Below are 288,358 nucleotides of genomic sequence, written 5' to 3'. Positions count from 1 at the left end.
ATATTGCTGTGAATAACAAAACTTTGTTCTTTTTTGTGACACCGTGTACATATACCACATTTTCTTCATCCATTCTTCAGTGGATGAACACTTAGCTCGTTTCTGTTTTTTGACTAATATGGTTAGTACTTCAATAAATGTTGGAGTACATATATCTCTCTACAGACTGATTTTTTTTTTTTTGCCTTGGATATCAATCTAGTTGTGAGATTGCAGGATCATATGGTAGCTCTATTTTTTGTTTTCTAAGAAAATTTCCTGATGTTTTCTATATTGGCTGGCTACCTGCTTTATATTCCCACTAACAGTGTGAAGTTTCCCTTTTCTCCATAATTTCACCAGCATTTGTTACTTTTTGACACTTTGGGAAGAGATGAATATAATCCTTTCCATTTACTACTGGACATCATGTTGAGTGAAATAAGCCAGACCCAGAAAGAAAAATACAGCATGTTTTCCTTTATATGTGGGAACTAAATTAAAAAAAAAAAAGAAGAGAGAGAAAAGAAAAAAATAAACCAAGCTCCTTGAACCTCATCATGAGTCTTAAATAATGCATAACAAACAGCATATTATAGGTTTTTAGCACAATCATGATGAGTGCTAGCTATGATATTATTAGGATGAAATGATGGTCCTTTGTATTATTTTCCACATATGCTATTTTAACACAATATGCCCTGGAGCAAAGATAGATAAAGGAACAGGGTAATAAGCAAGAAAGGGTTGCACAGAAATTGAAATGTATTGTCATGATTTGATAATGGCAACTTGTTTTCAGTGTTCTCTAGATCTACATTGTGGGTATGAGGATACAATTTAGTATATAACTTAGATATATTGCAACAGACTTCTGTATGTGGGGAGATCTTCATGGATCCCTTTTCCAGCTTCTAAATTTTGTTTATGAGTTAACTGAGACACCAAGAGTGAATGAGTTGTGTCATATTACTGGAAAGAATTAATCTACCAATTAATATCTTTTGAATTCACAGTATGCTGGAGCAGTTTGTCTTCTTTATTCTTTCATGTTATATAAAATATTTATGTGTGCACATTAGTCAAATTGTAGAATTAATCTCAATTTTTAAAAATTATTTTCTTATGTTTTGGTTTTATTTTTCCCAATTACCAAATTTATGTTATGTGTTTCTAGCAAAAATAACACATTAGCAACATTGTTTCTTTGTCAAGGACTCACATCTACAGATACACTATATCTCCCATTACTGGTAAAGTTAATTTTTATCACCTGTTTAAGAGGGCATTTTTTACTCTAAGGTAGTGCACATAAAAATGCAAAAGCCATATGTAATCTCCAAATTTCAAATGGCTATAACTTTTAATATCCTTAAGGTTTGCAATTTTCCTCAGTTACAAAATTCTGCAAATTCCTTCAAGTCCAAAAGTCTCCAGATACATAGTTTTGTATTTGAAAACTCTAAAACAGAAGAATCCAGAGAGGCGGCAAGATGGCGGAATAGGCAGGAAGCACACTTAGTCCGGGGGGAGAGAAAGTTTAATATAAGTGGAGATACTGCAGGGTCAAGGAAGAGTAGCGGATGAAACAGCAGAGGAAACTCTTCCGGAACTAGTGATTCACAGTGGACCTGCGTGGAGAGCATGGGAGCCCAAGTTCGGGACACCAGCGGCAGACTCAACGCACCAGCGCTGGAACGCGAGGTGAGCCGAACCTCCATAGCCCGAGATACCAGCAGGCAAGCGGAAAGAGGAGGCTAGAGGGAACGAGGCTTGAAACTCCGTGGGGAAAAGTTCACCAGGCTAACTAGAAGAGAGAGAAAAAAAAATAAAAAAAGTGACTGATACGGACACAAGTTTCTCTCTCTCCGCTCACCTCTCACAGGCGAGCAAGACAGAGCAGGCGCCATTTTGGACATACGTCATAAGCAGGGCGACCTCAGGTCTGCACCAGCCCTGAGCCTAGCAGAAAAACCTGACTCTGTGGGGAGGGGTGAAATAACAGGAGATTAGCATCTAACTTGGCAACCCAGTGGGAGACTGCAGGAGAATTGGAGCCCACACTGAGGGCAGCAGAGATTCCCTGTGTGGTCCTTGGGAAAGAGCTTCCGATCTCTGGCTCCTGTGGGTATATCATTTGCCTGCTAACTACCTCCAATTACATTCAGCTGTGCGGAATTACTTCCCTTTTAAATCAAAAAAAGAAAGATTTACCACACCTAACCTGGGAGTGTCATCCTTGACACACCCTCAACCCTGAGGAACCAAACACAGCTCTCAGGCCACACTCATCTCAAGCCTCTAAGGCTCCACTGAAAGCAGACAGTCCACTTAATATAGAGCCATAGTGTAACAAGAAAAAACACCACAGTGAAGAAACCAAATATCTCCAACATGCCAAACAACAAACGCAAAAACCAAGCTAACAAGAACAAGGAAGAAACTATGACGCCCCCAAATGAAAAAGACACCCCAATTCAAGATTATGAAGATGATGAGATCGAAGAAATGCAAGAAGCAGATCTCAAAAAATTGATAAGAACATTAAGAAGTTCTCAAAAACAAATTCTTGAACTACAGAAATCCTTCATGGACAAGATAGAAAATCTCTCTCGTGAAAGTGAAATATTAAGGAGGAATCAAAATGAAATGAAACAACTAGTGGAACAAGAAACTCTGATAGTGACTAGAAATCATAATGAAATGAAGAGTTCAATAGATCAAATGACAAACACATTAGAGAGCCTTAAAAACAGAATGGGCGAAGCAGAAGAGAGAATATCAGACTCAGAAGACAGAGAACAGGAAAGGAAACAGGCAAACCAAAGAAAAGAAGAAGAAATTAGAAATCTAAAAAATATTGTCAGGAATTTACAGGATACTATTAAAAAACCCAACATTCGGGTTCTAGGAGTTCCTGAAGGCATGGAGAGGGAGAAAGGATTAGAAGGCATTTTCAGTGAGATACTAGCAGAAAATTTCCCAGGTTTGGAGAAGGACAGAGGCATCTTAGTACAGGAAGCTTATAGAACCCCTAATAAACATGACCAAAAGAGATCCTCACCACGACATGTTGTAATCAAACTCACCACAGTGAAACATAAAGAAAAGATCCTAAAAGGTGCAAGAGAGAAACGTCGGATCACTCTTAGAGGATCTCCAATTAGACTCACAGCAGACTTCTCATCAGAAACCCTACAAGCTAGAAGGGAATGGCGAGACATAGCCCAGGTACTAAGAGAGAAAAACTGCCAGCCCAGAATACTATATCCTGCAAAGCTCTCATTTGTGAATGAAGGTGAAATTAAGACTTTTCACAGCAAACAGAAACTGAAAGAATTTGTTGCCACTCATCCTGCCCTGCAAAAGATGCTTAAAGATGTGTTACACACAGAAACACAGAAACATGGTCACCAATATGAAAGAAGGTAAAGGAAGGAAACCTCACAGCAAAAGATCACAGGAAGCTCAATTTCTCTTTGACATAGAATTAAACTCTGATGCTCTGTTAAAGCAATGTGTTAAAGTAATCTATTATGTTCTCTTGATGTCTGTTAAATTCTAATTGTTCAAAAACAGCTGAATTTTTATTAAGAGCTATGGGTTATTTAAATATGTGCTTTTTTCAAAAATTTGAATATCTGCTGCTCATAAAACTAAAGCGTTGTTGGTTCTGTGTTTAGCTGTCCTCCTATAGGTTCCTATGGACTTTTTCCAGCCACTTTTATTGTATTCAGTACTTTGAGATGGCTCTGTAAACAGATGAAGCCAATAATGTATTAACAGTACCAACTGAGAGAAAGTATGGTTAACTGAGGTTACTAAAAAGAAAAAGCAATTCAAATCAATTGGCAATCTACAAAAAGAGTTAAAGATTTTAAAAGCTATTATTAAAATTGATGTATTGGTCTATTATGCTATATTATATGTGTGTACATATTGTATGTCCACATGGGGAAATTTTATTAAGAGTTTTATTTTAAATGGCTTATAGATAAGATTGTCCATAAATTTAAGCTGCTAAAATCAATCAAAGATACATTTTAATTTGTGGGACCTGAATCTGTGTATCATATGTTTTAGACTTGTTGGTAGAAAGAAACTAAAAACATTTTAGATGGTTGTGCTTAAGTTTACTGGCTAAACAAACTCCACCATGTTAGATATTTAAGAGGTGTTTTCAAATACATGATTCTTAAAATTTATAGAAGGCATTGGACCTTCTGGTAAATGTTTTCTTAAGTTGTTATCTAATGGTTGAAACGGTTTGCTAAGTATTCATGTGATATTGCTATTGTCAGCAAGCGATCTAGGACTTGCTCCCTCATTTCTCTATTCTAAGCCCAACTTGTTCTTTCATTTCTCTATTCTCTTCAAGGTAGGAAACTAATTCTATTATGAAGGAATCTGTAGGATGCACAATTTAATCTTTAGACCTTATAAAAGAGATGGCTAACATTTTTCTGCAATAGCATAGCCAAAATAAGAACTCAAATAATAATCTCATAGCTAGATTCACTTCGCCATCAGCGAAGTATACAGTAAGTAGAAAAAACCTCCCTTTCAGACCAAAGGGAAAGAAAGTTTTAAAGTGAGAATATAATTTTCCTCATGGGCATTGTCTACCTTAGAAAAACTACTACAGAACATGCCTGTGACTATAGACTTGTAGTTCAGGCCACCGAAGATTAGAGATGGGAAACGGGCACTCCCTTGACTTGCATCCTCTGGTCTGCTTTAACACAAACCAGGAGGAAAAGAAAGCTCGGCATCAGAAGCAATGGGTGGCAGGCCTATTAATGGCTGATCTGTACAGTGATCTGCCCTCAAGGAGACCCAACAGGCCAGTCCACTGCAGTGGCTTTCAATGTGGTAAGCCTGGGCTTCAGCAGAAGTCAGCTTGTGAAGAGCCCTGGCAGCTCTGCCAAGAGTTGGATCACTGGTAATGGACCTGCCCTGGAGTCGAAGGATGCCCAGGTCAGAGCCACAGATCTTATTGGCTCTAAGCTGAAAAGCCCTTCACTCAGCCCAACTTCCAAAGTGACCACTGCAGCTGAGGGGATGGTCAAGTAGGGTCAGCAACATTGCAGGCAGAACTGTAAATTTCTTGTTAGAGATGCCACCTGCCTTTACCTGGCCAGCTCTCCTCCCAGGCCAGCCAAGTAATGAAAGTCAACAGAGTGCCTTCCCCTAGGAGGTTCACACCTCCCTTAGGATATACCCCATGTGAAGAGATAGATAGGTCTGGGCCTCTGAATTTACAAGGCCTAAAGCCCACCAGATTATTATCAAGCCCCTTCTATCAGGTTCTATTTGCCTCTCAATCAGAAAACTTAATTGTAGCTTAGACAGCACCTTTCTTAGCTCCTCTAATAATGACTCTGTCCTTTGTTCTAGGCCCTGTCTAGTGCACTTGGGCCTCATTCCTTTGTAATCATAACCTCTACTCTACCACCAATGGCTCTACTCCCAACATGTGTGTACTGATGGTCCTCTTCCCCACTTAATGCTGTATAATTGTTCAAACCTGGTAAATGCCACTCTTAGGATCATTGGTTACTATCCTCACTCTGTCTTTTATGACCTTGTCTAAATATGATCAGAGTTGGCAAACTTGGAAGGCTTACATAGCCTTGGCAACTCATGACGACAGCCTAGGATGGTTACTGGCGCCATAAACTAGAGTGTCAATTTGTTGGGTCAACAACAGGAGCCACTGTGCACTTGCTCCTCATGTGGGATCTCTGTCCTTAATGTGCTGTACATTGTGATTTAATGCTATAACTAGTACTCAAACAGTATGTTTCACTTTGTGTTTCTATGTGGGTGCAAACTGTTGAAATCTTTATACTAAATTGATCTTCTGTATATAAAGAGAATTGAAAATGAATCTTGATGCAAATGGAAGGGGAGAGGGAGCGGGAGGGGGGAGGGTTGCGGGTGGGAGGGAAGTTATTGGGGGGGGGGAAGCCATTGTAATCCATAAGCTGTACACTGGAAATTTATATTCATTAAATAAAAGTTTAAAAAAAAAAAAATAAAACAGAAGAATCCAAGAACTGATCAACCAGCAAAGAAGCTATAGACTTTTATGAGGAGACAGAAAAATAAGGACATGAATATAACTCAAAGTCAAGGAAATGAGCTAAAATGTCATTCTTCCTTTGAAGCTATGAAATTATTCATGTAACATTAAAAATGTTGTTTAAGGGGTGGGCGTTTTAACTAGCAGTTGATGACACTGACACCAACATCCCACACAGAGTATCTGGGTTTGATATGTGATTCCAGCTCCTGACTCCAGTTTCCTGTTAATGCAGACCTTGGGAGACACTGGTGCTTCCTGTCACCCATATGGGACACCTAGATCGAATCCCCAGCTCATGGTCTTGACTTACCCACTCCAGGCCATTGCAGGCATGGAAGGAGTGAACCACTGGACCAGGCTCTCATTCCCTCTCTTTGTCTCTCTCTTGTACTGCATGTGTGTGCGCACATGTGTGTGTGTTCCTCTCAAATAAACAAATACAGCCTTTAAATATGCTATAAAGAAAATAACAGAATATGTAAATTGAATCTGAATTTAAAGCACAGATACAATCCATACTTTTTTTACTAACCTTTGTGTTTCACCTGCATCATAACCTTCATTATCCAAGGAATACTAAGTGAAAATGTCAGAGTCCGTGATGACTGCATGGATTTGTGGGATTAACAGCCTTATGGTATGGCAATGTCAGCAGCAGGAAGACCTTCTTCCCTACTCTTTATGATTTCCACCTCCCTCAAGAGCTCCTTGCTACAGTAGTAGTAAGCAAGACCAACTGTAGAAAACATATATAATTTAATGCACAACGTATACAAATAAATGTATAGGTTTTATCTATATAAAGAAGGAATTTGATGAGGGAATCAGCAATTCCGTAATCAATTCACACTACATCTCTGTAGTGGGGAGATAAAGTGATTCAAGAAATTGGGGTATAACAAATATCTTTTTTTCCTTGAACTGTCTGTAGTGATGCACCCTTGTGAAGTCTATTTGAAGTCAGTTGATTTATGCGTACTAAGTGCATTCTCTTCCCCTTTTGTGTCCCCAGATGCATCCTTTAGATTTGATGAACGCTACAATGTCTCTTCTCTCCTGCTGATGTCCAGGTATGTTTCCAGTCCCTAAAGCATGAAATTCCCATCTCTTTTTGAGATTCCAAACACTCTCCACTGCTGATCACAGAAATTTCTTTTGGAAGCGTAGAGGAGGGTCTTAACTTGTACTCAAAAAGACTTAACAGTCTGTTATTTTGATGTTTTAAGGGACAGGGCTGGGAACACTCAGTCTCCACAGAGTTATTAACACTCCAGTATTTCCTTTCTGCAGTGCAGCCTTTTAAAAAAGATTTATTTATGGCCGGCGCCGTGGCTCAGTAGGCTAATCCTCCGCCTTGCGGCGCCGGCACACCGGGTTCCAGTCCCGGTCGGGGCACCGATCCTGTCCCGGTTGCCCCTCTTCCAGGCCAGCTCTCTGCTGTGGCCAGGGAGTGCAGTGGAGGATGGCCCAAGTGCTTGGGCCCTGCACCCCATGGGAGACCAGGATAAGCACCTGGCTCCTGCCTTTGGATCAGCGCTGTGCGCCGGTCTCAGCGTGCCAACCGCGGCGGCCATTGGAGGGTGAACCAACGGCAAAAGGAAGACCTTTCTCTCTGTCTTTCTCTCTCTCACTGTCCACTCTGCCTGTAAAAAATAAAAAAAGAAAAAAAAAAGAAAGAAAGAACTTCTCTTAAAAAAAAGATTTACTTATTTAAGAGTTACAGTTAGAGAGAGATAGAGATAGAGAGAGAGAGAGAGAGAGAGAGAGAAGTCACCCTTTGGCTGACTTCTCAGGTAGCCACAGCAGCTAAGGCTGGACCAGTAGCTTCATCTGGGTCTCCTAAGTGGGTGGCAGGAGCACAAGCACTTGGGCCACCTTCCACTGCTTTTCCCAGGCCATTAGCAGGGAGATGTATTGGAAATGGAGCAGCCGAGACATGAACCAACACCCATATGGGATGCCAGCATTGAGGTGGCACCTTACCCACTACACCATACCCAATGCAGTTGTTTTAAATGTCTAAGTCTTAAATGCTGAATAAACTTGTTTTTTATTTCCAACCAACAATATTAATGGGGCTGTTTATTCATGTGTATAGTATGTCAAACTAAAACACAAGGAATGTCAAGATGCATGCAATAGTAACAAGATTCTATAAAGGCAGAATATATTGATGACAACTTTCACGTACTCAGTTCTCAAAGAACTTTGGTGAATATCAGTTGTAGGTGGAACTGTTGAGGAGTGATGTGAAGAGGCTCCAGCTGGGAAGTGGGGGGAACACAGGACCAGAAGCATCAGCATCACCTGGAAATGAATTGTAAATGTACATTCTTGGGTTGTTAACTAGGTCTATTGATTCAGATAAACTAGGGAAAAGATGTCACATCTGCTTATCAAGCCTTCCTGATGATTCTGATGTGTGTTCAAGTGTGAAAACCACAACTCTAAGCCAATTGTTCTAAATGAGCAGTGAGTTTGCCTCCAGGGGCTTTTGTCAAAATCTGGAGACATTTTTCAGTTATCAAAACTAGGATGGCAGGTGCTACTGACATCTAGAGGTAGAGTCCAGATCTTGGTAGAATCCCACAATGCACAGAACCACAACACAACCAAGAATTATCTAGTTAAAAAAAAGTCCATGTCATCATATGAACCAGCCACCCCACTCCTGGGAATTTACCCAAGGGAAATGAAATCAGTACACAAAAGAGCTGTCTGCACCTCCATGGTTATTGCAGCTCAATTCATAGTAGCTAAGACATGGAATCAACCTAAATACTCATCAACCAATGACTGGATAAAGAAATTATGAGATATGTACACTATGGAATACTACACAGCAGTATAAAAAAATCTGGTCATTTGCAACAAAATGGATCAATCTGGAAAACTTCATACTTAGTGAAATAAGCCAGTCCCAAAGAGACAAATACTATATGTTCTCCCTGATCTGTGAGAACTAATAGCACACCTAAAATGAAAGCTGTAGAAGTGAAATTGACACTTTGAAGTAATGGCTTGAAGAGCCCTCAACTGTCACGGAACAGTTTTTTATTTTTATTTATGTTTTTCTCTTCTTCATACTATATGTTGAACTCTACTTAACATAGCATTAATCATGTGTATATATAAGTTAATTGAAAATAGATCTCAGTAAAAAATAAAAGGGGAAATAACAGAGGGAGGATGGAATTTTTATAACTGTAAAGCTGTATGGTTCTGCATACAGTTCTATGAACTTATTTCTAAGAGTACAGTTCAAAAACTTTTCATGGGACTCCAAATCCCATTAAAATTGGTGGTAAAAATGCCATGTTAATTGTTAAAGTGATCATATTAAGTGTTAAGTGAGCATATAGATAGGATTAAGTGTTAAACAGCATCAAGTGCCTGGTAATAATAAGACAGAATTAAAAAGCAGGGAATGTCCAACATGGGAAGCAATCCACACAGCAGACTCATAGAATGACAATCACTTCAAGTAACACTCTGATCTCAGGATCAGTCCTTAAGGCTTTGGGATGTGGATGAAAAGTCCACGAGAACATTTCAGGCATGGAAACCCAAGACACTGTGGCAAAAAATATCCTACATGAAGGATCTCTGTGAGTGAGACCCCAGTGGAAAGAAGGGGCCATCAAAGAAGGATGTACTTTCCTCTAAAGGGAGGAGAGAACTTCCACTTTGTTTATGGCCTTGTCTAAATACTGATGGAGTTTGTGGTCACAAAAGACTTCCATAGCCTTGGCAGCTCATGGCAAGAGCCTCGGGTGATCACTGGGGTCATAAATAAGAGTGTTGATTGTTAAATTGTTAAATTAACGACAGAAGTCATTGTGCACTTACTCCCCATGTAGGACATCTGTCCTTAATAAGTTGTACTATGAGATTTAACTGCAAAACTTGTTCTCAAACAGTACTTTATACTTTGTGTGTCAGTGCAAATTGTTGAAACCTTTACTAAGTATAGAGTTGGACTTCTATATATAAATTTAATTAAAATGAATCTTAAATAAAAATGGGATGGAAGAGGAAGTAGGAGGTGGGACAGGAGTAGGAGATGGATGGTGGGTATGGGGGGAAGAATCAATATATTCCTAAAGTTGTACCTATGAAAATTGCATTCATTAAATAAAAGCTTTAAAAAAAAAAGTCCATGGTTCCAAAATGAGGAATTCTGATCTAAACTGAGCCTCCAATATTTTGAGTGTCCAAGAAATTAAATGTCAGCAATTATTGTTTGTAGTGGTGGTGTATGTGTGGAGGGGATGGTTCATCTCCAATTCTAGTTTCAGGTGGGCCAGAAGGAAACAGACTTAGATTTAAAGTGATCACTTTCATTTAAAAACTCTCTTTGTTGGTGGCAAGTGCTATTTCTTTTGAAGTGCTGTGTCAGGTAACACTCCTGGCTAACCTATCTCAAACTAAAAGAATGCCTGTTCTGAAATTCCAAACACCAGTTGACTATCTCATGAGCCAACTATCAACATTATAATGAGCTCAGTATCTTAAAGCAATGTGCCCAAGGTCAAGTGTAGTATTAGGTATCCATGGCATATCCCCCTCTTCCTCAAATCCTACCTCATCTCAGTATAAGTCCACCACCCTGAGTCTGAGCACTCCCACTTTCCCCCTACATACTTTCATCCCATGTTCTTTCCATAATGAGCCACTTAACTTAAACTTATACAAACAAAGCAAAACAAAACAAAACTCCTCTATTTTTTGGTTTTTGTGATGGGTTTAGGAATCTTAGAGTTTAAAAGCAGTATTGGATCATTTTCCTTGGAATGAGAGGTGGAGAGGACAGACTAATGGAAGTTAGTATTTTTCTTAATAACTTTCTTTGCTATTTCACATATATTGTGTTTAATCTAATATCACTTATAATTTGTGCATAGTACGTTTAATGTATCTATAACAAAACAATTATAATAGAAGACACACTCTAAAGTCCTGTGTGTACTACAGACTTCCTGATAACTAAGGGAGAGGTCATAGGAAGAAAGGGGAGAAAGTCACAATGTCCAGAATGTATCACCTCCCCTGCCCCAGCAAGAGACTGTCCCAACCCAACCTGTGCACTCAGAGTCCCAGGAGAAGCATTTTGGAGCAATATGTATCTGATAAATGAGTATCCCAAAGATTCAGGAAGTGTGAGAAACTAAAGTCCCTGGATCCAACCCAGGAGGACCTGGGCCTGCTTTACATCAAGAAATCTAAGGGAAGTCCATGGCAGTCCTGTTGACAATTCATACCTTTTCATGAGAACCCAAACAGCACTCACTCCATTTACTGATTGCTATGATTTATTTATTCTTTTCACTGCCTATCCACTCTTCCAGTTGAATGTTTAGAACTACCCAAATCTTGAATTCAGGGCTGACTTCACACAGGCATGCAGATCCACTGGTTCCAGTCACAGGGCATTTGGAGATGGTGCAGAGTGTCACTCATTCTTTGCATAGCTATGTTAGTCTTGTCTGTGTGAGAATAGACGGGAAAGCCAAGTTTCTCCATAGTCACCTCCTGAGCATGGACAACATAGGAGACGAGGCCTTGGCACCGGTACTCAGGTAGGGTGCCTGCCATTCGTGTTTCTCCAGTCTGGTCCATCAGGTTCCAGGACACAAGGTTTCCCTCAGGCCCCAGTAGACCACTGGTGGGGAAGGTCCGGATGCAGCGCTCAATGAATCTTTGGCTCCTCTCATTACCACCATAATACCAGAATTTGTTCACCAAGGAAGCATGGGCAACATCCAAGGATAAGGGTTTGAACTTCTCTTGGTTGCTATGGAGAGTCAAGAAAGAAAGCATAACCCATGAGTATGAGGATTTATATTTGTTCTGACCTCTATTATCTTGAGAGACAGAGTACACAGTCAGGAAACAGCAAACACAAAGTCCTCAAGGATGGGTAGGCTTTGAGGATAGAGCAAAGAAAGACTAGTATTGATGGAGGAAGGGGTCAAGAAGAGCCAGAAATGTTGAAATGGCAGACCGAGGCTGGATCTATTCCAGGTGCAATGGGAGATGGTGGTAGTTTTTAAAGCAAGGGATAAGCATGGGTTGAATTACTTTTTTTTTGAAAAAAAAAATTTCTTGACTACTTTTTAGAGCATTGACTGTGAGAGCCAGAAAGAAATCAGGGAGAGAAATTGGGAAGCTACTTTAGCAATGAGAGGTGTGAGTAGTACAGAGTGACTTTTATCAAACTCACATGGCCTTGGGCTTGCCACCACTGGGTGATAAATTCTTTCCTTCTAGCAGGGAAGGAATCAGTTTCTTGATAGTCCCAGATGTCATATACAGAAAGCTTTCTGAACGCTTGATTTTGAAAGATTTAATGGATGAAAGATTTTGTATCACCTCATTCAGGCTGGCCTGTGAGCCTAGAGTGATAAAAGGACATGGGTAATGGTCTACGTACATTCTAGAGAGATGTTTTCCAGAAGAGTAGAAAGCACTGAGATTTAGAATCAGGAAACCTTGGAGCTGGTGCTGTGGTACAGTAAGTTAAGCATCTGCCTATGGGGTTGACATCCCATATGGGCACCAGTTCAAGTCCAGGCTGCTCTACTTCTGATCCAGATCCCTACTGAAGGCCTGGGAAAGCAGTGGAAGATGACCCAAGTGCTTGGAATCCTGCACCCACATAGGAGACCCAGAAGAAGTTCCTGGCTCCTGGCTTTGGATCAGCCCAGCTCTGGGTCGGCTTTTGCAGCCAGTTTGGGAGTGAATCAGCGGACAGAAGACCTCTCTCTCTGTCTTTCCTTCTCTCTGTCTGTAACACTGCCTCTCAAGTAAATAAATAAATATTTAAAAAACAATCAGGAGGCTGGCGCCGCGGCTCACTTGGCTAATCCTCCACCTGTGGCGCCAGTACCCCAGGTTCTAGTCCTGGTTGGGGTGCTGGATTCTATCCTGGTTGCTCCTCTTCCAGTCTAGCTCTCTGCTGTGGCCCGGGAAGGCAGTGGAGGATGGCCCAAGTGCTTGGGCCCTGCACCTGCATGGGAAACCAGGAGGAAGCACCTGGCTCCTGGCTTCAGATTGGCACAGCGCCAGCCAAGGCGGCCATTTGGTGAGTGAACCAACGGAAGGAAGACCTTTCTCTCTGTCTCTCTCTCTCTCACTGTCTAACTCTGCCTGTCAAAAAAATAAATTAAAAAAAAATCAGGAAAACTTTTGCTCTGACATTAGTACTACTAGGGAGTTAAGTTTTGTGCAATTTTTCCTGTTCTGCATAACTGAAAACATGTCCAGAGATGGATTTAGCTATGGTCAAGTTACTAGTGGCAATAGTGAGACTGGAACTGCATGTTCTGGGTTACATAATCATGTCATTTTGATAACCAAAGATGATTTATTTTGTTTTATTTATTTATTTATTTTTGACAGGCAGAGTGGAAGTGAGAGAGACAGAGAGAAAGGTCTTCCTTTTTTCCATTGGTTCACCCCCCTAATGGCCGCTGCAGCCGGCGCACCACGCTGATCCGAAGCCAGGAGCCAGGTGCTTATCCTGGTCTCCCATGTGGGTGCAGGGCCCACGCACTTGGGCCATCCTCCACTGCACTCCCGGGCCACAGCAGAGAGCTGGCCTGGAAGAGGGGCAACCGGGACAGAATCCGGCTCTCCAACTGGGACTAGAACCCGGGGTACCGGCGCTGCAGGCGGAGGATTAGCCAAGTGAGCCGCGGCAAAGCCTAACCTAAATTGTTGGTTCACAGCATCGTGAGGTTTGCCATGAAGTAAAAGTTAACTGACACCTCCTGATATTGTTTTAAGTTCTTCCTAACTCCAAATTTTTAAAAATCTTTTTAGTGTTCCATGCTCTAGGGTCTATTATTATTCTCAGGTCTATATATGAATAACATGATTTCAGAGATGGTAGTTCAACTGGCAAAAATCACAAAAGCAACTGACAGACAGATATTATTCCTGGGAGTCTGATAACAAGAGTGTATGCTCAAAATCACAGTAGTCTTAAGTGACCTTGGAGGTGTTCTAAGGCACAATGAACTCCCCCTATTCTGGTAATGGAAGGTCAGAGATAAACTCTGCTGTGACATCCAATCATCCTAAGGGTCATGGATACAGCTACAAAACATGCATTAAAACCTTGGTAGCAAGAATTATATTGTGGTTGTCTATATATAGTCCATTTTTCCAAAATTTTGATATAGTTCCACTTCTGTGGATAAAGAAACAGCTGAGTTAAAAAGTCAGCCACAGGCTGAGGATCTGGAGCTTGAAGGAAGGAGAGTTGAGTCCTATGGTGACTTGCTTAGCAAACAGAAATAATTCCCCACACATAACATTGCTCTTGCTTACTTTGAATCTGCAGGTGCTGTTTCCAGTTGATGACATCTGGAGAATCAAGGAGTTCTTGACAGTTTTTGGGGTCCCTGGTGTAGATGTGGTATGTATTGGTATAGTGGTCAAGGTCATCTCTCATATTCTGTTATCATTGAGAAAGGGACAATGAGACACATTCCTTATGGTTCATGATTGCAATGCTATTTTTTCAAAATACCACTATACTTCACTATTTTTAAGCAAAAAAGAATAATGTTCTAATTGGGGCATTATAATTATTTCTGACTAAATGAAACCAAGAACAAAGATTAAAATATTCAATTCATGACCTAAAATTCCAGAATAATACTGTTCTCTACCTCTGAATCACATTAAAACTTCAAATTAAACAGACACAATGATTTAGAGAGCATTCTTTTATATCTCCATTCTCCTCAACAAGAAGAGGAAAAGCAACTGACAAATGAAATCTTCCATTGCAAAAAAAACTTTCCTCAGTTACAATATTTGCACATGATGAACATGACCATGTTAAAATGGACATGGTGAGGTGTTGAGTGCAGTGGTTAATACTGCTAGGATGCCTGAGTGCTTGAGGCCCCATTCCTACATTCCCGAATCTGACTTACAGATAATGAGCACCCAGGAAGGCAGTTTGAATGGCTGAAGTGCTTGGATCCCCACCACTCACATAGGGGAACTGGATTAATTTTTGGCTCCCAGTTTATGCATGGCCCAGCCTCAGCTCTTGAGGGTGTTTGGGGAGTGAACAGCAGATGTGGATTCTCTCTCTCTCTCTCTCTCTCTCTCTCTCTCCTACTTCCCTGTATTTCAAATAAATGAATTTTTTAAAAAATTTGAGGGACCAGCATTGTGATTCTAAGGGTTAAGCCACCTCCTGCTACACTGACATCTCATATGGTCACTGAATCAAGTCCTGTCTGCTCTACTTCAGATCCAGCTCCCTGCTAATAGACCTAGGAAAACAGCAGAAGATGGCCTAAATCCTTGGGCCCTCATATGCAAGGGTGAACTGGATGGAGTTCTTGGCTCCTGACTTCAGCTTGTCCCAGCCCTGGCCATTGCAGTCTTTTGGGAATGAACAAACAAATTGAAAATCAATCTCTGTCTGTCTGTCTTTCTCTCTCTTTCAAGTAAGTAAATAATTCTTCAAAAAAATGATAATGATAATGCTGGATTAAAATCTCCATCTCTGTGTAATGAAACCAAAGAGGACAAAAAATAAATTACTTTTTAAAATTACTATGATAAAATAAATTATTATTCAGAAAAACAAACAAAAACAAAAACCCCACATATTCTCAAGATGAAATTATTTGGAACAAGGAGGCAGAAGAAAAGATTGCCACAACTAGTGCAGAATTAGAAAACTGTTTTATAAATACTTGAATATTACACAAAAATGCACATTCAAATCAGCAATATGCTATTGACATATTTTGTGGCTTAGGATCACATAAAAAAATCTATAACAATTGTAAAATATCTAATAATTGTATGGCTGCTCAATTTTTATTATTATTGCAAATTTCTTGATTTTTATATAATGTTTAGTAATTTTAAAATAACTTTATAGTTATACTGGTATTTTTGATACTTTATTAATTTGTATGTACTTTTCAATTTTTAAATTGACTTTTACATTGTATTTACTTATTTGAAAGATAAGAACAGAGAGACAGACAGAAAGGCAGAGTGGCATCTCATATCTGCTGGTTCACTTCCCAAATGCCTGCAATAGCCAAGTCTTGGATAGGCCAAAGCAACAAGCATGGAACTCGATTCCATTCTCCCATCACTCACTGCCTCCCAAGGGTAGTAATTAGCAGAAGCAGAACTGGGACTTGGATCCAGGCACTCCAGTACGGAATGCAACCATCCCAAGCAGTGTCTTGACCACTGTGCCAAACAGCCACCTTTTAACAGACTTATATTCCAATTTTAAATGACAATTGAATTTCAATTACAGCATGATTTTTTGACAGGCAGAGTGGACAGTGAGAGAGAGAGACAGAGAGAAAGGTCTTCCTTTTGCCGTTGGTTCACCCTCCAATGGCCGCCGCGGTTGGCGCACAGCGCTGATCAGATGGCAGGAGCCAGGGGCTTATCCTGGTCTCCCATGGGGTGCAGGGCCCAAGCACTTGGGCCATCCTCCACTGCCTTCCCGGGCCACAGCAGAGAGCTGGCCTGGAAGAGGGGCAACCGGGACAGAATCCGGTGCCCCGACCGGGACTAGAACCTGGTGTGCTGGCGCCGCAAGGCGGAGGATTAGCCTAGTGAGCCGCGGCGCCGGCCCATGATTTTTTTAAAGATTTATTTATTTTACTTGAAAGCCACAGTTACACAGAGAGAGAAGGAGATGCAGATAGAGAGAGGGGTCATCAACCTCTGGTTCACTCCCCAATTAGCCACAATGACTGGAGCTGTGCTGATGCAAAGCCAGAAGCCAGGAGTTTCCTCTGGGTCTCCCACGTGGGTGCAGGGGCCCGAGCACCTGGGCCATCTTCTACTGCTTTCCTAGACCGTAGCAGAGAGCTGGATCAGAAGTGGAGCAGCTGGGACTTGAACTGGTGCCCATAAGGGATGCCAGCTCTGCAGGCAGCGGCTTTACCCACTACACCATAGTGTCAGCCCCACAACATGATATCTTGAAGCATGAGAGTATTTCAAAAAGTTTGTAGAAAATTAAAAGGTATGTTTATTTTGATGCCAAAAAAAAAAAAGAAATTTGGGGACTAGTGTTGTGACACTGTGGATTATGCTGCTGCCAGCGATGCTGCCATCCCATACGGTCTCTGATTCTTGTATCAGCTGCTCCATTTCCAATCCAGCTCCTTGCTAGTGACCTGGGAAAAGTATAGAAGGATGATCCAAGGGCTTGTTCCCCAGGCACCCACATAGGAGTCCTGCATGAAGCTCCTGGCTCCCGGCTTCAGCCTGGCCTAGTCCTGGCCGTTGTGGCCATTTGGTGAGTGAAAATGCAGATGGAAGACTTCTCTCTCACCTATCTCTCCCTCTTTCTGTTACCCTGCCTTTCAAATGAATAAATAAATCTTTTAAAACAAATGAAATCCATATATATGAGGGATCTTCAAAAAATCATGGAAAATGTATTTTACAAAAGAAAAAGCTGGATGAGATCACAAAGACTCAGATGACCTCTATGTTAACATCGCAGTGCTGGCCTCTATAATCAGAGCTTCACACAAACTTGCTGGCACTGATCTAGCAAAGTTTAGCATCCAAATTGCCCACAGGCTAGACAGAGAGGTACCCACCTTTCTCCACTATCATTGACCAATTAAAGGAAGGTCATCAACACTGTAGCCTATCCAGAGGCCCACAGAGGAGCTGACAACTCACTGCTCAAGCCCCAATTTAATCTGGTAAATTCACTGCCTGTAATCCCTTGAGGAGTCAAAAGAGTGACCAGTAGCTTTGTGACTCCTTGCTCTGTGCATTGCAAGTAAACTGCTACTTTCTTCCACCCAAAGAAACACAGTCAAACAAAATTATGCATGGATTTCAAAAATTTTTCAATTCTTTCAAGTATTTTTCCATGAAGCATCCTTGTATATATACATTGTGGAGTGACTAAATGTAGCTAATCAATATTTGCATTACTTCAGATGGATTTTTGTGGTGAGAACACTTTATATACACTCTCAGCAGTTTTCAAAATATGATGTATTATTATAAATCCTAGTAACTATATAGTCAAAAAGATCTCTTGAACTTATTTTTTCCATGTAATGGAAATTTTGTGTCCAACATATTTTACCAACATCTCCCCAAACACCCAAAATATTTTTTTTACATACTACTGCTGGCCATCTCTGTATCTTCTTTGGAAAGCACTTATTTAAGTCCTTTGACATTCTAAAATCAGGCGATTCATTTTCATGCCTTTAGTTGAGTTTCTCATATATTTTTGATATTAGTCTATTATCAGATGCATAATTGGAAATTTATTCCCTCAATCTGTAAATTTCTGTGCTACAAGAGTTACCGTGAGCTTGTAAAGGTTTTTTTCTTCAAGAGTAGTTGTTCAAACAGATATCTCTATGGGAGAACAATTCCCAGAGAATTCTGTTCTGTCATCTTGCTTGGGCCTTCTGCTTTGTTTTTTAATCGTTGAAAATAAACTCATCTTTGAATTGTATTATCTATTTAGCTTCACTAGCTTATAAGTTGTTCTCCAAATTGCATATGGAAATTCTAACAATGTAATTTTAGTCTTTATAGTCATCCTAACTTATTACACACTTTCATATCTTTGTTCTTGCTATTTACTCTAGCTATAATTTCCACTTTTCCTTATCAGCTTGACAAAAATATATTGAACTGCAAAATCCAGTTCCAATGAAATCTCCATCAGGCAGTGTCCCTAACCACATCTTGTAAACTCCACCCCTGAACTGCATAGTTAATCCATCAGCTTTTACTTGGACTAGTTCTGAACCTCATGTGTGTGTCCTCGTATACTTGTGACCAAGTTTAATTTATCTGTCTTTCTTTTCCTTCAGTCTGTGAGCTTCTTGAAGACAAACACTTATTCACCATCACTTTGATTCATTTCATGATCTATGGGGTTTACCACATTGCCTGGTGCATGGTAGGCACACAGCCAATATGAACATAGGAGTTTCTCTGTATCTCCAACTAACAACTTACCTCCTCCTGAGGACGGACAACCACTGTATTAAAATCAGGCCACTTGTCCACCAGGGCCTTAAGGTTGAATGGGTTTCCATGATTTATGTGGAAGACAGTCCCAAAAACCTGCAAAATCCCAAGATAGGAAGGTCAGCTTTTTGGAAAGGGAGAGACAAATGCCTTATTCATCAGGACAAATATTATTTCTGTAAAATTATGACAAGATTTTAAATTATCTTTTTTGCAGATTCTCTTCTAGTCATGCACATACACAAACAATATACTCAGCTTTCCTCAAGTTATTATCATTGTCATGAATCCTTCACTTTGTGATATTAACCTCACTTTTCCCAAGAAAAAAGTAGTCTTTATGTGCATGTATATAATATCTATATATGAAGTGCAAGTGGGAAAATGTCAAAAATTACATCTTAAAAATTAAAACATTTTTCTAGAAATGTAAGCATAAAGATGTTCAATTTTTAAAAAAGATTTATTTATATATTTGAAAGGCAGAGTTACAGAGAGGCAGAGGCAGAGAGAGAGTGAGAGAGGTCTTCCATCTGCTGATTCACTCCCGAGATGACCATAATGGCCGGAGCTGCGCAGATCCGAAGCCAGGAGCCAGGAGCTTCTTCTGGGTCTCCCATGTGAGTGCAGGGGCCCAATGACTTGGGCCATCTTCTGCTGCTTTCCCAGGCCATAGCAAAGAGCTGGCTTGGAAGCAGAGCATCTGGGATACCATCCGGCACCCATATGGGATGCCGGCACTACAGGCTTTACCCTCTCCACCACAGCGCCAGCCCCTTAATTTTTTTTTTTTTTTTTTTGACAGGCAGTGTTAGACAGTGAGAGAGAGAGAGACAGAGAGAAAGATCTTCCTTTTCCGTTGGTTCACACCCCCTGCCCCCAAATGGCCACTATGGCCGGTGCGCTGCGCCAATCCAAAGTTAGGAGCCAGGTGCTTCCTCCCGGTCTCCCATGCGGGTTCAGGGACCCAAGCACTTGGGCCATCCTCCACTTCCTTCCTGGGCCACAGCAGAGAGCTGGACTGGAAGAGGAGCAACCGGTACAGAATCTGGCACCCCAACAGAAACTAGAACCCGGTGTGCCGGTGCCACAGGCGGAGTGAGCCGGCAGTCCCCTTAATTATTTTTAATAGCTGAGTAATATTCCATTAGATTAATGAATCACAGGAAACATATTAATTTACTAGTTTATGATCCTTTCAGTTTGGTAATCTTCCACAAATAATTCTTCCTAAAATATGCCTACAAGTTGACATGAATGTGAAACTGTTTTGAAGGATGTTCAGAAAGGAAATTACTGTGTATGTTCAAACCTCTTTAACATAAATTCCCACTCTACCCTGTTGGGCATTGCCTAAAATCTCCATTACAACATGGCGCCTGGCGGATGTTCGAGGGGTGTGTCTGTGGCTGCTGCGGTTAAGCTACGTAAGATCAGACCACCGGCAGGGATAGGTCCACTTTAGTTCCGGACACGTGGACAGTGCATGATCCCTATACTTTGCTTAAGATGCCCCTGTGCGTGATCCACCCACGCCTGCATGACCTTTTCACTGATTGGCTCCCCTACTGCCCACGTCTTTTGTAAGCTTTATAAACCTGCATACTTCTTCAATAAAGCTGTTCCTGCTTCGACAGAACTCACAGGTGCTTGTGGTGTGTTCATCACCCGTCGACCTTACCTCTCCCATTCACCTTGTTGGGGAGTGTCTGTTCTGGCCCCTGCTGGTCAGGGGCCAGCCTAGGGCTTGAGACCCTGACACTACCCTTTGGAGAATTTAAAGAAGTTTGACAAACCAAAAGTGCCTATTGCCTAGGGCTCAAGAGAATGTGCTTTGGAGTACCATAGTCTGTACAAAGCCCTGGATCCCCATATCTGCCATGTTGGACAAGCTGGTGAAAAACAGGGGTGGAAGGGAGAAGGTGAGGATCTAAGAAAGAAAACCTGTTGACAAGAGATAGTCTTATGATTTTGGAGTAGGTAATGTAGTAGTAGATATGCCCATAGACCTTATGACACTTGTGACCATGAAGCCTCAAAAGATACTGACTGGGAAATACAATGACCAGAAATCAAAACAATGGCACATACATACAAATGATGATCAAACACTCTACCAGTATCCTTCTCTCCTGCATCCTCTAACCCTACATGAACAATTGATGTTAGATGGGGGGAAGAGAAAAGAATAAAATCTTTTTAAGTTGACTGACTTTAACAATTTATTCTGTGTTCAGTCATCAGTGGAGGTTGGATACAGTTTCAGTACAGACTGGGAAAAATATAGAATCTGTCTTTTCACAAATCTGTCTTGGGAGTGTCTATAAAATGTATTTACACTATTATATCATCAAAATATGAAAATATGGGGCCTTCACTGTGTCATAGTGGGTAAAGCCACCTCCTGTGGTGCCAACATCCCATATGGGCACCAGTTCAATTCCTGACTGCTCCACTTCGATCCAGCTCTCTGCCAATGTGTCTGGGAAAGCAGTGGAGGAAAGCTCAAGTCCTTGGGCCTCTGCACCTACGTGGGAGATGTGGAAGAAGACCCTGGATCCTGGCTTCAGAGAGGCCCAGCTCCAGCCATTGCAGCCATTTGGGGAGTGAACCAGTGGAAGATTCTCTGTCTGTCTGTCTGTCTCTCTCTCTCTCTCTCTCTCTCTCTGACTCTCCCTCTGACTCTCTATAACTCTGCCTTTCAAATAAATCTTTAATGAATGTGAAAATATATGAAACTATTATTCTTTCTTGTCGTGGCCTAATTACTTAAAACTCTGTTACTCCTGTTGAACTCAGAACATACCAAACAGAAATAAAAGTCAACTACTGTACATTGAACCAACTGAAGTTGATACCGGCAATTAACTGTATTTAAAATCTAATGTTTAGTTAGAACGGTTGGTGAACATTTTCTCAACTGGTCCTCAAGTAAGTGTTCAGTAACAGTGAGTTCCAGCTTATACATCCATTAAAATTACCTGGCTACAATTATTCTAGATTTCTATCAGAGGAAAATATGGATCTTACTGCATAACCAGAGAAGAGAGTCTATTCCTTTTTGAAAGCTGAGAAGCCAAGAGTGCTGCTTTACTTCTACACCGAAAGGCTCCAAGAAAGGACCATTTGGAAATACCAAAAGTTTTATTTAAATGTTCAAATCCACTGAACACAAGGAATAAAGGGAATTTTTAATCACAAAATTCTTCACAAATATAGGAAAATTTTAAGCATGAAGAACTTTTAAAAAGAGTCACCACAGTGGGGCTGGTGCTGTGGTGCCGTGGGTTAAAGCCCCAGCCTGCAGTGCCAGCATCCCATATGAGTGCAGGTTCGAGTCCCAGCTGCTCTTCTTCAGACCCAGCTCTCTGCTATGGCCTGGGAAAGCAGTAGAAGATGGCCCAAGTCCCTGGGCCCCTGCACTGGCATGGGAGACCTGGAAGAAGCTCCTGGCTTCGGATCGGCTCAGCTCTGGCCGTTGCGGTCATTTGGGGAGTGAACCAGCGTAATGAAAGACCTCTCTCTCTCTGGCTCTACCTTTCTCTGTAACTCTTTCAAATGAATAAAATAATTCCTTAAAAAAAAAATAAAAAGGAGTCACCACAAGGGTATCTCAGACAAGTTTCCAGACAGTGTCTTACTGAAAGAACCACAAAAAAGGCCGGCGCCGCGGCTCAGTAGGCTAATCCTCCGCCTTGCGGCGCCGGCACACCGGGTTCTAGTCCCGGTCGGGGCACCGATCCTGTCCCGGTTGCCCCTCTTCCAGGCCAGCTCTCTGCTGTGGCCAGGGAGTGCAGTGGAGGATGGCCCAAGTGCTTGGGCCCTGCACCCCATGGGAGCCCAGGAGAAGCACCTGGCTCCTGACATCGGAGCAGCGCGGTGCGCCGGCCGCAGCGCGCCTACCGCGGCGGCCATTGGAGGGTGAACCAACAGCAAAAGGAAGACCTTTCTCTCTGTCTCTCTCTCACTGTCCACTCTGCCTGTCAAAAAAAAAAAAAATAAATAAAGAACCCTTTTAGGCAGGCTGCCTGCATGTTGAGGCATGTCCAGTGAAGTATTAGGTACTATTTATTAATGTTACTTGGCTGGCGCTGAGGCTCACTAGGCTAATCCTCCGCCAGCGGTGCCGGCACCCTGGATTCTAGTCCCTGTTGGGGCACTGGATTCTGTCCCAGTTGCTCCTCTTCCAGTCCAGCTCTCTGCTGTGGCCCGGGAAGGCAGTGGAGGATGGCCCAAGTGCTTGGGCCCTGCACCCGCATGGGAGACCAGAGAAGCACCTGGCTCCTGGCTTCGGATCAGCACAGCGCGCCAGCCATAGCCGCCATCTGGGGGGTGAACCAACGGAAGGAAGACCTTTCTCTCTGTCTCTCTCTCTCTCACTGTCTAATTCTGCCTGTCAGAAAAAATGTTACTGGGATTTATCAAAGTGACTAATTTTAATTTTATCTTTCTTATTTTAATATTAGATTAGTTGATTTTAAGTACTTTTGTTTTGGTAGTGATTAAAGATTATGGTCAATTGTCTCAATTCTAATAAATAAAAATGAAGCCACATGATCTACAAACAACAGAATGCTAATATTCTTACCCTTTATACAGAATCAAGGAAAAACAATCTGTTGTGGTGGAGCAGAGTTGTGGTACAGCGGGACAAGCACAGCTTGCAATGCTTGCATCCTTCAGTGTAACTCAGATTCAACTTCCGGCTGCTCTGCTTCCAATCTACCTCCCTGCAAATACCCCTGTGAAAGCAGCAGGTGGTGGCCTAGTGGTTGGACTCCTGCCATCCATTTAGAAGACCTGGAGAGAGCTCCAATCTCCTGGCATTGTTGCTGCCATTCAGAAAATGAGCCAGCCCATAGAAGGGGTGTGTGTATGTGTGTGTGTGTGTGTGTGTCGCCCTCACTGTCATTCTGCTTTTTAAATAAAGAAATAAATCTTTTTAAAAACTCTGTTACGAGTGAGGAAACTAAATGTACTAATCAAGTGTATGAATTTTATAGAAAGAAAAATAAAACAATACAAATCTAGAAAAGATTGTTCATCAGAGAGGACCACATTCTTTTCATTATTAAAGAAAAAATATAAACAAGATCTGAATCTAGAGCTGCTTTGGCTAGTTCTGGGTTTAAGCATTCATATGTGTATGTTTTATTTAATCCTGAGAGTTTAGTTATTCTAGGTCAAGGAAGATATTAGAGTTATCCCTGAATAGCTGATATTTATTAGGTTCAGAGCAATTGGGAAGTAGAAATTGATCTGCTGCTAATTTCAAAGGTTTGTGACAGTAAAGCTCTCACCTGGAAAATGTTCTTTTAGAGTGAACAAATAAACATTAATATGTAGTCTTAGCCAAATTTGGAGGGGAAATCTGGGAAAATTTTAAGTGCTACCCTCAAACGCTTTTTGGAAAGGAGCAAGGGACTAATTTTTGCAGTCAGAACAAAGACAGCGTTTGGACAAATATTATTTGTCTAATTGTAAATAGATATTTATGGGAGAGTAGACAAACCTATTAATCTAGTCATGTGAGTGATAAGGACATGATAGCAAATATTTTGCAGGGACAGAATGAAAACAAATTGAGAGAAAACATGAAGCAGCACGTGGTCTAAAATAAATATTGCAAGAATGTTCGTCTCCTTTCCTCCAGTTTCAGAGCATGTTTCTCTTCCTTACTCTCCTCAGAAGTCACCTTTAAGGATTCCGGGAGGCTCTTCCTCAAGGAGTTCTCCAGCATCTGCAGCATCTGTGCGCCTTGTAGTAAGAACATTGCTCAGGAGGCCTCCACCTGGAGAGACAGCCCAGGGACACCCAGGAATGAGAGGAGTTGCAGGAGATTCAGACAAAAGAATAGCAAGTTCTGCGCTAATATGCAGGACAGGCATCAGTGTCTCTCCACTGAAGTCCTCACAACTCCAAGGGAAAACAAGACTGACAAAAGGACAGGAGTCTTTTTCTGAGTTTTTTGTTTGTTTGTTTGTTCTCTTTATTATCTTTTGATGAAATAAGCCATTAGTTGCACTTTAGGTGAACAAGCACATTTAAAAATAAATATAACATTTTAAAATTTCAGTTGCTATCAGTAATTCTTGTGGGTCTCCTAGTAACAGGCCGTGTAATCTTGGAGAAATTACTTAGGTTCATTGTGCCTGAATTTCCTCAAATGTAGATGAGCTAACGATACGGTTTAAGTCACAGCAATTTTTTTAGGATTAAATAAGTAAATACCTACAGTGTGCATTGAAGAGTCCTGGTCATATGTATGTTATTTATTTATTTCTCATGTTCCTACCACCTCTTCCCTCTTCCCTACATGAATGACAGTGCTGTGTAGCACATGATGTTTTTATCTACTGTTTTTAACACGGGGCATTTTGACAAGGTCTAAAAATAAACAGTTGGCTTTTAAAGAGTCTCATTGCCACATCATATTCAAGGCTGATACTGTCACCCTATGACTGACCTCACTCAAGTTTTAGTTTAACTCCATCTGTAATCCTTACCTTTGGATCTGTGATACACATTGTAGAAATGACTAGGTAACAAAAAACACCATTTTTACATATTTGACTTTGCATCAAATTGAGATTACTTAAGCATTCCTTAATATCCCAACTACACGCAAAAGGAAGAAAAGAGGATGTGTCACTGAATTTGTTTTCAAACTGTGACATTTGGAGTAGAGAAAAGTAACTTCTAAGTAAAGGCACCAAGGAAGTGCTCTTTGAGGATATTGCATTAAACTGTCTGTGTGTGAGCTGTCACACTACAGACCAGAACTGGGTACCACATGATGTCAGAAAAGAAAGGAGACTTCCACTTTTCACCAGGGTAGACCTGCATTTATCTTCACACCTGCAACAATGGCAATTTTTACATAATGAATATCAGATCACACAGCTATGATCCACAAGAAAAGAGAGACAAATAAGATGGGTCCTAGGATTGCATCAGATTATTATCAAAGGGACTTTCCAAGATACAGTTCAGGAACATGGAGTCTAAGAGAGCATAGTGCCTCACTGACTTGAGCATACAGAGACTGGAGGAGGTCTAGGTGGAACTTCAGAAAGAGCGGTAAGTCAGAGTCAGTGAGAGAGAGAGGGCGAGAGAGAGAGAGAGAGAGAGAGAGAGAGAATGTAGAAGAGAGAGAGGAAATGGCTAATGGAGAGTGAGGGGGAGGGGAAGAGGGAAAAGTGAAAGGGAAAGAAGGAGGAGGAGGAGAAGCAGGCGGAGAATTTCTGAAGATTTGAAAGTGTCCCCTAGAGTCTTTGGTTACTTACTGATCTGAGTATGTACAAAAAGAAACTGCCTTAGCCTGAGAAAGAACCACTGGAAAAAAACAAGGAAAAAAACTTCCTACAGCTCACATGGGCTGAGAACAGTTTATGTTCTCACAGCCTGGAGCAGAAAGATAGCGTAATACAAGAGCAGGCTTTGTCTATTCTAGATCCAACCTAACAACTAATTAAAAGCAAGCCTTGAAATGATTCAACAGATTCTGACACCTTAACTGCATGTGAGAACAAAATACAACATGATAAGTAAGTGCTACAAAATCTATAAGCCAACAATGAGTAAGTCATATTGTCCAACATCCAACAAAAATGTTACGCATAAAAAAAAAGTTTGAAACCTTAATCCAAAGTCAGTAGGCAAAATATGGAAAGCATAGACTGAAAAAAGATGCTTGTAGTTGTGTTCAAAATGTTTTTTATATTACAGCAGTGCCTAACCAAAAGATCCTGTTCCCCATCATCTTGCAAATGAAATTTTTTATTATCCAAAAAATAAAAATTATGATAAAACGAACAAACTCAGAGATGTTGGAACTAGCAAACAAGCATATTGACTGCCTGTAATAATTTTTCTCCTCATGATTAGGACACAGAACACATGCTAATGTTGAGAAAACAATGGAAAGTAATAAATGACCAAGATGAAACTGACAGAAATGGAAAATAAAACATCTAATCAGTGAGAATACATCCAGGAAAAATATATGAGATGTGATTAACAGCAGATTACATGTTATGGAAGACAAGAGCAGTGAAGCTAAAGACACAGCATTTAAAAGTTTTCATAATGATACCCAGCGGGGGAAGAATCATTACAGATCTGTTCATTCAAATAAGTCACAAAACACCTCAGGTTTTACCTGTAGAGTGACAAAGTGATTACAAAATTTATGTGATAGTTAGGACTTACTAGAAAGCTACAGTAATCAAGATGGAGTGGTATTGGCATTTGTACAAATACATGAAAACCAATGGAGGTAATAGAAAGCCAAAGAATTGGTTTCCCACGAAGATGTCTTAGATAATTCAATGGGAGATAGACTAAAAGTTGTGTGAAAAAATGGTATTGATTTTTATTTTTAAGCAGTCAAGATGACTTGTTGGTAGACTCAAGGAATTGCAAATTAGAAGAAATTCACAGATTGTGTTCATTTGCCTCTCATCTGCTTTCTGTTTCCCAAGTCACTTTTCCAAAATAACTCTGTATTCCATTTTAGGTCCTTTTTGAACCTGAGTAAATAAAAACAATAGCATTTAAAGCATAGTATTTTTTTAAAAAAGATTTATTTATTTATTTGAAAGAGTTGCAGAGAGAGAGAGAGAGAGAGAGAGGTCTTCCATCTGCTGGTTCACTCCCCAAATGGCTGCAATGACCAGAGCTGTGCCAATCCAAAGCCAGGGGCTAGGAGCTTCTTCTGGGTGCAGGGGCCCAAGGACTTGGGCCATCTTCCACTGCTTTCCCAGGCTATAATAGAGAGTTGAATTGGAAGTGGAGCAGCCGAGACTCGAACTGGCGCCCTATGGGATGCCAGCACTGCAGGCGGCAGCTTCACCCCCTACACCACAGCATCAGCCCCTGATCTGCTTTCTAAGTACAGATTCCACTCATCTTTCAAAGTCTATCTTTAAGGGTCTGCCATCTTTAGTGACTTCTGTTATCTTTAATTTCTGGCAGAATAAATAAAACCTTTTTGTATGTTTCCATAAGTGTTTACTCATGTCTCAATTACAAAAATTGTTACATTGGGTTAATGTTTTCTTTTTTTTACTTGACAAAATACCTATTGCATGCATGCGCAACATGTTTTTAAATTGGCTTATAGCTTTCTTTTATAGACTGATTTTCTCTGAGTCAGTCAAGCGACCCATTTTATTTATTCACCTATTATTAATGCTTATCACAGTATTTGGCACATATCAGGTGCTCAATAAGTGTGTGATGAATGATTGAACATATGAAATGCCTGCATTAATTTGTGTGTCTAATTACTCCACTTTCCAAAGGTATAAACATGTTAATTGATTCTTTCAAATTACAAATATGTATTAAGTATATAATATATATGATAAAGGGTTTTCAGCTGCTTTATTCTGTCTTGTATCTAAGGGTCTTAGAATGGTAAAAGTATAATATTCTGGAAGACTAATATTATCTTTTATCTAGAAATAGCACACAAGGAAGTTACATGAATATAAAATGCAATATAGAGGGCCGGCACCGCGGCTCTGCCTGCGACGCTGGCATACCAGGTTCTAGTCCCGGTTGGGGCACCAGATTCTGTCCCGGTTGCTCCTCTTCCAGTCCAGCTCTCTGCTGTGGCCCAGGAAGGCAGTGGAGGATGGCCCACGTGCTTGGGCCCTGCACCCACATGGGAGACCAGAAGGAAGCACCTGGCTCCTGGGCTGGCCGTAGCGGCCATTTGGGGGGGTGACCCAACAGAAGGAAGACCTTTCTCTGTCTCTCTCACTGTCTAATTCTGCCTGTAAAAAAAAAAAAAAAAAAAGATGCAATATAGAGTTTCACGTCAAATTTGTGGGGTATAATAATACTGTACTTCCTGATATGTTGAGTTTGGAACCACCCCTGAGGATCTACACAGAAACTGACAACCAAGCATGACATCCAATAAATAATGTACACTAAAATGCACTAATACTGAGAGATCCCAGAAAATCCCAAACACTCACTGTACCTGGCAGTGTTGGGCAATGGGCAATGTCCTTGTGTGTGAACTTCAGAATCTTTGAACTTGACATTTCAGAAGTGGAAATTAATCCAAAGAAAACAATTAGAAGGAAGAAACAGCTCTCAAAAGAATTCTTTAAAACCACACAAACATAAGCAAGCACTGAACAAACTCTCAGTGTCCAGCAACAGAGGGAAGTAATGTAAAATATGACCAAAATATGACCCAGCAGTGTGATAAAACTCTAAGGCATTAACAAAATACATAACAAATGTAGACATATGGGAGGGTGTTCAAATAGAATGAGAAATTTAGAATATACAACAGCTCATATGCAATGAATATAACCAAAAATTTAAGACAGAACACCAAAATAAAAGACTTTGTATTAGTTGCATTAAAAGCAAAAATCTTTAAAATTTGTTCTCCAAATGATTTAAATAAATAGCAAATCTGATCTGTATTCCCATCCTTATTAACCTGCTTAATCTCTGACTTTGAGTGCAGCGAGCTTCTTATCAGCCATGCAAGGAAAACACTCCACTCCCTGGCTGATGACATGAACAAGGTTAAATACAGTAACGCTTGCAGTGTCTCTATGGAATAAGTGTTCTATTCAGAACCCACTTCCAGAAGGGAAACCAAATTGCCTCTGGTTCATTTACTACATTAGGGCAAAAGCCTCTAAGAATTTTTCATGATACTTGACAAAATGCCCTTTACAGAGTAGATATCAGATATATGCTTCTTATGTTGAAATTACTCCTCTCCTTGGACATACTTGCCTGCATATATTCTAAGCATAACCTAACATCAGTATTTTAGTCAGATTTGCTTAAGTGTAGGAGCTGTCACAAAGCAAGGCTTACCTTCTTTATAAATAATTTTGGTTCCTATATTTAGGATATATAGTATATTATGGGGCACATATAGACCATACAAACGTAATCATAGTAAAACAAGTTAACGTGTCCATCATCTCCCAGAGTTACCCGTTTTTTGTTTTGTGGCAAGAATAGTTAAAATCTACCCATGTAGCATGAATCCCATATACAGAACCATTTGTTATTTATAGTACTCATGTTGCACATTATGTCTATAGACTCTATCTACTACTTTGAAATGAGGCCTCACCTTAAAAGCCGTCTTCACGTCACCCTTCACAGGTGTCCCTAGGGACAACTGGCGAGCAGCAGATTCGACTGCAATCTCTCTGATGCAGTCAGCTCAGCGGCCTTGCCTGTCCTGTGATTATGCCTCCTCCGGAAACTGCTGAGCTGAGGCTTGTAATTTGAACCTTGCACTAAACCGGTGAATAATTCTGAGTGCCAGCCCTTGCGGAATCCAACCCCACCCTCGTGGTCTCATGGTAGAGGAGCTGGCTCTGCAAGGCTGCCAGGCTGGCACTGTGCCCTCTGATCTGCTCCTTCTAATATGCTACACTATCATTTGTTCCTATCAGCCCTGCCAGCACTGTGTAAACCAGAGCTATGTGAAACCCATAGGCCAGACACTGAATGGAGCAGCTCATTCTTAAGCATCTGCAGCAGAAGCATAACACTGGGAGAGATGGGTGAAATTTGATGTGCAGAATTCATTCTCACACATATGCAGAAGAGAAAAAGACTTTTTTTTTTTTTAAGATTTTTACTTATTTATTTGACAGGTAGAGTTACAGACAGCGAGAGAGAGATACAGAGAGAAAGGTCTTCCCTCTGTTGGTTCACCCCCCCAAAATGGCCGCTACAGCCGGCGCTGTGCCAATCCGAAGCCAGGAGCCAGGTGCTTCTCCCGGTCTCCCATGTGGATGCAGGGTCCAAGCACTTGGGCCATCCTCCACTGCCCTCCCGGGCCACAGCAGAGAGCTGGACTGGAAGAGGAGCAGTTGGGACTAGAACCCGGCACCCATATGGGATGCCGGCGCCACAGGCAGAGGATTAACCAAGTGAGCCACGGCGCCGGGCCCTGAGAAAAGGACTTGTACAGAACAAATTAAGCTAGTGGGGTCCTCCTTTTTTCGAGTAAGTTGTGTTCTCTCCCTTGCCTCTTTTGAGGCTATATCTAAACATCTCAACAATGATTCAACATAGGAGGTTCTTAGCTGAGCCTCAGTGTGGCTGAGGTAGACAAGAGTTAAGTCCAGACTCTTTGCACTCCAAAGTGACCGCTCCACATTAGCACTTGCTCTACCATCCTCAGAAAACAAAGATGAGCTTCTTGAGAAATATATTTCCAGCTCCACAGTGTGAAGCAATAAAGGATGGGAGTTTGTCATCAGCTAGGCCTCTGTCTTCATCATTTTGTTCCCGTGTTAGCAAACAATTTTGTAATGAAGGGAAGAACAGACACTCTAATCAGAGGATTGGGGAGAAAGAGGAATGGTATCTAGAGAGAAAGTTGAAAGAGCTTTTATGGGGGACCTGTATTGTGGTGTTCAGCTGCTGTCTGCGGCACCAGCAAGCAATATGGGTGCCAGTTCAAGTCCCGGCTGCTCCACTTCCGATCCAGTTCTCTGAAATGGCCTGGGAAAGCAATAGAAGTTGTCCCAAGTGCTTAAGCCCCTGCACCCACGTGGGAGACCTGGAAGAATCTTCTGGCTCTTAGCTTTGGTCTGGTATAGCTCTGCCCATTGCAGTCATTTGGAGAGTGAACCTATGGATGGAAGACCTGTCTCTCTCTCTCTGTCTGTAACTCTGCCTCTCAAATAAGTCAGTCTTTAAAAAAAAGAGCTAATATGTCCCCTCAGTCAATTCAACAACAGAGACCTAGTTAGCTCATATTTTTCTCTGACCTCTCCAGGAGTCCTGTTTCTCCTAGAATATTAATTCTCAATCTTATTTCCTGGAGTTGAAGTCATTTTAATTATCCATTACTCTGCCCCCAGGGCCTAGTCCATTCAGACTGCTCTGTTCTCATAAACAGAGTGGAACATATCTCTGAGAGGTTGGCTGCGGCAAAGAGTAGGATCCTCCTTTACTCCCATTCCAGAAACCAGACCCTACCTTTTTGCATCCTTTAGCTACCATGCTCATTCAGTCACATACCCAACCAATTAAAAGACCAGAACTCACAGACCACTGCTGCCCTTAATTCTGGTCTGGGACTAGTCTTTTAAACTCTTTGGGTTTTTATCTCAGCTATAAAAACTATGTGCTCTTCTAGGTAACACAGTATTTTTCCTGTTCTTTAACTCTGGAGCTCTTATTCTTGCTTTGTTACATAACAGAAATAAATCTCAGTGCTTTGGGATCAGATGTAAGGGGGAGGGTTCAGGAGCACCAGCATCAGTCTTCACTGTAAGTTCTCTAAGGACCAGGTAAGGTGCTGGCAATGGTGATGGAAGAGGCATATCTTACTGGCTCACGGTGAGGATGACAGGCTCAGATTAACAGGGTTAGGTTACTGACAGTACTATTGACTTACTGTGTGACATTGGGCAAATTATTTTATCTTTCCTTGCTTCCATTTCTGAATTGATATCAGGAAATAAATAATAGTAATGCATTGATAATGATAGGAATACTTTTTAAATATTTATTTATTTATCTGAGAGCAGGATTACAGAGAGAGAGAGAGAGAGAGAGAGAGAGAGAGAGAGAGAGGAGAGATCTTTCACACACTGATTCACTTCCCAGTGCTGGGCCAGGCCGAATCCAGTAGCCAAGAGCTTCATCCGAGTCCCTTACGTGATTGGGAATGGTCCAAACACTTGTGCCATCCTCTGCTGCTTCTCCTAGCCCAACAACAGGGAGCTGGATTGGAAGTGGAGCATTTAGGACATTAACCAGTGCCCATATGGGATGCTGGTATTGCAGACAGCAGCTTAACCCACTATACCACTACGCCAGCCCCAGCAATACATTCTGAAAAATGTAATATCAGGCAATTTCATTCATGTGTGAACGTTATAGAATATACTTACATAAACCTAAATGACATAGCCCAAGACCCCTAAGCTATATGATATAGCGTATTGCTCCTAGGCTGTAAACCTGTACAGTGTATTACTATACTGAGTATTGTGGGAAATTGTAACACAATGGTAAATATTTGTGTATCCAAACATATCTAAACATAGAAAAGGATCAGTAAAAACACAGTATAGAAGATCTTTAAATGGCAAAATTGTACAGCCACTTACTATGAAGCAAGCCTGAAGAACCTGAGGCCACTCTGGGTGGGTCAGTGAGTGGTGAGTGAATGTGAATGCCTGAGACATTACTGTACTTGACTGTAATCTTTTGTTGTTGTTGTTGTTGTTTTAAAGCATTTAGTTTTTTCTTTTTTTTTTAACTTTTATTTAATAAATATAAATTTCCAAAGTACAGCTTTTGGATTACAGTGGCTTTTCCCCCACAAAACTTCCCTCCCACCCAAAACCCCCCTATCTCCCGCTCCCTCTCACATTCCATTCACATCAAGATTCATTTTCAATTCTCTTTATATACAGAAGATCAATTTAGTTTATATTAAGTAAAGATTTCAACAGTTTGCACCCACACAGAAACACAAATTGTGAAGTACTGTTTGATTACTAGTTATAGCATTAATTCGCATTGTACAACACATTAAGGACAGAGATCCTACATGGGGAGTAAGTGCACAGTGACTCCTGTTGTTGATTTAACAGTTGACATTCTTGTTTATGATGTTAGTAATCACCCGAGGCTCTTGTCATGAGCTGCCAAGGCTATGGAAGCCTTTTGAGTTCGCCAACTCCGATCTTATTTAGACAAGGTCATAGTCAAAGTAGAAGTTCTCTCCTCCCTTCAGAGAAAGGTACCTCCTTCTTTGATGGCCTGTTCTTTCCACTGGAATCTCACAGAGATCTTTCATTTAGGTTTTTGTTTTGTTTTGTTTGTTTTTCAGAGTGTCTTGGCTTTCCATGCCTAAAATACTCTCATGGGCTTTTTACCCAGATCCAAATGCCTTAAGGGCTGATTCTGAGGCCAGAGTGCTGTTTAGGACATCTGCCATTCTATGAGTTTGCTATGTATCCCGCTTCCCATGTTGGATCGTTCTCTCCTTTTGAATTCTATCAGTTAGTATTAGCAGACACTAGTCTTGTTTATGTGATCCCTTTGACTCTTAATCCTATCATTATGATCAATTCTGAACTGAAACTGATCACTTTGACTAGTGAGATGGCATTGGTACATACCACCTTGATGGGATTTAATTGGAGTCCCCAGGCATGTATGTAACTCTACCGTTTGGGACAAGTCCTATTGAGCATATGCCAAACTGTGCATTTCCTCCCTCTCTTATTCCCACTCTTATATTTAACAAGGATCACTTTTCAGTTAAATTTAAACACCTAAGAGTAATTATGTGTTAATTAAAGAGTTCAGCCAATGGTATTAAGTAGAACAAAAAAATACAAAAGGAATAAAATAGTAAGTTGTTCCTTGACAGGACAAGGGCTGATCAAGTCACTGTTTCTCATAGTGTCCATTTCACTTCAACAGGTGCTCAGTTAGTTGTCACCAATCAGGGAGAACATATGATATTTGGCCCATCTCTTAAGTGGGTTGTTTGTTTTGTTGTGGAGTTTCTTGATCTCTTTGTAGATTCTGGTTATTAATCCTTTATCTGTTGCGTAGTTTGCAAATATTTTTTCCCATTCTTTTGGTTGCCTCTTCACTTTCCTGTTTCTTTTGCAATACAGAAACTTCTCAATTTGATGCAATCCCAATAGTTAATTTTGGCTTTGACTGCCTGTCCCTCCAGGGTCTTTTCCAAGAAGTCTTTGCCAGTACCTATATCTTGCAGGGTTTCTCCAATGTTCTCTAATAATTTGATGGTGTTGGGTTGTAGATTTAGATCTTTAATCCATATTGAGTGCCTTTTTGTGTAAGTCGTAAGGTGAGGGTTGTGCTTCATGCTTCTGCACGTTTTCCCAGCACCATGTGTTGAAGACTGTCCTTGCTCCAGGAATTGGTTTTAGCTCCGTGATCAAATATAAGTTGGCTGTAGATGTTTGGATTGATTTCTGGTGTTTCTATTGTGTTCCAGTGGTCTATCCATCTGTTTCTGTACCAGTACCATGCTGTTTTGATTACAACTGCCCTGTAGTATGTCCTGAAATCTGGTATTGTGATGCCTCCGGCTTTGTTTTTGTTGTACAAGATTGCTTTAGCTATTCGAGGACGTCTGTGCCTCCAAATGAATTTCAGCATCATTTTTTCCAGATCTGAGAAAAATGTCTTTGGTATTTTGATTGGTACCACATTGAATCTATAAATTGCTTTTGGGAGAATGGACATTTTGATGATATTGATTCTTCCAATCATTGAGCAGGGAAGATTTTTCTATTTTTTGGTATCCTCTTCTATTTCTTTCTTTAAGATTTTGTAATTCTCATTGTAGAGAACTTTAACATCCTTGGTTAAGTTTATTCCAAGGTATTTGATTGTTTTTGTAGCTATTGTGAATGTGATTGATCTTAGAAGTTCTTTCTCAGCTGTGGCATTGCCTGTGTATACAAAGGCTGTTGATTTTTGTGCATTGATTTTATATCCTGTTACTTTTCCAAACTCTTCTGTGAGTTCCAATAGTCTCTTAGTAGAGTTCTTTGGATCCCCTAAATAATCATATCATCTGCAAAGAGGGATAGTTTGACTTCTTCCTTCCCAATTTGTATCCCTTTAATTTCTTTTTCTTGCCTAATAGCTCTGGCTAAAACTTCGAGAACTATATTGAATAGCAGTGGTGAGAGTGGGCATCCCTCTCAGGTACCAGATCTCAGTGGAAATGCTTCCAACTTTTCCCCATTCAACAGGATGCTGGCTGTGGGCTTTTCATAAATTTATTTGATTGTATTAAGGAATGTTCCTTCTATACCCAATTTGCTTAGAGTTTCCATCATGAAATGGTGTTGTATTTTATTGAATGCTTCCTTTGTGTCTATTGAGATAATCATATGGTTTTTCTTATGCAGTTTGCTAATGTGGTGTATCACATTGATTGATTTGCAAACATTGAACCATCCCTGCATACCAGGGATCAACCCCACTTGGTCTGGGTGGATGATTTTACTGATGTATTGTTGTGTTCTATTGGCCAGAATTTTATTGAGGATTTTTGCATCTATGTTCATCAGGGATATTGGTCTGTAATGTTCTTTTAATGCTGCATCTTTCTCTGGCTTAGGGATTAAGGTGATGCTGGCTTCATAGAAAGAATTTGGGAAGATTCCCTCTTTTTCAATTGTTCTGAATACTTTGAGAAGAATTGGAGATAGTTCTTTTTAAAATGTCTGATAGAATTCAGCAGTGAATCCATCTGGTCCTGGTCTTTCCTTTGTTGGGAGGAATTTTATTATTGATTCAATTTCAGTCTTAGTTATGTGTCTGTTAGGTTTTCTATGTCTTCATGGTTCAGTTTAGGTAGGTGCATGTGTCCAGGAATCTATCCATTTCTGATAGATTTCCCTGTTTGCTGGCATAGAACTCTTTTGTAGTAATTTCTGATGACTCGTTTTATTTCTGTGATGTCTGTTGTTACATTCCCTGTTTCATCTCTGATTTTATTGATTTGGGTCTTTTCTCTTCTATTTTTAGTTAGTTGGGCCAATGGTGTGTCAATTTTGTTTATTTTTTCAAAAAACCAGCTCTTCATTTGGCTCATCTTTTGTAATTTTTTTTGATTCAATTCTGTTTATTTCTTCTCTAATTTTAATTATTTCTCTTCTCCTACTAGTTTTGGGTCTGGTTTGCTGCAGTTTTTCTAGATCCTTGAGATGCATTTGAAAGCTCATTTATTTGGTGCCTTTCCAATTTCTTGATGTAGGCACCTATTGCTATAAAGTTTCCTCTTAACACTGCTTTTTCTGTATCCCATAAATTTTGATATGTTGAGTTGTGCGGGGGGCTCCAACTGAAAAGGAAGCAAAATTGCTAAGCCTTCTCTCAACAAGTCCTCTAAGCCTTTGCTCAAGTTTGCCGCACTTCCGCATCTCAGTGACTCAGCGTTTCCAACAATCTATGATGGCCCCCGGGGGAGGTACCTAGCCTGACAGGAGACTTCTGTATTTGTGGACAGTATGTGTCCTCAGCTGTGATAGGCCCTTGAGGGCGTGCCCAGCTTGTGTCCTGCCTTACCTTTCAGCTGGTTGGCTCAGTTCCCTTGTGCCCTGGACAGCCCCCTTTCTGTGTCTATAAAAGCTGTTCCCCTCCCAATAAAGCCGAGAACCCGGCTGTGCCCTGGGCGTTGACTGATCTCCTGGCTCTGGTGTGGTTCCTTTGCCATTGACACTCATCATCCTGCTTGGCCCCTGAGCTCCCCAGGCTGGCCCTGAGGAGCTCTATCAGACCTGCTGCCCCGTGACGAGCAGCGGTGTTGTTATCCTCATTTACTTCCAGAAAGTTTTTGATTCCTCTTTTGAGTAACTAACCAAAAAAAAAAAAAGAAAGAGTGAGAGAGAGAGAAGGTTCAAAGTAATAAAATCAAAGGTGAAAAAGGAAATGTAACAAGTGATACCACAGAATTAAAAGAATCACCAGAAATTACTACAAAGAGCTGTATTCCAACAAATTGGAAAACCTAGAAGAATTGGGTAGATTCCTAGAAATAATTTACCAAAACTGAGTCAGGAAGATATAGGAAACCTAAATAGCCAATAACCAAGATGGAAATTGAATCAGTTATAAAGGCTCTTCAAACCAAGACAAGCCCAGGTCAGACAGCTTCACCTCTGAATTCTACCAGACTCTTAAAGAAGAACTAATTCCAATTCTTCTCAAGGTATTCAAAACAATTGAAAAGGAGGGAATTCTCTCAAACTCCTTCTATTAAGCCCACATCACCTTAATACCTAAACCTGGGAAAATACAACAAAGAGAACTGTAGACCAATATTCCTGATGAACATAGATGCAAAAATTTTCAAAAAATATTAGCTAATCAAATCCAATGCCATGTCAGAAAGTTCATCCACCCAGACCAAGTGGGATTTATTCCCAGTATGTAGGGATGGTTCAACATTTGCAAATAAATAAATATGATACATCACATTCATAAACTGAAGAACAAAAACTATATGGATATCCCAATAGATGCAGAGAAAGCATTTAATAAAAATACAACATCCTTCCACTATGAAAACCTTAAGAAAATTGGTAATAGAAGGAGCATTTGTTAACACAACCAAGGAAATATATGACAAACCCACAGCCAGCATCTTATCGAATGGGGAAAAGCTGGAAACATTCCCTCTAAGATCTGAAACCAGACAAGGATGCCCACTTTCACCACTGCTAATTAATATAGTCTTAGAATTTTTAGCCAGAGCCATTAGGCAAAAACAGAAAACAAAGGAATACAAATTGGAAATTAGGAAATTAAACTATCCTTATTTGCAGATGACATGATCCTATATATAGGAAATCCAAAAGACTCCACTGAGAGACTATTAGAACTCATAAAAGTGTTTGGTAAGTGGCAGAATACAAAATCAACACAGAAAAATCAGTAGCCTTTGTATACAAAGACAATGCAATGGCTGAGAAAGAACTTTTAAGATCAATCCCATTCATAATAGCTACAAAAAGAATCAAATACTTGGAATAAATTTAACCAAAGATGTCAAAGATCTCCACATTGAAAATTACAAATTACTAAAGAAAGAAATAGAAGACATTTAAAAATGGAAAAATTTTTCACATTCATGGGTTGGAAGAATCAATATCATCAAAATGTCCATTCATCTGAAAGCAATTTACAGATTCAATGGAATACCAATCAAAATACCATGACATTCTTCACAGATCTAGAAAAAAATGATGCTAAAATTCATATGGAAACACAAGAGACCCTGAAAAGCTAAAGTAATCTTATGTGACAAAAACAAAACTGGAGCAATCACAATACCAGATTTCAAGACATGCTATTCAAGGCTGTTTCATCAAAACAGCCTGGTACTGGTACAAAAACAGACTTGTAGACCAATGGAAACGAATAGAATCTCCAGAAATCAATCCACACATCTAAAACCAACTTATCTGTGATAAAAGAGGTAAAATCAATCCCTGGAACAAGGACTGTCTCTTTAACAAATGGTGTCAGGGAAACTGGATCTCCATGTGCAGAAATATGAAACTAGGCTGGCGCTCTGGCACACTTGGCTAATCCTCCACCTGCGGCACTGGCACCCCGGGCTCTAGTCCCGGTTGGGGCACCGGATTCTGCCCTGGTTGCTCCTCTTCCAGTCCAGCTCTCTGCTGTGGCCCGGGAAGGCAGTGGAGGATGGCCCAGGTCTTGGGCTCTGCACCCGCATGGGAGACTAGGAGGAAGCACCTGGCTCCTGGCTTCAAATCGGTGCAGCGTGCCAGCCTTAGTGGCCATTTTAGGGGTGAACTAATGGAAAGAAGGCCTTTCTCCCTGTCTCTCTCTCTCACTGCCTAAATCTGGCTGTCAAAAAAATAAATAAATAAAGCATATATCAAAAAAGAAATATGAAACTAGACCCCTACCATACACTTACACAAAAATCCACTCAAAATGGATCAAATCTATGACCTAATGGCATCAAATCACTAGAGAGCATTAGGGAAACTCTACAAGATATTGGCATAGGCAAAGACTTCCCAGAAAAGACTCCTGAAGTACAGGCAATCAAAGCCAAAATTGATAATTACATGAATCTGAAAAGCTTCTGTACTGCAAAAGAAACACTCGGCAAAATGAAGAGGCAACCAACAGAATGGGATAAGATATTTTCAGACTACACATTACACAACTGATAAAGAGTTAACATCCAGAATCTATAAAGAGCACAAGAAATTCAACAACAAAACAAATAATCCAGTTAAAAGTGGACAAAGGACTTGAACAGGCATTTTTCAAGAGAGAAAATAGAAGTGGCCAACAGACAATTGAGAAAATGCTCAAGATCACTAGTCATTGGGAAACAGTATTTTGTTTTGTTTCTCTTCATACTATTTTTTGAACTTTTTTTTGCTGAGAGTAGGGTTAACTATAAGATCATTAAGTATACTAAAAATAGATCACTATAAAAATTAAGAGTGGGAATCCAAGGTAGAGGAAGGGTTGGAGTGAGGGTGTAATTGGGGGGGGCAGTGCCACTATATTACTAAATGTGTATATATGAAATATATGAAACTTATATAACTTAAATATTAAAGAAAGAAAAAGAAGACTCAAATAATTAAATCAGATGTGAAAAAGGAGATATTAAAATTGATATAATAGAAATAAAAAAAGATCTTTGGGGACTACTATGAACAACAATATCCTCAACAAGTTGGAAAACCTAGAAGAAATGGATACATTTCTGTACAAATATGACCTTCCACAATTGAACCATGAAGAAATAGAAAACCTGAACTGATCAATGAGATTGAAGCAGTAATAAGTCTCTCCCATCAAAGAAAAATCTGGGATCACATGATTCACTGTTGAATTGTATCAAACTTTTAAGAAAAAATTAATACCAATCTTTCTCAAACTATTCTAAAAATATTGAAGGGAAGGGAACTCTTCCAACTCATTCCACAAGGCCAATATTACCCTGATACCAAAAGTGGGCAAGAATACGACAGAAAAAGAAAAATGTAAATAAATTTCTCTGGTGAACATAGAAGCAAAAAAAATTCCACAAAATAATACAAGAACCTTAAAATAATCATTCACCATAATCAAATAGGATTTATCCCAGCAATGCAAGGCTGTTCCAATATATGCATTCAATAAACATAGTATACCATGTCAAAAGATGAAAGATAAAACAAAAAATTATCTCAAAAGAGGCTAAAAAGGCACTTGATAGAATTCAGTATCTATTCATACTAAAAGAAAAACCTGGGCAGAAGCTGCTGGTGCAATCTCTGAGTGCATTTGGGTAGGGCTGGCCCATCTGGGACTGGGACCGAGCTCTCCTCATCCCTCGAGAGCTCTCCCTCCCTGTGTCTCCCTCTCTTCAGGGAAGCTCCACCTGGGTGGAATTGTGTTTGTTCTGAACAGTATCAACCTCAGATTTTTTCCCCCATGGGAAACCATAAACATGACAGCTCTGTTGATTTTCTGACTTGGGTGCTTGGTAGATGTGATAGATTGAAAATGATTCAAACAGAAGAGGGAGAGGGAGAGGGAGAGGGAGAGGGAGAGTGAGAGAGAGAGAGAGAGAGAGAGAATAAAGGCGAAAACCTCAATGAGATCTATATCATCCTAGTTACATGGCTATTATCAAAAAGATAAAAAATAACAAATACTGGTGAGAATTTGGAGAAAAAGGGAACTCTCATACACTAGTGATAGCAATGCAAAGTAGTACAGTAATTAAGGAGAGCAATATGGAGGTTTCTCAAAAAAATTAAAAACAGATCTGTATGTCCAGCTATCCCACTCCTTTGTATATAACCAAAGGAAATGAAATCAGCATATCAAAGAGGTAATGGCATTCTTATATTTATTGTGGCATTATTCACAGTTGGCTAGATATGGTATCAATCTAGGTTTCTATCAATGGTTGAATAGATACATGGTATATGTACACAATAGTCTGTTATTCAGAATTAAAGATTAATGAAACTCTGATATTTGCAGCAAAATATATTTAACTACAGGATTTTTTTTTTTTTGGACAGGCAGGGTGGATAGTGAGAGAGAGACAGAGAGAAAGGTCTTCCTTTTTGCCGTTGGTTCACCCTCCAATGGCCGCTGCAGCCGGCACATCGTGCTGATCTGAATCCAGGAGCCAGGTGCTTCTCCTGGTCTCCCATGGGGTGCAGGGCCCAAGGACTTGGGCCATCCTCCACTGCCTTCCCGGGCCATAGCAGAGAGCTGGCCTGAAAGAGGGGCAACTGGGATAGAATCCGGCGCCCCAACCAGGACTAGAACCCGGTGTGCCGGCACCGCAAGGCGGAGGATTAGCCTGTTAAGCCACGGCACCGGCCAGGATGTTTTGTTAAATGAAATAAGCCATGCTCAGAAAGTCAAAAGTCACATGTTCTTTCTCATATGTGGAAGCCAAAAATCTATCTGAATTAAAATAATGATTATGGAAGTTTGAGAAGGGTTGGGGGGTTGAATAGATGGAGGTTGGATTGGGGTTCCAAAACCCAATCAGACAGAAGGAATAAGTTCTAGTGTTCCACAGCACAGTGAGGTTACTATAGTGCAAAATAAACCATTGTATCCTCACATTTTATGAAGAATTAGAAGAGAGAAGCTCAAAGTCTCCAAACATAATGAGGTTAGAGGGAGAGAAAAATATTGATTATTGTGACTTGATTGGAAGTGATTTGGGGTGGTATTGAGGGAGAGGTTGCAGCTTAAGTTATTTTATCAACTACACCAAAGGATATGTTCACCCTCTGTGGGTAGGGTCACCATTGTCATGAGTGCATGCCACTATTCATAATATGTGCACTTGGGCAGGCTTTTTACCTTAGATACTTTGCAAGGGGGAATAGTTCACTAAAGACAATGGGAAGTCCAATGCTTGAATATGGCCTGAGATATGTAACCTTCTTCTTTGATTGGCACATAAGAGACACAGTCTTACAAGTACAAAGAACAGAAACCCCTAAATATATTAATTGGCTTGAGTGGAACAGCAAGTTTATTATCTCTGGCCTTTGAAAAAAAAGAGTTATTTTTGCCCCCAAATTATAGTACCTCAATTCACAACAGCTAAGGTATGGAATCTGCCCAGATATCCATCAACTGATGACTGGATAAAGAAATCATGATACATATACACTATTGAATACTATTCAACCATTAAAAAGAATGAAATTCTATCTTTCACAACAAAATAGATACAATTGGAGACCACTATGATTAGTGAAATTTGTCCCAAAAAGACAAATATTGTATGTTTTCCCTGACTTACGGTAACTAATATGCAGAGTACAAAAAAGTAATATATATGAATGAAATTAACATCTTGAGATTTGATTATTGTTTATAGTCTTTGTCTATACTCCTGAGGAATGATGGCTTTTCAACATACTACTTGTTGAATTCTTTATTTAGTGGAGGACTAAGCTTATGATTATAAAGTAAATTAAAAGTATACCACTGCAAAAATCAAAAGTAAAATAATAGAGGAAGGAGGAGGAAAGGTTGGATGGAAGGAGGCTTGAGGGGGAAGTATCATTATGTTCTTAAAACTGCCTTGTGAAATTTCTTGTCTTCATTTACATTAAATAAAAAATTATTGTATCAGCCTTATCTTAGGTATTTATCCTTAATTATGTGGAGAATTTTTATTAGATTATCTTTAAATAAAATGTATTTAGAAACACTTAATAAGATGTTGATTATTTTTTCCTCAGTTGTCTTAGACCATAATTCTCTTTACTTTGGCTATATTAGCAATAACCTAAGATATCTAAATTGTATACTGGTCCTGCTTGGTTTATTAAAATTAGTAAGTACAACATTATAGAGGAAATCAAAATTGCATGATCTTAGACCAGTAAAAATTAAAAATAATGGAAAAGAAAAGTGGATAACAGAGAATTGGACAGTTTCTCAAGGTAATGATGTCATTCTGAAAATCTTTCAATTTCTATACAAATATCTGTGCTGTGGGTACTTTCACTGCATTAACCGTCTTTAGACTCTCTATATTCAGAGTACTAATGTTTTGTCCCCTCCGAAACTCACATTGAAGTTAGATTGCCATTGTACTGACATTAGAAGATGGGGCCTTTACATCATGGTTAGATCATGAAGAAGGATAATCTAGATTAATTCTGGAGGGATGGGGTTAGTAGCTACAAGAGCAGATTGTTATAAAGTAAGGCTGTCCCTCACGTATTGTCCTTTCTTCATGTGCTTGCCAGCCCTCTCCAGATTCACCTGATTTTGGATGTCCTAGTCTCCAGAATTGTGAGCCAACATACATATATTTCCTCTCTGTAAATTATTCAGTCTTGGGTATTCCACTAAAGCAACAGAAAATGAACGGACACAGAGGTTCCCAGGAAAACTCTTCACGATTTCTCCTGGATGTAATTTTCCAATTGCTTTCTCTTTTTTGCTTTTTAAATTTATTTTTGTTTAATCTCCTCCTTGTCTTGAATCAATAATAAGGCATATAGGAAAATTGAAGCATCCTATATCAGTTTAACTGAGAAACATGTATCTAAGGATTATTCCATTGTAGTTTAATAACTATAGTTAAAGACACAATTACCTTGATAAGTTCACTTTCACCATGGCCCAAAGGCAGTTCTTTTGTAATGCCTTTTCCCTGACACCAAATCATCTAGTTCCAGGTGATGTCAGGACTGATAAGGTAGTTAATAGAAAAAGGAATGGTTTTAGCTCATTTAAGATGCTATAATAGGCTAATCCTCCCCCTTGCGGCGCTAGCACACTGGGTTCTAGTCCTGGTCGGGGCACCAGATTCTGTCCCGGTTGCCCCTCTTCCAGTCCAGCTCTCTGCTGTGGCCCGGGAGTGCAGTGGAGGATGGCCCAAGTGCTTGGGCCCTGCACCCCATGGGAGACCAGGAGAAGCACCTGGATCCTGGCTTCGGATCAGTGCAATGCGCTGGCCGCAGTGCGCCGGCCGCAGCGGCCATTGGAAGGTGAACCAACGGTAAAGGAAGACCTTTCTCTCTGTCTCTCTCTCTCTCTCAATGTCCACTCTGCTTGTCAAAAAAAGAAAAAAAAATGCTATAACAGAATACCTGAGATGGGACAGTTTATAAACAGCAGAAATTTATTTCTCACGGTCCAGAAGGCTGAGTCCAAGATCAAGACCCTGTCAGGTTTGGTGTCTGGTGACACCTGGTATATGCTTCCAAGATCCCACCTTGAATGTTTTGTCTTCCAGAGGCAACAAATGCTGTGTTCTCACTTGGTCGAAAAATAGAAAGAGTGAAATTCCTCCATCAAGCCATGTCTAATGCCATTCCAGTGTGTGGAAATCTCACAACTCAATCACCTCCTAAAGAATAAATCTCTTAATACTGTTGCATTAGGGATTAAGATTCATTATGAGGCCAGTGCCGCGGCTCAATAGGCTAATCCTGAGGCTCCAGCACACTGGGTTCTAGTCCCGGTCCGGGCGCCGGATTCTGTCCCTGTTGCTCCCCTTCCAGGCCAGCTCTCTGTTGTGGCCCAGGAGTGCAGAAGAGGATGGCCCAAGTACTTGGGTCCTGCACCCGCATGGGAGACCAGGAGAAGCACCTGGCTCCTGGCTTCAGATCAGCGCAGTGTGCCGGCCACAGCGTGCTGGCCGCGGCGGCCATTGGAGGGTGAACTAACGGCAAAAAGAAGACCTTTCTCTCTCTCTCTCTCTCACTGTCTACTCTGCCTGTCAAAAAAAAAAAAGATTCATTATGAATTTTGGAGGTATCAAAGACATCAAACCCCACTAGGCATCTCATAACTATTGATGCTAGGACTGAGTATATTAGCCTTGTCATCTAAGCCAGATCAATTTCTGTGATGGGATTTAAGTATGATTGGAAGTATTTCTATTTAAATGAGCTGTTGGAGAGTGGCTAATAGTATGACACTATATAACTTTCTGAAGAAGAACAGTGAGGGTCCATGAGAAAGGACAGTGCTACTTTAGGCCAAGGGAGTTCACAAACCTTTGATAATTTAGTAATAAAAATTATAATACTCTAAAATTTTGAGAAATATATAGAATCCTAAGTAACACGTGGAATTATATCAAGCTATCTAACATATGCATAATTGTAGTCCCAAAATACAGAGGAGACATAGGACAAAACAGTAAAATTTGTCAAGTTTATTTAAAATATCAATGTACAGACCTTAGGATCCCAATTACCCCTAATAAAGATAAAACATAATGCTAGATTTGCTAATTAAATTTATGAAAACAAAAGATGATGGGAAAAATCTTAAAATCAATCAATAGCTACAATTTAGTGAAATAGTATGCTATGCACTGTCCCTCCTCCCAGTTTCCCAGCACAGACACATTAATTGAACAACACACAAATCAATTGCCCTGTGAGAAATCCAGAGATAAATTGAAATATTCCTGCACACCAGTTGAGGCTGAAACCTATCAAAGCCAGCAGGAAAATGCATAACACTCTCTTGTCATGACCCCTCCCCTGGAAGCTCCTAACTCTTGGCTTCTTCCTGGAAGGAGAAGGAGCAGTCTAGGCAACTTGTTCGATAGTCTGACCTTTTAGAGGTGGCCCAAGTAACTAGTATCCGTATTTCCTGAATCTGAATGTTGAAGGAAAAGGGATCCAGACAAGGGGCTGCTAAGCACAAAAGCAGTGGTGTGGAATAACGTGCATGTCCTGGCAATAGCACCTCTCCTTGTCTTAATGTAAAGGCAGTAAGCAAATCCTCAAGATCCTACTATATCCCTGGTAAGGGAAAGGCTTGGAGAGTTCATTCAGCATTTTGCCTTTTCATGTGGCCACCCAATGGACTGGATTTTTTTTTAAATTAATTTATTTTATTTGAAAGGCAGAGTTAGAGCGAGGCAGAGAGAGAGAGAGTCCTTCCATCCACCTGTTTGCTCCCCAGATGGCCACAACAGCTAGAGCTGGGCTGATCCAAAGCCAGGAGCCAGGAGTTTCTTCCAGGTCTCCCACATGGGTGCAGAGGCCCAAGGACTTGGCCACCATTTTTATTGCTTTCCCAGGCCATAACAGAGGGCTGGAACAGAAGTGGAGCAGCCAGAACTTGAACTGGCACCCATATGGGATGCCAGCACTATGGGTGGTGCCAATAACCACTATGCCAAAGAGCCAGCCCCTGCCCCCCAGGACTGGATATTTTTTTCCCTGTATCAAAGTGCTATTGGGTCTAGCAAACTCTAGATGCGTGTGGAGTAAGGGAGCTAAGAACAAAGGTGATTGCTGGGACTAGTGTACATTCAGCCACCACAGTCCCTCCACCCTGGACCAGTATGACATAATCAGGAAAACCCAAAGCTCCGGAATTCTCCCTAGAGAAAGAAGGCTGAAACTCAAGTCCAAAATTTGGACATTTGGGGAGGCTGCCTGAGATGCTAGCTTCAGTCTTTCTTGATGGCTGGGTCCTACTGACAACAGCAGCAACATAAGACATGGTCAGTGTGCTATTGCTCCAGAGGACCCATATAGTATGACAGATGGACAATAGAGTTAGCAAGAGATTACAAACTACTGGGGGAAAAGATTGGCAAGTCCTTCTAATGAGGAATTTAGATGCCTAAGTCCAGATAAAATACTTACACAGAGAATATTTGGATGGCCATCAGAAAATCTAGCCAGGGTGATTGGTGAGGGTCTCCTTCTATGTGAAGCCAATCTATAAACTGTAAGTATGCCCCCTCCTATACTGCTGATTGCAAGTGTCTGTGCACATTCATCCACGCCTGTAGCAACATGCACAGCCTGCCCAATACTCCTTGTGTTTAGAGCTGGCTTCACAGAGGCACACAGTTCCACTGGTTCCAATCACAGGGCATGGGCACGTGATGCAGGGTGTGACTCATTTTCTGTACAATTTTGTTGGCTTTGTCTGTGTGGTTGTATAAAGGAAAGCCAAGCTTGTCCAGAGCCTCGATCTGAATGCAGATGAGGTAGGAGATGAGGCCCTGGTCTCGGTACTCAGGCACAGTGCCTCCCATCCTCACCTCTCCAGTGTGGTCCATCAGGGACCAGGACACAGGGCTCCCCTCAGGTCCCAGCAGACAGAAGCTGGGGAAGTTCCGGATACAACGCTCTATGAATCTCTGGCTCCTCTCATTGCCACCAAAATGCCAGAATTTATTTACCAAGGCAGCATGGACAACACCCAGGGATGAACACTTAAACATCTCTTGATTACTGTGGAGAGAAAGAGAAAATGATAGCTTATCATGTCACATATACTGTGAAGGATTCAAGTTGTTTCCCCCAAAATTGTTTTAAGAGGAAATAGGAGCACAGATGAAAGTCTGGTCTCTGCAGCCAGATTGCCTGGATTTGAAATCTGATTGACTATGTGATCTTGAGCAGGTAATTCCAGTCTTTCTGTCTTTACTTCCTCTTGCAAAATATGAGAATATTAGCATCACTTCTGTCAAAAGACAGATATAAATATAAGCCATCGCACTACAAGTACCTAGGAAAATGTCACACCAACAATAATTCCATAATACTCAAGTTCCATTCTTCATATTGTGATGAATCATGTAAGATGGGGCAAGTGACATCATGCTAATTATATAGATGAGAAAAATGGTTAAAAATTAAAATAAACAAATGCCCCATAGTACATGCTAGCAAAAAGAAAAGTCAGAATCACTGTGTCAGAGTGTCCTTGGACCACTCTGTTGAAAAAATGGGAAAGCTGAGCGGCTGAGGGGGCAGTAATGTGGAGTGCAGATAATCTTAGTTAAGGGATGCTAAAGTTTGAAGCCTCCTACAGTGGGGTAAAGGAGCAACAGGAGGCATTTTGGAAAGAGTCCAGAATGTGGAATTAGGTCTACACTCAAGGCCCAGGTGTGCCCTTAGTCATTCATAGTGATAGAGCCAATTCAACATCAGAGCACGCTTTCCGGCAGCAAAATGAGATAATATCTCTTACCCTATCTATCTCACAAGGTTGACAAGGGAATCCAATGAGATTTAATGTGCTTTACCGTCTAAATAGAAGTCTTCTAGAATTATTAAGAGACTCTAAATATTGAGATTTCCATATAAATTCTGTCATCAGTTTTCAATTCTACTCAGTCATAGACTAAACATCAATGGGTGAGAAGAAATTAATCATTTGTTTAATTTTCTTTATTGGAAAATTTTTTCTCTGTGAGGTTAATTCATTAAATGAATATTTATTAAGCATTTACTATGTGCCCGACACTGTTGTAGATATTGAAGGTCTATTTGTGAATATTATAGACAGGCTCCAGTCTCTGTTGGGTTTCAAATATTGTGAAAAGTATTCAAGCAACAAACACATTATATCAACACACATTATCTGAAAACAGCATGTGAGAAGTGTAATAAAGTAAATAAAAATTGGGCTTCATGGTACAGAATTATGGGGAGGGGTAGTTATAGGTAAGATGTTCTGAAAAGAACCATCAAAGGAAATGAAATTTGAGAATATTCAGGGTAAAAAGAGAAAAGCATGTGGCAATGAGAGGGAAGAATATTCTATGCATAGAAAAAGCAAATGCGATGGTCCAAGATGTGTGGATCCGTGAGAACCAAATGGCACAAAGTGAGCAAGGACAACATGAAGTCCAAGAAGTCCTGTGTGCAGATTTTCTGGAGCTTTCAAGGACCCAGAGGAGTTTGGGTTTTATTCTACATGAGTGGGAAAACATTTGTGGCTTTTAAACAGTGATTGGTATAATCCACATTACACTTTGGAAATTGACAGAGATTGGGAGACTCCTTCAAGAGTGAAAGATATCAGCAGTGCATAATATCTTTATCAAACTCACATAGCCTGGGCCGGCACTATGGTTCACTTGATTAATCCTCTGCCTATGGCGCTGGCATCCCATATGGGCACCAGGTTCTAGTCCTGGTTGCTCCTCTTCCAGTCCAGCTCTCTGCTGTGGCCCAGAAAGGCAGTGGAGGATGGCCCAAGTGCTTGGGCTCCTGCACCTGCATGGGAGACCAGGAGGAAGCACCTGGCTCCTGGCTTCGGATCAGCATAGCTCTGGCTGTAGCAGCCATTTGGGGGGTGAACCAACGGGAGGAAGACCTTTGTCTCTCTCTCTCACTGTCTAACTATCTGTCAAATTTTAAAAAATGAAAAAAAAAAAAAACTCACATAGCCTTGGGTCTGACAGGTTGAGGAGAGAGGTTCATCGTCTCCAGCAGCAAAGGGACCAGTTTCTTGGCTGTGTTAGGCATCATATAAAGAAGACATTGTGTTCTCTTGACCTTGACAGACTTAGCAGCTGCAAGATTTTGTATTACTTCATCTAGGCTGCACTGTGTACCTAGAAGGGAGTAAATTAAGGAGAGAATCACCCGTTTAGTCACTACAAGTGGCCCAATGGATGTAAGCACCATTAGAGTCAGGTTATTTTGCTGCTTCTGTTGCCATCAACTGTTCGATCATGACCAAGCTGCTCCGAGTATATTTTCTCTTTGGCAAAACAAAATTGTACCAGAAATTCTAGCTATATCACTGTGAAATCCAAGAAGTAGAATTTCAAAAAAAGTAGTCAATCTTGTCTGTGCCCACACTATATGCCTAGATATCAATCTAAGATATCTCTTAATCCTTACATTAATTCTGTTTTGAATTCTTTTATTATTCTCATGTTTCTATATAAGGAAACTAAACAATATGTAAGTTAAGTCAATTTTATCAGTATTGCAAAGCAAGTTACAAGCAGAGCAAGGATGACAGCCTTTGGAGTCTGTGCCATAGTCACAGAAGGTGCTGTCTTTGGTGATCTAAGAGGCACTCTGTGCCATAGTCACAGAAGGTGCTGTCTTTGGTGATCTAAGAGGCACTCTATGGCACAACCAGCTGTCATTATTATCCCAGGAATGCATGGACACAGGGAAAGCTTTGCTTTGACACACAGTTGTCTGAAAGGGATCCTAAATATGTCTTTAAAATATATCATGAATCTTCACTAACAAGAAATTACATTTGTTGAAGTTCTTTATATGAATATCCATAGTCTGCACTATTTGAATTCTACTCCACTGAGGAGGTGATGTCAGCTGGCACAGAAATGAGTCCCAGGCTGAGAGCTTGGGGTTTGGCAGAAGGAATTCAAGGTCCCCAGGGAATGTGCTTAGGATGAAAAGTGACCAGGCAGACGTAGACAAAGGAAGTTCCAGCAGCCAGACTACATTCCATCTCCTTACTTTGGATCTGCAAATGTTGCTTCCAGTTGATTATATCTGATGTGGCAAGAAATTCTTGACATTTCTTGGGATCCTTAGAATAGATTTGGTAGGTATTGGTATAGTGATCAAAGTCATCAGTCATCTCCTGTTTGAGAAACGTGAAATAAATCAAATTGCTTGTAGCAAGTGATTGCAATATCTTTGCTTAGTATTTCATTGCACTATTTCTTTTTTTTTCTTTCTTTCTTTCTTTTTTTTTTTTTTTTTTTTTTTGACAGGCAGAGTGGACAGTGAGAGAGAGACAGGGAGAAAGGTCTTCCTTTGCCGTTGGTTCACTCTCCAATGGCTGCCGCGGCTGGCGCACTGCGGCCGGTGCACCACGCTGATCCAAAGCCAGGAACCAGGTGCTTCTCCTGGTCTCCCATGGGGTGCAGGGCCCAAGCACTTGGGCCATCCTCCACTGCACTCCCTGGCCACAGCAGAGAGCTGGCCTGGAAGAGGGGCAACCGGGAAAGAATCTGGTGCCCCGACCAGGACTAGAACCCAGGGTGCCGGCACCGCAGGCGGAGGATTAGTCTAGTGAGCCACGGCGCTGCCCTAAGTTCTTCAACACTTTTTGATATTAACTCTATCAGATATAGATTTGAAAACATTTTCCTCAATCTATAGGTTTCCATTTCATTTTATTGATTGTTTCCTTGGCTGCATGGAGGATTTTTAGTTCAGTGTAGTTCAGTGTATTTATTTGTACTTTTGTGGCCTGAAATTTTGGTGCTATATCCAAAAATATAATTGCCAAAGCTAGTGTTCAGAGTTTGTCCCATTATGATCTATCCTAGGAACATTATATTTGTAGGTCTTACAATGAAGTCTTTTGTCTATTTTGAGTTAATTTTTGCTTGTGGTACAAGGTGAGGTTCCAGGTGTATTCTTCTGTATTTGGAAATCCAATTCACCCACCACCATTTATTAAAGAGGCCACCATTTCCCCATTGTTTCCTCTTGGTACCCTTGTGAAAAATTAGTTGATCCTATACACATATATTTAGATTTATTTCTGGGTTCTCTATTGCCAGTTTGTATGCCAGTACCATAGCATTTGATTACTATATCTTTATTATAATTTTATTTAAAAAAATTTTATTAGTATGAAGAGATCAGATTTTGTGCCTTCCATAGGTACAGTTCCAAGAAAACAACCACACCTCCCTCACTCCCCTGCTCCCCTACAACTGCTTAGCTCTCTTGCCTCTCTGCATCAGTTTTTGCAAATACATATTTTTAATCCACTCTATAGTCACAGGTTTAATTCACAACCAGTCATAAATTTCAACAAGTAAAAAATAGGAAGACCATAGTTTCACATCCAAATAAAGGAAGCACATAAACTCCTTAGACCTGGATGGCTGGGCAATCACTCTGTCTGATTTCAGAGGATCAGAGCTCCCTGACTGCCTGGGGTAGGTCATTGCCAATTAACTTTGTGCAGTTAATATGCCTGCATAGGTGGGAGTTGTAACCATTGTGGGCTAACCCCAGGCATTGATGATCTTGGAAGAGAGGAGGTGAAATTTTGATTACAACAAGTGTGAACACACCTCCCTGATGCTGACAATAGAAGAGATCAACCAGGCCCAACTTGGATGTCACCGTGAATTTTCACCCCACCCTTGAACACTGGCCACACCCAACACATGCCTCTGGATATCCATTGAAAGAGCAGATACTCACTAAGCCAGAGAGGCATAGTTCAAAGATAAAATGCATAGCGGATGGGAGAGGGAGTGGGAGAAGGGATGGCTGCAGTTGGGAGGGAGGTTATGGGGGAAAAAGCCACAACAATGAAAAAGTTGTACTTTGTAAATTTACATGTATCAAAAAAATAATAAAATAAAATAGCTTACTAAGAGCTCTAAAAAAAAAAAAAAAAAGACCCAACAAGTACTTCCACAAATGCAAAAAATAAATGTGGAAATACAAGAATCAAGAACAGGGAAGACAACGTGATTCCCCAAAAGGAACACACTTCATTATTAGAATGTGAAGATGAAGATATTGATGGAATGCCTGAAAGTGAATTCAAAAGAATGATCATATAATTACTCAGAAATGCAGAGAAAAAAATTTATGAGATAAAGAAACCCATACACTAATTGGAAGAAAAATTTTGCTGAGACTGAGATATTGAATAGAACTGAAATATTAGAAATGAGGAATTAATATGCCAAATACAAAATACAGTGGAAAGCCTCAACCACAGACTTGGGAAGACAGAAAAAAGAAAACCTGAGCTAGAAGACAAATTCTTGGAAATATCTCAGTCAGACAAAAAAAAAAAAAAAAGAAAAAACTGAAAATAGTGGTCATGATTTATGGTATACTATCAAACAACCAAACATATGCGTCATAGCAGTTGCTAAAGGCATGGAAACAGAAAACGGACTAGAAGGTCTATTCAGAGAAATGATAGCAGAAAAGTTCCCTACTTTGGAGAAGGAAAAGGAAAAAATCAGAAAAGATCTTCACCCGACACATTATAGCCAACTTTCAACAGTAAAGCATAAACAAAAGATTCTAATAAGTGCGCTAGAGAAATAGTTTCTTTTGTTGTTTTGTGGTTGAGGCTTACATAAACTATCACCTCTCTTCCAGTAATTCTGCTCTATCTCAATTTCTTACAATTATCTCACAAGAACAATTTCTTAAAACAATAACATAGATGTTTTTCTATGCTTTAACATATTTTCATGCCATGTTGTAATTTATATCCTTATTTTTGTTTTCCTCCAGACTGTGAGCTTCCTGGGGCCAGAGATTATCATTAATGATCTGTCTCTGTTTCCCCTGCATTAATACTATTGATAGGGACATTATAGCACACAGAAAAAAAAAGATCACAGCATCACCTTTATTATACTTCTAGCAACTTACCTGCTCTTGAGGACAGACAATCAATGTATTAAAATCAGGCCACTTGTCCACCAAGGCCTTTAGATTGAATGGGTTTCCATGATACATGTGGAAGATAGTTCCATAAGCCTATGAAATTTAAACAAAGTGGGAGGATTAGCACATTATGCAGGGACTGTAAAACACCTTGTGTTTGACCAGGCTTACATCTGTGAAATTAGGGCAAATAGCTGATAGATCATAGAGTCCTCAAATTGTCCTCAGATTCTATTTTATTACATCAAATGGAAATAGGTTTTTGGATCAAACCACGAGAGTATTATACAAATAAATAAAGTTCATAATTCCTATAAGTGAAATGAACAAATTAAAAGCATCACATAGTACTCTATAAATATGTACAATTTAATGAATCAGTTAAAAGAAGAAAACAAACAAATGATCCACTCTTACATTGTATAACTTAGTATGTCTTCCCACTACTTCCATTTATTTACATATACACCCAATTCTGTAAACAATGAGATTATCTAAAATATGTTATTTAAAATCTACCTTTTCTCACACACACTTTGGGCATAGTTATATGTCTACATAATCATGCTTAATGATTACATAATATTAATTATGTTAACGTATTCTGACTCAATTTTCTACCTTCAATTGCCTGTCATTTCTATTTTGTCTAACATTTAGTTTAGGTTACTTTTTCAAAGAGCATTTTTGGTATACATCTTTGTAGCTATGCCTGTTGTTCCAAATTTTAGATGAAGAATTTTAGAAGAATTCTGGACCAAAGGTCAGTATGTATTTATCCAGATTACCTTCTGGAAAGGTTGAATCAGATCCTGCCTATCTAAAAACTAGAAAGAACATAGTATTAAAGCTATAAGTCTGGTGATGAAAGTCCTTTGTGGTTTGATGAAATATTTATGAAATGTTTGTTAATCTCTTATCAGGCATGTTATTATTTAGGAAGAACAAATTAAACATTAATGTGTAAGTTTAGTTAATTTTGCAACTCTGAAAAAATGTTCACTGTTATAAAACATACTTGATGGAAGGACACAGGAAATGTTTCCTAAGTTATCACACAGCAAAGAACATACTGTATTCAAATGTTAGCATTGCTACTCACTCTTGGTGTGATGCTAGTCAAGTCACATAAAAGCTTTCATTTATCCCTTAGTTGCAAGGTAATAATATACCCACCTTGCATCAAGGCAATGAAAACTAAATGCCATATGACAAAAGTGAGTGCCTGCACAGATGCCAAGTGGATGCTACCATCTCCTTTCCACTCTTCTGTGCAGCTGCTGGGCCTTTTTCTCCCCAAAATGCTGCATTCTTACCTTTAGGGACTCAGGAAGGCTCTTTCTCAAGGACTTTTCCAGCATCTGCAGCAACTGTGGTTTCTGCAAATGGATCATCTCGGCAGGTACCTTAGGTTAAAGAGAGGATCAAGATAGCAAAGAATAAGAGCAACCGGAAGACATTTGGATAGTTTGTTGTTTTAGCCACTAGCCTGGCCTCCATTTCTGGTGGTTCACTGGTTCCCCATTAACTAAATTTCCAAATTTCTCACTACTTCCAACAAAACTTAAGACTGGTTTAAGTACAAGTGCTTTCCTCTGAAATTATTTTTCGTATAATTTTTTAACTTTTTAAAATATTTCTATATTTTTATTATTTATTTATGGTTCACCTCACAGATGGCCACAAAAGCCACGACTTGGCCAAGCAGAGCCAGGAACCAAGAGTTTCATCTGTGTCTCCCATTTGGGTGGAAGAGGCCCAAGCACTTGGGCCATCTTCTGCTGCTTTTCCCAGGCCATTAGCAGGGAGCTGGTTCAGAAGTAGAGCAGCTGGGACGTGAACCAGTGCCCATATGGGATGCTGGCATCACAGGTGGCAGCCTTATCAGCTATGCCACAACGTCGGCCCCTGGAATTTCATTTTTTGTTTTTATGCCACCAAGAACTTCAATAATTAAGGATGTACTGATATTAACAATCTCTGAGCATGCATGAGCATATTTTGAGATTAATTTCTATTCTTGACAAGCCTCACTGTGCCACTTATAAGCTGACTGTCATTGGACAAGTTATTTAATATCATCACCTTGGTTTCATGATCTGTAGAGGGTAATGACTATAGTTTCTTTTCCAGAGAGTAGTTGAGACAAACAAACCAATACATGAAAGGTAGGTTTTTTTGCTGTTGTTCTATTTTTGCTTTTAAATAATTTTTAGTTGTTCAAGAGAATAGATTTCATGTATTTCATAGATATAGTACTATGAAGATAACCACAAATCCTACCCTCCCCTAAGCCTCCTTCCTTCCTTCTCTTTTTTTCCTTTAATTTCTGCAATAACATAATTTCAATTTACTTTATAATCACAGGTTTAATGCACATTTAACCATAATGTTTAACAAGTAAAAAATAGAAAAATCACTATTATAAAGGAGTGTAGATAAGGGCTATAAACAATAATCAAATCATAAGATATCAGTTTCATTCTTATATATTTTTAGTATTCTGTGTTAACTACCACATATATTTGTCTTTTGGGGACTGGCTTATTTCACTAAGTATAATGGTCTTCCATTGCATCCACTTTGTTGCCAAAAACAGGATTTCATCCTTTTTTACAGCTGAGTACTTTTCCATATCACATATATACCACATTTTCTTTATCCAGTCATCAATAGATGGATATCTGGGTTGATTCCATATCTTAGCTATGGTGAATTGAGCTGCAATAAACAGGGGGGTACAGATCACTCTTTCATATGCTGATTTGATTTCCTTTGAGTAAATTCTCAGGAGTGGGAACATTGGATCATACTGTCTATGGAAGATGTTTTGAAAGCATATGAGATGCGGTAAGCACTTAATGATTGTGATTGCTACTACTCTTTTTTTTTTTTTTTTTTTTTTTTTGACAGGCAGAGAGAGAGAGAGAAAGGTCTTCCTTCCGTTGGTTCACCCCCTAGTGGCCACTGCGGCTGGCGTGCTGCTGCCGGCACACCACACTGATCCAAAGCCAGGAGCCAGGTGCTTCTCCTGGTCTCCCATGGGGTGCAGGGCCCAAGCACTTGGGCCATCCTCCACTGCACTCCCGGGCCACAGCAGAGAGCTGGCCTGGAAGAGGGGCAACCAGGACAGAATCTGGCGCCCCAACCGGGACTAGAACCCAGGGTGCAGGCGCTGCAGGCGGAGGATTAGCCTATTGAGCCGTGGCGCTGGCCTACTCTTTTTTTTATTATTGTCATTAGCAGAAGAACTAGTCAGCCCATATTGCATTTAAAAAAAAAAAGACCCACCAAGTATCCTTTCCTATGCATTACAATGTGCTGTGGATTTGAAACAAGGTAAGAAGGATTAAATGGGAGTAATACATGTAATGTGGTATACCACAAATGAGAACTCTAAGTCTTTGGCCTAATGCCTAGCTTTAGTAGCATTCTATATATGTCAGTAATTTTTAACAATTGTCAGCATTACAAGCAAAGCATATGTTTTCTTGTTGCTAGGGCCAAAAACAAAACAAAAACAGAAAATTCTTTTCCTGTGAGTCCCCAATATTAGGAACCTAACAATGATGCAGTGCAGTATTTCCAAGCTTGATTACGTGTAATGGAAACCTGAGAAATGAAGAAAATGAGAAAAGTAAAGGAAATGCAGGCTTTATATGACTTGACCAGATGCACATCGATAGTGAGAAGCAATTGAGATATTTGAATCCTGTATGGCCTTTGATGGCAGGGACCAATCACTGAAGACATCACCTGCTGCCTCGTAAGCAGCAGGAAGCTGGATTTGAGAGTAGAGGTAGGACTCAAACACAGGCGCTCTGAAATGGGATACAGGAATCCAAACCAGGGATGTAATCACCACCAAACATCTATCCCATACATTCTTGAGACTAGTTTTCACTCAGAAGATCCATGTTATTCCTATGTGTCGTTCATTTTAATTGTTGACTATTGTTACATGGCACAGATATATCAGAGACTGTTTACCCATTGCCAGTTGAATGACACTTGGTTGTTTCTAGATTTGGTGATTATGAACAAAGTTGCCACCAAAAATCCACATACAAATCTTTGTGTGCCGGTATGCTTTTAATAATATTGAAGTGCATTTCCAGAGTCATATGCTAACTGTATGTTTAACTTTTTAAGAAATTGTCTGTTCTACATTCTCATTGTATTGTATGAGAGTTCCATTTGCTCCACATTATCTCCAACACAGCTACAGATAATTCTTCTCATGCAGCCATAGTCAAGAATCATTGAGAGAGGTAGGGCAAATTCTCCAACAGTACCTTTCCAATATGTGTGGCAAGAATATTCATAAAGCTACTTTGCAAAACAAAACAAAAGGCTAAGGACAAAGTGTTTTCCATTAGATGCAATTCTCTGAAGAATTCATGGTGCTTCTGCCTTGCGGCGCCGGCACACTGGGTTCTAGTCCCGGTCGGGGCACCGGATTCTGTCCCGGTTGCCCCTCTTCCAGGCCAGCTCTCTGCTGTGGCCAGGGAGTGCAGTGGAGGATGGCCCAAGTTCTTGGGCCCTGCACCCCATGGGAGACCAAGATAAGTACCTGGCTCCTGCCATCGGATCAGTGCGGTGCGCTGGCCGCAGCGCGCCAACCGCGGCGGCCATTGGAGGGTGAACCAACGGCAAAAGGAAGACCTTTCTCTCTGTCTCTCTCTCTCTCACTGTCCACTCTGCCTGTCAAAAAAAATAAATAAATAAATTTAAAAAATAATAAAAAATTTAAAAAAAAAAGAATTCATGGTGCTAAACTTAACTTAACTTAACCCAAGGCCTGTGACTCTGGGAAACAAAGAGGTTAGAGAAATCCCTCCAGCCCCTCTCTGAAGTGGCCTTCTGCAAGGACCACACCCTCCCCACATGACTTTGACAGGACTCACACATGTTCTTTTTTATCTATGACAAGGTCAAAGAATGAGATTCTCCAAATTCCCACTCTTTGTCTCATAGAGTAGTGGGCCCGTTAGCCCTCATGAGTAAACAAAGATGGATGGTCTCTCCTGCCCCTCCCCAAAGCTGAGTCAGCATTAATCTCTGCTCAGTAACCACTACCAGGAAAATTAAAATTTCAGGTAAAAGATTTTTTGGTCTACTATTATCAGTATCGCCATCCTGTCATCCCACCCCCTCCATACTGTGTTCTCTCCATCCCTGTTTCTTCACTAAGAATGGTTAACTACACTGTTGATCCTCACTGACCCATTGGAACAAAGTGCTTGTTAGCCAACCTGCTTAAACTTTAGTTACCTTTTCTCCTCCCCCTCAGGACTCTGAACTTTGGCTCATTTTCATCCTTGGCTAAAACTGGCATGCAGAAAGATTTTCTTTTCTATGAAGAAAAACACTGCATACACTTGCTTACCTCCCCCTATAAAAGAACAGATCTTATCTTCCCAACCTTTCAGATATCTGTCTATTAATCTAGAAATTCTCCATATTGAAATTCTCCTTCTTCCTGTTATTTTTCTAACTCTGACAAGACTTTTAAATGAAATTTGCCATGACCTAAGACTGGGTCTCCTTTATTTAAAAATAAACTGATATAGTTTCAATATTAAATTCACTTTTGTAATCAGTGTAGAAACCAAGCATCAATCCTTATTCATTCATCCATCCTGATTCTTGCATTCAGTAAATCAAGATTGAGAACTTGCTGCAGTGACTTTGTAAGGTGTCACCTTGGTTAGCCTGAACAACATTTCCTGGAATTCTTTTCCCCAAGAGTGATTGCTTTGGGAGGTTTGGGGGAGGGGAGAATTGAAACAGCAGCTATATTTGCAGTTCACCTCAGTTTCTCTTTCACCCGGCCACTTGTATTGTCCAACTTCACAATAGAGGAATGTATGAAGACACTCATTCGACCAAGGCCAGAGTCAGCAGGGATGGGCATGGTTTCAATCTATCTCTGTTTGCTCTTTCCCACTTTAATTCCATCTTCCCTTCCCCACCGTTTCCCATGTGTACTTCAATCTCCAGAATCAAACTTGAAGGAATAACCTTATAAAACTGTTGAAGTAGACTACATAGTTGCATAAGATTGAATCCCTATTACAGGTTTCTTGCTTCTGCATCTCTGTTAGGATCTCTACTGATGCACTTTCCCTGAACAACTCTCTGAGGAATTGTGAGCTCAGAATAAACTATCATCAACATGTTAATAAGGGAAATTAATCAGTCAGATAACTAGTAAACACCACACAGAAAGGACTAAATTTTTTTACATATTTGCAAAGCAGTGCTATAGATTTTATGAAATTTCAAAGGAGCCTTTTTGGTATGAAACATTTTCATGTGGTCTAAAATATATCATGGGGTGGATATTTGGTACTGTTGTTAAGATGGCTTGGGACACCACATCCTATGTCAGAATGCCTGGATACAGGTTCCAGCTCTGCTTCCAATTGTAGCTTCCTGTTATATCTCATACCCTCAGAGAGAGCAAACAATGGCCTGTGTGCTTGAGTCCCTGCCACCCACATGAGAGAAATAGATTGGCTTCCAGACTCCCAGCTTTGGCCTAGCCCAGCCCTGTTGTAGGCAGGGAGTAAACCAGTAGATACATTTATCTCTCTCTCTCTCCCTCTCCCTCTCCTTCTCCCTCTCTCTCTCCCTCCACATTTCTCTGCCTTTCCAAATGGAATGCTGACATCACAGGAGGAGGCTTGACCTACTATGCCACAATGCCAGTCCCAATAAAATTAATTTTTCTGGGGGCAATGTCTGTGATGTCCACTTCCTCATATGGGCACCTTATAAGCATGTCCTGGCTACTCCACTTCCAATTCAGCTCCCTGCTAATAGCCTGGGAAAAGCAGAGGAAGATAGCTCAAGGGCTTGAGCTCTGGATGAAGCTCCTGGCTCCCAGCTTTGACCTGGCCCAGCACTGGCCATTGTAGCCATCTGGGGAGTGTACCAGTGCATGGAGGATTCTCTCTCTCTCTCTCTCTCTCTCTCTCTCTCTCTCTCTCTCTCTCCCTCTCCCTCTCCCTCTCCCTCTCTCTCTCTGTAACTGTGACTTTCAAAATAAATATTTTTATAAAGATTGCATTTTTCACTCATTTTGTCAAATTGGAATTATCAGGAGAATTGGTGGACTAAATACAATGGCAAGAGTTCTGCCTAAGCTCTGTGAGATTTCACAAGAGGGAGGTGTTACTTCTATGTGGAAGCTTACAGAGTTCCCAAAGAAACCTGGAGTGGAACGGGTCATGGAAGAGAGAATGGTGTTAAGGGGTAGATGACCTGTCACACTCCTGGTGAACACTATCTGTCTCTGTGTTAGGAACTGTGGAGAAAAGTCATCTTGTTAGACTTGATGGGACACAAATTTTAGATTTGAAATATCCTGTCTACCTCAGGAGCAAGTCACTGTTGTCCAAACTGAATTACCTCTCTTCTACTTCCTGCTTCCCTAAGTGTTTCCTGATCATATGCTGATGATTGTTTAAATGATGCCTTGCCTATCATCAGTGTCCGTGAACTTGGTTTATCAACATTGGGGCACTAACTTCAGCAGAGTCTCTAATCACTTTGGCTTCCCAATTCTCTAGTCACTGTGTTCAGAGCCTTTTGCTCTTTAGTTTCCAACACTGATATTTTGGAATGATCATTAGACTCTGCACCTGGAGAATTTGTGCTGAAATTTATTTTTATTGGCTTGTTATAAAAAATCCCACTAGATTTTTTGCTCTTGTTGTTTTAACATGTTGAGGAATGCTTGGTCTACTAACTGCTTTGAGTTTTCCATGTGTTTACCCTGAATCAGGTTTGTTTTTGTTTTGTTTTGTTTTTGTCATCAGTCTTCAGGTAACACTATGCCTTTCATTTGACCCGTATTTTCTTTTATATTTTAAGAGGAGAAAAGTGTCAATCATAACGACTGAGGCAGTCATTGTATCCTGATGGTAGCTGCAAGGGGCAGCATCTTCACTTGTGGAGATTCACTTGGTTTCTGTAAATTGCTTTCTTTAAAAATCATCAGAGGGGCCTGTGCTATGGCATAGCAAGTAAAGCCACCACCTGCAGTGCAGGCATCCCATATGGGCACTGGTTCGAGACCCGGCTGCTCCTCTTCTGATCCAGCTCTCTGCCATGGCCTGAGAAAACAGTGGAAGATGGACCAAGTGCTTGGGCCCCTGCACCCACGTGGGAGAGCTGGGAAAAGTTCCTGACTCCTGGCTTTGGATTGGCCCAGCTTCAGCCATTGTAGCCATTTGGAGAATGAACCAGGAGATGGAAGATCTCTTTCTGCCTCTGCCTCTCTATAACTCTACCTTTCAAATAAAATAAATAAATCTTTAAAAAAAATCATCAGAGTCTGGTATATTAGTCTCAACTGTTCCTCTTCCACAGAACACCCCGTCAGCACAGGATCTGCTGTAACACCTTTGGCTTTTCTTTATTTTACACTCTACTGCTACACTATCTTCAAAATTCAGTTTTGATTGTTTCATCAAAGTTCTACTGGAATATCAGTTTTTCCTTATCTGTTCCCTCCATTGTCCCTCAATCCAAGAAAATAAGGCATTCTTTTTTCCTACACTCCCCTAGAATTATGTACATACTTCAATCATGTAATTTGCTACAGTAGATTACACTTTGCCCTCTGTGCAGGTCCTCAAGTTATATATTCATTTATTCCCACACTGTGTCACATTTAAAAACTCAATAAATGTCTGTTTAATGATTGCATGTAAGAGTTCTTTGAATTGAAATAAAGACTTAGTCATGTCACTTAAACACAACAAAGGTTTATGCATTCACACACGTCAGATATGGTCCGAATGCTGATGTCCCCCAGAATTCATATGTTGAAATCATAATCCCTGGGGTGATAATACCAAGCCTTTTGGGATCAGGTCATGAGGGCCTTTTTTTTTATAAAGAATTATTTTATTTATTTGAAAAACAGAGTTACAAAGAAAAGTAGAGCCAGAGAGAGAGAGAGAGAGAGAGAGAGAGAGAGAGAGAGGTCTTCCATTCTGCTGGTTCACTCCCCAAATGACCAATGGCCAGAGCTGAGCTGATGCAAAGCCAGGAGCCAGGAGCCAGGAGCTTCCTCCAGGTCTCCCATGAGGGTTCAGGGGCCCAAGGGCTCGGACCATTTTCCACTGCTTTCCCAGGCCATAGCAGAGAGCTGGATCGGAAGTGGAGCAGCCGGGACTCAAATTGGTGACCATATGGGATGCTGGCGTTGCAAGCTGGGACTTTAACCCACTGTGCCACAGCACCAGCCCCCATGAGGGCCTTTTCCACCAGGTGAGGTTGCAGCAGAAAATAACCATCTCTAATCAGGAGATGGGTCCTCACCAGACAACGACTCTGCCAATGTCTTCATATTGGACTTCTTAGCCCCCAAGAACTGTCAGAAATAAATTTCTGTTTTTGATAAGCCACCCAGTTTGCGGGGTTTTGTTATAGCACAGTGGATGAAAACAAAATACCTACAGAAAGTCAGCTATATATTGCATATTGCATATGGGAATTTGTATCAGATACTTCTTTAAGCATACTATTCTGTATACAGTAAGTACCTGATAAAAGTATACAGTAGGTGCCTAATAAAGAAGAGATTTCTTTTACTCAGCATAATTCTTAGCAAACATAAACTCAATAATTCTTATCCAGATCCTACAGGAACATTTTGATTCATCCCACTTTAATGGGGAAAGCAAAAGGAGATAAGAGGTCCCAGAATATAATTCTCCTCTGGTCTCACCTGCAAAGCTGTCTTCTCATTCAGTCTCTGCACAAGTCCCTAGGAAAACACAGGAGGAGGCAGCGGACTACTGCGGAAGATGAGCTACCTCAGTAGGTACAGTGATCTTGAAGGGTGTACTTTGATCCTTGATCCTTGATCCATGCTCTCCAGAAATCTCTGAACTTAGTGGAACACCTGCACTAAGCCGCTCAGCCTTTGGACAGCAGGGGGCGCGCTCAAGCCTCTCCCCTCATCCCCTCTTCAGGGAGGTGGTTCTATCAGGTTGACTGACACATTTGCCGTAGGCAGGCTCAGGCTCTTTTTCCAGAAAATTGAACCTCTCTCTGCTCTCAGTGGCCCTACCCTTACTCAGCAACTCTGATCTGTGAAACCAGCTGGCAAAGAACTAGGGGAAGGATTGGTCTTTGTAAGTAACACCCTTTTTAGCCTCTCTTTTTGCAAAATAATAATAATAATAATAATAAATTAATTAATTAAAAAAGCAGCTATATTTTAAACTTGATCTTTAGAACCAGAGCACTCTTCTTAATCATCGTAAACAAAAACCTAGTTAGAGACAAAGGACTTTGGATCCTACCTTTTTAGCGTACACTCAGCTCTTTCTCTCCATCTCCTGCTCTCTCTCCCTCTGTCTCTGTTCTCTGCATCTCTCTCTGTCGATCTCTCTCTTACGCTCTGCATCTTCTCTTTTCCTTCTTCGCCCCTTCCCTGCATTCTGTCGGGTTTTCCCCCAATAAGCCCTTTCTTTCCCTTACAACAAAAGCAACAAAAAGTACACAGTGGATTCCCAGCAGGTTGAAAAGAAAATACAGTGATCTTTAAAACAACCAGAACAAAACACATTACAGGGGCAGCAGTTCCACCTAATGGTTAAGTGGCCAGTGGGGACATTCGCATCCCATATCAGCTCAATACCTACTCCCAGCTCCCGATTCCAGCTTCCTACTAACTCGGACCCTGTGAGGCAACAGTGATAGCTCAAGAAACTAAATTCCTGCCACCCACATTGGAAACCTGATTTGCATTCCCAGCTCTGGGTATGGCCCAATCCTGAACCCGCATATGGCAGTAAATTCTTTCTCTCTGCTTGCCGACCCACCATCACCTTCAGCTCCCATCTCTCAAATGAATAAATTCAATTTTTTTTTGTTAAAAATGCTTATGTAAGGGAAACAATAATACAAATAATCAGTGACTTTCAGAATATTTATAATAAAGCCTTCCATTTCAAAATGGAAAAAAAATGTAAACATTTGCAGATAAATAAGCAGACTTGCCCTGCAATGAAAGAATTTTTGGAACTACACTTTTCTTCTATTTCTTGAAAACAACTGACCATTTCATGTAAATATAATAACTGTACTGTAAAGTTATAGTTTAATATAGAAGTAATTTATGTAATAGTAATACAGAGGGACAAGCAGAATTATATTGTTGCTAGATTCTTAAATGTTGTTTAACATTAATTTAAGGTAAAATATTATAAGTTTAGAACATGTATTGTAAAAATTAGAGTAACCACTAAATACAGAAATTAATATCTTTTAAAATTTTTTACCTATTTTCATTTTATTATAAGCAGAAAAAGACATGGATCTTCCACCTATTGGTTCACTTCCAAATGCTTACAACACTCAGTGCTGGGCCTGGCTAAAAGCAAGAATTAGGAACTCAATCCAAGTTTCCTCCATGGGTGGCAGGGATCCAAGTACTTGGGCCATAAAGTGGTGCACATCAGCAGTAAGCTGGATTCAAAAGCAGAGCCAACCAGATACCAGGCACTCTGATATAGGATGCAGGGATCCCAAACCATCTTAGCCATTTGTCCCAAGCACTCACCTCTTTTATATCAAGTATCAAAACAAACTTGCAAGGCAGGCATTCGGCACAAAGGTTAAGGTGCCTCTTGGGATACCTATATCCCATATCCGAATGCCTGGGTTCAAAACCTGACTCCCCAGTTCCAGCTTCCTGCTAGCGCACATCCTGGAAAACAGCAAGGGATAGCTCAGGTTGTTAGGGTCCCACCGCCCATGTAGGGGACCAAATTAAAGTTTCTGGCTGCTGGCTCAGTCAAAATTTCAAAGGTGGGAAGAAATGGGGAGCAACTGAGGAGTTCCTTATTACTATATCTTATCTCTTTCTTAGCTTTTTTTTTTATCATTAGAATTGATGACAAATTGTAATCATTTCAAAACAGCTTAGTATAAACAAAATATGTTTTCATATCTCTCATGGTAACAAAAAGCAAATATCTAAAATAAACTTGCTAAAAATTTTAAGAAAGAAATTAAAGGCCGGCTCCATGGCTCAATAGGCTAACCCTCCGCCTGCGGCGCCGGCACACCAGGTTCTAGTCCCTCTCTGGGAGCCAGGATTCTGTCCTGGTTGCTCCTCTTCCAGTCCAACTCTCTGCTCTGGTCCGGAAGTGCAGTGGAGGATGGGCCCTGCACCTGCATGGGAGACCAGGAGAAGCACCTGGCTCCTGGCTTCAGATCAGGTCGCAGGCTGCAGCACAGCGGCCATTGGGGGGTGAACCTGTCTCTCACTCTGCCTGTCAAAAAAAAAAAAATTCCAGGCCGGCTCTCTGCTGTGGCCAGGGAATGCAGTGGAGGATGGCCCAAGTGCTTGGGCCCTGCACCCCATGGGAGACCAGGAGAAGCACCTGGCTCCTAGCCTCAGATCAGCGCGGTGCGCCGGCAGCAGCGTGCTGGCCGCGACGGCCATTGGAGGGTGAACCAACAGCAAAGGAAGACCTTTCTCTCTGTCTCTCTCTCTCTCACTGTCCACTCGGCCTGTCAAAAAAAAAAAGAAGAAAGAAATTAAAGTACACAACTAGAGAAAAAATCACTTAAGCACAAAGGAAAATTGAGAGAGAGAAAAAAGTAAAGAACTACAAGAAAACTAGAAAACAAGTATTAACTTGACAGTAGTAAGACATTATCTTTCAATTATTGCCTTAATATTAAATAAATACAATTCTCCAATTAAAAAATTAGAATAAATGAATGGATAAAAAACAATATGCAGCTGACAAGAAACTCATCTCTGAGGATTACATTTACTGAAAGAGAAAGAATAAAATCGAGAGTTCAAGCAAATGTAACCCAAAAGAAAGCTGGTATAGCCATGATTCTATGAGATAAGTTAGATTTAAAATCAGAAACCGTAATGAGACAAAGAAAGTCATTGTAGGATGATAAATGGTTCGCTCCAGCAAGAGGAAGTAACAATTCTAAACGTGTACTTGAAGCCGGCGCTGTGGCATAGTAGGCTAAACCTCCACCTGTGACACTGGTATCCCATATGGGTGCTGGTTCATGTCCCAGCTGCTGGAAGTCCTAGCCGGAGCAATCAGGCAAGAGAAAGAAATAAAGGGCATTCAAATTGGAAGGATGAAATAAAATTGTCATTGTTTGCAGATTACATGATGTTATGCAGAAAAAAACCTCAAAAGACTGCACCAAAACCCACAATGACTGCACCAACTATTAGAAATAAATGAATTCAGTGAAGTTTGAGGACACAATGTCAATGTACAAATACAGGAGCACTGTTATACACTAATAGTGAATTATCTGAGAAAAGAAATCAAGAAAACAATTCCATTTCCAATGTTTACAGAAAAATAAAACATTTCAAAATAAATTTAACTGAAGAGATGAAATATTTCTAAAATATAGCTATAAAACATTGATTAAAGAAAGTGAAGTGGACATATTGAAATGGAAAGACATTCTGTGTTCATGAATTGAAAGACTCAACATCAACATCACTAAAATGTCAGTGCTATCTGAAGCAATTTGCAGATTCAACTCAATCCCTATCAAAAATCAATAACATTTTTCACAGAACTAGAAAAAATAGTAGACAAATCTTTGTAGAACCACAAAAGAATCCTACAGCCAAAGTAATCTTGAGCAAAGAGAACAGAACACTACCTGACTTTAAAATATATTACAAAGCTACAGAATTAAAATGGCAAGATATTGGCATAAAAATAGGCACATAGACCAATGGAACAGAATAGAACCCTAGAAGGAAACCAATGCATTTATAGCCAACTGATCATAGACAAAATTAGCTGCTACAATATCCAAGAACTCAAAATGTGGATTGTGGCAATTGCTTGAACCATGGAGCAGTGAGAAACTGTTAGTAGATAATAAGAAAAATAGAATTCTCTAACCATAACCCTCTCCAAAAGAAAAATTCTCAGCAGAAAAGTCCCTCTAGACTCATAGTTTTTTAAACTGGAAAAAGTGAGACTGTGGTAGGCAGCAGGCTTCCCCATAAGTCCAGAAAATTTTTCTTTCAGGAAGAGTTCCTGTCTGAGCCTGGAGTGGGCATGATGAATGCCTATAGGTTTAAATGCCCTGAAGTGAGTCAGAGAAAAATTCTGGTTTGGGGCTAATGTTGGCCAGCATGAAAATTCTGGCTGCTCTACAAAAGAGACACCAAATTAGAGACTTTCCAGCCATACCATATTACAGGAAGTGCCTTTCATGAGCTCTGTGATGTGAGTCCCTAATCTGCCTTCCCACATAGTCTGGGTTCCCTCCTGGAATCTGCCCCCACTCCTAGGCTAATCTGGGTGATCCAGCATGGCAAACTCAGAATCCCTGTGAGACTTGTTAAAAACCTGGGCTTTGGGCACCATCTAGTGCCAAGTAGGTAGCAGTGACTCACAAGTCAATTTACACAGGACATTTGGACAGGCACAACTTAGAAAATATCAGCATAAACTAAACTACACAAGGAAGACTGGAATAAATATCTAATTTTCAATACAAAAACATAAATGTGAATCCATAAAAATCAAGAACAAATAAGAAACCATAATCTAACCAAACATAGAAATGCATGGTCTTTCAGACCAAGAATTCAAAATGAGGGAGAGTAGGGTGGAAAGTATCATTGTGCTTTTGAAACTTTATGTATGAAATACATGAAATTTGTTCCCTTTATATAAATTTAAAAATTAAAAAATAAAAACAAAGTGACAATTTTGAGTAAACTCAGCAAACTCCAAGAGAATGCAGAAAAACTATTTCAGAAATTTATCAGAGAAATTTAACACTTTTTAAATTTTTATCTTAATTTTTATCTGGCCTTAAACAGATTCAATGTAGTTTGTGTATATAACTCTAAGAACATAGTGGTATTCCCTTCATCTTTTTCTTCCTATCTTACCCTCTTCCCCTCCTACCTTCCTTCCTTTTCCTTCTTCTTTTTTTTTTTTGTTTTTGAGATAACATATTAAATTTACATTACAGTAAAAAAGCTTAATATTTTATCAAATAAGAAGTTTAATAAGTAAAAAGCAAAAAGACCTTAGTTCAGTGGGAATATAGACAATGGCTATAAATAATAATTAAATGGAGGTGACAATTTCACCCATGCACAATAAATTTTAAAGTAATCACAGATCATTGAATCTATGGTAGTATATCATTCTTAACCATTGGTTTGACAAAGATATAAAACAAAGTTTTACAAAGCTGTAATTGTGGCAGTACTGATACACACAAACATTTCTTTCTTTTTCTCTTTGTTCTTTAAATTTTAGCTCCGGCATATAAAGGATAACATGCAATATTTGTCTTTCTGGGTCTGGCTTATTTCACTCAACATGATGTCCTCCTGTTTTGTAGATTTTGCTGAAAGTGGTAGAATTTCATTCTGTTTTATAATTGAATACTATTCATTGTGTATATGTACTGCATTATAAGATTCCTGACGCCATGAACAGGAGTGTCAAATTGTTAAGTCAGCAACAGGAGTCACTGTGTACTTACACCCCATGTGGGATCTGTCCCTAATGTGTCGTCTAAAGCCAAGTGATGCTATGACTGGTACTGAAACAGTATTTTTATACTTTGCATTTCTGTGTGGGCACAGACTGATGAGGTCTTTGCTAATTATATACTGAAGTGATCTTCTGCATATAAAGAGAATTGGAAATGGGAAAAAAAAAAAACAACAACCTGGTGTTAAAATGGAAATGGCATAGAAAATTAATTAATTTGAAAAAAAATTATGTAGGATCTCTGTCTTTAATGTGCTGTACATTGCTATTTAATGCTATAATTAGTAATCCAATGGTAGTTTTTTCACTTTATGTTGCTATATGGGCAAAATGTTGAAATCTTTACCTAATATATACTAAACTGATCTTCTGTATACAAAGAGAATTGAAAATGAATCTTTACATGAATGGAAGGGGAAAGGGAGCGGGAAAGGGGAGGGTTGCAGGCGGGAGGGAAGTTATGGGAGGGGGGAAGCCATTGTAACCCATAAGCTATACTTTGGAAATTTATATTCATTAAATAAAAGTTTAATAAAAAAAGTATATTATGAAAAAAAAAACAAAATAAATAAATAAATAATAAATAAATAAAATAAAAAAAATTCTGAAACTGAAAAGTACAGAGAATAAAAGAAAAATGCAACAGAGAGCCTCAAGAGCAAAGCTGATCAAAGAATAATTAAGTGAACTCAAGGATAGGCTAGATGATGGGGGCCAGAGCTGTGGCACAGTGGGTTAAAGCCTCAACCTGCAGTGCTGGCATCTCATATGGCCACTGGTTTGAGACTCAGCTTCTCCATTTCTAATCCAGCTCTCTGCTGTGTCCTGGGAAAGCAGTAGAGGATGGCCCAAGTCCTTGGGCCCTTGCATCCATGTAGAAGATCCAGAGGAATCTCCTGGCTCCTGGCTTCAGATTGGCTCAACTCTGGCCATTGCGGTCATTTAGGGAGTAAATCAGTGGAATGGAAGACCTCTCTCTGTCTCTCTCTGCCTCTGTCTCTGTCTCTGTCTCTCTCTCTCTCTCTGTCTGTCTCTCTGTCTCTCTGTAACTCTTTCAAATAAATTTAAAAAAAAATTAAAAAAGATAGGCTAGATGAAACATGGAGTCCAAGGAGAAGAAAAGGAACAAGAATGAAGAGAAATAAAGAAAACATGACCTATGGAACATCAAAAGCATAAATATAAGGATATTTGGAGATAAAGAAGGACGTAAAAATGACAAAGGGATAGGAAGTGTATTCAAATCATTTTATAGTAGTTATTTACATGAACTTAGAAGCACATGTAACAAAAGCAAAATAAACAAATTGGATTATATCAAACCAAAAAGTTTCTGCATAGCAAAGGAAACAACAGAGTGATGAGACAACCTACAGAATGCAAGAAAGTATTCACAAGCTATATATCTAATATTAAGCCAATGTTCTAAACATAAAAGGAACCAAGACAACTCAATAGTAAAAGCATCATCATCATCCAAACTTAAAATGAACAGAAGACCTGAATAGACTCCTCTCAAAAAGAATTCATATAAGGGGCTGATACGTATATCAAATATTGCTTAATATCACTAATCATCAAGGAGTTGCACATCAAAATCATAGTAAAATACCACCTCACACTAGTAAAAATGGCTATTTTCAAAAAGGCAAAAGATAATAAATGCTAGCAAGAACATGGAGCAAGGGAATTTTATATACTTTTGTTGATAATGTAAATACTGCAGCCACTATGAAGAAAAGTATGGAAGTTCCTCAAAATATCAAAAATGTATTATAAAACCAAATGATCCATAAATTCCACTAATGGGTACATATACAAAGAAAAGGATATCTGCATGTTAAATAAATATAATTGTCCCCATATTTATTTCAGCAGTATTCAAAATAGCCAAGATATGAAATAAACCTTTATAAACTGTTGGTGGGAGTACAAATTAATACTGTGTATCTTTTGACCTTCCCAAGAAGCCCTCAAGGTGGAGATCAGGATAGCCATGAGCCATCCTCACTGCTCAAGACTGCTCTATTCTATCGAGGAGTTATGGGGATTCTGGGAAATATTGGATGCTCTGCTGGATGTTACTAAGATACCATTCACTCTGACCAAGTTTCCAGTTACTATTCAACAACCCTGCATGGGAGACTTAGAGCAAAGACTGCTTGATACTCAGGTCAACTCTGAAAAACAAACAAGCAAAAAACCCTCAAATGAGAACCCTGAGATATAGAGATTAAAGCCCAGCCCAATTCTTCCAGCTTAATGATAAGTGTTCACCACAACCATGACCTGTATCCCCAAAACACATCTATTTATCTTTGCCTCTTTCCTTGTCTGAATAATCAAATATGTATATAGATGTAAAGATTTTCTGTGAACTGAGAAAGGATCGGCACTAGGTAAAAATTCAAAATACCATAATTTCTTTGTGGTATTCTTTTTGTTAGTCTTCTCAGAACTCACCATCTGGGAAGCCATCTTTCTTTTTCTTTCCCCTTTCTCATAAATATTTCCTTATTTTCTGGTTGTCTGAAGTTTTCACAATAACATTTCACCATAGTCCACGTGACATTTTGAATTTCCATAACTGCACCAAGTCTCTCTTTGCTCTACATGCTAGGAGTGCATGCTAATTATGTTACATAATACTGATAGACTCATAATGCCCCACTTTGATCCTACTAATTGGTTCACCTACACTGCGTTTCTTCTTCTGCTCTCACCAGCTGACAAGTCATTGGCTTTAAATGTTCTTGTAGTCAGGTTGTGTTTCTGTTTCATTTGGCTTCTACTATTGGAAGAGACAATCTATCCAACAATAAATTCAAGACATAAGTCCATTTTTATTTTCTTCCTGGAGTTTCTATAATCTCAACAGTTTTGAACCTCTGGATATTGGGCCCACCTGGACAACTTTAAAGCAAAACTACTAGTAAAGAATGCGTCAGCTGGGATGATTTTGGAGGTACCTCAACATACTTAAAAAAGACATACTTTAAATTATATGTTGTATTTATTTGCTGCAGTTTTATTTCAACAATAAACTCCACACAATGTCACTCTTTACTCTTTACCATCAATAGCATATGGCTATCCATTCACAGACAACAACTTGAAGAAACGTTGAGGATGAGATGCAAGACTCTTTTCCCAGTTACCTTGGATTTAGAAGATGTATTAGAGTTTTGCAGAGAAACTGAATACATATACTTGTGTTTGTGTGTATTTGTGTGTGTGTGTGTGGAGAGAGACTGATTGATTAGATTAAGAGGATTAAGACCCATAATATGCTATCTGCAAGCTGGGAGAAAGCTGGCAATATAAGTTACAGTTCACTTCCATAGGCCTGAGAACCAATCACTCCAATGTCCAACAGCAAAAGCAGGCAGGTTCTCCATCTCAAAATGAGAGAGAGAGAGAGAGACCTTTCCTCTGCCTGTCTGTTCTATTCTGGCCCCAAGTGGATTGAATGATGCTCACCCACACTGGTGAAGATGTATCTTCTTTATTCAGTCTATTGATTCAAAAGATCATCTATCCTGGAAACACCCTCACAGATGTATCCAGAAATAATATTATCAGTATCTGGCCACCTGTAGCCCAGTCAGGTTGAAATACAAAATTAGCTATCACAAAAGGCTTGTCCCCAGCTAATGAAACTGAAAGAATGCGTGATTTCCTACAGTTTCTGATATAGCCTGGTGAAGATGTGATAAGTGTTGGTATAATAGTCAATATTGCCTGTCATCTACTATATAGAACAGAGAAATGATAAGAGTTGTAACATAATTGCTGCTTCTCTCCATTAAATCTATGCGTCCAAGTTTATGTGTTTCCTTTTCAATCCCAAAGCCAGGATTTAAAAAAAAAATGAGATGAAAGAGATTATAGATAAAAATCTTTATCTAAAAAGACAGCAGGTGCACTCCTGTGTTCCAGAAGCTAAAACACTGCTGGTGAGTGATAGGTAGGCAACAAAGCTTTGTTAAATGAGCTTTTGCACTGGTGATAGTTTCCACTTCACGAGGCAGTGTGTTGAGCAACTCACACACCAAAAACAATTCCCAGTTCACATGTGAGAACCTTGGGGCATAGAAATGACAAAAATGCTAGCCAAAGGCTATGCAGCTGGCAAATATATTTGAATCTCACTCAAAATTCCTGTGTCCACATAGGCTCCTCTGCCCTGAAGTGAATTCTTTCTGTGATAATCATCTCTTTGCAGTTACCTCTAGCATCTTTATTTTCTCTCCATCTGCTTTGTTTTTCCATTGTAAAATATCCCTGCCTCAGGCAACAACAAAAGTCTTCCCTCAACTTTGTTGACCTTTCTATATCTCTGAAAGCCAAAATTCTTGAATGATTCTGATATGCTCTCTTTCTAATACCTCACAATTCAACTTTTTTCCTTCTTATCTCACCAAAATTTCTCTTTGGGATATAAATTACCAAAACTTTCCTCCTGTGTTCTGTGCATTGTTTCATAGTTTGCCAAGTGATCTGAGAATGGGTTACAGCTGTCATTTATTGAGTAGTCAAATTCTTAATTGGCTGTATATTTTCTCTATATTTAATTGTTTTCCCTTTCTCTTTGAAAAATGGAAGTAACAAATTTTACTGTGATATGTAATTCTTGCATATGTCAAATGATACTATCTGTATCCCTTTTGTGAAATAAACGCATTATAAACCATAGGAATTTGCAGGTGAATTTTAACTGCACAAATGCAAGATTTATTCTCTGCCATTTACAGGTAAGACTCACATAAGAAATGGCAGATACCTTTGAAATCCATTGGAAACATCTCAAATATCTCCCATCAGGCAGATAGAAACTCATAGCCTTAGGAATCTAGGTTTGCAAGACATGGCATGATCTGGGATATACCCAAATATTCCTGGCCATTCCATTTCAATTACCACACACCCAAGGGCTCAGGGAGTCTTCTTGCTAAGCACTGGTGAAGTTTTAACCCAATCTTAGTATAGCTCAAAAGAAGAATCTTGCATGGTACTTTACCAGTTTTTGCTTTTAAAAATATTTCATTGAAGATTATGATTGTACAGATTTATCACAATGTGATGAATGATTGAATAAAGTTAATTGACATGCTTATTGTAGTGAGAACATTTAAAATTATTATCTTAGGGATTTTACACTATGCAATGAATTGTTAACATCAGTCACCATACTATACAATAGATTTCAAAAATGTGTTCCAACATCTCTGAATTCCCTGAACCTCCAACCTTGGGTAGCCACTATTCTACTCTCTACTTCTATGAGTTTATTTATTTTTTTTTTTTTGACAGGCAGAGTGGATAGTGAGAGAGAGAGAGACAGAGAGAAAGGTCTTCCTTTTGCCATTGGTTCACCCTCCAATGGCCGCTGCAGCTGGCGCATCATGCCGATCCGAAGCCAGGAGCCAGGTGCTTCTCCTGGTCTTCCATGCGGGTGCAGGGCCCAAGGACTTGGGCCATCCTCCACTGCCTTCCCGAGCCATAGCAGAGAGCTGGCCTGGAAGAGGGGCAACCGGGATAGAATCCGGCGCCCCAACCGGGACTAGAACCCGGTGTGCCGGCGCTGCAAGGCGGAGGATTAGCCTGTTAAGCCACGGCGCCGGCCTATGAGTTTACCTTTTTTAGATTCCATGCATAAGTGATATTGTGAAATATTTGTCTTTCTATACTAGCTTGTTTCACTTAATATAATGTCCTCTAGGTTCATCTGTATTGTCTCAAATGACAAAAATTTTCTTCTTTTTAAAACTATGTAATAGTCCATTGTATTTATGTATGCAATGTGTGTGTATATATATAATATTTTCTTTATCCATTCATCTATTGATGAACACTTAAGTTGATTCCTTATATAGGTTATTGTAAAAACTGCTGCAATGGACACACGAGTACAGACAGCTCTTCAACATACTGACTACATTTTCTTTGTTTTTTTGTTGTGCACTGCATAAAATGTTTGGTTCAGTTATGTACCACATATATAAAATTGGGGGGGGGGATAAAATTATAATAGTGCTGAAAAAATCCTATTGCTTAGCAACATAATGGCATCATAGCATTATAATGCAACATGTTACTCACGTCTGTGCTGATGTTGGTATAAACAAATCTGTGCTACCAGTCAGAGAAAAGCATAGGACATGTAATTATAAATAATGCATAATTCTTAATAGTAAATTGCTATGATACTAACTTATGGACTTACTATACTATAATTTTTATCATTATTATAAAATGTACTCCTTCTATGTGTAAAGAAGTATATTGTGAATGAACGTGTTGTGTTCAGCAGTAGTAGTCTCATACATCTGTATCTATAGAGTCTCTTGATTGTGGCTACATAAAGTTATTGACTGATACCAGTTAGGTTTGTGAAAGTACGCTGTAAGAAATTCACACAAAGATCATCAAGTAACACAAAAATGTACAATCAGTAGTGTTATTTCTGAATATTTCTGAATCAAGTAACAGCTTTATTCTTAATGTTTTGAGGAAACTGAAAACTGTTTTCCATCATGGCTACATTAATTTACATTCCCACAAACAATGTACAAGGGTTACTATTTCTCCATATGCTCACCAACATTTGTTATGTTTCACCTTTTTCATAATTTCCCTTCTAATTAGTGTGAAGTGGTATCTAATTATGGTTTTGTTTTATATTTCTTTGATGATTAGTGATGCTGAGCATTATTTTAAAGATTTTATTTATTTATTTGAAGGCAGAGTTACAGAGAGTTAGAGGCAGAGAGAGAGAGAGAGAGGAGAGAGAAAGAGAGTCTTCCATCCACTGGTTCACACCCCAGATGGCTGAAACGGACGGAGCTGGGCCAATCCAAAGCCAGGAGCCAGAACCTTCTTCCAGGTCTCCCATGCAGGTGCAGGGTGTCAAGGATTTGAACCATCTTCTGCTGCTTTCCCTGGCCATAGCAGAGAGCTGGATCAGAAATAGAGCCGTCAGGACATGAACTGGTGCCATAAGGGATGCCGGCACTGCAGGCGGCAGCTTTAGCCGCTAAGGCACAGTGCTGGCCTCATGCTGAGCATTTTTATATAACTTTTTTTTTTTTTGACAAGCAGAGTTAGACCAGTGAGAGAGAGAGAGAGACAGAGAGAAAGGTCTTCCTTCCTTTGGTTCACCCCCCAAATGGTCGCCATGGCCGGCGTTGTGCCAGTCCAAAGCCAGGAGCCGGGTGCTTCCTCCTGGTCTCCCCATGCAGGTGCAGGGGCCCAAGCACTTGGGCCATCCTCCACTGCCTTCCCGGGCCACAGCAGAGAGCTGGACTGGAAGAGGAGCAACCGGGACAGAATCTGGCGCCCCAACCAGGACTAGAACCCGGGGTGCCAGCACCGCAGGCGGAGGATTAGCCTAGTGAGCCATGGCGCCGGCCAAATAACTTTTAGCCATATGTTTTCATTGCTGAAATGTCTATTCAGTTCAGTTTTCTATTTTTAAATCAGGTTGTTTATTTTCTTGCCATTGCGTTGCTTGAGGTGATTGTAAAATTTGAGTATTAATTCATTATCAGATATATCATTTGCAAATATTTTCTCCCACTCGGTAGGTTATCACTTCATTTTGTGAATTGTTTCTTTTGCTTTGTAGTTGCTTTTTAGTTGTGTATACAAATATAATTTTTCCACTAAAAATAATATTAATTTCAAAAGTACAATAACTGTGATCCTCCCAACTTCCTGGCTTTTGCTTGGTGTGCTCAGGCACAGAGACACAGATATTTGTGGTCTGTGTTTTTCTCTGCCTGCCACAAACAGGCATTTCAACCCATCAAAGACATTTGTACATCTGTAGTCTCCTGTAATTCAAGATGTGAAGATCTTCAAGAGCCAGTGGACGAAAGTCCTCAGGCTAGGCTGATGCAATTGCCTTGCTGAAATTTCTCACCAACTACTAGATCTTTCTCTGCCTTAGATGATGAACCCCCCTGTGTGTGTGTATGTGTGTGTGTGTGTGAGAGAGAGAGAGAGAGAGAGAGAGAGAGAGAGAGAGAGAAGGAAAGAGATTCCTGAAGCCTGTCTTTCCAGAGAAAGGAAGACAAAGACAAAGAATGGTTTTAGTCAACTTCCCATTTTCAGGTCTACCTTCTTCCTAGGGTTGATCTATATTCCTGCCTTTGGTAGTCTATATCATATTTTTTTTAATTTATCTTAACTTCCAATTTTTTGTTTTTGCTCAAAGTACCTCAAGTTGATCATTGTTACTTGAGACTAAATATTCTTAACTAACAACTTTGTAAATATTTAGCAACAAGTGATTGTTTCTGGAGTCTGGTCATGTTCTTCTCTTAATAAGTGTTAGTGTTCAAAGGCCAAAGGCAGCACAAAGCAATTTTGTGTTTCTCTTATCTTGTCTTCCAGAGAGGAGCAATGTTTGAGTCATCTAGTTTGAGCTTCATATGGAATTGTGGGTACTAAAAAAAGTGCACAGAAGCATAAATACCTGTGAAGAAATTGTATGTCTGGGTTCAACATTTGGGTTGATGTTCCCTTAAGAGAAGTCATCTAGCCAACATAACTTTAGCAAATAGCCTGGGGAATTGGGGTGAGTACCAGAGATTTGTGCAATGGTTTCTAGAGTTAATTTTTATGTCAGAATTCATTAGCTAAGAATAGATAATCTTATTGAATTGATTTCCTGAGAATTATTCTTAGAAGTAGAGAGATTTCAGTAAAGGATCACAGTCAAACAATAGAATACTAAAGTTCAAAGTTTGATGTCACTATAATTCCAGATCCAAATGAAAAGTAAACACTCTAATCTTGCAAGATGCACGGTAGTGAGCATTTTATTTGGGCTCTCTTTCCTTTCTGCAAAATAAAATAATAAAATTATTCTTACCAATTATAGCTAAGAAAACTGAGATTCATTTCAGCTCACTTGCTAATTTTTATTAGGGCTTTATCATCTATCCTTAGTTTTATAGCAGAGGTTAACAGTACAACATTAAAAACTATGTGAACTAAACCTAGTTCCTAGATTGCTCACTTACTAATTGGGTGGCCTTGTATCAAGGGTTGTACATGTTCTTTGCTGTTTTCTTTTCTCATATATATATATATATATATACATATATATTTTTTATTTTTGACAGGCAGAGTGGACAGTGAGAGAGAGAGACAGAGAGAAAGGTCTTCCTTTGCTGTTAGTTCACCCTCCAATGGCCGCTGCGGCCGGCGCACTGCGCTGATCCGAAGCCAGGAGCCAGGTGCTTCTCCTGGTCTCCCACGGGGTGCAGGGCCCAAGAACTTGGGCCATCCTCCACTGCACTCCCGGGCCACAGCAGAGAGCTGGCCTGGAAGAGGGGCAACCGGGACAGAATCCGGTGCCCTGACCGGGACTAGAACCCGGTATGCCTGCGCCGCAAGGTGGAGGATTAGCCTGTTGAGCCACGGCGCCGGCCCTTCTTTTCTCCTATATTAACCATTCCTAACTTTCAGAGTGGTTGCATTAAATAAATTAAAGTATGAGAAGCTCTTAGAATGCTGTGTGAAACTTACGAAGTATTGTCTAGTTGCAAGTTATTGTGATTATGGGGTTATTTCTCATTCACTTTATTGTGTCTCTGTGATCCTTTTAATCCCATCTTAAACCAAAGATACTATTTATGTTGTAGAGCCAAGGTGTGCCACAGCTTCCAGAGGAATCAATCACAAGAACTAAGTCCTGGGATATAAATTAGGATGTGAGAAATGGAGTCAAGAGAAGAGCCAAGTGCCTAATTTTCTGTCCATGTTCAGGCAGGGTTCCAGGGAGCTTTCCCTGTTAAGAAAATGATCATAGAGAAATAGGACTGTTTAATGCAGTGGTAAAGTCTTATAGGCTGATTATATCATCCTTTACCAGCTTACATGGGCACCTAACTGTAAGAACAAAGGGTATTTTGAAGATGAAATGTTAGCTCCTTTTTACCTAAATTTAACAATATGCCATCCATGGTGACTTGTCTTCCCAAACCCTTATATGATTGTTCTTTGATTAGCAATTGTTTTAAGATTTATTTATTTGTTTGAAAGGCAGAGTTACAGACAGAGAGGCAGAGATGGGGAGAAAAGAGGCGGGAGAGAGAGAGAATGAATTCCATCTGTAGGATCATTCCTCAAATGGCCACAACAGGTGGGGCTAGGCTAGGCTGAAGCCAGGAGCCTAGAACTACATCCAGGTCTCCCATGTGTACAGGGGCCCAAACACCTTGGTCATATTTAACTGTTTTCCCAGACACATTAGCAGGGAGCTTGATCAGAAATGGAACAGCCAGGACTTGAACCAGTGCCCATATGGGATGCCAGGATCACAGGTAGTGGCTTAATCCACTGTGCCACAATGGTATCCCTGGTTAGCAGTTTCTATATAGCTTCTTGATCATAAGGCATATTTGATAGGATTTTAGATAATTAAATTTTCAAGTTAGGATAAATTTCTCTTCCAAGAGTTTAGATCTGGAATATAGAAATACAATTCTTGGACTGAGAACATGTAAAGTCTGAGAGTATGAGTTAAGTTTGCTCATGGAAAAACCTACACTTGATATTCATATATAGTAGTCTAAATAATGACCCCCCCAAGACATCCAGATTCAGATCTGTAGATGTTTTGAATGTTGTGTTATATGGTAAAAAATGACTTTACAAATGTGATCAAGTTGAGAATCTTCGATGAGGAGAATATCCTGTATCATCTAGGTGAACCCTAAAGTATAATCCCAAGTAACTTTGTAAGAGGAGGGCAGGGGGATATTTAAATATAGAAGAGAAAAAAGTGGCATAATTATTACAGAAACAGATACAATGTGCAGCCAGAAGTCAGATCTTTGTGAAATAAAGTAGTATTGAATACAACACACATGGACTTTTGGACCTTCTTTCAGCCTTCAATGCCTTAATATATGACTGCATATATTATATGTACTGACCTCTCACATAATATTTGAAGGCATTATATAAAGCCATGGAGCTTGGTAAGATCACCAGGGAAAGAAATATAGTCAGAAATGAGGACCAAGAATTGAGCTCTGAAATGACCCAACATTAAGAAATTTGGGAGAAGGGAGGGGTCCACTGAGAATGAGTGATCAGTAAGTTTAGAGGGAAACTGGTGGTGTATTATCTTGGAAGTAAAATGAAGAAAATACATAAAAAATGATCAACTATGTCAAAGGCTTCAGAAAGATCAAGTAAGATGAGGAACAAGAATTGACCATTGTCTTTAATAACATGGAGATCACTGATGACCTTAGCAAGAGAGTTTCAGTAGAATGGTGCCAGCAAAACCCCATTAGACATTAGGAAGGATTGGATATAATGAACATAGACAATATTTTCAGTGAATTTTTATGCAAAGGGGACAAAAAGTGGGGGAGTAACTGGAATAAGAAGCTGTGAACAAGAGAATGTTTTATTTCTGTATAAAAGAAAAAGTAGCATCGTATCTACACTGCCTAGAAAAATTTGATGCAAACAAAAATGTGATACTTGCTAAAAATCATATCCTTCAGAGGACAAAAAGGAATGCAATGTAGTACTAGAATGGAGGAATTGGCTTTGGATAAGTTAATGAATTGCTCATCAATACTAACAGGATAGAAGGGAGATTTTGTGGGTTGAAGATGTGATAAATAAAAAGTCATCGCAGAGGCAGTCTAAGGAAGTTCTATTTAAATTTTCTCAATGAAATCGGAAGTAATATCATGTATAGAGAGTGAATATGAGAAAGAAATATGCGTTTAAGGAGAAAGGGGTGGTGGCATCATTGTCTAAGTCGGTAGGAGAGCAAATAGACTGAGGAAAGATAATAGGATTTTCTGACAGCCACAAGAGCCCAACAGAGGTATAGTCACAAACCTGAACTAAGATCAGTCAACATGAATACGTGTATTTTTTAAGAAAAAAATTCTATTTTTATTTATTTTGAAGACAGAGAGAGAAAGAGAGACAGAGATAGGGTTGAGGGATTGCCCCAAATGTCCATAGAAGCCTGAACTGAGCCAGGCCAAAGCCAGTGTCCTGGGATTTCATCTGAGTCTCCCACATGGGTGGCAGGTATCCAAGTACTTGGGCCATCTTCTGCTGGTTTCCCAAGCACATTAGCAGAAAGCTAGATCAAAACCAGAGTAGTTGTAGCTGGGACTTGAATCACTTCATCTGGCACTCCAATATAGGATGCAGGTGTACCAAATGGTGGCTTAACCCACTCTACCATAACTCCCACACCAATGTGTGCTTTTTCTTTTTGGTCACAGACAACAGTACAGGTGCAGGCCCTGTGCAACAGTACAGGTGCAGTGTAGGTGGAAAGTTGAACTTGACCATGTTTGTGGTTGTTCCATGCAAGATGACAATAATTTGAAATAGATTCAAGAGGGTTGAATGTAGATGAAATGACTTCAACGGTTCTCAACATTTACACTTATGAAAAAGAGAGTATAGGATATGAATTGGTGACAGAGGAAGAAAAAGCCGTAGGATTGGAGGTCCTGCTGGGGCTGCTGTAAAACTGGAGTCAAACTTCTAAAGATGAGCTGTTCAAGCCATCTCAAGGATCTAGAAAATCTGCAGCAAACCAAACCCAAACCCAGTAGGAGAAGAGAAATAATTAAAATCAGAGAAGAAATCAACAGGATTGAATCCAAAAAAACATTACAAAAAATCAGCCAAACGAGGAGCTGGTTTTTTGAAAAAATAAACAAAATTGACACCCCATTGGCCCAACTAACTAAAAAAAGAAGAGAAAAGACCCAAATCAATAGGATCAGAGATGAAATGGGAAACGTAACAACAGACGCCACAGAAATAAAAAGAATCATCAGAAATTACTACAAGGACTTGTATGCCAGCAAACAGGGAAATCTATCAGAAATGGACAGATTCTTGGACACATACAACCTCCCTAAATTGAGCCAGGAAGACATAGAAAACCTAAACAGACCAATAACTGACACAGAAATTGAAACAGTAATAAAGGCCCTCCCAACAAAGAAAAGCCCAGGGCCAGACGGATTCACTGCTGAGTTCTACCAGACATTTAGAGAAGAACTAACTCCAATTCTTCTCAAACTATTCAGAGCAATCGAAAAAGAGGGAATCCTCCCAAATTCTTTCTATGAAGCCACCATCACCTTAATTCCTAAGCCAGAAAGAGACGCAACATTGAAAGAAAATTACAGACCAATATCCCTGATGAACATAGATGCAAAAATTCTCAATAAAATTCTGGCCAATAGAATGCAACAACACATCAGAAAGATCATCCACCCAGACCAAGTGGGATTCATCCCTGGTATGCAGGGATGGTTCAACATTCGCAAAACAATCAATGTAATACACTACATTAACAGACTGCAGAAGAAAAACCATATGATTCTCTCAATAGACGCAGAGAAAGCATTTGATAAAATACAACACCCTTTCATGATGAAAACTCTAAGCAAACTGGGTATGGAAGGAACATTCCTTAATACAATCAAAGCAATATATGAAAAACCCACGGCCAACATCCTATTGAATGGGGAAAAGTTGGAAGCATTTCCACTGAAATCTGGTACCAGACAGGGATGCCCTCTCTCACCACTGCTATTCAATATAGTTCTGGAAGTTTTGGCCAGAGCTATTAGGCAAGAAAAAGAAATTAAAGGGATACAAATCGGGAAGGACGAACTCAAACTATCCCTCTTTGCAGATGATATGATTCTTTATTTAGGGGACCCAAAGAACTCTACTAAGAGACTGCTGGAACTCATCGAAGAGTTTGGCAAAGTAGCAGGATATAAAATCAATGCACAAAAATCAACAGCCTTTGTATACACAGGCAATGCCACGGCTGAGGAAGAACTTCTAAAATCAATCCCATTCACAATAGCTACAAAAACAATCAAATACCTTGGAATAAACTTAACCAAGGACGTTAAAGATCTCTATGATGAAAACTACAAAACCTTACAGAAAGAAATAGAAGAGGATACCAAAAAATGGAGAAATCTTCCATGCTCATGGATTGGAAGAATCAATATCATCAAAATGTCCATTCTCCCAAAAGCAATTTATACATTCAATGCAATACCCATCAAGATCCCGAAGAGCTTCTTCTCAGATCTAGAAAAAATGATGCTGAAATTCATATGGAGACACAGAAGACCTCGAATAGCCAAAGCAATCCTGTACAAAACAAAAACAAAGCCGGAGGCATCACAATACCTGATTTTAGGACATACTACAGGGCAGTTGTTATCGAAACAGCATGGTACTGGTACAGAAACAGATGGATAGACCAATGGAACAGAATAGAAACACCAGAAATCAATCCAAACATCTACAGCCAACTTATATTTGACCAAAGATCCAAATCTAATCCCTGGAATAAGGACAGTCTATTCAATAAATGGTGCTGGGAAAATTGGATTTCCACATGCAGAAGCTTGAAGCAAGACCCATACCTATCACCTTACACAAAAATTCACTCAACATGGATTAAAGACTTAAATCTACGACCCGAAACCATCAAATTATTAGAGAGCATTGGAGAAACCCTGCAAGATATAGGCACAGGCAAAGACTTCCTGGAAAATACTCCAACAGCACAGGCAGTCAAAACCAAAATTAACATTTGGGATTGCATCAAATTGAGAAGTTTCTGTACTTCGAAAGAAACAGTCAAGAAAGTGAAGAGGCAACCAACAGAATGGGAAAAAATATTCGCAAACTATACTACAGATAAAGGATTGATAACCAGAATCTACAAAGAAATCAAGAAAATCCACAACAACAAAACAAACAACCCACTTAAGAGATGGGCCAAGGACCTCAATAGACATTTTTCGAAAGAGGAAATCCAAATGGCCAACAGACACATGAAAAAATGTTCAAGATCACTAGCAATCAGAGAAATGCAAATCAAAACCACAATGAGGTTCCATCTCACCCCGGTGAGAATAGCTCACATTCAGAAATCTACCAACAACAGATGCTGGAGAGGATGTGGGGAAAAAGGGACACTAACCCACTGTTGGTGGGAATGCAAACTGGTTAAGCCACTATGGAAGTCTGTCTGGAGATTCCTCAGAAACCTGAACATAACCCTACCATACAACCCAGCCATCCCACTCCTTGGAATTTACCCAAAGGAATTCAATTTGGCAAATAAAAAAGCCATCTGCACCTTAATGTTTATTGCAGCTCAATTCACAATAGCTAAGACCTGGAACCAACCCAAATGCCCATCAACAGTAGACTGGATAAAGAAATTGTGGGACATGTACTCCATAGAATACTATACAGCAGTAAGAAACAATGAAACCCAGTCATTTGCAACAAGATGGAGCAATCTGGAAAACATCATGCTGAGTGAATTGAGCCAGTCCCAAAGAGAGAAATATCATTTGTTTTCCCTGATCGGTGACAACTGAGCGCCAAAGAGAAAACCTGTTAAGTGAAATGGACACTATAAGCAACAATGAACTGATCAGCTCCTGTCCTGACTTTAGATGTACAATGTAATACTCTATCCTTTTTAGTATTTGTTGTTGTTGTTGTTGTTCTAGTACTATTGGTTGAACTCAGTAATTAACACACAATTATTCTCAGGTGTTTAAATTTTAACTGAAAAGTGATCCCTGTTAAATCTAAGAGTGGAAAAAGAGAGGGAGGAAATGAACAATTAGGAACATGCTCAATCGGACTGGCCGTAAATGGTGGAGTCAGAAATGTGCAGGGGATTCCAACACAATTCCATCAAGATGGCATGTACCAATGCCATCGCACTAGTCCAAGTAATCAATTTCAGCTCACAATTGATAGCTCCGATAGGTCTAAGAGTTAAAGAGATCACACAAACAAGACAAGTATCTCCTAATACTAACTGATAGAATCAAAAAGGGAGAGAAAGATCCAACATGGGAAGTGGGATACACAGCAGACTCATAGGATGGCAGATGTCCTAGACAGCACTCCGGCCTCAGAATCAGCCCTCAAGGCATTCAGATCTGGCTGAAGAGCCCATGAGAGTATAGCAGGCATGGAAAGCCAAGATATCATGGAAAAAAAAAAAAAGACCTAAATGAATGATCTCTGTGAGTGAGATCCCAGTGGAAAGAACGGGGCCTTCAAAGAAGGAGGTACCCTTCTCCGAAGGGAGGAGAGAACCTCCACTTTGACTATGACCCTATCGGAACAATATCAAAGTCAGTGAACTCTAAAGGCTTCCATAGCCCTGGCAACTCATGACTAGAGCCCAGGGAGATTACTGACGCCATGAACAGGAGTGTCAAATTGTTAAGTCAGCAACAGGAGTCACTGTGTACTTACACCCCATGCGGGATCTGTCCCTAATGTGTCGTCTAAAGCCAAGTGATGCTAGGACTGGTACTGAAACAGTATTTTTATACTTTGCGTTTCTGTGTGGGCGCAGACTGATGAGGTCTTTGCTAATTATATACTGAAGTGATCTTCTGTATATAAAGAGAATTGGAAATGAAAAAAAAAAAAAACAAAACAACCTGGTGTTAAAATGGAAATGGCATAGAAAATTAATTATTTTGAAAAAAAAATATGTAGGATCTCTGTCTTTAATGTGCTGTACATTGCTATTTAATGCTATAATTAGTAATTCAATGGTAGTTTTTTCACTTGATGTTGCTATATGGGCAAAATGTTGAAATCTTTACCTAGTATATACTAAACTGATCTTCTGTATACAAAGAGAATTGAAAATGAATCTTTACATGAATGGAAGGGGAGAGGGAGCGGGAGGGGGGAGGGTTGTGGGCGGGAGGGAAGTTATGGGAGGGGGGAAACCATTGTAACCCATAAGCTATACTTTGGAAATTTATATTCATTAAATAAAAGTTTAATAAAAAAAAAAAAACAATGATGCAAATCTACTAGAAAGCTCATGTGACAGGTCAGCATCCTTTTGTGATCAGGAGAGGATCCTAAACCCATTCTTGATTATGTTTAATTAGTCATATAATTAAATGACAATAGAAAAAAAAATAAAGATGAGCTGGAAAACAGATGATTGACAGAACACTGAGAAGATTATGGGATAACTATTGGAGAGGAAGGCCATAGGTTTTGGATTCATTCATATGTGGTTTCAAAAATCTGACTCTAGGGCCGACATTGTGGCTTCCTGGGTGAGGCTGCTACCTGTAATGCCGGCATCTTATATGGGCATCGGTTCAAGTCCCAACTACTAGGCTTCCAATCCAGCTCCCTGCTAATGTACCTTGGAAAGCAGCAGAAGATGGCCCAAGTCCTGTGTCCCTGCACCCACGTGAGAGACCTGATGAAACTCCTGGCTTCTTCACTCTGGCCCAGCCCCAGCTGCTGCGGCCATTTGGGGAGTGAACTAGTAGATAGATTTCTCTTTCTGTCTCTCTCTCTTTCTCTTACTCTTTCAAGCAAATCTTAAAAAAAAAAAAAAAATGTGACACTGCCACTTAGTTCTGGAAGAACATGAGGAATTTGCAAAATTTCTCTGCGCTTCAGTGTCCCCAGAATAAGGATGATAAGTGTTACCAAAATGGATATTTATTTTTAAAGTGCATTTTTAATGCCTTTGGTGACCTAACACTATCCCTCAACTTCTTATCTTTTTAGTTTTTTCTTGAGAAGTTCAAGGACTAACGTACATTACCACATATACAAAATGCTGCTGCTACACAATCCCAAGAATCTGCTGACCCTGTACAAATCCTTGGCCAGGAACATCCCTGAATCCCTGAAGATGAGGGGACAGCAGGCTGTGGGAGTGGGGGTGTTGAGGATGACAAAACAGCAGGGGCTCCTAATTCCGGTCCCTCCTTGTTGACTTTCTGCAGAGGTTTGAGCCACAAGTGAGGTTGAATTGGGGGTGGAGACCACACATCTGGAGCATCTGCTGCTTCTCAGGAACAGGCAGCTGGGCCCAATCTGCAGGTTTTGTCATTGATTTGGAAAGACAATGGAGAATGGTGGCTGGAGCCAGTCTAAATGGGTGTGCATTCCAAGTCTGACATTGTCTTCTTTGGGTGGCTTTGGGTATGTTCATAACATGTTGGTGCCTTGGTCTCTTCATCTTTGAGTAGAGAATAGTATTAGAACCTTCCTCATCACGTTTTGTGAATATTAAATAAATCCATACAATGTTAAGTGCTAGGAGTCTAGCAAGTGCCCAGGTAGTGAGCCCTGCCTGTTTGTTATAAGGATATCTGTGAGTTCTGCTTGCTTGCAGGTGACTTTACCTCCAGCCATATGATCCTGGAGACACTACTCATCCCATTGCTATCACTCACGTGGCCCCAGAACCCTCTCTTGGTCTCCGTTTCTCCCTTCCTCATCACATCGAGGCTTCCATCTCTGAGGACAGCAATGCAACCCTCCCAGCCTCTGCCAGTCCCTCTGTTCCTCCTTCAGGTGTATGGCTCTATGTATCACATCAACCATGGGAACCCCTTCAACATGGAGGTGCTGGTAGAGTCCTGGCCTGAGTACCACACAGTCATTGTCCGGCCTCAGAAACAGGTAGGCACACAAAGATGGTTGGGGACGGTCAGCTCCATACAGCCCAAGGGTAAAAGAAAATCTGGGTTATTGTAAGGACACTCAGTAGTTGGCCGCTCAGATGAGCTCCACATGCTCACACTGTCTGTAAAAAGCATAGGACACATCAGGGTAAGGGCAGGTGAGCCGGGAAGAAAGGAGGCAGGAGGGAGGGGAGGGGAAGGAAGGAGGAACAGGAGAGGGAGACCGAGGGGAGGAAGACAAAGCTGGTGATAGCAGATTGAAGAACAAACAGAGGTGGCAGCAGTCAGCCGCAGGAGCTGAAAGAAGTCTAATGGGATACCAGAATAGTCACTTAAAAACAAAAGCCCAGAAATCCATTAGTAAAAACTGTCTCACCAGAACCAGGGAGGGGATTCATTATTGCTGCGTGCCAACTACGTGGAAGCACTTCCCCTGTTACTGAAGGTCATTCTCAGACACAACCTTACAAAGTGAGCATTGGTATCTCCAGTTTAGAGACAAGGATTAAGTCATGAGACTGAAAAAATCCATATCTGAGTTGAATTCAAGTTCAGTTGGCTTTGTGGATTTTGCTAGTTGTGTTACAGACACCTCTCTGAAAGTCCCATCACCTGTAGAACAGGAGAAATAAGAGTATATTTCTAGTTTAAAGAATGGTGACTTAAAATTCTGTGTGTGTGTGCAGACACACAATGGAATATTATTAAACTTCTAACAAGACAAATTCTACCATTATCATCAAAATGGATGCAACTGTAAGACATCACGTTAAGTGAAATAAGCTGAACACAAAAAAATAGTATATAGCTTTTAAATCTTTGACTAGAAGCCAACAGACAAGGAATAAAATGAAAACATCACCTAGTCAATAAAGCCTCACCTATGACATCTTTCTGTCAATACTTTTAGGAGAAAACATGATGATGTTTCATAATCATGACCGAACACTCTACTGATGTGATTTTAATAGTTTTTATTCAACTTCACTTCAGTGTTTTATAACAATATTGCAAATCTGTTTCTGTTCTCAAATTGTAGTAAGCATGCTGCCTCACTATTTTAGCATCAATTACACATTTCACTAAAATGTATCTTCAATAATATACTTACCTTGGTCTTTGAAAACAAATGACAGTCAATCCTGAATAGTAAGTCAGAAATTCATTAAGGGAATAAAGCATAAATATTCCAGAGAAATTCTCCTGCAGGTAGTGGTTAAAAGATTCTGAAGTGTCTAAGGCAATAAGTATGAAGGTAAAGACACTATTAGGAATTCATGTCATGAGTTATTTTGGTATCCCTGGAATCGTCTCTTGCCTTCTCATTATTAAAATTAAAGATTATAAGATTGTCTCTCCTACTTAGTTCACAGAATTGAGTTTGAAAATAGCAAAGAAAAGAAGGTATACAAAACAACTTGCTAGCAGGTTACCACTTTGAGGACCCTCAATAGTTTTTGGCTTGGATATTTTCCCTGACTATGGTTGTAGACACCTAGAAAATCTTTCAGATGAAGGCCTGTGTTCAATAACAAATATTAAGATTAATAGGAAGAAATGATGACCAAAAGACCCAGCGTGCAGTCTGGTCCTTCTAAAATGAGATCACCTAGAGTCATGTTGGGCTTCAAAAGGTAATGCATGTGAACCATTAGGGAATTGTAGAGACATGGAGCTCTCTGGGGACGTCACCTGTGAGGACATCTACAGCTTCTCATACCACTTTTCTAGGAAAGAAGCAATTAAACTACCTGTTGTATCTACAGTCAGTATATCAAGTGTGCAAGCGTATGTTTGTGTTATATTATTTCTTATTCTTTTATTTCTAATTAACATATATTTTACTTATTTAGTAATATACATCCTTTTTAGTGCATAGCTCTTAAAACTTGGTCAAATATATTTTTATGTTGCTACCATGATCACCAGTAATTAATGTCATCAAACTTCTTTGTTATCAACCTCTTCTTTCACCCATTGCTCTTGAAAAAGACTAAATTTATTTTATTCATATAATTTTGTCTTTGCAAGAATGTCCTGAACCAGAATTCTAGAACATGCAGTCTGATTCTGGTTATTTCACTCAGCATAGTGTATTTGAGGTCCATTCCCACTTCTACCTCCATCAACAGTAGTACATTTTTATTTTTAAGTTTTATTTCTTTACATGAACTTTACATGTTGTTTCTTTCCATCCCCCAGCTGAGGAATGTTTATGCTGTTTCCCCTGTTTATTGATAACAAATAACATTGATTTCATTATACTTTCCTCTAAAGTTCTTTGTGTGAATGTAGACTTACATTTCATTTGGCTAACTGCTTGTGAAATACTTCCTCACATATTCTGCAAAGCCAAAATTATGAATAACAAAAGTTAGATAAAAACATTAAGGAAGGAAAACCATAGACCAGTATCCTACTTGAATATGCCAAAAACTGCTAACAAAGCAAATCAGTTGAACACATTAGCACACTTGTAAACCATGAATGTGGAGAACTTATTCCAAGCGTGTAAAGGCACTGCAATAAGAGAAAGCAATCAATGTAATAAAACCAGTTAATATGATGAGGGAAAACAACAATACCAAAAAATGTACTGTGTGAACAAAGTTGATATTGTGAGATTTCATTATTGTTCACAGCTCTTTTCTATACTGTTGAGGTATGGTGTTTTTTTCTCATTATTATTTCTTGAATTTTTTTTACTTAGTGGAGGGTTAAGCTTACGGTTATAAAATAATGTGAAAGTACATCATTGTAAAAATTAAAATAAAAAATAAGAAAGGAAACAAGAGGGAGAGTGGGAGCATGATGGGAGGGGAGTAGGATAGGAAATATCACTATGCTCTGAAACCTATACATATTAAATTTGTTCATTTTATATAAATAAAAAATGGAAAATGGAAACTGGAAACAATTATAAAGCTATTTAAAAATTTTAAAAATGGACAAAGGATTCAAGTAGATGCTTCTTGAAGAATATTTACAAAAATTCATTAGGCGCATGAAAAGATGCACTACATCATTGAAAATTATGGAAATTCAAATAAAAACACAATAATCTAATACTTTACAATTACTAAGATGGCCGAAATGAAAAACACGGAAGTCTATTGGTAAAGATATGAAATTAGAAATCTGGTAGGAATGTAAAATGGTATAGCATCTGTGAAAAATGGTTTGGCTTTTCTTCATTTAGTTAAATCAACATGATTCAGACATACCAGTATTAATTATGTACTCAAAGATTTGAAAGCAAGTACTCAAATATTTGTATATGATTTTCATAGAAAGATTATTTACAACTGCCAAAAGTATAAGTAATCCAAAATTGTTAATAATGAATGAATAAACAAAATATGGTGTATTCATCCAATGGAGCATTATTCAGCCATAAAAGAAAGAAAATGCCGATTTGTTCTGCACTATTGGTGAGACTTGAAATCATTATGATCAATAAAGGTAGCCAGGCAAAGAAAGCCACATATTTTTACAACAATTTTTATAAAAAATATTTAGAAGAGGTAAATTGACAGATATGAGCAAATCAGTGAAGACTGGGGATATGAAGCGGGGAAAGTGGAGAGTTACTGTGTAGTGTTTAAAGATCTCTTTGAGGTGGGTGGTGACATAATTTTTCACACATGTTGTATATGCACTTCTTTAACTCATGTATTTGCTTCTCAGTGCTTTTGAGTAATCATCGTTTTGATTTACCTTTCAGGCATTTCATCACCTCTCCATCTTCACACTCTAAAACTGAAGTGCTGTTGTGCTTGCTCCATTTGGGGAGTCATATTGTCTTCCTAGTTCATGTTTCTTGCATTTCTGCATTTTTTAGACATTTATTTTTAGGCATTTGTGAAGACAACTCTTTGTTTTCTCCTCTGATGATTTTCATATTTGAACTATGCCTCTGTAGCTTAATGGAGTGTCTGCTCCTTCAGTGGACATTCAGAGGCATGTGCTGGTTGGGGCCAGAGAGCTGCAGTCAGTGCTCAAGGGTGGTGCAAGTGTCCAGTGTGACACACAAATTGGCCATGGTAGATCTCTATTGTCAGCAGGGGGATGTTATGATCACATTGGCTGTGTGATCATGGTCTCACCTAATCTCTGCGAAGATGATCAGTGCCCGGGGAGAGCTCACAGTGGCTACACATGCCACCTATGCAGGCCCTTGAACCACGCAAAGATCTGTGCAGTCCTCACTGTGAATACAGACCCCTCTGCAATGGCACACCCTAGCCACTCAGAGAACTCTGAGCATCTAGAGCCAGACACAATAATTACCCAGAGACCCAGCTACAGACTATGCCTTATCCTGCAGTCACAGAATTCCCACAATTGTAGCACACAGGGCTCCCACAGTCACAGAGAGCAGGGGCTCCATTCTCAGCCCCATGACCCTGCTCCACCCATGGAGAGAGCCTCCACAGCAATCTCAATGGTAGTGGGGTCCTTAGATTTATACTGATAAAATCCTGTAGTCGCACATCCTCCAGTCACAGCAGTCTGTGCCTTATTAAGACGGCATTTCCTCCTTGTTAATCTCTGGGTGTCCTTGTTTGGAAGAAACAATATGCTCTCCCTTCACAGGCTTAGGGGAGCACTCTGTGCCCCCCCTGGCACTCCAGGCTGGGTTCAAAGTCAGTGTGGTCTGCAAGGTTCTCCCTCCAGCAATATCACCAGTGAAACAGGCTGCCACAGACTCAGCTCAATGCAAGATGGCATTTCCCCCAGCCCTGAAACACATGTGGCTCCATGGCATCTCTCTTCTTTCCATAGAATTTACACTGCAAACTTCTCTCCAACTCTCTCCTGGGAATGTAGTTGTTCTGTTTTTCTTCTGTTGTCCCCCTGTGGTCAAATCAGCATGTGTTTTCCTTGTTCAGCCATCTTAGATACCATAAAATTTATTTTTAATTAAAAACCGACCACACTCCTCTTACTTCTGACAAATTCCTCACATTCATGTGCTCTCTCCATGGGATTGTTTGTGTCCTTGTTTTATGCAAATGTCTGCATTGGCATATCACAGGAAAAATGTAGTGGGACAAATGAATAAAAACATACAATTTGAAAGATTTTGAGACAAAAGGCCCAAAACTTTCTATACAGTTATCTTCATTCATGTATTACATTTCTGGACTCATTTTCTTCTTACTAGCTAGCTGAGTGTTACAATGGTAAGACTGTGCTATGTTCTGGCCTCAGAATCAGCCCTTAAGGCATTTGGATCTGGATAAAAAGTCCATGAGAGTTTTTCAGGCATGGAAAGTCAAGACACTGTGGCAAAAAAAAAATAACCTAAATGAAAGATCTCTGTGAGTGAGATCCCATGGAAAGAATGGGCCATCAAAGAAGGAGGTACCTTTCTCTGAAGAGAGGAGAGAACTTCCACTTTGACTATAGCCTTGTCCAAATAAGGTTGAGTTTGTGAACTCAAGAGGCTTCCATAGCCTTAGCAGCTCATGACAAGAGCCTCGGGTGATTACTGACGTCATAAATAAGAGTGTCGATTGTTAAACCAACAACGGGAGTCACTGTACACTTATTCCACATGTAGGATCTCTGTCCTTAATGTGTTGTACTTTGTGAATTAATGGTAAAACTAGTATTCAAACAGTACTTTATACTTTGTGTGTCTGAGTGGGTGCAAACTGTTGAAATCTTTACTTAGCATATACTAAGTTGATCTTCTGTATATAAAAATAATTAAAAATGAATTTTAATGAAGAATGGAATTGGAGAGGAGTAGAAGATGGGATATTTTGTGGGTGTGAGGGAGGTTATGGGGGAAGAACAGCTATAATCCAAAAGTTGTACTTTCAAAATTTATATTTATTAAATAAAAGAAAAAAGAGATTGTGCTATAAAAATTTAAATGCACTGTGAGTACATACTAGAACATTAAAATCATAATCCTAGAGACAATGTTTTTCCAGTAATAAGAGAAATACTTAGGAAACTAAAGACACAGAAGCCTATAGCCAGACATGTCCATGTACTTTTGAAAATGTTGGCAATGGAAGGGTTCATAAAGCAGTCATAGGCCATTGAGGTCAAGCAGTAACTTTAGACGGTGTCAAAGACTGGAAAAAACTCCTTTGCAGTACATGTATTGGAGAAGATGACATTTATACTCTATCAACAACCTAATGCAACCATTGAAGTGATTGTTGAGGGATCAGAAACGTCCACCAGTAACGGATTACTGAAGAAAAGTTCGTGGGTTTGTGGAGACAAGAGTCTAGCACGATCAAAATTCGCATTTCTAGGTTCCCAAATGATGTGTAGATAAGGAGAACCTGAAGTTCTGGGACTGTGGTTACTCCCAGCATGATGAGTACACTTATCTATGAATGAGGAATCTTCAAAAAGATCATAGAAAATGCAATTTATGGGAAAAAAGCCACACAAGGAATTTAATATTTTTTACAACAAAATAAACTTGCTCTAACTTGATATTATATGTCTGAGCAGGATGTAATTTGAGGAACTAAGAATAAGACATCAAAACTTTGAAAAGAGATCCCATCAGAGCAATATGAATGCTGCTAAAACTGAAGAACAGACATCAGGTTTGTAGTGAAACTTGAAAGGGAGAACGGCAAAATCCTTAATGCTTTAGAAAAGTTATTAAGAACAATGCCACCAGAGAAATCAATAATTAACACATGGATAAGTTGTTTTAACAATTGATGAAAGGATATTAAAGATGAAGCTAACAGAAGCTGACCACTCACACTAATTTTCAAGGAAAAAATTAGTTTTTTTTTTCATGTCCAATGAATTAAATTAATACCAGAAACAAGTCAAACTGTAGACATCTCAATTGGTTCAGTTTACACAATTATGACTGAAAAATTTAAGTGGAACAAACTTTATCCTTGATAAGTGCCAAAACTCTTGTGCTTAGATCAGCTGCATCTGAGGGCCGAAGTTTCCATGGAAATTTTTAACAAGTGGGATCAAAAAGCATTTATTCAGAGAACTTCTAGAAAGAGATGAAACAAGGCTTTGCCACTATAATCCTGAAGAAAAAGCACAAAGTACTGCCTACCAAGAGGTAAAGTGAATGCAAAAAAGTCAAAGCAAAAGTGGACTTGTCCAGAGCAAAGGTGATGGCAACAATTTTGGGGAATATGAGTACATTTTACCGGTTGACATTCTGGAGGGCCAAAAATTTAGCAAAATAACAAAAACTACAGAAGCTTCATCCTACAGTCCTCCACAACAGCAAAACTCTCACTCACTCCTCTCATCAAACAAGGACAATTTTGTGAGAATTTCAATGGGAAATCATTAGAAATCCACCTGCTTTTCCAAGCCCATAAGCAGAGAGCTGGATCGGAAGAGAAGCAATCAGGACTCAAACTGCTGCCCATATGGAATGCTGGCAATGCAGGCAGAGGCTTAGCCTACTATGCCACAGTGCTGGTCCCTAAAAATATTCTTATCAGAAAAAAATTGACACAAAAATTGTATATTATTTCACATAACATAATGATCTCAGGTTCCATCCATATTGCTGTGAATAACAAAACTTTGTTCTTTTTTGTGACACCGTGTACATATACCACATTTTCTTCATCCATTCTTCAGTGGATGGACACTTAGCTTGTTTCTGTTTTTTGACTAATATGGTTAGTACTGCAATAAATGTTGGAGTACATATATCTCTCTACAGACTGATTTTTTTTTTGCCTTGGATATCAATCTAGTTGTGAGATTGCAGGATCATATGGTAGCTCTATTTTTTGTTTTCTAAGAAAATTTCCTGATGTTTTCTACATTGGCTGGCTACCTGCTTTATATTCCCACTAACAGTGTGAAGTTTCCCTTTTCTCCATAATTTCACCAGCATTTACTTTTTGACACTTTGGGAAGAGATGAATATAATCCTTTCCATTTACTACTGGACATCATGTTGAGTGAAATAAGCCAGACCCAGAAAGAAAAATACAGCATGTTTTCCTTTATATGTGGGGACTAAATTAAAAAAAAAAGAAGAGAGAAAAAAGAAAAAAATAAACCAAGCTCCTTGAACCTCATCATGAGTCTTAAATAATGCATAACAAACAGCATATAATAGGTTTTTAGCACAATCATGATGAGTGCTAGCTATGATATTATTAGGATGAAATGATGGTCCTTTGTATTATTTTCCACATATGCTATTTTAACACAATATGCCCTGGAGCAAAGATAGATAAAGGAACAGGGTAATAAGCAAGAAAGGGTTGCACAGAAATTGAAATGTATTGTCATGATTTGATAATGGCAACTTGTTTTCAGTGTTCTCTAGATCTACATTGTGGGTATGAGGATACAATTTAGTATATAACTTAGATATATTGCAGCAGACTTCTGTATGTGGGGAGATCTTCATGGATCCCTTTTCCAGCTTCTAAATTTTGTTTATGAGTTAACTGAGACACCAAGAGTGAATGAGTTGTGTCATATTACTGGAAAGAATTAATCTACCAATTAATATCTTTTGAATTCACAGTATGCTGGAGCAGTTTGTCTTTTTTATTCTTTCATGTTATATAAAATATTTATGTGTGCACATTAGTCAAATTGTAGAATTAATCTCAATTTTTAAAAAATTATTTTCTTATGTTTTGGTTTTATTTTTCCCAATTACCAAATTTATGTTATGTGTTTCTAGCAAAAATAACACATTAGCAACATTGTTTCTTTGTCAAGGACTCACATCTACAGATACACTATATCTCCCATTACTGGTAAAGTTAATTTTTATCACCTGTTTAAGAGGGCATTTTTTACTCTAAGGTAGTGCACATAAAAATGCAAAAGCCATATGAAATCTCCAAATTTCAAATGGCTATAACTTTTAATATCCTTAAGGTTTGCAATTTTCCTCAGTTATGAAATTCTGAAAATTCCTTCAAGTCCAAAAGTCTCCAGATACATAGTTTTGTATTTGAAAACTCTAAAACAGAAGAATCCAAGAACTGATCAACCAGCAAAGAAGCTATAGACTTTTATGAGGAGACAGAAAAATTAAGACATGAATATAACTCAAAGTCAAGGAAATGAGCTAAAATGCCATTCTTCCTTTGAAGCTATGAAATTATTCATGTAACATTAAAAATGTTGTTTAAGGGATGGGTGTTTTAACTAGCAGTTAATGACACTGACACCAACATCCCACACAGAGTATCTGGGTTTGATATGTGATTCCAGCTCCTGACTCCAGTTTCCTGTTAATGCAGACCTTGGGAGACACTGGTGCTTCCTGTCACCCAAATGGGACACCTAGATCGAATCCCCAGCTCATGGTCTTGACTTACCCGCTCCAGGCCATTGCAGGCATGGAAGGAGTGAACCACTGGACCAGGCTCTCATTCCCTCTCTTTGTCTCTCTCTTGTACTGCACGTGTGTGTGTGTGCACATGTGTGTGTGTGTTCCTCTCAAATAAACAAATACAGCCTTTAAATATGCTATAAAGAAAATAACAGAATATGTAAATTGAATCTGAATTTAAAGCACAGATACAATCCATACTTTTTTACTAACCTTTGTGTTTCACCTGCATCATAACCTTCATCATCCAAGGAACACTAAGTGAAAATGTCAGAGTCCGTGATGACTGCATGGATTTGTGGGATTAACAGCCTTATGGTATGGCAATGTCAGCAGCAGGAAGACCTTCTTCCCTACTCTTTATGATTTCCACCTCCCTCAAGAGCTCCTTGCTACAGTAGTAGTAAGCAAGACCAACTGTAGAAAACATATATAATTTAATGCACAATGTATACAAATAAATGTATAGGTTTTATCTATATAAAGAAGGAATTTGATGAGGGAATCAGCAATTCCGTAATCAATTCACACTACATCTCTGTAGTGGGGAGATAAAGTGATTCAAGAAATTGGGGTATAACAAATATCTTTTTTTCTTTGAACTGTCTGTAGTGATGCACCCTTGTGAAGTCTATTTGAAGTCAGTTGATTTACGCGTACTAAGTGCATTCTCTTCCCCTTTTGTGTTCCCAGATGCATCCTTTGGATTTGATGAACATTACAATGTCTCTTCTCTCCTGCTGATGTCCAGGTATGTTTCCAGTCCCTAAAGCATGAAATTCCCATCTCTTTTTGAGATTCCAAACACTCTCCACTGCTGATCACAGAAATTTCTTTTGGAAGCGTAGAGGAGGGTCTTAACTTGTACTCAAAAAGTCTTAACAGTCTGTTATTTTGATGTTTTAAGGGACAGGGCTGGGAACACTCAGTCTCCACAGAGTTATTAACACTCCAGTATTTCCTTTCTGCAGTGCAGCCTTTTAAAAAAGATTTATTTATGGCCGGCGCCGTGGCTCAGTAGGCTAATCCTCCGCCTTGCGGCGCCGGCACACCGGGTTCCAGTCCCGGTCGGGGCACCGATCCTGTCCCGGTTGCCCCTCTTCCAGGCCAGCTCTCTGCTGTGGCCAGGGAGTGCAGTGGAGGATGGCCCAAGTGCTTGGGCCCTGCACCCCATGGGAGACCAGGAGAAGCACCTGGCTCCTGCCTTTGGATCAGCGCTGTGCGCCGGTCTCAGCGCGCCAACCGCGGCGGCCATTGGAGGGTGAACCAACGGCAAAAGGAAGACCTTTCTCTCTGTCTTTCTCTCTCTCACTGTCCACTCTGCCTGTCAAAAATAAAAAAAGAAAAAAAAAAGAAAAAAAGAACTTCTCTTAAAAAAAAGATTTATTTATTTAAGAGTTAGAGTTAGAGAGAGATAGAGATAGATAGAGAGAGAGAGAGAAGTCACCCTTTGGCTGACTTCTCAGGTAGCCGCTGCAGCTAAGGCTGGACCAGTAGCTTCATCTGGGTCTCCTAAGTGGGTGGCAGGAGCACAAGCACTTGGGCCACCTTCCACTGCTTTTACCAGGCCATTAGCAGGGAGATGTATTGGAAATGGAGCAGCCGAGACATGAACCGACACCCATATGGGATGCCAGCATTGAGGTGGCACCTTACCCACTACCACCATACCCAATGCAGTTATTTTAAATGTCTAAGTCTTAAACGCTGAATAAACTTGTTTTTTATTTCCAACCAACAATATTAATGGGGCTCTTTATTCATGTGTATAGTATGTCAAACTAAAACACAAGGAATGTAAAGATGCATGCAATAGTAACAAGATTCTATAAAGGCAGAATACATTGATGACAACTTTCACGTACTCAGTTCTCAAAGAACTTTGGTGAATATCAGTTGTAGGTGGAACTGTTGAGGAGTGATGTGAAGAGGCTCCAGCTGGGAAGTGGGGGGAACACAGGGCCAGAAGCATCAGCATCACCTGGAAATGAATTGTAAATGTACATTCTTGGGTTGTTAACTAGGTCTATCGATTCAGATAAACTAGGGAAAAGATGTCACATCTGCTTATCAAGCCTTCCTGATGATTCTGATGTGTGTTCAAGTGTGAAAACCACAACTCTAAGCCAATTGTTCTAAATGAGCAGTGAGTTTGCCTCCAGGGGCTTTTGTCAAAATCTGGAGACATTTTTCAGTTATCAAAACTAGGATGGCAGGTGCTACTGACATCTAGAGGTAGAGTCCAGATCTTGGTAGAATCCCACAATGCACAGAACCACAACACAACCAAGAATTATCTAGTTAAAAAAAAAGTCCATGTCATCATATGAACCAGCCACCCCACTCCTGGGAATTTACCCAAGGGAAATGAAATCAGTACACAAAAGAGCTGTCTGCACCTCCATGGTTATTGCAGCTCAATTCATAGTAGCTAAGACATGGAATCAACCTAAATACTCATCAACCAATGACTGGATAAAGAAATTATGAGATATGTACACTATGGAATACTACACAGCAGTATAAAAAAAATCTGGTCATTTGCAACAAAATGGATCAATCTGGAAAACTTCATACTTAGTGAAATAAGCCAGTCCCAAAGAGACAAATACTATATGTTCTCCCTGATCTGTGAGAACTAATAGCACACCTAAAATGAAAGCTGTAGAAGTGAAATTGACACTTTGAAGTAATGGCTTGAAGAGCCCTCAACTGTCACAGAACAGTTTTTTATTTTTATTTATGTTTTTCTCTTCTTCCTACTATATGTTGAACTCTACTTAACATAGCATTAATCATGTGTATATATAAGTTAATTGAAAATAGATCTCAGTAAAAAATAAAAGGGGAAATAACAGAGGGAGGATGGAATTTTTATAACTGTAAAGCTGTATGGTTCTGCATACAGTTCTATGAACTTATTTCTAAGAGTACAGTTCAAAAACTTTTCATGGGACTCCAAATCCCATTAAAATTGGTGGTAAAAATGCCGTGTTATTGTTAAAGTGATCATATTAAGTGTTAAGTGAGCATATAGATAGGATTAAGTGTTAAAGAGCATCAAGTGCCTGGTAATAATAAGACAGAATTAAAAAGCAGGGAATGTCCAACATGGGAAGCAATCCACACAGCAGACTCATAGAATGACAATCACTTCAAGTAACACTCTGATCTCAGGATCAGTCCTTAAGGCTTTGGGATGTGGATGAAAAGTCCACGAGAACATTTCAGGCATGGAAACCCAAGACACTGTGGCAAAAAATATCCTACATGAAGGATCTCTGTGAGTGAGACCCCAGTGGAAAGAAGGGGCCATCAAAGAAGGATGTACTTTCCTCTGAAGGGAGGAGAGAACTTCCACTTTGTTTATGGCCTTGTCTAAATACTGATGGAGTTTGTGGTCACAAAAGATTTCCATAGCCTTGGCAGCTCATGGCAAGAGCCTCGGGTGATCACTGGGGTCATAAATAAGAGTGTTGATTGTTAAATTGTTAAATTAACGACAGAAGTCTCTGTGCACTTACTCCCCATGTAGGACATCTGTCCTTAATAAGTTGTACTATGAGATTTAACTGCAAAACTTGTTCTCAAACAGTACTTTATACTTTGTGTGTCAGTGCAAATTGTTGAAACCTTTACTTAGTATAGAGTTGGACTTCTATATATAAATTTAATTAAAATGAATCTTAAATAAAAATGGGATGGAATAGGAAGTAGGAGGTGGGACAGGAGTAGGAGATGGATGGTGGGTATGGGGGGAAGAATCAATATATTCCTAAAGTTGTACCTATGAAAATTGCATTCATTAAATAAAAGCTTTAAAAAAAGTCCATGGTTCCAAAATGAGGAAATCTGATCTAAACTGAGCCTCCAATATTTTGAGTGTCCAAGAAATTAAATGTCAGCAATTATTGTTTGTAGTGGTGGTGTATGTGTGGAGGGGATGGTTCATCTCCAATTCTAGTTTCAGGTGGGCCAGAAGGAAACAGACTTTGATTTAAAGTGATCACTTTCATTTAAAAACTCTCTTTGTTGGTGGCAAGTGCTATTTCTTTTGAAGTGCTGTGTCAGGTAACACTCCTGGCTAACCTATCTCAAACTAAAAGAATGCCTGTTCTGAAATTCCAAACACCAGTTGACTATCTCATGAGCCAACTATCAACATTATAATGAACTCAGTATCTTAAAGTAATGTGCCCAAGGTCAAGTGTAGTAGTAGGTATCCATGGCATATCCCCCTCTTCCTCAAATCCTACCTCATCTCAGTAAAAGTCCACCACCCTGAGTCTGAGCACTCCCACTTTCCCCCTACATACTTTCATCCCATGTTCTTTCCATAATGAGCCACTTAGCTTAAACTTATACAAACAAAGCAAAACAAAACAAAACTCCTCTATTTTTTGGTTTTTGTGATGGGTTTAGGAATCTTAGAGTTTGAAAGCAGTATTGGATCATTTTCCCTGGAATGAGAGGTGGAGAGGATAGACAAATGGAAGTTAGTATTTTTCTTAATAACTTTCTTTGCTATTTCACATATATTGTGTTTAATCTAATATCACTTATAATTTGTGCATAGTACATTTAATGTATCTGTAACAAAACAATTATAATAGAAGACACACTCTAAAGTCCTGTGTGTACTACAGACTTCCTGATAACTAAGGGAGAGGTCATAGGAAGAAAGGGGAGAAAGTCACAATGTCCAGAATGTATCACCTCCCCTGCCCCAGCAAGAGACTGTCCCAACCCAACCTGTGCACTCAGAGTCCCAGGAGAAGCATTTTGGAGCAATATGTATCTGATAAATGAGTATCCCAAAGATTCAGGAAGTGTGAGAAACTAAAGTCCCTGGATCCAACCCAGGAGGACCTGGGCCTGCTTTACATCAAGAAATCTAAGGGAAGTCCATGGCAGTCCTGTTGACAATTCATACCTTTTCATGAGAACCCAAACAGCACTCACTCCATTTACTGATTGCTATGATTTATTTATTCTTTTCACTGCCTATCCACTCTTCCAGTTGAATGTTTAGAACTACCCAAATCTTGAATTCAGGGCTGACTTCACACAGGCATGCAGATCCACTGGTTCCAGTCACAGGGCATTTGGAGATGGTGCAGAGTGTCACTCATTCTTTGCATAGCTATGTTAGTCTTGTCTGTGTGAGAATAGACGGGAAAGCCAAGTTTCTCCATAGTCACCTCCTGAGCATGGACAACATAGGAGACGAGGCCTTGGCACCGGTACTCAGGTAGGGTGCCTGCCATTCGTGTTTCTCCAGTCTGGTCCATCAGGTTCCAGGACACAAGGTTTCCCTCAGGCCCCAGTAGACCACTGGTGGGGAAGGTCCGGATGCAGCGCTCAATGAATCTTTGGCTCCTCTCATTACCACCATAATACCAGAATTTGTTCACCAAGGAAGCATGGGCAACATCCAAGGATAAGGGTTTGAACTTCTCTTGGTTGCTATGGAGAGCCAAGAAAGAAAGCATAACCCATGAGTATGAGGATTCATATTTGTTCTGACCTCTATTATCTTGAGAGACAGAGTACACAGTCAGGAAACAGCAAACACAAAGTCCTCAAGGATGGGTAGGCTTTGAGGATAGAGCAAAGAAAGACTAGTATTGATGGAGGAAGGGGTCAAGAAGAGCCAGAAATGTTGAAATGGCAGACAGAGGCTGGATCTATTCCAGGTGCAATGGGAGATGGTGGTAGTTTTTAAAGCAAGGGATAAGCATGGGTTGAATTACTTTGTTTTGAAAAAAAAATTTCTTGACTACTTTTTAGAGCATTGACTGTGAGAGCCAGAAAGAAATCAGGGAGAGAAATTGGGAAGCTACTTTAGCAATGAGAGGTGTGAGTAGTACAGAGTGACTTTTATCAAACTCACATGGCCTTGGGCTTGCCACCACTGGGTGATAAATTCTTTCCTTCTAGCAGGGAAGGAATCAGTTTCTTGATAGTCCCAGATGTCATATACAGAAAGCTTTCTGAACGCTTGATTTTGAAAGATTTAATGGATGAAAGATTTTGTATCACCTCATTCAGGCTGGCCTGTGAGCCTAGAGTGATAAAAGGACATGGGTAATGGTCTAAGTACATTCTAGAGAGATGTTTTCCAGAAGTAGAAAGCACTGAGATTTAGAATCAGGAAACCTTGGAGCTGGTGCTGTGGTACAGTAAGTTAAGCATCTGCCTATGGGGTTGACATCCCATATGGGCCCCAGTTCAAGTCCAGGCTGCTCTACTTCTGATCCAGATCCCTACTGAAGGCCTGGGAAAGCAGTGGAAGATGACCCAAGTGCTTGGAATCCTGCACCCACATAGGAGACCCAGAAGAAGTTCCTAGCTCCTGGCTTTGGATCAGCCCAGCTCTGGGTCGGCTTTTGCAGCCAGTTTGGGAGTGAATCAGCGGACAGAAGACCTCTCTCTCTGTCTTTCCTTCTCTCTGTCTGTAACACTGCCTCTCAAGTAAATAAATAAATATTTAAAAAACAATCAGGAGGCTGGCGCCGTGGCTCACTTGGCTAATCCTCCACCTGTGGCGCCAGTACCCCAGGTTCTAGTCCTGGTTGGGGTGCTGGATTCTATCCTGGTTGCTCCTCTTCCAGTACAGCTCTTTGCTGTGGCCCGGGAAGGCAGTGGAGGATGGCCCCAGTGCTTGGGCCCTGCACCTGCATGGGAAACCAGGAGGAAGCACCTGGCTCCTGGCTTCGGATTGGCACAGCACCAGCCAAGGCGGCCATTTGGTGAGTGAACCAATGGAAGGAAGACCTTTCTCTCTGTCTCTCTCTCTCTCACTGTCTAACTCTGCCTGTCAAAAAAATAAATTAAAAAAAAAATCAGGAAAACTTTTGCTCTGACATTAGTACTACTAGGGAGTTAAGGTTTGTGCAATTTTTCCTGTTCTGCATAACTGAAAACATGTCCAGAGATGGATTTAGCTATGGCCAAGTTACTAGTGGCAATAGTGAGACTGGAACTGCATGTTCTGGGTTACATAATCATGTCATTTTGATAACCAAAGATGATTTATTTTGTTTTATTTATTTATTTATTTTTGACAGGCAGAGTGGAAGTGAGAGAGACAGAGAGAAAGGTCTTCCTTTTTTCCATTGGTTCACCCCCCTAATGGCCGCTGCAGCCGGCGCACCGCGCTGATCCGAAGCCAGGAGCCAGGTGCTTCTCCTGGTCTCCCATGGGGTGCAGGGCCCACGCACTTGGGCCATCCTCCACTGGCCTCCCGGGCCACAGCAGAGAGCTGGACTGGAAGAGGGGCAACCGGGACAGAATCTGGCGCTCCAACTGGGACTAGAACCCGGGGTGCCGGCGCTGCAGGCGGAGGATTAGCCAAGTGAGCCACGGCAAAGCCTAACCTAAATTGTTGGTTCACAGCATCGTGAGGTTTTCCATGAAGTAAAAGTTAACTGACACCTCCTGATATTGTTTTAAGTTCTTCCTAACTCCAAATTTTTAAAAATCTTTTTAGTGTTCCATGCTCTAGGGTCTATTATTATTCTCAGGTCTATATATGAATAACATGATCTCAGAGATGGTAGTTCAACTGGCAAAAATCACAAAAGCAACTGACAGGCAGATATTATTCCTGGGAGTCTGATAACAGAGTGTATGCTCAAAATCACAGTAGTCTTAAGTGACCTTGGAGGTGTTCTAAGGCACAATGAACTCCCCCTATTCTGGTAATGGAAGGTCAGAGATAAACTCTGCTGTGACATCCAGTCATCCTAAGGGTCATGGATACAGCTACAAAACATGCATTAAAACCTTGGTAGCAAGAATTATATTGTGGTTGTCTATATATAGTCCATTTTTCCAAAATTTTGATATAGTTCCACTTCTGTGGATAAAGAAACAGCTGAGTTAAAAAGTCAGCCACAGGCTGAGGATCTGGAGCTTGAAGGAAGGAGATTTGAGTCCTATGGTGACTTGCTTAGCAAACAGAAATAATTCCCCACACATAACATTGCTCTTGCTTACTTTGAATCTGCAGGTGCTGTTTCCAGTTGATGACATCTGGAGAATCAAGGAGTTCTTGACAGTTTTTGGGGTCCCTGGTGTAGATGTGGTATGTATTGGTATAGTGGTCAAGGTCATCTCTCATATTCTGTTATCATTGAGAAAGGGACAATGAGACACATTCCTTATGGTTCATGATTGCAATGCTATTTTTTCAAAATACCACTATACTTCACTATTTTTAAGCAAAAAAGAATAATGTTCTAATTGGGGCATTATAATTATTTCTGACTAAATGAAACCAAGAACAAAGATTAAAATATTCAATTCATGACCTAAAATTCCAGAATAATACTGTTCTCTACCTCTGAATCACGTTAAAACTTCAAATTAAACAGACACAATGATTTAGAGAGCATTCTTTTATATCTCCATTCTCCTCAACAAGAAGAGGAAAAGCAACTGACAAATGAAATCTTCCGTTGCAAGAAAAACTTTCCTCAGTTAAAATATTTGCACATGATGAACATGACCATGTTAAAATGGACATGGTGAGGTGTTGAGTGCAGTGGTTAATACTGCTAGGATGCCTGAGTGCTTGAGGCCCCATTCCTACATTCCCGAATCTGACTTACAGTTAATGAGCACCCAGGAAGGCAGTTTTAATGGCTGAAGTGCTTGGATCCCCACCACTCACATAGGGGAACTGGATTAATTTTTGGCTCCCAGTTTATGCATGGCCCAGCCTCAGCTCTTGAGGGTGTTTGGGGAGTGAACAGCAGATGTGGATTCTCTCTCTCTCTCTCTCTCTATCTCTCCTACTTCCCTGTATTTCAAATAAATGAAATTTTTAAAAAATTTGAGGGACCAGCATTGTGATTCTAAGGGTTAAGCCACCTCCTGCTACACTGACATCTCATATGGTCACTGATTCAAGTCCTGTCTGCTCTACTTCAGATCCAGCTCCCTGCTAATAGACCTAGGAAAATAGCAGAAGATGGCCTAAATCCTTGGGCCCTCACATGCAAGGGTGAACTGGATGGAGTTCTTGGCTCCTGACTTCAGCTTGTCCCAGCCCTGGCCATTGCAGTCTTTTGGGAATGAACAAACAAACTGAAAATCAATCTCTGTCTGTCTGTCTTTCTCTCTCTTTCAAGTAAGTAAATAATTCTTCAAAAAAATGATAATGATAATGCTGGATTAAAATCTCCATCTCTGTGTAATGAAACCAAGAGGACAAAAAATAAATTACTTTTTAAAATTACTATGATAAAATAAATTATTATTCAGAAAAACAAACAAAAACAAAAACCCCACATATTCTCAAGATGAAATTATTTGGAACAAGGAGGCAGAAGAAAAGATTGCCACAACTAGTGCAGAATTAGAAAACTGTTTTATAAATACTTGAATATTACACAAAAATGCACATTCAAATCAGCAATATGCTATTGACATATTTTGTGGCTTAGGATCACATAAAAAAATCTATAACAATTGTAAAATATCTAATAATTGTATGGCTGCTCAATTTTTATTATTATTGCAAATTTCTTGATTTTTATATAATGTTTAGTAATTTTAAAATAACTTTATAGTTATACTGGTATTTTTGATACTTTATTAATTTGTATGTACTTTTCAATTTTTAAATTGACTTTTACATTGTATTTACTTATTTGAAAGATAAGAACAGAGAGACAGACAGAAAGGCAGAGTGGCATCTCATATCTGCTGGTTCACTTCCCAAATGCCTGCAATAGCCAAGTCTTGGAAAGGCCAAAGCAACAAGCATGGAACTCGATTCCAGTCTCCCATCACTCACTGCCTCCCAAGGGTAGTAATTAGCAGAAGCAGAGCTGGGACTTGGATCCAGGCACTCCAGTACGGAATGCAACCATCCCAAGCAGTGTCTTGACCAATTATAGCATGATTTTTTGACAGGCAGAGTGGACAGTGAGAGAGAGAGACAGAGAGAAAGGTCTTCCTTTTTGCTGTTGGTTCACCCTCCAATGGCCGCCGCGGTTGGCGCACAGCGCTGATCCGATGGCAGGAGCCAGGGGCTTATCCTGGTCTCCCATGGGGTGCAGGACCCAAGGACTTGGGCCATCCTCCACTGCCTTCCCGGGCCACAGCAGAGAGCTGGCCTGGAAGAGGGGCAACCGGGACAGAATCCGGTGCCCCGACCGGGACTAGAACCTGGTGTGCCGGCGCCGCAAGGCAGAGGATTAGCCTAGTGAGCCCATGATTTTATTTATTTTACTTGAAAGCCACAGTTACACAGAGAGAGAAGGAGATGCAGATAGAGAGAGGGGTCATCAACCTCTGGTTCACTCCCCAATTAGCCACAATGACTGGAGCTGTGCTGATGCAAAGCCAGGAGCCAGGAGTTTCCTCTGGGTCTCCCACGTGGGTGCAGGGGCCCGAGCACCTGGGCCATCTTCTACTGCTTTCCTAGACCGTAGCAGAGAGCTGGATCAGAAGTGGAGCAGCTGGGACTTGAACTGGTGCCCATAAGGGATGCCAGCTCTGCAGGCAGCGGCTTTACCCACTACACCATAGTGTCAGCCCCACAACATGATATCTTGAAGCATGAGAGTATTTCAAAAAGTTTGTAGAAAATTAAAAGGTATGTTTATTTTGATGCCAAAAAAAATGAAATTTGGGGACTAGTGTTGTGACACTGTGGATTATGCTGCTGCCAGCGATGCTGCCATCCCATACGGCCTCTGATTTTTGTATCAGCTGCTCCATTTCCAATCCAGCTCCTTGCTAGTGACCTGGGAAAAGTATAGAAGGATGATCCAAGGGCTTGTTCCCCAGGCACCCACATAGGAGTCCTGCATGAAGCTCCTGGCTCCCGGCTTCAGCCTGGCCTAGTCCTGGCCGTTGTGGCCATTTGGTGAGTGAAAATGCAGATGGAAGACTTCTCTCTCGCCTATCTCTCCCTCTTTCTGTTACTCTGCCTTTCAAATGAATAAATAAATCTTTTAAAAGAAATGAAATCCATATATATGAGGGATCTTCAAAAAATCATGGAAAATGTATTTTACAAAAGAAAAAGCTGGATGAGATCACAAAGACTCAGATGACCTCTATGTTAACATCGCAGTGCTGGCCTCTATAATCAGAGCTTCACACAAACTTGCTGGCACTGATCTAGCAAAGTTTAGCATCCAAATTGCCCACAGGCTAGACAGAGAGGTACCCACCTTTCTCCACTATCATTGACCAATTAAAGGAAGGTCATCAACACTGTAGCCTATCCAGAGGCCCACAGAGGAGCTGACAACTCACTGCTCAAGCCCCAATTTAATCTGGTAAATTCACTGCCTGTAATCCCTTGGGGAGTCAAGAGAGTGATCAGTAGCTTTGTGACTCCTTGCTCTGTGCATTGCAAGTAAACTGCTACTTTCTTCCACCCAAAGAAACACAGTCAAACAAAATTATGCATGGATTTCAAAAATTTTTCAATTCTTTCAAGTATTTTTCCATGAAGCATCCTTGTATATATACATTGTGGAGTGACTAAATGTAGTTAATCAATATTTGTATTACTTTAGATGGATTTTTGTGGTGAGAACACTTTATATACACTCTCAGCAGTTTTCAAAATATGATGTATTATTATAAATCTTAGTAACTATATAGTCAAAAAGATCTCTTGAACTTATTTTTTCCATGTAATGGAAATTTTGTGTCCAACATATTTTACCAACATCTCCCCAAACACCCAAAATATTTTTTTTACATACTACTGCTGGCCATCTCTGTATCTTCTTTGGAAAGCACTTATTTAAGTCCTTTGACATTCTAAAATCAGGCGATTCATTTTCATGCCTTTAGTTGAGTTCTTCATATATTTTTGATATTAGTCTATTATCAGATGCATAATTGGAAATTTATTCACTCAGTCTGAATATTTCTGTGCTACAAGAGTTACCGTGAGCTTGTAAAGGTTTTTTTCTTCAAGAGTAGTTGTTCAAACAGATATCTCTATGGGAGAACAATTCCCAGAGAATTCTGTTCTGTCATCTTGCTTGGGCCTTCTGCTTTGTTTTTTAATCGTTGAAAATAAACTCATCTTTGAATTGTATTATCTATTTAGCTTCACTAGCTTATAAGTTGTTCTCCAAATTGCATATGGAAATTCTAACAATGTAATTTTAGTCTTTATAGTCATCCTAACTTATTACACACTTTCATATCTTTGTTCTTGCTATTTACTCTAGCTATAATTTCCACTTTTCCTTATCAGCTTGACAAAAATATATTGAACTGCAAAATCCAGTTCCAATGAAATCTCCATCAGGCAGTGTCCCTAACCACATCTTGTAAACACCACCCCTGAACTGCATAGTTAATCCATCAGCTTTTACTTGGACTAGTTCTGAACCTCATGTGTGTGTCCTCGTATACTTGTGACCAAGTTTAATTTATCTTTCTTTCTTTTCCTCCAGTCTATGAGCTTCTTGAAGACAAACACTTATTCACCATCACTTTGATTCATTTCATGATCTATGGGGTTTACCACATTGCCTGGTGCATGGTAGGCACACAGCCAATATGAACATAGGAGTTTCTCTGTATCTCCAACTAACAACTTACCTCCTCCTGAGGACGGACAACCACTGTATTAAAATCAGGCCACTTGTCCACCAGGGCCTTAAGGTTGAATGGGTTTCCATGATTTATGTGGAAGACAGTCCCAAAAACCTGCAAAACCCCAAGATAGGAAGGTCAGCTTTTTGGAAAGGGAGAGACAAATGCCTTATTCATCAGGACAAATATTATTTCTGTAAAATTATGACAAGATTTTAAATTATCTTTTTTGCAGATTCTCGTCTAGTCATGCACATACACAAACAATATACTCAGCTTTCCTCAAGTTATTATCATTGTCATGAATCCTTCACTTTGTGATATTAACCTCACTTTTCCCAAGAAAAAAATAGTCTTTATGTGCATGTATATAATATCTATATATGAAGTGCAAGTGGGAAAATGTCAAAAATTACATCTCAAAAATTAAAACATTTTTCTAAAAATGTAAGCATAAAGATGTTCAATTTTTAAAAAAGATTTATTTATATATTTGAAAGGCAGAGTTACAGAGAGGCAGAGGCAGAGAGAGAGTGAGAGAGGTCTTCCATCTGCTGATTCACTCCCGAGATGACCATAATGGCCGGAGCTGCGCAGATCCGAAGCCAGGAGCCAGGAGCTTCTTCTGGGTCTCCCATGTGAGTGCAGGGGCCCAATGACTTGGGCCATCTTCTGCTGCTTTCCCAGGCCATAGCAAAGAGCTGGCTTGGAAGCAGAGCATCTGGGATACCATCCGGCACCCATATGGGATGCCGGCACTACAGGCTTTACCCTCTCCACCACAGCGCCAGCCCCTTAATATTTTTTTTTTTTTTTTGAACAGGCAGTGTTAGACAGTGAGAGAGAGAGAGAGAGAGAGAGAGAGAGAAAGGTCTTCCTTTTCCGTTGGTTCACACCCCCTGCCCCCAAATGGCCGCTATGGCCAGTGCGCTGCGCCAATCCGAAGTTAGGAGCCAGGTGCTTCCTCCCGGTCTCCCATGCGGGTTCAGGGACCCAAGCACTTGGGCCATCCTCCACTGCCTTCCTGGGCCACAGCAGAGAGCTGGACTGGAAGAGGAACAACCGGTACAGAATCTGGCACCCCAACCGAAACTAGAACCCGGTGTGCCGGTGCCACAGGTGGAGTGAGCCGGCAGTCCCCTTAATTATTTTTAATAGCTGAGTAATATTCCATTAGATTAATGAATCACAGGAAACATATTAATTTACTAGTTTATGATCCTTTCAGTTTGGTAATTTTCCACAAATAATTCTTCCTAAAATATGCCTACAAGTTGACATGAATGTGAAACTGTTTTGAAGGATGTTCAGAAAGGAAATTACTGTGTATGTTCAAACCTCTTTAACATAAATTCCCACTCTACCCTGTTGGGCATTGCCTAAAATCTCCATTACAACATGGCGCCTGGCGGATGTTCGAGGGGTGTGTCTGTGGCTGCTGCGGTTAAGCTACGTAAGATCAGACCACCGGCAGGGATAGGTCCACTTTAGTTCCGGACACGTGGACAGTGCATGATCCCTATACTTTGCTTAAGATGCCCCTGTGCGTGATCCACCCACGCCTGCATGACCTTTTCACTGATTGGCTCCCCTACTGCCCACGTCTTTTGTAAGCTTTATAAACCTGCATACTTCTTCAATAAAGCTGTTCCTGCTTCGACAGAACTCACAGGTGCTTGTGGTGTGTTCATCACCCGTCGACCTTACCTCTCCCGTTCACCTTGTTGGGGAGTGTCTGTTCTGGCCCCTGCTGGTCAGGGGCCAGCCTAGGGCTTGAGACCCTGACACTACCCTTTGGAGAATTTAAAGAAGTTTGACAAACCAAAAGTGCCTATTGCCTAGGGCTCAAGAGAATGTGCTTTGGAGTACCATAGTCTGTACTAAGCCCTGGATCCCCATATCTGCCATGTTGGACAAGCTGGTGAAAAACAGGGGTGGAAGGGAGAAGGTGAGGATCTAAGAAAGAAAACCTGTTGACAAGAGATAGTCTTATGATTTTGGAGTAGGTAATGTAGTAGTAGATATGCCCATAGACCTTATGACACTTGTGACCATGAAGCCTCAAAAGATACTGACTGGGAAATACAATGACCAGAAATCAAAACAATGGCACATACATACAAATGATGATCAAACACTCTACCAGTATCCTCTCCTGCATCCTCTAACCCTACATGAACAATTGATGTTAGATGGGGGGAAGAGAAAAGAATAAAATCTTTTTAAGTTGACTGACTTTAACAATTTATTCTGTGTTCAGTCATCAGTGGAGGTTGGATACAGTTTCAGTACAGACTGGGAAAAATATAGAATCTGTCTTTTCACAAATCTGTCTTGGGAGTGTCTATAAAATGTATTTACACTATTATATCATCAAAATATGAAAATATGGGGCCTTCACTGTGTCATAGTGGGTAAAGCCACCTCCTGTGGTGCCAACATCCCATATGGGCACCAGTTCAATTCCTGACTGCTCCACTTCGATCCAGCTCTCTGCCAATGTGTCTGGGAAAGCAGTGGAGGAAGGCTCAAGTCCTTGGGCCTCTGCACCTACGTGGGAGATGTGGAAGAAGACCCTGGATCCTGACTCCAGAGAGGCCCAGCTCCAGCCATTGCAGCCATTTGGGGAGTGAACCAGTGGAAGATTCTCTGTCTGTCTGTCTGTCTCTTTCTCTCTCTCTCTCTGACTCTCCCTCTGACTCTCTATAACTCTGCCTTTCAAATAAATCTTTAATGAATGTGAAAATATATGAAACTATTATTCTTTCTTGTCGTGGCCTAATTACTTAAAACTCTGTTACTCCTGTTGAACTCAGAACATACCAAACAGAAATAAAAGTCAACTACTGTACATTGAACCAACTGCAGTTGATACCGGCAATTAACTGTATTTAAAATCTAATGTTTAGTTAGAACGGTTGGTGAACATTTTCTCAACTGGTCCTCAAGTAAGTGTTCAGTAACAGTGAGTTCCAGCTTATACATCCATTAAAATTACCTGGCTACAATTATTCTAGATTTCTATCAGAGGAAAATATGGATCTTACTGCATAACCAGAGAAGAGAGTCTATTCCTTTTTGAAAGCTGAGAAGCCAAGAGTGCTGCTTTACTTCTACACCGAAAGGCTCCAAGAAAGGACCATTTGGAAATACCAAAAGTTTTATTTAAATGTTCAAATCCACTGAACACAAGGAATAAAGGGAATTTTTAATCACAAAATTCTTCACAAATATAGGAAAATTTTAAGCATGAAGAACTTTTAAAAAGAGTCACCACAGTGGGGCTGGTGCTGTGGTGCCGTGGGTTAAAGCCCCAGCCTGCAGTGCCAGCATCCCATATGAGTGCAGGTTCGAGTCCCAGCTGCTCTTCTTCAGACCCAGCTCTCTGCTATGGTCTGGGAAAGCAGTAGAAGATGGCCCAAGTCCCTGGGCCCCTGCACTGGCATGGGAGACCTGGAAGAAGCTCCTGGCTTCGGATCGGCTCAGCTCTGGCCGTTGCGGTCATTTGGGGAGTGAACCAGCGTAATGAAAGACCTCCCTCTCTCTGGCTCTACCTTTCTCTGTAACTCTTTCAAATGAATAAAATAATTCCTTAAAAAAAATAAAAAGGAGTCACCACAAGGGTATCTCAGACAAGTTTCCAGACAGTGTCTTACTGAAAGAACCACAAAAAAGGCCGGCGCCGCGGCTCAGTAGGCTAATCCTCCGCCTTGCGGCGCCGGCACACCGGGTTCTAGTCCCGGTCGGGGCACCGATCCTGTCCCGGTTGCCCCTCTTCCAGGCCAGCTCTCTGCTGTGGCCAGGGAGTGCAGTGGAGGATGGCCCAAGTGCTTGGGCCCTGCACCCCATGGGAGCCCAGGAGAAACACCTGGCTCCTGCCATCGGAGCAGCGCGGTGCGCCGGCCGCAGCGCGCCTACCGCGGCGGCCATTGGAGGGTGAACCAACAGCAAAAGGAAGACCTTTCTCTCTGTCTCTCTCTCACTGTCCACTCTGCCTGTCAAAAAAGAAAAAAAAAAAAAAAAAAGAAAGAACCCTTTTAGGCAGGCTGCCTGCATGTTGAGGCATGTCCAGTGAAGTATTAGGTACTATTTATTAATGTTACTTGGCTGGCGCTGAGGCTCACTAGGCTAATCCTCCACCAGCGGTGCCGGCACCCTGGATTCTAGTCCCTGTTGGGGCACTGGATTCTGTCCCAGTTGCTCCTCTTCCAGTCCAGCTCTCTGCTGTGGCCCGGGAAGGCAGTGGAGGATGGCCCAAGTGCTTGGGCCCTGCACCCGCATGGGAGACCAGAGAAGCACCTGGCTCCTGGCTTCAGATCAGCACAGCGCGCCAGCCATAGCCACCATCTGGGGGGTGAACCAACGGAAGGAAGACCTTTCTCTCTGTCTCTCTCTCTCTCACTGTCTAATTCTGCCTGTCAAAAAAAATGTTACTGGGATTTATCAAAGTGACTAATTTTATCTTTCTTATTTTAATATTAGATTAGTTGATTTTAAGTACTTTTGTTTTGGTAGTGATTAAAGATTATGGTCAATTGTCTCAATTCTAATAAATAAAAATGAAGCCACATGATCTACAAACAACAGAATGCCCTGGCAACTCATGACTAGAGCCTAGGGAGATTACTGACGCCATGAACAGGAGTGTCAAATTGTTAAGTCAGCAACAGGAGTCACTGTGTACTTACACCCCATGCGGGATCTGTCCCTAATGTGTCGTCTAAAGCCAAGTGATGCTATGACTGGTACTGAAACAGTATTTTTATACTTTGCGTTTCTGTGTGGGCGCAGACTGATTAGGTCTTAGCTAATTATATACTGAAGTGATCTTCTGTATATAAAGAGAATTGGAAATGAAAAAAAAAAAAAAACCTGGTGTTAAAATGGAAATGGCATAGAAAATTAATTATTTTGAAAAAAAAATTATGTAGGATCTCTGTCTTTAATGTGCTGTACATTGCTATTTAATGCTATAATTAGTAATCCAATGGTAGTTTTTTCACTCGATGTTGCTATATGGGCAAAATGTTGAAACCTTTACCTAATATATACTAAATTGATCTTCTGTATACAGAATGCTAATATTCTTACCCTTTATACAGAATCAAGGAAAAACAATCTGTTGTGGAGGAGCAGAGTTGTGGTACAGCGGGACAAGCACAGCTTGCAATGCTTGCATCCTTCAGTGTAACTCAGATTCAACTTCCGGCTGCTCTGCTTCCAATCTACCTCCCTGCAAATACCCCTGTGAAAGCAGCAGGTGGTGGCCTAGTGGTTGGACTCCTGCCATCCATTTAGAAGACCTGGAGAGAGCTCCAATCTCCTGGCATTGTTGCTGCCATTCAGAAAATGAGCCAGCCCATAGAAGGGGTGTGTGTATGTGTGTGTGTGTGTGTGTGTCGCCCTCACTGTCATTCTGCTTTTTAAATAAAGAAATAAATCCATTTAAAAACTCTGTTAGGAGTGAGGAAACTAAATGTACTAATCAAGTGTATGAATTTTATAGAAAGAAAAATAAAACAATACAAATCTAGAAAAGATTGTTCATCAGAGAGGACCACATTCTTTTCATTATTAAAGAAAAAATATAAACAAGATCTGAATCTAGAGCTGCTTTGGCTAGTTCTGGGTTTAAGCATTCATATGTGTATGTTTTATTTAATCCTGAGAGTTTAGTTATTCTAGGTCAAGGAAGATATTAGAGTTATCCCTGAATAGCTGATATTTATTAAGTTCAGAGCAATTGGGAAGTAGAAATTGATCTGCTGCTAATTTCAAAGGTTTGTGACAGTAAAGCTCTCACCTGGAAAATGTTCTTTTAGAGTGAACAAATAAACATTAATATGTAGTCTTAGCCAAATTTGGAGGGGAAATCTGGGAAAATTTTACGTGCTACCCTCAAAAGCTTTTTGGAAAGGAGCAAGGGACTAATTTTTGCAGTCAGAACAAAGACAGCGTTTGGACAAATATTATTTGTCTAATTATAAATAGATATTTATGGGAGAGTAGACAAACCTATTAATCTAGTCATGTGAGTGATAAGGACATGATAGCAAATATTTTGCAGGGACAGAATGAAAACAAATTGAGAGAAAACATGAAGCAGCACGTGGTCTAAAATAAATATTGCAAGAATGTTCGTCTCCTTTCCTCCAGTTTCAGAGCATGTTTCTCTTCCTTACTCTCCTCAGAAGTCACCTTTAAGGATTCCGGGAGGCTCTTCCTCAAGGAGTTCTCCAGCATCTGCAGCATCTGTGCGCCTTGTAGTAAGAACATTGCTCAGGAGGCCTCCACCTGGAGAGACAGCCCAGGGACACCCAGGAATGAGAGGAGTTGCAGGAGATTCAGACAAAAGAATAGCAAGTTCTGCGCTAATATGCAGGACAGGCATCAGTGTCTCTCCACTGAAGTCCTCACAACTCCAAGGGAAAACAAGACTGACAAAAGGACAGGAGTCTTTTTCTGAGTTTTTTGTTTGTTTGTTTGTTCTCTTTATTATCTTTTGATGAAATAAGCCATTAGTTGCACTTTAGGTGAACAAGCACATTTAAAAATAAATATAACATTTTAAAATTTCAGTTGCTATCAGTAATTCTTGTGGGTCTCCTAGTAACAGGCCGTGTAATCTTGGAGAAATTACTTAGGTTCATTGTGCCTGAATTTCCTCAAATGTAGATGAGCTAACGATACGGTTTAAGTCACAGCAATTTTTTTAGGATTAAATAAGTAAATACCTACAGTGTGCATTGAAGAGTCCTGGTCATATGTATGTTATTTATTTATTTCTCATGTTCCTACCACCTCTTCCCTCTTCCCTACATGAATGACAGTGCTGTGTAGCACATGATGTTTTTATCTACTGTTTTTAACACGGGGCATTTTGACAAGGTCTAAAAATAAACAGTTGGCTTTTAAAGAGTCTCATTGCCACATCATATTCAAGGCTGATACTGTCACCCTATGACTGACCTCACTCAAGTTTTAGTTTAACTCCATCTGTAATCCTTACCTTTGGATCTGTGATACACATTGTAGAAATGACTAGGTAACAAAAAACACCATTTTTACATATTTGACTTTGCATCAAATTGAGATTACCTAAGCATTCCTTAATATCCCAACTACACGCAAAAGGAAGAAAAGAGGATGTGTCACTGAATTTGTTTTCAAACTGTGACATTTGGAGTAGAGAAAAGTAACTTCTAAGTAAAGGCACCAAGGAAGTGCTCTTTGAGGATATTGCATTAAACTGTCTGTGTGTGAGCTGTCACACTACAGACCAGAACTGGGTACCACATGATGTCAGAACAGAAAGGAGACTTCCACTTTTCACCAGGGTAGACCTGCATTTATCTTCACACCTGCAACAATGGCAATTTTTACATAATGAATATCAGATCACACAGCTATGATCCACAAGAAAAGAGAGACAAATAAGATGGGCCCTAGGATTGCATCAGATTATTATCAAAGGGACTTTCCAAGATACAGTTCAGGAACATGGAGTCTAAGAGAGCATAGTGCCTCACTGACTTGAGCATACAGAGACTGGAGGAGGTCTAGGTGGAACTTCAGAAAGAGCGGTAAGTCAGAGTCAGTGAGAGAGAGAGGGCGAGAGAGAGAGAGAGAGAGAGAGAGAGAGAGAATGTAGAAGAGAGAGAGGAAATGGCTAAGGGAGAGTGAGGGGGAGGGGAAGAGGGAAAAGTGAAAGGGAAAGAAGGAGGAGGAGGAGAAGCAGGCGGAGAATTTCTGAAGATTTGAAAGTGTCCCCTAGAGTCTTTGGTTACTTACTGATCTGAGTATGTACAAAAAGAAACTGCCTTAGCCTGAGAAAGAACCACTGGAAAAAAACAAGGAAAAAAACTTCCTACAGCTCACATGGGCTGAGAACAGTTTATGTTCTCACAGCCTGGAGCAGAAAGATAGCGTAATACAAGAGCAGGCTTTGTCTATTCTAGATCCAACCTAACAACTAATTAAAAGCAAGCCTTGAAATGATTCAACAGATTCTGACACCTTAACTGCATGTGAGAACAAAATACAACATGATAAGTAAGTGCTACAAAATCTATAAGCCAACAATGAGTAAGTCATATTGTCCAACATCCAACAAAAATGTTACGCATAAAAAAAAAGTTTGAAACCTTAATCCAAAGTCAGTAGGCAAAATATGGAAAGCATAGACTGAAAAAAGATGCTTGTAGTTGTGTTCAAAATGTTTTTTATATTACAGCAGTGCCTAACCAAAAGATCCTGTTCCCCATCATCTTGCAAATGAAATTTTTTATTATCCAAAAAATAAAAATTATGATAAAACGAACAAACTCAGAGATGTTGGAACTAGCAAACAAGCATATTGACTGCCTGTAATAATTTTTCTCCTCATGATTAGGACACAGAATACATGCTAATGTTGAGAAAACAATGGAAAGTAATAAATGACCAAGATGAAACTGACAGAAATGGAAAATAAAACATCTAATCAGTGAGAATACATCCAGGAAAAATATATGAGATGTGATTAACAGCAGATTACATGTTATGGAAGACAAGAGCAGTGAAGCTAAAGACACAGCATTTAAAAGTTTTCATAATGATACCCAGCGGGGGAAGAATCATTACAGATCTGTTCATTCAAATAAGTCACAAAACACCTCAGGTTTTACCTGTAGAGTGACAAAGTGATTACAAAATTTATGTGATAGTTAGGACTTACTAGAAAGCTACAGTAATCAAGATGGAGTGGTATTGGCATTTGTACAAATACATGAAAACCAATGGAGGTAATAGAAAGCCAAAGAATTGGTTTCCCACAAAGATGTCTTAGATAATTCAATGGGAGATAGACTAAAAGTTGTGTGAAAAAATGGTATTGATTTTTATTTTTAAGCAGTCAAGATGACTTGTTGGTAGACTCAAGGAATTGCAAATTAGAAGAAATTCACAGATTGTGTTCATTTGCCTCTCATCTGCTTTCTGTTTCCCAAGTCACTTTTCCAAAATAGCTCTGTATTCCATTTTAGGTCCTTTTTGAACCTGAGTAAATAAAAACAATAGCATTTAAAGCATAGTATTTTTTTAAAAAAGATTTATTTATTTATTTGAAAGAGTTGCAGAGAGAGAGAGAGAGAGGTCTTCCATCTGCTGGTTCACTCCCCAAATGGCTGCAATGACCAGAGCTGTGCCAATCCAAAGCCAGGGGCTAGGAGCTTCTTCTGGGTGCAGGGGCCCAAGGACTTGGGCCATCTTCCACTGCTTTCCCAGGCTATAATAGAGAGTTGAATTGGAAGTGGAGCAGCCGAGACTCGAACTGGCGCCCTATGGGATGCCAGCACTGCAGGCGGCAGCTTCACCCACTACACCACAGCATCAGCCCCTGATCTGCTTTCTAAGTACAGATTCCACTCATCTTTCAAAGTCTATCTTTAAGGGTCTGCCATCTTTAGTGACTTCTGTTATCTTTAATTTCTGGCAGAATAAATAAAACCTTTTTGTATGTTTCCATAAGTGTTTACTCATGTCTCAATTACAAAAATTGTTACATTGGGTTAATGTTTTCTTTTTTTTACTTGACAAAATACCTATTGCATGCATGCGCAACATGTTTTTAAATTGGCTTATAGCTTTCTTTTATAGACTGATTTTCTCTGAGTCAGTCAAGCGACCCATTTTATTTATTCACCTATTATTAATGCTTATCACAGTATTTGGCACATATCAGGTGCTCAATAAGTGTGTGATGAATGATTGAACATATGAAATGCCTGCATTAATTTGTGTGTCTAATTACTCCACTTTCCAAAGGTATAAACATGTTAATTGATTCTTTCAAATTACAAATATGTATTAAGTATATAATATATATGATAAAGGGTTTTCAGCTGCTTTATTCTGTCTTGTATCTAAGGGTCATAGAATGGTAAAAGTATAATATTCTGGAAGACTAATATTATCTTTTATCTAGAAATAGCACACAAGGAAGTTACATGAATATAAAATGCAATATAGAGGGCCGGCACCGCGGCTCTGCCTGCGACGCTGGCATACCAGGTTCTAGTCCCGGTTGGGGCACCAGATTCTGTCCCGGTTGCTCCTCTTCCAGTCCAGCTCTCTGCTGTGGCCCAGGAAGGCAGTGGAGGATGGCCCACGTGCTTGGGCCCTGCACCCACATGGGAGACCAGAAGGAAGCACCTGGCTCCTGGGCTGGCCGTAGCGGCCATTTGGGGGGGTGACCCAACAGAAGGAAGACCTTTCTCTGTCTCTCTCACTGTCTAATTCTGCCTGTAAAAAAAAAAAAAAAAAAAGATGCAATATAGAGTTTCACGTCAAATTTGTGGGGTATAATAATACTGTACTTCCTGATATGTTGAGTTTGGAACCACCCCTGAGGATCTACACAGAAACTGACAACCAAGCATGACATCCAATAAATAATGTACACTAAAATGCACTAATACTGAGAGATCCCAGAAAATCCCAAATACTCACTGTACCTGGCAGTGTTGGGCAATGGGCAATGTCCTTGTGTGTGAACTTCAGAATCTTTGAACTTGACATTTCAGAAGTGGAAATTAATCCAAAGAAAACAATTAGAAGGAAGAAACAGCTCTCAAAAGAATTCTTTAAAACCACACAAACATAAGCAAGCACTGAACAAACTCTCAGTGTCCAGCAACAGAGGGAAGTAATGTAAAATATGACCAAAATATGACCCAGCAGTGTGATAAAACTCTAAGGCATTAACAAAATACATAATAAATGTAGACATATGGGAGGGTGTTCAAATAGAATGAGAAATTTAGAATATACAACAGCTCATATGCAATGAATATAACCAAAAATTTAAGACAGAACACCAAAATAAAAGACTTTGTATTAGTTGCATTAAAAGCAAAAATCTTTAAAATTTGTTCTCCAAATGATTTAAATAAATAGCAAATCTGATCTGTATTCCCATCCTTATTAACCTGCTTAATCTCTGACTTTGAGTGCAGCGAGCTTCTTATCAGCCATGCAAGGAAAACACTCCACTCCCTGGCTGATGACATGAACAAGGTTAAATACAGTAACGCTTGCAGTGTCTCTATGGAGTAAGTGTTCTATTCAGAACCCACTTCCAGAAGGGAAACCAAATTGCCTCTGGTTCATTTACTACATTAGGGCAAAAGCCTCTAAGAATTTTTCATGATACTTGACAAAATGCCCTTTACAGAGTAGATATCAGATATATGCTTCTTATGTTGAAATTACTCCTCTCCTTGGACATACTTGCCTGCATATATTCTAAGCATAACCTAACATCAGTATTTTAGTCAGATTTGCTTAAGTGTAGGAGCTGTCACAAAGCAAGGCTTACCTTCTTTATAAATAATTTTGGTTCCTATATTTAGGATATATAGTATATTATGGGGCACATATAGACCATACAAACGTAATCATAGTAAAACAAGTTAACGTGTCCATCATCTCCCAGAGTTACCCGTTTTTTGTTTTGTGGCAAGAATAGTTAAAATCTACCCATGTAGCATGAATCCCATATACAGAACCATTTGTTATTTATAGTACTCATGTTGCACATTATGTCTATAGACTCTATCTACTACTTTGAAATGAGGCCTCACCTTAAAAGCCGTCTTCACGTCACCCTTCACAGGTGTCCCTAGGGACAACTGGCGAGCAGCAGATTCGACTGCAATCTCTCTGATGCCGTCAGCTCAGCGGCCTTGCCTGTCCTGTGATTATGCCTCCTCCGGAAACTGCTGAGCTGAGGCTTGTAATTTGAACCTTGCACTAAACCGGTGAATAATTCTGAGTGCCAGCCCTTGTGGAATCCAACCCCACCCTCGTGGTCTCATGGTAGAGGAGCTGGCTCTGCAAGGCTGCCAGGCTGGCACTGTGCCCTCTGAGCTGCTCCTTCCAATACGCTACACTATCATTTGTTCCTATCAGCCCTGCCAGCACTGTGTAAACCAGAGCTATGTGAAACCCATAGGCCAGACACTGAATGGAGCAGCTCATTCTTAAGCATCTGCAGCAGAAGCATAACACTGGGAGAGATGGATGAAATTTGATGTGCAGAATTCATTCTCACACATATGCAGAAGAGAAAAAGACTTTTTTTTTAAGATTTTTACTTATTTATTTGACAGGTAGAGTTACAGACAGCGAGAGAGAGATACAGAGAGAAAGGTCTTCCCTCTGTTGGTTCACCCCCCCAAAATGGCCGCTACAGCCGGCGCTGTGCCAATCCGAAGCCAGGAGCCAGGTGCTTCTCCCGGTCTCCCATGTGGGTGCATGGTCCAAGCACTTGGGCCATCCTCCACTGCCCTCCCGGGCCACAGCAGAGAGCTGGACTGGAAGAGGAGCAGTTGGGACTAGAACCCGGCACCCATATGGGATGCCGGCGCCACAGGCAGAGGATTAACCAAGTGAGCCACGGCGCCGGGCCCTGAGAAAAGGACTTGTACAGAACAAATTAAGCTAGTGGGGTCCTCCTTTTTTCGAGTAAGTTGTGTTCTCTCCCTTGCCAAACATCTCAACAATGATTCAACATAGGAGGTTCTTAGCTGAGCCTCAGTGTGGCTGAGGTAGACAAGAGTTAAGTCCAGACTCTTTGCACTCCAAAGTGACCGCTCCACATTAGCACTTGCTCTACCATCCTCAGAAAACAAAGATGAGCTTCTTGAGAAATATATTTCCAACTCCACAGTGTGAAGCAACAAAGGATGGGAGTTTGTCATCAGCTAGGCCTCTGTCTTCATCATTTTGTTCCCGTGTTAGCAAACAATTTTGTAATGAAGGGAAGAACAGACACTCTAATCAGAGGATTGGGGAGAAAGAGGAATGGTATCTAGAGAGGAAGTTGAAAGAGCTTTTATGGGGGACCTGTATTGTGGTGTTCAGCTGCTGTCTGCGGCACCAGCAAGCAATATGGGTGCCAGTTCAAGTCCCGGCTGCTCGACTTCCGATCCAGTTCTCTGAAATGGCCTGGGAAAGCAATAGAAGTTGTCCCAAGTGCTTAAGCCCCTGCACCCACGTGGGAGACCTGGAAGAATCTTCTGGCTCTTAGCTTTGGTCTGGCATAGCTCTGCCCATTGCAGTCATTTGGAGAGTGAACCTATGGATGGAAGACCTCTCTCTCTCTCTCTCTCTCTCTGTAACTCTGCCTCTCAAATAAGTCAGTCTTTAAAAAAAAGAGCTAATATGTCCCCTCAGTCAATTCAACAACAGAGACCTAGTTAGCTCATATTTTTCTCTGACCTCTCCAGGAGTCCTGTTTCTCCTAGAATATTAATTCTCAATCTTATTTCCTGGAGTTGAAGTCATTTTAATTATCCATTACTCTGCCCCCAGGGCCTAGTCCATTCAGACTGCTCTGTTCTCATAAACAGAGTGGAACACATCTCTGAGAGGTTGGCTGCAGCAAAGAGTAGGATCCTCCTTTACTCCCATTCCAGAAACCAGACCCTACCTTTTTGCATCCTTTAGCTACCACGCTCATTCAGTCACATACCCAACCAATTAAAAGACGAGGACTCACAGACCACTGCTGCCCTTAATTCTGGTCTGGGACTAGTCTTTTAAACTCTTTGGGTTTTTATCTCAGCTATAAAAACTATGTGCTCTTCTAGGTAACACAGTATTTTTCCTGTTCTTTAACTCTGGAGCTCTTATTCTTGCTTTGTTACATAACAGAAATAAATCTCAGTGCTTTGGGATCAGATGTAAGGGCGAGGGTTCAGGAGCACCAGCATCAGTCTTCACTGTAAGTTCTCTGAGGACCAGGTAAGGTGCTGGCAATGGTGATGGAAGAGGCATATCTTACTGGCTCACGGTGAGGATGACAGGCTCAGATTAACAGGGTTAGGTTACTGACAGTACTATTGACTTACTGTGTGACATTGGGCAAATTATTTTATCTTTCCTTGCTTCCATTTCTGAATTGATATCAGGAAATAAATAATAGTAATGCATTGATAATGATAGGAATACTTTTTAAATATTTATTTATTTATCTGAAAGCAGGATTACAGAGAGAGAGAGAGAGGAGAGATCTTTCACACACTGATTCACTTCCCAGTGCTGGGCCAGGCCGAATCCAGTAGCCAAGAGCTTCATCTGAGTCCCTTACGTGATTGGGAATGGTCCAAACACTTGTGCCATCCTCTGCTGCTTCTCCTAGCCCAACAACAGGGAGCTGGATTGGAAGTGGAGCATTTAGGACATTAACCAGTGCCCGCCCATATGGGATGCTGGTATTGCAGACAGCAGCTTAACCCACTATACCACTACGCCAGCCCCAGCAATACATTCTGAAAAATGTAATATCAGGCAATTTCATTCATGTGTGAACGTTATAGAATATACTTACATAAACCTAAATGACATAGCCCAAGACCCCTAAGCCATATGATATAGCGTATCGCTCCTAGGCTGTAAATCTGTACAGTGTATTACTATACTGAGTATTGTGGGAAATTGTAACACAATGGTAAATATTTGTGTATCCAAACATATCTAAACATAGAAAAGGATCAGTAAAAACACAGTATAGAAGATCTTTAAATGGCAAAATTGTACAGCCACTTACTATGAAGCAAGCCTGAAGAACCTGAGGCCACTCTGGGTGGGTCAGTGAGTGGTGAGTGAATGTGAATGCCTGAGACATTACTGTACTTGACTGTAATCTTTTTTTGTTGTTGTTGTTTTAAAGCATTTAGTTTTTTCTTTTTTTTAACTTTTATTTAATAAATATAAATTTCCAAAGTACAGCTTTTGGATTACAGTGTCTTTTCCCCCACAAAACTTCCCTCCCACCCAAAACTCTCCTATCTCCCGCTCCCTCTCACATCCCATTCACATCAAGATTCATTTTCAATTCTCTTTATATACAGAAGATCAATTTAGTTTATATTAAGTAAAGATTTCAACAGTTTGCACCCACACAGAAACACAAATTGTGAAGTACTGTTTGATTACTAGTTATAGCATTAATTCGCAGTGTATAAAACATTAAGGACAGAGATCCTACATGGGGAGTAAGTGCACAGTGACTCCTGTTGTTGATTTAACAGCTGACATTCTTGTTTATGACGTCAGTAATCACCCGAGGCTCTTGTCATGAGCTGCCAAGGCTATGGAAGCCTTTTGAGTTCGCCAACTCCGATCTTATTTAGACAAGGTCATAGTCAAAGTAGAAGTTCTCTCCTCCCTTCAGAGAAAGGTACCTCCTTCTTTGATGGCCTGTTCTTTCCACTGGAATCTCACAGAGATCTTTCATTTAGGTTTTTTTTTTTTTTTTTTTTTTCAGAGTGTCTTGGCTTTCCATGCCTAAAATACTCTCATGGGCTTTTTATCCAGATCCAAATGCCTTAAGGGCTGATTCTGAGGCCAGAGTGCTGTTTAGGACATCTGCCATTCTATGAGTTTGCTATGTATCCCGCTTCCCATGTTGGATCGTTCTCTCCTTTTGAATTCTATCAGTTAGTATTAGCAGACACTAGTCTTGTTTATGTGATCCCTTTGACTCTTAATCCTATCATTATGATCAATTCTGAACTGAAACTGATCACTTTGACTAGTGAGATGGCATTGGTACATACCACCTTGATGGGATTTAATTGGAGTCCCCAGGCATGTATGTAACTCTACCGTTTGGGACAAGTCCTATTGAGCATATGCCAAACTGTGCATTTCCTCCCTCTCTTATATTTAACAAGGGTCACTTTTCAGTTAAATTTAAACACCTAAGAGTAATTATGTGTTAATTAAAGAGTTCAGCCAATGGTATTAAGTAGAACAAAAAAATACAAAAGGAATAAAATAGTAAGTTGTTCCTTGACAGTCAGGACAAGGGCTGATCAAGTCACTGTTTCTCATAGTGTCCATTTCACTTCAACAGGTGCTCAGTTAGTTGTCACCAATCAGGGAGAACATATGATATTTGGCCCATCTCTTAAGTGGGTTGTTTGTTTTGTTGTGGAGTTTCTTGATCTCTTTGTAGATTCTGGTTATTAATCCTTTATCTGTTGTGTAGTTTGCAAATATTTTTTCCCATTCTTTTGGTTGCCTCTTCACTTTCCTGTTCCTTTTGCAATACTGAAACTTCTCAATTTGATGCAATCCCAATAGTTAATTTTGGCTTTGACTGCCTGTCCCTCCGGGGTCTTTTCCAAGAAGTCTTTGCCTGTACCTATATCTTGCAGGGTTTCTCCAATGCTCTCTAATAATTTGATGGTGTTGGGTTGTAGATTTAGATCTTTAATCCATATTGAGTGCCTTTTTGTGTAAGGCGTAAGGTGAGGGTCGTGCTTCATGCTTCTGCACATGGAAATCCAGTTTTCCCAGCACCATGTGTTGAAGACTGTCCTTGCTCCAGGAATTGGTTTTAGCTCTGTGATCAAATATGAGTTGGCTGTAGATGTTTGGATTGATTTCTGTTGTTTCTATTCTGTTCCAGTGGTCTATCCATCTGTTTCTGTACCAGTACCATGCTGTTTTGATTACAACTGTCCTGTAGTATGTCCTGAAATCTGGTATTGTGATGCCTCCGGCTTTGTTTTTGTTGTACAAGATTGCTTTGGCTATTCGAGGTCTTCTGTGTCTCCATATGAATTTCAGCATCATTTTTTCCAGATCTGAGAAAAATGTCTTTGGTATTTTGATTGGTACCACATTGAATCTATAAATTGCTTTTGGGAGAATGGACATTTTGATGATATTGATTCTTCCAATCATTGAGCATGGAAGATTTTTCTATTTTTTGGTATCCTCTTCTATTTCTTTCTTTAAGATTTTGTAATTCTCATTGTAGAGAACTTTAACGTCCTTGGTTAAGTTTATTCCAAGGTATTTGATTGTTTTTGTAGCTATTGTGAATGGGATTGATCTTAGAAGTTCTTTCTCAGCCATGGCATTGCCTGTGTATACAAAGGCTGTTGATTTTTGTGCGTTGATTTTATATCCTGTTACTTTTCCAAACTCTTCTGTGAGTTCCAATAGTCTCTTAGTAGAGTTCTTTGGATCCCCTAAATAATCATATCATCTGCAAAGAGGGATAGTTTGACTTCTTCCTTCCCAATTTGTATACCTTTAATTTCCTTTTCTTGCCTAATAGCTCTGGCTAAAACTTCGAGAACTATATTGAATAGCAGTGGTGAGAGTGGGCATCCCTGTCAGGTACCAGATCTCAGTGGAAATGCTTCCAACTTTTCCCCATTCAATATGATGCTGGCTGTGGGATTTTCATAAATTTATTTGATTGTATTAAGGAATGTTCCTTCTATACCCAATTTGCTTAGAGTTTCCATCATGAAATGGTGTTGTATTTTATTGAATGCTTCCTTTGTGTCTATTGAGATAATCATATGGTTTTTCTTATGCAGTTTGCTAATGTGGTGTATCACATTGATTGATTTGCAAACATTGAACCATCCCTGCATACCAGGGATCAACCCCACTTGGTCTGGGTGGATGATCTTTCTGATGTGTTGTTGCATTCTATTGGCCAGAATTTTATTGAGGATTTTTGCATCTATGTTCATCAGGGATATTGGTCTGTAATGTTCTTTTAATGCTGCATCTTTCTCTGGCTTAGGGATTAAGGTGATGCTGGCTTCATAGAAAGAATTTGGGAAGATTCCCTCTTTTTCAATTGTTCTGAATACTTTGAGAAGAATTGGAGTTAGTTCTTTTTTAAATGTCTGATAGAATTCAGCAGTGAATCCATCTGGTCCTGGTCTTTCCTTTGTTGGGAGGAATTTTATTATTGATTCAATTTCAGTCTTAGTTATGTGTCTGTTAGGTTTTCTATGTCTTCATGGTTCAGTTTTGGTAGGTGCATGTGTCCAGGAATCTATCCATTTCTGATAGATTTCCCTGTTTGCTGGCATAGAACTCTTTTGTAGTAATTTCTGATGACTCGTTTTATTTCTGTGATGTCTGTTGTTACATTCCCTGTTTCATCTCTGATTTTATTGATTTGGGTCTTTTCTCTTCTTTTTTTAGTTAGTTGGGCCAATGGTGTGCCAATTTTGTTTATTTTTTCAAAAAACCAGCTCTTCATTTGGCTCATCTTTTGTAATTTTTTTTTGGATTCAATTCTGTTGGTTTCTTCTCTAATTTTAATTATTTCTCTTCTCCTACTAGTTTTGGGTCTGGTTTGCTGCAGATTTTCTAGATCCTTGAGATGACTTGAAAGCTCATCTATTTGGTGCCTTTCCAATTTCTTGATGTAGGCACCTATTGATATAAACTTTCCTCTTAACACTGCTTTTGTTGTATCCCATAAATTTTGATATGTTGAGTTGTGTGGGGGACTCCAACCGAAAAGGAAGCAAAATTGCTAAGCCTTCTCTCAACAAGTCCTCTAAGTCTTTGCTCAAGTTTGCCGCACTTCCGCATCTCAGTGACTCAGCATTTCCAACAATCTAAGATGGCCCCCGGGGGAGGAACCTAGCCTGACAGGAGACTTCTGTATTTATGGACATTATGTGTCCTCGACTGTGATAGGCCCTTGAGGGTGTGCCCAGCTTGTGTCCTGCCTTACCTTTCAGCTGGTTGGCTCAGTTCCCTTGTGCCCTGGACAGCCCCCTTTCTGTGTCTATAAAAGCTGTTCCCCTCCCAATAAAGTTGAGAACCCGGCTGCACCCTGGGCGTTAGTCCTGGCTCTTGTGTGGTTCCTTTGCCATTGACACTCATCATCCTGCTTGGCCCCTGAGCTCCCCAGGCTGGCCCTGAGGAGCTCTATCAGACCTGCTGCCCCATGACGAGCAGCAGTGTTGTTATCCTCATTTACTTCCAGAAAGTTTTTGATTCCTCTTTTGAGTAACTAACCAAAAAAAAAAAAAAAAAAAGAAAGAGTGAGAGAGAGAGAAGGTTCAAAGTAATAAAATCAAAGCTGAAAAAGGAAATGTAACAAGTGATACCACAGAACTAAAAGAATCACCAGAAATTACTACAAAGAGCTGTATTCCAACAAATTGGAAAACCTAGAAGAATTGGGTAGATTCCTAGAAATAATTTACCAAAACTGAGTCAGGAAGATATAGGAAACCTAAATAGCCAATAACCAAGATGGAAATTGAATCAGTTATAAAGGCTCTTCAAACCAAGACAAGCCCAGGTCAGACAGCTTCACCTCTGAATTCTACCAGACTCTTAAAGAAGAACTAATTCCAATTCTTCTCAAGGTATTAAAAACAATTGAAAAGGAGGGAATTCTCTCAAACTCCTTCTATTAAGCCCACATCACCTTAATACCTAAACCTGGGAAAATGCAACAAAGAGAACTATAGACCAATATTCCTGATGAACATAGATGCAAAATTTTTCAAAAAATATTAGCTAATCAAATCCAATGCCATGTCAGAAAGTTCATCCACCCAGACCAAGTGGGATTTATTCCCAGTATGTAGGGATGATTCAACATTTGCAAATAAATAAATATGATACATCACATTCATAAACTGAAGAACAAAAACCATATGGATATCCCAATAGATGCAGAGAAAGCATTTGATAAAATACAACATCCTTCCACTATGAAAACCTTAAGAAAATTGGTAATAGAAGGAGCATTTGTTAACACAACCAAGGAAATATATGACAAACCCACAGCCAGCATCTTATCGAATGGGGAAAAGCTGGAAACATTCCCTCTAAGATCTGAAACCAGACAAGGATGCCCACTTTCACCACTGCTAATTAATATAGTCCTAGAATTTTTAGCCAGAGCCATTAGGCAAAAACAGAAAACAAAGGAATACAAATTGGAAATTAGGAAATTAAACTATTCTTATTTGCAGATGACATGATCCTATATATAGGAAATCCAAAAGACTCCACTGAGAGACTATTAGAACTCATAAAAGTGTTTGGTAAGTGGCAGAATACAAAATCAACACAGAAAAATCAGTAGCCTTTGTATACAAAGACAATGCAATGGCTGAGAAAGAACTTTTAAGATCAATCCCATTCATAATAGCTACAAAAAGAATCAAATACTTGGAATAAATTTAACCAAAGATGTCAAAGATCTCCACATTGAAAATTACAAATTACTAGAGAAAGAAATAGAAGACATTTAAAAATGGAAAAATTTTTCACATTCATGGGTTGGAAGAATCAATATCATCAAAATGTCCATTCATCTGAAAGCAATTTACAGATTCAATGGAATACCAATCAAAATACCATGACATTCTTCACAGATCTAGAAAAAAATGATGCTAAAATTCATATGGAAACACAAGAGACCCTGAAAAGCTAAAGTAATCTTATGTGACAAAAACAAAACTGGAGCAATCACAATACCAGATTTCAAAACATGCTATTCAAGGCTGTTTCATCAAAACAGCCTGGTACTGGTACAAAAACAGACTTGTAGACCAATGGAAACGAATAGAATCTCCAGAAATCAATCCACACATCTAAAACCAACTTATCTGTGATAAAAGAGGTAAAATCAATCCCTGGAACAAGGACTGTCTCTTTAACAAATGGTGTCAGGGAAACTGGATCTCCATGTGCAGAAATATGAAACTAGGCTGGCGCTCTGGCACACTTGGCTAATCCTCCACCTGCGGCACTGGCACCCCGGGCTCTAGTCCTGGTTGGGGCACCGGATTCTGCCCTGGTTGCTCCTCTTCCAGTCCAGCTCTCTGCTGTGGCCCGGGAAGGCAGTGGAGGATGGCCCAGGTCTTGGGCTCTGCACCCGCATGGGAGACTAGGAGGAAGCACCTGGCTCCTGGCTTCAAATCGGTGCAGCGTGCCAGCCTTAGTGGCCATTTTAGGGGTGAACTAATGGAAAGAAGGCCTTTCTCCCTGTCTCTCTCTCTCACTGCCTAAATCTGGCTGTCAAAAAAATAAATAAATAAAGCATATATCAAAAAAGAAATATGAAACTAGACCCCTACCATACACTTGCACAAAAATCCACTCAAAATGGATCAAATCTATGACCTAATGGCATCAAATCACTAGAGAGCATTAGGGAAACTCTACAAGATATTGGCATAGGCAAAGACTTCCCAGAAAAGACTCCTGAAGTACAGGCAATCAAAGCCAAAATTGATAATTACATGAATCTGAAAAGCTTCTGTACTGCAAAAGAAACACTCGGCAAAATGAAGAGGCAACCAACAGAATGGGATAAGATATTTTCAGACTACACATTACACAACTGATAAAGAGTTAACATCCAGAATCTATAAAGAGCACAAGAAATTCAACAACAAAACAAATAATCCAGTTAAAAGTGGACAAAGGACTTGAACAGGCATTTTTCAAGAGAGAAAATAGAAGTGGCCAACAGACAATTGAGAAAATGCTCAAGATCACTAGTCATTGGGAAACAGTATTTTGTTTTGTTTCTCTTCATACTATTTTTTGAACTTTTTTTTGCTGAGAGTAGGGTTAACTATAAGATCATTAAGTATACTAAAAATAGATCACTATAAAAATTAAGAGTGGGAATCCAAGGTAGAGGAAGGGTTGGAGTGAGGGTGTAATTGGGGGGGGGGAGTGCCACTATATTACTAAATGTGTATATATGAAATATATGAAACTTATATAACTTAAATATTAAAGAAAGAAAAAGAAGACTCAAATAATTAAATCAGATGTGAAAAAGGAGATATTAAAATTGATATAATAGAAATAAAAAAAGATCTTTGGGGACTACTATGAACAACAATATCCTCAACAAGTTGGAAAACCTAGAAGAAATGGATACATTTCTGTACAAATATGACCTTCCACAATTGAACCATGAAGAAATAGAAAACCTGAACTGATCAATGAGATTGAAGCAGTAATAAGTCTCTCCCATCAAAGAAAAATCTGGGATCACATGATTCACTGTTGAATTGTATCAAACTTTTAAGAAAAAATTAATACCAATCTTTCTCAAACTATTCTAAAAATATTGAAGGGAAGGGAACTCTTCCAACTCATTCCACAAGGCCAATATTACCCTGATACCAAAAGTGGGCAAGAATACGACAGAAAAAGAAAAATGTAAATAAATTTCTCTGGTGAACATAGAAGCAAAAAAAATTCCACAAAATAATACAAGAACCTTAAAATAATCATTCACCATAATCAAATAGGATTTATCCCAGCAATGCAAGGCTGTTCCAATATATGCATTCAATAAACATAGTATACCATGTCAAAAGATGAAAGATAAAACAAAAAATTATCTCAAAAGAGGCTAAAAAGGCACTTGATAGAATTCAGTATCTATTCATACTAAAAGAAAAACCTGGGCAGAAGCTGCTGGTGCAATCTCTGAGTGCATTTGGGTAGGGCTGGCCCATCTGGGACTGGGACCGAGCTCTCCTCATCCCTCGAGAGCTCTCCCTCCCTGTGTCTCCCTCTCTTCAGGGAAGCTCCACCTGGGTGGAATTGTGTTTGTTCTGAACAGTATCAACCTCAGATTTTTTCCCCCATGGGAAACCATAAACATGACAGCTCTGTTGATTTTCTGACTTGGGTGCTTGGTAGATGTGATAGATTGAAAATGATTCAAACAGAAGAGAGAGAGGGAGAGGGAGAGGGAGAGGGAGAGGGAGAGTGAGAGAGAGAGAGAGAGAGAGAGAGAGAGAGAGAGAATAAAGGCGAAAACCTCAATGAGATCTATATCATCCTAGTTACATGGCTATTATCAAAAAGATAAAAAATAACAAATACTGGTGAGAATTTGGAGAAAAAGGGAACTCTCATACACTAGTGATAGCAATGCAAAGTAGTACAGTAATTAAGGAGAGCAATATGGAGGTTTCTCAAAAAAATTAAAAACAGATCTGTATGTCCAGCTATCCCACTCCTTTGTATATAACCAAAGGAAATGAAATCAGCATATCAAAGAGGTAATGGCATTCTTATATTTATTGTGGCATTATTCACAGTTGGCTAGATATGGTATCAATCTAGGTTTCTATCAATGGTTGAATAGATACATGGTATATGTACACAATAGTCTGTTATTCAGAATTAAAGATTAATGAAACTCTGATATTTGCAGCAAAATATATTTAACTACAGGATTTTTTTTTTTTTGGACAGGCAGGGTGGATAGTGAGAGAGAGACAGAGAGAAAGGTCTTCCTTTTTGCCGTTGGTTCACCCTCCAATGGCCGCTGCAGCCGGCACATCGTGCTGATCTGAATCCAGGAGCCAGGTGCTTCTCCTGGTCTCCCATGGGGTGCAGGGCCCAAGGACTTGGGCCATCCTCCACTGCCTTCCCGGGCCATAGCAGAGAGCTGGCCTGAAAGAGGGGCAACTGGGATAGAATCCGGCGCCCCAACCAGGACTAGAACCCGGTGTGCCGGCACCGCAAGGCGGAGGATTAGCCTGTTAAGCCACGGCACCGGCCAGGATGTTTTGTTAAATGAAATAAGCCATGCTCAGAAAGTCAAAAGTCACATGTTCTTTCTCATATGTGGAAGCCAAAAATCTATCTGAATTAAAATAATGATTATGGAAGTTTGAGAAGGGTTGGGGGGTTGAATAGATGGAGGTTGGATTGGGGTTCCAAAACCCAATCAGACAGAAGGAATAAGTTCTAGTGTTCCACAGCACAGTGAGGTTACTATAGTGCAAAATAAACCATTGTATCCTCACATTTTATGAAGAATTAGAAGAGAGAAGCTCAAAGTCTCCAAACATAATGAGGTTAGAGGGAGAGAAAAATATTGATTATTGTGACTTGATTGGAAGTGATTTGGGGTGGTATTGAGGGAGAGGTTGCAGCTTAAGTTATTTTATCAACTACACCAAAGGATATGTTCACCCTCTGTGGGTAGGGTCACCATTGTCATGAGTGCATGCCACTATTCATAATATGTGCACTTGGGCAGGCTTTTTACCTTAGATACTTTGCAAGGGGGAATAGTTCACTAAAGACAATGGGAAGTCCAATGCTTGAATATGGCCTGAGATATGTAACCTTCTTCTTTGATTGGCACATAAGAGACACAGTCTTACAAGTACAAAGAACAGAAACCCCTAAATATATTAATTGGCTTGAGTGGAACAGCAAGTTTATTATCTCTGGCCTTTGAAAAAAAAGAGTTATTTTTGCCCCCAAATTATAGTACCTCAATTCACAACAGCTAAGGTATGGAATCTGCCCAGATATCCATCAACTGATGACTGGATAAAGAAATCATGATACATATACACTATTGAATACTATTCAACCATTAAAAAGAATGAAATTCTATCTTTCACAACAAAATAGATACAATTGGAGACCACTATGATTAGTGAAATTTGTCCCAAAAAGACAAATATTGTATGTTTTCCCTGACTTACGGTAACTAATATGCAGAGTACAAAAAAGTAATATATATGAATGAAATTAACATCTTGAGATTTGATTATTGTTTATAGTCTTTGTCTATACTCCTGAGGAATGATGGCTTTTCAACATACTACTTGTTGAATTCTTTATTTAGTGGAGGACTAAGCTTATGATTATAAAGTAAATTAAAAGTATACCACTGCAAAAATCAAAAGTAAAATAATAGAGGAAGGAGGAGGAAAGGTTGGATGGAAGGAGGCTTGAGGGGGAAGTATCATTATGTTCTTAAAACTGCCTTGTGAAATTTCTTGTCTTCATTTACATTAAATAAAAAATTATTGTATCAGCCTTATCTTAGGTATTTATCCTTAATTATGTGGAGAATTTTTATTAGATTATCTTTAAATAAAATGTATTTAGAAACACTTAATAAGATGTTGATTATTTTTTCCTCAGTTGTCTTAGACCATAATTCTCTTTACTTTGGCTATATTAGCAATAACCTAAGATATCTAAATTGTATACTGGTCCTGCTTGGTTTATTAAAATTAGTAAGTACAACATTATAGAGGAAATCAAAATTGCATGATCTTAGACCAGTAAAAATTAAAAATAATGGAAAAGAAAAGTGGATAACAGAGAATTGGACAGTTTCTCAAGGTAATGATGTCATTCTGAAAATCTTTCAATTTCTATACAAATATCTGTGCTGTGGGTACTTTCACTGCATTAACCGTCTTTAGACTCTCTATATTCAGAGTACTAATGTTTTGTCCCCTCCGAAACTCACATTGAAGTTAGATTGCCATTGTACTGACATTAGAAGATGGGGCCTTTACATCATGGTTAGATCATGAAGAAGGATAATCTAGATTAATTCTGGAGGGATGGGGTTAGTAGCTACAAGAGCAGATTGTTATAAAGTAAGGCTGTCCCTCACGTATTGTCCTTTCTTCATGTGCTTGCCAGCCCTCTCCAGATTCACCTGATTTTGGATGTCCTAGTCTCCAGAATTGTGAGCCAACATACATATATTTCCTCTCTGTAAATTATTCAGTCTTGGGTATTCCACTAAAGCAACAGAAAATGAACGGACACAGAGGTTCCCAGGAAAACTCTTCACGATTTCTCCTGGATGTAATTTTCCAATTGCTTTCTCTTTTTTGCTTTTTAAATTTATTTTTGTTTAATCTCCTCCTTGTCTTGAATCAATAATAAGGCATATAGGAAAATTGAAGCATCCTATATCAGTTTAACTGAGAAACATGTATCTAAGGATTATTCCATTGTAGTTTAATAACTATAGTTAAAGACACAATTACCTTGATAAGTTCACTTTCACCATGGCCCAAAGGCAGTTCTTTTGTAATGCCTTTTCCCTGACACCAAATCATCTAGTTCCAGGTGATGTCGGGACTGATAAGGTAGTTAATAGAGAAAGGAATGGTTTTAGCTCATTTAAGATGCTATAATAGGCTAATCCTCCCCCTTGCAGCGCTAGCACACTGGGTTCTAGTCCTGGTCGGGGCACCAGATTCTGTCCCGGTTGCCCCTCTTCCAGTCCAGCTCTCTGCTGTGGCCCGGGAGTGCAGTGGAGGATGGCCCAAGTGCTTGGGCCCTGCACCCCATGGGAGACCAGGAGAAGCACCTGGATCCTGGCTTCGGATCAGTGCAATGCGCTGGCCGCAGTGCGCCGGCCGCAGCGGCCATTGGAAGGTGAACCAACGGTAAAGGAAGACCTTTCTCTCTGTCTCTCTCTCTCTCTCAATGTCCACTCTGCTTGTCAAAAAAAGAAAAAAAAATGCTATAACAGAATACCTGAGATGGGACAGTTTATAAACAGCAGAAATTTATTTCTCACGGTCCAGAAGGCTGAGTCCAAGATCAAGACCCTGTCAGGTTTGGTGTCTGGTGACACCTGGTATATGCTTCCAAGATCCCACCTTGAATGTTTTGTCTTCCAGAGGCAACAAATGCTGTGTTCTCACTTGGTCGAAAAATAGAAAGAGTGAAATTCCTCCATCAAGCCATGTCTAATGCCATTCCAGTGTGTGGAAATCTCACAACTCAATCACCTCCTAAAGAATAAATCTCTTAATACTGTTGCATTAGGGATTAAGATTCATTATGAGGCCAGTGCCGAGGCTCAATAGGCTAATCCTGCGGCTCCAGCACACTGGGTTCTAGTTCCGGTCCGGGCGCCGGATTCTGTCCCGGTTGCTCCCCTTCCAGGCCAGCTCTCTGCTGTGGCCCGGGAGTGCAGTGGAGGATGGCCCAAGTGCTTGGCCCTGCACCCCATGGGAGACCAGGAGAAGCACCTGGCTCCTGGCTTCAGATCAGCGCAGTGTGCCGGCCACAGCGTGCTGGCCGCGGCGGCCATTGGAGGGTGAACTAACGGCAAAAAGAAGACCTTTCTCTGTCTCTCTCTCTCACTGTCTACTCTGCCTGTCAAAAAAAAAAAAAAAAAAAAGATTCATTATGAATTTTGGAGGTATCAAAGACATCAAACCCCACTAGGCATCTCATAACTATTGATGCTAGGACTGAGTATATTAGCCTTGTCATCTAAGCCAGATCAATTTCTGTGATGGGATTTAAGTATGATTGGAAGTATTTCTATTTAAATGAGCTGTTGGAGAGTGGCTAATAGTATGACACTATGTAACTTTCTGAAGAAGAACAATGAGGGTCCATGAGAAAGGACAGTACTACTTAAGGCCAAGGGAGTTCACAAACCTTTGATAATTTAGTAATAAAAATTCTAATATTCTAAAATTTTGAGAAATATATAGAATCCTAAGTAACACGTGGAATTATATCAAGCTATCTAACATATGCATAATTGTAGTCCCAAAATAGAGAGGAGACATAGGACAAAACAGTAAAATTTGTCAAGTTTATTTAAAATATCAATGTACAGACCTTAGGATCCCAATTACCCCTAATAAAGATAAAACATAATGCTAGATTTGCTAATTAAATTTATGAAAACAAAAGATGATGGGAAAAATCTTAAAATCAATCAATAGCTACAATTTAGTGAAATAGTATGCTCTGCACTGTCCCTCCTCCCAGTTTCCCAGCACAGACACATTAATTGAACAACACACAAATCAATTGCCCTGTGAGAAATCCAGAGATAAATTGAAATATTCCTGCACACCAGTTGAGGCTGAAACCAATCAAAGCCAGCAGGAAAATGCGTAACAGTCTCTTGTCATGACCCCTCCCCTGCAAGCTCCTAACTCTTGGCTTCTTCCTGGAAGGAGAAGGAGCAGTCTAGGCAACTTGTTCGATAGTCTGACCTTTTAGAGGTGGCCCAAGTGACTAGTATCCGTATTTCCTGAATCTGAATGTTGAAGGAAAAGGGATCCAGACAAGGGGCTGCTAAGCACAAAAGCAGTGGTGTGGAATAACGTGCATGTCCTGGCAATAACACCTCTCCTTGTCTTAATGTAAAGGCAGCAAGCAAATCCTCCAGATCCTACTATATCCCTGGTAAGGGAAAGGCTTGGAGAGTTCATTCAACATTTTGCCTTTTCATGTGGCCACCCAATGGACTGGATTTTTTTTTAAATTAATTTATTTTATTTGAAAGGCAGAGTTAGAGAGAGGCAGAGAGAAAGAGAGAGAGAGAGTCCTTCCATCCACCTGTTTGCTCCCCAGATGGCCACAACAGCCAGAGCTGGGCTGATCCAAAGCCAGGAGCCAGGAGTTTCTTCCAGGTCTCCCACATGGGTGCAGAGGCCCAAGGACTTGGCCACCATTTTTACTGCTTTCCCAGGCCATAGCAGAGGGCTGAAACAGAAGTGGAACAGCCAGAACTTGAACTGGCACCCATATGGGATGCCAGCACTATGGGTGGTGCCAATAACCACTATGCCAAAGAGCCAGCCCCTGCCCCCCAGGACTGGATTTTTTTTTCCCTGTATCAAAGTGCTAGTGGGTCTAGCAAACTCTGGATGCGTGTGGAGTAAGGGAGCTAAGAACAAAGGTGATTGCTGGGACTAGTGTACATTCGGCCACCACAGTCCCTCCACCCTGGACCAGTATGACATAATCAGGAAAACCCAAAGCTCCTGGATTCTCCCTAGAGAAAGAAGGCTGAAACTCAAGTCCAAAATTTGGACAATTGGGGAGGCTGCCTGAGATGCTAGCTTCAGTCTTTCTTGATGGCTGGGTCCTACTGACAACAGCAGCAACATAAGACATGGTCAGTGTGCTATTGCTCCAGAGGACCCATATAGTATGACAGATGGACAATAGAGTTAGCAAGAGATTACAAACTACTGGGGGAAAAGATTGGCAAGTCCTTCTAATGAGGAATTTAGATGCCTAAGTCCAGATAAAATACTTACACAGAGAATATTTGGATGGCCATCAGAAAATCTAGCCAGGGTGATTGGTGAGGGTCTCCTTCTATGTGAAGCCAATCCATAAACTGTAAGTATGCCCCCTCCTATACTGCTGATTGCAAGTGTCTGTGCACATTGATCCACGCCTGTAGCAACATGCACAGCCTGCCCAATACTCCTTGTGTTTAGAGCTGGCTTCACAGAGGCACACAGTTCCACTGGTTCCAATCACAGGGCATGGGCACGTGATGCAGGGTGTGACTCATTTTCTGTACAATTTTGTTGGCTTTGTCTGTGTGGTTGTATAAAGGAAAGCCAAGCTTGTCCAGAGCCTCGATCTGAATGCAGATGAGGTAGGAGATGAGGCCCTGGTCTCGGTACTCAGGCACAGTGCCTCCCATCCTCAGCTCTCCAGTGTGGTCCATCAGGGACCAGGACACAGGGCTCCCCTCAGGTCCCAGCAGACAGAAGCTGGGGAAGTTCCGGATACAACGCTCTATGAATCTCTGGCTCCTCTCATTGCCACCAAAATGCCAGAATTTATTTACCAAGGCAGCATGGACAACACCCAGGGATGAACACTTAAACATCTCTTGATTACTGTGGAGAGAAAGAGAAAATGATAGCTTATCATGTCACATATACTGTGAAGGATTCAAGTTGTTTCCCCCAAAATTGTTTTAAGAGGAAATAGGAGCACAGATGAAAGTCTGGTCTCTGCAGCCAGATTGCCTGGATTTGAAATCTGATTGACTATGTGATCTTGAGCAGGTAATTCCAGTCTTTCTGTCTTTACTTCCTCTTGCAAAATATGAGAATATTAGCATCACTTCTGTCAAAAGACAGATATAAATATAAGCCATCGCACTACAAGTACCTAGGAAAATGTCACACCAACAATAATTCCATAATACTCAAGTTCCATTCTTCATATTGTGATGAATCATGTAAGATGGGGCAAGTGACATCATGCTCATTATATAGATGAGAAAAATGGTTAAAAATTAAAATAAACAAATGCCCCATAGTACATGCTAGCAAAAAGAAAAGTCAGAATCACTGTGTCAGAGTGTCCTTGGACCACTCTGTTGAAAAAATGGGAAAGCTGAGCGGCTGAGGGGGCAGTAATGTGGAGTGCAGATAATCTTAGTTAAGGGATGCTAAAGTTTGAAGCCTCCTACAGTGGGGTAAAGGAGCAACAGGAGGCATTTTGGAAAGAGTCCAGGATGTGGAATTAGGTCTACACTCAAGGCCCAGGTGTGCCCTTAGTCATTCATAGTGATAGAGCCAACTCAACATCAGAGCACGCTTTCCGGCAGCAAAATGAGATAATATCTCTTACCCTATCTATCTCACAAGGTTGACAAGGGAATCCAATGAGATTTAATGTGCTTTACCATCTAAATAGAAGTCTTCTAGAATTATTAAGAGACTCTAAATACTGAGATTTCCATATAAATTCTGTCATCAGTTTTCAATTCTACTCAGTCATAGACTAAACATCAATGGGTGAGAAGAAATTAATCATTTGTTTAATTTTCTTTATTGGAAAATTTTTTCTCTGTGAGGTTAATTCATTAAATGAATATTTATTAAGCATTTACTATGTGCCCGACACTGTTGTAGATATTGAAGGTCTATTTGTGAATATTATAGACAGGCTCCAGTCTCTGTTGGGTTTCAAATATTGTGAAAAGTATTCAAGCAACAAACACATTATATCAACACACATTATCTGAAAACAGCATGTGAGAAGTGTAATAAAGTAAATAAAAATTGGGCTTCATGGTACAGAATTATGGGGAGGGGTAGTTATAGGTAAGATGTTCTGAAAAGAACCATCAAAGGAAATGAAATTTGAGAATATTCAGGGTAAAAAGAGAAAAGCATGTGGCAATGAGAGGGAAGGATATTCTATGCATAGAAAAAGCAAATGCGATGGTCCAAGATGTGTGGATCTGTGAGAACCAAATGGCACAAAGTGAGCAAGGACAACATGAAGTCCAAGAAGTCCTGAGTGCAGATTTTCTGGAGCTTTCAAGGCCCCAGAGGAGTTTGGGTTTTATTCTACATGAGTGGGAAAACATTTGTGGCTTTTAAACAGTGATTGGTATAATCCACGTTACACTTTGGAAATTGACAGAGATTGGGAGACTCCTTCAGTAGTGAAAGATATCAGCAGTGCATAATATCTATCAAACTCACATAGCCTGGGCCAGCACTATGGTTCACTTGATTAATCCTCTGCCTATGGCGCCGGCATCCCATATGGGCACCAGGTTCTAGTCCTGGTTGCTCCTCTTCCAGTCCAGCTCTCTGCTGTGGCCCAGAAAGGCAGTGGAAGATGGCCCAAGTGCTTGGGCTCCTGCACCTGCATGGGAGACCAGGAGGAAGCACCTGGCTCCTGGCTTCGGATCAGCATAGCTCTGGCCGTAGCAGCCATTTGGGGGGTGAACCAACGGGAGAAAGACCTTTCTCTCTGTCTCTCTCTCACTGTCTAACTATCTGTCAAATAAAAAAAAAAATTAAAAAACTTACATAGCTTTGGGTCTGACAGGTTGAGGAGAGAAGTTCATTGTCTCCAGCAGCAAAGGGACCAATTTCTTGGCTGTGTTAGGCATCATATAAAGAAGACATTGTGTTCTCTTGACCTTGACAGACTTAGCAGCTGCAAGATTTTGTATTACTTCATCTAGGCTGCACTGTGTACCTAGAAGGGAGTAAATTAAGGAGAGAATCACCCGTTTAGTCACTACAAGTGGCCCAATGGATGTAAGCACCATTAGAGTCAGGCTATTTTGCTGCTTCTGTTGCCATCAACTGTTCGATCATGACCAAGCTGCTCCGAGTATATTTTCTCTTTGGCAAAACAAAATTGTACCAGAAATTCTAGCTATATCACTGTGAAATCCAAGAAGTAGAATTTCAAAAAAAGTAGTCAATCTTGTCTGTGCCTACACTATATGCCTAGATATCAATCTAAGATATCTCTTAATCCTTACATTAATTCTGTTTTGAATTCTTTTATTATTCTCATGTTTATATATAAGGAAACTAAACAATATGTAAGTTAAGTCAATTTTATCAGTATTGCAAAGCAAATTACAAGCAGAACAAGGATGACAGCCTTTGGAGTCTGTGCCCATAGTCACAGAAGGTGCTGTCTTTGGTGATCTAAGAGGCACTCTATGGCACAACCAGCTGTCATTATTATCCCAGGAATGCATGGACACAGGGAAAGCTTTGCTTTGACACACAGTTGTCTGAAAGGGATCCTAAATATGTCTTTAAAATATATCATGAATCTTCACTAACAAGAAATTACATTTGTTGAAGTTCTTTATATGAATATCCATAGTCTGCACTATTTGAATTCTACTCCACTGAGGAGGTGATGTCAGCTGGCACAGAAATGAGTCCCAGGCTGAGAGCTTGGGGTTTGGCAGAAGGAATTCAAGGTCCCCAGGGAATGTGCTTAGGATGAAAAGTGACCAGGCAGACGGAGACAAAGGAAGTCCCAGCAGCCAGACTACATTCCATCTCCTTACTTTGGATCTGCAAATGTTGCTTCCAGTTGATTATATCTGATGTGGCAAGAAATTCTTGACATTTCTTGGGATCCTTAGAATAGATTTGGTAGGTATTGGTATAGTGATCAAAGTCATCAGTCATCTCCTGTTTGAGAAACGTGAAATAAATCAAATTGCTTGTAGCAAGTGATTGCAATATCTTTGCTTAGTATTTCATTGCACTATTTCTTTTTTTTTCTTTCTTTCTTTTTTTTTTTTTTTTTTTTGACAGGCAGAGTGGACAGTGAGAGAGAGACAGGGAGAAAGGTCTTCCTTTGCCGTTGGTTCACCCTCCAATGGCCGCCACGGCTGGCGCACTGCGGCCGGTGCACCACGCTGATCTGAAGCCAGGAGCCAGGTGCTTCTCCTGGTCTCCCATGGGGTGCAGGGCCCAAGCACTTGGGCCATCCTCCACTGCACTCCCTGGCCACAGCAGAGAGCTGGCCTGGAAGAGGGGCAACTGGGAAAGAATCTGGTGCCCCGACCAGGACTAGAACCCAGGGTGCCGGCACCGCAGGCGGAGGATTCGTCTAGTGAGCCACAGCGCTGCCCTAAGTTCTTCAACACTTTTTGATATTAACTCTATCAGATATAGATTTGAAAACATTTTCCTCAATCTATAGGTTTCCATTTCATTTTATTGATTGTTTCCTTGGCTGCATGGAGGATTTTTAGTTCAGTGTAGTTCAGTGTATTTATTTGTACTTTTGTGGCCTGAAATTTTGGTGCTATATCCAAAAATATAATTGCCAAAGCTAGTGTTCAGAGTTTGTCCCATTATGATCTATCCTAGGACCATTATATTTGTAGGTCTTACAATGAAGTCTTTTGTCTATTTTGAGTTAATTTTTGCTTGTGGTACAAGGTGAGGTTCCAGGTGTATTCTTCTGTATTTGGAAATCCAATTCACCCACCACCATTTATTAAAGAGGCCACCATTTCCCCATTGTTTCCTCTTGGTACCCTTGTGAAAAATTAGTTGATCCTATACACATATATTTAGATTTATTTCTGGGTTCTCTATTGCCAGTTTGTATGCCAGTACCATAGCATTTTGATTACTATATCTTTATTATAATTTTATTTAAAAAATTTTTATTAGTATGAAGAGATCAGACTTTGTGCCTTCCATAGGTACAGTTCCAAGAAAACAACCACACCTCCCTCACTCCCCTGCTCCCCTACAACTGCTTAGCTCTCTTGCCTCTCTGCATCAGTTTTTGCAAATACATATTTTTAATCCACTCTATAGTCACAGGTTTAATTCACAACCAGTCATAAATTTCAACAAGTAAAAAATAGGAAGACCATAGTTTCACATCCAAATAAAGGAAGCACATAAACTCCTTAGACCTGGATGGCTGGGCAATCACTCTGTCTGATTTCAGAGGATCAGAGCTCCCTGACTGCCTGGGGTAGGTCATTGCCAATTAACTTTGTGCAGTTAATATGCCTGCATAGGTGGGAGTTGTAACCATTGTGGGCTAACCCCAGGCATTGATGATCTTGGAAGAGAGGAGGTGAGATTTTGATTACAAGTGTGAACACACCTCCCTGATGCTGACAATAGAAGAGATCAACCACGCCCAACTTGGATGTCACCGTGAATTTTCACCCCACCCTTGAACACTGGCCACACCCAACACATGCCTCTGGATATCCATTGAAAGAGCAGATACTCACTAAGCCAGAGAGGCATAGTTCAAAGATAAAATGCATAGAGGATGGGAGAGGGAGTGGGAGAAGGGATGGCTGCAGTTGGGAGGGAGGTTATGGGGGAAAAAGCCACAACAATGAAAAAGTTGTACTTTGTAAATTTACATGTATTAAAAAAATAATAAAATAAAATAGCTTACTAAGAGCTCTAAAAAAAAAAAAAAAAGACCCAACAAGTACTTCCACAAATGCAAAAAATAAATGTGGAAATACAAGAATCAAGAACAGGGAAGACAACGTGATTCCCCAAAAGGAACACACTTCAATATTAGAATGTGAAGATGAAGATATTGATGGAATGCCTGAAAGTGAATTCAAAAGAATGATCATATAATTACTCAGAAATGCAGAGAAAAAAATTTATGAGATAAAGAAACCCATACACTAATTGGAAGAAAAATTTTGCTGAGACTGAGATATTGAATAGAACTGAAATATTAGAAATGAGGAATTAATATGCCAAATACAAAATACAGTGGAAAGCCTCAACCACAGACTTGGGAAGACAGAAAAAAGAAAACCTGAGCTAGAAGACAAATTCTTGGAAATATCTCAGTCAGACAAAAAAAAAAAAAAAAAGAAAAAACTGAAAATAGTGGTCATGATTTATGGTATACTATCAAACAACCAAACATATGCGTCATAGCAGTTGCTAAAGGCATGGAAACAGAAAACGGACTAGAAGGTCTATTCAGAGAAATGATAGCAGAAAAGTTCCCTACTTTGGAGAAGGAAAAGGAAAAAATCAGAAAAGATCTTCACCCGACACATTATAGCCAACTTTCAACAGTAAAGCATAAACAAAAGATTCTAATAACTGCGCTAGAGAAATAGTTTCTTTTGTTGTTTTGTGGTTGAGACTTACATAAACTATCACCTCTCTTCCAGTAATTCTGCTCTATCTCAATTTCTTACAATTATCTCACAAGAACAATTTCTTAAAACAATAACATAGATGTTTTTCTATGCTTTAACATATTTTCATGCCATGTTGTAATTTATATCCTTATTTTTGTTTTCCTCCAGACTGTGAGCTTCCTGGGGGCAGAGATTATCATTAATGATCTGTCTCTGTTTCCCCTGCATTAATACTATTGATAGGGACATTATAGCACACAGAAAAAAAAAGATCACAGCATCACCTTTATTATACTTCTAGCAACTTACCTGCTCTTGAGGACAGACAATCAATGTATTAAAATCAGGCCACTTGTCCACCAAGGCCTTTAGATTGAATGGGTTTCCATGATACATGTGGAAGATAGTTCCATAAGCCTATGAAATTTAAACAAAGTGGGAGGATTAGCACATTATGCAGGGACTGTAAAACACCTTGTGTTTGACCAGGCTTACATCTGTGAAATTAGGGCAAATAGATCATAGAGTCCTCAAATTGTCCTCAGATTCTATTTTATTACATCAAATGGAAATAGGTTTTTGGATCAAACCACGAGAGTATTATACAAATAAATAAAGTTCATAATTCCTATAAGTGAAATGAACAAATTAAAAGCATCACATAGTACTCTATAAATATGTACAATTTAATGAATCAGTTAAAAGAAGAAAACAAACAAATGATCCACTCTTACATTGTATAACTTAGTATGTCTTCCCACTACTTCCATTTATTTACATATACACCCAATTCTGTAAACAATGAGATTATCTAAAATATGTTATTTAAAATCTACCTTTTCTCACACACACTTTGGGCATAGTTATATGTCTACATAATCATGCTTAATGATTACATAATATTAATTATGTTAACGTATTCTGACTCAATTTTCTACCTTCAATTGCCTGTCATTTCTATTTTGTCTAACATTTAGTTTAGGTTACTTTTTCAAAGAGCATTTTTGGTATACATCTTTGTAGCTATGCCTGTTGTTCCAAATTTTAGATGAAGAATTTTAGAAGAATTCTGGACCAAAGGTCAGTATGTATTTATCCAGATTACCTTCTGGAAAGGTTGAATCAGATCCTGCCTATCTAAAAACTAGAAAGAACATAGTATTAAAGCTATAAGTCTGGTGATGAAAGTCCTTTGTGGTTTGATGAAATATTTATGAAATGTTTGTTCATCTCTTATCAGGCATGTTATTATTTAGGAAGAACAAATTAAACATTAATGTGTAAGTTTAGTTAATTTTGCAACTCTGAAAAAATGTTCACTGTTATAAAACATACTTGATGGAAGGACACAGGAAATGTTTCCTAAGTTATCACACAGCAAAGAACATACTGTATTCAAATGTTAGCATTGCTACTCACTCTTGGTGTGATGCTAGTCAAGTCACATAAAAGCTTTCATTTATCCCTTAGTTGCAAGGTAATAATATACCCACCTTGCATCAAGGCAATGAAAACTAAATGCCATATGACAAAAGTGAGTGCCTGCACAGATGCCAAGTGGATGCTACCATCTCCTTTCCACTCTTCTGTGCAGCTGCTGGGCCTTTTTCTCCCCAAAATGCTGCATTCTTACCTTTAGGGACTCAGGAAGGCTCTTTCTCAAGGACTTTTCTAGCATCTGCAGCAACTGTGGTTTCTGCAAATGGATCATCTCGGCAGGTACCTTAGGTTAAAGAGAGGATCAAGATATCAAAGAACAAGAGCAACCGGAAGACATTTGGATAGTTTGTTGTTTTAGCCACTAGCCTGGCCTCCATTTCTGGTGGTTCACTGGTTCCCCATTAACTAAATTTCCAAATTTCTCACTACTTCCAACAAAACTTAAGACTGGTTTAAGTACAAGTGCTTTCCTCTGAAATTATTTTTCATATAATTTTTTAACTTTTTAAAAATATTTCTTTTTTTTTAACCATCTCAAATTTCACTTTATTATCATCAACAGTGTTTTTAAGAATTGGACTAAGTGCATTTTTATTTTTTACAACTTTATTATTTGATTATACTCACTGTAGAAAACCGTGAAGATACAGAAAGATTCAAAGAAAATAAAAATTACCCAGTATCTCCTCCCCCAAATACAATAAAAGATTTTGTATACTTCTAGTCTTTCTGTACATTAACATGGCATTTTAAAACAAGTACTGTAAAATGCTTACATAGTTTTTTCACTTTATATTATAGAATGGTCACTTCTTTTAGATATCAAATATTATGTGAAAACATGATTTTCAGTTGACTGCTTCACAGTTAAACCACAACTTATTTCCAATTGCTGAATATTCATACTATTTTGAAAATCAGCTATAACTAATCCTATTAAAATTCTTATTTATATATGTATATAATTTCTGAAAGATAAATTCCTAAGAGAATGCACAAAATAAAATGCCTATATATTTTTGAGCCTGTTGATACATTTTACCAAACTGCCCTCCAAAGATTGCACCAATTTACAGTCACATCAATAAGTAGCCAGAGTCCCATTTCTTCTTCACCGTCTTTGGCAACGTAGGAAACCAGTTATTATTTCCCAGCCTTTACTGCTGCAAATTTAATAGGCAGAGGGAAGAATGGTATCTTGCTTAATTCTAAAATGTACGGTTTTTACCCACATGTGGACGGGGCACTTGCTTTTTCTGCCATGTTGTGAAGTAGTCTAGGTCTTCCAGGAGGAGTCTTGAGCATCTGCAGTGTACTCTCTTTCCTACAGGTGTTTTTCTCTCCCAGGCAAGTGCATGAAAGCTGCATGTCTTTCTCAGGATTTTTTTTTTCCAAGTTAAGCAGCAATTCCCACGATGACAGGAACTAGAAAGTCACCTTTTTTCTAGGCAGCCGTGCTATTTTAATGTCTTGGTAATAAAACAGAAAACTGGGCCATATTCTTCAGGTTATGGAGGGTTTCGGACCATTCTGTGGACCCTATCTGAGGTATGGTGGTGAGGAGCAAACTTTTGGCTTTATTGGCATTTTCTTTCAGGATCTTTAAGACCCGGTCCACTGAAACTGCTTCCTCGTGCTCCTTCCAGCAATCATAATCTGTTGCCATGGCAATACTTGCATAGCAAATTCCAGCCTCTTCGGCAAGAACCACCTCTGGAACAGTGGTCATATTGATAACATCCGTTCCCCAGGTGCGGAACATGAAGCTTTCTGCCCGGGAGCTAAATCGAGGTCCTTCAATTGTGACCATTGTCCCCTTTGATTGGCACCGGAGTCCAAGCTTCTTAGCAGTCTCTATGAGGACCTCTCTTGTTTTGGGGCAAAATGGCTCAGCCATTGGAATATGGCATACTCCTCTGGCACAGGAATGACTTCCATCATAGAAGGTCTGAGGCCTTGTCATGGTCCTGTCGATGAACTGATCAATAATGACGATATCGCCGGGCTGAATCTCCTCCCTCAAGGAGCCACAAGCTGTGGTCACTATGACATGTGTACAACCCTCCTCCTTCAAAGCCCAGATGTTTGCCTGGTAGTTGACTTTGGAAGGCATGATGGTGTGCTGCCTCCCATGCCTGGCAAGGAGGACGCAATGAACATTTTTTATTTTCCCCAAAATTAAGGCATCGGATGGCTTGCCAAATGGAGTATCCACATATTTTTCAGTTCTTCCTTCTAAAATTTCTGGATCATCCAGGCCTGTTCCACCAATTATTCCAATCTTCACGGCGGCGGTGGTGGCGGCACCCGAGGCCATGTCTGCGCGGGGCAGGAGACTGCGGCGGGCGCTCGCGCCGGGCCGCGAGCAGGCGGAGTGCGCGGCGCGCCAATATTTCTATATTTTTATTATTTATTTATGGTTCACCTCACAGATGGCCACAAAAGCCACGACTTGGCCAAGCAGAGCCAGGAACCAAGAGTTTCATCTGTGTCTCCCATTTGGGTGGAAGAGGCCCAAGCACTTGGGCCATCTTCTGCTGCTTTTCCCAGGCCATTAGCAGGGAGCTGGTTCAGAAGTAGAGCAGCTGGGACGTGGACCAGTGCCCATATGGGATGCTGGCATCACAGGTGGCAGCCTTATCAGCTATGCCACAACGCTGGCCCCTGGAATTTTATTTTTTGTTTTTATGCCACCAAGAACTTCAATAATTAAGGATGTACTGATATTAACAATCTCTGAGCATGCATGAGCATATTTTGAGATTAATTTCTATTCTTGACAAGCCTCACTGTGCCACTTATAAGTTGAATGTCATTGGACAAGTTATTTAATATCATCACCTTGGTTTCATGATCTGTAGAGGGTAATGACTATAGTTTCTTTCCCAGAGAGTAGTTGAGACAAACAAACCAATACATGAAAGGTAGGTTTTTTTACTGTTGTTCTATTTTTGCTTTTAAATAATTTTTAGTTGTTCAAGAGAATAGATTTCATGTATTTCATAGATATAGTACTATGAAGATAACCACAAATCCTACCCTCCCCTAAGCCTCCTTCCTTCCTTCTCTTTTTTTCCTTTAATTTCTGCAATAACATAATTTCAATTTACTTTATAATCACAGGTTTAATGCACATTTAACCATAATGTTTAACAAGTAAAAAATAGAAAAATCACTATTATAAAGGAGTGTAGATAAGGGCTATAAACAATAATCAAATCATAAGATATCAGTTTCATTCTTATATATTTTTAGTATTCTGTGTTAACTACCACATATATTTGTCTTTTGGGGACTGGCTTATTTCACTAAGTATAATGGTCTTCCATTGCATCCACTTTGTTGCCAAAAACAGGATTTCATCCTGTTTTACAGCTGAGTACTTTTCCATATCACATATATACCACATTTTCTTTATCCAGTCATCAATAGATGGATATCTGGGTTGATTCCATATCTTAGCTATGGTGAATTGAGCTGCAATAAACAGGGGGGTACAGATCACTCTTTCATATGCTGATTTGATTTCCTTTGAGTAAATTCTCAGGAGTGGGAACGTTGGGTCATACTGTCTATGGAAGATGTTTTGAAAGCATATGAGATGCGGTAAGCACTTAATGATTGTGATTGCTACTACTCTTTTTTTTTTTTTTTTTTTTTTTTGACAGGCAGAGAGAGAGAGAGAGAGAGAAAGGTCTTCCTTCCGTTGGTTCACCCCCTAGTGGCCACTGCGGCTGGCGTGCTGCTGCCGGCACACCACACTGATCCAAAGCCAGGAGCCAGGTGCTTCTCCTGGTCTCCCATGTGGGTGCAGGGCCCAAGCACTTGGGCCATCCTCCACTGCACTCCCGGGTCACAGCAGAGAGCTGGCCTGGAAGAGGGGCAACTGGGACAGAATCTGGGGCCCCAACCGGGACTAGAACCCAGGGTGCAGGCGCTGCAGGCGGAGGATTAGCCTATTGAGCCGTGGCGCTGGCCTACTCTTTTTTTTATTATTGTCATTAGCAGAAGAACTAGTCAGCCCATATTGCATTTAAAAAAAAAAGACCCACCAAGTATCCTTTCCTATGCATTACAATGTGCTGTGGATTTGAAACAAGGTAAGAAGGATTAAATGGGAGTAATACATGTAATGTGGTATACCACAAATGAGAACTCTAAGTCTTTGGCCTAATGCCTAGCTTTAGTAGCATTCTATATATGTCAGTAATTTTTAACAATTGTCAGCATTACAAGCAAAGCATATGTTTTCTTGTTGCTAGGGCCAAAAACAAAACAAAAACAGAAAATTCTTTTCCTGTGAGTCCCCAATATTAGGAACCTAACAATGATGCAGTGCAGTATTTCCAAGCTTGATTACGTGTAATGGAAACCTGAGAATTGAAGAAAATGAGAAAAGTAAAGGAAATGCAGGCTTTATATGACTTGACTAGATGCACATCAATAGTGAGAAGCAATTGAGATATTTGAATCCTGTTTGGCCTTTGATGGCAGGGACCAATCACTGAAGACATCACCTGCTGCCTTGTAAGCAGCAGGAAGCTGGATTTGAGAGTAGAGGTAGGACTCAAACACAGGCGCTCTGAAATGGGATATAGGAATCCAAACCAGGGATGTAATCACCACCAAACATCTATCCCATACATTCTTTTTTTTTTTATTAAACTTTTATTTAATGAATATAAATTTCCAAAGTATAGCTTATGAGTTACAATGGCTTCCCCCTTCCCATAACTTCCCTCCCGCCTGCAACCCTCCCCTTTCCCGCTCCCTTTCCCCTTCCATTCATGTAAAGATTCATTTTCAATTCTCTTTGTATACAGAAGATCAGTTTAGTATATATTAGTTAAAGATTTCAACATTTTGCCCATATAGCAACATAAAGTGAAAAAACTACCATTGGATTACTAATTATAGCATTAAATAGCAATGTACAGCACATTAAAGACAGAGATCCTACATAATTTTTTTTTCAAATTAATTAATTTTCTATGCCATTTCCATTTTAACACCAGGTTGTTGTTTTTTTTTTTTTTCATTTCCAATTCTCTTTATATACAGAAGATCACTTCAGTATATAATTAGTAAAGACCTCATCAGTTTGTGCCCACACAGAAACGCAAAGTATAAAAATACTGTTTCAGTACTAGTTATAGCATCACTTGGCTTTAGACGACCCATTACGGACAGATCCCACATGGGGTGTAAGTACACAGTGACTCCTGTTGCTGACTTAACAATTTGACACTCCTGTTCATGGCGTCAGTAATCTCCCTAGGCTCTAGTCATGAGTTGCCAGGGCTATGGAAGCCTTTAGAGTTCGCTGACTTTGATCTTATTCCGATAGGGTCACAGTCAAAGTGGAAGTTCTCTCCTCCCTTCGGAGAAGGGTACCTCCTTCTTTGATGGCCCCTTTCTTTCCACTGGGATCTCACTCACAGAGATCATTCATTTAGGTCTTTTTTTTTTTTTTCCATGATATCTTGGCTTTCCACGCCTGCTATACTCTCATGGGCTCTTCAGCCAGATCTGAATGTCTTGAGGGCTGATTCTGAGGCCAGAGTGTTGTTTAGGACATCTGCCATTCTATGAGTCTGCTGTGTATCCCACTTCCCATGTTGGATCTTTCTCTCCCTTTTTGATTCTATCAGTTAGTATTAGCAGATACTTGTCTTGTTTGTGTGATCTCTTTGACTCTTAGACCTATCAGAGCTATCAATTGTGAGCTGAAATTGTTCACTTGGACTAGTGCGATGGCATTGGTACATGCCATCTTGATGTATCCCATACATTCTTGAGACTAGTTTTCACTCAGAAGATCCATGTTATTCCTATGTGTCGTTCATTTTAATTGTTGACTATTGTTACATGGCACAGATATATCACAGACTGTTTACCCATTGCCAGTTGAATGACACTTGGTTGTTTCTAGATTTGGTGATTATGAACAAAGTTGCCACCAAAAATCCACATACAAATCTTTGTGTGCCTGTATGCTTTTAATAATATTGAAGTGCATTTCCAGAGTCATATGCTAACTGTATGTTTAACTTTTTAAGAAACTGTCTGTTCTACATTCTCATTGTATTGTATGAGAGTTCCATTTGCTCCACATTATCTCCAACACAGCTACAGATAATTCTTCTCATGCAGCCATAGTCAAGAATCATTGAGAGAGGTAGGGCAAATTCTCCAACAGTACCTTTCCAATATGTGTGGCAAGAATATTCATAAAGCTACTTTGCAAAACAAAACAAAAGGCTAAGGACAAAGTGTTTTCCATTAGATGCAATTCTCTGAAGAATTCATGGTGCTTCCGCCTTGCGGCGCCGGCACACTGGGTTCTAGTCCCGGTCGGGGCACCGGATTCTGTCCCGGTTGCCCCTCTTCCAGGCCAGCTCTCTGCTGTGACCCGGGAGTGCAGTGGAGGATGGCCCAAGTGCTTGGGCCCTGCACCCCATGGGAGACCAGGATAAGTACCTGGCTCCTGCCATCGGATCAGTGCGGTGCGCTGGCCGCAGCGTGCCAACCGCGGCGGCCATTGGAGGGTGAACCAACGGCAAAAGGAAGACCTTTCTCTCTGTCTCTCTCTCTCTCTCACTGTCCACTCTGCCTGTCAAAAAAAATAAATAAATAAATTAAAAAAAAAAAAAAAAGAATTCATGGTGCTGAACTTAACTTAACTTAACTTAACCCAAGGCCTGTGACTCTGGGAAACAAAGAGGTTAGAGAAATCCCTCCAGCCCCTCTCTGAAGTGGCCTTCTGCAAGGACCACACCCTCCCCACATGACTTTGACAGGACTCACACATGTTCTTTTTTATCTACGACAAGGTCAAAGAATGAGATTCTCCAAATTCCCACTCTTTGTCTCATAGAGTAGTGGGCCCGTTAGCCCTCATGAGTAAACAAAGATGGATGGTCTCTCCTGCCCCTCCCCAAAGCTGAGTCAGCATTAATCTCTGCTCAGTAACCACTACCAGGAAAATTAAAATTTCAGGTAAAAGATTTTTTGGTCTACTATTATCAGTATCGCCATCCTGTCATCCCACCCCCTCCATACTGTGTTCTCTCCATCCCTGTTTCTTCACTAAGAATGGTTAACTACACTGTTGATCCTCACTGACCCATTGGAACAAAGTGCTTGTTAGCCAACCTGCTTAAACTTTAGTTACCTTTTCTCCTCCCCCTCAGGACTCTGAACTTTGGCTCATTTTCATCCTTGGCTAAAACTGGCATGCAGAAAGATTTTCTTTTCTATGAAGAAAAACACTGCATACACTTGCTTACCTCCCCCTATAAAAGAACAGATCTTATCTTCCCAACCTTTCAGATATCTGTCTATTAATCTAGAAATTATCCATATTGAAATTCTCCTTCTTCCTGTTATTTTTCTAACTCTGACAAGACTTTGAAATGAAATTTGCCATGACCTAAGACTGGGTCTCCTTTATTTAAAAATAAACTGATACAGTTTCAATATTAAATTCACTTTTGTAATCAGTGTAGAAACCAAGCATCAATCCTTATTCATTCATCCATCCTGATTCTTGCATTCAGTAAATCAAGATTGAGAACTTGCTGCAGTGACTTTGTAAGGTGTCACCTTGGTTAGCCTGAACAACATTTCCTGGAATTCTTTTCCCCAAGAGTGATTGCTTTGGGAGGTTTGGGGGAGGGGAGAATTGAAACAGCAGCTATATTTGCAGTTCACCTCAGTTTCTCTTTCACCCGGCCACTTGTATTGTCCAACTTCACAATAGAGGAATGTATGAAGACACTCATTCGACCAAGGCCAGAGTCAGCAGGGATGGGCATGGTTTCAATCTATCTCTGTTTGCTCTTTCCCACTTTAATTCCATCTTCCCTTCCCCACCGTTTCCCATGTGTACTTCAATCTCCAGAATCAAACTTGAAGAAATAACCTTATAAAACTGTTGAAGTAGACTACATAGTTGCATAAGATTGAATCCCTATTACAGGTTTCTTGCTTTTGCATCTCTGTTAGGATCTCTACTGATGCACTTTCCCTGAACAACTCTCTGAGGAATTGTGAGCTCAGAATAAACTATCATCAACATGTTAATAAGGGAAATTAATCAGTCAGATAACTAGTAAACACCATACAGAAAGGACTAAATTTTTTTACATATTTGCAAAGCAGTGCTATAGATTTTATGAAATTTCAAAGGAGCCTTTTTGGTATGAAACATTTTCATGTGGTCTAAAATATATCATGGGGTGGATATTTGGTACTGTTGTTAAGATGGCTTGGGACACCACATCCTATGTCAGAATGCCTGGATACAGGTTCCAGCTCTGCTTCCAATTGTAGCTTCCTGTTATATCTCATACCCTCAGAGAGAGCAAACAATGGCCTGTGTGCTTGAGTCCCTGCCACCCACATGAGAGAAATAGATTGGCTTCCAGACTCCCAGCTTTGGCCTAGCCCAGCCCTGTTGTAGGCAGGGAGTAAACCAGTAGATACATTTATCTCTCTCTCTCTCCCTCTCCCTCTCCTTCTCCCTCTCTCTCTCCCTCCACATTTCTCTGCCTTTCCAAATGGAATGCTGACATCACAGGAGGAGGCTTGACCACAATGCCAGTCCCAATAAAATTAATTTTTCTGGGTGCAATGTCTGTGATGTCCACTTCCTCATATGGGCACCTTATAAGCATGTCCTGGCTACTCCACTTCCAATTCAGCTCTCTGCTAATAGCCTGGGAAAAGCAGAGGAAGATGGCTCAAGGGTTTGAGCTCTGGATGAAGCTCCTGGCTCCTAGCTTTGACCTGGCTCAGCACTGGCCATTGTAGCCATCTGGGGAGTGTACCAGTGCATGGAGGATTCTCTCTCTCTCTCTCTCTCTCTCTCTCTCTCTCTCTCTCTCTCTCCCTCTCCCTCTCTCTCTCTGTAACTGTGACTTTCAAAATAAATATTTTTATAAAGATTGCATTTTTCACTCACTTTGTCAAATTGGAATTATCAGAAGAATTGGTGGACTAAATACAATGGCAAGAGTTCTGCCTAAGCTCTGTGAGATTTCACAAGAAGGAGGTGTTACTTCTACGTGGAAGCTTACAGAGTTCCTAAAGAAACCTGGAGTGGAACGGGTCATGGAAGAGAGAATGGTGTTAAGGGGTAGATGACCTGCCACACTCCTGGTGAACACTATCTGTCTCTGTGTTAGGAACTGTGGAGAAAAGTCATCTTGTTAGACTTGATGGGACACAAATTTTAGATTTGAAATATCCTGTCTACCTCAGGAGCAAGTCACTGTTGTCCAAACTGGATTACCTCTCTTCTACTTCCTGCTTCCCTAAGTGTTTCCTGATCATATGCTGATGATTGTTTAAATGATGCCTTGCCTATCATCAGTGTCCATGAACTTGGTTTATCAACATTGGGGCACTAACTTCAGCAGAGTCTCTAATCACTTTGGCTTCCCAATTCTCTAGTCACTGTGTTCAGAGCCTTTTGCTCTTTAGTTTCCAACACTGATATTTTGGAATGATCATTAGACTCTGCACCTGGAGAATTTGTGCTGAAATTTATTTTTATTGGCTTGTTATAAAAAATCCCACTAGATTTTTTGCTCTTGTTTTAACATGTTGAGGAATGCTTGGTCTACTAACTGCTTTGAGTTTTCCATGTGTTTACCCTGAATCAGGTTTGTTTTTGTTTTGTTTTGTTTTTGTCATCAGTCTTCAGGTAACACTACGCCTTTCACTTGACCTTTATTTTCTTTTATATTTTAAGAGGAGAAAAGTGTCAATCATAACGACTGAGGCAGTCATTGTATCCTGATGGTAGCTGCAAGGGGCAGCATCTTCACTTGTGGAGATTCACTTGGTTTCTGTAAATTGCTTTCTTTAAAAATCATCAGAGGGGCCTGTGCTATGGCATAGCAAGTAAAGCCACCACCTGCAGTGCAGGCATCCCATATGGGCACTGGTTCGAGACCCGGCTGCTCCTCTTCTGATCCAGTTCTCTGCCATGGCCTGAGAAAACAGTGGAAGATGGTCCAAGTGCTTGGGCCCCTGCACCCACGTGGGAGAGCTGGGAAAAGTTCCTGACTCCTGGCTTTGGATTGGCCCAGCTTCAGCCATTGTAGCCATTTGGAGAATGAACCAGGAGATGGAAGATCTCTTTCTGCCTCTGCCTCTCTATAACTCTACCTTTCAAATAAAATAAATAAATCTTTAAAAAAAATCATCAGAGTCTGGTATATTAGTCTCAACTGTTCCTCTTCCACAGAACACCCTGTCAGCACAGGATCTGCTGTAACACCTTTGGCTTTTCTTTATTTTACACTCTACTGCTACACTATCTTCAAAATTCAGTTTTGATTGTTTCATCAAAGTTCTACTGGAATATCAGTTTTTCCTTATCTGTTCCCTCCATTGTCCCTCAATCCAAGAAAATAAGGCATTCTTTTTTCCTACACTCCCCTAGAATTATGTACATACTTCAATCACGTAATTTGCTACAGTAGATTACACTTTGCCCTCTGTGCAGGTCCTCAAGTTATATATTCATTTATTCCCACACTGTGTCACATTTAAAAACTCAATAAATGTCTGTTTAATGATTGCATGTAAGAGTTCTTTGAATTGAAATAAAGACTTAGTCATGTCACTTAAACACAACAAAGGTTTATGCATTCACACACGTCAGATATGGTCCGAATGCTGATGTCCCCCAGAATTCATATGTTGAAATCATAATCCCTGGGGTGATAATACCAAGCCTTTTGGGATCAGGTCATGAGGGCCTTTTTTTTTTATAAAGAATTATTTTATTTATTTGAAAAACAGAGTTACAAAGAAAAGTAGAGCCAGAGAGAGAGAGAGAGAGAGGTCTTCCATTCTGCTGGTTCACTCCCCAAATGACCAATGGCCAGAGCTGAGCTGATGCAAAGCCAGGAGCCAGGATCCAGGAGCTTCCTCCAGGTCTCCCATGAGGGTTCAGGGGCCCAAGGGCTCGGACCATTTTCCACTGCTTTCCCAGGCCATAGCAGAGAGCTGGATCGGAAGTGGAGCAGCCGGGACTCAAATTGGTGACCATATGGGATGCTGGCGTTGTAAGCTGGGACTTTAACCCACTGTGCCACAGCACCAGCCCCCATGAGGGCCTTTTCCACCAGGTGAGGTTGCAGCAGAAAATAACCATCTCTAATCAGGAGATGGGTCCTCACCAGACAACGACTCTGCCAATGTCTTCATATTGGACTTCTTAGCCCCCAAGAACTGTCAGAAATAAATTTCTGTTTTTGATAAGCCACCCAGTTTGCGGGGTTTTGTTATAGCACAGTGGATGAAAGCAAAATACCTACAGAAAGTCAGCTATATATTGCATATTGCATATGGGAATTTGTATCAGATACTTCTTTAAGCATACTATTCTGTATACAGTAAGTACCTGATAAAAGTATACAGTAGGTGCCTAATAAAGAAGAGATTTCTTTTACTCAGCATAATTCTTAGCAAACATAAACTCAATAATTCTTATCCAGATCCTACAGGAACATTTTGATTCATCCCACTTTAATGGGGAAAGCAAAAGGAGATAAGAGGTCCCAGAATATAATTCTCCTCTGGTCTCACCTGCAAAGCTGTCTTCTCATTCAGTCTCTGCACAAGTCCCTAGGAAAACACAGGAGGAGGCAGCGGACTACTGCGGAAGATGAGCTACCTCAGTAGGTACAGTGATCTTGAAGGGTGTACTTTGATCCTTGATCCTTGATCCATGCTCTCCAGAAATCTCTGAGCTTAGTGGAACACCTGCACTAAGCCGCTCAGCCTTTGGACAGCAGGGGGCGCCCTCAAGCCTCTCCCCTCATCCCCTCTTCAGGGAGGTGGTTCTATCAGGTTGACTGACACATTTGCCATAGGCAGGCTCAGGCTCTTTTTCCAGAAAATTGAACCTCTCTCTGCTCTCAGTGGCCCTACCCTTACTCAGCAACTCTGATCTGCGAAACCAGCTGGCAAAGAACTAGGGGAAGGATTGGTCTTTGTAAGTAACACCCTTTTTAGCCTCTCTTTTTGCAAAATAATAATAATAATAATAAATTAATTAATTAATTAAATAAGCAGCTATATTTTAAACTTGATCTTTAGAACCAGAGCACTCTTCTTAATCATCGTAAACAAAAACCTAGTTAGAGACAAAGGACTTTGGATCCTACCTTTTTAGAGTACACTCAGCTCTTTCTCTCCATCTCCTGCTCTCTCTCCCTCTGTCTCTGTTCTCTGCATCTCTCTCTGTCGATCTCTCTCTTACGCTCTGCATCTTCTCTTTTCCTTCTTCGCCCCTTCCCTGCATTCTGTCGGGTTTTCCCCCAATAAGCCCTTTCTTTCCCTTACAACAAAAGCAACAAAAAGTACACAGTGGATTCCCAGCAGGTTGAAAAGAAAATACAGTGATCTTTAAAACAACCAGAACAAAACACATTACAGGGGCAGCAGTTCCACCTAATGGTTAAGTGGCCAGTGGGGACATTCGCATCCCATATCAGCTCAATACCTACTCCCAGCTCCCGATTCCAGCTTCCTACTAACTCGGACCCTGTGAGGCAACAGTGATAGCTCAAGAAACTAAATTCCTGCCACCCACATTGGAAACCTGATTTGCATTCCCAGCTCTGGGTATGGCCCAATCCTGAACCCGCATATGGCAGTAAATTCTTTCTCTCTGCTTGCCGACCCACCATCACCTTCAGCTCCCATCTCTCAAATGAATAAATTCAATTTTTTTTGTTAAAAATGCTTATGTAAGGGAAACAATAATACAAATAATCAGTGACTTTCAGAATATTTATAATAAAGCCTTCCATTTCAAAATGGAAAAAAAATGTAAACATTTGCAGATAAATAAGCAGACTTGCCCTGCAATGAAAGAATTTTTGGAACTACACTTTTCTTCTATTTCTTGAAAACAACTGACCATTTCATGTAAATATAATAACTGTACTGTAAAGTTATAGTTTAATATAGAAGTAATTTATGTAATAGTAATACAGAGGGACAAGCAGAATTATATTGTTGCTAGATTCTTAAATGTTGTTTAACATTAATTTAAGGTAAAATATTATAAGTTTAGAACATGTATTGTAAAAATTAGAGTAACCACTAAATACAGAAATTAATATCTTTTAAAATTTTTTACCTATTTTCATTTTATTATAAGCAGAAAAAGACATGGATCTTCCACCTATTGGTTCACTTCCAAATGCTTACAACACTCAGTGCTGGGCCTGGCTAAAAGCAAGAATTAGGAACTCAATCCAAGTTTCCTCCATGGGTGGCAGGGATCCAAGTACTTGGGCCATAAAGTGGTGCACATCAGCAGTAAGCTGGATTCAAAAGCAGAGCCAACCAGATACCAGGCACTCTGATATAGGATGCAGGGATCCCAAACCATCTTAGCCATTTGTCCCAAGCACTCACCTCTTTTATATCAAGTATCAAAACAAACTTGCAAGGCAGGCATTCGGCACAAAGGTTAAGGTGCCTCTTGGGATACCTATATCCCATATCCGAATGCCTGGGTTCAAAACCTGACTCCCCAGTTCCAGCTTCCTGCTAGCGCACATCCTGGAAAACAGCAAGGGATAGCTCAGGTTGTTAGGGTCCCACCGCCCATGTAGGGGACCAAATTAAAGTTTCTGGCTGCTGGCTCAGTCAAAATTTCAAAGGTGGGAAGAAATGGGGAGCAACTGAGGAGTTCCTTATTACTATATCTTATCTCTTTCTTAGCTTTTTTTTTTATCATTAGAATTGATGACAAATTGTAATCATTTCAAAACAGCTTAGTATAAACAAAATATGTTTTCATATCTCTCATGGTAACAAAAAGCAAATATCTAAAATAAACTTGCTAAAAATTTTAAGAAAGAAATTAAAGGCCGGCTCCATGGCTCAATAGGCTAATCCTCCGCCTGCGGCGCCGGCACACCAGGTTCTAGTCCCTCTCTGGGAGCCAGGATTCTGTCCTGGTTGCTCCTCTTCCAGTCCAACTCTCTGCTCTGGTCCGGAAGTGCAGTGGAGGATGGGCCCTGCACCTGCATGGGAGACCAGGAGAAGCACCTGGCTCCTGGCTTCAGATCAGGTCGCAGGCTGCAGCACAGCGGCCATTGGGGGGTGAACCTGTCTCTCACTCTGCCTGTCAAAAAAAAAAAATTCCAGGCCGGCTCTCTGCTGTGGCCAGGGAATGCAGTGGAGGATGGCCCAAGTGCTTGGGCCCTGCACCCCATGGGAGACCAGGAGAAGCACCTGGCTCCTAGCCTCAGATCAGCGCGGTGCGCCGGCAGCAGCGTGCTGGCCGCGACGGCCATTGGAGGGTGAACCAACAGCAAAGGAAGACCTTTCTCTCTGTCTCTCTCTCTCTCACTGTCCACTCGGCCTGTCAAAAAAAAAAGAAGAAAGAAATTAAAGTACACAACTAGAGAAAAAATCACTTAAGCACAAAGGAAAATTGAGAGAGAGAAAAAAGTAAAGAACTACAAGAAAACTAGAAAACAAGTATTAACTTGACAGTAGTAAGACATTATCTTTCAATTATTGCCTTAATATTAAATAAATACAATTCTCCAATTAAAAAATTAGAATAAATGAATGGATAAAAAACAATATGCAGCTGACAAGAAACTCATCTCTGAGGATTACATTTACTGAAAGAGAAAGAATAAAATCGAGAGTTCAAGCAAATGTAACCCAAAAGAAAGCTGGTATAGCCATGATTCTATGAGATAAGTTAGATTTAAAATCAGAAACCGTAATGAGACAAAGAAAGTCATTGTAGGATGATAAATGGTTCGCTCCAGCAAGAGGAAGTAACAATTCTAAACGTGTACTTGAAGCCGGCGCTGTGGCATAGTAGGCTAAACCTCCGCCTGTGACACTGGTATCCCATATGGGTGCTGGTTCATGTCCCAGCTGCTGGAAGTCCTAGCCGGAGCAATCAGGCAAGAGAAAGAAATAAAGGGCATTCAAATTGGAAGGATGAAATAAAATTGTCATTGTTTGCAGATTACATGATGTTATGCAGAAAAAAACCTCAAAAGACTGCACCAAAACCCACAATGACTGCACCAACTATTAGAAATAAATGAATTCAGTGAAGTTTGAGGACACAATGTCAATGTACAAATACAGGAGCACTGTTATACACTAATAGTGAATTATCTGAGAAAAGAAATCAAGAAAACAATTCCATTTCCAATGTTTACAGAAAAATAAAACATTTCAAAATAAATTTAACTGAAGAGATGAAATATTTCTAAAATATAGCTATAAAACATTGATTAAAGAAAGTGAAGTGGACATATTGAAATGGAAAGACATTCTGTGTTCATGAATTGAAAGACTCAACATCAACATCACTAAAATGTCAGTGCTATCTGAAGCAATTTGCAGATTCAACTCAATCCCTATCAAAAATCAATAACATTTTTCACAGAACTAGAAAAAATAGTAGACAAATCTTTGTAGAACCACAAAAGAATCCTACAGCCAAAGTAATCTTGAGCAAAGAGAACAGAACACTACCTGACTTTAAAATATATTACAAAGCTACAGAATTAAAATGGCAAGATATTGGCATAAAAATAGGCACATAGACCAATGGAACAGAATAGAACCCTAGAAGGAAACCAATGCATTTATAGCCAACTGATCATAGACAAAATTAGCTGCTACAATATCCAAGAACTCAAAATGTGGATTGTGGCAATTGCTTGAACCATGGAGCAGTGAGAAACTGTTAGTAGATAATAAGAAAAATAGAATTCTCTAACCATAACCCTCTCCAAAAGAAAAATTCTCAGCAGAAAAGTCCCTCTAGACTCATAGTTTTTTAAACTGGAAAAAGTGAGACTGTGGTAGGCAGCAGGCTTCCCCATAAGTCCAGAAAATTTTTCTTTCAGGAAGAGTTCCTGTCTGAGCCTGGAGTGGGCATGATGAATGCCTATAGGTTTAAATGCCCTGAAGTGAGTCAGAGAAAAATTCTGGTTTGGGGCTAATGTTGGCCAGCATGAAAATTCTGGCTGCTCTACAAAAGAGACACCAAATTAGAGACTTTCCAGCCATACCATATTACAAGAAGTGCCTTTCATGAGCTCTGTGATGTGAGTCCCTAATCTGCCTTCCCACATAGTCTGGGTTCCCTCCTGGAATCTGCCCCCACTCCTAGGTTAATCTGGGTGAGCCAGCATGGCAAACTCAGAATCCCTGTGAGACTTGTTAAAAACCTGGGCTTTGGGCACCATCTAGTGCCAAGTAGGTAGCAGTGACTCACAAGTCAATTTACACAGGACATTTGGACAGGCACAACTTAGAAAATATCAGCATAAACTAAACTACACAAGGAAGACTGGAATAAATATCTAATCTTCAATACAAAAACATAAATGTGAATCCATAAAAATCAAGAACAAATAAGAAACCATAATCTAACCAAACATAGAAATGCATGGTCTTTCAGACCAAGAATCCAAAATGAGGGAGAGTAGGGTGGAAAGTATCATTGTGCTTTTGAAACTTTATGTATGAAATACATGAAATTTGTTCCCTTTATATAAATTTAAAAATTAAAAAATAAAAACAAAGTGTCAATTTTGAGTAAACTCAGCAAACTCCAAGAGAATGCAGAAAAACTATTTCAGAAATTTATCAGAGAAATTTAACACTTTTTAAATTTTTATCTTAATTTTTATCTGGCCTTTAACAGATTCAATGTAGTTTGTGTATATAACTCTAAGAACATAGTGGTATTCCCTTCATCTTTTTCTTCCTATCTTACCCTCTTCCCCTCCTACCTTCCTTCCTTTTCCTTCTTCTTTTTTTTTTTTGTTTTTGAGATAACATATTAAATTTACATTACAGTAAAAAAGCTTAATATTTTATCAAATAAGAAGTTTAATAAGTAAAAAGCAAAAAGACCTTAGTTCAGTGGGAATATAGACAATGGCTATAAATAATAATTAAATGGAGGTGACAATTTCACCCATGCACAATAAATTTTAAAGTAATCACAGATCATTGAATCTATGGTAGTATATCATTCTTAACCATTGGTTTGACAAAGATATAAAACAAAGTTTTACAAAGCTGTAATTGTGGCAGTACTGATACACACAAAGATTTCTTTCTTTTTCTCTTTGTTCTTTAAATTTTAGCTCCGGCATATAAAGGATAACATGCAATATTTGTCTTTCTGGGTCTGGCTTATTTCACTCAACATGATGTCCTCCTGTTTTGTAGATTTTGCTGAAAGTGGTAGAATTTCATTCTGTTTTATAATTGAATACTATTCATTGTGTATATGTACTGCATTATAAAAAACAAACAAATTCTGAAACTGAAAAGTACAGAGAATAAAAGAAAAATGCAACAGAGAGCCTCAAGAGCAAAGCTGATCAAAGAATAATTAAGTGAACTCAAGGATAGGCTAGATGATGGGGGCCAGAGCTGTGGCACAGTGGGTTAAAGCCTCAACCTGCAGTGCTGGCATCTCATATGGCCACTGGTTTGAGACTCAGCTTCTCCATTTCTAATCCAGCTCTCTGCTGTGTCCTGGGAAAGCAGTAGAGGATGGCCCAAGTCCTTGGGCCCTTGCATCCATGTAGAAGATCCAGAGGAATCTCCTGGCTCCTGGCTTCAGATTGGCTCAACTCTGGCCATTGCGGTCATTTAGGGAGTAAATCAGTGGAATGGAAGACCTCTCTCTGTCTCTCTCTGCCTCTGTCTCTGTCTCTGTCTCTCTCTCTCTCTCTCTGTCTCTCTGTAACTCTTTCAAATAAATTTTAAAAAACTTTAAAAAGATAGGCTAGATGAAACATGGAGTCCAAGGAGAAGAAAAGGAACAAGAATGAAGAGAAATAAAGAAAACATGACCTATGGAACATCAAAAGCATAAATATAAGGATATTTGGAGATAAAGAAGGACATAAAAATGACAAAGGGATAGGAAGTGTATTCAAATCATTTTATAGTAGTTATTTACATGAACTTAGAAGCACATGTAACAAAAGCAAAATAAACAAATTGGATTATATCAAACCAAAAAGTTTCTGCATAGCAAAGGAAACAACAGAGTGATGAGACAACCTACAGAATGCAAGAAAGTATTCACAAGCTATATATCTAATATTAAGCCAATGTTCTAAACATAAAAGGAACCAAGACAACTCAATAGTAAAAGCATCATCATCATCCAAACTTAAAATGAACAGAAGACCTGAATAGACTCCTCTCAAAAAGAATTCATATAAGGGGCTGATACGTATATCAAATATTGCTTAATATCACTAATCATCAAGGAGTTGCACATCAAAATCATAGTAAAATACCACCTCACACTAGTAAAAATGGCTGTTTTCAAAAAGGCAAAAGATAATAAATGCTAGCAAGAACATGGAGCAAGGGAATTTTATATACTTTTGTTGATAATGTAAATTACTGCAGCCACTATGAAGAAAAGTATGGAAGTTCCTCAAAATATCAAAAATGCATTATAAAACCAAATGATCCATAAATTCCACTAATGGATACATATACAAAGAAAAGGATATCTGCATGTTAAATAAATATAATTGTCCCCATATTTATTTCAGCAGTATTCAAAATAGCCAAGATATGAAATAAACCTTTATAAACTGTTGGTGGGAGTACAAATTAATACTGTGTATCTTTTGACCTTCCCCAAGAAGCCCTCAAGGTGGAGATCAGGATAGCCATGAGCCATCCTCACTGCTCAAGACTGCTCTATTCTATCGAGGAGTTATGGGGATTCTGGGAAATATTGGATGCTCTGCTGGATGTTACTAAGATACCATTCACTCTGACCAAGTTTCCAGTTACTATTCAACAACCCTGCATGGGAGACTTAGAGCAAAGACTGCTTGATACTCAGGTCAACTCTGAAAAACAAACAAGCAAAAAACCCTCAAATGAGAACCCTGAGATATAGAGATTAAAGCCCAGCCCAATTCTTCCAGCTTAATGATAAGTGTTCACCACAACCATGACCTGTATCCCCAAAACACATCTATTTATCTTTGCCTCTTTCCTTGTCTGAATAATCAAATATGTATATAGATGTAAAGATTTTCTGTGAACTGAGAAAGGATCGGCACTAGGTAAAACTTCAAAATACCATAATTTCTTTGTGGTATTCTTTTCGTTAGTCTTCTCAGAACTCATCATCTGGGAAGCCATCTTTCTTTTTCTTTCCCCTTTCTCATAAATATTTCCTTATTTTCTGGTTGTCTGAAGTTTTCACAATAACATTTCACCATAGTCCACGTGACATTTTGAATTTCCATAACTGCACCAAGTCTCTCTTTGCTCTACATGCTAGGAGTGCATGCTAATTATGTTACATAATACTGATAGACTCATAATGCCCCACTTTGATCCTACTAATTGGTTCACCTACACTCCATTTCTTCTTCTGCTCTCACCAGCTGACAAGTCATTGGCTTTAAATGTTCTTGTAGTCAGGTTGTGTTTCTGTTTCATTTGGCTTCTATTATTGGAAGAGACAATCTATCCAACAATAAATTCAAGACATAAGTCCCTTTTTATTTTCTTCCTGGAGTTTCTATAATCTCAACAGTTTTGAACCTCTGGATATTGGGCCCACCTGGACAGCTTTACAGCAAAACTACTAGTAAAGAATGCGTCAGCTGGGATGATTTTGGAGGTACCTCAACATACTTAAAAAAGACATACTTTAAATTATATGTTGTATTTATTTGCTGCAGTTTTATTTCAACAATAAACTCCACACAATGTCACTCTTTACTCTTTACCATCAATAGCATATGGCTATCCATTCACAGACAACAACTTGAAGAAACGTTGAGGATGAGATGCAAGACTCTTTTCCCAGTTACCTTGGATTTAGAAGATGTATTAGAGTTTTGCAGAGAAACTGAATACATATACTTGTGTTTGTGTGTATTTGTGTGTGTGTGGAGAGAGACTGATTGATTAAATTAAGAGGATTAAGGCCCATAATATGCTATCTGCAAGCTGGGAGAAAGCTGGCAATATAAGTTACAGTTCACTTCCATAGGCCTGAGAACCAATCACTCCAATGTCCAACAGCAAAAGCAGGCAGGTTCTCCATCTCAAAATGAGAGAGAGAGAGAGAGAGAGAGAGAGAGAGAGAGAGAGAGAGACCTTTCCTCTGCCTGTCTGTTCTATTCTGGCCCCAAGTGGATTGAATGATGCTCACCCACACTGGTGAAGATGTATCTTCTTTATTCAGTCTATTGATTCAAAAGATCATCTATCCTGGAAACACCCTCACAGATGTATCCAGAAATAATATTATCAGTATCTGGCCACCTGTAGCCCAGTCAGGTTGAAATACAAAATTAGCTATCACAAAAGGCTTGTCCCCAGCTAATGAAACTGAAAGAATGCGTGATTTCCTACAGTTTCTGATATAGCCTGGTGAAGATGTGATAAGTGCTGGTATAATAGTCAATATTGCCTGTCATCTACTATATAGAACAGAGAAATGATAAGAGATGTAACATAATTGCTGCTTCTCTCCATTAAATCTATGCGTCCAAGTTTATGTGTTTCCTTTTCAATCCCAAAGCCAGGATTTAAAAAAAAAATGAGATGAAAGAGATTATAGATAAAAATCTTTATCTAAAAAGACAGCAGGTGCACTCCTGTGTTCCAGAAGCTAAAACACTGCTGGTGAGTGATAGGTAGGCAACAAAGCTTTGTTAAATGAGCTTTTGCACTGGTGATAGTTTCCACTTCACGAGGCAGTGTGTTGAGCAACTCACACACCAAAAACAATTCCCACTTCACATGTGAGAACCTTGGGGCATAGAAATGACAAAAATGCTAGCCAAAGGCTATGCAGCTGGCAAATATATTTGAATCTCACTCAAAATTCCTGTGTCCACATAGGCTCCTCTGCCCTGAAGTGAATTCTTTCTGTGATAATCATCTCTTTGCAGTTACCTCTAGCATCTTTATTTTCTCTCCATCTGCTTTGTTTTTCCATTGTAAAATATCCCTGCCTCAGGCAACAACAAAAGTCTTCCCTCAACTTTGTTGACCTTTCTATATCTCTGAAAGCCAAAATTCTTGAATGATTCTGATATGCTCTCTTTCTAATACCTCACAATTCAACTTTTTTCCTTCTTATCTCACCAAAATTTCTCTTTGGGATATAAATTACCAAAACTTTCCTCCTGTGTTCTGTGCATTGTTTCATAGTTTGCCAAGTGATCTGAGAATGGGTTACAGCTGTCATTTATTGAGTAGTCAAATTCTTAATTGGCTGTATATTTTCTCTATATTTAATTGTTTTCCCTTTCTCTTTGAAAAATGGAAGTAACAAATTTTTACTGTGATACGTAATTCTCGGGTATGTCAAATGATACTATCTGTATCCCTTTTGTGAAATAAACACATTATAAACCATAGGAATTTGCAGGTGAATTTTAACTGCACAAATGCAAGATTTATTCTCTGCCATTTACAGATAAGACTCACATAAGAAATGGCAGATACCTTTGAAATCCATTGGAAACATCTCAAATATCTCCCATCAGGCAGATAGAAACTCATAGCCTTAGGAATCTAGGTTTGCAAGACATGGCATGATCTGGGATATACCCAAATATTCCTGGCCATTCCATTTCAATTACCACACACCCAAGGGCTCAGGGAGTCTTCTTGCTAAGCACTGGTGAAGTTTTAACCCAATCTTAGTATAGCTCAAAAGAAGAATCTTGCATGGTACTTTACCAGTTTTTGCTTTTAAAAATATTTCATTGAAGATTATGATTGTACAGATTTATCACAATGTGATGAATGATTGAATAAAGTTAATTGACATGCTTATTGTAGTGAGAACATTTAAAATTATTATCTTAGGGATTTTACACTATGCAATGAATTGTTAACATCAGTCACCATACTATACAATAGATTTCAAAAATGTGTTCCAACATCTCTGAATTCCCTGAACCTCCAACCTTGGGTAGCCACTATTCTACTCTCTACTTCTATGAGTTTACTTTTTTTTTTTTTTTTTTTTTGACAGGCAGAGTGGATAGTGAGAGAGAGACAGAGAGAAAGGTCTTCCTTTTGCCATTGGTTCACCCTCCAATGGCCGCTGCAGCTGGCGCATCATGCCGATCCGAAGCCAGGAGCCAGGTGCTTCTCCTGGTCTTCCATGCGGGTGCAGGGCCCAAGGACTTGGGCCATCCTCCACTGCCTTCCCGAGCCATAGCAGAGAGCTGGCCTGGAAGAGGGGCAACCGGGATAGAATCCGGCGCCCCAACCGGGACTAGAACCCAGTGTGCCGGCGCTGCAAGGCGGAGGATTAGCCTGTTAAGCCACGGCGCCGGCCTATGAGTTTACCTTTTTTAGATTCCATGCATAAGTGATATTGTGAAATATTTGTCTTTCTATACTAGCTTGTTTCACTTAATATAATGTCCTCTAGGTTCATCTGTATTGTCTCAAATGACAAAAATTTTCTTCTTTTTAAAACTATGTAATAGTCCATTGTATTTATGTATGCAATGTGTGTGTATATATATAATATTTTCTTTATCCATTCATCTATTGATGAACACTTAAGTTGATTCCTTATATAGGTTATTGTAAAAACTGCTGCAATGGACACAGGAGTACAGACAGCTCTTCAACATACTGACTACATTTTCTTTGTTTTTTTGTTGTGCACTGCATAAAATGTTTGGTTCAGTTATGTACCACATATATAAAATTGGGGGGGGGGATAAAATTATAATAGTGCTGAAAAAATCCTATTGCTTAGCAACATAATGGCATCATAGCATTATAATGCAACATGTTACTCACGTCTGTGCTGATGTTGGTATAAACAAATCTGTGCTACCAGTCAGAGAAAAGCATAGCACATGTAATTATAAATAATGCATAATTCTTAATAGTAAATTGCTATGATACTAACTTATGGACTTACTATACTATAATTTTTATCATTATTATAAAATGTACTCCTTCTATGTGTAAAGAAGTATATTGTGAATGAACGTGTTGTGTTCAGCAGTAGTAGTCTCATACAGCTGTATCTATAGAGTCTCTTGATGGTGGCTACATAAAGTTATTGACCGATACCAGTTAGGTTTGTGAAAGTACGCTGTAAGAAATTCACACAAAGATCATCAAGTAACACAAAAATGTACAATCAGTAGTGTTATTTCTGAATATTTCTGAATCAAGTAACAGCTTTATTCTTAATGTTTTGAGGAAACTGAAAACTGTTTTCCATCATGGCTACATTAATTTACATTCCCACAAACAATGTACAAGGGTTACTATTTCTCCATATGCTCACCAACATTTGTTATGTTTCACCTTTTTCATAATTTCCCTTCTAATTAGTGTGAAGTGGTATCTAATTATGGTTTTGTTTTATATTTCTTTGATGATTAGTGATGCTGAGCATTATTTTAAAGATTTTATTTATTTATTTGAAGGCAGAGTTACAGAGAGTTAGAGGCAGAGAGAGAGAGAGAGAGGAGAGAGAAAGAGAGTCTTCCATCCACTGGTTCACACCCCAGATGGCTGAAACGGACGGAGCTGGGCCAATCCAAAGCCAGGAGCCAGAACCTTCTTCCAGGTCTCCCATGCAGGTGCAGGGTGTCAAGGATTTGAACCATCTTCTGCTGCTTTCCCTGGCCATAGCAGAGAGCTGGATCAGAAATAGAGCCGTCAGGACATGAACTGGTGCCATAAGGGATGCCGGCACTGCAGGCGGCAGCTTTAGCCGCTAAGGCACAGTGCTGGCCTCATGCTGAGCATTTTTATATAACTTTTTTTTTTTTTTGACAAGCAGAGTTAGACCAGTGAGAGAGAGAGAGAGACAGAGAGAAAGGTCTTCCTTCCTTTGGTTCACCCCCCAAATGGTCGCCATGGCCGGCGTTGTGCCAGTCCAAAGCCAGGAGCCGGGTGCTTCCTCCTGGTCTCCCCATGCAGGTGCAGGGGCCCAAGCACTTGGGCCATCCTCCACTGCCTTCCCGGGCCACAGCAGAGAGCTGGACTGGAAGAGGAGCAACCGGGACAGAATCTGGCGCCCCAACCAGGACTAGAACCCGGGGTGCCAGCACCGCAGGCGGAGGATTAGCCTAGTGAGCCATGGCGCCGGCCAAATAACTTTTAGCCATATGTTTTCATTGCTGAAATGTCTATTCAGTTCAGTTTTCTATTTTTAAATCAGGTTGTTTATTTTCTTGCCATTGCGTTGCTTGAGGTGATTGTAAAATTTGAGTATTAATTCATTATCAGATATATCATTTGCAAATATTTTCTCCCACTCGGTAGGTTATCACTTCATTCTGTGAATTGTTTCTTTTGCTTTGTAGTTGCTTTTTAGTTGTGTATACAAATATAATTTTTCCACTAAAAATAATATTAATTTCAAAAGTACAATAACTGTGATCCTCCCAACTTCCTGGCTTTTGCTTGGTGTGCTCAGGCACAGAGACACAGATATTTGTGGTCTGTGTTTTTCTCTGCCTGCCACAAACAGGCATTTCAACCCATCAAAGACATTTGTACATCTGTAGTCTCCTGTAATTCAAGATGTGAAGATCTTCAAGAGCCAGTGGACGAAAGTCCTCAGGCTAGGCTGATGCAATTGCCTTGCTGAAATTTCTCACCAACTACTAGATCTTTCTCTGCCTTAGATGATGAACCCCCCTGTGTGTGTGTATGTGTGTGTGTGTGTGTGAGAGAGAGAGAGAGAGAGAGAGAGAGAGAGAGAGAAGGAAAGAGATTCCTTAAGCCTGTCTTTCCAGAGAAAGGAAGACAAAGACAAAGAATGGTTTTAGTCAACTTCCCATTTTCAGGTCTACCTTCTTCCTAGGGTTGATCTATATTCCTGCCTTTGGTAGTCTATATCATATTTTTTTTAATTTATCTTAACTTCCAATTTTTTGTTTTTGCTCAAAGTACCTCAAGTTGATCATTGTTACTTGAGACTAAATATTCTTAACTAACAACTTTGTAAATATTTAGCAACAAGTGATTGTTTCTGGAGTCTGGTCATGTTCTTCTCTTAATAAGTGTTAGTGTTCAAAGGCCAAAGGCAGCACAAAGCAATTTTGTGTTTCTCTTATCTTGTCTTCCAGAGAGGAGCAATGTTTGAGTCATCTAGTTTGAGCTTCATATGGAATTGTGGGTACTAAAAAAAGTGCACAGAAGCATAAATACCTGTGAAGAAATTGTATGTCTGGGTTCAACATTTGGGTTGATGTTCCCTTAAGAGAAGTCATCTAGCCAACATAACTTTAGCAAATAGCCTGGGGAATTGGGGTGAGTACCAGAGATTTGTGCAATGGTTTCTAGAGTTAATTTTTATGTCAGAATTCATTAGCTAAGAATAGATAATCTTATTGAATTGATTTCCTGAGAATTATTCTTAGAAGTAGAGAGATTTCAGTAAAGGATCACAGTCAAACAATAGAATACTAATGTTCAAAGTTTGATGTCACTATAATTCCAGATCCAAATGAAAAGTAAACACTCTAATCTTGCAAGATGCACGGTAGTGAGCATTTTATTTGGGCTCTCTTTCCTTTCTGCAAAATAAAATAATAAAATTATTCTTACCAATTATAGCTAAGAAAACTGAGATTCATTTCAGCTCACTTGCTAATTTTTATTAGGGCTTTATCATCTATCCTTAGTTTTATAGCACAGGTTAACAGTACAACATTAAAAACTATGTGAACTAAACCTAGTTCCTAGATTGCTCACTTACTAATTGGGTGGCCTTGTATCAAGGGTTGTACATGTTCTTTGCTGTTTTCTTTTCTCATATATATATATATATATATATATATACATATATATTTTTTATTTTTGACAGGCAGAGTGGACAGTGAGAGAGAGAGACAGAGAGAAAGGTCTTCCTTTGCTGTTAGTTCACCCTCCAATGGCCGCTGCGGCCGGCGCACTGCGCTGATCCGAAGCCAGGAGCCAGGTGCTTCTCCTGGTCTCCCACGGGGTGCAGGGCCCAAGAACTTGGGCCATCCTCCACTGCACTCCCGGGCCACAGCAGAGAGCTGGCCTGGAAGAGGGGCAACCGGGACAGAATCCGGTGCCCTGACCGGGACTAGAACCCGGTATGCCTGCGCCGCAAGGTGGAGGATTAGCCTGTTGAGCCACGGCGCCGGCCCTTCTTTTCTCCTATATTAACCATTCCTAACTTTCAGAGTGGTTGCATTAAATAAATTAAAGTATGAGAAGCTCTTAGAATGCTGTGTGAAACTTACGAAGTATTGTCTAGTTGCAAGTTATTGTGATTATGGGGTTATTTCTCATTCACTTTATTGTGTCTCTGTGATCCTTTTAATCCCATCTTAAACCAAAGATACTATTTATGTTGTAGAGCCAAGGTGTGCCACAGCTTCCAGAGGAATCAATCACAAGAACTAAGTCCTGGGATATAAATTAGGATGTGAGAAATGGAGTCAAGAGAAGAGCCAAGTGCCTAATTTTCTGCATTGTTCAGGCAGGGTTCCAGGGAGCTTTCCCTGTTAAGAAAATGATCATAGAGAAATAGGACTGTTTAATGCAGTGGTAAAGTCTTATAGGCTGATTATATCATCCTTTACCAGCTTACATGGGCACCTAACTGTAAGAACAAAGGGTATTTTGAAGATGAAATGTTAGCTCCTTTTTACCTAAATTTAACAATATGCCATCCATGGTGACTTGTCTTCCCAAACCCTTATATGATTGTTCTTTGATTAGCAATTGTTTTAAGATTTATTTATTTGTTTGAAAGGCAGAGTTACAGACAGAGAGGCAGAGATGGGGAGAAAAGAGGCAGGAGAGAGAGAGAATGAATTCCATCTGTAGGATCATTCCTCAAATGGCCACAACAGGTGGGGCTAGGCTAGGCTGAAGCCAGGAGCCTAGAACTACATCCAGGTCTCCCATGTGTACAGGGGCCCAAACACCTTGGTCATATTTAACTGTTTTCCCAGACACATTAGCAGGGAGCTTGATCAGAAATGGAACAGCCAGGACTTGAACCAGTACCCATATGGGATGCCAGGATCACAGGTAGTGGCTTAATCCACTGTGCCACAATGGTATCCCTGGTTAGCAGTTTCTATATAGCTTCTTGATCATAAGACATATTTGATAGGATTTTAGATAATTAAATTTTCAAGTTAGGATAAATTTCTCTTCCAAGAGTTTAGATCTGGAATATAGAAATGCAATTCTTGGACTGAGAACGTGTAAATTCTGAGAGTATGAGTTAAGTTTGCTCATGGAAAAACCTACACTTGATATTCATATATAGTAGTCTAAATAATGACCCCCCCAAGACATCCAGATTCAGATCTGTAGATGTTTTGAATGTTGTGTTATATGGTAAAAAATGACTTTACAAATGTGATCAAGTTGAGAATCTTCGATGAGGAGAATATCCTGTATCATCTAGGTGAACCCTAAAGTATAATCCCAAGTAACTTTGTAAGAGGAGGGCAGGGGGATATTTAAATATAGAAGAGAAAAAAGTGGCATAATTATTACAGAAACAGATACAATGTGCAGCCAGAAGTCAGATCTTTGTGAAATAAAGTAGTATTGAATACAACACACATGGACTTTTGGACCTTCTTTCAGCCTTCAATGCCTTAATATATGACTGCATATATTATATGTACTGACCTCTCACATAATATTTGAAGGCATTATATAAAGCCATGGAGCTTGGTAAGATCACCAGGGAAAGAAATATAGTCAGAAATGAGGACCAAGAATTGAGCTCTGAAATGACCCAACATTAAGAAATTTGGGAGAAGGGAGGGGTCCACTGAGAATGAGTGATCAGTAAGTTTAGAGGGAAACTGGTGGTGTATTATCTTGGAAGTAAAATGAAGAAAATACATAAAAAATGATCAACTATGTCAAAGGCTTCAGAAAGATCAAGTAAGATGAGGAACAAGAATTGACCATTGTCTTTAATAACATGGAGATCACTGATGACCTTAGCAAGAGAGTTTCAGTAGAATGGTGCCAGCAAAACCCCATTAGACATTAGGAAGGATTGGATATAATGAACATAGACAATATTTTCAGTGAATTTTTATGCAAAGGGGACAAAAAGTGGGGGAGTAACTGGAATAAGAAGCTGTGAACAAGAGAATGTTTTATTTCTGTATAAAAGAAAAAGTAGCATCGTATCTACACTGCCTAGAAAAATTTGATGCAAACAAAAATGTGATACTTGCTAAAAATCATATCCTTCAGAGGACAAAAAGGAATGCAATGTAGTACTAGAATGGAGGAATTGACTTCGGATAAGTTAATGAATTGCTCATCAATACTAACAGGATAGAAGGGAGATTTTGTGGGTTGAAGATGTGATAAATAAAAAGTCATCGCAGAGGCAGTCTAAAGAAGTTCTATTTAAATTTTCTCAATGAAATCAGAAGTAATATCATGTATAGAGAGTGAATATGAGAAAGAAATATGCGTTTAAGGAGAAAGGGGTGGTGGCATCATTGTCTAAGTCGGTAGGAGAGCAAATAGACTGAGGAAAGATAATAGGGTTTTCTGACAGCCACAAGAGCCCAACAGAGGTATAGTCACAAACCTGAACTAAGATCAGGCAACATGAATACGTGTATTTTTTAAGAAAAAAATTCTATTTTTATTTATTTTGAAGACAGAGAGAGAAAGAGAGACAGAGATAGGGTTGAGGGATTGCCCCAAATGTCCATAGAAGCCTGAACTGAGCCAGGCCAAAGCCAGTGTCCTGGGATTTCATCTGAGTCTCCCACATGGGTGGCAGGTATCCAAGTACTTGGGCCATCTTCTGCTGGTTTCCCAAGCACATTAGCAGAAAGCTAGATCAAAACCAGAGTAGTTGTAGCTGGGACTTGAATCACTTCATCTGGCACTCCAATATAGGATGCAGGTGTACCAAATGGTGGCTTAACCCACTCTACCATAACTCCCACACCAATGTGTGCTTTTTCTTTTTGGTCACAGACAACAGTACAGGTGCAGGCCCTGTGCAACAGTACAGGTGCAGTGTAGGTGGAAAGTTGAACTTGACCATGTTTGTGGTTGTTCCATGCAAGATGACAATAATTTGAAATAGATTCAAGAGGGTTGAATGTAGATGAAATGACATCAACGGTTCTCAACATTTACACTTATGAAAAAGAGAGTATAGGATATGAATTGGTGACAGAGGAAGAAAAAGCCGTAGGATTGGAGGTCCTGCTGGGGCTGCTGTAAAACTGGAGTCAAACTTCTAAAGATGAGCTGGAAAACAGATGATTGACAGAACACTGAGAAGATTATGGGATAACTATTGGAGAGGAAGGCCATAGGTTTTGGATTCATTCATATGTGGTTTCAAAAATCTGACTCTAGGGCCGACATTGTGGCTTCCTGGGTGAGGCTGCTACCTGTAATGCCGGCATCTTATATGGGCATCGGTTCAAGTCCCAACTACTAGGCTTCCAATCCAGCTCCCTGCTAATGTACCTTGGAAAGCAGCAGAAGATGGCCCAAGTTCTGTGTCCCTGCACCCACGTGAGAGACCTGATGAAACTCCTGGCTTCTTCACTCTGGCCCAGCCCCAGCTGCTGCGGCCATTTGGGGAGTGAACTAGTAGATAGATTTCTCTTTCTGTCTCTCTCTCTTTCTCTTACTCTTTCAAGCAAATCTTAAAAAAAAAAAAAAGTGACACTGCCACTTAGTTCTGGAAGAACATGAGGAATTTGCAAAATTTCTCTGAGCTTCAGTGTCCCCAGAATAAGGATGATAAGTGTTACCAAAATGGATATTTATTTTTAAAGTGCATTTTTAATGCCTTTGGTGACCTAACACTATCCCTCAACTTCTTATCTTTTTAGTTTTTTCTTGAGAAGTTCAAGGACTAACGTACATTACCACATATACAAAATGCTGCTGCTACACAATCCCAAGAATCTGCTGACCCTGTACAAATCCTTGGCCAGGAGCATCCCTGAATCCCTGAAGATGAGGGGACAGCAGGCTGTGGGAGTGGGGGTGTTGAGGATGACAAAACAGCAGGGGCTCCTAATTCCGGTCCTTCCTTGTTGACTTTCTGCAGAGGTTTGAGCCACAAGTGAGGTTGAATTGGGGGTGGGGACCACACATCTGGAGCATCTGCTGCTTCTCAGGAACAGGCAGCTGGGCCCAATCTGCAGGTTTTGTCATTGATTTGGAAAGACAATGGAGAATGGTGGCTGGAGCCAGTCTAAATGGGTGTGCATTCCAAGTCTGACATTGTCTTCTTTGGGTGGCTTTGGGTATGTTCATAACATGTTGGTGCCTTGGTCTCTTCATCTTTGAGTAGAGAATAGTATTAGAACCTTCCTCATAACGTTTTGTGAATATTAAATAAATCCATACAATGTTAAGTGCTAGGAGTCTAGCAAGTGCCCAGGTAGTGAGCCCTGCCTGTTTGTTATAAGGATATCTGTGAGTTCTGCTTGCTTGCAGGTGACTTTACCTCCAGCCATATGATCCTGGAGACACTACTCATCCCATTGCTATCACTCACGTGGCCCCAGAACCCTCTCTTGGTCTCCGTTTCTCCCTTCCTCATCACATCGAGGCTTCCATCTCTGAGGACAGCAATGCAACCCTCCCAGCCTCTGCCAGTCCCTCTGTTCCTCCTTCAGGTGTATGGCTCTATGTATCACATCAACCATGGGAACCCCTTCAACATGGAGGTGCTGGTAGAGTCCTGGCCTGAGTACCACACAGTCATTGTCCGGCCTCAGAAACAGGTAGGCACACAAAGATGGTTGGGGACGGTCAGCTCCATACAGCCCAAGGGTAAAAGAAAATCTGGGTTATTGTAAGGACACTCAGTAGTTGGCCGCTCAGATGAGCTCCACATGCTCACACTGTCTGTAAAAAGCATAGGACACATCAGGGTAAGGGCAGGTGAGCCGGGAAGAAAGGAGGCAGGAGGGAGGGGAGGGGAAGGAAGGAGGAACAGGAGAGGGAGACCGAGGGGAGGAAGACAAAGCTGGTGATAGCAGATTGAAGAACAAACAGAGGTGGCAGCAGTCAGCCGCAGGAGCTGAAAGAAGTCTAATGGGATACCAGAATAGTCACTTAAAAACAAAAGCCCAGAAATCCATTAGTAAAAACTGTCTCACCAGAACCAGGGAGGGGATTCATTATTGCTGCGTGCCAACTACGTGGAAGCACTTCCCCTGTTACTGAAGGTCATTCTCAGACACAACCTTACAAAGTGAGCATTGGTATCTCCAGTTTAGAGACAAGGATTAAGTCATGAGACTGAAAAAATCCATATCTGAGTTGAATTCAAGTTCAGTTGGCTCTGTGGATTTTGCTAGTTGTGTTACAGACACCTCTCTGAAAGTCCCATCACCTGTAGAACAGGAGAAATAAGAGTATCTCCCTCATATGATAATATAATATTTAAATGAGATGCTGGGTATCAAAGGCTTCATGCATAGCACATTATTACAAGTGTCACTGAACATTGATGAGGTCACATAAGGAGTAAATTATTAACTGAAGTACAAAATGATTTGTTTTTGCCCAAAAGCCTATGTGATTCCCCTGTTCTGAGGACATTTAATCAGTGAGCTGCAGCCTCACAGCCAACCCAGCTTCACTGTGGGTTCAAAAGCTGAGTCTCCAAGTAAATGAACTACTCCAGATCAAGTGTAGTTTGCAAAGTGGATCAGGACTGGGGTGTGGGAAGCAGTTAAATGGCTCTAGCTATGGAAGCGAGGTGAGCAGCGGCTGGGAAGCAAGCTGAGCTGGACATTTCCGTAGCTTCCTTCTGGGCACCTTCCCTTGGGAATCTTCATCTAATCTCCTGGCTTCCAGACAATCTGCACTTGAACATTAATGCTTAGTTTATCAAATTCCATAGAAGCCCAATTCCTTAAAAATGTAGTATGCTAAGTAACGCTAATTGATAAAGTCTCCCTTTTTTCCAGTTACTTTGTAGTTATTTTGCACATTTGAGTAATATAACCATAGCATCAAATCCATGATTTCATATTTTCATTGCTTTAAACATAAGTAATTTCTAAACAATATGTCAATAAATAAAAATAATTTAAAAATATAGAAGTTCTGTGGTACACATATATTATAAAATATTGAGATATTGTAAAATAATGCAATTTACTTTGAAATACATTCATTTGATCTAATTCCATAGCATATCATGTTTCTTTCAGTGTTAAAAGTCAATTCTGTTTTGAATAAGAACGTTTAGGGGTGGGATACAGAATAATTTACTGAGAAAATATTTAAATTTTTTAATTTTTAATCACAAAAGTATGATATGCTGTTTATTATACAAGTAGAAGAATCACACATTGTTTTAATAAGTTACGATATGCTGTTTATTAACACAAGTAGAAGAACCCCACATTGTTTTAATAAGTTAACACCTCTCACCTCACCTGCCTTTCTCTCCTCCTTTCTCATGCTTTGAGGGAATCAGTGTCCTTGCTCATACTTGGTATTGGATACCTCTCGTTTCATAACTTTTTAATTTGCCTTTTGGATATCATGGACATACTTTTAGGCCAACAATTATATTACTAGCTCATTCTTTTGAATAATTGTATAATATTCCATGGAGTTACTGCAACAGTAACTCAAGTTTATAGTACTCTATAGAGTGAATACAGTATAATTTACTCAGCCATTCTCTCATTATTGGATTCAAATTGCTTACTTTAATTCTTTGTCACTACAAAATGTTACTTCAGTAAGCATCCTTGTACATGTGTCTTTACATCCTGGGGACTTTTGCAACACAGTGGATTTCCAGGAAGGGTAATATCAAGTCAAAGAGCATTTTTTTTTTCATTCTAGAAGACATTGCCAGATTACTTTCTCGGGAGATTGTCCTCATTTTATTCCCATTAGCAATAAATGGAAGAACTATTTCTCCGATTATCCACAGCACTGCATACTGTTTATCTTTTTAAATTAATTTTTATTATTTACTTATTTGAGAGTGAGCAGGGAGGAGAGAGAGAGAGAGAGAGAGAGCGAGCTCATCCACTGGTTCACTCCCCAGATGCCTACAATGGCCAATCAGGAGCCAAGAATGCAATCCAGATATCCCACGTGGGGTGTCAGGAACCCAGTCACTCAACCATCACCACTGCCTTCCAGGGTCTGCGTCATCAGGAAGCTGTAGTCAGAGCACAGGTGGGTGTCGAATCCAGGTACTCCAACATGGGACACAGACATCCTCAGCTGGTGTCTTAACCACTAAGCCAAACACCCACACTTAGCTCTTCTTCTAATTTATGTCAAATTCCTGGTTGGAAACATGGCATCTTATTGGATTTAATTTGCATTTTTACGACTTATGAAATTATATGTAAGAATGTATTTTTTAATTTTTAGTAATATAAAGAAAACAGATTTCATAGGTAAACCATATGACTTTCTATTAAAGTTGTCCTTTGATATTTTGTACTATTTTTAATACTTTTTTTTTTGACAGACAGAGTTAGACAGTAAGAGAGAGAGACAGAGAGAAAGGTCTTCCTTTTCCATTGGTTCACCCCCCAAATGGCTGCTATAGCTGGCGCGCTGCACCGATCCGAAGGCAGGAGCCAGGTGCTTCCTCCTGGTCTCCCATGCGGGTGCAGGGGCCCAAGCACTTGGGCCGACCTCCACTGCCCTCCTGGGCCAGAGCAGAGAGCTGGACTGGAAGAGGAGCAACTGGGACTAGAACCCGGTGCCCATATGGGATGTCGGTGCTGCAGGCGGAGGATTAACCAAGTGAGCCACGGCGCCGGTCCTCCAAGTTCCTGGAAACAACACTACATCAAATTGCCCAAAATGATACCAAGAATTCCAGTTACTATATTTTGCAGATTCCTGACTTTGACAAAAGTGTCACTATTCTAATAGGCTCATAGTCTGTAGCTTTGAGGAAAAATAATGCCTCATTAAGGTTTGCATCCATGGCAGTATCTTGCACACTCTGGACTCTTGATTCTAAGTGTCGAGATTTCAGTGAGACATGAAGAAAAATTTGATGGAGTGATAATGACTTTTCCTTGTCCTGTATAGGAGATGACTGATAACAAGGATCCATATACAAACACATACTGTATATTCTCCAAGGAACCTAAAAAATTAATGGGAGTCCTGAAAAATCCCGAGATCATAAACTGGAAACAGATGTTCCAAATCCAAGGTAACAAATCAGAGGCAATAGGCAACAGCAGTGGTTTTCAAAGTGGGTACCCAGCCAACAGCATTATCATAACCTGGGAGCTTATTAGAAATGCAAATTCTGAGGGAGGGATGTGACCTAGTAGTTAAGATGTCATTTGGGCTGCTGCATCAGAGTGTCTGGGTTCATGTTACACTTCTGTTTCTGTTTGCAGCTTCCTTCTAACATGCACCCTGGGAGCCAAGTAGTTGAGTCCCTGCCAACCACATAGGAGAACCAGATTGAGTACCCAGCTCTTGGCTTTGACCTGCCTTTGACTGTGGTGGGAATATGAGAGAATGAACCTACAGATGAAAGTCTCTCTTTCTCTCTCCCCTTGCCTCTCAAGTAAACAAATAAACAAATATGTTTAAAAGAAATGCAGATTCTCAGAAACTTTAGGGACTGACAGGAGCACAACAATCTGTTACAATGAGACCTCCATCTGATTCTGGTGTCAGCTCAATATTGAGAACCCTAAGCAATTGTATTCGGTCATTAATCAGGGAGATGCCGCAGAGACTCAGTCACTAACAGCATTGCTTTCTTCGCCTCTCTTTCTAGGTTGTCAAGAAAGTTTAGGTGAGGGGATAACAGCGGTTGCATTTTCAAAGTCAGTGAAGGTAAACTATTTGAACTTACTCCTCTATGTGACAGATGATATCCTAAAGCCCAGTACCTCCAACAGGAGCAAACCAGACAGCCGGTGTGAGACCGAGCATCCAGATGACCAATCTCAGAGGTACCAAAAGCATGTGCTAATCACTCCTGTGGCTTTTCTGAAGTACTGTTATTCTTTAAACATTTTTTGTTATTCATATAAATCAGTTTTTGCATGAGGAGAGGATGAGCTCATTATTGAGATGGATAGATTATCAACAGTCAAAATGAGCAACTTTACAACAGTGGGTGTTAAGTAAGGAGATGAGTATCCAGACATTACAGGAAGGAGGACTAAAACTTTTGTTTTTTATTTTCACAGCGAGGATCCCAATTTTAAATTTTCCCAACTGCACATCTCCCATGCTGGGCTGGTAAATGATAACTGGCATGCAGGCCGGAATGAGAGGAGCCTGCATTACATCCAGCGTTGCATACAGACCCTGCCTGCATACAGTCTGCAGGGTCCAGAAGGGGATCCAGTTACATGGGTTGTCATGGATTCCACCTGTGAAGTGGGGAAGGCTTATACCCTGGAAAGATACCGCAGCCAAGGAAAACTGAGACAGCTGATGGTGTATTACCTGAAATATTTGCGGCAAAAGAATATTCCATTTTACCTCTCTGTGCTGAAAGAGAATGAAAAATCCAGCAGATCTGTGCTGCGGAGTGGTTTCTTTGTGGTCCCATGTGGTTGGCATTAGTGGATGTGCCACCCAGAGAAATGACTTCTACTTGTTTGAACAGCAGTTCTGTTTAGCCATCTTGGGAATCCCCTCTGTTAACGTTGAAGTGCAAGGCACAGAACAGTTTGCTTCATCACTAAGTGTTTATTGGACATCTATGATATGCCAGAAACTCTTCTAATGTGATAAGGTAGTGCTGAAAGACACAGCATGACCTTGGAACACTTATATTCTGGGCAAGGTGGGGGTACAATCTCAAAATGCATGATGTGTTGGGAAGAATTGAGTACCAGTAAACATGTAATTGAGAAGGCGAATTCTTAATAAAACTGGTTTGATAAAATCTACTATCTGGAAGATAAATGGAGGGCTTTCACAAAATCGTGGTAGAATATATCCAGTCTGTATCGATCGTTTATTGTAAATATTCCTGTGGCTTATGGATTCATACAATGGAGTCAATGTGGCGGTTCAATGATTGGCAGGGTGTGAAAGGTGAAACCCCAAACAGGTGGCTCCGTGGGCTGACATCATCACTGTAGTGTGGGGAACAGAATCCAGAGAACCAATGAGTCTGATGGACTTGGGATCTCTGCTACGGAAAGAGCATTGGTATGCCTCCTTTCCCTTACTCCTTTCTTGCTGCTCATTAGAGAAAGTGATGCTGGCTGAGGTGCTTCCTGTGAGTCATTTTGAGTTCAGCCCATTGTGTTTCCACCATTGAAGCCTTAGGGGTCAGGCAAAAAAAGGCAAAAAAGAAAGAGAGAAAATCAGAAAACACATGCCAGACACTGTTATAAGCACTTAATAATCAATTTATAAAATCTAATTCTAAAACTTCAGGAATAACGCAAACATAGTCGTGGCCTTTTGGGCCATTCACTGTTACTCTACCGCTGAATTTAGACCACCGTGGACATTGCAGCTTTGCAAAAAACCTTTGGAATTTTCATTTTTTCCCTGAAAGTCCAGATGTAGATGAAGATTTTAAAAAAGAAAAGTTCTATAAAGCAAGAAATCTTATAAGAACTGGCCCTGGGGGCAAAAGCTACTAGTGATCAACCAACATTCACTCTCATTTTTCTGTTAAAAAAATGATAAGCCCCCACAAAAGTTAATGTTTATATTTGATATGATTTTAAAGTGTGAAATCCCAAAAATTGCAAAATTATGCAAGGTAATGAATTTTCAAAAACATTCCCATTCCTCATTGGAAGCCTGGGGTAGATCTGTTACAGCTTAATATGAATCAATCCAATCAGATCGTTAAACTCCTAAGACCTGATTGTTATGTTGACTTGAATGAGTGCAACATCTGGGAAAGACAGGAAACATATCATTTTGGATTGTGGTGGGTCTTAGATAAAAAAAAAAAATCAGGAACTAGGGGCTATATGAACAGCTACAGGGGCTGGCGCTGTGGCTCAGCAGGTTAACACCCTGGCCCGAGGCGCCGGCATCCCACATGGACGCCGGTTCTCGTCCTGGCTGCTCCTCTTCTGATCCAGCTCTCTGCTATGGCCTGGGATAGTAGTAGAAGATGGGCGGCGCCGTGGCTCAACAGGCTAATCCTCCACCTAGCAGCACTGGCACACCGGGTTCTAGTCCCGGTCGGGGCGCCAGATTCTGTCCTGGTTGCTCCTCTTCCAGGCCAGCTCTATGGCCCAAGTGCTTGGGCCCTGCACCCCATGGGAGACCAGGATAAGCACCTGGCTCCTACCTTCGGATCAGCGCGGTGCACCGGCCGCAGCGCACCAGCCACAGCAGCCATTGGAGGGTGAACCACGGCAAAAAGGAAGACCTTTCTCTCTCTCTCTCTCTCTCTCTCTCTCTCACTGTCCACTCTGCCTGTCAAAAATTAGAACAAAACAAAAAAAGTAGTATAAGATGGCCCAAGTCTTTGGGCCCCTGCACCCACGTGAGAGACCTGGAAGAAGCTTCTTGCTCCTGGCTTCGGATTAGCACAGTTCCAGCAGTTGCGGCCAACTGGGAAGTGAACCATCAGATGGAAGATCTTTCTCCTCTCTCTATGTAACTCTGACTTTCAAATAAATAAATAAATCTTTAAAAAAGAAAACAGCTACATTCACTCCCTAAATGCCTACAACAGCTGGGGCTGGACCAAGCCTAACCCAGAAGTCAGGAACTCTCTGCATTTCCCACATGGGTGGTGTTACCAGCGTGAAGGGGAAGACAGTTACAGGCGCAAGTTTCATGGATTCTTTATCTTAGCTTAGTATAGGAATAAAAAGCTGGGAAATAATTTGCAAAGAGGCCAAAACTTTTATTTGACAGAAAAGAAACTTATTTGATTGGCAAGCAACAGAAAAAGAATCTTGTCCGAAAGGAGAGCAGGTGGAGTGCCCTAGCGGGACACTGGTTTGAAGAAGTGTCCTGGGTTTTTAAGACATGGCTGTTTTTTTTTTTTTTTTTTCATTGAGTCATTCGGTGGGGTGCCCATAGTACAGGCATTTTACATAAAGTACGTTGATTGGCTTGAGGCTCATGGAGATAGTGGGGTTCTCCTTAGGGGCTCCTCTTCTAGCTCTGGGTGGAAGATTGTAACTAACTTGAAGGCATGATTTAAAACCACAAGGTCACACAAGCTAGCCAGGGTCTCCTGGAGCCAATCTGACTCTCCCCAAGGGTTCAGCCCCTTCCCCTGCCAGCTCTGGGTGAACTATTGCGCCCACCCTGACGGTGTGATTTAAAGCTTCAAGGTCACATATGCAACACAAGAAGCTATTAGTGGGGGAGATGTCAGCTGGTCTGGAGACAGGCTTTCCAGCCACAGCTGACAGCTGTGAAGGCCATTCTACCTGTGTCTGAGGAGACCACAGACCCCTGAGCCCCACTGGACGGCTCCACGTGGCAGAGCCCCAACTACTTGCACCATCACCTGCTGTCTCCCAGGAGGTGCAGTCACAAGAAGCTGGAATTGGGAGTGAGACTACCATGGCCCAAGTACAGCTTCCTGGTTCAGCCACTGCAGTGCATGGGCTTGGTTGCCAGACATAAAGATGGAAGCCCGAGAGCTGCTGCAGCTACACAGTCAACTCTGCCTTGCTAGTCACGTTAGCTCTTCCAGGGTGTGTGACTGGTGCCCCTCCTGGTGAAGTTGGGGCCGCTTCATCACAGATCATCATACAGCAGACTATATCTAGGGGTAGGTTTCTCAGAACATTCTCCTTACATTACACAGAGACTGGCAACTTCGCAAGATTCCACATCTATCATTAGTTCAGGAGACTGGGTAAGAGGTTCAATCCAAGGTCAGTTCCTAAGAGGCTGTCCTGTGTAGGGTCCAGCAATATGGAGAAAGTGTTCCGCCATCCTGTACACTTCTTCTGAGGCAATTCCAGGCACAGAGATGAAGTCTTCTGGGCTCAAACACTCCCTGAAGTCCTGCAAATACCCTAAATAAGAAAATGCTGAGAGAGAGAAACAGAAGAGTCTCTCTCTTTAACCAAAACTGAATCTTACAAGAGGGCTTTGTGTATCTGACCTTGACCTTTCCCACCTGGAGGGGCATGGATTGGAAACACGCTGTCATTCACTAAAAATTGGAGGTGAGGAAGAAGCGCTTGAAATACTTAGCTGCTAACACAATGAAAGATGCGCTGGCTTTTAGAAACCTTGGATAGAGAAACAGAAAGGGAGTTGGTAATCCTGGTTGAAGTAGGAACTGTCGACCTAAGTAACAAAAAGGGGAGATTTTCTCCAAGGTTAAAGAGTTTATTTGGGAATGGACATTGCAATGTGTGTTTTCAAGGAGTCTGAGGCAGGGGAATGTTTCAAAGGCAAAATGAGGAAGTTGTTTTGAAACACTGACCCTTGGCTACAAAGTTCAATGACAAAAGTGGCAGGAATCCCTAAAGCCCACCAGATTATTATCAAGCCCCTTCTATCAGGTTCTAGTTGCCTCTCAATCAGAAAACTTAATTGTAGCTTAGACAGCACCTTTCTTAGCTCCTCTAATAATGACTCTGTCCTTTGTTCTAGGCCCTGTCTAGTGCATTTGGGCCTCATTCCTTTGTAATCATAACCTCTACTCTACCACCAATGGCTCTACTCCCAACCTGTGTGTACTGATGGTCCTCTTCCCCACTTAATGCTGTATAATTGTTCAAACCTGGTAAATGCCACTCTTAGGATTATTGGTTACTATCCTCACTCTGTCTTTTATGACCTTGTCTAAATATGATCAGAGTCGGCAAACATGGAAGGCTTCCATAGCCTTGGCAACTCATGACGACAGCCTGGGATGGTTACTGGCGCCATAAACTAGAGTGTCAGTTTGTTGGGTCAACAACAGGAGCCACTGTGCGCTTGCTCCTCATGTGGGATCTCTGTCCTTAGTGTGCTGTACATTGTGATTTGGTGCTGTGATTAGTACTCAAACAGTATGTTTCACTTTGTGTTTCTGTGTGGGTGCAAACTGTTGAAATCTTTATACTAAATTGATTTTCTGTATATAAGGAGAATTGAAAATGAATCTTGATGCAAATGGAAGGGGAGAAGGAGCGGGAGAGGGGAGGGTTGCGGGTGGGAGGGAGGTTGTGGGGGGGGGGGGGGAAGCCATTGTAATCCATAAGCTATGCACTGGAAATTTATATTCATTAAATAAAAGTTAAAAAAAAAAAAAACCTTATCTAAATGAGGTCGGAGTTGGCGAACTCAAGAGGCTTCCATAACCTTGGCAGCTCATGACAAGAGCCTCAGGTGATTACCGACATCATAAATAAGAGTGTCAATTGTTAAATCAACAGCAGGAATCACTGTGCACTCACTCCCCATGTAGGATCTCTATCCTTAATGTGTTGTACTATGTAAATTAACAGTAAAACTAGTACTCAAACAATTAAAAAAAAAAAGTGGCAGGAATCCAAGATTGGTCAGGCAGCTGCTCGGCAGATGGTAGTGCAGAAGTAGTTTCTGTGCAATGTTGCAATGGCCTTTGTGCAGGCTGTCATTTTGCCAGTCTTGTTCTTGCAATCAGGCATACATGTGTGAGATCCCCTCATTCATAAGCCCTGGTTTTATTTATTTATTGCTGGAATTTGACAACTCACAGAACCACAAGAAGGGTGAATAAACCTCCCCCCATCTTTCCCCTGTTCCCACCGGTACCTAGAAGATTTCAAGATGCACTGGACAAGGCTTTCTCCCTCCTCCTCTATTCACTTTTTATTGTTCCTGTCTTCTCATGGTGTTAAGAACAACTCCCTGTCCCTCTTGAAATTTACATTCTAGGGAATGCAAAACAAACTTTAAGGAAAAAAGAAAGATATGAGTGTATTTCAAAAAGCTCATGGAAAATATGCATGTGGATCTCAAAATTCTCTCTTCTTTTTTTTGCACCAAAATACACACTGTGAAAAATGTATATTTAGCATAAAAATAAACTTATCTTTCACTTCTGCTTTTTCTTTTCTTTTCTTTTTTTTATTAGACAGGCAGAGTTAGACAGTGAGAGAGAGAGAGACAGAGAGAAAGGTCTTCCTTCTGTTGGTTCACTGCCCAAATCGAAGCCAGGAGCCAGATGCTTCCTCCTGGCCTCCCATGCAGGTGCAGGCACCCAAGCACTTGGGCCATCCTCCACTGCCTTCCCGGGCCACAGCAGAGAGCTGGACTGGAAGAGGAGCAACCGGGACTAGAACCTGGAGCCCATGTGGGATGCCAGCACGCAAGCAGAGGATTAACCAAGTGAGCCACAGCACCAGCCCCCCACTTCTGCTTTTTCAAGAACTTCTTGAAGCATTCTATTTCTTTCTAGTGAGATACAGTATGTAACAAATAAAATAGGATAAAAAGACAGAAGATGATGAGGGGAGAGAGTGATTATTATAGGAGGCGAAGAGTCCCCCCAAAAATTTGACATTTGACAGACATCTGAAGAAAGAAGAAAGAGAACCAAGAAAGAACCGAAGCATTCCACAGTGAGAAAGCACTACAGGAAGTGTCCTAAAAATTCACGAGTTGACAAAAAAATATTCAAACCTCCAATTACACTCATTTTTATCTAAAAAATAAATTAAGTGTACCCAACATCTAATCATTTAATATACCAATCATAATAAACACACAGACACACACAGGAGGAGGCTTCAAAAAGTTCATGGAAATGAAATTAAAACACAATGCACACCATAAACTTTTCAAAAAGATTTATTTTATTTACTTTGAAAGAGTTACAGAGAGACAGACAGACAGACAAATCTTCCATTTGCGGGCACAGTCGGAAATCAGGAACCAGGAGCTTCATCCAGGTCTCCCACATAGGTGGCAGGGGCCCAAACACTTGGGCCACCTTCTGCTGCTTGCCCAGGCCATTAGGAGGAAGCTGGATAGGAAGTGAAGCAACCAGGACAGGAAACAGCACACATATGGAACATTGGCATTGCAGGTGGTGATTTTCCCAGCTATGCCACAATGCCAGCCCCTCCAGGAACTTTTTGAAGCCCCTGTAATATCACGCTATATATACATATATACCTATAGGGTGTGTGTGTATGTGTGTGTGGGCATACAGTGAATGCCCAATTTGTTAAAAAGCATAGGTGTGTGAGTTTAGAGATCACCACTAGCTAATATAAGGAGCTCTTGAACGCTAAGGATAGAATTTCACATCTCTGTATCTTCAGACCCCATCACATCATTCTGAAACAAAAGAGGTATCAATAGTGTGTTGAAGGGGAGAAAAGGGGAACCAAGCTGAGCATAGGAACTCTGTGTATTTCTTTCTTTCTTTTTGAAAGATTTATTTATTTGAAAGGCAGAGTTACAGAGAGGCAGAGGCAGAGGGAGAGAGATCTTCCATTCGCTGATTCACTCCCCAAATGGCCACAATGGCAAGAGCTGGGTGGATCTGAAGCCAGGAGCCAGGAGCTGCTTCTGCATCTCCCAGGGGCCCAAGGACTTGGGCCATCCTCTGCTGCTTTCCCAGGTGTATTAGCAAGGAGCTGGATTGGAAGTGGAGCAGCCGGGACTCCAACCAGTACCCATATGGGATGCTGATGCTGCAGGCTGCAGCTTTACCCGCTGTGCCACAACGCCAACTCCTGTGTATTTCTTTCTTATTCCCTCTCCTTGCCAACAGAATTGCCTTTTTAGTAGCAACCAAGACCCCCACCTTGCAGATGGGCCCCTAATTAAGTGAGTAGGTGAATGCACGGGCAGAGATGGCTCCTTCAGTAGCGAGAAGAGATTCATGGGACCTGCATGCATGGAAACGCGTCAAAGGCAGCCCTGGCACAACAAAAGGCCGACCCAAGGACTGTCCTTAGGAAACAAACTAAAGAGAAAGATGATGCAATGAGACAAACCTACAGAAAATGCCGAAGCGCAAGGCTGGGCAACTTGTGGGTTCTCTCACCCTATCTGCTCCTCACCCCTGCTCTCACCTGGCTGATTCCAGTCCAGACATTGAACTGCTCAATGAAAACTGCAAGGCTGCCTCTGCCCTGTGGATGCCTTCTACCACAAGTTTGCCCAGAGACTGAGGAGGTGGCCTCAGTTAGCTGAGAGGAAGGTGTTTGAACCAGTATGAACTATAGCAACTTGGGCAGCCGCTTAAACTGCTGGGAAATTCTTGGACTTCGCAGAACGGAAGCTCAGGCTGTCATTGGCCTGAACGGACGTCAGTCTTCACCGGCCAGCTTTTCCCGGCCTGCTTGCTTCTCCCGTTTACTGCAGATTCGTCGTCCAGCGCCATCTGCGGGCAGCGCGCGGGACTACACACCGCACTACGTCGCGCCTTTGCTGGTGTCGAAGAACCTGCAGAGCTGGAGGGCTGCGCTGTTCTTAGGAACCAGGCTCGCGGGCGGGGACTGCCTTCGTTGATGCCCCTGGGAGCTGCGAGTGAAGAAGCATCTGGGAGCCGCAGGACTGTCACGGAGGGACAAGCAGCATGTTGTCGACTTTTGAGAAATGCACACTATGGTGCCACATCCCAACCTTTGGAATCGGAATGTCTGGGATGCGGCTCCGGAAGGTGTGCTTTGACCGGCTCACCAGAGGCTTCTGGTGCATCATAAACTTCGGGAAGCACTGGTCCAAGTTTCTCAGTAAACTTGGGTCTCACCCCAGAACTACCAAGCTTACACGTCTTGAGCTTGGTTCCAGAATCCACATTAAAAATGATGATGACGACGACAACAAGCTACCCCAGTGGCTGCATGAACAATGGATGGAAAATGACAACCTGGCAGATTTCCTTCATTTACAAGTAGAGACTCCCACTCCAGAGGGGATCTTGGCAGGAGGACATCTTGCCTTGCCGGGTACTTAGATGTTATGAGGCTCTATGGTTAAATTCCCACTGACACCCTCTTGGGTCCAGCTCCCAACTGTTGTGGTGGTCTCTGGCAGACTGTCTTGTTTCCTGATCTGTAAAGTTGGGGTCACACTGTAAAGGTCAACTGTGACCAGATGAGTCAACCCTAAAGCAACATGCCTCTGGGAGTTGAACAAAAATGCAACCACCATCCCCCCACCATCCATGCTCCAATCCCACTGTGCAGAGGTGAAGCACACAGCCCTCCTGCATCTTTGTGCATCTTTGCCCTGGGCTTGTCTGCCTGTGGCTCCGTCAATATTTCTCTTTCCAAAGAGAAAAGTTGCAGACTCTTTCTTGAGGCCTACAGAATCCAGGTAGATTTGTACTCCTAGGACAGGATGAACTTGGGGTTTACATGGGAAGGTTTAGCTACCTGGGCTTCCGGACTGACCCCTACACAGTTGCTGGAAGCATGGAGACCTCAGTTGGGAGCAGCCTCTTAGCAGTAGTGAATTAAGTGAGCCCACGTGTACGTCTGGGAGAAGACGAAATGACCACCACATCTATACATTTACATATCCCACTGCAAGCCCTGGAATACGTTGTCCAAGCCCTGTTCCCTAACTAATCCGCAGAAGTGAATTTTCCTTAGAACTTCCTGCCACTTCTGTGGCCGGTGCCGTGGCTCACTTGGTTAATTCTCGGCCTGGTTAATCCAGTGCTGGCATCACATATGGGCACCGGGATCTAGTCCCAGCTGCTCCTCTTCCAGTCCAGCTCTCTGCTGTGGCCCGGGGAGGCAGTGGAGGATGGCCCAAGTGCTTGGGTCCCTGTACCCACATGGGAGACCAGGAGAAAGCACCTGGCTCCTGGCTTGAGATCGGCACAGCCCCGGCTGTGGCAGCCATTTGGGGAGTGAACCAATGGAAGGAAGACCTTCCTCTCTGTCTCTCTCACTGTCTAGCTCTATCTGTCAAATAAATTAAAAAAAAAAAAAAGAACTTCCTGCCACTTTTGCCTTTGTGCATCAATGACAGTGCCTCTTTTCTCCATGAGATACCTACTCCCCTTTATCCATCAAGTCATACATTCATCTCTCCCTCTGTGACCCACTCCCCAGGAAGAAGCAGAGGCACCATCCTGTGTGTTCCCAGAACATGTCCATTGCAGCCTTCAATATGGAAATCAGCCTACTCTATTAGGGATGGGGATTCATGAAAGAGTCACTATCAATAGCAGATACAAGGGGTCTGTTCATTTGAAGCAGCACCAAAAAATCAGCCTCAGGTAAGAGTCACTCAAAGGAAAGCTTCGTTGACTTCTGACAAGTACAGGAGACAGTGGGAAGGTAGCGAGCCTTAAAGAAACTACCCCCCTGAGAAGCAGTTTGCCAGAATTTTTATAACAAGGGTTAGGGGCACGTCCAGGCTGTAGAAAAGGAAGAGCGCTGAGGGTGGGGTTGGGGGAGGGGGTGGGAGTGGGCGGGCTTCCTGTTCCAGCAACATCACATGTTTAACACTCTGACTCAGACTGGTTTCTTGCAGTTTTTCTCTGATGACAGGTGGAATGGCTCCCTCCAAGTTCAGTGTTGCCAGGTAAGTCCTCCTGGAGCACTGAAAGCCAAGCTCTGATGCAGAAGCTATCTCTGTTGCAGTCAGTTTGTATCAATGCTCCCGGAGCACGGCCGTGAAAGGGACAGCAAAACCAGAGCTCAATGCTGGACTCAGAGTCCCTGACCCAGCCACTTCCAGGCAGCTTTTCAATGAAGGCAGAAACGGAAGACTGTCACCTCAAATGGCATCAGTCTATTCAAGCGAGTGGTTCAACTGCCATTTCAGTGAGGAGCAAATGCAGATGAAGTGGAAGCAGCAGCTATCGCCTAGCAGTTAGTTATTTCTGCAGTTAGCAGAAAGCACGTGCCTGATGGGGTGCCCTTAGAAATGAACCTGGTGGGCTGGCGCTGCAGCTCACTAGGCTAATCCTCCGCCAGCAGCGCTGGTACTCCAGGTTCTAGTCCCAGTTGGGGCGCTGGTTCTGTCCTGGTTGCTCCTCTTCCAGGCCAGCTCTCTGCTGTGGCCCAGGAAGGCAGTGGAGGTCGGCCCAAGTGCTTGGGCCCTGCACCCGCATGGGAGACCAGGAAGAAGCACCTGGTTCCTGGCTTCGGATCGGCGCAGCATGCCGGCCATAGCAGTCATTTGGGGGATGAAACAACGGAAAAAAGGAAGACCTTTCTCTCTCTCTCTCTCTCTCTCTCTCTCACTGTCTAACTCTGCCTGTCAAAATAAAAAAATAAAAATAAAAAATAAAAAAGGAATGAACCTGGTGTTCACAATACCCAAGAAGCAGGAGATCTGGGCAACAACAGAGGCTTTGAACTTTATTTCCTGCTGAGATATCTCTCTGTGAACATTTCCCTCTTGTAATTTTCACCGTACCACTCAATTAGTGATCAAGAGAGGGAAGAACACAGGTTAAAAAAAAAAAAGTATTTGAAAGAGTACAGGCCAGTGCCGTGGCTCAACAGGCTAATCTTCCACCTTGCGGTGCCGGCACACACACCGGGTTCTAGTCCCGGTCGGGGCACTGGATTCTGTCCCAGTTGCTCCTCTTCCAGGCCAGCTCTCTGCTGTGGCCCGGGAGTGCAGTGGAGGATGGCCCAAGTGTTTGGGCCCTGCACCCCATGGAAGACCAGAGAAGCACCTGGCTCCTGGCCTTGGATCAGTGCCAGCCGCAGCGGCCATTGGAGGGTGAACCAATGGCAAAGGAAGACCTTTCTCTCTGTCTCTCTCTCTCACTGTGCACTCTGCCTGTCAAAAAGAAAAAGAAAAAAAAAAAAGAAAGAGTACAGAGAGGAGAGAGAGAGATCCTATTCACTGGTTTGCTCCCAAATTCCACCTCCTAACTGGCCCTGCAGTAGCCAAAGTCAGGACTGGGGAACTAGTCCTGGTCTTCCGTCTAGGCAACAGGAATCCAACAGTTTGAATCATCACCCTCTGCCTCCCAGAGTCTGCATCAGCAGAAAGCGGGACACAAGAACAGAGCCAGGTATCCAACCCAGACACTCCAGTGCCCATTTCCTAGTCACCAGGCCAAACACCTGCCCCCTTTATCCATAACTTCTAAGCCTACCTGAGCACTCAACATAAAATCTGAATCCTTCCACTTTGCTCTTTATCTTACCATTGGAGTAGCTCACGTCTCAAAGTCAACGTGTAAAAAATGGAAATATTGATACACACACACACACACACCACTCCTAACACACTGAGCTTTCTTTCCTCCAGCGTTTCTGGAACACTCATTCGTAAGCAAATCCTGTGGGTTGCCCTTCAAAACAAGTGCAGCGTCCAACCGTGGCTCACACGTCCACCACCACCCAAAGCTGTGCCTCCAGTGTGTCTGGCTCCATCTACCTTCTGAAACTTCTCTTCTACCCAGGGTTTGTTGCTCACACAGCAACCAAAGTGATTTTTTTTTCAAAATATATATCAGGGTACAGTGTCCCCCTGCTCCAAATCCTCTGTTTGGAATAAAGATCAGACTCTTTACTACTGTGGCCTGTGAGCTGCTCTGTTCCAAAGACATACACAGGTGCTCCTTAAAGGATATTTCTTTCTGGGGAAATTCTCTGCCCCCAGGGGTATCTCTCAGCACCATTCTCTGCCATCTCTAGCTTTTTAACTTCTCCACATTCTATAGTGTAAAGAAGGGTCAGTGTACCCTTGGACACTGATGCAATCTCTAAGGAAGTATATGTTGATTCCAGTCATGTTAAATCACAGTGATTTGTGAAAGCAATCATTTTTCTCCATTATTTGTACATTTATACCCCCAAAGTTTACTCTCTCGAAACCCCTAAGAGCTCTTAAAATGTAAGCAATTGAGTAAGGAAAAGCACGTATGATGGAGCCAACATCACCATCATCTGTTTTTTTATGAGTTACAAAACAGTTGTCACCAACATGACATATGTCAATCATAATCTCTCCCCTTTGACCAACTTCTCAAAAATAGCACCCAGAACCGAAAGCATCTGCTCCCATGTAGGTGTTTCAAGATATTGTCTCAAGCCCATGCAAAGCATTTAGTTCACCAGATTGAGGAGGCACAGAACAATGTGCGTCCCAGGAAGCCGGTGTCCTCCTTCTGGCTGGCACCGTCTGTGAGCCATCCCCTCCCCGTCGAGGTTGGCCTATCTGCGGGGAGCACCAAGCCTCACTAGAGCCCACCGCAGTAGCGAACTGCGAGTTCCTGCCCCTGCACCGCGCCTTGGCTCAGGAAACAGCAAAACCACTGGGCGCCTCCCACTCCCGCGGGCGGGCGGAGCTCAGCTCCTCCCCTTGCCTGCGCATCTCCACCCAGGGACCCGGACCGCCAATGCTCAGGGCAGGAGTGTGACAGTCTCTCTTAGGAGTGGTTTTTCTGGTCCTGCAGAACCTGGAGTTCTAGGCAGGCGATTGGCCATGGGCATTAGGCAGAGGACTGCAGCCCAAAGTGAAGGAGGTTCCGGGTGGAGCGGTGGCCAGCTGCCTGCGTAGGCATCCCCTTCTGGCTCCCCAGCTGCAAAGGAGTTTCACTGTGGTCTCCGAAGAGGTTTCAACCGCATTTGGGGGCGGTGGGCAGAGCTGGTGTAAAAGCGCAAAAGCTCTATCAGCCATCTGGAAAAATCAAAGTTTGATCTAAGCCAAACTTCCGATTTTGCAAATGAGGGAAGGGAGATCCCTAAAGATCTAGCAAAGGGTTCCATAACCAAGAGTGTGGGATTTAGGCCGAAGGAGGAAACTGAAACAGGGGCAAAGACTCTGCCCCTGGTTCCTACAGACTCGCTCAGGCTTGCTTTTCTGCGGACGTTCCAGCAACGCCTGTGTGGCAACATGGGGGCAGGCGGCGGGGAGATCACCACAAACAGAGACTTAGCAGCTGCAAGAAACCCGTTTGAGCCAGATCCTGTGATCATACAATGAACGAAGATGTACGTTGCTTGAGCAGGAAGGCTCCTCCTGCTATATACCCTTTCCATATCCTGGGCACTCCCCCAACTCTTGCTATAAAAGCCCTGGCAAAGGACTTCCCAGAGAGGCTGTTTATTTTGGGGACCTCTGCTTTCCCACTGTCTCCTTGCCACAAGTAACTAAGGCTTTTCTCCCTCCTTGAGGCTTCTTGCTTGGGGATGCCCCAAGCAGTGAACCTCTTGTGTCCACTGACAGTTCAAAACAAGTTGCCTTCTGATGGTTATGAGGTGGTGCTTTTCTGGCCTCAACTCCCTTGGTCACGCTCTGGTCAGTGCACTGCTGAATACCACCGGGGACCCTCTTCGTGTCCTAAGCTCTCTTCCTGTGCAGGTCTCTCCTATCTGTCAGGTGCACACTTGCCACCTTAGTCTCTGGGCTCTGACTCCACCCTCTTTCACCTGGTGTCCTTCCTTGCATTCTGGTTTGGAATCTCTCAAGGCTGTCATGTGGAGTGCATCTCACTCGTCCCTGCCCTTAATTATGTGATGTGTAGTTCATTGCAAGTCATCATGTCATATATTTTGCCCATGCTGTTTGGTTTTATGTTCAGACTGAGGGGAGGGTGGTAAACTTGGTCCCTGTTATTCCATTTTGACCATAAATTCAAGGTCATGACTGTTTTAGTGCCTTTGACTATTAGTTCTAGCATCTGTGTCACTTCTGGAAATATTTCTGTCCACTGCTTTCTCACCTCATATACAGCATATTTTCCTGCTTACTTTTTATGTCCCTTATTTTTCATAGGACATCGAACTTTGTCAAACTCACTTTTTGAGATGCTGGAAATTTTTATATTTTTTATCAATATTCTTGTTGAGTTTTGAGCTCCCTCATGATTATATGACTTGGAAACCCTTTATACGGTCCAGTCTCATGTTAGCATTTTGTTAGGTGGAATCAGAACAGCTTTTATTCTAGGGCTAATGTTATACAAAGCAACACCTTTCTGAGGACCTTATAACTTCACAAATTTGAAGTTTTCTAGTCTGACTTGGAGAACCAGAAACTAGTCCCACTTCAGTGTGAGTCTCCGGGATTATTCTGCTTCTTTTGGGTGGCTCTTACCACAGCGCTGACAGTCTCACCACACTTGTGCACGGACATCATTGGCTGAAATCCCAAGGAAAACCCATTACACGTCTCTGGTACTCTTGTCTGAGTAACTCTTGCTCTCTTCTATCCAATTCTCTGCTCCACAAGCTCCAGTTTGGCCTCCCAAGACTTTCAACTTGTCTTCCCAACTCAGGAAAACGGCCAGGTTTCCCCTCCCTAAGTTGTGCCTTGGAAACTGCCTCCCCATAGTAAGCCAGACAGCCACAGGACTCGTCTAATTTCATTTTCCTTGCAGGGATTAGATTTATTTGTTTGTTTGAAAGGCAGAATTACAGAGAGAGAGAGAGAGACATACAGAGACAGAGACAGATCTTCCATCTCTCCTCAAATGTCCACAAGCACCGGGACTAAGCCAGGTCAAAGCCAGGAGCCAGAAGGTTCTTCTGGGTCTCCAACATGGGTGCAGGGACCCAAGGACTTGGGCCACCTCTGCTGCTTTCCCAGGAGCATTAGTAGAGAGCTGGATCAGAAGTGGAGCAGCCAGGACTTGAACTGGTGTACATATGGGATGCTAGCCCTACAGGCTACAGGCCGTGGCTTTAACCTGCTGTGCCACAGCACTGTTTTTATTTATTTATTTATTTTTTAATCTTTTCAAATTAGAGGGTAAATCCTCTAACTACAGCCGGCACTGTAACGTAGCAGGTAACGCTGACCACTGCAGTGCCGGCATCCCATATGGGCACCGGTTCAAGTTCCAGCTGCTCCACTTCTGATCCAGTTCTCTGCTTTGCCTGAGAAAGCAGTAGAAAATGGCCCAAGACCTTGGGCCCTGCACCCATGTGGGAGACCTGGAAGAAGCTCCTGGTTCCTGGCTTCAGATCGGTCCAGCTCTAGCCACTGCAGCCAATTGGGGAGTGACAGCAGATGGAAGACCTCTCTCTCTCTCTCTCTCTGCCTCTCCTTCTACCTCTGTGTAACTCTTTCAAATAAATAAATAAATCTTTTTTTAAAATGGTAAGAGAAATGAGCTAACAGTGCAAATTATGTCTTAAGATGACAAACAATAGATAGACAATTAAAGTCACTGGAAATATAGACAGGCAAAAGTAAAAATATAGCTGACATTACTGGAAAGCACTATATACCTGGAATTATTTTACATGCATTATTTCATTTGCCACTGAATAAAACTCTATGTAATGGGTATTAATATCACCTTTATTTTACAAGTGAAGAAACTGAAGACCAACTTGCTTAAGTTGCAAAAATCAAGATCCTCAGAGCAAGGAGTGGAGCTTAAACTCCGCAAAAACTTTGCAGACTAGTTTTTAATCAATACATTATTTAACTTAAGACATGCAAAATCAGATTTGTTAAATGAGGAAACTTCTCTTTTAAAAAGATATGCAGGGGCTGACTCTGAGATGTAGCGGATAAAGCCACCGCCTGTAGTGCCAGCATCCCATATGGGCGCCGGTTTGAGTCCCTGCTGCTCCACATCCGATGCAGCTCTCTGTTTATGGCCTGCCAAAGCAGTACAAGATGATTGGGCTCCTGTATCCACATGGGGGACCCAGAAGAACCTCCTGGCTCCTGGCTCCTGGCTTCGGATTGGCCCAGCTCCAGCTGGCTGTTGCGGCCGTTTGGAGAGTGAACCAATGGATAGAAAACCTCCCTCTCTCTTTCTGTAACTCTACCTCTCAAATACATAAATAAATATTTTTAAAGGTCAGGATTTGTGGTTGCCCATAAGATTAAGAAAAGGTGTGGGATGAAGGAGTAACATATTGAAGGCTTCTAGTGATTTGTCCGATGCTATTTCTTAAGCTAAATGGTAGATACAGGATGTTTCCTATTACTCTATCAAATACTGGGGTATGTTGTATGCTGCTTTTGCATGTGTGAAATGTCTCATAGATTTTTTTTTAAGTAACTGGCATCCAAGGAAAGATCGAAGAAGAAGCTGGGGCTGATTCCTAGAGTCACAGCTCGAGGGGGTGAGGGAGTGATGACACCATCATCAGATTGAGAAAGCACAGGAAGAGAGGCTGAGTAACAGTACATCCTATGACTGTGGTTTTGAAACCACAGAGGGAGAAATGCTTTGATAGAGCCAAGAGCAGCTGTCAAACCATCAACAAAACATTGGTATCTGGAGCTGAGAGGACAGCGCTGCAGATAGAGACTGGAGATACAGGTTTGAGCAATATTGAAACCAGCAAGTGAGGAAGCAGCAGCTCCTATTCTTCAAATGAGCCATTACACAGCACCTCTCTGTGAAGTGATCCAAGCCCAGCTGTCTCTCCTGATTTTACTCTTTCCAGACATATCCTATATTGATGTAGACTAGATCCAATACCTGAGAGTTCACAATGATTTGCATGTATGTTGCTTTTGCTTTTTTGGTGCAATAGTTCTCATTTATGTGTAGTTACATGTTAGGTTTCCTTAAATAATCGATCTCCTATTTGCAAAGTTTGAGTTATGGCAAGGGCATGCACTCTGCCTGCATCCACAGGTTCTTCCTGGTGGTCCCAGTGGGCGTGGCTCCTGTCCCACCGGCTGGGAATGCCACGTCCCACACAAAGCCCCCGTCTCCCTACTCAGCCGCCCCCATGGGCTGGAGCAGATGGCACCCTGAACTCCCCAGCCTGGTGCCTCGGCGCCTTCTCTCCAGCCCTGATCTCCAGGGTGGAACTGCTGCTGCAGTAGCCCGGCCACCAACATCCTCCTTTCTTCTCCTTCCGCATCTGTGACACCCGCGCGCTCTCTAGCCCAGCCCACCTCCGCCCAACCTACCCCGCCTGGAACCTTCTGGAACACTCAACACTCGGGACTAGGGCAGCGGAGAAGAGCAGACACGGAAGGCCAGGGTCCTGCTCGCGGCGTCGGAGAGGAGCGATTGGGGAGAGGGGCGAGCACGCATCTCCACCCATTCTCTCCCACCAGCTCCATTTGGTGACCGCGAGGGCGAGTTGGTGTCTCCAGTGACTCCAGGGTCCCTCCAGCGCCGGTCGCGCGGTTCCCGGGGAGGGCTCGGTTCTCCGAAGCCCGGGATTCTCAAGGCGGGAGAAGAAGCTCCACCCAAGCCTCAGGTGCAGCAGCGAGACAGCTCGGTTCGGGACGGACTCTGTCTTAAGGTGAATTATCCCTTTGGTTCTGGGGCTGGCCTGGACTTTTGGGGAAGGAAAAAGTCAGGCTAGTGGTGAGGGGATGGGAAAGCCTGCACACCAGGCTGTGCGCGGTGCCCATCTGCCTTATTTCTTTGCCTTCTTTCATTTGCCTGTCCTGTCAACTCTGTAAACGTTCGTAGGGAGGCTCTGATGAAGTCTGTCGGCCACGCTGGCCCGGCAGGTGAAGCGGCTCAGGGTTTTCTTCCCCAGGCGGTCCCCACCAGGAAAGAACTGGGAGAGATGGGGGTGAGAGGGGCTAGGATTTTGGAGGGAAGAGTCCTGGCGCGAACGAAAGTGAAAGTCACCAACTGGTCTGGTCGATCCAACAGCAGTTACAATAAGGCGGGGGATTTTTTTCAAACCCTTATCCCCACCCCGGACCCAGGCTTACGGTGAGCCCACCCCTGTCCGCCAGACCAGCCGCGTCTCCGCGGAGTTCCTCCCGGAACAGCGGGCCTGCGCTGGGCGCGGGATTTGAGTCCCGGTGCTGGCGGTGGAAAAGGCGCGCGTTGGGTCGGGGAGCGCGCGCCGAGCTGGGGTATTCCCAGCATGTGGGCGCGGGCTGGGGGCCGACGGAACTGGGGACCTAGAGGCCTGGGCCAGAAGCAGCGCCCACCTGGACGGGCTGCAGGAAACTGTATTTCAGTGGCTGCTCCTTGGCCTACTGGATGCTGGGAGGGATCGGAGTGGTGGGCTCAGACCAGGCTTAAGGTCCAGAGAGGGAGGGAGCGGCTCAAGGAAAGGAGGGTGAGGAGAGCAAGAGAGGAATTGATTTCTGGGGAGCTGTCTGGGGGCTGGAGGAGGCCTCCCGGGGCGGGCTTTACTGCTTTATCCCTTTCCAATAGGAAGACAAGCAAGCCCTTGAGGTCTGGGAAAGCTTGACTTCGCCAAGTATAAAACAGAAGGTGTAGTGGGATGGCCAGAGGCACTTCACGTTGTGATATCCCATGGTTCAGCCCGGATACTGTGCACGAAGGAGGAGGGAGTGCTGCAGATCAAGTTTTCTTAAGCTCTTACTCTCCTCAAGTACATGCCAACGGACTGCAAAATTCGTTCTTCTCTCTGCCTGTGCTGCTTGCTTTCTTTGATCTGTGTCTTTTAATCACTCCTAAAGTGCCTGAATTTTTTCTCAAACAGCAGCAGCAGCAGACACGGAGCCCCCAAATATCCTCAAATATTGGGTAATAAATTCCTGCCTTCAAGGATCCTGCAGTATAACCTAGTTCCTCCTTGATATAACCACTTTTGTTTTTCCAGGGTCTCTGCTGCTTAAAAAGTATCACTGTGGTAAGTGTATTGATATTGATGATAGTAACAATAGTAATATTTACTGGGAGACCTATTGCATTCTAGCCACTAGTATAAGGGCTTTACATTTTTGTATATATTTTTAGACCTTCAAAACAATGGAAGTTGATTCTAACTCTGCTCCTGTTTTAGGGTGAGAATATGAGGCAGGGTAACAATCAGTTAACATACACAAGGTCCTGAAGCTCAAAGACAGCAACCTGATATTTTAACCCAGATGGTCTTGTTAGAACTAACATTGAAGAGCCAGCACTTTCAAATGCATTACCTTATTCAGAATCATTTCCTCCTTTTACAGACAGGAAACGATGACTCAAAGTGGCTGAGGGGATTTACAGTCAAGGAGAGAGCTGGGATTCTCACTCTGTGGCAGAATGATTTAGAAAATAAACAGAGTCTTTATATAACTTCCACTTGACCAGAAATTCAGGGGCTAGAGCATAAGTTAGACAAGAATATGAAGAAGCAACCGGAGAGGTGAACTTTCTACAGACAACTACTCTACTCTCTGCAACAAATCAATGCTTTCTTCTAGGATAAAAAGAGCTTTAAAGACACAGTTGAGGCAGGCGCAGTGGCTCACTTGGCTAATCCTCCGCCTGTGGCGTGGGTACCCAGGGTTCTAGTCCCGGTTGCCCCTCTTCCAGTCCAGCTCTCTGCTCTGGCCCAGGAAGGCAGTGGAGGATGGCCCAAGTGCTTGAGCCCTGCACCCGCATGGGAGACCAGGAGGAAGCACCTGGCTTTTGGCTTTGGATCGGCACAGTGCTGGCCATAGCGACCATTTGGGGGGGTGAACCAACAGAAGGAAGACCTTCCTCTCTGTCTCTCTCTCTCACTGTCTAACTCTGCCTGTGGGGGGAAAAAAAAAGACACAATTGAGTATGATTTATATACTTCATTTGGATTTTGGTGTAAATGAGTTAGTATTATAATTTTTAAATCAGTAAACTTTAGAAATTTAAAGTGATAACTGGGGCTGGCGCTGTGGTGTAGCGGGTAAAGTTGCTGCCTGCAGTGCCAGCATCCCAATTGGGTGCCAGTTTGAGTCCCAGCTGCTCCACTTCCAATCCAGCTCTCCGCTGTGGCCTGGAAAGCAGTGGAAGATGGCCCAAATCCTTGGACCCTTGCACCCACATGAAAGACCCAGAAGAAGCTCCTGGCTCCTGGCTTCAGATTGGCACAGCTCCAGCCGTTGCGGCAACTGGGGAGTGAACCAGTGGATAGAAGACCTCTCTCTTTCTGCCTCTCTTTCTCTCTGTGTAACTCTGACTTTCAAATAAATAAATAAATCTTATTTTTTTAAAAAGAAAGTGATGGCCGGCGCCGTGGCTTAACAGGCTAATCCTCTGCCTCGCGGGGCCGGCACACCGGGTTCTAGTCCCGGTTGGGGCGCCGGATTCTGTCCTGGTTGCCCCTCTTCCAGGCCAGCTCTCTGCTATGGCCTGGGAAGGCAGTGGAGGATGGCCCAAGTGCTTGGGAGACCAGGAGAAGCACCTGGCTCCTGGATTCGGATCAGCGAGATGCGCCGGCCGCAGCGGCCATTGGAGGGTGAACCAACGGCAAAAAGGAAGACCTTCCTCTCTGTCTCTCTCTCTCACTATCCACTCTGCCTGTCAAAAAAAAAAAAAAAAAGTGATTATTACAGTTAAAGTGACATGATGTCTCTAACTGAAATGATCTAATAAAATTTTAAAATGATGTAAATTTGAAAAAAAAAAATGAACTCTCATTAACTACGTGATAGGTATGTAAAAGTCCATCATACCATTCTCGTTTTTTTCTGTTTTGAAAGGTTTATGATAAAAAGCCTCAAAAGTATACTCTCTGGAGTTTGGTGACCTTGAGTAAAAGTTTAACCATTCCACATATTCAACTTATGTACTAGTAAAATGGGACTAATAAAAGCCATCTCACAGAGTTGTGAGAACCACATGAGGTAATTTAGGAAAAGCATATAGAATGTGAAGTCATCCATTGCAAGCCTACTCCACTCACTGCCGGACTATCTTTACAAATGCATCTTTATTGAGGGCCTGCCATGGGCCGGGCATTTTCTTAGATGTTGTTGAGGCCCTGGCAATAGATATGGCTGGTACCCTCAATGATGTTTACTCTTCCATTGTATCTCTCCCTTTTAAAGATTTCACTATTTTATTGAAATTATTTGTTCTTTTCTGCAGAGACACCAGAGGAAAGAAGAGGAACAAATATCTTTTTAGACAGAAAACTAAAACAGTAGCTAAAGTTCCTAACTATCATCTTGGGCAAAGAAATAACATTACAAATTTGTTTTTGTTTGCAGGGTACCCAGTTCTTCTCGCTTCCTTTTCCTTATAATATTGCCATTCCTATCTTAAACAGAGATCAGAATTTAACATCAGTGTAACTAGAACATACTTTTGAATTCTCCATCTGCAAAATCCTCTGTTGAGTGTTTATACCTGCACTTGAATTCCATCTCTGCTGGGTGGTCCTGGCCGTGGTCAGATCCCTTCCCTTCTCTAAGCTGTACTTTCTCCCATCTACAGAATGCAGACATATCCACTTTTCACGGTGTCTACAGATGCTGACAATTGCAGACAGTTTTCATAAAGTGTGTTAGCGTAGTTCCTGGCATATAGTGTTCTGTGAAAGAGAGTTTCTGTTGTTGAGGGGATTGTAGTTGGTAAATAAACTACCTACTTACTCTGTTAATGTCTCCAGGGAGAGGGAGGCTAGAGCTGCAGGGGTAAGATGGCATATAGGATCCAAGTTCATTTTTTTCCACTGTAGAGCTAATGACAAAGGTGAAGATGCTATTATAACATGAACTTTTTTGAAATTTGTGTTTCAGTGGAAACATCTAATCATCTTCAAGGCCATCATGAGCTCTAGGAAGCGTAAGTCACAGAAGAGCCCGTTCAACTGTACGAAGAATAGGAAAATTGTTGACTATCTTCAGCAGGTATGTCTACACTATGCTTGTATTATATTTAGCCATCTTTGGCACTGAGTTTCATAGTTCTTCCTGTGAAGAAATAACCCTTGTGTGTGTTGGGAATATTACAGAAGTTAGAATCTTTCTTACCCATTTTTTTCTTTCTAATTTGGGGGTACTGGTGGGGAAAGGAGTAACAATATAAATCCTGACCATATCAGAGTAATCTTTAATAAAAGGCTGTTGTGACACTTCCTAATCAACAATGAAAACGTGATGTCAAGCATCATGTGTTACAGTAAACTATGGGAAAGAAAACCACAAAATTAATACTATTATATATCACAAAAATGTATACCATTCCAAGTAGAGCTGATATATTTAATCATTTTTTAAAGATTTATGTATTTATTTGAAAGTCAGAGTTACACAGAGAGAGAAGAGAGGCAGAGAGAGAGAGAGAGAGAGGTCTTCCATCTGCTGGTTCACTCCCCAATTGGCCACAATGGCTGGAACTGCGCCGATCCGAAGCAGAAGCCAAGGAGCTTCTTCTGGGTCTCCCATACAGGTGCAGGGGCCCAAGCACTTGGGCCATCTTCTACTGCTTTCCCAGGCCATAGCAGAGAGCTGGATCAGAAGAAGAGCAACCAGGACTTGAACCGGTGCCCATATGGCATGCCAGCGCTTCAGGCCAGGGCATTAACCCACTACGCCACAGCACTGGCCCCGATATATTTAATCATAATGGTAACTTACATCTGTGTTGTGCTTTGTAGCTAGCAAAATAATTTTGTTATATATTTGTCCTTATGATAACCCTTTGAAGTAGGCAGGGAGGATGTTATGATCCCCAATTTGTTTAGAAGGAGGAGAAAAAAGATGGGAGTACCGCTTAAGACAAGAATGAAGACTTGATCTTAAATTTATTAACATGAAGTCAGGACTGTTTCTACTATGTGAACTCCATTATCATATCCAACCATTGTATTATTTCCTGAGTTTAAAATGCTCCTTGAATTTATCAGGAAGAATATTGGTAGGCATCTGAGAATGTACCTTAAAAACTTTTAACTTGTTTTATCTTGTCCTGGTTCTAGAAAACCAGAACATCCACATGTCTATGAAATCCAAGATGAGCCTCTATCTGTTTTCCTCTGAACTACTCCCTGAATTAATAACAATAGAGAGTCTCTATCTTCCTGAGAATCCTTTGGGTAGCTGAAGTCTCAACACAGACTGCTGCGGAGTGTATGACAAGGATGTTTCTTTCTGACAACATGATGTAAAGTGATGCTTTTTGAAAGTTTGTTTGTATGCATGGTCAGAATAAATTCATTTCCCTTTTATTTTCCCCTGTATTCCTTCTATTTTTTGACCCAGAATATTAGCTTTATTACAAAGAAGGAAAACAGAGGTAAAGTTATTGTGTATCAGTCATTGTGCTGGATAACAATGATGTTAGGCTTAATTTTCACAAGCTTCACCACAATCCTTGTTGTTCCCCTTCCCAGTTAGTGGTATTGCTGGCATACGAACTCTTGTCTGTTGACACCATTGCCATGTGAAGTAAATGTACCTTTTAGATGTAGAAATCTGATGCTGTTAATTTTTCAGTGGATGCTAGTTGGTTAATCATTTTTATTTAATTTCTATGCTCTCCCTCACCCCTAGTACTTAAAAAATACTCTATGAAATGAATACTTAAAAATTATAAAAAGCATAATCATAAATTAAAATTTACTAAAAAATGTATAGTTTAGTGGGAAACAATACTGGACTAAATGTGAGACTTCTGATATTTCATTATCACTTATTGCTTATGTGTGACCTTTGGAAGGCACTTATAATAAAAACTTTCTGTGCCTCAATTCGCCCATCAAAAGACAGAGAGGCCATATTTGTTTCTCCTCATTTCTTTGTGAATTAATTGAGATACCAGGGAAATAGCTTGAGTTCTTTGCATGACAGATGTTGGGTGAATCATGGAACTTATTATTAGAGATAACTATATTTTAAATTTTTTTATTTATTCTTTTGAGTGATAGAAACCAAGAGAGAGCACTTCAATATGCTAGTTCACTCCCCAAATGCTGACAATGACCAGGGCAGAGCTGAGCTGAGGCTGAAGCTCAGAGCTGGAAACTTAACCCACATCTTCCAATTGGGTAACAGGAACCCAGTCACTTAAGCCATCAGTGCTGTCTCCCAAGATCTGCATTGGTCGGAAGTTGGAGTCAGGAGCTGGAGTTAGGTATTAGACCCAGCCACTCTGATGTAGGATGCAGGTGCCTTAACTGGCATCTTAACCCTTAGGCTAAATGCATATCCCAGAAATAACTCTATTTTTATAAACAAACATTTAATGCCTGATAATAAATCATGGTAACTTATTTTACCTGAATTTGGTGTTTTAGGAACAAAATTTTCAATGCAATCCATCACTGTGGTCAACAAAAGTAAAAATTACATGCATGTATGAAAACAGTTGATAAGACCTGGAATATCAATGTAAGAGAGCTGGTAGATTTTTAAACACCTGGAAAAAAGTTGTATTTCTTCCCTCATATTTCTTAGAAAAATGCACTATTGTAATATTTTCAAGAGCTTACCTGAGTCATGTGGCAGGAAAGTCAGCTTATATTTTGGATGTCATGTCAAATTTAATTTTATTCTAATTTAAGATTAGACCTGAGTTTCCAATAGAATTTCTGTGAATTTCATATGACAAAAAGAGAAACAAAGACTAAGGTTGCACTCAGAAGTTTAAAGTATCTAACATTTCTTTTTAGGTGCCTAAAGAACAGAATGATACCAGTGTTCCTCAAATGAAGGTAAAATCCAAAAAACATCTAAATGATATAAGCAACGCCACAACTCAACAATTCCATTCACCTAAGAAAGTTGGAGGAGACCAGACCACACCCAAAAAGAAGACCATTAGCTTTACCTTGGCTGTAAACCAGAGGAAAAACAAAAGCATGAAACACGTGCTCACACACAATGAGAATGATAGCTTGTATGAGGCACTCAACACTCTTGAGGCAGTCAGGGAAGAGATAGAAACTCGAAAAGACGGAGAATTGCTGGTGCGTGGTACAGAAGCAATTGAGGGCTACATCAACCTTGGAATGCCCCTCTGTTGTTTTCCTGACAACAGCCATGTGGTAATTACATTTTCCCAAAGTAAGCTAAAAGAAGATTGCCAAGTATTTGGCCGGCATGACAAGGCCTCTACTGACTGTGTCAAGTTTTGGGTTCATGCAATTGGGAAGAAGCAAAGAAGACTTGTTAACCGTGGAGAACTTCACAAAGAAGGCTGCAAACTCTGTGTCTATGCTTTCAAAGGAGAAACCATCAAGGATGCTCTGTGCAAAGACAGCAGATTTCTTTCCTTTCTAAAAAGTGACACTTGGAAGCTCATTGGTAATCTGGACTCCATTTTTGAAAGCACACAGCCAGTTGATGCACTAGAGGGTAAGCTCTTTCAGGTTGAGGTTAAGAAAAGAATGGGCCCTGAGGCAAAAACCCCTCAAAATTCTGAGTTAGAGAAAAGAAACACCTGTGTGTTGAGAAAAGAAATTGTGGATCAGTATCCCTGTTTGAAAAATGAAAGTGAAAAAATCAGAGAAAACTTCAAGAAAAAAATTGAAAAAAGAACAGGGAAAACATTATTTAAATTGCATAGAACAAACTTTGGTAAACTGACAAAAAACTCTACTCCAGTTACATTAATCAAACGTCTTTCACAGCTCAGTGACTCCGTTGGGTTCCTATTCTATAACAACAATGGAAATGAGGGTTCTGCCACCTGCTTTGTTTTTAGCGGGCTGTATATCTTCACTTGTCGGCATGTAATCAGTAACATCGTGGGAAATGGGATAGAGCAAAGTAAATGGCCGGACATCCTTGCTCAGAGTGTAAGGGTGACATTTTGTTATGAAAGGTCCGATGAGAGAGAACAGAACTGCTTTTTCATCGAGCCTTGGTTTGAAATATCTGGTGTTGATCTTGACTATGCAGTCCTGAAACTGAAGAAAAACGAACAGGTACCTGCAGGACTGTATAATGGAATTGCTCCTATACCCCTTAGTGGTTTGATTTATATCATTGGCCATCCAGATGGAGAAAAAAAGTCTACTGATGCTTGTACTGTGATCCCTCAGGCTGAACGAGAAAAGAAATGTCAGGAACATATTCAGGCTAGGAAAGCAGAAGAGTGCCGATATTGTCTGCCGTATATCCATATGTACACTCAGAGAAGTTTCCAGGGAATAACTCACAATGCAGATGTGATTACCTATGATACTTCTTTTTACTTTGGGGCTTCTGGCTCCCCAGTGTTCGATTCCTATGGTTCACTGGTGGCCATGCATACTGCTGGCTTTGCTTATGAATACCAAGATGGAATTTCCAGTATCATTGAGTTTGGCTCTGCTATGAAGTCCATCCTCCTTGATATTAAAACAAATAATAGTGAGTGGTATGAAGAAGTATGTGTAAATCAGCAGGAGGTAGAAATGGAGAGTGATGAGGATTGAGGATGGGTGAGAATTCAGTCTATTTACTGTCATTGCAGTGTTTATTCCATAGGCAATTAAAATGGTTTTCTAAATTACAAAATGGCCAGTTTCATAAAAATAATAATCATATTATATACTGATTCTTAAGTGAAGGCATTTTTCTAAGCACATGAAGGTATTAATCCTAACAATTCTTTGAGGTAGATTAAGTGAAAAATAACTTTGTATCAACTAGAATACAGTGATTACGTGATGCTTACTGTGCTTTTAGTCTTACTCCATGCAATCTCAGCTGCTTAGGTCAGCAACTTTTCCCTTACATCCTGCATTCTTTCCTTTGACCCCTAAATGACTTTTAATTTTTATTTGTTTATTTTCATTTATTTGAAAGAAAGAAATTGTATCCACTGGTTCGCTTCCCAAATACCTGCACCAACTCCGGCTGATTCAGGCTGAAGTCAGGAGCACAGAATTTAATCCGGGCTTCCCACATGGATGGCAGGGACATAGTGCTTGAACTGTCACCTGGTGCCACACAGAGTGTGCATTAGCAGGAAAGCTGGAATTGGGAGAGACCTGGGACTTGAACTCATGCACTCCAGTATGTGATTCCAGTGTCCCAAGCACTTTACCAAATATCCCCCGTATAATATTTAGATGTACACATCAAGGTTCACTCTGCTGTAAAGTCATGTGGATCCTAACATGTGCACAATGTCATGTATCCAACCATTATGGTATCACACAAGGCAGTCTCACCACCTTAAAAATCCCCTGTGCTTCACCCACTTATCCCTCCCCTGAACCTTTAGGCTTTTTACTTTTCCAGAATGTCTTATAAATGAAATCACATAGTATGTTACCATTTCAAAGCAACTTCTTTCATTTGGATAAGGAACTTATGTTCCTTCATGTCATGTTCTGGATTGATAACTCATTTCTCATTTTCTTTTGTCACTGATTAATATTTGGTTATATGATCATAACACAAACTGTTCAATAATCTTTTGAAATATCTCTTAGCTGCTTCCAGTTTAGGTGATTATGAATAAAGTTTCTATAAACATGTATGTGCAAGTTTTTGTATGAACACAAGTTTTCAACTTGGGTAAATACCTAGAAGAAAAATGGATGGATTGTGTAGTAAGACTATATTTAGCTTTTTTAAGAATCTGCCAGACTGTCTTCTAAACTGACAGTACCATTTTTCATTTGCATGACCAATGAATAAAAGATCTTATTTCCACATGCGTATCAGTGTTTGGTATTTTCAGGCTTTTGGTTTTGTGCTTTGGACTTCAGGCATGATAGTTTTCGAATGCCTTGAATTCCTCGGTGGATTAAACAATTTAAAAGTGAGGTTGGGACTGTCATGAATGGTCTAGGATATGCATGCATAGTATCAGCCTAGGTTCAGACAGGAGAAGAGCCACTATACACATTATAGGAAGAATATATTTAATTAGGAAATAAGAGTTCTGTGAGTATGGATAGATTAGAAGGAGAGAATAATTTAAGATTACAGCCAGAAGATGCCAGCCTAAAATATTGGAAAAGGGAAGAAATAGATATTGATGTGGAGAAGTCCAGGGAGATGCCATATCTTGTCACCCTAATGGCACCAAATTATTAAATTACAGAGAAGTTGCAAAGTTGGTACATCAGATACAACATACAAGTGATACCTTGTGGAGATATTACAAGATCCTCTCCAACCACCATGATCTTCCAAGAAATCATGACTGCCACTTAGTTTCCACCCTCCAAATTTCTTAGGCATTTTGGTCTTTGACAGATGGTAACGCAAGGGTTCTGCAATAAATAGCTCTCAGCTTTATAAGAAAGTGGTAGTCCTACTAAGATGACAACATATAACTAGCCTATGACACATATAACATGTGCACACATACATAACTGTAAATTATTTTTAGCTGGGTGGTAATGAGGCAGTTATCATAACATTATCTTACAACTGATTGCTAATGTCAAGTTATCTGTGCATTTATTGTCCTGCAAATAAATTATGCTATAAGTAGATCTTATCACCAGGTATTATGGTGCATCTGAAATATTCTGCAATGTTTAATACCTTGTCCCATCAGAGTGAAGTATGAAGTTTAAAAACAAATTAAAATTAGATACAGGATAAAAAACAAATCCTTTCTCTTTTGACCATCCTTCTTTTCTGTTTTGCTTATGTTCTGCATCTGAATCCTAAATGAGCTCACAAGAGCTTTAAACATGGTCTCTCATTTCTTATTCCTGCCCCCAATTCATTTCTAGAACATTCATTTCAGCACTTTACCCTTATCCATCTTTCACACTGAAAGACAAACTCCTGCTTTCAGATACACTCCCTTCCCCTTATATACTTTCAAGGCAGCCACAAAGAATTATGAGTATCAAATTCTGAAGACAATATCACAATATATATATATTCAGTGTTTTTTTTTGGCAAATAACTTAAAAATCTCTGATATTTGACATCTGTAATTTGTTTTAATTACATAGCATACGCACTCTGCTTAAGTACCTTACATATGTTGGCTCTAAGTCCTCACATCAGCCCTATGAGGTATGTACTTTTATTATACCCATTTCATTTAGGAGAAAAATGAGACACAGAAGTGGAGGAATTAAAAGGAATTAATGAAGCTGTGCAGTGATGGACAATTGGAGCATGAATGGCAGTCTGGCTCCAGAGTCCATGCTCCCAACTCTTCTATACAGACTCTCAAAGTACAAGATGAAAATAAGGAAAGTCCTTGCCAGGATTAAATAAGGTGCTCTCAATCCCTTTCCCCCTTTTCCTTTAAACTCTGAAAGACAATTTGATGAATTATTATTATTATTTTTTTTTTGGACAGGCAGAGTTAGAAAATGAGAAAGAAAGAGAAAAAGGTCTTCCTTCTGTTGGTTCATCCCCCAAATGGCCACTACGGCCGGCACACTGCGCCAATCCGAAGCCAGGAGCCAGGTGCTTCCTCCTGGTCTCCCATGTGGGTGCAGGGCCCAAGCACTTAGGCCATCCTCCACTGCCTTCCTGGGCCACAGCAGAGAGCTGGCCTGGAAGAGGAGCAACTGGGACAGAATCTGGCACCCCGACCGGGCTTAGAACCCGGGGTGCCAGTGCTGCAGGCAGAGGATTAGCCTAGTGAGCCACAGCGCTGGCCATGATGAATATTTTTTGGGTTAGGTTAAGAGATTTATGATCTGAAGGAGAATAGGTCTAATATTCTTTGGAGTTCTACATGAATAAGGGAGAAAGGAGGAGGAAGGGGGTGGGGAATTCTTTTTTTTTTTTTTAGATTTATTTTATTTTATTTGAAAGAGTTAAATAGAGAGAAAGAGACAGAGAGAGAGGTCTTCCATCCACTGGTTCACTTCACAAATGGTTGCAACGGCCAAAGCTGCACTGATCCAAAGTCAGGAGCCAAGAGCTTCCTCTGGGTCTCCCACGTGGGTGCCGGGGCCCAAGGACTTGGGCCATCTTCCACTGCTTTCTCAGGCCACAGCAGAGAGCTGGATCGGAAGAGGAACAGCCAGAACTAGAACCGGTGCCCATATGGGATGTGGGCACTTCAGGCCAGGGCTTTAACCCACTGCGCCACAGCGCCGGCCCCTGGGGAATTCTAAAGATGGGAGAAAAAACCTGCTCTATTTCCCATCAAATCCACTGATGTTTCAGTGAATTTTCTTTTTTTTTTTTTTTAATTTTTTAGACAGGCAGAGTGGACAGTGAGAGAGAGAGACAGAGAGAAGGGTCTTCCTTTTGCCGTTGGTTCACCCTCCAATGGCCGCCGCGGCTGGCGCGCTGCGGCCAGCACACCGCGCTGATCCGATGGCAGGAGCCAGGTGCTTATCCTGGTCTCCCATGGGGTGCAGGGCCCAAGTACTTGGGCCATCCTCCACTACACTCCCTGGCCACAGCAGAGAGCTGGCCTGGAAGAGGGGCAACCGGGACAGAATCCAGAGCCCCGACCGGGACTAGAACCCGGTGTGCCGGTGCCACAAGGCGGAGGATTAGCCTGTTGAGCCACGGCGCCGGCCTCAGTGAATTTTCTACAAGCTCTGTATTTCTTAGTTCATGTGCAGTGAGATACAATCTTTTGTTGGTACACAGTCATGTGAGTTTTAAGGTATGCATAGATTCTTGTTGTCACCACCACTACCCACATACAGAACAATTCTCCAAAGATACCCCCTTATGATCCCTCGCAGCTGAACCCTTGCCTCCCCTGACAACCTCCTTTCCATTGTCCTTAAGGGTCTTTAATTCTTAGTTTTTCATGGCATCTTGATTTTCCTTCCACCTCTCAACCACCCCCTCTCTGCTTTCTCTCTCTCTCTCTTTTTTAAGATTTATTTATTTATTTGAAAGTCAGAGTTACAGAGAGGCAGAAGCAGAAAGAGAGAGAAAGGTCTTCCATCCACTGGTTCACTCCCCAGTTGACCACAATGGCTGGAGCTGTGCCAATCCGAAGCCAGGAGCCAGGAGCTTCCTCTGGATCTCCCACATGGGTGCAGAAGCCCAAGGACCTGGGCCATCTTCTACTGCTTTCCCAGGCCATAGCAGAGAGTTGGATGGGAAGCGAAGCAGCTGGGTCTTGAACCGGCGCCCATATGGAATGCTGGCACTTCAGGCGGCATCCTTACTCACTATGCCACAGCGCCGCCCCTCTCCACTTTCTCTTGTACTACCCAAATGTCAAAGTTCCTGTAGAATCCCGTCTTTGATCCTTTCACCTCCCTATTCACTTGGCAATTGCAGCTCTTGGAGCAGCATCTCTATCACTTCTATGCATATGGCTTCATGATTATCATTTCTTTTTTTTTTTTTTAATTTTTGACAGGCAGAGTGGACAGTGAGAGAGACAGACAGAAAGGTCTTCCTTTTTTTGCCGTTGGTTCACCCTCCAATGGCCGCCGCGGCTGGCGCGCTGCGGCCAGCACACCGCGCTGATCCAATGGCAGGAGCCAGGTGCTTATCCTGGTCTCCCATGGGGTGCAGGGCCCAACCACTTGGGCCATCCTCCACTGCACTCCCTGGCCACAGCAGAGAGCTGGCCTGGAAGAGGGGCAACCAGGACAGGATCAGTGCCCAGACCGGGACTAGAACCCGGTGTGCCGGCGCCGCAAGGCGGAGGATTAGCCTAGTGAGCTGCGGCGCCAGCCGATTATCATTTCTAGCCCAGAGATCTCTCATGAGCGCAAATCTGCGAATCAAAAGGGTGGATACAGTTCTTTCAAACCCTGGTGTTAAACTAACCATTCTTATATCCCAAGCCCCAAATTCCCAGTCCAGATCTACATCTTTCCTATTGTCTCATTTCTACCCACAACTCTACCATCAAGACTAAGATCTCCCAGACTAGATCTCTGAAAACATTGTTATCATTTCCCACATGCATTATCAACAGTTTGGCGCAATCAGTAGCTTACTGCAAATGTGAGTCCCCCCTACCCTGCTTTCATTTCTTTACATTCTCTATTGTTTCTTCCATCAGTAACTTTAACATGGAAGCTAGTACTTGACAATTATGGCCTTTCCAGAAATTTGAATTCACTATCATGTTTGAACTGTTCCACAATCAGTAAGTGGGTGCCACAGTCATGTCAGTTTTGCAGGGAGATAATTACATATCCTGGATGTAAGGTCATCCTGAGCCAGGGAGCAGGTTTTAAATCATGGGTGTCTAGCTCCAGATCCAGGAATGGAGCCACAACATACACTCTAGAGCCATCTGAGACCTAGAAGTCTATCCTAAGTCATCAAGGATAATAAAGCCAAGTGTGTCTCCTGGCTTCCCTGGGGACAAAGTATCAGAAGTCATGAGGATCTGAAAAAGCCCACAGTGTAGAAGTTGGCACAGCAGTCCCATGGCTGGGAGAAAGAAGTCTATCAGTTTTCAAGGTGACTACCTTATGGAAATTCACCCCCTTTCTCCCGTCTTACTCAGCCAGAGCCAAACTTGGCCACCGAGTCACTCATTTGCCAGCAACAAGGTCTCTGGATCTTCAGAGTCCCCTTCTTTTCCTCCACAAAACCTCAAGCATTTGCTGCAAGGTAAGATGTGGGAATCAGTGAGCAGAAAGGCAGTCTGCGTCTCTGCTCTATGGTATGGTCATCTGGGAGTCTCGGGAATTGAAGTGTCAGGCTGAGCAGAGAAGGAAAACTTTTTATTTAAGAGGATATGAGGTGGAGCTGGGGTTGGGAGTTAGCCAAAGCACAGTGAAAGTCCTAACAGGCATAACCCTGAGGAACGTAGCTTCCTTGAGGAGGAAGGAAGCATGTGGTCAGGAACACTCCCACCATGATAATAATGCATCAGGGAGTAAATGTATATTTAGTGCCATTCAGGCGGTCACAAGCTAATTGGCCAGAGAAATAGAGAAAAGGGAGAGGAAGTGAATGGAATAGTGTGGGAAGGTGGATATCAGGAGAGAGAACTTGCCAGCATGGCATTGACGACTTCGCCAATATTGAGGTGTGTGCCGGGCATCATGTTAGAGTTGTTGGTGGAGAACAAGCTTACAGTCCTTTACTGCAATTCACTTCTTTCTCCAGGTATCTACCAGCATGTGATTGGACCTTTCCCCTACACTGCATATCCTCCCCAGGGAGATATCCCTGGCCAAAAAAATACAATACAATGTGATCATCAGAGTAAGCTCTGAAGCATCCAAGTCATCCCCCCAGCCCATTCCCCTGTCCCCTGTAGGTAATCTGGTTATCACATTATAGAGTTCCCAAAGGAGAATGGGAAAGCCCCTCTGTGGTTAAAGACTGAAAGGCAGAGGACTTCAAGATGCTATGTCCTAGTACCACGTCGCCACCTGCCTGAGGCAGCCACCAAGTGCACTCCTGAACAAAGGCAGGCATGTTTAACCAGGAATTCTGTAGCAAACATCACTGCACCTGAGGAGGCTTCTTCCATCTGGCGTCCCCTTTTGGGGATGGCTCAACTGCCATTCATTGACTAACAAAGGAAGGACATAAAAGGCCTTGGTAGCCAACTGAAAATGGTATATCCTAGAGCTCAATCAGTCTAGCATTATCTTAGTTCTACAAAAGTGGCAAGTATCTTCCTAGGGGACACTTTGTTCTTTACTTCACCACATGGATGTTGTCTTCTCTCCCAGGGAGGGTTGACCCTAGCATCGGGTACCACATGAAATCAGATCACTTTAATCCAGTCAGGGACAAACTGACCTGAGACCTAGTTACAAAATGTTAAGGCTCTGGTCTGCCTCAAATCAGTTCCACTTCTACAGTGTAGCCCTCTAAGGGTTCCAGCTCAGCTGTTTACTTCTACCCTGTGCCATATCAAATTCAGAGTTCCAGTTTGTAGTCTCATGAGCACTATAAGTATTTCATGAACTCTATTTCTCTTTGCATTGACTTACTCAGGTAGGAGAAGGGCAAGAAAATTAGTGCTATCCTTAAGCACCCAGAGGATACAGGAATGGTGATCCCTGCTATGTATGCATTTCCTCTCAGCCTGATCCATGCAGAAACCTCCTAAGTCATAGAGAATGACAATTGCTGACCACAAAGTCAACTGACTGGCAGCCCAATTGCAGCCACCAAGCCAGATGCAGTTACTTTGCTAGAGCAAATGAGCCCTGACTTGGGTATGTGCTACACGGCCATTGATTGGATAAATATATTGTTTTCTGTGGCTATCAGAAAAGGGGATTGGTGAACAGTGCAACTTCGATAGAACATCCAATAAGGTATGTATTTTAGCTTTGCTCCAGCATTCTATTAAATATAGTCTTCCTTTTGTTACAGTACAGACAGAAAAGGCCTGCTTCCTTCAGACCATCATATCTATCCACTATCAATGACATTATGTTAGTCAAGCTGGGCGGGCAAGAAGTAACAAACTCATTGGAGGCCTAGTTCTCATGCCTTTCAGATGAAGTGAAATAAACCCAGTGGAAAATTGGAGGCCCACTCAATCAGGGGCATACCAGAATGTCTCATTGCAAATTAAAATAAATTACTGAACTTGCATAAAGCCCTATGAAGAAGAAAGTACACTTGAAATCGGACATGACCCCTTAAAATTTATATAAAAATATGGCCCCTTAAAGTTCCTCAGAAGTTCTATCTGGGTGCCACTTGTGCTACAAGAATTTGGGGTGCCATATGATTTCACCATGGGCTTATTACTAAATCCCCAATATTAATAAGCCCGAGAGGGTTCTTGCCTAATATTTAGAGAAGACTTCTAAATACCGGCATGGATAAACGAGGCAGCATCGTATGTTTTAGGCTTTTATTTAGTGCGAGAGGTACCTAGGAAAGTGAAGGCTTTAGTTCAGATTGGAGAGAGGGGAAAGTCTGGGGACTAGGGTAGCATCCATACCACTCAGAGAGCAGGCCAAAGCCACATGCAGCAAGCACCTTGAGCTGCTATCCACCGCTTATCACCGGCAGCAAAGCAGAGGCAGAGCGCGTTTTGGGACCCTCCCTGCCTTTTTATATATTTTCCACAGGGGAGTGGCTTATGGCCAGGTGGGCACTCAGGTATGGTCAGATAGAGCCTGATGTCACATGGGGGCGTGGTAGGGGTATCAGGTATGGTGTAAGGTCACACAGGGGCGTAGCAAAGGCATGGTCTTCCAGCTCACAAGCCTAATCGATGTTAGCCTGTATGCCTGCCTACTTCACACTGATGGATACGCCTCTTTCATTCTAAAGGTATCCTATTTCACACCTGAGTGTACTGCTGCATCCCATTTACACAGGGACATGGTAGGCTGCCGGCTTTGAATAGGACCTTACAAAAGGGCTCCACAGAAGATCCGAGCTGTGGTGGAAACAGTGCTTCATCTTAGACCATGACAGATCCTAAATAACTAAGCACAAAACAACAAAGTGACAAAATATATGAAGCAAAACTCAATAATTAAAAGGAAAAATACACAAATCCACAACTATGTTGGAGAATTCAATGCTGCCCTCTCGACAATTTATTTGACAGTTTTACAGAAAATCAGCCTAGGTATAAAAGAACTAAACCATGTCATAAACCAACAGGATCTAATAGACATTTATGGAACATTTCACCCAACAGCAATGAAATGCACATTCCCACAAGCACTCACCAAATATAATGAAAGATAGATCAAACAGATCCCAACAAATTTGGAAAAGTTGAAATCATATAAATTTTGTTCTCTGGCCACAATGGAATAGAACTAGAAATCAGTAACAAAGATAATACCAAATTCTCCCAACACTGGAAACTAAACAATACAAGTCTAATGCATGGGTCAAAAAGAAATTGTCAAAAAAATTTTAAATAGATTGAACTGAATGAAGTGAACAAAAAACATACCAAAATTTATGAGAATAACAGTTCTGAGAGTGAAATTAATAGCACTAAATACTAGAAAACAGGAAAAGTTCGAGCCAGCACTGTGGCAGGTAAAGCCGCTGTCTGAAGTGCCAGCATCTCATAACAGTGCCAGTTCAAGACCTGGCTGCTCCACTTCTGATCCAGCTCTCTGCTATGGCCTGGGAAACCAGTAGAAGATGGCCCAAGTGCTTGGGCCCCTGCACCCATGTGGAAGACCTGGAAGAAACTCCTGGCTCCTGGCTTCAGATCGGTGTAGCTCCGGCCATGGCAGCCATTTAGAGAGTGAACCAGTGGATGGGAGACTCTCTCTCTCTCTCTCTCTGTGCCTCTCCGTAACTCTGCCTTTCAAATAAATAAATAAATCTTAAGAGAAAACAAGAAAAGTCTCTAATCAACAATCTAAGCTTCTATCTCAAGAATCTAGAAAAAAGAACAAAAGAGGTAGCAGAAAAAAAGAAATAAAATAACAATGGAAATAAATAACTGGCTCTTTGGAAAAATTAATAAAATTTACAAACCATTAGCAAGATGGCAGAGGGGCAGACAGTGAGGGGGGTGTTTGTGTGGGAAGGATAGAAGGGAGAGAGAGAGTATTAAAATCAAGAATGAAATAGGAATGTAACCACAGACCTCAAAGATATCATTAGTATAATAAGAGAATAATATGAACAACTCTATACACATAAATTTGACAACTTATGTGAAATGTTCAGTTCCTTAAAAATTATGAGCTACCACAATAAATAATTTGAATAGACATGTAACAACTAAGGAAATTGTAAATTTAAAAGCTCAGGGAAAAGACATTCCCAGGTACAGATGACTTTCCTGGAGAATTTCACTAAACTTTAAAAAAAAGAATTAACAGCAATTCTACACAGCCTTTACAAAAAACAAAGGAGAGTAGAATACTTCTCAACACATGTTCTGAAGCTAGTTTTATTGTGATGCCCAAATCACAAACACAATTTAAAGAAAAAGAGAAAATCAGAGACCAGGCTCCTTCATAAATATAGACCCGAAAATGTTAACAAAATATTAGCAATATTCAACTAGATTTAAAGAGAGTTACATGGCATGACTAACTAGATTTTACTTCAGAGATGCAAATCAGATTCAAAAGCTAAAAATTATTTACTTTAAATGAGTGAAATTAATCGGACTTGCCCCAAATGGTGGAGTTAGAAACGTGCCAGGGGATTCCAATACAATCCCATCAAGGTGGCATGTACCAATGCCATCTCACTAGTCCAAGTGATCAATTTCAGTTCACAATTGATGACTCTGATAGGTCTAAGAGTCAAAGGGATCACACAAACAAGACTAGTGTCTGCTAATACTAACTGATAGAATCAAAAAGGGAGAGAACGATCCAACATGGGAAGCGGGATACACTGCAGACTCATAGAATGGCAGATGTCCTAAATAGCACTCTGGCCTCAGAATCAGCCCTTAAGGCATTCAGTTCTGGATAAAAAGCCCATGAGAGTATTTTAGGCATGGAAAGCCAAGACACTCTGCAAAAAAAAAAAAAAAAAAAAAAAAAAAAGAAGAAGACCTAAATGAAAGATCTCTGTGAGTGAGATCCCAGTGGAAAGAGTGGGCCATCAAAGAAGAAGGTACCTTTCTCTGAAGGGAGGAGAGAACTTCCACTTTGACTATGACCCTGTCAGAATAAGATCGAAGTCGGCGAACTCAAAAGGCTTCCATAGCCTTGGCAACTCATGACTAGAGCCTAGGGAGATTACTGACACCATAAACAAGAGTGTTAAATTGTTAAGTCAACAACAGGAGTCACTGTGTACTTACTTCTCAGGTGGGATCTCTGTCCTTAATGTGTTGTCCAATGTGAAGTAATGCTATAACTAGTACTGAAACAGTATTTTACACTTTGCGTTTCTCTGTGGGTGCAAACTGATGAAATCTTTACATAATATATACTAAATCAATCTTCTGTATATAAAGAGAATTGAAAATGAATCTTGATGTGAATGGAATGGGAGAGGGAGCGGGAGATGGGGGGATGCGAGTGGGAGGGAAATAATGGGGGGGGGGAGCCATTGTAATCCATAAACTGTACTTTGGAAATTTATATTTACTAAATTAAAAAAAACTTTAAAAAATAAATGAGTGAAATTAAGCATGTTTTCATTTGATTATTGTTTACCTCCTTTGCCTATTTTCCTGCTGGACTATGGTCCTTTTGCTTTTTATTTGCCCAACTCATTATATAGTGGAGCCATTAATTGTAATGTAAATTTAAAAATATGTATCTAGATTTTTCAAATAAAAAAATTGAAAATCAATTGATGTAACCCATAATATTAGCCATTTAAAGAAGAAAAAATCATGTCAATTGATACAAAAAGGCACTTTATAAAATTCAGTAAATGATCATGATAATTTAAAAAGCTCTCAGAAAATGTAAGAATAGAACACTTACTCAGAAGGAAAACTTACTCGGCTTGGTAAAGAATACCTACAGCTATTAATATACTTAATGATGAAAAAGTAGGATTCCAAGATGTTAGAATAGGGAATAGGTGAAATAGGTCTTCTCTAGGCTATGGGAAATTTGTATTTAAAAAAAAAAAAGTAGAGAAAGTACATTCCCATAGGAGAGTTGGCAATTCTGCAGAAGGAAGAAAGATGCCATGGATCTGTGTAGACGAGCAAAAGTGCAGCAACTAGCATAGACACAACAAATAACCACAGCAGCCCTAAGCCTGAGAAAGCGCCAGCTTTGGAGAGCAAGCTGAGATCAGACTGCACAACCTGTGCCTCTGGTGATACAGCCAGGAGAGCCCAGTGGGCTACACTGTCTTTGAGTCCGGCCCAGAGCCCTTAGGAGAACAGGGTGCCAGCTTACCCAGCAAAAAAGTAAAAAGGCATATCTCTCTCCCAGTGCCCCCCACAACAGTGCCCAGCAACCTGCTGAGAAGGGGCAGGTGCCATTTTGGACATAAGTAGGTAGCAGCTACTGCAGCTCTTATGCACACACCCAGCAACTGGCAGGGACAATCGCCATCTTATTGGCAGAAGCAACCACAGCAGCTCTGGTGAACCCTCCTGGCAATGGGTGGGGAGAAGTAGCCATTCCAACATTAGTACCAGCTGCAGAGACTCTTATATGCACCCAGAGCACACACAGGCACCTGGCTCTGGGAATGTCTCAGCCTCTCTATGGATGGGACTGGCTAGCTGGGGTAGAGTGGATCCTTTGCACCCAGTGACTGTAGGAGCCTGAGTACTGAGACTGTGGGAACTCTGTGACTGCATGAAAGGGTGCAGGGTGTAGCTGGGTCTCTGGGCAATCACTAGGAGCAGCTCCACATGCTTAGAGCCCCCCGATTTGTCTGGGGTGGATCATTGCAGTGGGATCTATGCTCACACTGAGGACTGCACAGATCCTTTGTACAGTTCATGTGAAAGTGTGGATGAGTATTGCACTCATTGAGGACTAACACCTAGGCATTGACCACCTTAGAAGAGAGGATGTGAGGGTGTGATTACATCAACAGAGGTGGCCATATATACCCACTCTCCTGTTAACAAGAGGCAATCTACCACATCCAGTGTGGATGTCTCCCTGGATACTCGCCCCACCCTGGAGCACTGACAGAGCTCCCTGGCCATACCCAGTACACACCTCTAGGTATTCACTAAAAGATCAGACATTCTGCTAAGCCACAGAAACATAGTTCAAAAATAAAAGTCATCAGAGGAAAAAAAAACAACAAGTATACCCACAAATGCCTAAAAATATATGTGGCTTTCAAGAAACAAGATTAAGGAAGACAAAATGTCCCCCTACAAACACTTCAATATTAGAATGTGAAGATGAAGAGATTGATGAGATACTTGAAAATGAATTCAAACAATCAATCACAGGAAAAATCAGAAGCAATGAGAAGCAAATTCATGAATTAAAGAAATCCATGCATGACACAATGAAAAATTTTCCAAAGAAATGGAGAATTTAAAGAGAAATCAAAATGAAATACTAGAAATGAAGAATTCAATAGGTCAAATTGAAAAATGTGGTGGAAAGCCTTAACAACAGACTTGGTGAGGCAGAAGGATGAATATCCAAGCTAGAAGATAAATCTTTAGAAATTTTTCAGTCAGACCAAGAAAAAGAAAAAATTAGAAAACTTAAAAACAGTGTAAGAGATTTATGGGATACTATCAAATAGTCAAACATACTGGTCTTAAGGGTTCCTGAAGGTGTGCAAAGAGAGAATGGCCTAGAAGGCCTATTTAGTGACATAATTACAGAAAACTTCTCCAATTTAGAGAGAGAAAGGGATGTCCAAGTACAGGAAGCATATAAAACTCTTAACAGACATGACCAGGAAAGATCTTCAGCACAACACTTGTAGTCAAACTTCCAACAGTAAAACACAAAGAGAAGATTTTAAAAGTGCATGAGAGAAATGCCAGATTCCTTTCAGAGGATAGCCAATTAGATTCACAGCTGACTTCTCGTAAGAAACTCTATAGGCTAGGAGAGAATGGCAAGACATAGTCCAAGTCTTAAGAGAAAAGAAAACTCAACCCAGAATACTGAACCCTGGAAAGCTCCCATTTATTAATGAAGGTGAAATAAAGATCTTTCATAACAAACAGAAATTGAAAGCATTTGTCATCATACTCATCCAGCATTACAAAAAATGCTTAACGATTTGCTACATACAGAAACACGGAAAGATAGCCATCATTATGTGCAGCTTGTCCTGCAAAGCCACACTGTCAGGGAGAGCAGAGTGACAGTGTCCTCCCCACAAGGAGCACTGGAGATAAGTTTTGACAAACATCTCTGACTTTATTCACAGCCATGTACTCCTTTTAAAGGGCAAGGAGAAAGGGCATAACTAACTCAGGGGAACACTAACTTTAGGACAGAAACAACACTTGTACCAATATACCTCTCCAATCAGCTTGAAGGTAGCTTTCCAGGTGGGCCTGGGCCACACCAGGGAGCAGTTTACCTGATTGGTGGGAGAAATGTGCCTGGGCTCAGGCTAACTGCTGGGATCACCCACAATTATGAAAAAAGGTGAAGGCAGAAAATCTCCCAGTAAAAGTACAAAGGAAATCCAAATTAAAAAATAGGAATATATATGGAAAAATTGCAGGGTCGTAACTTTGAATATAAATGACCTAAATTCTCCAGTTAAAGGATACAGACTGTCTGAATGGATTAAAAAAACAAGACCCATCTATTTGCTGCCTACAAGAAACACACCTCACCAACAAAGATACACAAAGACAAAAAGTGAAAGGATGGAAAAAGATATTCCATGCTAACTTTGGACAGTAATTCCCCTAAACAGTTCATAAAACAAAATTACCCATTAACCCAAAGGTCAATTCTCATTCTCAGTAAAATTGTCTAAAAACATTAACCATAATGCCCCTACTATGTTCCTCGTAATACCACTCAAATGACATCATTGTTCCACTAAACTCATTTTGTCAACCTTTGTGATAAAAGTTTAACATTTGCCTGTAGCATTGTCCTCTTTACTATATAAACCCAAGCCTTACTATAATAAATCGCAGCAGCATACTCATAACGTGTGTGTCTGTCTGTCATTTCCCCGCCGATTCCTGATTCTCCTTGAGCCTTCGCCCTTGTTCTCCCTCGGTCTGTGTCTCCGCGAGAGCCGGTCCGCGGCATTAACACACAAATCTGTATGAAAATATTCATTGCAGCTTTGTTAACAAACTATAAACAACAAATAGGTTTTACGATGGGTGAACAGCAAGACAAATAGTCCCTTGTTGATACAAAGCAATGCCATTTAAAATAAAATAGGGCAAACTCCCAAGATATGCAATATCCTAAGGAAATTTTAGAGAATTATGCTCCAGAAAAACCCCATTCCGAAAGATTAAATGTTTCCATTTACATAACATTCTTGAAGTGACAAAATCACAGACAGGAAGAACATTTTCGTGATTGTGAAGGGTTAAAGACAGGACGGAAGGGGAAGGAAGGAGTGGGTGTGGCTATAAACAGGCAAGATGAGGGATTCTTATGGTGATGGAAATGTATACTGTACACAAAGTGTGTATTGTGTCATGTACAGCCCATTCCTGCTGTATCAGTGACGTTGTGGAATTGTACCTATTTGGGCACTATCAGTAGAAGTACTGTACTACAGTTTTTAAGTATGGTTTGTAAGATATTATCATTGGGTAACTTAGAGGAGGAGAGTACATAGGACCTTTCTGTCTCATTTCTTAAAACTGTATATTAATTTACAAAATTTAAAAAATAAAAAATAACTAAAAAATAGAATTAGCCATCTCTCTGGCCCTTTTTCTTGGGTTGAACCAATTCAGAATCCTACCTCTGTGTTGTGTAGAGGCCAATCAGCAGCTCCACAGGCCATGTGTAGGCACTTAGGTTGACAATCGTCTAGATGAGTTCCCGGACAAAAACAGTATCAAGCGCAAGTCATGGGCCTACCTACAGACTCCAGAATCCAGCTTCCTCCCAGCTGCTTTGCTCTAAAGCTGTTCAGAGCAGAGACTTGCTGTCTTGGGCTTAGGAGCCCTCCCCAAGTTACAGATTTGTGTGCTCAATAAAAACTTGTTTTTGTTTTCAGCCACTGATTTTAGGGTAGTTTATTACAATAATAACAGGTAGCTAGAAATAAACATGATTTTTGTCTATGGATATTCCACAGCAAAAGAGAATGGCATGTTCCTAGAATCTTGGTGTTAACTATTGACAGCATTTTAAAAACTATCATAAACTATGCCGTTGAACAGTTTAAGACTGGCTTAATTCCAATTGGTCTTAATTAGTGAAATTTTATTATAGCCATCATATGTCTAAATTATAAATTGGGCATGTGATCTTTATGCCACTTATGGGTAAGAGGAGACATAGTGTGGACACTAAAATGGGGTGTCTGATTTTCAGGAATTTATGGTGTATATATTATTTGAAATTAAGATTGTATTAGAGTACCTAATAAATGTATAATTATTATTGGTTTATAAGTTATTTCTTAATGATCTGTTATGAGTTATAAATTATGAGGGCTTGTTAAATTTCATTTTTCATCTATTTTACAATTATAACTGATTATTAACGTCAAGTCATCTATTTGTCCACTTCTTCTTACAAATGAATCAGGCTTGGTTCAAACCCTCCTGTGTCACCAGGTATTTTAATTCTGTTGTAATACTCTGTCGCGTTTAGGGTGATAGATACATGACCGGATACAGGGATGGCATTGCGGTGCAGCAGATTAAGCCACCTCTGTGATAACGGCAACCCGTAACCCACTGCCAGCCCCACTGCCAATCTAGCTTCCTGCTAAAGCAGCAAATGATGGCCCGACTGCTTGAGTTCCTGCCACCCACCCACATGGAGCTCCTATATCCTGGTTTCAACCTGGTCCAGCCCTGGCTGCTGCATCCAGGGGAACGAAACAGCAGATGGAAGATCTCTCTTTCTATCTCTCTCTCTGTGTCACTCTGCCTTTCAATAAATATTTATTTTAAAAAAAAGGAAACTAGGTTCAAAATCAGGCTAGACAATAGGCAAGGGTAAGTTTTCTGCTTCCCATCCATCTTTGGAATAGCCCCTCTTATCTGGCGTACTACTTTTTCCTCCTGGGAATTCCTGGCTTAGGTGCTCAGATGTTGCGTCCTCCCTTGGCTTCTAAAACAGAAAAAGATCATGATATTGTTAAAAATTATTTCAAAACATTGATAATCCCACTCCCTAACACAGAACCTGTTTTTACTTTCCTATATCCTATCTAGGATCCTGACAGAATGAATTCATTGTTTTGTGTGGTTGCAAACTCGTGTGGACAAGATTAATGTGTAATCCTGATTTCAACCCTCCCTTGAGTTAGAACTCATCCCTTTTATATTACTTTCCACGGTTTACTATAGAAGACCAAAATAACTAGGCTCGGCTTGGGTTTGTCCTAGCGTCTCATACTTTTGGTCACAGAAACTCTGAAGAATAAATCAGTTTACCATGTATCTTCCTGACTCTAGTAACGTCTTTTCGGGTCATAAAAACACATAGATGATACACACCTCCACCAAATTAGAGCAAGAACAAGTGTGTCGGCCCGGATCGGCACGCGACTCTGCGGGCCAGCAGGGGGCGCCTGAGCGTCAGGGCAGGCGGGCGAGAAGCCGGGGGCGTGGCTTCTGCATCCTGACAGACAGCTAAGGATGCTGGCGAAGATGAGGTAATAGGAGCCGGAGCGAGGAGGGCGTGGGGGCTGCGCGCGGGTGTGCGAGTGCGTGCTCCAGCCGGAGACCCCCGAGAGCCTCGGAGCTCGCGACCCGGACCCGGACCATGCCGCGTTAAAAGAAAGGCAGTCCCATCTCTGGGGAGGAGGCTGCGAAGTTGCGGCGCGGAGCCAGCTGCGGTCCTAGCGCCGAGTCATGGCGGGGGTCGGCCCTGCACCAAGGGACTGGGGACACCCCCGCGGGCGCGGGCTGGCCTGGGCGCCCCGCTTGGGAGGGGCGATTCTTGCTGGAAGCGACTGAGCGGAGCCACAGGGAGGGGGAGCTCTGCCCGCCGCGGCGGCGGCCGTGCGGGGAGGGGCGGGGAGGGGGCCGGAGCGTGCCTTCCAGAGCGCGGGCGTGCGGCAGGAACCCACCCCGACGCCTGCAGAGCCCGCGGCGCAACTGGTGCGAGCGCCCGCTCCTCGCCTCGCCGTGCGCCCCAGCTCGCGGCCGCAGGGCTCGGGCCGCGCGCGCCCGCCGGGGCTTTGCTAGGCGCGGGCCTGTTTGCGGAGAGCCGGGCACTTGCATGAAGCGCTGGGACCCCGCGGAGCAGCGGCTGCAGCGGCGCACCCGGGCGGCGGCGGCGGCGGCGGCGGCGGCGGCGGCGGCGCGCGGTCGGAGCCGGGCGGCCCCGTTCTCCGGGCCCCGGTGGATGCGTGGCTCGGGAGCAGCCCATGGGCCGGAGCTGAAGCTGCCCGGGGCGTCGGGGCGCGTGGCGAGGGGCGCGGTTGAGGCCCGGAGGCGGCGGCGCAGGAGGAAGCGGAGGAGGTCGGGCGCGCCGGGCCCGGGAGGCCGGCCGCGCAGCGCCGCCGCCTCCGCAGCCGCAGCCCCGGGCTCGCCATGCTCCTGGCCTCGGCCGTGGTGGTCTGGGAATGGCTGAACGAGCACGGCCGCTGGCGTCCCTACAGCCCGGCTGTGAGCCACCACATCGAGGCGGTGGTCCGCGCCGGCCCCCGTGCCGGGGGCAGCGTGGTGCTGGGCCAGGTGGATAGCCGGCTCGCGCCCTACATCATCGACCTGCAGTCCATGAACCAGTTCCGCCAAGACACGGGTGAGCCGGCCACCCCAACCCCTCACTCCCGCGCGCCCATTCCCCTTCCTGCCTGGGGGGGGGGGGGGTCTCCCGCCTCGACCTGCCCAGTGGGCACCGTGGCGCACAGGTGTCACCGAGAGGTGGTGAGGGGAGGCCCCTTAGGCTCCTGGATCCCCTTAGGACACCCTCACACCACACCACCCCACACATCCCATCACCGCCGCCAAAAAACGTGCGTCCAGATAGTCCCGATGTTGTGATTTATGCAAACCCAGCTTAAACCTAGCCGCTAAGAGCCCCGCACCCTCAGCCCTGCTGCCCCTGCCCTGCCTGTGTGGGATGCCTTCACACAGCGGGATCCTAGGTGTTCGAACCGGGGAAGGCAGAAGGGATTCCCTGGAGACTCCGGATCCAGTGCAGTGTGGGAAAAGCCGCCCCCCTCCCCAGCCTGGAGATTCCGGGGGATGAGACTTCCCGGGTGCTGCACTGGCGAGTGCCTGTGCTGTGCGCTCCAAGTGCTGAAGCAACAGGCCAGAGCAGATGGAGAGAGGAGGGGGAAGACAGGGCTCCGGAATGCCTGGCAGGGAAGCCGCTCCCTTTGTCCCTGGAGGGGGTGGGGAGGGAGGGGGCGGCAGATTCCTAAGGAGGAACTGTCCCCAAGCTTCCGCCGGACAGCCACAGCCTGTGAGGAACATTCTGGTCTCCCTGTCTTTTTGGGAGAGCCAGACTGCCACTCTGGCCAGCACGGTCCCACTTCCCAGCTGAGCCGCTTTTGCAGGTCAAAGCCAAAAAGCGAACCCGCAGGGTGGAGGTCAGGGTGCACGGGGTCACTGCTGGGCTGCGGAGGAGGCCATGGCTGCCCTTCTTTGCTTGGTGAAGTGTATCCAGGCAGACTTGATGGCCTGTGACCCGGGTAAACCCTCCAGTGACACCGGTGGGGAGGGGGCTGCCCTGGAATTCTGGCTGAGTTTTCCCAAGAGGCACGCCAAGGAGCCTGGAAAGGCAGGTGTGGTGAGAGGGAGTGGAGGAGATGACTGGGAGAGCCTGGAGCTCAGAGAACAGCTGTTGGAGCAGGCATCTCGGCCTCCCTGGAAAGCCCCCACATCCTGTGTGCTAATTCGAATTTTCATGGGAAAGGGGTATCTTCCCACCCTCGTGTCCTCATCCTTAGTCACAACTCGCAGCTAGGGCTTTGCCAAGGATTCTGCAGACACTGGCCCATTGAGTACAGCTTTCTGGGGAACGGAGTCCAGAAGTGTTAGCATCTGGAGGGGCTTCAACCTTGGTGGGGAGGGGAGGAACGTGGAGCAGAGAGAATGAGGAGTGTGGGAAGTGGAAGAAGGAGAGAATGTAATTGTGCAGCTTGGGTAGAGGTCGTGGAGGTGAGTGTGGTGAGGAAGATGTGTGTGTCCCGGGTGCCGCACCATGGAGGAAGGCTCAGGGAGAGCAGCAGCTAAGGTACCTGATAGGGAATTCCAGTCCTGCTCGACATTTTTAGAAGCAGGTGTTCGTGTGTTGGCCACACCTCTGCAGAGTACTAAGAACAGCCCTAGAGATAGAAAAGGCTGGGTCCTCCTCTTATATTTGGGAAGGGCAAGGGTCTAGCCTGTTGTCTGGCAGTTCCTAGGATGGGCTTGAGTTTTGACCTAAGAGAAATTGGGGAAAACAAAACTGGAGGACAGAAGCAGTTTGCCCCAGCTCTGATCTCTTACCTGAGGACAGGTGATTAACACTTCAGTCTGAGGCTGAGGTTGCTTGGATTTTAGGACAGAAGCAGAGATCTCGCCCTGGCTCTGGGTGTGTTTTACATTCACACTGCTCTGGTTTCACCCACTCATTCCTGTGGTCAGCTGGTCAACCATTCCAAGCACCTTCCTCCTCTGTGCCAAGTTCTGTGCTGGTGCTGAAGGCTCTGGGCTCAGTTCCCAGGAGTGCAGGGTCCGTCAAGGAGCTTGTCAACATAGAATGGAATCTCTGGGTTTCTGGGCTCTGTGCCCCCTCCTCTCTCTTCTCCATCAGCGCATACACACACACACACACACACATCTCCTTTCAATGTAGCTCATTGATGGGGCCATGACAAGGTAGGAACTTTATACCACCAGCTCCCAGGCAACCTCAGCCAAGCCCTGGCAATGTTTAATTAAATTACCCACTGTCTCCCCCCACCCCCACCCCCAAGCCACAGTTTAAATCTGGGAACCAGAAACATCCCCATAAACAAAAGTGAGCTGGAAGTCCCCTGCCTGGAGGCAATTTCTTTCTCTTTTTGTTGCCTTCTCTATATGGGGACGTTTCTTGACATCAGAACTTTGTCTTTTTAGAAGTTGCTTGCCTGGCTGCCAAGTGAGTCCTCCGTCTCTCCCCTCCCCTGGGCTCCTGAGCCCATCCAGCCTGTCTCCAGGGAGATGGCTGGGAGGTTGCAGACACCCGTCTGCCCGCCTCTGTTTTCCCTGGGCCTCTTTCCTACCCTGGACTTCCTAGGGTTCTGAGCTCATTTGCATACTCTTCTGGTCTCTTCTGGACATTTTGGGCTAGAGAATCTAGAAGACAGCAAGGGATGGGGTGAGACAGAGGGGATTGGTCTAGACTACTTCCCAAAGCCTTGGCAGGTTCCTCTCTGTGCCCACCATCAATTACTTTAACTTGGCTTACTTTTTCTGTTGTGGAGCAGTGTCTGGAGAGTTTTACTTCCACATCACTTTCCTCCTCCCTGGCCCCCTCCCCCCAGCCTTCCAATACTTAGGTGGAAGACCCCGCCAGGGCCCCAGCAGGGACATGGGGAAGACACAGGTCAGGCTCTCATCCCAGACTCACTGCTTATTATGTGACTGACCCTGAGCAAGACCCTAACTGCTCAGGCTCACTTTTACCCTGGAGAATGAAGAGCAGCCTGAAGATGCCTTCTTTTCCTTTGTTTCCTCTGTCATGCAGATCAGCAAGTGAATGGTTTGGCTCCTGCACCAGTGACAGTGCTAATAGAAGTGGTCTGGTGCAAAGGAGGCTTTTATCCAGCTCAGAATTTCCTGTGCAGGTTTTGCTTCCTGTATGTCTTGAATGTGATGAGAAGGCTTAAATGGAGAGAGTGACTTTGGCTGAGGATTTGACAGAGCTGACTTTTTACAACCCTCACCCCACAATACCCCTTTCCTTGAATGAGTGTAGGAGTGAAGGATGCAGACGTCAGGTTGACCACGTGGTAATTACAGTATGCAGGAGGCACCGTGTGTCTTATAAAATTGTCATAGGAAGAGAGACAAGTTGAAAGGGGTTATGTTGCTCATGGGTTTATAGCTAAGCTAGTTAATGGGAAAGCTGAGGTTCAGGACCAAGTGCTCCGTGTCCTACTCCTTTACCTGGTGAACATTTATGGAGTATCTACTTAGTGCAGGCACTGTTACAGGCATGTCAGATATAGCAATAGAACATCTAAGTCTTTGTTCTCTTGGAACATTTTAATTGGGGTAAGGGTGCTGGTAAAAGAAGCTTGGGATTTCTTGAGCTGTCCATGGGCTAACAGCAGTGAGTCACTTGCATATATGTAGATGACATGCCTAAAAGACAATGGCCTCCCACTTCCCAGGAACCTAAACATCTGGAGTGCCTTGGAGTGCAGGTGTCTAAGTGGCTGGGGAAAGTTGATTTTCTTCCTTTTTGGCTTGTAAGCATCTTTTATCCCTGTCCTTTTAGATGTCTTTTCCTATGTCACTGTCACTTAGGACAAATTGGAACTTGTCCACAGGTCATCTAGTATATGGTCTTAATTCTAGAGAAGTCCATGACTGGCACCATCGCAAACAGGAGGGTCTCTGAAAATAACTCAGAACCGAGAGAGATGGTAGAAATCCATTCTCTGGTTATTTTCAGAGACCCTCCTGTTTGTGACGGTGCCAGTCATGGACTTCTCTAACTAGGGTAGTTCTGGAATTGAACTGAATTCAACATGTTTTCTCCAAAGACTGGCTCACATTTTTGTGCCTGCCAATGGCATTATCATTTTGCCACTTTCCCATGGTCAATGCCAAGGATTCTTTGATTCATTCCATCATTCGAGGTCTTGTTTAGGTGCCTGATATGCACAGGCAGATAGCATGTGGTTCAACAGGTAAAGTTTAGTGTGTAGGATATAAACCCAGGATGGTCATTCCTATGCAGATTCTGGGGCCTAGGACCTGGAGATGCTGGCTGGTTGGTCTTCATGGTATTCCAGCCCACACTCCAGGAGATTCTGAAGGAGGTAGACCTCACTTGGTCTGAAGTATTCAGTTACTCATGATCAAGTCCTACCCATTTGTTCTCAGTAGCATTTCTCCATTTTGTCATCTCCTTGACTTTTTCCCTGCCAGCAACCTTCCATTCACCTAGAACCTAATTAACAGAGAATCCTTGGTCTTGTCATTTCTGTTTAGAAAACTCCACTGGCTCTTTGTTGCCTACAAATTAAATGCATCACAGCCTGGCATTCCAGACCTTCTATTCCTTGGCTCTAACCCACCTCTCCATGTTTATCTTTGCATACTCTATACCCACCAAACAGAAGCCCCCTTTATCTTCAAGTATCCCTTCAGAGTTCTCTGAGTCCCCATTCTCAGCTCCTCATAATATCCCTGCTCCTGAAATGAACTGCCATTTTGCCTATTGAAATTCTCCTTAGCATACAGTCATGTGTCATTCACCATCCATTTCTTAAAATGTTCTCCAAACCATCATCACTTCATTGACTCTATCAATATTGTTTGAGCCCTGTACAGACAGCCCAGGCATGGGGCATACAGCTGTACTCAGACACCTCGAGGCTTCCTCTTATGGTGTTGAGTCTAAGAAGGGAGACAAATTAGCCACTCAAATAAATGTGCAAGTGCATATTGAGATACATTTTATCTATGTATATATAAAAACAGGAATTTGACCTGATCAGGGCAGCCCAGAGAGACTTCCTTGAGGAAATGAGCTTTAATCTGTTGGATGAGCAGTGAAGAGGGTGCCAGAATATTTGGGGGAGGGACCCACACCGTAAAGATGCCCAGAATTAGAGAAACGGTAGGAGATCAAAGACCCGTGTGGCTCAGATGTGAGCAGAGTATGGCAGAATGTGAGGGGGCTGCCGAGGTTGGTGGGTGGAGGGGCTTTCGGCCCTGACTTCAGGGGAAGTCTTGGAAGAGACTTGGGCAGGGAGGGGATGTGGTCAGATTTCCTGCCAACGTGCAGTTGTTGGCTCCTTCTTGCAGCACATTCTGCCTCCTACATAGTCACTTGCACACTTGTCTTCTGTCCCTGGCTTAGGCTGTGTGCTGCTTGAGGCATGCCTGAATCTTTTGTATTCCTGGTGGCAGCTAATGGGTACTCAGTGATACGTGATAAATGATTAACTATCAAAGTAGCCAGAAATCTTCAGTCAATTACAGCACAGTTCACAGAGCTCTTGTAATTGTCAGACTCTCCATTAGGCGCTAGAATGCAAAGAGCCACACAGTGGTAACCCCCGCATCTGCTTAAGGCATGTAGAAGTGTGCTAAAACAAGGGTGTACATCCAGCATGGTCAAGATGTACACCCCGGAAATCCCAAAGTTGGAACTTGTGCTGGAAAAACATTTAAAGAAATGGAAGACCAATGGCACAGGACCTGAATGACAAATAGCACAGGACCCAAATGACAAGGAGACCTTCTGTGGGAAAAGATGGCAAAGGCTTGCATTTCCATAGAGGGGACCTGGGGGATAGTAGGATTGGGAAAGGAGTGGGAAAGTGAAACAATATGTGTGGATAAAAGAATCCCTGTGGCAGTGCAGGGATAGAGGAAGATCAGTCTGGAAAGGTATGCTACAGGCATAGTTTCTGGAAGTTCTGGTACAACTCTTTATCATCTAAGGATTGAAACACTCTTGTTTAAAAAAATACCTTTTAAGCCCATTTTTGAGAACGGATCAAACCCATTGTGCCTGCCCTGAGTAGAGTATGGAATAGTGCTACATAAGCTCTCTCAACTTAATTCTCTCGTCTGTGAAGGATGTTTCATAGGATTGTCAGGAAGATTTTATGGAGTGGGACATGTGAGATCCATTCTAAGTAATAACGGCTGTGCAAATATGGGTTAAATAGAACCCTCATGTCTCACATGTACACCCGCATCACCCTCCTTGAACTCAACTTTCTCTGTGCTACCTCCATCCTGCTTAGACATATAACAGAAAATAAATTACAATAATAATCACCAGCTCTTATTGAACTCTTTCCATGTGACAGGTGCAATTTTAGTGTTGTGTATTCATTTCTTCATTTAATCGTCAAATCCACCCTTCAAAGCAGCTACCCAGGACCCAAAAAGATGAGGAAACTGAGGATCAATCACACAGGTAGAAGGGGCAGAGCTTCCCTTGTTGGGCCCAAAATCCAGACTCTTTGTTCTACAGCAAGTTGGCTACTTAGGAAGGAAATGGAGGCCAACTAGGGAACCGTTGCCCCTTCCGCCTCTCCTCCTCCCATCCTGATACCCCCATGTCCCCCAGCAGAGGCCCTGGCACTGAATAGCAGATTGTTCTGCTTCTCCCTTGTGCCTCTGAATGTTGATGTTTTGGGTCATTAACGGGCTTGGAGATGGGGTGGGGGGCGGGTTATGACCCTGCAAAGGCCTGAATAGCTATTGTTTCTTTTCTTCCCCTCTTGAATGGGATTCTGTCCCCAGTCTTGGTGTCTCCCCCTGGGCTAGAGGAGGGGGTGGGTCAGAGGCCAGGGAAGGGGAGCCTTTTCCCACCACTTTGATGGATGGAACTTAGGCCAACAGATGCAGAGATTCCAGCATCCTCGGAGAGCCCTTTCCAGCCTGCCCTCCCTGCCTTGAGCCAGGCGTCCTTAGCCTTGATGTTGATACCATGTCTGCGTTTGGATTTGGGGTGGGTGGGAGAGACAAGGGCAACAGCTACTGGATTAGTTTCCCTCTGGTCCTGCTGGTTCATTCCTGCTGTCCCACTGCCCTGTAAGAAGCCTGGCCTCTTCTCTGCCCCACTCTAAGACTGTCAAAATTAAAATGATCCTGTCTTTAGGAAGGCTTGAGCATCTTGAAAGAAAAATGTTAGATAAGTATGAAATTATCCTCATGAGCATTGAGAATGCTGTGGTTGACGTAGATTCAATGTTGGGAAATATGAGACGGTTCTCCCGGCCCGGTTTCCTTTCTCACGGTAACATACCATTTCTGAAAACCACACTTTTAAACGTGCAGAGAGCCAGCTCCACACCACTGCCTCTGGACGCCTTCCCAAACGGAGGCCTCCACAGTTCTGGTACCTGGTGCAGGTACATTTAGAGATGGTATTTATGAACACCTACGACAAGTCAAAGGGTTTTCTGTGCCTCCATGCATAGGGCCTGCACATGAACCCAGTACCTAGAAAGTATAAATATGTATTTGTTGAATGGAATATGTGAGTTGCCTTTAATTTCCCAAAAACCCTAGGAAGGTGTTATTACCCTGTTTCCCAGGGGAGAAAAGGTGACTGAGGGTTCTATGTTAACCACTTGGTGAATGCATTAGGCTGGAAGCCACACTCAGGACCAAAAGCACATCCTTTCCACTACCTGCACTGCCTCTCCTTACGTGATTGTAGCTCCATCTGTTTAGAATTATTAAAGGGAGCAATGTGTCTCAAAGCTGACACTTCAGTGGTCAGCATTGTGCTCAGCACACAGTAGGACTATTTTATGTCTGCCCGTGATGTAAATACAATTCACTGTAATCCAATGCTGACCCTGACCTCTCTGCCTGTTTCTGGCAGGGACCCTCCGCCCAGTTCGCCGCAATTACTACGACCCGTCCTCGGCCCCCGGGAAGGGCGTGGTGTGGGAGTGGGAGAACGACAATGGCTCTTGGACGCCCTACGACATGGAGGTGGGCATCACCATTCAGCATGCCTACGAGAAACAGCACCCCTGGATCGACCTCACTTCCATCGGCTTTAGCTACGTCATCGATTTCAGCACCATGGGCCAGATCAACCGGCAGACCCAGCGCCAACGCCGCGTCCGCCGGCGGCTCGACCTCGTCTATCCCATGGTCACTGGCACCTTGCCGAAGGCCCAGTCCTGGCCTATCAGTCCTGGGTCGGCCACCTCACCCCCTGCGCCACCCTGCTCCTGTCCACAGTGTGTCTTGGTGATGAGCGTTAAGGCGGCCGTGGTCAACGGAAGCACTGGACCCCCACAGCCCCCAGCAGCCCGCAAAAACATGCCCCCCTCTGGAGTGGTCAGGCTGTCCTCACCACCAGGCCCTGGAGTCAAGCCAGCAGACCGCACAGGTACCATGCGAGGCCCGGTGAAGACCGCCCCATCACAGGTGATCCGACGACAAGCCTCCAGCATGCCAGCTGCGGCAACTGCAGGTTCTCCTGCCAGCCCCCCAGGAGCAAACGGCAAGACCGGAAGGGTGGCCCTGGCCACTTTGAATCGTAGCAACCTGCAACGACTGGCCATTGCCCAGTCCCGCGTGCTGATCGCCTCTGGGTAGGTGCTTCCGAGCTGCCTCAGAGCACTTGCTCCCCACAGGAATGAGACGTAACTGTCCTCTGGATCCAAGAGTAAGGAGGGGCAACTGCAGCTGGGAGGGGGCAGGTGCGGTGGAGGAGGGAGGGTTTGACTCTGCTGTGCTCCCTCCCTACTGAGCACATAGCATGGCGCCCAGCATGTAGTAGGTGCCCAGTGAGGGCTGTTAGCCCCTTTCCTCCCGTCCCTCTGAAAACTGGCAGGGTGACTCCCAATTAAAATAGCAGCCCATGTTTAGGGAATACTTAACTATATGCTGGACATTTTCCATGCCTTGTCTTGTTACTCCTGTGACAACCTGATAGTGTAGGTTCTGTTAATTGTTCTTCCAAATCTTCCTAATCACAGAAGCGGAGCTGCCCAGGTCCATGCCGTGTCTGCAGCCTTTGCCTGCCGGCCCCTGATTTCTTGTCAGCCTCCCAATCCCCCTGAGTCTTCCCTTTCTGCAGAGGGACCTGGCCCTACCTGAGCTGCAGATGGTTAGGAGTTGGCAATCCAGGCTGCCCTGAGGAGACACTGTTTATACTCAGCTGAATCTCTGCATGTAGAGGTTTATGGCTGGGAGGAGAGGAGCAGGAGGGCACTCTGCAGACTGGCTTGTGAGTCTGAAGACCTGGCCTCTACCCTGCCTCTGCTGCTTTGGATAAGCCACAGGGATCTTTGCTAAGTCCAGTGTCCTCCTGTGGCAAATGGAGACGCTCAGACTTGCCTTTCCAATCTATGAAGTCATCGTGAAAACCTCCATGAAGGGGTTCACCCTTTGGCAGTTTACCAGATGTACTTTTTTTTTTTTAGGATTTATTTATTTGAAAGTCAGAGTTACACAGAGAGAGAAGAAAAGGCAGAGAGAGAGAGAGAGAGAAAGAGAGGTCTTCCATCAGCTGGTTCACTCCCCAAGTGGCCACAACAGAGCTGTGCCAATCTGAAGCCAGCAGCCAGTAGCTTCTTCTGGGTCTCCCATGCAGGTGCAGGCACCCAATGACTTGGACCATCTTCCATTGCTTTCCCAGGTCATAGCAGAGAGCTGGATTGGAAGCAGAGCAGCTGGGACTCGAACTGGTGCCCATATGGGATGCCAGCACTGCAGGTGGTGGCTTTACCCACTACGCCATAGTGTCTGGCCCCCAGATTTACTTTTGCATCACCCTATTCCCTTACGTTGGAACACTTAGCTCAGAATTAAGTAGAGCCACACATGTGTTGCAGTATAAGTTTAGTACCTAGGTGTTGGTCTCCTGGTCCTCTCTGTTCTTTTAGCTAAAGCCCAGGTCCTTGTTGTAAGGACAGGTAATGTATGAATAACTAAAGCTGGTCAGACGCATAGGGATTTCATGACTTCCCCTGAGCTGGCAGAAGTATGTGGGCGAGGGGACTGGATGCTTGAGCCACACAGCTGCTGAGTCACTCTGCACTGTCACTGTCCCTGGAGGCTTCTCACAGAGGTCCACAGGGATTGCTGTCAGAAGAGGAGGCTCACAAGCTGGATGAGAACACAGGCTGTACAGCCTGACTTCTTGGGCTTGAACCCAAGTTCCTTGCTGTGTCACTTGGTGATAAATTTTGCTCTGTCTTTACTTTCCCCATCTGTAAAATGGGATAGTAGTAGTCACACCTTCCTTCTGGGGTTGTCTTGAGGATTGAAAGAGATACTCAATGCATAGACTGAGCACAGTGCTTGGTCAGTTGGTATTAGCTGCTGTGTTGCTTTTATTATTATTAGCAAGTGTTTATTGAATATGTGCTATGGATACAGTTGTTGAATTGAAGTCACAGCTGAGCAAGGTGTGACATCCACCTCATCCCAGGCACCCTTCACAAATGCCAGGCTCCCTCCCATCCCCCCTCCCATCCCCAGGGAGGGGCACCAGCTCCCCTTGCACCTCCTTGAGGAGTCACAGGGCTTTATCTCTCTGCTTTATTCCCTCTGCCCGCCAGTAGACTTGGAGCTGGCATGTGGGGTGGAGACCCAGGCAGTGCTTTTCAAAAGAGCCATAGAAACACGGTTTTGTTTTTTTCCCTTCCATGTGTTTTTCTGACAAGGGAGGCCCCCGCTACCCCTCTCTACCTTCTAGCCTTTTCCTTTTCACCTCTCACCACCTCCCTCACCCCACGACCATCTTCCCCTCCAGCCTTTCTTGGCCATTTAATTAGCGTGTTTATTCCTTTTGTCTGGGACTGCCATCCACCTTCTGTCGTTGTACAGACCCGTCCCCCTCTCTCTGCCCGTGACCTCTTCAAGCAACTTTCCCACGGCAAAAAGGAAGACCGGGGAGGGCGGAGAAGTGGGACGAGGAGAGGGGTTTGGGAGGGGGAACAAAAGATTCCGTAAATTATTCAGAGACACAAGCAGGGAGTTTCTAAAGAGAAGAGGGGGCCATGCAGCGGAGGGCGGGAGTCACCCCTCTGGCCCTCTCCCCCGGAGTTGAGGCCTCTCTGTGTCCAGCGAGGCCTCCGTTGCCATAGAGACCAGACCATTGTCCTGAGGGGTGGAAATCCACTTCCTCCCACCCTGACCCCGCCACCTCCTCAGTTCTTCTCTTAGCTAAGCTTTACATTTTTGTGAAAGAAATTAGAACCTGGGCACAACCCAACAGAAGGGGGAGGGAGATGGCTCCTGATTGGCCCACAGGTGCTTAGGCCTCCTGCCGCTGAGCGGGAGTTGCCTGGAGGATGTGAGAGGCACTGGCTTGCTGTTTTCTAGAAGAGCCCAGGCCCAGGAGTGTAGCTGAGGCCCAGACCAGCTGTGCCTGGCATGGACAACGTGGGCTGTTCTCTGAGGTTTTGTTTCTAACCGGGAATCATGGGGGAGGGGTGATCAGTGTTTCCAACTCATCCATCCTAAGTGCTGCCCAGCACCCACTGTACACTTCACACTTGAACCCTATGTCCTCCAGAATCTGAGATAAATGGAAACTGAAAGCAGGAAATGGCTTCATTAAAACCTTCTGTCCCTTGACAGTTGGGAAATAAAACTGTAAACAGTCACCCAGATTTGCACAGGACTCAGTGACTTTACATAATCTTTCAGGTGGAACTGGGACGCCCTGGGAAGACATTTAAGATGCATTGTTTACAGCTGAGGTGTAAACAAAGAGGCTGGGGGGCTCTAGGACCCACCCATGTCAGAGCTGAGCTAGGCTAGGATGAAGAACTTAACCCCAGTGTAGGCTCCTTCCACTATACCCTCTGTGCTTCATATGCAAGCTGGCCCCTCCTCCCCAGGTCCCGTGGCCGCCCGGAGCCTGGTAACAGGCCCTCCTACTTGTGGCCTCTCCCCTGACCTGACAGGGACATGCACCTGTCCCACGCAAGCCCCCATCATCTCCGTGCATGCTGGCTCCCCGTGGGCAGGCCCCCTCCTTCTCTCCAGACCTTGCACCTGAGTCCTTGGGCTTAGCTGGGCACTGGAACATTTCCTGGTTGACCAGATTGGGTGTGGAAACCTGCCAGTCCAGTTTGTGAGAACAAAGGTAGCTTTTGTCACAGATCACAGCTACTTATCAACTGGAGTGGGGGCCTTGGAGTTGATGAGGGGTTGGGTTGCCTGTGCTGCCCCCTCGTGGAGAGCCAGGGAATAGACCTCAGCAGGTGAAATCTTCCCTACCAGCCTGACCTGATAGTGCTGGGCTAGCAGGAGAATTTGCTGTGGGAGGGAACCACGGGCTTAGGGTTCCTCCTTGTTCTCAGGCCCTGGGGTAAGATACCATCAAAAAGTCTCTGGCATCTTCTAACCCAAGACTCTCACAGTTTTATGGATGGAAAATTGATGCTCGGAAAAGTTAACTGACTTGGTAAGGAGCTTCTGACAGTGCTGGGACTCAAACCTGGTTTTCCTGACTCCCTGACTACCCTACAATGGTGGGCTTGGTGGGACAGGACTCAGAGCCACACAGTCCAGAATCAAGTCTATTCCTGTTTGCTTGGCCCAGTGGCCCTTGTTTTAAATTCAGCTTTCCCTCCCCTCATCTGGGTTTGATTTATCCTGGGGACAGTTTCAGAAGAGAAGCTGCCTTCGGTGGCCTGTTGAGACACAAGCATTTTCACTTTCTGTTGTTTCACATGCTTCTCCCAACTTTGGTGCTATGCCTTTGTCCCTGGGAAGGGGCAGAGGCCCCTACAGGCTCAGAATAGCTGCTACGCCCCCATCCTTAGGGACAAACGGGGACAGACAGACCCACTGCTCAGCCTCAGGCCCCGCCCAGCTCTTCTCTCTTCTGGTGGTGGGTTTATTCTTTATGCTTTCCAGGGGCAGGGAGGAGTGGATACAAAGACTACATAGACACAGGAGCTTGGCACAGTGAGTGAGTGGCATAGGGAATGGGCTCTGGAGCCAGATTTTCTCAGCCTTGGGATTTTCTTTTAAATATTTATTTTATTTATTTGAAAGGCAGAGTTACAGAGAGAGAGAGAGAGAGGTAAAGACAGAGAGGTTTTCCATCTGTTGGTTCACTCTCTAAATGGCTGCAAAGGTCGGGGCCGAGCCAGGTCAAAGCCAGGAGCCAGAAGCTTCTCCAGGGTCTCCCACGTGAGTGCAGTGACCCAAGCACTTGGACCATCTTCCGCTGGTTTCCCAGGAGCATTAGCAGGGAGCTGGATCAGAAGTGGAGCAGCTGGGACAGCATATGGAATGCTGGCACTGGAGGAGGAGGCTTAACTCATTGTGCCCCACCCCAGGCTTGTCCAGTCTGCTTAGCCTCTCTATGGCTGTACTCCCTTGCCTGTAAGTAGTCCCTCTTTTCTTTTTTTTGACAGACAGAGTGGACAGTGAGAGAGAGAGACAGAGAAAGGTCTTCCTTTTGCCGTTGGTTCACCCTCCAATGGCCGCTGCAGCTGGTGCGCTGCGACCGGTGCACCACGCTGATCCAAAGGCAGGAGCCAGATGCTTCTCCTGGTCTCCCATGGGGTGCAGGGCCCAAGCACTTGGGCCATCCTCCACTGCACTCCCTGGCCACAGCAGAGAGCTGGCCTGGAAGAGGGGCAACCGGGACAGAATCCGGAGCCCTGGCCGGGACTAGAACCTGGTGTGCCGGCGCCGCAAGGCAGAGGATTAGCCTATTGAGCCGCAGCGCCGGCCCAGTAGTCCCTCTTGCAGAGGTTGTTGGAGAGATAAGATGAGCTTATGTGTTGTAAGCAGTGGCAGCCGCTCCTGATAGGAGGTAAGCTCTGTGCATGTAGGTGAAGGGCCTTCCATGGCCTGTGCCTTGCTGTTTCCCTAACACTAGGCACACAAAGTAGGCGCAGTATGTGCTGTTCAAATGGACAGATAACCAAGTGTTCCTTTCCCCTCCTTCTTTCCCATAGCAGAACTGCTGGCTCCTCAAGCTGTCTGGCTCCCGGACATCTGTAGCCAGGCCCACCGGCCTCTCCAAGCCCAGCTGTGGGGGCCTGGGTGGCAGATGGGTTGGCCTGTGTTTTCCTAGCCAGCATTGTGGGGGGCCTGGCCGTTCCCAGGCAGCCGTGCCAGCTCCTCTCCGGCCTTGCTGTGTGGCTGGGGAGGAGGCTCTGCCTGATATCTAAACATCTCAGGGAAGAGGGGAAGTGACAGCTGTTCCAGCAGAGGTTTCCAGATGTTGGGCTCGGGCGTGGTGACATCTGCATCCTCTTGGGAGCTCTGGAGAATTCAGATTCATGGATCCCACGGTGGAGGGGATCTGGATCTGCCGTTGAAGCTCTGGTTTTGTGTGTTTGTTTGTTTGATTTTTTTGTTTCTGTTTTTAAGCATCTTATGTGGTGCCTATTTTGTACTCTCATATTTGAGCTTCTTTATTTTTGTATTTCTCCAACCAATACAAATTTTATTTTTTGACAGGCAGAGTGGATAGTGAGAGAGAGACAGAGAGAAAGGTCTTCCTTTTGCCGTTGGTTCACCCTCCAATGGCCGCTGCGGCCGGCGCACCGCGCTGATCCGATGGCAGGAGCCAGGTGCTTCTCCTGGTCTCCCATGGGGTGCAGGGCCCAAACACTTGGGCCATCCTCCACTGCACTCCCTGGCCACAGCAGAGAGCTGGCCTGGAAGAGGGGCAACCGGGACAGAATCCGGAGCCCCGACCGGGACTAGAACCCGGTGTGCCGGCGCCGCAAGGCGGAGGATTAGCCTAGTGAGCCGCGGCGCCGGCCAACCAATACAAATTTAATGCCTACCCAAGCCAGACTCTGAACAAAGTAGGCAAAGATATTTGCCCTTGTAGAGATTAAGTTCCAGAAGGAGAGATAAGAAGCAACAATGTACTTTAAAATATCTAACTTCCATGGTGGGGAGGTAGAGCAGAGTAAGAAAGTTTGTGGGCCCCCCTGGGGTGGGGGGACGGAGGAATGGGTAGCAGTATTAAATAGGGTGGTCTCAGGAATTTCACTGTGAAAGCAAGATCTGAGCCAAGACTGAAGTGTAGGAGGGAGCTAAGCACTTATGTGACAAGAGAGCATTTCAGTCAGCAGGAACGGTATATGCGAAGGCCCTGAAGCAAGAGCGGGCATGGGCATGCAGGAGGAAGATCAAGAAGTGAGTAATATCACAGGAGGCCAGAGAGATAAGGAAATTGGGGTGGGGGTGTTGGCGGCCCCTGCGAGGCTGCGGGGGCCTCACTAGTAAGTTGATTTGGATGTTGAGTATACACTAAGGAGCCATTCTGACTTCTAAGGTTCTGGGTGGTGGAGTGACACGGGCTCGGTTAGGTTTGGCAGGTGTCACCCCCTGCTGCTATGTTGAGAACTTGTATCACTGGTAGGGTTCACACTGGTCTCTGGCCCTACTTGTCCAAGCTGTAATGTATCTACTCTTGTCATTCACAGGGTTCCTACTGTCCCAGTGAAGAATTTAAATGGAACCAGTCCTGTCAATCCTGCCCTGGCAGGTAGGAGCCCCCCCACACACACACACCTGGGCCAAACTTACTTAAGGTAGAAACATCAGTCACAAAACAGGTGGTGAGCAGTTATAAACGGGAGATCATTTGGGAGTATTTTAGAAATTGCATTCAGCAGATAGGAAGAGTCTGGGACAGAATTGATTACTAAAAGCAAAGCCTGCTCTTGAAGATGCAGGATTGAATGAATTTCTTGGAAAAGCAAAGGATGGAGCTGAGAATCTATAAATTATGGACCTGTCAGAAGGGGGGAGGGGAAGAGGTGAAGGGGGAGGGAGGAATTTGGGGAGTGCTGGCAGCCGATTCTTCACTCCTGCCTCACCTGTGCCCTGCCCCTTCTAGGCATCACCGGGATCCTCATGAGCGCAGCGGGGCTGCCTGTGTGCCTCACCAGGCCACCAAAACTCGTCCTGCACCCACCCCCCGTCAGCAAGAGCGAAATAAAGTCCATTCCAGGGGTTTCCAACACAAGCCGCAAGACCACCAAAAAGCAAGCCAAGAAAGGTACCCACATCCTTCCTGCTAGGAACCTGGAGTCAAAGACTTGGCCCCTAGCTCTGGCTCTACCCTTGTCACCAAGTGTCCTAGCCAGGGCTTAATTCTGCATCTGCTAAGTGGGCCCAGCTAGTGGATTTGTGAGGGTTACACTGAAATGGATTCTGTATGGATTGATGGAAGAACGTTGAGAAGTGGAAATGTGCAGTGCCAAAAGATAGACACACAAAAAGTGTGATACAAAGAAAATAGGGAAAGAGGACTTTGGTGTCAGAAATAAAACTGACTGGATCCCTCACAGGTTGTGTGGGTACATGGAAACTCTGCTTTCTCATTCTTGTATGGGGTGAAAATGCCCACAGCCAGCATTCAGTTAGTATGTCCTGGAGTGCATTGGTGGCATTTGGGAAGTAGCCACTGCCTTGTGTCCCCTGGAGTCTCCAGACCCTCTGGCCACTTGAACCCTCCTTTAAGGAACCCGGCCTACCTGCCCAGAGGCCAGCAGCCTAGGAGTTTGGCACTGAAGGACACTGGCTCAGCTCAGCAGCTGGTCTTTCTGGTCTCTGGCTTTGGTTGTTACATGAATTTGTCATCCTCATTAAGCTCCCCCCCTTGCAAGCTTCTTTTGAGGTTGAAATTGGATCTCATGGATTTTGCACTTACCCCTGGGCCTGGCAAGAAATAGATTCTCCATTAATAGAAGCTTAATTCTTATAAGAGAAATAGGACAGTGGGAGAGCAGGGCCTGCCTCCCGGCTTTTGGTTGTTGCATGATCTACTTCCTGCTTTTCAGGTATATAAACATTTCCTTGCTTGGATGAACTCAGTTGCCTTGCTCTTAGTCTGGTAGGAAGTGACAGGATTGCACACTTGCCCACTCTTCCTATTAGTAAAATAGCACACAGTGGGCCCTTCCCTGGCAAAGTGCTGAAGGACTGTGCCTCCATTAGCTCATCGATTTGTCAGAGCAACCTTCTGAGGCAGGTGCAATTCTACTTTCCCTTTTTATAAGGTGAGAAAACAGGTGCTTAGAGAAGTTGAGAGCAACCCAAAGTGTCACTGACCTTTTTCCCTCTCTGCCTCCTTACAAGATCCTATTAACCCGTCCTCCATCTGGATCTTGAGTTACTTCCTACAGATCCAGCCCCCAAAGAAACCCCCACATCCTTGAGGTTCATGAGGGTGCTTCCCAGAACTTCATCTTTCCCTTGTTCAGGGCGGTGTCTGCTGCCAGTGACAGCATCATCCAGTGCCATGGAAGCCAGTCCTGGAGCTGTGGCTCGGGACTTCCTGGTTTCCGTAAAAAGAATCTCACTTGGGTACTACGTGATACAGTGAGATAGGGCCTAGTAAATTGTAAGGTGAATGTGGTCAAGCTGCCTAATAGGTGTTAATGTGTAATGGTTTATAAAGTGCTCTCATTTCTATAATCTCATTGGATCATTTGAGCAAGTCCAGGCTTTTTGATTATAAGGAAGAGAAAGCCACTCAACCTCTCTCAGTTGTCCCAACATCCCTTGGTATCACAAGCTGGGTTCCAGCACACCTCGAGGATGCCCAAGTCCCTTATATAAAATGACATACACTTTGCATATAACCTAGGCACACCATCTTGTGTACTATAAATCACCTCAGGATTATTTGCCATTCAGAATACAATAGAGTGCTAGTGTGTTCTCTTTCACATTCTTAGATCCAAATGTAGATTGAATTGCTCTTCTTTTCTGCTTTGAACTTGGCTAATAACTCCTCTCTGTGGCCTACTGCACATGGCCAGGCTGTTTGATCCCTTGGTCTACCTTGGTGGCCCACTGATCCTCCTATCTCCACAGGTAAAACCCCAGAGGAAGTGCTGAAGAAGTACCTGCAGAAGGTCCGGCACCCACCAGATGAGGTGAGTTGAAGAGAAGGGCAGCAGAATTTACCTCTTCTGGTACTCCTGAAGCATTAGTTTTCGGTAGGAGGAGACAGGAACTGCTTTCCAAGCTTTGACAGGTGCAGAGCTGGTCAGACCTAATACTGGACTCCAAAGTTCATGGTCCAGAACTGCAGGTGCACCTTGACTCTGCCCACTTCCCCATTCAGCATAGTGCTGATTGTCTTCTAAACTCCTTCAACATGACAGTCTCGATTTAAGGAAAATTCAGTAAGATAAGCCATGGAAACATGGATTTTATGGAGACTTGTATTTTTCACAGTGGTAACTTGACCCCAAGGGAATATCTGACCATCTCTAGAGACAGTGTTAGTTGTTATGTTTGAGGGATAAGGGGGAGGAGATGCTATTGGTGTCTAGTGAGCACAGATGAGGGCTGTTGGCTACCTTTCTATACCATGACAATGCCCATAGGAAAGAATTGCCCAGCCCCAAATGTCAAAAGTGCTAAAGTTGAGAAAGTATGCTATCAATTTATTTAAATAGCAGTCCCTGAAGAACACTTTAAATGAAATTCCTTTGTAAAAGTTCTACTTAGGTATATCTTGTCAGTGAGTTTATCAACAAGCACCCATTGCTTCCATAAGCCATTGGAGGATACCAAGGAAGGACAGTACATCACAGAACTCTGGGAGATTATCATTTAGTTGATCAGTCTAAGGTGACATGTACCAAAACCAGGGATTACTTTAGGAATTTCTCTGTTGCTTAAAGCAAGACAAAGCTATGCTTACATCCCTAAAAACACAGGTACCCTGATTTGTGAGTTTTCTGGAGGAGTAGCCAGAACAGCTCATCTGACCTCTGAGATCTTGCAGGGGTCACCAAGGAGATGCTATGGCCTCCCAGGCCAGGTGATAACTGACAGCCTCTCTGCTCTGTCCCCTCCTGCCCCAGGACTGCACCATCTGTATGGAGCGCCTCACAACTCCCTCAGGCTACAAGGGCCCACAGCCCATGGTCAAGCCTGACCTGGTGGGAAAGCTATCCAGATGTGGCCACATATACCACATCTACTGCCTGGTCGCCATGTACAACAATGGAAACAAGGTTAGTGCTGGCTTTTGGGGCTGCTGCCCCCACCCCACCCCCACGTGTGTGTGTGCACAAACACACACACATGCATGCACACATAGGGCCAGGGGCCATAAAGCGTGAAGGCTTTCCCTGGTCCTTACCCAGGTGATTTAGCGTGTTTTGGAAGCAGCTCAGTGCAATGGGAGTGATGGTGTAGGTTGTTCTCAGCAGGATCAATTATCCACACAATTGCAACCTTGGCCAAAACCTGTCTTCACCTTCCCTTTGTGCCATGCTACCCAACTGTCCCAGTCTCTACCTTGGATGTGGAGATGAAAGATGTATGGGCTTTTGTCCATCAGGGTTCTGAGAGAAGTGACCCAGTGTCACAGCTCATTGTTCACCCAATGCTGGCTTGTGGTGAGCATCATTTATACCAGTGTAATGGGTTTCCTAGTCAGTCTTCCTTCTCCAAGGAAGGGCTGGTGATTCTCATTTATAAATTTATAATTCCTTTTCTTTGGACAGTAATCAAGGTGTCCCTTTAAAAAGACACTACCAGATGCCTGATATATTTCCCACCCGGGAACCCCTCTGTGGGAAGAGAGAAAGGCTGTTTGTGAGTCTAGTCAGTTAGCTGACAACAGAGTGGTATTCTGACATTAGAGCTGATTCCCAGGCATCTGGGAGTCTCCTTCCACGGTAGTTCTCTCCTGGCAATGTCAAAGTCATTGACTTTTCTCATATTCTCTCCTGTGCTTGGAATAACTTTCACTTCCTATCTCTATGAACTTGAATCCTGCTCTCATTTCTCCAGGCCCACCTTGGGTTGCATCATCCTGAGATTTCCCTGTTAACTTCCAGCCTCTTAGTCATCCCCCAAAATGTCCAGAATCTGGCGGTTACTCTATGTGCCTCATGCTCTGGGAAACAGTAAAAATAAGAGAGACAGCAGACCCATGCCTCTTTCTGGGCTTCTTGGATGAGTGACCGTGGGCAGGATTTTTCACAACTCAGAGATTACATGTTCCATCTGGAACATGGAGATAAGACAATACCTGCTTTATAGTGTGTTAGTCCTATGATTGTTAAAATTGCTATTTCCTTTGTATTACAGCTATAATTCTTGCCCTTCACCTTTGTGTAGGTTATGTGGCTCAAGTCCCCTAAGTGCTAACCTTGGACTCTTTCTCAGTGTCCCAGAGAATGAGGCTTTCAGGGGGTGTCGATCACTGATGGAGGATCGCATTCACTTTCCCAACCCAGGGCTAGAAGTCTCCATGGGAACCTTACATTTTCAGAAGTCATTTTGGACTTAAAAGGGCTTCTTAGCCCATGCATTACCTTTTTGATGGAAAACAAAAACATTCATCTGAATACTCACAAGAAATATCTACAAACTCTGCCTTTATTTTCATGGTACCTCAAAAATGTTCCTTCGGACACCATCGTTTGCTCTCTTTTTTACTAATACCTTGAAGCATCTGCTTTTATTTTATCAAACACCTAGGATAGAGGAAGGATTTGTGCAAGGCCATGAAGCAAGAGAAGGCCAGAGCAGAGAGTAGGACCTTGTTGTGAGAGCGGTTACCCTGCCTCTGAGCAACTCCTTTAAATGAGTAGAGCTTGAATGGAAATGTCCCTAAATAGCTCAGCAGAGGCTCCCCATCTTCCAGAAGAGACGGGGATGTCCCGCAGAGCTTTGGTCCCAGGTGAGCAACAGCACAGGGCACACACATCACTCCCTGCCTGTGTGTGCCTGCCCAGGAATGGGATTTTTGTCAAGTTCTCCTCCCACTTCTCTACCTTCCCTCCAGGCAACACCTCCCCAGATCCTGCTGTAAAACCACAACTCTTTGCATCCATGTAGGCAGGATCTCTGTCCGTCAGCAGAGCCACCAAGGTGCAGTGCAGGGCCTGTGGGGCTTAGACAGAACCCCTGGAGTCCTAACCCTGAGTAGCGGCAAGTCCTTTCATCTTGCTCTGCCTTAGTTCTCTTCCTTGTACAAGGAAGCTGATAATTCCTTCCTGACCGATGTCAGAGTGAGACCTCAATGCCACAAAAAAATGTAAACTCTTGTGAGATTTAGAATACTCTAACCATGACACCATTCTCCCCTCTGTTATTGGTGCAGAACTTAACCTCTACCCTTCTAGATTATTCTTCAAGGACCATTTTCTTTTCTGTAAAAAAAAAAGATTTGCTTATTTAATTGAAAGGCAGAAGTGACACACAGAGTTTTCTGATTGGCTCCCCAAATGGTCACAGCAGCCAGAGCAGGGCCAGGCTGAAGCCAGGAGCCAGGAACTCCACGCTGGTCCCTCACACGGATAACAGGGGCTCCAGTACATCTTTGGTTGCCTTCCCAGGCACGGTAGCAAGAAGCTGGTTGGGAAGTAGAGTAGCCACGACTTGAACTGGCACTCCAGTATGGGATGCTGGCGTCTCAATTGGTGGCTTAACCTGCTGCACCACAACGCTGGCCCCAAAGACCATTTTCTTAAAGTCATCCTCATCTGCCACAACCCATCACACTCAGCTCCTCTTTCACAGCAGAGACTTCCAACCTGCATGCGTGTTAGTCTCCACACAGAAATCAGAGCAAGATCTTCCACATGCTAAATACTTCCTATGGACTGTCTGACTTAATCCTCCCAACAACCCAGTGAGGCAGACTGTTCCTTCCTTTGTTCTCTAAGGAAACACAGAGTCAGAGCCATTTATTAATTTGTCTGAGGTCATGCAGCAGGTAGATGGCAGAGCAAAGAACCTAATCCAGGCGGTTTGACTTCACAGCTCACACTTGGAACCACTACGCTCTGCAGCCTCCTGGTTCTGATTCAGTGGGCCTGGTTTGGGGTCCCAGCATGTTTATTGTAAACAGGCTCCCTGCTGGCTCTGACTCACAGCAGCTGGCCAGTTGCCTGCTGTGTGTTGCACTCCTTTGGTGCTTTGTGTCTAGATGAATGTTGCTGTATCTGCTCCCCGCGGCAGCGAGCCAGTCTCTCCCTCGAAGACAGGGACATCTCTTTCATGTCCCTTAGCAGGAACTATAGGAATATTTATGGAGTTTAAAGCAGCTGGGCCAGGTTTCAGGTCTATTGCTGCTTTGGGTTCTTTTGGTCCCCCCTTTACCTCTGGCATCTTTGAGGGCTGGGGAAGAGGACATCATCAAAACTGGTTTCCAACCTGACTCTTCTGGCCTTGCCTTCTCAGGATGGGAGTCTGCAGTGTCCAACCTGCAAGACCATTTATGGGGTGAAGACAGGTACCCAGCCTCCAGGGAAGATGGAGTACCACCTGATCCCCCACTCCTTGCCAGGCCATCCGGACTGCAAAACCATACGAATCATCTACAGTATACCCCCTGGCATTCAGGTGAGCCCACCCTCATCTACAGGCTTTTGCTGCTGTACGTTGAAGTCTTTGCACCTAAACATTTTACTGTGAAAATCTCCCACCCATCTACACATTCTCGCCCCACCATTTCCTCCTTCCACAACCACCATTGTTCTCACTTTCTGATAGCGCCATTCGGGGTTCTTTGTGCACTTGCAACAGACATTGCATCCACCCCTCCCCTTTTTGCACAAAGAGTGACATTTTGGGCACATTGTTTTGCATCCTGTATTTTTCAACAAATAATAGGTCTTTCCATGTCAGTGCAGAGAGCTTCCTCATTCTTTCTTATGTCTGTGTAATAATCCATTGTATACATGCCCCTTAATTTATAGTCAACAGTCTACATTTGATGGACATATGTATAGTTTCCAGACTTTTGTTATAACAAATAATGATGTAATGAATAATCTTATATACACATGGGGGTAGAGAACTAGAATTTCTTTGTCAAATGATATTTGCATTTGTAATTTGATAGCTGTACTCAGCTTTGATATTTTGTAGGCCTTTCTTGTGTCTTTTGATTCATTGACAGTCCTAAGGAACAAATTGAACACTATTCCTCACAGTTAGTAACTCTCAATTTGGCCTTTCACACAATAAATTTTTAAACATTTATTTATTTATTTATTTATTTTTATTTATTTTATTGATTTGAAAGGGAGCTGGGAGAGATCTCTAAATGTTCTAGGGTGCAGACTGAATTCATTTACTTGGTAAATATTTACTAATTCACCCTCTTCCTCCATCCTATGTGTCTTCTTCCATTTTATTTTTTTTTAAGGTTTATTTATTTGAAAGAATCCAGAGAGAGAGAGAGAGAGATCTTCCGTCCACTGGTTCACAACCCCAAATGGCTACAACAGACAGGTCTTGGCCAGGCTGAAGTGAGGAGCCTGAAACCCCATCTGGGTCTCCCACAGGTGTGGCAGGTGCCCAGGTGCTTGGGCCATCTTCTGCTGCTTTCTCAGGCACATAAACAGGGAGCTGGATTGGAAATGGAGCAGCTGAGACTCAAATGGGTGCTCATATGGGATGCTGGCAGCTGCATCACAGCCCAGTCCCTGGTCTTTTCTTTAACAAGTGTTTGAATGTGGATTATGGTCTAGGGATGTTCCGGGTACTAGAAAACAATAACCCACATGGAGTCAGTCCTTATGTCCTGAAGTTTCCTTTGTAGTGGTACCAGAAAGACAAGTCAGAAAGTAAATAAATAAGGTAATTCCAAATAGTACAAGTAATATGGAGGAAATAAAACAGACAGGCATAATCACCTACAGAAGAATTGAATAAAACATGGTTCTTTCTTGAGGAACCTCCCAACCAGATGGGGAAGGATACACACGCATCACTAATTTCAGCTGTTGAGCAAAATGTTGATGAGCACCTTTGATAAAAGCTGGGGAAGGCAGTGTAGACGCAGTGGAAACATGAGGTCTTCAAAGCCTAACAAAGCTGGTCTTTGACTCTTGGCTGAGTCTTTATTAGCTGGTGACTTGGGACAGACACTTGCCCGTTCTGAGCTTATTTTATTTTCCTGTTTGGCTGGACACCAATCATGCAGGGCTGCTGTGAGGATGGGAGACAGCATTTGTACTCTGCGCAGTACTCAGGGGCTCCACACCTGGTCACCATCATCCTTTGAATATCCTTCTTGTTTCTGTAAGGAGGAGGACTCCATCTGCCGTTCTGGGAGGGTCAGAGGATACTCTCTTACAGGGTACTCTCTGGTTGCATGTTGAAAGACATGGAGACATGGAAGACAGAATGCTTAGTGGGAGGTTGTAACAGAGTGGTAGAGGGCGAAAGTGGGGCTATCCATGGACAATAAGGAGAAGCAGCATGCATCTCCCTGTGGTCAGTGTGGCCATTCCACAGGCTGACTCCTGAGGGTGAGTAACAGGACATTCAGTGCTGCAGTCCAGGGACTACACTGGCTTGGGCTTCTTTGAGGCGTCGAGCCATTCAAGTGCTGCCTGCGCTGCAGGGAGCAATTCCCTGGGGGTGAGTCTAGAAGCTGGACTGAGGGAGGGTGGTGATGGCTGTGCTTTGTGACGGTCCTGGCTGTGTACAGCCTTGCTGGCGCGGTGCCTGCAGACTGTGAGTCAGCCACACAATGGGCAGCCTCAGGCAGAGCAGAGCAGTCAGATCCACTTCTGAAGCTGACCTTCAGTCAGGTAGACAGGCATAGTGGTAGCTGTGGCCATGGGGATGCTGTACATTTGTAATGACGTCCCATGAATGTGCAATTCCTGTCTGTCAGATCCTGCATCTCCAGGAAGACCCTGTTGCTTCTTCCCATCAACAGTGGCCTTTTGTCTCTGAGACCCCATTGTGCATATCATACCATTTAGGCAGCCACATCATACGTGACCTTCCATCATGATTTTAATAATTAAAACCACAGAAGCTTTCTTTAAATCATTTGTAACCATTATCCATAAAAGACAAAATGAAAAATGTTTTCTTGTAGTTTTGTCATTTATTCACTCACTCATTCATTTATTTAGCCAGGACACACTGATCATCGGTGTGAGAGCTTGTTCCAGGAGCTGGATGGGATTATCAATGTACACTGGTTGCATCTAGAAGGAGTTTTAAATAGGACTGTATCCTGAAGTCAGGGCTCAGGGGTACTCAGAAAAAGTAGATGAAGATTTGCACGTGGAGGAGGAAACATGTGTGCATCATTTCTGGGAGAAAAACTGCTGCTTTTCATGAGTTTCTCTAAAGGACTCATAGACCATTCTGAGTCTTGATTAGGGAACCTGGGTTCTGACTCAGCTGTACTGCAGTGTCTTTCCCACCCACTGGCAATAATGGATGATGGAACTGAAATGTTACTGGGTTTTTAGTGAGGAAGGTCCCAGATTCACATTGTTAATCAAACAGATTTTAAAAAAACAAGGAAGAAAATCCACACAAATCATACTGAAATTGTAATTGCATGGATCTAGATCAGAGACACTCTCATTAGACACGAAACACCCAGGGTCTGCCGCAGGAAATGTGGGCCTAGGTTTTAGCAAAGCCATAATGTTACAGGAGTCATTTGACTTCTGTGGAAAGTTTTTTTCTTACTTCCAGCAATAGATGATGATGATGATGGTGGTGGTGATGGTGATGGTGGTGATGGTGATGATGGGGATGATATGAGACAATAGATGATGGTGGTGATGAGTAAACAATAGATGATGGTTATAATGATTAAATAATAGATGGTGATGGTTAAATAGAAGATGATGATGATGATGATATTAGACATTTACTGAGCTCTTACTATGCCCCAAGCACCACACACACTTAACATTCACAGCAATCCCAGAAGGTGAGTATTCCAAATCACTCATATTGAAGAGATGGGGAACAAAAGCCCCAAGAGAGGCTCCGAGTAATCCAGCTAGGAGGTAGCAGCTCTGGGCCCACACCCACATCTAAGGATACCAAAGCAGATGTGTTTATTGGCTACTCATACTGCTGTTCTCTGTCCAGATTCTATAGCTGTTATTGTCATCATTGTTCCAATTAGTTACAGCCCGTGACTCTCATCAGAAGCGTTTTGAAAAATGAGCTTTGCTTGATTTCTTTTCAGGGACCAGAACACCCAAACCCGGGGAAGAGTTTTAGTGCCCGTGGCTTCCCGCGACACTGCTACCTTCCAGACAGTGAGAAAGGGAGAAAGGTAAGAGCAAAGGGCGCAGGATAGCGCTCAGGAATTTACTTCCATATTAGGGCTTGAAGTTTTGTTCCTACAATGAACTGGGTCATTTTAAACTAGATGAGTTCATATTTGGGTCAACCATGGGTAAGGGCAAATAGGACTGGAAATTCTTTTACAGATGTGTGGAGGTGGGGCTCTGGGTTTTTTTTTTTTTTTTTTTTCCTCTCAGGATATCATTGGCAATAGTTTGTCTGTTGTAGGAACCTTTGTCTAGAGCTCTACTGCATACAGTCTGATCCTAGAACCAACACCAATGATAGAAGTGCAGCAGTGGGTGTTTAACCTAGTTGTTCAGATGCTCGTGCCCCGCACTGGAGTACTCCTAGGTTCAACTTCCAGCTCTGGCACCTGACTCCAGCTCCCTGCTGATGCAGACTCTGGAGGCAGCGGTGATGGCTCAATTGATTGAGTTCCTGCATCCCATATGGGAGACCTGGATTGAATTCCTACTTCCTGGCTTTGGCCCCATCCCAGGCCCAGTCCTGGCCACCACAAGCATTTAGGGAGTGAGCCAGCAGATGTGGGGTTGGTTTCTCTCTCTCTCTCTCTTTCTCTCTCTGTCTTCCTCCCTCAAATAAATTTTTAAAAGTATAAAAAAGAAATGCAGAAGACTTACTTCATCTGAACAAGATCCTTCATTGATCTGACAACACATTAAAGCTAGTAGTCAGTGATGGGTTATTTTCTTCTTATTCACTTTTACATTCTTTGACTTTTACCCAAAGGGCAGAGGGAACAATCATTGAGTTTTTGGATTCCTAGGGTTCATGGTCAGACTGTAGTGATTCTATGAACAATTGTTAAATTATGTTTATTTTTTTGTGTGTATGAGACCAATAATATCAGTAGGTTTTCACAGTCTTTCATAATCTCAAAAAGGGATAAGAACCATAGACCTAAGGGGAGCTCTGGGAAAATATTGGGCAAGATGTGTGTTTTAGTTAGCTTCCCTTCCAAATGTCAGCATCTGACTTCAACACGTTGTTTTTTCATAAACCTTGCATGTCAGTGACTATGGCTGCATTGTTGCTGGAGGTCAGTACCTTAGTCTGTTCAGATTGTTATAACAAAACACCATAGACTGCGTGGCTAATAAACACAGAAATTTATTTCTCACAGTCTTGAGGCTGAGAAGTATAAGACCAAGGTGCTGGCAGGTTCATTGTCTGGCCACAGTCCATTGCCTGGTTCACAGATAGTGTCTTCTTGCTGTGTCCTCACATAGCAGAAGGGGAAAGGGGCCTCTAATAATTTGGATGTGTTCCAATCCCATTTATGGGGGCATACTTACCTCTTACCTCTCAAAGGACCCATTTCCTAATATTATCACCTTGGGTATAGGGATTTCAGTAGATGCATTGGGAGGAGCATAAACATTCAGATCCTAGCAGTCAGCTTTCGTCTGCTCCATGTGTTTTCACATCCCAGAATCCAAGCTAAAGGAGTAGCCTCAGTGTGATCCATGCCCTACCCATGGAATCGGGATGAGGACCAAGAGGCAGTCCACGCAGGTGTGTGTCAGCTCTTAGAGCTTCTGGAGGCTTGTCACTTCTGCTCAACCTGTCATAGGCTCAATCAAGTCAGATAAGGGGCGGGGACTGAGCTCCCCCCAGGAAGGCACCTTGGGCCTCATCACAGTGGGAGCAGATGTGGTCTCTACTTCCAGGGAGGAAGCAAAGTGTTTAAATAATGAGAGAACCAACCACGCCATGACAGTGTGCCAGCACCTTCCAGAGCCAGGTTTCTGTGCCCCTGCTTGCGTCCCAGCTGGTGGCTAAAAGTCCTGCAGCTAAACCTAGAGTCCTGTTGCCAGGGGCTGCTCTTCCTGCAGGCCTCCATCTTTAGGCTAATGATATACACAGATATTACCCAAACGATCCACTCTGCCCACTCCTCCCTGCACTGCCTTCCAAACCACCTGCCACCTTTTCTGACCCTTCCACTGCCAAACTAGTTTGTGCTTCTTCATCTCTTCTCTGCCACCAGAGTACTTACCCCAAAGCACAGGATAACATCTAGCTCCTTTATTCAAAAAAAATTTAAATGAAAAAACAGGCAGTTGTTTCAATGGCTTTTCCTTTCTTCACTAAGCACAGTCTTCTTTTCTTGACATATAAAACCTGCTCTGATATGGGCCTCAATCTTCCCCTCTCTCTCATTCTTCGCATCAGCATTCCAGAACCCTGACTGTGGGCTGACCTGTAGAGTTAAGTGTAACACGAACATGAACTTAGGAGCCAGACCAGCCTGGGCTCAAGTCCTAGTTTGGCTATATATGAGCAGTGGGAACTGGTATATAGCTCAGCTCAGAAGCAGCCTTCTGCATGAAATCTATACTGTTCCCTTCTGGGAATCAACAGAATATGCCTCACACTGTGGACTATGGAGGCAGACAGCCATGAAGTTGAGCCCCACTCCCAGCCCTGACTGCCTACTGTAAGACCGACTTATGGCCGGTGCCACGGCTCAATAGGCTAATCCTCCGCCTGTGGCGCTGGCATACTGGGTTCTAGTCCCGGTCGGGGCGCCGGATTCTGTCCCGGTGCCACTCTTCCAGGCCAGCTCTCTGCTGTGGCCAGGGAATGCAGTGGAGGATGGCCCAAGTGCTTGGGCCCTGCACCCCATGGGAGACCAGGAGAAGCACCTGGCTCCTGGCTTTGGATTAGCGCGGTGCACCGGCCGCAGCACACCAGCCGTGGAGGCCATTGGAGGGTGAACCAACGGCAAAAGGAAAACCTTTCTGTCTCTCTCTCTCTCACTGTCCACTCTGCCTGTCAAAAAAAAAAAAAAAAAAAAGACTAACTTAAAAAACCAAGGCACATCGTTTATCTTCCCAGCTTCTCTCTCCTCCTTTGCAAAAAAGGGACAATGCGAGAGTACCTATCTCATCCAGTTGTTCTAACATTATATTACCCAATGACTGGCAGTTTGAAAGTTTACTTGGGAAATGGTAGCTCATAATTTTAAGTCTATTGTTATAATTATTACTGCTATTATTATTTCTCTCCTCCAGCCCACACCGTGATGGTAATAGCCCAGTTTTGAACTAAGGACTGTGAGAAACGGAGGAGCAAATAAATGTAAAATAGCTTGGAAGAGGTCAAAGTGCTTTAAGATGTCATCAGAGAACTATTCTACAGTGTCAGCTGTGGGTAAATTAATTAGGTGGTGGTGGTGATGGCAAAAGGCAGAGCTCCCAAAGTGCTTAGTCATAAATGCCTGCAGCTACCAGATCCTGTGTTTCATAATGCAGCTGTTCTGCTGCTGGTAGCTACCATTGATTGGGTAGCGTGTTCCGGACACTAGCACGAAAATGCTTTTCATACAGTGCCCCATAAGGTGTTCAAACCTTTAGAGGCAGATTGTACTGCTGCCATTTTATAAATAAGGAAATGGGAGCTCAGAAGGTGCTGCAACTTCTCCAAGGTCACACAGTTATTCAGTGACAAAGCCAAGACTCAACTGTAGCTCTCTGACTGCAAGTTCAAATGTCTTTCTCTTTCACTGTGTTGCTTAGGGCATCATGATGCAAGGAGGGGTGGGACTTTTGGAAGGACTTTGTCATCCAAGGGAAAGCCTTTGACCGACACTGAATGTCTGCCTTGGGTCTCCCATGTTTGTTCCACTAGGTTCTGAAGCTGCTGCTTGTGGCCTGGGATCGTCGTCTCATCTTTGCCATTGGTACCTCCAGCACCACAGGGGAGTCAGACACCGTCATCTGGAACGAGGTCCACCACAAGACAGAGTTTGGCTCTAATCTCACTGGCCATGGCTACCCAGATGCCAATTACCTGGATAACGTACTGGCTGAACTAGCTGCCCAGGGCATCTCTGAGGACAGTACTGCCCAGGACAAGGACTGAAGCTGGAAGGGCCTTGAGGTGGGAGGTGCCATGGGGACCGCAGGGTGAAAAGTGGGGAGAGTCAAGGTGGAAGTTGGTGCCATGCCCTCTCGACTCCCTCATCACCCCTCCTGTCCTGTCTCCATCCCTCACCCCTCCCAGCCACCAGGGGGAGATAGATTGAATACGATGTTGTCATTCATAAGCCTCATCCAACACAAAGGGGACATGGGATGAGGGCATCCTGGGTCTGTTCCCATGGAGTTTTTGGTGCTGGGTAGGAAGGAACCCTCACCCCTTCCCCACGCCCCAAGCGGGGGGCATGGTCAGCACACTTAGGGTACGGACCGTGCAAGGGCACTCCATACCCTGGCCTTGTGAAGCCTGAGGCTCCTGGCCTCCGCCGGCTTCTTGCTGCTTCCACTCTGCTTGAGAGTGGAGTTTTGATTTTCTCTCCTCCTCAGGAGGCAGGGAGCTCTCACTGTGCAAGGTTGGGGAACAAAGGGGTGAACCGCTCAACTGTTGTGACACCAGAAATCAGATGCCTCGGTGTAGAGTGAGGAAGCACTTCCTGCTGCGAGGGTCAGGAGCCTCTGGGAGCACGGTCAGCTCTCATCATAGTCCTTGGCTTCTCTGGACCCTCCCCTCCTCCTCACGCCTCTGACCTGCCTAAAGAGGCATTTGGTTCTCTCGTGGGGATGGTTGGGCTCTGGGATTCCTCTCTGGGGTGGCATCCCATGATGCTGTTTCCAACCCCTCTCTGATCAAACCAGAGCCTACATCCACTGAGCATCTGAAATGTCCTCAGGGAGAGGAGCCCATAGCCTTCTTCCCAACTCATCCCAGACCAGCTCAAAGATTCCATGAGTTTCATCAGGTCACTGTGAGTGGAGCCCATGCTGGGCTCTGTGCCATCTGTGTATGTGTGTATGTGTGTGGGGGTGCACAGTCCCATCATAGTCCTCACTCTGTTTTGGAAGATGCCAGACCCCAGTTCTGATAGGGATCAAACAGCTTAGTTGTGGTCCCTTGACTTTCCTCACCCTTTGTCAACCTATCCCATAGTAAGCTTAGACCTGATGGAGACAAAACTGTGCTTGGGGAGATGTGATGAGTTGAGGGCTAGACTGACCCCTTTTTATATTTCTTTTTGAGATAGGATCAGTCTTTTGTCTATGAGGGCTTCCATCTGTCTCCATGCAAATTGGCTATTCAAAGCCCGGAGATGGTGCTGGGCCCCCTCATCACACTCATCTATTACAAATTGATTTGCAGCATGGAGGAAGCCTCTTAAGCCCATTCCTAACTGGGTTGGGCTAACCCATTATGGTCTGGTCCAGTTTGCATCTGGGATGTGTCACCAGACCCTGACTATCTCCTCCTGCCCATTCCTCTTGCCTTTGACTCCCATTAAAGAATGAATTGAGGGTCAGGGAGGAGAGAAAGGGAGGATTAAGAAGGGAAACCCAATTCCCCCTTTGAAAGTGGGTTCTTTGAACTATGTGTTTGGGGGAAGTTCCTCTGGATACTAATTCGATTTATATACCTCATGTTTTGGGGGTTTGACGTATATATATGCATATATGTTCCATAGTGTTTGGAAGGTTTTTGATGCTAGGCAAGTTGAAACAAAAGAACCTTCAAAATGGTACTGATGTTAGAATGGGAGACCAACTTCCTGTTGGGCTGATGGCCATTCTGACACTGGTGTGGCATTGCATTCGCCTGAGGGTCACCCAGTTCTCCAGGACAGGACACGCGGGTGTTGAGTCTTATCTCACTATCCAAGTGGCCCTGGGGTATTTATTGGTTCCACCAGAGGGAGCTGTGATAGGAGGAACTGTTCCTGCCACCATAGTCCCAGCCTCTCCTTTTGGCCTCACCAGCTACCAGCACACCAGTCCTGGGCTCCCTGAACCATGGGCAATTTCCTGCCACAGTCGGGAAGGAAACATCTGAACTAAATGAAAGAGACATCCCGACAGTGCTTAATGCCATGCCCATACACTTAGCAATTGTCAGGGGTTACTGGAGAGCCTTGAGGTAGGCTTAGTACCATGCCTGCCTTCGGCACCCAGGGGTAGAAAAACACAGTGAGGCAGTAGGAGGTGGAGTAGAGAAGACACACTTTGGCAGCTGGAAATGGGACTGGGGAGAGCCTGGCTCCTCTGCATCAGGCAGAAGCTGGCAGAGGTGAGCAAGGGGTAGCCAACAAGAGGATATGCAAGAGACTCAGGGCTCCTGTGGCACCACCACTTTGGAGTTCATCTTCATACTTCGAGCCTTTCCCTCTAGGGTTTGGATCACTTCTGTGCCCTGTTCTCTTACTCTCTGGGGATGCTCAGCCAGGGCTACCTCGTCCTCATGCTGCTCTTCTTGTGGGACTTTCTAGGCAGAAGAGATCCTGAATTTCCTCCATAACACTGTGCCAGGCAAGGCAAGGCAGGGGGCATACGTTTGCTCCTTCTTTCGTGCCTACCTAGAAAGGCACGATCTTGGTTTCGGCGGGAATGCTGCCAGCAGAACCCTGTGCACCTGCTACTGTGACACAGGGCATTTTCCCACCGGCAGCCCTGCTGTGCTCTCCTGGCCCAGGCAGTGTATTCTATGCCTTTTCTCTCGTGGGCTTAGCACCAGCAGTATGGTTTCACCCTTCCTGAATCTCCAGGGTTGATGAATGGGACTGGAGACCAACCTTTTCAGATGCTCATCCCTTGAAAGGTGAATTGTGTATATGTGGTTGTGTGTGCCTTTGTGTCTTCATTCTCCACCCCACCCCACTCCACCTTTTTGTAAAATCTGGACCTCTCTGTGGTTTTATACTTGGTCAGAAGTACTCACCCTGGTGTTGCACTGTCGTGTGCATGAAAGGATTGGGGGAAGGCCCATGTGGTACAAGAAAGGCCCCCTGCCCCCTTTCCTTGTCTGTGGTTGCCCAGCATTTGAGTGGGGGGGGGGGGGTTTCTGGGAGAGGGCAGGTGTATGTCCTAATGTGAATTGTTCTGTTACTGGTGTGTTTTTAAGTCCTTGGTGTTGCTCTGTGAGAGGACATCGCCACCTGGTGCTCATGAGGTGTATGTGCAGAACAATAAATGGCAAATGAACAACCACAAAGAACTGTTGACCTTCTGCTTTCCGTAGATGCACGCATCTATCTGAAATATTGGGTTACCTCCCTGAGTCCATAAGCAACCACAAAACCTTCCCCTGGATGCTGGTGGGGGAGTCCCTTTTCTGTGTTTTGTTTGAAATTTCTGCATGTTCTCCACCCACAAATCTGACCTGGCTTGATTCCTGGTCCATCTAAAGAAGCAGACCACATATGTGGCATGAAGAAATGCGTAAGTGATCTTGTGGGAGAAAGGTCATCTCTAAAATCATGAACATTCACTTGTTTGAAAAATATTTATTTGAAAGGCAGATTTGACAGAGAGAAGGGAGACAGAGATATCTTCCATCCATGTGGTCACCTCACAAAGGGCCACAACGTCCTGGGCAGAGCCAAGCCAAAGCCAGGAGCCTGGAACTCCATCCAGATGTCCCTCATGGGTGGCAGGGGCCCAAGTCCTCAAGCCATCTTCTGCTGCTTTCTTGGGCGCATTAGCAGGGAGCTGGATCAGAAGTGGAGCAGCCAGGACTTGAAATACTCCCCTTCCCCCCAATATTGGATGTCAGCATCACAGATAGCAGTTAACCTGCTGCCCCAAACATTTACTTTTAAGGGTCCCTTCACCTGACCACAAGATAATATGATTCAATCACTCATAGTTTTCAAATAAATGTTTAGTAATAATCACCCTGAGACTAGTGAGAACACAAAAATAAAATGCACATGTAGAGCCATCTTTATCATTCTGAACTTGTCTCCACTTTTCATAGCTCACCAGTTGTGGTTTTCTTGGAAGCCAGGGTGGATCTTTCCACAGATCCTGCCCAAGACCACCAGGACTTGAAAGCAGAGGCTCTGAGCTCTCCCTCAGGCTCTGACTTTGCAGCATGATATGGTGAATGTTGGTTTCATAGGGATGAACAGTCAGAGTGTTCCCTAGTACATGTTTTAGTTCATATTGCTATGCAGCTTGGTTAGTAAAAATGTGAGTGTGTGAAGAACTGTTCTTTTCAGTAGACGGTTATTACATTAAAGGTCTGGGAATCTTTGGTTATACCCAGTAATCTTCAAAGAAGCCACTGGAAAGTCAGTAATTGCCAAAAAGTGGTTAGCTTGTTTGCAACATACACAACACCCAGAACCCACAGAACACCCAGAGGTTTAGAACATGTCCGTGCTTATGAGGCAGAATTAAATGCTCAAGTTGTAGAAATCAGTGTCCGTGGCTGTGCAAGCTGGAGAGCAGGGCTCAAATTCTGTTCTGCATTTCTCTGTATCTGAGTTGGAAGAGAAAGAGTAAGCCCTAGACCTTAATTGCAAGCATTAACAAAAAAAGAACAAATTATCCTCCAGGGACACTAATTCACTAATGACTTTTGATTTGGTAAGTAAATATACAAATTTTTTAACTGTTGTGGAGGAACATGAATTATGTGGAGCTAATTAACAATTATGTGAGCTAGACATCGAAATTGAGCAAAGCTCCCAATATTGCTGGGTAACGATTATGCATTCTGCTAGATGCCCCAGAGAAGTCAGCTTGGAACTGAAGTGAGTGATGCTAGCTGTCTTTTTCAATTCATTTAAAAATGTGGACTTGACCATGTCAACCCCCTTTCTGCTGGTGAAAGAAAAGGCAGGTGCCTTATTGGTGCTTTCTACTCTGCTTTGACTTTAGGGAGGAAGTAACAGTAATCTTTAGCTATTTGCTTGCTTATCTGTGCGTGTGTGCATGTAAGAGGAAGATACGGAAGGTAAGGGCCATGCAGGGAAGAGGAAAGAACATGACACTGTAATGCTTGATCTATCCAGCTCTATCTCTTCTTGGTGCCCCTTTATGATGAGCTAAGAGGAAGAAATCAATTAGCTGGCTGAGGGTAACCAACTTCCCCTGAACAGCAGAATATTTCCTATGTTTTTACCTTTCTCTGCTTACTCCTTGTCATTCAATCATCTGTCCTCTTTGCCCTCTTAATGGAAATTGATGTGTTAAAATATTTTCTGAGGACCTGATGACAGAAGTGAGACGTTTTGAGAGTTGTCTGGTCTAAGCATGTCTTCATTGTCAGGCAGTTGGGAGAAAGCAAAATAGAGGAGAGTGCTTAAAAGCCAAAATTCTTGCAGCTCATAAATTGAAAACTTCAGACCTCAGATTAAAAGTACAGTTTCCAAATTCAAATGTCAACATTCCCTCTCTTTTTATACACATGCATCCAGATGAAAACCACTGGTGACACACACACACCTGGAAAGGGATTCCCCCCTTCATGGGTTAGTTCCCAGGATGGATTTTGCTAAAAACAAAACAAAACAAAAAAAACCCACAATAACTCCCTCTTCCCATCCCCAGCCTTTCCATGTGGCTCCATTAATTTGCTGGGACAGACATCTAAACAAGAGGTAACAAAATTATACCTGCTTTGGTTGCACTTGCTTCTTCTGTACTTAGCAGGGCAGAAATATAGAGGGAAGTCATGAAAGATATGCTTGAAGCTCTAGTTGCAGAAGAGAGAAATCATCTTCCTGGAGAGGTTTAAGCTGGGCTCTGCTCCTGTCCTCTGACATGGGTGTCTCCAGTCACCGTGATGTCTGGAACTAGACTCTCTCTCTCGTTGTCTATTGCTTGGTATTCCTTCTTCTTGTACTTCCGGCTGCCATAGACAGCCAGGGCAATGACAGCTGCCAAGAAGGTGGTGACCCCAAACGTGACCCCAGCTGCTGCCCCTCCTGACAGACCGTTATTCTCCCCATGGACAACTTTCATGGCCCTACGCAGTTCCAAAGGCTCTCCCAGCCGCCACTGATGAGTCTGGGCATCTTTAATCCAGGATCTGGCATTCTCAGTATTGGTCACTATGACGGTGTTGGTGGCAGCCTGACTCATGAGGGGTGGCTGTGTGTAAGGCGGGAGCCTGGCTGGGGGCAGAGGCCCTCCTGTAAAGATCCCAGCTTTGACGCAGTAGGACACTTGGCACCCATCGCTGATGAGAGCTAGATGTTGGCTGAAGCCCCCAGGACACTTTTTCAGAGAAGGTGCCCCTGTATCCCTGGAGGTTGCAGAATCCACTAAGGGGTTTCCAACTATGCAGCTGAAGAACCCTCCAAAGGGGACCAGAAACCTGTATCCCAACTCATAGTCCTGAGAAACACACACCTTGAGGCTTCCAAAGAGGCTCAGTGGGTAATAGCTAGCTGGGCACGACTGTGCATTGGTCATGGGGTTGATGCTTTTACTGCTGAAGAGGCCCCCAAAGAGTAGTCCTGAGTTTTCGGGTACTTGGCCACTGGACACACACCAAAAAGCCCGGAATTCAGCCCTTGCCACCCGGAAAACATCTTCACACTCTCTCCTGCAGAAGATGAGGAACGTGCACTTCCGCTGACACTCCAGCTGGTTGTAACCCTCCTCTTGGATCTGGGACAGAAGATGGACTGGGGAGAAGCCAGAGGGGCAGGAGAAGTCACCGGTGAGTGGATTCTTCTGCTCTAAGTGTTGGCAGAGGAGAACAGCGTCCTTCCCCGAGAGCTGCGTGCATTCCTGGTAAACCCCCCCAAAGGAGAAGTTGGTCATTTTCCCTTCGCAGGAGCCATCATCCATATTGGCCTGGAAATTAAAGTTGGGTGAATCAACATCTGTGCAGCCAGGGTACGTGTTGAACGTATAATAACGTCTCACAGCCATTTCCACTGTCTTAGACAGCTTCTTCACCAAGGGGCCCGGCAAGTCAGGCAGCATATCAGGCTTGATGAAGAAATACAGGGGCAAACCAGCACGGTCCACAGCCACCAGGTGGTTGGAGATGCTTTGCTGCCAGGCCTGGAGGGTGATACCGGGGTAAAAGGGTACCCCTCCGAGGCTCTCCACCCTGGAGTTGGTGCGGTTGGAGAGGTAGCTCTTGGTGAAGCCATTCTGGGAAGTGTAGTTCTCCTCAAATTTGAAGTTCAAGATGTTTTGGAAGGCAACTCCAGCAGAGGCAGTCATGGTGGCACGGCTGTTCTGGTTGTCCTCGAGGAAGGAGGACCTGATGTGGTCCTCCTGGATGAGAGCAGCCCCAGCGTCCAAGCTGGTGATGACATGGGTGCCATAGTTAAGGACCAGGAGTTCTGCCAGGTAGGTGGCCATCCTTGTCTGATTGTTCTCTAGACAGTCAGAGATGTCCATGAGCTCCTTCTTAAACCCCCAGCTCAGTTCTGAAGCGGTGTTGATTCTGACAGTGTAGACCAGGTTTCTGACCTGAACTCGGGTGGTGATAGCATGATCCTTCACCTGAAGTGTCTTCACTCTCTGGAACTCAGAGGAGAACTTGCCATTGACTTTGGAAAAAAGAGAGAGCTCTGAGTTGATGGAGTAGGAAGTGCTGCTCTGGTAATTCATCCAGGATTCCAGGATTTCTGAGTTCATCTCCAGGTTGCTCTGTTTCTGAGCAATGGTGAAGATTTCATCAGGGATGATGTACTGTCCATCCTCTGTGGTCCTGCAGTTGGTGTAAGTCAAACCTATCACCCGTCCCATGTCCACATTCCTCAGATTATCCCAGCCTCCTCCAGGTAGGACTTCCAAGACAGGGAGTTTCAAGGCATCTTTGCATTTCTGAAATCCAGCCTCATTTGTCTGTGCTAGAGGCTTGTCCGCTGTAGCCCAGGCTGCCACAGCCCCGAAGAGGATAGCAACGCTGAGGCTCTTCATGGCTCAGACAGCCCCAGTCGCATACTACCCCTAAGCAGGAGCCAGTAATTTTGGTGCAAACTGAAAGATAGAAAAGAAAGCAGTTGCTGAAACAGAAAGTTCAAGTTCTCCTAGAGACACCAGTTCCTCTTTAAGCTAATAGAATCGCAAAATGGGGAAGTGAGGGGTAATTGGAATACTATGGTCCATTAGTACTTTTAGAAATTGTGCTCTACAGGATATGCAAACACGGCTCTGAACCCTTAACAGTTCACCACTCTAACATCCTCCACCTCTGCCACTCTGAAGCTGTGGTGGACGCCTAGAAAAAGAATGACCCCACACTCACCACTTCCTCGAGCAGAGAGTTTTGGGTCTGCTTTTCCTTCATTCTGTTGGGTTTGTTGTTTTGAATTCTCCTTGTTTGCTTTCTCCAGGAATCTGCAGTTTCAGTTTTCTTTTCCTGGAAATGCAGTGATGAGTGGCAACATCGCCCTTGCTGAGACACCTTGCCTCCAGCACGCCAAACCAGTGTAGGTCAAAGCCAGCTCTGCACTTCCCATTCACCTGAGGTGAAGGCTCTTCCCATAGACAGATAACAACCTTGGACACACATCCTGCGGGGTTCCAGTATTGTAAGCCCTGATAGTCTGGGATTTGGAGATGGTATTATTTGGAGCAGAGCGATAGGGACCCAAAGAGGATTCTGTTTGCTTTATGCCAGGGTATCACAGTCTGCATTTGCCCAAAGCATTGAGAGTGACAGCAAGCGGCCGAACACTCTCAGTACTTCCTTTCAGATGGAGATGCACAAACAAAGAAAAAAGGTACAATATAATCTAGATTTTGATTTATCAAAAGCACACAGTGGCCAAGGAATATAAATATACATGTGTACACCTTTGTATACCATCTATGTACGTGCAAGTGGAAATACATTTTGATATCTGTTGCTATATTTTTAATTTTCCATCCCATTGTCAAGTATATGTAATCAGTATAGGTGCGTCAAGAAGAATGTAGTTCTTCACTACACATGTTTTAAAGCCACAACTCAGTAGGAAAACATAATTTCATGAATTTCCTTTCATGTGATGATTGCCAGGTTTATTAGACCTGTAACTTGGAACAAAATCTTCAGACTCATTGCTCTGGTACCCAGATGAATTGAAGCCCAGCTCGGCTAATTCCTGGGGACAACTGGAGTGTGCCTTCAAGTTCTACTGGTAGCTATGAGAATCCAAGGGAATTAAGGAAGCTCCCAGGTACACCTTAATGAACCAGAGGCAGTGTTGAAATCCAAAAAAGTCAGCCCATGCCACGGCTCACTAGGCTAATCCTCCACCTGTGGCGCTGGCACTCCGGGTTCTAGTCCGGGTTGAGGCACCGGTTCTGTCCTGGATGCTCCTCTTCCAGTGCAGCTCTCTGCTGTGGCCTGGGAGGGCAGTGGAGGATGGCCCAAGTCCTTGGGCCCTGCACCCACATGGGAGACCAGGAGGAAGCGTCTGGCTCCTGGCTTCAGATCAGCACAGTGCGCCAGCCATAGCGGCCATTTGGGGGGGGTGAACCAACAGAAGGAAGACCTTTCTCTCTGTCTCTCTCTCTCTCACTATCTAATTCTGCCTGTCAAAAAAAAAAAAAAAAACCTGAAAAAAGTCATAATTCATTTCACAGACATCACTACATTATCACCTGTATACATCCTGGAAAGCAAGTTCTGAGGAATTCAGTGTCCTTGGATTGTCATGGATGTAGCTGATAAATGATTTTAGAAAGGATGAGGCCAGGGGCCAGCACTGTGGCATAGCAGGTAAAGCTGCCGCCTGCAGTGCAGGCATCCCCTATGGGCACTGATTCGTGTCCCAGCTGCTCCACTTCTGACCCAGCTCTCTACAATGGCCTGGGAAAGCAGTAGAAATGGCTCAAATGCTTGAGCCCCTGCACCTGCTTGGGAGACCCAGAAGAAACTCCTGGTTCCTGGCTTTGGATTGACGCAGCTCCAACCATTGCAGTAATTTGGGGAGTGAACCAGCATATGGAAGACCTCTCTCTCTCTCTCTGCCTCTCTGTAACTCTGCCTTTCAAATAAATAAATAAATCTTGAAAAAGAAAAAAAGAATGAGGCCAGTTGTGTAGCCTCATGGTTTGGGATCCACTAGTTCTTACTGGAATCTTTTTAAAAAAAAATTTATGTATTTTATTTGACAGGCAGAGTTACAGAGAGAAAGGAAGAGACAGAAATAGAGAGATCTCCCCCCTCCTGGTTCACTTCCCAAATATCCCCAGTGGCCAGGGCTGGGCCAGGCCATTTTAGGAGCCTGGAACTCCATTCAGGTCTCCTATATGGGTGGCAGAGGCCCAAGGGCTTGAGCCATTTTACACTGTTTTCCCAAGCACACTAACGGGGAGCTGAATCAGAAGTGGAGCAGCCAGGATTCCAACAAGCACTCATATAAGATGCCAGCAAAGCAAGCAGCAGCTTAACCTGCCATGCCACAATGCCAGCCCCATCTTACCGAAACCTCTTTGGTGTTCTGAAAAGCCATCTGGGTCTATTCATGCCACAGCTACCATGCTGTGGGGGAGGACCAACCTACATCATCCACCCTAGAGGGATTCATCTATCACCCAGTGTGCAGTCTGCACTTGGCTAGGAAAACCAAAGCTCTGAACAGGATGTTCCAATTAGTTTATTAATCAGCTAGTCATGAATTTATACTTCAACTGTGATCCCAGAATTTGAAAAATTCAGTTCTGATTTTCCAAATTCTGGGATCACAGTTGAATACTCAAGTATTTCTAATAAGCTTGCAGAATTATTTGCGCACTTCAAACTGTTTCAGAGATAATTCTTCAGAAGGAGAGCTTGCTCATTTTTAAAAATATTTATTTATTTGAAATCAGAGGAAAAAAAGAAAGCAGAGCAACAAAGGGAAAGGGAGATGTGGGGCGAAGGATCTTCTATCTGCTGGTTCAGTCCCCAAATGGCCACATAGCCAGGTCTGGGCCAGGCAGAAGCAAAGAGCCAGAAACTCCATCTGGGTATCTTACACAGGTAGCAGGGGCTCAAATACTTGGGCCATCTCTGCTGTCTTCCCAGGGCCCTCAGCAGGACAATTGTAGAGATATGCTGACAATTTCTTTTCTCTTTTTTTTTAAAGATTTATTTATTTATTTGAAAGTGAGAGTTACACAGAGAGAGAAGGAGAGGCAGAGAGAGAGCGAGTGAGAGCGAGAGCGAGAGCGAGAGAGAGGCTTTTCATCCACTGGTTCACTCTCCAATTGGCTGCAAAGTCTGGAGCTGCGCCGATTCAAAGCCAGGAGCCAGGAGCTTCTTCTGGGTCTCCCACACAGGTGCAGGAGCCCAAGGACTTGGGCCATCTTCTACTGTTTTCCCAGGCCATAGCAGAGAGCTGGATTGGAAGTGGAGCAGCCAGGATTCAAACCAGCACCCATATGGGATACCGGTACTGCAGGCAGTGGCTTTACCTGCTATGCCACAGTGCTGGCCCAAATTTCTTACTCTTTAAGATCTTTCCTAGATCCTATTAGGAATTCAGTCTCCTGAAATGGAAATGCAAGCAAGGTGAGTATAGATAATTGTATCTCAGATGTTCCTGCCTCTCTAAGTACCCAGGCTGTCTGTCCTTCTTCCTTCCTTTCTTTCTTCCTTCCTTCCTTCCTTCCTTCCTTCCTTCCTTCCTTCCTTCCTTCCTTCCTTCCTTCCTTCCTTCCTTCCTTTCTCTCTCTCTTTCTTTTGCTAAAACCTTCCTGTTCATTTTTATCAAAGGAAAAAAAGTGGGGAAAAAAAGCTAAAAGAGCCAACAAAGGTGTAATTGTATTTTATCTATATGACAAAATATTTTACAGCCATTATTTCAGGCAATTTGATGGACATGAGAAGCTCTTATGCCATCATATTAACAAAAAGGACAATAGACAGTCATCATGACCCCAAGTATGTATAAATATCTATAACTAATGGGGTGTACCCTAACCCATTAACTATATCTGGTTGGTAGGTTTTATGAATTACTTTACTTTTTCCTCTTTTCTGTGTGTTTTGTATTTTCAACAGTGAACCTGTCTTTACTCCTTTGACATATTTTAATTGAAAATAAAATTTATAATGTAATTTTATAATAATATTAAATTTAATGGAGAATCTACTAAATATAAAACAAAGATGAGTACTAAGTAATCATCACTTTTATAATAATCATCAAACATACATCTGAAAAACAAAAGAAAAGAAGCAAGTTATTCTGGAATAATCATATGCCCAAGATGATCCAAACCCTGTGGATGGCTGTGCGTGATGAAGTTCTCTCTTGGGTTCACAGGGAAACAGTGAAAAGGGAAGTGATGGAAATGTGGGCCTAACGTGAATTTCCATGCCAGGAGCAGAAGGAGCAGCTCATAATGGTCAGGAGTGAGGAAGTGGTGGCGAGAGCTTGAACAGCATGTTTCACTCACACTTTTCCCGTCCTGCTCCGCTCGCCAGCAATTTCCTCTGCTTTTTCTTGTACTGAAATGCACAAGCAGTCACATAACCTCTCCAGATGGCCAGCCACACTGGAGGTCTAAGGGCCTGTGGCTAAAACCTCAAGGTCGGTCTCTAAAAGAAGGAGGCAGCTCTTCTACAAAAGGCATGCATCTGCTTGGCCCAGGAGCAATTTCACTTCCCCCCCAAAAGAGGCCAGAGGGAAGTCCTAAGTCCGCTGGCTTTCTCAGTTTGAGCACGTGTGCGCTTTCTGATGCTGTCTCATGTGGTGCTACACCACAGCTCACATCCAAGGCTCAGTTCTGTGTGGGTCTGGCACTGGTCCAGGTGTTTCTACTTCACTTCACCTTTGGTGTGAAATGAGAGGGGAGTCTGGCTGCATTTACTGGGACCCCTTTCTTATTTCCAGCAGCAATTTAGGAGACTAGTCTGAAAGTGAACAGTCAAGTAACTGCTACGTAGATCAGACAACTTTCATGAATCCTGGAATAAATTTTGCTCTGGAAAATTTAGGAGATATTGGTGAACAAAGTGATATTTTCCTTTCCGCACAGTTGATTCCTAACCTGATGTTTTGGGATCTGCCTCGTCAGCTCCTTCGCCTCAGAGGCCATTCTTCCCACCAGGACTGTTTATGTGCTAACCACAAAAGCAAGAATGCCAGAGTTTCTGATTCCTTCTAATCTGGAGGTTAGAAATACAAGGCTCAACTGAAATTCTGCATATTCCCAATAAAAGCTAACCCAGAATTTTCCAGCCAGAGCCTTTTTATTTACTTTCTTTCTTTGTTTTTAAAGACCACCTCTAGTTTTTGTTTTTGTTCTTTTTAAAGATTTATTTATTTACTTGAGAGCCAGAGTTAAAGACAGAGAGGTCTTCCATTACATTGGTTCAGTCCCGAAATGTACTTGAGAGGCCAAGTTACAGAGGGAGGGAGAGAGAGAGAGAGAGAGAGAGAGAGAGAGAGAGATGGAGAGAGAGAGAAAGAGGTGGAGAGAGAGAGAGAGAAGAGATGGAGAGAGAGAGAGAGGCCCTCCATCTACTGTTTCACTCCCCAGATGGCCACAATGGTTGGAGCTAGGTGCTGGGCATATCTGAAGCCAGGAGCCAGGAGACTTCGCCAGGTCTCCCACACGAATTCAGAGGCCCATGCACTTGGTTCATCCTCCACCACTTTCCCAGGCCATCTGCAGGTAGTTGAATTGGAAACGGAGCAGCTGGACTCTAACCAGCACCCGTGTGGGATGCCAGTGCCACAGGCAGATGCTCAACCTTCTACGCCACAGCATCAGCCCCTTTCTCTTCTATATTAGTACTTTTCTCCCTCCTGTCTCTCACTCTTTCCTTGATTCTTTTTTTTTCCTTATTACCTATTCCCTTTCTTCTCTTTTTTCCCCTTTGGAGAAGCTAAGTCTGTGACTCAAAGGGGTGCACTTCCAGGGTACTAAACAAGGAAGAAGTCCACGTTGAGGTACAGCAAGCTAAGCCACTGCTTATGACTCTGGCATCCCTTATCAGAGAGCAGGTTTGCATTCTGGCTGCTCCACAGTTTCCTGCTAATGCACCTGGGGAGGCAGCAGAAGATGGCCCAAATACTTGGGCCCCTGCCACCCATGTAGGAGACCTGGATGGAGTTCCATGCTCCTGGCTTCAACCTAGACCAGCCCTGACTATTGTAGCCATTTGGGGAGTGAACCAGTGAATGGAAATCTTTGTCTCTTCCTCTCTCTCTCTTTTTTGAAGATTTTATTTATTTATTTGAGAGGTAGTTACAGACAGTGTAACTGCTGGTTCCATCTGCTGGTTCACTCCCCAAGTGGCCACAATGGCCAGAGCTGGGCCTATCTGAAGCCAGGAGGCAGGATCTTCTTCTGGGTCTCCCATGTGGGTGCAGGGGCCCAAGAGCTTGGGCCATATTCTACTGCTTTCCTAGGCCATAGCAGAGAGCTGAGATGCCGGTGTTGCAGGTGGAGGATTCATTTACTGCACTGCAGTGCCAGCCTCCTCTTCTTCTCTTTCTCTATTGCTCTGCCTTTCAAAATACACAAACACTTGAAGAAGGAAACTCTGACAAGGCAAAAATCCAGTCTTGAGGCCCCTACGCTCCATTCTGTGTCAGCGCAGACATCACTAATCAGTCACACCTTTGATTCCCACTGATTTCTGAGGTTGTCTTCCTCAGCATCAGTCTCAATACAGTTTTCCAGAACATCCTAATGGAAGACTACTTCATCAATTCATTAAACAGATACTTACTAAACATCTGTCGTTGGTAAGACATCCATTGTTGGGAGTAGACAATATCAAATGTAATAGTTTCTAGGAGTCTAGAGTACAGAGTGAGTCTGTAAAACCACTCCTTCTTTCTCATCCACCCCAAACTAAGATCCCCAAGGACTGAGTAATTGGGACCAAGCCATTCCCATTCTCATCTGTCTCCAGGCTTCCTAAAGCCATCAGCCTAACGTGAAAAGTTCCTCTTGCGTTCTCTTTAAGCTGAAAGCAGGTCAGCCACTGAGCTTTACACAAAACAGGACTGGAAACAATGGAATTTCTCTTATGTCCTCTTCTCTCGGTTCTCTTCTACTTCCCGTCATGTTACTTCTCCTTTGTATATTTGAGCAAAAGAAGTGATTGAGTGGCATAAGTTCTCTGGGTGAACTTTTAGCAGACTTCATACACTTTTTTTTTCCATTTTTGGGTAATACAAAACCAATCTAACGTTCAGTCTCACCACCAGATCTTCAGATAGATGTTCAGCTAAAGCATAGGTTTCTTTCTCCCTGAAATATCTACTGATAGGCAGAAGTGAAAACAAGTGCATAAAATTAGTTGGTTCTGCCATTACGGGGTTTTGTGGAGTTAGGAGCTTTGGTCCCTCTACTCAAATATTCCTGTTGACTGTCCTATCAGTTTATAATCTAAATAGATTAAGAGAATGGGTTCGGTTAGCATATATAGATTTCCTAGATTTTATTCTTCTTTACAAAATACCTCAAATATCTCAACTGTTAGATTGATAAATGTGGATGTGGAGAAAAGATTTCATAATTGAAATATAGGCAGCATCCAGCTGTCTATGTGACTTTGGTCAAGTTCTGGAGTCTCCCTAGGACATCATCCTTTCAATTGTGAAACACAAATGATACCATCTACCTCTACGTAGTAAATGAAGCTGTTAGGAGGATTTACAGCAATCATGCGTGGGAGGCACAATGCCACAGGTAGGAGCTCGATGTGTATCGGCTTTTTGCACTTCTGAGCTTGCAGCTAAGTCTTCAGATGGACTCTATAATTCAATCTTTTCTGGATGAGAGTGTGCAAAAGGGCATTTCAGAAGCTTGACTTTCCCCTGATCATCTATGTGATAGTGTGGACTGCTTGAATATTTTATACCAATATCCTAAACAAAGGCATGAACCTCTTTAAGGAAAACAATCTGGGTGCAATGACTCCGGATTAATAACACGGTGAGTGGTCAGAATCAGAAGTGATTGGTTGTTTGCTCAAATAATTTATCCTAGGAATCTATTAGAGTAGAGATAACAAACTTTTCTGTAATTCACCATCTAGTAAATATGTTAGGCTTTCCCCTAAAAGTGACTACTTAGCTCTGCCATTGTAATTCAAAGGTAGATTATAATTGAATGCTTTGGCATGACTGTGTTTCAATACATCTTTATTTATAAAAATGAGTGGGGGTTAAATTTGGCCTGGGGCCTCTGGTTTATATTGATCCCAAGTTTAGCATGGTAGAACTGTAGGATCCCATGATATAGGATCCCTCACACACAATGTTTGAGTCTCTTCCAATAAAGTTTTACAATGTGATCTTCCAGTTTCTGTGTGGACACCTTCAGAGCACAGTGGCTCCATAGCGCTCACTGTAGTCAGTTCTGACACATTAAAAACTCGCGCTTCAACTGAGTCCAAACTGTTCATTTGATCTTTGAGTAGCTGATAGCACCCTTCTGTGCTGTGGTCATCTAACAGTGATGCTGTTACCAGATCAACCAAGAAAAGTCTTTTTAGTTTAAGTATCTGCCTACCAGCCTGCAAGTCCTGTGAAGATCTAACTATATTTACTCTGCTGACTGACTGCATAAGGAAATTAGGGGATTAATTGGAAAGGGAAACAAGTCAACACTGTGCAAATTAAAATATAGGAGTATTTGTTGAAAAATCTCAGTTATTATAGAGTCAAATTGGAGCTCTGGTAACAAGAATCAGGACCTCTTGCTCCGGGTTTGCCTTAGACCTGGGTAGGCCTATCTGTTCCTCCTTTTTTTTCCTAGCCTCTGTTGAAGCTAGAGTTTTAATTCCTAGCTTGGAAAATAAATACATCACAGGACAGAACATCAGCACCAGGCTAGGAATCTAGACACTTGGATTCCGTTCCTCAATCTGCCACTCACCTGTTAGTGACGACGGATGAGCCGTTTCCCCTCTCTGAGTCTCTGCTTCCCCACTTGTAAAACAAGAGGGTTCACCGAAGTCCTATCAGGTATCCACGATGCATGCTCCATGATTCTGTGATCCAGCTTCTACAACAACCCGCCTCAATAAAAACTAGGACAGATGCTCAGCTAAAATAACTTGAGAATTCTCTGTCACATATAGATTACAGTGTGCAAATTCTCCAATTTGTTGTTGCTGCTGATACTTCCCCCTGGTGACTTATTTCCTTGTGTGGTTTGCAATTTATTAGTCTTGGGGTCCTTTTCTGCTGGGGTCATTTGCCGTGAGAGGCCAGTTTGTTTCAAGGTGGTTATTGTTTTGCTTCTGCTGAGGCCTTACACTGACCCACTGTTTGTAGTAGTTTCTTGGTTTGGGGTCAGTGTGAACTAAAACCTCACATGTATGTGGCCTCAGGTCTTCTTGATTCCCCAGATAGTGCTAGCATATCTTGAACACAATACATAGGAACAGTAGCCTGGATCCCTCCTCCCATTCTTTATCACCCCCATACCCTACTTTTAGATCTACATCTGTCTCAGAAAACCCCTTAGCCACAGAGCCTCACCTTTGACTTAGAGCACTAATTTTGAGTTCCCTATTTGTGGCAATCAAATATTTCCCCTTTTTGGTTTTTAGCTTGAGTTTTTGTGATTTGTTTGCCTGAGTGCCTGGGGAAGGGAGTTTCCATGCGTCAGCTTAACCAGCTTAATTCTCTTTAGTTATGGTTAATCTTTTAGTAGATCTAATTGGTGGTCACACATAGTTTGGTGCACCATGACTTTGAGAAACGAACTTTTCTGTGATCACAACCTTCCACTAGTAAGTCCAAAACTGAAGTCCAGAATTCTTTGTCCAAAAAGAAGAATTGCACAGAGAAGGCATGGAGAGACAGCAGCTGGTTACTGCATAAGTGAGATAAAGCAAGGGAGAGATGAAAAATGCTGAGTCCTAGATGAGCATTTTGGAGACTGACTTTACTACTCTTGTTAGCATCCAGCTAACAAGATCTTTCCTATTCCCCTTTATTTTGATGGTGTGAGTGAAAATATAAGCAAATTCTTCGTGGAGAGAGAAGTACGTGATGAGGATCTAAGGAATCAAGTCCTTGCTCTGTCTTGCAAATTGTTTTCTCTCTCTGATCTCTAATTTCCTCATTCATATAATTAGAGAACTAGATTATGGCATTATTTTGGCACTGGAAACTTTATTTTCAAACACAGGCTTACATACAAGCCAAGACATAAAATGTTTAAAAGACGAGCTGCCTTGGTTGAACAGGGGGCAGGCTCCAAAGGCCAATGTCTTAGTTTCCTCCTCTGGGCAGAGGCCTGGGATTCCCTGGAACACAGTCTGAAAACTGAAGTTGGTATATTATCTTAGAATTTTCTACAGTTTAGGCATTCTAGTTAGGCTGAGAAAGAGAAAATTTCCCTTAGTTATAAAACTCACGGGAATTCAACTGATGTAGCACGATTTCCCTGAAAACAGGAAGTTAGTTGCCAAACTGTGAAGCAAGAGTTCTCAGACCATACTGCACGCATTCTTCTTTCTAGAACCTTTCACCTCCTTTTGAGTAAGTTATCAACAAGCCATGGCCAGCTGTTGTGTAGTTAAGTGGAAAGATTGCTGGGCTGGAAAGATGTTTTGCTAACCAGCTGTGAGATATTCACAAATAATTTCACTGTGTGGAGCTTTTTGTTTTTTATTTGTGTACAGGAGAGTGAATAAACTGTTCACCGAGATGTCACTAATAGCTCTAAAAATGTTCCTGAGTTATAATCAAATGGTTTACTACACCAAAATTTACTGAACATTGCCAAATGTCAGATATCCCTTGCTCTATCATGGAGATTAGTCTAATGGGAAGACAAACATTGAATAAGATGCTTTAGACAAAATGGAAGAACAGAATGCTAAGAGAATTTAGATGGGCTCTTGGTTCAGGGGTTCAGGTGGTCCTCCCAGATGCAGGGACCGATAAGGGCACACAAAGAGAAAGAGAAAAAGAGTTAGAGATGAAGACAGACATACAGGGGACAGAGATAGAAACAGAAAAATAGAGATACAGGGAGAGAACAGAGAGAAAAAAGAAAGAGGTAGAAGCAGAGAGGATGAGGAAGAAGTCTAGGGTGACTAAAGACTCTGGAGATGGGTATAGTTTGAGTACATGTTAGACTAATAGCTGTGAGTTTTGTCAAACATTGTATATAACCTATGATCAGGGCTGTGGACTTCATGCTGAGGACAATGCAGGATTTTACTCTGGAACGTAAAAATTACACAATATCTCTTTTTAAGAGATCCCTCAGGATGCTCCTTGAGGATGTATCAGGTCTGTTTGGATACCATTGTGTTAATTTCCTATTCTGTCACAACAAAGGTAATTTCTTCTCCTAGTGGCCTAAAGATCCAAATTCTAAAATCAAAGTGTCTTCATAAATCCATTCCTTTGGAAGCTGTAGAGAATCTCTGTCCTAGCTTTTTTCACTTAGAAAAGCCAACTTATTCTTGACTTGTGGCATCTTCTTTAGATCTCTCCAAACTTTTGCTTCCATCATCCCATCTCCCACTACAGAGTCCTCTAAGTCACATAAGGTAGCACATTCACAGATTCCAAGGTTAGAGGTGCTATTTTGTAGACCACCACTACCATGATTGATAAGTGACAGCAAACGTCTCAAATACATGTGCCCTTTAGTTAAAGCCTTCACATGGGTGGATTTAGGATTTCCTTCCCAAAAATGGATTAGGATTTAGGATTTAGGTTCTTTATGGACAGCAGTGATAACACTTGACAGTGAGGATGAACATTCAAGTCTACTGGAGGGGGCCGGTATGCTGGCATAGCGGGTAAAGCCACTGCCTGCAATGCCAGTATCCCATATGGGCGCCAGTTCAAGTCGCAGCTGCTCTACTTTCAATTCAGCTCTCTGCTATGGCCTGAGAAAGCAGTAGAGGATGGCCCAAGTCATTGGGCCTCTACACTCATGTGGGAGACCTAGAAGAAGTTCCTGGCCTCTGGCTTCGGATTGGCACAGCTCTGGCTGTTGCAGCCAGCTGGGGAGTGAACCAGCATATGGAAGACCTCTCTCTCTCTCTTTGCCTCTCCTTCTCTCTCTGTGTAACTCTGACTTTCAAGTAAATAAATAAATCTTTTTTAAAAAAAAAAAAAGTTTACTGGAGAATCCTTTAAGATCTGTTAACTCATTCCCCACTGATTAGTTAGTCCAAACTGTGTTCTTGAAAATTACTGAATGAAATTCTCTATTATTAATAATAGTCATGGGCCGGCGCCGCGGCTCACTAGGCTAATCCTCCGCCTTGCGGCGCTGGCACACCGGGTTCTAGTCCCGGTCGGGGCACCGATCCTGTCCTGGTTGCCCCTCTTCCAGGCCAGCTCTCTGCTGTGGCCCAGGAGTGCAGTGGAGGATGGCCCAAGTGCTTGGGCCCTGTACCCCATGGGAGACCAGGAGAAGCACCTGGCTCCTGCCTTCGGATCGGCGCGGTGCACCGGCCGCAGCGCGCCTACCGCGGTGGCCATTGGAGGGTGAACCAACGGCAAAAAGGAAGACCTTTCTCTTTGTCTCTCTCTCACTGTCCACTCTGCCTGTCAAAAATAAAAAAAAAATAAAATAAAAATAAATTAATAAAAAAAATAATAGTCACCTTCTTCTAGTATATTCTGTTCCTCAGCAAACTGTCAGTGAGAACAATAGTGCAATGGGACAACTGCTAATGGTGATCAGCAATCTTAGTTTCTTAATCTACTCAAAAATGCTAAATCCTTGAATCCATTCCTAAATCAAAGCATAAAATCAACTTGCAACACAGCAAATAAGGGCCCTCCTTATTGATTGCTCAGGATCTGTTCAAAAGGTTGTGAGCAACTCCAACAAATACTTTTTTCTTCAAAACAACCAACACATTCTGCTGCCTGTAGAGCTGCAGGGTTGAGCCAGAAAGATAAAACTGTAGTAAAGCACACTGCTTTTCAATGTGCTATGATTTAAATGTCCCATTTCACTATTGTCCTTTTAAATTATCAGAGTTTTAGCCACTTACCTTTTTCTGCAGTTTTTGTTACATAAAGGGAACAGTGTTCCTATTAGAAATACCATTAGTCTTATTTGTTAAAGAGTTCAACCAATGGTATTAAGTAGAACAAAAAAATACTAAAAGGGATAAAGTATTAAGTTGTACATCGACAGTCAGGACAAGGGCTGATCAAGTCATTGTTTCTCATAGTCTCCATTTCACTTCAACAGGTTTCCTTTTGGGTGCTCAGTTAGTTGTCACCGATCAGGGAGAACATACCATATTTGTCCTTTTGGGACTGGCTAATTTCACTCAGCATGATGTTTTCCAGATTCCTCCTCAAACAGTACTTCATACTTTGATTTTCTGTGTGGGTGCAAACTGCTGAAATCTTTACTTAGTGTATACTAAATTGATTTTCTGTATATAAAGATAATTAAAAATGAATCTTGATGAAGAATGGGATGGGAGAGGGAGTGGGGGAGGGGATGGTTGCAGGTGGGAGGGTGGTTATGGGGGGAAAAGCCACTATAATCCAAAAGTTGTACTTTGGAAATTCATATTTATTAAATACAAGTTAAAAGAAATATCATTAGCAAAATTATCAGTGGTAATCCTGATAACAAGGGACTATTCCACATGACTAGTGGTGATTCATCACAAATTAGCTTATCATGTTGCTGTACTGTGGTGTCTTTTGAAAAAACTGTTTTTCTTATGCTAATTGAACCCATGAAATCACTAAAAATATAAAAGTTAAAAGCACACTAGAGGGTTCCTTTACTTATATTTGAAATTTCATTCATTTTATAGTTCATAAGATTTCTTTTATGTGTATCATTCACTTTTAGTCTCACTCAAACTGATACAGGTAATTAAAAAGTAAACTGAAAGTAAATTCTTTGTAAAAAATTAAGGGAGGAAATGAAAAAGGGAAGAGGAGAAATGGTGAGAGCACGGGCAGGAGGGAGGGTAGGGTAGGAAGTATATGTTCCTAGATGTGTGTATATGAGATACATGAAATTTGTATACTTCAAATAAAATAAGAAATAAAAAATAGCTATTTCTATTTTCATTATACAAACTAAAACAATGGGATATTTGCTTTATCTTAAAAGACACAGATTGGGGCCAGCACTGTGGCACAGCATGTTAACACCCTGGCCTGAAGTGCGGGCATTCCATATGGGCGCCAGTTCTAGTCTCGGCTGCTCCTCTTCCGATTCATCTCTCTGCTATGGCCTGGGAGAGCAGTAGAAGATGGCCCAAACTCTTGGATCCCTACACCCATGTGGGAGACCCAGAAGAAGCTCTTGGCTCCTGGCTTCAGATTGGCGCAGCTCCGGCTGTTGTGGCCATCTGGGGAGTGAACTAGCAGATGGAAGACCTCTCTCTGTCTCTACCTCTCTCTGTAACTCAGTCTTTCAAATAAATAAAATAAATCTTTAAAGAAAAGACACAGATCAAGTAAGAAATAAGAGAACCAATAACCAAGATTGAGATTCAATCAGTAATAAAGACACTCTCAACTTAGAAAAGCTTAGGGATGGATGGTTTCACTGCTGAATTCTATCAAACTTTTCAAGAAGAACTATTTCTAATTCTTCATAAACAATTGAAAGGGAGGATATCCTTCAAAATTCCATCTATGAGGCCAGCATCAAATCAATTTCAAAACCAGAAAAGATACAACAAAGAAATAGAACTATAGACCTATGATGCAAAAATATACATGCAAAAATCCCCCCCCCAAAATACTAACTCATCAAATCCAACAACCCATCAGAAAAAAAAATCATTCACATGGATCAAGTGAGTTTTATACTTGGTACACAGGGATGGTTCAACATATACAAATCAATAAATGTGATACATCACATTAACAAATGGGTGAATAGAAACAATATAATTATCTCTATAGATGTAGAGAAAGCATTTGATAAAATACAATATCCTATCATGATAAAAACCTTAAGCAAATTAAGTATAGAAGGAACGTTCTTTGACACAATCCATGCAATATATGACAAATCCACAGTCAATATCATATTGAATGATGAAAGATTGGAAGAATTTCCACTAAGATATGGAACCAGATAAGAATTTCCACTTTCACCATTGCTATTCAATTTAGTCCTGGAAGTTTTAGCCAGAGCCATTAGACAATAAAAATAAATCAAAGGGATACTAAATTGGAAAGGAGAAGTCAATTTATCCCTGTTTGCAGATGGCGTGATCTTATGTATAGGGTAACCAAAAGGCTCCACTAAGAGACTACCGGAACTCATAAGAGAATTTGGTAAAGTTGCAGGATATAAAATCAACACAAAAATCAACAGTCTGTACACACAAAAAAACCTCTTGTGGCTAACAAAGAACTTGAAAGCTCAGTCCCAATCACAATAGCTATAAGAAATTTCAAATACCTTGGAATAAATTTAACCAAGGATGTGAAAGATCTCTACAGTGAAAATTACAGAACATTAAAGGAAGAAATAGAAGAAGACATTAAAAAATGGAAAAAATCAAAGTACTGAGGAAACTCTTCTTACATATAGAAAAAAAAAAACAATGCTAAATTCGTATGGAAACAGAAGAGACCCTGAAGAGTTAAATAATCCTAAACAACAAAACAAAACCAGAGGCATCACAATACCAGATTACAAAACATACTACAAGGGAAGTTATCAAAACAGTTTGGCACTGGCATAGAAATAGATATGCAGACCAATGGAACAGAATAAAAATCCCAGAAATTAAGCCATACAACTACAACCACTATTCTTTGACAAAGGAGCTAAAATCAATCCCTGGAGAAAACAGAGTCTCTTCAACAAATGGTACTGGGAAAATTGGGTCTCCACATTCAGAAGTATGAAACAAGACCCCTAACTTACATCTTATACAAAAATCAACCCACAGTGGATCAAGGATCTAAATCTACAACATGATGCCATGAAATTACTAGAGGAGAACATAGGAGAAATTCTGCAAGACATTGGCATAGGCAAAATCTTCTTGGAAAGACCCCAGAAGCACAGATAATAAAAAGCAAAAATAGACAAATGGGATTACATCAAGCTAGGAAGCTTCTGCACAGCAAAGGAAGCACTCAACAAAGTTAAGAAGCAACTGACACAATGGGAGAAAATATTTGCAATCTATGCAACTGATAAAGGATTAATATCCAGAATCTACAAAGAGTGCAAGAAGCTCAATAACAAAACAACAATCCTGTTAAGAAATAGGCAAAGGACAAGAACAAGCATTTTTCAAAGGATGAAATTCAAATGGCCAATAGACACATGAAAAAAATGCTCAGGATCACAATCCATCAGGGAAATGCAAACCAAAACTACAATGAGGTTTCCCTTCACCCCAGTTAGAATGGCTATCATCCAAAAATCAAAAATTAATGAATGCTGGTAAGTATGTGGGTAAAAAAGTTCTCTAATCCACTACTCGTGGGAATGTAAACTAGTACAACCATTATGGAAGACAATATGGAAATTCCTCAGAAATCTGAAAATAGATTTACCACATGATCCAGCCATCCCATCCCACTCCTGGGAATTTACCCAAAGGAAGTGAAATCAGCATATAAAAGAGTTATTTGTAGCCCATGCTTATTGCACCTCAATTCATGACAGCTTAGATATGGAATCGACCCACATGTCCATGTACTGATGACTGAATAAATAAAATGGAATTTCTTTTCACTATGGAATACTACTCAGCCATAAAAAAGAATGAAATCCTTTCTTTTATAACAAGATGGATGCAACTGGAAACCAATTTGCTTAATAAAATAAGCTAATTTCAAAAAGCCAACTATCATGTTTTCTCTGAAATGCAGTAGTTAATATAGAATACAAAAAAATGTAGGAACAAAAAGGACACCTTGAATTTGATTGCTGATTTTAGCCCTTTTTTATATTCCTCTGGAACTGTGGTCTTTCTATTTTTTTTTATTCATTGAGTATTATGGCTAGTGGTGCAATAAGTCTGTGATTATAGAGTGGACTGAAATTATATTTTTGTAAAAATTAAAGAATAATGAAGGGAGGAAAAGGAGAGAAGAGGGAGGGAAGTGCGATTATCTTAGAATTTTATTTATGAAATAAATGAAATATGTTCTCTTTATTTTAATAAAAGTTTTAAAAATAAATGAGAGCAATTCTTATGACTCATAGGTTAATTGACTTTTTTTTCAATTTCTTATCTTTACAGTAGCAACAGATCTGGCTTTTTGACATTTGTGACCAAAAGAACCATGACAAATTCACTTTCCAACGCATCATCCTTTTGAGTAAAACAGACTCTTGGGCGTTTTTATTTTTTACTTTGCTCAAAAACGTGTAAGCAAGCAGCTTGCAAAGATACATAAGTATAAAAAATATCAAATTGAAAGACTGGTGAAAAAAATAGTGGTGCAGAATAAAACCAAGAATAACAACAAAAGTGCTTACCAGAGTGACCCAAATTCTTGCTACAGATGGGCTACAAATTTTACTGAGAACTGCTCAGTGGCCAATGTGGGAAGAATTCATGTTTCCATTTCAATGATACAATTCAGTTTATTGATAGAAGGAAAACAGAAAAGTTGCTGAGAAGGCAGAGTTGTCAAAGGAGTCCTCCAGCATAAACAATGTTTCCTGGACTCTGAAGCATAGTTGTGTGTCAGTGCAATCTCATCTGGCTTGATCTTATTGTAAACTTTAAAACATCAGTCTCCCCCTTACCAGACTCACTCCTACCCCTGCTAAGCTTGACAGAGCCTACTGCCTAGTGGTCAGTCATTTAGCTGAATTTAGACACAGATGCTATAAGCTGCGATGAGGGTCTCATTCCTAACATTACTTTTGGAAATCATCATTAATTCATAATAAATTCAATTCTGCTTTATTTTAACATTTGAGTTCTTTACTAATTTCATATCAATCATTTGTGAACAAAACCAATTATAAAATTGTTCTCTTAAGAAATCCACTTTTCTAGAAGAAAAAAAAATACCCTGGAATCAGATACCTTATTACCATTATGAGCTATAGCCATTGGTCCTAGGATTATCATGACCATCCACCAGTCAATAGGATCAAAGCTATCATCCTCCTGCAAGGTAACAGCTGGTTAGCTTCATGAATCCCAATGCCAATGCCTATGGGAAGGGATTGGCTAAGATAAACCAAAACCAAGGGATTCATACCACTAATAAAATATTTATTCACCGGCCTACAGTAGCAGATGCTACTTGAGTCTTAATTATTTGTGTTAAATATTTTTTAATCCAACAGAAGAAGAAAATGGAAATGTGCTCATTTATATATCCTGGGTTTATATTTCTAGGAAGTTTATTTGATTTAACATATTCCAGTGATTTTTTTATAAATAGCTACTGCACCATGAAAAGTTGCCAGTGATAAAACACACATTGCATTTTTTCTCTTTAGTGAAAATCATGCCAATCACTAGTTATGTTTGACAATTGTTTTCCTTAAAATAGTAGTGCATATATGGTTCAGTGATAATGAATATTCACCATTTAGGGCTATTGGTGAGTTACTAGATAGAATCTGGAGAAGCAGACATGTTTGGTATAATTAGCAGGACATTGACTTTCTCTTTCCTTCCATTAAGCTTATTGTACTTGTCTCAAGTCTTTAAGAAAATTCACAGTGGACTATCCTCTAGCAAAGAACTCAGAAAGGATGAAACAGGTCTGAGGGCTTTTAATCACAGAGGTGCACAGGAAAGGTGTTGGCATTACTCACATAGGAAACCTGAAATTGAAAGGCAATATTTGGGAAACTGACCAAAATTAGAAGGAAATTTCTGGGATGAATGAAGTGTCCCTGAGAGCAGACAACCTAATCTACCTCAGATAAGTAAAGCACCTTTCTCAAAGTTTCAGAACATATAAGACAACTTGTATTCAGTTGACATATTCCATTGCTTTAATGTGTTTGTTTTCTTTTCTTTTTTATTTTATTTAGTAAATATAAATTTCCAAAGTACAGCTTATGGATTACAATGGCTTTTTCTCCCCCATAACTTCCCTCCCATCTGCAACCTTCCCATCTCCCACTTCCTCTCCCATTCCATTCATATCAAGATTCATTATCAATTATCTTTATATACAGAAGACCAATTTAGTATATATTAAGTAAAGATTTCAACAGTTTGCACCCACACAGAACATAAAGTGTAAAATACTGTTTGAGTACTAGTTATAGCATTAAATCACATTGAACAACATAATGTGTTTGTTTTCACTTAATTCTTAAGTAAACATTTGTTTGTTGAAAAACAAAAAAAGAAACCCTTTTTTAAAAAATATTTGTTTATTTATTTATTTATTTATTTATTTGAAAGGCAAAGTTACAGAGAGGCAGAGGCAGAGAGAGAGAGAGGTATTCCATCTGCTGGTTCACTCCCCAGATGGCTGTCAATGGCTGGAGCTGAGCCAATCCAAAGCCATGAGCCAGGATCTTCTTCTGGGTCTCCTCTACTGGTACATGTAGGAGCCCAAGCGGTCTGAGCCATCTTCTATTGCTTTCCCAGGAGTTAGCAGAGAGCTGGATCAGAAGTAGAGCAGCTGGGACAAGAACCGGCACCCACATAGGATGCTGGCACTGCATCAGCTTTACCTGCTATACCACAGCACCAGCCCCCAAAGAAATCTATTTTTGAAAAATGTGTTCTAAATAGTTTTCATCTCTCCTGTTATTGAAACAAATTAAATATTTAACAGCAGTGAGCCACTTCTCCTTCCCTATTGTGCACTTAAAGAAGTCTAACTAAAGAAAATATTTAGATATATGAGATCTAAAAAGGTTTATCTCATGGAAATGCAGAATAGAATAATAGTTGCAAGAGGTTGGGAAGAGTAAATGGATGGGGGAAGGGACAGTGTCAGGGATAGAGAAATATTGACTAATGAGTGTTGTTATGCTTAGATCACAGAAATAAGTTCCGGCATTCTATTGTGCAGGAGGGTGACTACAGGTAATAGTAATGTACAATGTATTTCAAAAAAAGCTAGGAAAAAAAGAGTATTTTCATCATGAAAAGAAATATTTGAGAAGATAAGTACACCCACCCTGAATTGAACATTATATAATGTATACATGATTGAAACATCACATGGTGCCCCATACATATCTATAATGTTTGTGTCATTAAAATTTTATTGCAAAAAAATTTAGGCAGTTTTTAAAAATGTATGTTTTCATCTACATGAAAGGGAAAGAGAGAGACAGAGAATCAGAGAGAGAAACAGAGATCTTCTATCTGTTTGCTTCCCAAAATGCCTGCGACAGCCAGGGCTGGACCAGGTCAAAGCAAGGAGTCTAGAACTCCATCTGGGTCCTCCACGTAGGTGTTAGGGGCTGAAGCACTTGAGTCATCATCTGCTGCCTCCCATGATTCATTCGCAGGAATCTGGGTCCAAAGCAGAAGTACCAGGCAGGACTAGAACTGGGGCTCCACAGCAGTCTAACCCTCTGCACCACAGTGCACAGTCCTCTAGGCGGTTTTTGACAGAATTTGCTTTTATTTCTTTGTCTCTGATTGATCCAGGTATGCATGTAAGAATGTGTAGATCAGATTGACTCTCTAAGTGTCATCTAATATTCACTTAGGATTTCTTGAACTTGCTAGCATGTGCCATGTTTATGTAACTTAATCTCCTCCCTGAGCCATACATATGGCATCCCAGATAAAAATAATTAAAATTTCTATTTCAGATGGTGACTATAAAAATAATGCATTGTGTATTTAAAAATTGCTAAAGGAGTTGATTTTAAATGTTTTCACCACAAAACATGGTAAGGATGTAAAGTAAATGGATTTAATCAACAAGATTTAACCATTTGACATTGTAAACACACATCAAAACATTACCACCACTGTACCTCATAAATACATATAGTTATTATTTTACAATTTAAAAGGAAATTAAATAATAAAATAATTTTTAAAATTCTGATTCTAAGAGCTAAAAAAATAATTCCTGTAAAAACCTGTCTGTAGTGTACAGAACATTTCATGTAAATCAGGACAGTAAACAACTGTGTTTCAAGTATTAAAAGAATGTATGAAAAGAATATATAGAGTTGGCCGGCGCCGTGGCTTAACAGGCTAATCCTCCGCCTTGTGGCGCCAGCACACCAGGTTCTAGTCCCGGTCGGGGTGCCGGATTCTATCCCGGTTGCCCCTCTTCCAGGCCAGCTCTCTGCTGTGGCCCGGGAGTGCAGTAGAGGATGGCCCAAGTCCTTGGGCCCTGCACCCCATGGGAGACCAGGAGAAGCACCTGGCTCCTGGCTTCGGATCAGCGAGATGCGCCAGCCGCAGCAGCCATTGGAGGGTGAACCAATGGCAAAAAGGAAGACCTTTCTCTCTCTCTCTCTCTCTCTCACTATCCACTCTGCCTGTCAAAAAAAAAAAAGAATATATAGAGTCTATCAAGAGAATAAATTTGCTTGATCATATCACCCTTCCTCAAGGGTATGAGGAGCTCGGTGTCCGTTACACAGCTGGCTAGACACACCCTCTAAATAGCAATCCAGCCTCTCAGTTCCTACACTAAAAAGTGGCTATGAGCATGAGCTGGCATCTACAAATATGTGTACCTCCTGCTGGATGCTGTAGATATTATGTAACTGATAAACGTGACAACTGCCTTAATGATCATCAGTGGAGGAACAGGTACATGAACTTTGGCGTTTAATTCTATGAAAGAAAAAAAAGACTGAGGTAGATATGTGTGTCCTTAACACCAAAAGAGCTTCAAGAAACAATGTTGAATGAAATAACACAAAATATAGAATAATCATATAGTTCAACACCATTTACATAAATATACACAAAGCAGTATTATATATTTCAGCTAGTATACATGTGAATGTTAACATGCATAGAAAGTATAAGTTTACATACCATGGATGATGTAGTTCAGCCTGGGGATCATGGCTTCTTGGGGAGTGTGGGAATAGACTGATCCTGAGTGCCATGGTCGAAGGAGATATATTCTACCCATAGGTTTGATTTCTTTTAAACAAGAAATCAGTGTGTATGATTTAAAATTAAAATACAATTTTTAAAAATTGTGCATAATTCCTGACATAGTATAAGCATTCCATAAATGTTAATTCCCTTCGTTTGCTATAAAATCTCTAAATTACCTGTGTAGTGAATTTGGATTTACTTATTTATTTATTAAGTGCATAGTTTGTCCCAGCCATGTCCTGTTTTGGGGAAAGAATAGAGGGATGTTTAGACAAGGATGTTAACAATTAAACAAGAAAAATATTACAAAATGTCCTAGGTAATGATGGGTGAAATAGAGGATGCTATAGGAATGCATTTCAGAAACAATTAATCTGGTCTTTGGAGGCCAGGATCAAGGAAGGCTTTACAAAGGAATCTCTAGTCTAAGTCACAACCCCACCCTTACATAAACTGCTAATAATCCAAGTGGTCAGATCTATGAGAACTATGCTATTTATAATGGGACTGAGGAGGAATAGTTATGGCCGTAGAAGATGTGATTTAGGGTTTGTCTGCATGGTTCACCATGGTTTACACAAACAATTTTTATCCTTTCTTCAAGAGTCATTTTCAAAACGGGATCAAAGACAACTTAAAATCCACATTCAGCTGTGATGCGCACTCACTGACATGGTTGTCCTATCTCAGATCATGTCGTGGATTGGGATCCCTGTCTGAGATAGTGGATAAAAATGAAAACAAGGATGTCAGAATCATGTGACAAACCGAGGTCAAGTTCCAGGAGACAGTGTACAATTGGCAGTTTGTGACATAAAAGTCAAGTGAGGATGGGGTGAGACAGAGAGTGAGTCAGATAGCCATATAAGGACAAGAGTAGAACTGGTCTCAGGAGTAAATGCGCAAACAGGGCTGCCAGAGGAAATCTCTCTTCCCTGACCTTGTTCCTTAAAGCAAGTGGCCTCACTCATCACCCATCATGGGACATTTCAGACATGCAAATTAACCTTATGGCACACTATTCCCTGTTAGGATTTCTCATTTGACCTTTTCCATGTTTTTTGCTTGCTATGGCTTTACAGCTTTGGCGCCTTGGGTTTTGACTCCTGTTTCTGGCCCCAATGGATTTCATGGCCCCCAAATGTGACCTTGGCTCTTCTCAAACGTGGTTAACAGGTTCCTCTTACTCCTGTGGTAAACACTGCTGACCTCAGATAGGGAGCTCAGATTTCTAACCCAGAGTCAGCTTTGCTGGTCAGTACCAATCCTTGGTTAGGTAGGATCCAAGTTAAGAGGAATAGAAGATTTGTCCCAAAAAGTAAATGGATTGGTAGGAGAAGTATTGTATTGTAAAGAGGTCTTCATATCAGCAGTCCTGGAATCATATTCCAGCAGGTTCTAAAGCACCTGATGTTTTACAGCTAAGGAACCTTACAGGAAAGTGTATTTATTTTCTATTGCAAATGACCAAAATTGAAATCCTATCAGCTCATGAAAAAAACATGTACATAAAGAAAGCAAACCTCTGTTGAGCCTAATTGTCCAATGGACATGCAGCTTGGGGATTTCATTTTGAAAGAGTGTCTCTAATGCTTCTCAGAGTCTATATGCCATTTATTTCATGCTTATCTAGATTGAGCAAAACTGGAAAAGCTTTTTTTTTTAACTTAAGGAACTATAAAACACAGAGAGGATAACTGCATCTTCCTCTCCTTGATATTTTTCAATGCATCTTTGATCTCCTTGTTTCGCAGACTATAGATGATGGGGTTCAGCATGGGGATCACAGCACTATAGAACATGGAAGCCACTTTATCTTGGTCCCGTGAGTACCCAACAGTGGAATGAAGATATGAGAAGAGCCCTGAGCCATAGAAGAGAATCACTGTGGTCAGATGAGAGGCACAGGTGCTGAAAGCTTTTATCCTCCCTTGAGTTGAATGGATCTTCATAACAGTGGCAATGATGTAGCCATAGGAAACCAAGACAACAAGAGCTGACGTGCCACCGACCGCACACACAACTATAAAGTTCACCACCTGGCTGATGAAGGTACTGGAGCAAGACAAGCCCAGCAGGGGTGGCAGGTCACAGAAGAAGTGGTCAATGACTCGTGGCTCACAGAAATGGAGCTGGAATATGGAGCTAGTTTGGACCAACCCCGTGAGG

At 42.0% G+C, this 288,358-nt stretch overlaps 10 protein-coding genes and 1 long non-coding RNA gene across 18 annotated transcripts in view; 4 read left to right on the top strand and 7 right to left on the bottom strand.

Moving 5' to 3' along the window:
* Positions 1 to 11,361: 11,361 nt before the first annotated feature.
* Positions 11,362 to 30,373, bottom strand: LOC133763002 (glycine N-acyltransferase-like). The gene is made up of 6 exons (XM_062196093.1): positions 30,216 to 30,373; positions 24,789 to 24,884; positions 19,082 to 19,189; positions 14,402 to 14,528; positions 12,291 to 12,462; positions 11,362 to 11,861 (listed from the first exon to the last, which is right to left on the bottom strand). Exons 2-6 carry the CDS (start codon positions 24,864 to 24,866, stop codon positions 11,459 to 11,461), a joined length of 888 nt encoding a protein of 295 aa, XP_062052077.1. The 5' UTR covers positions 24,867 to 24,884; positions 30,216 to 30,373; the 3' UTR covers positions 11,362 to 11,458.
* Positions 30,374 to 47,394: 17,021 nt separating this feature from the next.
* Positions 47,395 to 63,687, bottom strand: LOC133764198 (glycine N-phenylacetyltransferase-like). Its single transcript, XM_062197873.1, has 6 exons — positions 63,539 to 63,687; positions 55,110 to 55,199; positions 53,779 to 53,886; positions 50,866 to 50,992; positions 49,808 to 49,979; positions 47,395 to 47,865 (listed from the first exon to the last, which is right to left on the bottom strand). The coding sequence occupies exons 2-6, from the start codon at positions 55,185 to 55,187 to the stop codon at positions 47,463 to 47,465; spliced, it is 888 nt and encodes a 295-aa protein (XP_062053857.1). The 5' UTR covers positions 55,188 to 55,199; positions 63,539 to 63,687; the 3' UTR covers positions 47,395 to 47,462.
* Positions 63,688 to 63,883: 196 nt separating this feature from the next.
* LOC133764199 (uncharacterized) lies at positions 63,884 to 88,368 on the top strand. Its single transcript, XR_009866437.1, has 3 exons — positions 63,884 to 63,947; positions 77,748 to 77,931; positions 87,592 to 88,368. It is a non-coding gene; the product is annotated as an uncharacterized LOC133764199 (long non-coding RNA).
* Positions 88,369 to 102,183: 13,815 nt separating this feature from the next.
* Positions 102,184 to 121,541, bottom strand: LOC133763001 (glycine N-acyltransferase-like). Its single transcript, XM_062196092.1, has 6 exons — positions 121,421 to 121,541; positions 115,998 to 116,093; positions 109,806 to 109,913; positions 105,219 to 105,345; positions 103,111 to 103,282; positions 102,184 to 102,683 (listed from the first exon to the last, which is right to left on the bottom strand). Exons 2-6 carry the CDS (start codon positions 116,073 to 116,075, stop codon positions 102,281 to 102,283), a joined length of 888 nt encoding a protein of 295 aa, XP_062052076.1. The 5' UTR covers positions 116,076 to 116,093; positions 121,421 to 121,541; the 3' UTR covers positions 102,184 to 102,280.
* A 17,048-nt stretch (positions 121,542 to 138,589) lies between these two features.
* LOC133764197 (glycine N-phenylacetyltransferase-like) lies at positions 138,590 to 157,786 on the bottom strand. 2 transcript variants are annotated; one of them, XM_062197871.1, is made up of 6 exons: positions 157,648 to 157,786; positions 146,237 to 146,326; positions 144,913 to 145,020; positions 142,009 to 142,135; positions 140,999 to 141,170; positions 138,590 to 139,060 (listed from the first exon to the last, which is right to left on the bottom strand). In XM_062197871.1, the coding sequence occupies exons 2-6, from the start codon at positions 146,312 to 146,314 to the stop codon at positions 138,658 to 138,660; spliced, it is 888 nt and encodes a 295-aa protein (XP_062053855.1). In that variant the 5' UTR covers positions 146,315 to 146,326; positions 157,648 to 157,786; the 3' UTR covers positions 138,590 to 138,657. The 2 variants fall into 2 exon arrangements, with proteins under 2 accessions (XP_062053855.1, XP_062053856.1); XM_062197872.1 differs by lacking the exon at positions 146,237 to 146,326.
* Positions 146,637 to 148,419, bottom strand: LOC133764196 (S-methyl-5'-thioadenosine phosphorylase-like). The gene has a single exon (XM_062197870.1). The coding sequence runs from the start codon at positions 148,358 to 148,360 to the stop codon at positions 147,506 to 147,508; it is 855 nt and encodes a 284-aa protein (XP_062053854.1). The 5' UTR covers positions 148,361 to 148,419; the 3' UTR covers positions 146,637 to 147,505.
* Positions 157,787 to 157,937: 151 nt separating the features above from the next.
* Positions 157,938 to 182,003, top strand: LOC133762999 (glycine N-acyltransferase-like protein 1). 6 transcript variants are annotated; one of them, XM_062196089.1, is made up of 8 exons: positions 157,938 to 158,056; positions 171,201 to 171,384; positions 175,974 to 176,085; positions 176,754 to 176,861; positions 179,254 to 179,289; positions 180,166 to 180,292; positions 180,875 to 181,052; positions 181,293 to 182,003. In XM_062196089.1, the coding sequence occupies exons 3-8, from the start codon at positions 176,008 to 176,010 to the stop codon at positions 181,672 to 181,674; spliced, it is 909 nt and encodes a 302-aa protein (XP_062052073.1). In that variant the 5' UTR covers positions 157,938 to 158,056; positions 171,201 to 171,384; positions 175,974 to 176,007; the 3' UTR covers positions 181,675 to 182,003. The 6 variants fall into 6 exon arrangements, with proteins under 6 accessions (XP_062052073.1, XP_062052075.1, XP_062052074.1 ...); XM_062196091.1 differs by lacking the exon at positions 175,974 to 176,085 and having other exon boundaries at positions 157,939 to 158,056; XM_062196090.1 differs by lacking the exon at positions 175,974 to 176,085 and having other exon boundaries at positions 157,939 to 158,056; positions 176,572 to 176,861; positions 180,968 to 181,052.
* A 16,834-nt stretch (positions 182,004 to 198,837) lies between these two features.
* Positions 198,838 to 208,988, top strand: FAM111A (FAM111 trypsin like peptidase A). 2 transcript variants are annotated; one of them, XM_062196083.1, is made up of 3 exons: positions 198,838 to 199,142; positions 203,317 to 203,427; positions 206,190 to 208,988. In XM_062196083.1, exons 2-3 carry the CDS (start codon positions 203,347 to 203,349, stop codon positions 207,936 to 207,938), a joined length of 1,830 nt encoding a protein of 609 aa, XP_062052067.1. In that variant the 5' UTR covers positions 198,838 to 199,142; positions 203,317 to 203,346; the 3' UTR covers positions 207,939 to 208,988. The 2 variants fall into 2 exon arrangements, with proteins under 2 accessions (XP_062052067.1, XP_062052068.1); XM_062196084.1 differs by lacking the exon at positions 198,838 to 199,142 and adding an exon at positions 199,182 to 199,567.
* Positions 208,989 to 226,405: 17,417 nt separating this feature from the next.
* On the top strand, positions 226,406 to 259,516 carry DTX4 (deltex E3 ubiquitin ligase 4). The gene is made up of 9 exons (XM_062196082.1): positions 226,406 to 226,616; positions 234,372 to 235,095; positions 241,924 to 241,985; positions 242,340 to 242,501; positions 244,325 to 244,386; positions 245,326 to 245,478; positions 248,663 to 248,824; positions 252,441 to 252,530; positions 256,199 to 259,516. The coding sequence occupies exons 1-9, from the start codon at positions 226,406 to 226,408 to the stop codon at positions 256,430 to 256,432; spliced, it is 1,860 nt and encodes a 619-aa protein (XP_062052066.1). The 3' UTR covers positions 256,433 to 259,516.
* A 286-nt stretch (positions 259,517 to 259,802) lies between these two features.
* On the bottom strand, positions 259,803 to 264,620 carry MPEG1 (macrophage expressed 1). Its single transcript, XM_062196081.1, has 2 exons — positions 264,536 to 264,620; positions 259,803 to 264,267 (listed from the first exon to the last, which is right to left on the bottom strand). The coding sequence occupies exon 2, from the start codon at positions 264,205 to 264,207 to the stop codon at positions 262,054 to 262,056; it is 2,154 nt and encodes a 717-aa protein (XP_062052065.1). The 5' UTR covers positions 264,208 to 264,267; positions 264,536 to 264,620; the 3' UTR covers positions 259,803 to 262,053.
* Positions 264,621 to 287,856: 23,236 nt separating this feature from the next.
* Positions 287,857 to 288,358, bottom strand: part of LOC133763605 (olfactory receptor 5A1-like) — a 963-nt gene continuing 461 nt past the window's right edge. Inside the window, exon 1 of the mRNA XM_062197405.1 lies at positions 287,857 to 288,358. This exon is cut by the window's right edge and continues 461 nt beyond it. Coding sequence (XP_062053389.1) covers positions 287,857 to 288,358 — 502 coding nt within the window.

The sequence above is a fragment of the Lepus europaeus genome, chromosome 7, assembly GCF_033115175.1.
Source record: "Lepus europaeus isolate LE1 chromosome 7, mLepTim1.pri, whole genome shotgun sequence".
Lineage (NCBI taxonomy): Eukaryota > Metazoa > Chordata > Mammalia > Lagomorpha > Leporidae > Lepus > Lepus europaeus.
Note: the sequence above shows the minus strand (reverse complement) of the source record. Positions and strands in the feature narration are given on the sequence as shown.

What these genes read in the sequence shown, in the direction of transcription:
- LOC133764196 (XM_062197870.1), bottom strand. Translation starts at nt 148,360, where the DNA reads ATGGCCTCGGGTGCCGCCACCACCGCCGCCGTGAAGATTGGAATAATT.
- LOC133763001 (XM_062196092.1), bottom strand. Translation starts at nt 116,075, where the DNA reads ATGTTCTTACTACAAGGCGCACAGATGCTGCAGATGCTGGAGAACTCC. An exon ending in TTGTCCGTCCTCAGGAGGAG is followed by an intron (nt 105,346 to 109,805) that starts GTAAGTTGTTAG and finishes CAATGATAACAG; the next exon opens with AATATGAGAGATGACCTTGA. An exon ending in GGTGGCAAGCCCAAGGCCAT is followed by an intron (nt 102,684 to 103,110) that starts GTGAGTTTGATA and finishes GGCTCTCCATAG; the next exon opens with CAACCAAGAGAAGTTCAAAC.
- FAM111A (XM_062196083.1), top strand. Translation starts at nt 203,347, where the DNA reads ATGAGCTCTAGGAAGCGTAAGTCACAGAAGAGCCCGTTCAACTGTACG. An exon ending in TTGTTGACTATCTTCAGCAG is followed by an intron (nt 203,428 to 206,189) that starts GTATGTCTACAC and finishes ATTTCTTTTTAG; the next exon opens with GTGCCTAAAGAACAGAATGA.
- MPEG1 (XM_062196081.1), bottom strand. Translation starts at nt 264,207, where the DNA reads ATGAAGAGCCTCAGCGTTGCTATCCTCTTCGGGGCTGTGGCAGCCTGG.
- LOC133764198 (XM_062197873.1), bottom strand. Translation starts at nt 55,187, where the DNA reads ATGATCCATTTGCAGAAACCACAGTTGCTGCAGATGCTGGAAAAGTCC. An exon ending in GCCTTCCTGAGTCCCTAAAG is followed by an intron (nt 53,887 to 55,109) that starts GTAAGAATGCAG and finishes TAAATTTCATAG; the next exon opens with GCTTATGGAACTATCTTCCA. An exon ending in GCAACATTTGCAGATCCAAA is followed by an intron (nt 49,980 to 50,865) that starts GTAAGGAGATGG and finishes ACTCCCTTCTAG; the next exon opens with GTACACAGTGCAGCCTAGAT.
- DTX4 (XM_062196082.1), top strand. Translation starts at nt 226,406, where the DNA reads ATGCTCCTGGCCTCGGCCGTGGTGGTCTGGGAATGGCTGAACGAGCAC. An exon ending in CGCGTGCTGATCGCCTCTGG is followed by an intron (nt 235,096 to 241,923) that starts GTAGGTGCTTCC and finishes TGTCATTCACAG; the next exon opens with GGTTCCTACTGTCCCAGTGA. An exon ending in TCCGGCACCCACCAGATGAG is followed by an intron (nt 244,387 to 245,325) that starts GTGAGTTGAAGA and finishes CTCCTGCCCCAG; the next exon opens with GACTGCACCATCTGTATGGA.
- LOC133764197 (XM_062197871.1), bottom strand. Translation starts at nt 146,314, where the DNA reads ATGATCCATTTGCAGAAACCACAGTTGCTGCAGATGCTAGAAAAGTCC. An exon ending in GCAACATTTGCAGATCCAAA is followed by an intron (nt 141,171 to 142,008) that starts GTAAGGAGATGG and finishes ACTCCCTTCTAG; the next exon opens with GTACACAGTGCAGCCTAGAT. An exon ending in CCTGTCAGACCCAAAGCTAT is followed by an intron (nt 139,061 to 140,998) that starts GTAAGTTTTTTA and finishes TTCTCTCCACAG; the next exon opens with TAATCAAGAGATGTTTAAGT.
- LOC133762999 (XM_062196087.1), top strand. Translation starts at nt 176,592, where the DNA reads ATGATCCTGGAGACACTACTCATCCCATTGCTATCACTCACGTGGCCC. An exon ending in ACAGATGTTCCAAATCCAAG is followed by an intron (nt 180,293 to 180,874) that starts GTAACAAATCAG and finishes CTCTCTTTCTAG; the next exon opens with GTTGTCAAGAAAGTTTAGGT. An exon ending in CCAGATGACCAATCTCAGAG is followed by an intron (nt 181,053 to 181,292) that starts GTACCAAAAGCA and finishes TTATTTTCACAG; the next exon opens with CGAGGATCCCAATTTTAAAT.
- LOC133763002 (XM_062196093.1), bottom strand. Translation starts at nt 24,866, where the DNA reads ATGTTCTTACTACAAGGCGCACAGATGCTGCAGATGCTGGAGAACTCC. An exon ending in GCCTCCCGGAATCCTTAAAG is followed by an intron (nt 19,190 to 24,788) that starts GTGACTTCTGAG and finishes GGGATTTTGCAG; the next exon opens with GTTTTTGGGACTGTCTTCCA. An exon ending in TTGTCCGTCCTCAGGAGGAG is followed by an intron (nt 14,529 to 19,081) that starts GTAAGTTGTTAG and finishes CAATGATAACAG; the next exon opens with AATATGAGAGATGACCTTGA.